Raw genomic sequence first — 216,494 nt, forward strand, 5'->3', positions numbered from 1 at the left:
CCTCATTATTAGGTATTTGACTACTGAAGTGACAAATGCTTTCAGGTCAGAACACAGTCTTAGCTACCAAGTGATGCCACAGAACGGAAAAAGCAAAGGATTCCAACAAGAGTCTGAGGCTGTTTTGTTCATTCCCAAGGTAGGACCACCTAATGCAAATGTGTGCCATCCAGACAGTAGCAGGAATCGGGAGGTCGTGCAGTGATGTGATTAAGAGCTCAGGATTTACCATCAGCCTGCCCATAAAAATTCTGTCTCCATTGCTTTAAAGCTGTGACCATGAGCATGTTGCTTAATTTCTTCAAGCCTTAGATTTCCCCATCTATAAAATGAGGACCTAGATAACCCACATAATCTGCCGGGCAGAGTGCTTCACACAGTCAAAGCCCTTTAAATAAATGTAAATTTATTTTGTGTTAATTTGTGTTGTTTTTAGAGACATCCTAGTTCAATCTGAAATCAGATTTATATGTTTTGTAAAACTTAAATCATCAAAATACCGTATTAACCAATGTCATGTTTAATTTCCTTTGAATCATTGCTATTGAAGAGATTGCCAACAAAAATTTAAAATGTGATGATGCCTGTCTGGTTATTGGGCTATTATCTCTCAGCTCCAAATCCACATTTCTCTGATGGGTTCTGTGAGACTGAGGCTGGAGTACTCAACTCTCACTTCTCCTTTGTCAGCTGACTCTATGCTAGACTCTGCCAGTAGGGGGCACTAGAGGGAGACTGCAAGGCTGGAGGAGAGGAAGACTTGACCCTTCGTGTTCCCTTGCTACTACTGTCAGGGTCCTCTCAGTAATGCTTTTCTACTCCGGCAGCAGTAGGTGGTTCCAATCTCAGGCTTTTTACCTTTTTCTTTTTTCTTTTTTTTCTGCACGATCACACCCAGTATCATTGTGTCCTTCAGCTAGGCAACATCTCCTTCTCAAATGTCTGAGTCCCAGCTCTGCAGGGGTTTTCTTAGGAACTTCTGTGGTGCCAGCGGCAGCAGGCAGCACCACCTTGTCAGGGATCTGTGTTCCAGCTCCACAGTGACCCCTGCCCCAAACTTCCAGTTTTCAACAATCCCACCTCCATTGCTTCATTGCCCTAGCCCCAGGGGTAGGGACATGCTTCCTGCAGTTACTCCAAGTTATCTCAGTGCCCTCTTTTTGTTTTTTCAGCCATGCAATGCCTATTAAGCCAATCCCCTATATTTAATTCTCTCTGTTAAAAAACCTTGTGTGGTTTCTGTTTTCCTAACTGGACCGTGACTGATACAATGTCCAGTGAGAGTAAGGGTGTAGAAACTGGTAACTCACCCACACTGCTAGAGTCATATTCTTCCAAAAGGGAAATCTGACAACAGTGTGAAAAAAATCTTTAAGATGTCTAAGTCTCTTGACTCAAGATTTTCACATTTTAGGAAAGAGAGACACATAAATATGCATGTTCTAAGGTGTTCATCACAACATTATCTGTACAGGGAGGACTTAGAAACAGCATAAATGTCTAATGACAGGGGATTGATAGAGTATAACAGAACACTATGCAGCAACCTAAACCATGTCATATGAGAACATTAAGTAACATGGATAAATGTTCCTAATCTGATAATGGTAAAAATCTGTTTACAAGATAGTGGTTACTCTATGACATCAATTTTCACAGAGAAGACTATAAAAATATATGGCAAGTCTAACATTATAATAGTGGATATCACAGGTTGTTGGCTTCATGCATGATTTATATTTTTGTCTTTGTGCTTTTTATGTGTCTTAAAAATTTCCTAAAATAAACATGAATTATGTTTATAACCATGAAACAATCACTTTTTTAAAAAGATGACCTTGAGTTGACTCTATGAGGCCTTAGTGAAAAGCTAGGATTCAAAGGCAGTAAGGTCACTCCAAGTAGGCTAAATAGCAGTTGAACATGCTTTCTGAGAACTACATCATGCACAGAGCTGAGGGACAAACACTTTTATACTTTATGTAAAAATTGTCTTACTGCCAGGCAAGACTCCATTGAAGTAGAATATCTGTGCTGAGGAAAGAAAGAGGCTCAGTAACTCCACTTGGCTTAGATAACTTACTGAAACTGACTCTGGGGTTAGAGTTTGTGGCTTCTAAGTCCATTTTTCTGCCTCAAAAGGTCCTTTTCAATGCATCACGTGACTCATGCTAGGATCACAGTTGTGAGAGCAGAAGCCGTCGCCAGCCATAGGCCGATGAAGGGAGCTGTGCAGCTGCTCAGCCCCACCCTAACATGGGTCTGAGAACACCAAAGTCTCAGTGCCATTTCAGGAATTAAATTAGATCACATTCATGAAGTGCCTTAAAAATAAGGAACCACTCTACAAAGGTCAAGTGTTCTTACCATCCCCCTTGGCATCAGTGCTAATAGCAGAGACTCATTTCTTCTTACTCTACCCTCATTTTCTGAAGCAATTTGTATCGGATGTTGAGCACCCCCTTGGGAAATAGATTGGTCAATAGCCTCCCAATCTCAGTGGCCTAACATAACAAACGTGTATTTCTCTTTGATGCTACCTGTTGGTGGCGAGTTCTGCTCCACTCAAGACTCGGGCTGATGGAGCTTTCACAGTTTTGTGCCTGCGCTGCCTGGACCATGAGGCCATTTTGGTCACCGCAGCAGGGAAGAGAGCACTGAGGTGAGGACGTCTTACATCAGCAATTGAAAGCTTCATCTCAGAAATGATACGCACGCCTGCCAGGCACAGGCGCGCAGGCCCACCTCCCTGCAGCGGGGCTGGGGAATGCAAGGGAGTGCATGGGATTCGGGGGAGTGTTCCTACGCCTGCCACACTCAGACGAAGCTAGGTGCTGGTTGATGACTGTGGAGACTCCCAGTTAAGGGGGTGTAACTGCATCTGCACCAAGCCTGGGAGCCCTGCACTTCCTGGGGGAGAAACTCCAAGGGGAAGACTAGTCTGTGCAGTAGTCAGGCCATTCTGGGGCCTTCCTAGAATTCTAAGCTATTGGTCTGGTCCTTCTGGAGTGCCTCCACACCCATCCTCCTTTTGAGCATCATCTAGAGAGGAAAGTTCTTTATAAAGTGTCAAAGGGTTATCCTAAGTTTGGGTCAGATGCCCTTCCTGCTCCCTTAGCCTTCTGTGCCTCCTTGCCCGTAAGAGCATGTGCCATCCTGTGTTGCGAGGATCCAGTCCTTTGTGTGCACCTTCCACTGGACTGACTGCAAGTCCTGTTGTATTCACAGTTTCATCCCTAGCACCGGACACGGTACCTGGCAAGGTAGGCACCAGTAAATGTTTTCAGAACAAATTAGAATTCAAATGTAAGTTGATGTTATTATTAAGTTTTTACACTGTTTGGGCAATTATGATGTGAATCTTCTGCCACGACCACCCTTCGCCACCCCACACAATCTCAACTCAATGTCTCTTCAACATGAGCAAGTAGAATAGAGGCATTAAGGAGCCAGACTACCTGGATTCAGCACCCAGACAATTGTGAGCTGTGTGACCTTGGGCAAGTTACCAAACCTCTCTGTGCAATGGGGGTGGGGGGCGGGTTATAACGATTTTTGTTTTACAGTGTTGCTATGAGGACTAAACAAGCATTTCAAAGAGCACCGGCACACAACGAGTGCTCAGAACTGATCACTGCTGTTATGATAGCTCAGACTTCTCCTTGTTCCTTCTTCCTATCTCTGTGTTCCACATCCTTTGTAGGTGCTCCTGGCAGAGTACTTTCCAAGGACCTTTTGCTTTCTCTAGACCCTTCCAAAAGTGGTGTCAGGCCCACTCAAGAGCAGACCCAGGATTTCAATGAGATTGGGAGGGGTTGCCCTGCAATGATTCATGGGAATGCTAGTCCCATGACGTGTTCCAGGCAAAGCAAAAACTTCTGTAGCAAATCAAGTTCAGGGAAACCAGACACACTCTATACAATGTGTGTTAGGACGCTAAACGCTTCGAGAAGTCTTGCTGCAAACTTTGTTTAATCGCTGTATTCCTAACTTGCTTGCATTTTGTTTTTCGGTTTTGTAGAACACTTACAGCCCCCTGTTGAATACAACTGGGGGGATTGATGGCTCTGGAGTTAGACAAGCCTGGGCCACCTGCCACTTGCCAGGTGTGAGAACTTGGGCAAGTTCCTTAACCTGTGGGCTTCTCAGTTTCCAATTTGGGAAATGGCAGTCGTGGTGCTGACTTCATAGTACTGTGTGTGGTGAATCAGATAATGTGAAAGTTGCCGCGTGGCCCATGGGGTCAGTGGGGTCTCTGTTCTGTCCTCCCCCTCACCCTGCGTTCCCGCGTGCCACTGCCTGGTCAGGGGATGATGGCCATGAGAAAATGAAGAGCACACCTGCCCACTGGCCACCACTCTGACGCTCCTGGGAAGCTGCTGCTCTTCTTCTTATAGTTGGTATCAATTTTTTTTCCATTGCAAATAATATTTAATATCCACATGATCATTCCTAGAAGTCTTTATAGAGGACATGCGTATGGGGCAGGCAAGAACAGGGGAGGATTCGGGTTTTTGCTGCTTCAGTGGGGAAGCAGCCCTCTTCTCATCAACAAATATTATTTTTATCCTTAGGAGTCCCGTTGCTGTTCTCTGTGCACCCTGGAGGAAGTCAGTTTGAGAGAGAAGACTTCTGTTTCCGGCAGTTTTATTTTCTTTTATATCAAATAACTCATATCATCTATTCATTTCAAGGTGTAGATCTGGGACCTTTGCCATGCTCAGATGTGCGGGCAGGGTTTTTTTTTTTTTTTTTTTTTTTTTTTTTACCGAGCACCAGCTTCCTCTGTTGCCTGAACAGCTGTGTTTGGTTCTTGGCAGCAAGTGTCGTCTGGAGCTTAGCGCTGCCCTGCCAGGAAAACATGTAGAGTTTCTTGAATGAAAATAAATTATGGAAAATTTGCTTCTTGCCACTGAGAAGCAATCAGTAGCTATGTATGCTGGGTGCCTACTAAGTACAAGAAAATTCTGTGTTTCAGTTTTAACAGGGGTTCGCTTTCATCCACAAGGTGAGGAGCGATAACTAGAAAAGGAATGATGGATGGAGGCAGCAGCTTATTTGTGACTTACAGTCTTTATTAAAAATATTTTTTAAACTCTAGCTGTGCACACAATGGTGGGTGACAGCATGAGTATTGGGCACAGAGGCAAGGAAATACAGGCATGTGCCTTGAGGGAGAGTTTGAATAGAGGTGTTGGGATTTTATTTGCAAAGAGTTGGGAGCTGTGGACAGTGTTTAAGCAAAGGTAGAATTTGAACCAAATGGTGCCTTAGGAAAATTAATCAAGCAGTAATATAGGAGTGGAGTGAATTGGAGAGGGAGAAAGAGGGGAATTAATTAGAAGACAATCATTAGATGTGACCTGGGGCAGCCGAAGAGCGTGGGGACCGAGCCTGAAGTGAGATGACAGGCCTTGGTGATGGCACTATTGATCAGTATTGCGGCCTGCACTATTGATCACTGATTGAAGCCACGGCTACCCTGTAACTTCCAAATCTTTATCTCCAGCCCATTTCCCTCTCTCCTGAGCACCAGGCCCATTTACATTCCCTTAAAAATCTTACTCAAAATGCCTAAAACAGAACTACTCGTCACTCCCCAAACTGCACCTTCACCTCTGTCACCAGATCCTCAGAATTCTCTTTCTTGACTGATGGTGTTTCTGTGGTGACCAGGGAAGTACATCTCTCCTTCTCTGGTTTATGAACTGGCTGAGAAATAAGCACAGGGGTCAGATGGGCAGTGGGGTGCGCCTGAGTGTTTAGCAATCGGCTCACAAAGTTGCAGGACATTTAAGCATTAGTTCCTGTCAGCTGGCACTAGCTGGCAGCAGCACACCACTGTGATCAGAGTCACTGGATCAGCTTTATTACTGGTGACCTGCAGAACTCGGCTCGATTCTTTAGCTCTGACCTCTAGGATGTATATAATTGGACTGGGAAGTTCATTATGTAATAATATTATGATGATGTTCTAGTAATAAAGGTCATCTGTGAAGACGTTAGGCCTTATGAAGTGCTTTAATATTTATTCTCACATGCTTCAGAATGTCCTGGAGGATATGAACTTGCCCCCTTACACTCTTCTGCCAGAGGAACTCAGAGGAGGGAGAGACAGGGGTGGCAGGAAGCGCACTCACAGCAGAGGGACCCGCAGGGGACAGGAGGGATGGGTAGGATTTGGGCAGACAGGGATGGTAGGTCATGGGGAAACAGCAAAGATAGGTTTTAGGCCAGACCTCGGAGGGCACTGGGAGTTGGCACTGGGAAGCCACGGGAGCTTCTGGACAGGACAGTGGCAGGACCAGAGGAGAGCCGCAGAGGGTCAGTCTAGCAGTAATGTTCACAATAGTCTAGAAAGGGGATGCCTCGGAGATGTGGAGAGAAGTAGCTTGACTCTAGCTGGGGCACTATTGCAAATGGCCAGGAAAGAGCTAATGGAAGCCTAAACCAGGGTCATTCATTCATTCATTCATTCAACAAATGTTTATTGTCTGTCTACCACGTGCCAGGCACTATTCTATGTGATAGGAATACAGAGTGAATAAAACAGACGGTCCCTGCACTCTTGGAATTTCCGTTCTATTAGAATGGAACAAACAATAAATAAAATGATTAAATAAACTAGAGCAGGTCAAATAATGACAAGTGCTGTGAAGAAAAATAAAGGGTATAGGATGGGGCCGGGGTGGTAATTTTAACTAAGATGATCCAAGGAGGCTTTATGGAGGAGGTGACATTTTAGCAAAGACCTGAAAGACACTAATGACAGTAGAAATGGAGACTAGGGGATAAATCGCTAGACCAAGGAAGCAAATAATCAAGAAATAATTTTAGAGAGAGAGAGACTTGCACCATCCTTTAGACAATGAATTGGAAAGCAGTAGGATCATAACCAAAATTATAAAATATATAGAATTAAACCAAACTTGAAATGTGTGACCTTCATGGTTTGAGAACAGTCAGTTACATATATCAGTCAGTCTTTACTGGATTTTATGAAGGAAATTTTATGCAATAGCAGTATTTGTATCTCTAGAGGTTTGAGATGGCCTTAGATCAGAGTGAAATGAATAGCAAAAGGAGGCTGATTATAATAATATGCTTTGAATTCCCTGATTACTCCAGTGCCTTAGCAAAGGAACTTTTCCCCCTCCTCCTCTGTAAACATCTGTCATTGAGGTCCCTGGTAACCCCCTGTAGTGGATGCTGTGGTGTGTGGCCCGCAGCCCCCGTCAGGCACTCATTCCATCTGCTGCTGGGAGTGTTGGGGCTGGGGGCTCACTGACAGACAGCCACCTGCCTAAGGACAGGCCCCTCCCTGACCTCCCAATTATTGGTCAACAATAAGGGGGAGGTTATGAAGGCCGGGCCATCTTGTTTCAAGTGGTGACAACTCTGAAGGGCCACCCTCAGTCCAAAGCGTCCTATTAGGTTGGCTGAGACCTGTGTTGTGATCGTATTGCGGTTCAACTCTTCCCTCTGTCCTTCTATTTCTTTTGCCCCTGTCTTCCCAAAGATGCTGATTCCAATGGCATCTCTAATAGACTTCTGCACACAAATCCTCGTCTCAGAGCCAGGGTCCTAGGAACTCACCCTCAGAATGCACCTTTGATACTTATCCTGCTTTAACTGCCTTCTGCCCCTAACTGCCTTTCCTCGTGTAGACAAGCATGGCTTGTCTTCCCACTCAGAGTGTAATCTTCTTTATGTGCCCTCTCGGGCTTAGCACGCGTCCTTGTTACATAGATGACGGTCTCAAATTACAGGCTGGAGAACACCATTTCTGCAGCCAGCCAGAGAGACCAGGAGAAGTCTGTTCATGACACACCCCTAAGGTTTAGAAGTGGGGAGCTCAGGCCCACAAGTGTTTGTGCCAAACCATTTCTCTAAAGCTGGTTTTGCCGGGGATGCAGCCTGAACTCTCTCTCATTCCTTGCCAGGAAGTGAAAGTCTTTTATCACCACCTGGGAGGAAAAGGGGGTTCAACGGCCCAGCACAAATAATCTTATATTGTGAATTTGGTACCAAAACTTAGTTCTTGATGCAAACAAACTTAAGAACTTAATTTTAAGTGTGTGTTTCTCAAAGAGAATATTTGGCAGAGGTGGAAGGAAAGGAAACTCACTCTCAATATAGTAAATTTTTATAAAGGTTTTTGTGATCAATTGTTTACTTTCTAAAAATCACAGAAAATCTCATATTTAATGTTTTTAAATCATGGAGATAATAGTCTAGCTTATAATTGCATACTAAATGACATGATTATATTTAATCAAAATGTTTTAACTTATATAAACTCTATGCTCCTGTGGAACTATGGTACTGCTATGGTATGGCTGTGGTGCAAAACAGCCTGACTCCTTTCAAAAGTTTTCTGAGATAGCAGTTTACTTAGACTCAGAGGAAGTAAATGTAGGTAGTGCTAGTAAGTCTTGGCTCTGCTAGATAAGGCAGAAGAAGGTCTAGCAGAAAGAAATTCTGCCGAGGGAAGAGGTTTGCCTCAGACGGCTTAGAAGGAGCACACAGGGGAAGAAGGGGAAGAGATCCAGGAAAATCCAAGAGGGGGCCAATGACTCTCAGAGAGAAACTAGGAAAATTCTATACATTAGTATCTCCAGGGTTGCCAAGGGTGCCTTAGTCATTTCAGGGTGCTACAACCACAAAATCACCATAGATTGGGTGGCTTAAACATCAGAAATCTAGTTCCCATAGTTCTGGAGGCTGGGTTGAAGATCAAGGTGCCAGCCAATAAGATTTCTGGTGAGGGCTCTCTTCCTAGTTTGCAGACAGCCACCTTCTTGCTGTATCCTCACGTGCCAGAGAGAGAGAGAGATCATCTCTCTCCTGTTTTCCCTTATAAAGGCACTAGTCCATTCATGAGGCCTCTACTCTCATGACCTAATTAGCTCCCAAGGGCCTCACTCCAAATACCATCATATTAGAGATCAGGGCTTTGAAATGTGAATTTTGGTGGGAAACATTCAGTCTAAAGCAACCAATAAAAACAAAAACAAAAATCACTCTTTGCGTGTTATATGCATATATTGTTACATAAGTATTTGCTCTCTCCTGAGAAGTTTAGTTCACAACCCTGGCTATGCAATGAAACTACCTGAGCTTTAAAAACATCAGTGACCATTAGGCTCCACTTCAGACTAATGGAATCTGAATCTTGGAGAGGGGCGTGGGGCTGGGTATCCATGTTTTTTATATATTCCACAGTTATTCTTCTGTGCCACCAAGGTAGGAAAACCACTGGCTTAGAATATTTGTTGAGCATGGCTGAGATGGATAAGTCAACATGTCCTCCTTCATATAAAGCTATTAATGGAAAGACGCAGAGGTAGAGACTTCTCCACTCCCTATTGAAATTTGCATTTGCTAAATGAAATTACTTTTAATTGGTGGACATTGTTCTCAATGCTCTGGACAACTCACACTTGCAGCACCAAGCCCCTGCCAGGTGGCAGAAAGCAAGGCATTAGGTGTTAAGTAGCTGCTCCACTCCATCAGCTACTCTGTGATACAGTGTTTCCAAGGACAGTACTCCAAGGACAAATAGCCACATGTGTCTCCCATATTGCTAGGTGCCATCTTGGGGGGAGGGGGAAATTCTGGAAGATGTTACATTTCCTGAAGTTATCCAAGCGGAAGAAATTGAGTTACCTGGCAGGATAGTTAAAATGATTGGATTGGACTGAAATGGCCAGAGGGGACTAAGCTTTAGTTCTTTTCTTACATTCTAGCAAGAAGAAAAAAATCAGCTCTTCTATAGACAAAATATCAAAGCTCACATTTTTTCTGTACACAGAAGGTACCTGATTTTGCATGCTGATACATAAGCTTATGAGCACACACAGGAATACATCTGTTCACATGTGTCTATGTGGATAAGCACATCCAAACACTGTAGACCAAGGCAGTGTGCATTGGGACTTAGAGGCACAGCCGGTACCTGGCCTGGTCTGGGATTCTGGTGGCAGAGAAGGAATGCCAGCTTGTTGGGAGCAAATCCTGACATACACGTGTGGAAACGCTGCCAAATGAAACCCCGCAGGGGTGCCACCGACAAGCCAATTTCCCTGGGAACTCTTGCAGTTGTTCAGCGAGCCAGCCAGCCAGAGCCAATCTTCATTTCCAATGTTTCTGCCGAACACGGAAGTTCTACTTGTCACCATTTGGTGTCAGTATTTTCTATCTTAAAAGATCTCTGGGTTGTAAAGTAAGAGCCCTTTTGGAGAAAGTCTGGAGTATTTTATTTATGAATAAATTACTTTTATTTCAGAAGATTTTTCTACTCTTCCTTTTAGCCTTCCCTGCTTCATTTTATGCTTTTTAATGTTTTTCCTTGGTGCAGAAGAAGGGCAGCGTCCTCTTTATCTGCCAAGGCCAGTGTCAGGCTTGCACCGTTCACTCACTTAACCAACAAAGTTTGAGGACCAATATCATGTGACACAGGTTCCTTCTCCTACAGAGCTTTTGGGATTCTGGAAGACAGTGTGATAGGGTAGAGGCAGCTGCTGGAGGAAGCAGTTCTGTGGGGGAAAAGGCTGGCCTTGGCTTTGCGAATGGCTTTTGCACTTGGCGGCTGTGTGTCCTTGGATGAGAAATTTAGCATCTCTGAGCCACAGTCCCTTCATACATAAAACATACATAATAAACACTTACATAATAATATACAAACCAGTTTATCGTGAAAATTAAAGATGTTGAAGGATGAGTAGGCAGAGCACAGAGGATTTTTAGGGCAGTGAAACCACTCTGTACAATACTGTAATCATCATTATTATATTTGTCCAAACCCATAGAATGTGCAACACTAAGAACAAACCTTAACGCAAACTGTGGACTTTGGGTGATAAATAATGTGTCAATGTAGGTTCATCAGTTGTAACTAATGTGCCACTCTGGTGGGGGATGTTGATAATAGGGAAGGCTATGCACTCGTGGGGGTATGAGGTGTATGGGACATCTCTTTACCTTTGGCTCAATTTTGTTGTGAACCTAAAACTGCTCTAAAAGTAAAGTCTATTTTAAAAAATTAAGAGTTCTACTTGCATTCCTGGGTACTCACTGAATGTCTGTTTTATGTGTAAGCAGAGGTCTTCCAGCTCTGGGCTGTGCAAATAGCATGGGGTTTGGAGTCAAATCCAAGTTCCATCGTTTACACTTGATGGTACTTTGATGAAAGATAATTTGCTTAAATCCTTTATATGTGCATTTCAATTTTTACAGATATTGCCAACCTGCAAATTGCTCTCCATTCCAATGTGCCAACTGACATTCAGATTACACACCACAGTATGTTATCAAACTTTAGGATCTTTACAAATGTGACATGTGGAAGAAGGTATACCAGTGGAGTTTTCATTTGCTTTTCTTTTAATATAAGTAAGGTTGTGCATCTTTTCATCTATTTAAGGGCTCCTTGTTTTTCTGTAAACTATCCATTTATATCTTTTGCAATATTTTTCTACTGGGCGTGTTGTGTTTTTCTTATTGCTTTGTGAGATTTGTTTATGCATTACAAATTTAACCATTTTCCTGATTATAGGTTCCAAATACTTGCCCCAATTTTGTTCTCTGACTTTTGGCTTGATAGATGGCAATGCTTTTTAAACATGTAGATTTTTTTTTTTAATGAAGTCAAACATATCAATCTTATCTTTTATGGCAAGTATGTTTTGTATCATATTTAGTCCTTTCCCACTCAGAAGTTCCAAACACCAAATGGGGGAAGGAAATCTCATGTTCTCTTCTAGTTTTTTACAAATTTATTTTTACATTTAAAACTTTAATGCACTGGAATTTATTTTTGTGTACCAGGTGAGGTATTAAATCTCTTCTCCCAAGTAGCTTCCTACTTGTCCTAGATTCTTTTATTAAACAATCTATATTTTCTCTGCTAATTTGAAACCTATCTAGGTTTTGAAAGAATAAATGAAGGTCAATGACTTCTGAATTTGGGAGCAGGAGGATGTCTAAGCTTCAAGACTTTAGACTAGGCTTTTAGCTCTTTCTGAATGGTGACTCTTGTCATTTGGAAAAAGAAGAAATAAATGTGCATTGATCTGAAAATTTAGTTCAACAAATAGCTGTGTGGGACAGTGGAAAGAACACAGGCTCCCAAGTTAGAAAACTTGCTTCACTTCTCATATTGACTAATTGTGGGCAAGTTACGTAACTCTCTGTGCCTCAGTTTTCCCCTCTGTACAATGGATGTAATAATAGCATCTATACTATTATTACAATATGTTGTAAAGTTCAAGTGTATTAGTACTCTATAAACTATAAAGGACTATAGGCACATTAGTTGTTTTTGTTTGTTTGTTTTGAGACAGAGTCTCACTCTGTCATCCCTGGTAGAGTGCAATGGCATGATCAGAGCTCACTGCAACCTCAAACTCCTGAGCTCAAGTGATTATCCTGCCTCAACTTCCTGAGTAGAGCTGAGACTGCAGGGGTACACCACCATGCCCGGCTAATTTGTTCTATTTTTGGTAGAGATGGGGTCTCCCTCTTGTTCAGGCTGGTCTCAAACTCCTGACCTCAAGTACTTGTTATTAATACTTGAATTTGTACAAGGTGGTACAGCATTGCCAGCTAACTTATGCAACACAATTCTAGATTTTTGAATGTTTCATCTTGAAATCCTCTCGACTTCTCTGGGGTTGGTTAGATTCTTTTTTCTTGCTGGTGAATATTCTGGGTTTGCAATTTTTAGTTTTATAAAAAATCTGTTTTCTGATAGCATCTGAATTGAGGAGGTGATGGCAAGAAGGGAAGGGGTGACTGGGAAGTTGGTATTATTCACTGGCTTTTGAAGGAGAGTGATCTAGCAGAGAGACAGAAAATAGGAAAACCATAGGAGAGAGAAGGAGTTTATCAGGAATCTTATAAATACGATTTTTCTTAGGAAATGTTAAACTTTTCTGTTTCATAATTTATAGCAAAGTTTTATGGGCAGTACACAATAATGTTAAGAGTCAGACAGTGCAGTGGTTGAATCACAGTCCCTTCTCTTATGAGTAGTTATTTAACATCTCCAAGTCCCAGTTTTCTCATCTGTGCCCAAGGGGTGGCAAAGATTCAATGAGGCACTATTCCTTCCTTCCTCATGCTCCTGTGAGTCTAGATTGGAGGGTGGAGTAGGCAATTGAGGAAAAAGTGTCAATCTCACAGTAGTGGCTTGTGTTTGCTCTTGGGAAAACCAGCAGGATCCATTGGCAATCAATCCAGCTGGAGAGGTGCAACTGGAACCCGGACACTCTTCCCCGTCCCACAGTCAAATGCCCCTCCCACTCGGAAGCCAACAGAAGCCAGGGCAGAAGAAGGTGCCACTAATATCCCGTCAAGTTTGCAAGAAAGGACATGGGATCATGACTCTGTTATCACAAGGGGAAGGCAAAGTGTCCAGGGAACAAGGGGTAGGGACAGTGGGTTGGGTCTTAAAGAGGGGTCTATGGGACCAGCAGAAGGACCAGGAAAAAGTGAAACTATCATTTGATAGCAGCCATGGGACACTTAATGAAAAACCATGAGATCATAAATTAATCTCTTGGAACCAGATAAACCTGTTCTTCGGGGTTCTTTCAGCTGCAAACCTGGCTTTATCAGCCCTTCCATCAACCGGGCCATCAATCCATTACATGGTGGCTAATCTTGATTCCCGGTGAGCATAGGGCCCTTTCACTACAGTGTCACAAATGCTTCCAGCTGGGGTGGGGCTGGGGGAAGGTGGCTCCCAAATTCCTTCTCTGTTTAACACATTTCGAGTCTATTTTATTAAGTTCTAAAAATTTGGAAAGAGATCACCCTAAAACACCCCATTCATCAGTTGGTCCAGGTGTTGTAACGAATGACAACAAATGATCATAAATAAGTGGATTACTCAGGAAGTGTATTGGAAACCACTGCAAGATGTTTACACTTTTTTGAGGGGGCAGGGAGGGAGGTGACATCCTTTAATTTCCAATGTTTATTTTTGGTTAATTCTCATACCAGCCTAGAAAATGGTACATGTGTTGATGTGTACGTGCTCTGATTAATCAAAACCTACCAGCAGGGCCAGCTCCACGGATGTGTGACCTGAGTGGTCACAGGGCCCTGTGACCACACGCAGAAGAGCCCACACTTGGCTTAATGCTCTGTAGTCACCATCTTCAAATTCTTAATACCTTTTGAACAAGGGGCCTGATGTGCTCATTTTGCACTGAATCCCACAGCATGTGTAGCCACATCTGCTCACTATGAAGTATTAGACTTTGATCAAAAGCACAAACAAGTTTAAAAAATTTGATAGTTACCAGTGTTTTAAAAAAATACTACCATTCAGGTATGTAGAAAATTATATACCACTGTCTACAGGGAAAAATGCTTCATCATGCCACTATATACACAAAGGATATGAATCTTGAATAAACAGCAGTAAAGAAATGGTTTTGAAAGGAAAAAAATTATAGTTAATTTATCTGGTTAAGTTCTAACCAGATAAATTCTAACCAGCATTAATTGTAACCACATCATACCCTATAGTTAGAGGAAGTGAGAGAGGAATAAAGAGACCGAGGAGAGAAGATCAGTCAAGGGTGCAGAAGAGAAACAGAGAGGAATGAAGGGGTGGGAGAGTGAAATGAATCAAGTCTTGAACTCAATTGTCTTCTTTTGATGCAAAAAAGCAATTTGTATGGTCACCCCTTATGGTGTGTGCATTATCTGATAATATAGATTTATCAGGGAGATAGATTATGTGCCACCTTCATTGTGTGGCTTTTAAATTTTTGTTCATTTGGGCTTGCTTTGGAACAGACTAGAATCCTCACCGTGGCAATCTCTTTGGTTAGCTAAACTCAAAGTAAAACCAAGCTGTGCCGGAAGCTTTGATCTCTGATCTTTCCCTGTGCTTGGAGGCTTGCCTTAGTCTATAAAAATAATGTTTTTTTAAAAAAGTCAGCCTCTTTTTTTATATTGCATGAATATGTATATATATCTTTCTCCCCTAAAGTTTTGGTACTGCTATTTTCTTTTTTGTGGCCTCTTAGCCATTTCTTTCACTATGTTTTCTTTTAAACAGATACACCAAAGAGATGGTTCTGTTGCTTTAAGGGGGGGGGGGAGTTACGCTTGGTGAGTCTGAAAATGCAACACCTGGTGCCCATATTTAGAAATTTTATAACACACACACACACCAGCTTTTGGCAATAAAGTGTGCAAAACATTACAGGAAGCTCATGGCTTAAAAGCAATTGAGTTCAATCATGTATTTGTAAGTTGGTTGTTTGGAACTTGAAAGCACTTTTCCCCATAGAAGCAAAGCTATAAACGGTACCTTGGTCCCCAGGCTCAAAAGACTGTTGCAGAAACATCTGCCCTGGTGATGAAAATAGAAAACGATTGTGGTGATACAGTAGTTGAGCCAAAGAGGAAAGCTAACAAAGTGAGAACTTGTTTGCTTTGAATGCTAGTGCTCGGAGAGGAATGGGTCGTCTAGGGCCATCGTGGGGGCAGCTGGAGATTTCCGAGGTGCCTGTCAGTCTTTCCAGCAGCCCAGGCTCTTTGCATGTTCAGCTTAAACCTTGTGTGTTCTTTATCCTCCTTGCAAGCCTGTGTCAAACAGTGCTTTTATGTGACTCCCATGTCTGGGTTCTATTTTTGGCTCAGAACAGAAAGGAGAGCAGAGAGGCAGGGAAATCTCTCTGGTGTCTAGGATGTTGGAAAAGGGAGGTGTAGAGGAAGCTGGGTGACCTGGTGGCGCCACAGCTCTCATCTATCCTCAGAATAGACAGCCTCCTTTGTGCTCCTCTGGCCCCACAGGGAACTTCCTATATGTACGTAAAGTTCCAGCTCACACGTCCTTTTCTCTGGGGACCTGTCCCCATTTTCCAAACTCCCCCATTACTCTCAGTGCTGCATTTATATACCTCTATCATTTTATATTTGTTTGTCTATGTTCCCTCCACTTGACCAGGAACCCCTCAAAGGAAGAAATATTTTAAATTTATGTTTTTAAAATCTCAGGAACCTATACAACACAGAAATGTATGTTCCACTTGTCTAAGTTGGAGCCATGCTGTGAGCAGTTAAAATCCAGGCCCGGGGGATAGGGAGTGGGAACATCGCCCCACAAGAGGGGGAGGTTGGAGATCATGGGGAAGATGTCTCAGATCAGAGCCTGCCCATCTCATCCCACTTCCCAGAGCTTCACTGGTCCAGAACCACGTCTCTTGCCCAAGATGAATGGAAGAAGGAGACCTCGAGGCAGGTTAGAGGAGAGTGAGACTTTGCGTAGGCTACTGCGTCACAAAACTATGGTGGTTATACTCTTAAGGTGTCCCCAGGAGCCATTTCTCCCTTCTTCCAGTGACAGCTCCTGATATTCATGTGGGATCACCCTGAATATATAGGCTTGGTGGGGCCTCTGACCCCAGTCCAGGATGGAGGACGGGGCATCACTTTCCCCCTGGCCTGGGTGTTTGGTTCAGAGATGGAAATGTGACCAAAACATCAGTGACAGTTGGAGGGACTGTCACTGCTTTTGAGGGTGCTGTATTCATCTTGCTGTACTTGGACCTGAGGGGCGGTGAGGCCGGAGTAGCTGGAGCGCTGGTGCATGCTTCACTTGTAGCATTTGCCACTTCCTCTGGTGAAAACACTTCCACCATTGCTGATTCCAAGCTCTAGCATGATGTTGCCGAATGTGGAATTAAAAAGAAACGTGCAGTAGCAGCTGGTGTAAGGTCTTTCCACCCTAGAGACAGATAAAATAGATGTAAATAACCTTGAGAGCACAGAAAATAGTAAAATGGGCAAACATGAGTTTTGAGTATTTATTACATTTTTAAGGTAATTCATTTGATTGTAATCTTATATAATTTATTTTTAAAAAATAATGGCTGTGTTAACAATAGTCTCAGAAACTTTCTAAGAATTTAGCAATTATCTCTCAACAGTTGACATGAGCTAGGTCCAGCAACTCACTGAGCCAGAGCAACTGGGACACCTTGAAGGAATTAATTAGCCAAGAGACCCCAAAAGGGTGAAAAACAGTCCTAACCAGTGTTACTGTTTGGTCTCTAAACTCTGAAGCCTGCTCAGACCCAGGACAGTTGGGTATATTAACAATTTCCTTTCTTATTTGAGCCAGCCTGAGTTGGGCTTGCTGTTACTTGCAGTTAAAAGAATCCTAAATGAAACACAAATTTATATATATATATACACACACAGACACTTGCATGTATATATATTAATACATATACTTGCACGTATATATTAATACATATATATTTGTATATATGTATATATGTATATACATAATACATATATATTAATACATATATATTTATTTGACATTCGTAAGTCAAGTGAGACTGTCACCTTAGGGTCTAGAGTGGGTTGAATGGTCGTCCTCTAAAAGGTAGGTCTATGCCCCAACTCTTGGAACCTGTGAATGTGACTTTTTTTGGGAGAAGAGTCTTTGCAGATACTGGGAGGAGCTGAAAGAGACAGAGAAGGATTCTTCCCAGAGCCTTTGGAGGAAGCTTGGCCCAGCTGGCACTTCGATTTGGGACTTCAGACCTCCACACCTGCGACAGAATAAACTGTTGTTTGAGGTCACCAAATTTGTGGTAATTTGTTACGGCAGCTCTCAGACACTTGTACAAGGCACTAAGTTTACATTTTACTTGTAATCATGTGAACATTTTAAGAATCCTGTTACATATTACCAGATTGCCTTCCATCTGTAGCCCTGGCAACAGCAAGCGTGTCCAGTTAACAATGCTTTTGCCAAACCTGAATTTCGTGACTTTTACAAGTTTACTTGGTAAGTTAGAAAACCATGGTATCTTATACTTGTTTTCATCTGTGGTTTTTTGGTTTAGTGGGATTGTGCACTCGTTTACATTTTTATCAGCTATTTGCATCTCTTCTTTTGTGAATTACCCTTTTGTGCCCCTTGCTCACTTTGCCATTGGGATGTTAGCCATTTACTTATTGATTTGAAAGATAGTAGTGTTATAGAATATCTATAACGATTCCTGTATATACAGTGGCTTTCTATACATATTTGTCACATTTTATATGCAGGGTCTTCTCATTTATAAACAGGCTGGATGTTGAGGTCACGCACACTGGTCTGGGACGATGACAGTGATCCATTCTGTTCTTTCATTCTGACTCCAAGCCTGTCTCATGCATTCTTCTCTTTCTTAGGAGTGGATTTGAATTCTTCCCCTCAGATAACCCTAGGTCGAAGATCTGAGAACTTCCTTAAGCCATTTTACCCTAGGGTCCCAAATTATTTGGTTAAATAATTAACAGAAAAGCATGTACAAAATTTCTTTTCATAAGAAATCTGCTTCCTTGTTCTGATTCAACTCGTCTCGACCACAGACATTGTAGTCTTTGAAAAAAAAAAAGATCCTTATATATGGGTTGGGAGTAAGGAGATCTTAGTTTTTTCTGCTCTTGCTTTTTTCTGGCTTGGGGTATTTCCCTAAAACAAACATTTGTAAGTCAGTTCACTCCCTGGGTCTTGGGTTTCTCATCTAGGTTTGTTAGATAAAGTACAGGACACTGTACAATATTTGGGACATGCTTTTACTAAAAATATGTTCATTGTTTATCTAAAATTTAACTAGGCATTCTGTATTTTTATTTGCTAAATGTGGTGATGCTCTCTCTAAGGCTTATTCTAGAGCTGATGAATTATGATTGAACACACGGCCGTGAACGCAGTCCAATCTGAAGGCGCGTTGCCGGCCAGGTAATCTGGGTCCTGGTCTACACGGATACCGTCATCCAGTGAAGACTGTTCAGGGATGACAGTGAAGGAAATGTTGGTGAAGCCGGGGAGGCTAGGGATCTGTTTGGACATTTAGGGGACCAGAAGTAGAGATTGGAGGTAGGTAAGAAATGCAAATGGATCAGAGAGACAATATGAAAGAGACTGTAGCATTGGCATTAGTGAGAGATGATAAGTTCTAGGAGAGGCAAAAATTTGATTCCTCAGTATTCTCTTAGGGCAGCAATGGCAAACAGGTTTCTCTCGGAGTGTCTGCTCTGAGTGCTTAGCAGTGAACTCCTGGATACATTTTGTGAAGGACTCTTAGTCTCTGCCCAGGCTCAGTTGGGAGAAGTATTGTGATCCAAAAGCAAAGCTTCCATTGCTTCCAAAAGCAAAGCCATGTAGTTCCCCATTCCTATATAGGTAAATAGCATTTCAATTATTTTTAACATCAGTTCAGTTCCCAAGGTTGAGAAGAAGTTGCATCTCACAACTCTTATTTTTTTTTGCAGATCTCTTTTAATAACTGCCAGATTTAACTCAGAAAGTATTTATTATACATACATAATATTCTAGTTTTGTGCTTTCTATAGAGAAAGACCTAAATAATAGAATATGGTCCTTTCACTGGGATGTTTATAATTTCATCAAGATAATAAGATATACACTTACACAAAATAACAAGAGTTGGCATATGACTAAAAGTCAAAACTGTAGTTCAAGTATAAAAAGAAAGAGGAAGTCAGAGTAGAGGCCCAAGTGGATCAGAAGTAAATGGGACAAACTTCCAAGAGAAAGTGGGTTTTGAAGGTGAGTGGGATTTGCAGAATTAGAGAAATCAGAAGGTGATCAAGATCGGGGCAACATATGGAAGATGGAAAGACTATGGCAAGGGACTTTCAGGCAGGACACTCCTTGAGAGAGACAGCACTGATGATGAGGCCTGCAGTTCAGGCAGGTCCAAGGCCCCAATGGGTCTCTAGAAAGGATCCAGGCATTAAGAGTTCTGCCATTTTTAAAACTCTTACATGAAATTTTCAATTATGTAGAAGAACTGAAAGAATGATACAATGAGCATCCATGTACTCATCACCCAGCTTCAATCATTGCCAGCACATTTTTAACCATTTGAAAAGCGTTATAGACATCATGACACGTAAACCTTAAATCCCTCAGCATGCACCTCCCAAAAACGTCCTAATGAGGACCTCCTCCCACATTATCACAATGCCATTATCGCACCTAAGAACATCAACAATTAACATTAACAATTCTCTCACACCACCTAACATCCAGACCACAGTAAAATTTCTCTAATTGTCCCCAAATGACATCTATAGTTGGTTTCTTTAAACTTATATCCCGTTCAGGTTCATGCATTATATTTGGTTGTTATGGTCTTTCGTATGATTTAATTTTGAATATTTCCTTAATTTTTTTCCTTTTTTTTTTTTTTTTAGAAGATCAAGTGGTAGTCTTATAGCATTTCTACATATGGATTTTTTTTTCATTATTTTTTCTTCTTAATGATGTCCAACTTGTTCCTCTATCCCTTTTATTTCCCTTAAACTTGGCAGGACTTCAAGTTCCAGTTTGTCTAGGAATGTCCTGCCGGTTTAAACCTGTAGTCCTGGCATAACTGAATTCCCTTTCACTCCCAAGAGTGCCCTAGTTTGCATGATTAATTATGTGTTCACGCTATGTAAGCTGGAAGTAAGGTCTAATAAATTGATTAAATGGAGATTAAACATTTGTGGCAAGAATACCTCATAGGTGAGATGTGCTTAGTTTTGCTATATATCAGGAAGCAATATGGATAATGCTGAATTAGACCATGTGATCAAGGTAGTGACAGCCAGCTGCCAGCTCTGCACAAGTCGGCTTTGCACTCAGCCAGCAGCCTTTGGGATGAGACTCTGACACCTTCTGATAGCACTGGGATATGCTGTTTCCCATCTCAGCCAGTGGTTTCAGCACTCATTGATCATCCTTGCCTACTCCAGTCATTTATCTGGGATTGCAAAATGGTGATTTTCTAATTCTACCACTCATTCTATATTGACTAGCAAGTATTCTTCTGTGAAAATTGAAGATTTTCAATTCCTCCTAAAAACATCAGGGTAAATGCTTCATTTAGTTTAGTTTCCAATAAATTTAATTTTTTAAAATTTCTAATTCATGAGTTGATGGAAGTTATCTTTAATGTTGGAAAATAATTTTGGTTTTTTTTGGTTATATTATTATGGACTAGTATATTTTTATTTGTTTGATGTTTTAAAATAAATTACAGACATTATTATTATGTGTTTGTTTTGAGGCTCAAATTGTCCCAAAATTGTCTACTGGAACCCCCTTCAAGGATCTGGTCCTATGTCCTTTTGACACACCCACTGTCTCTGGGCATCTCCTTCCTTTCTGGTACAAGATGGTCCAGGTTCACCTTCTACTTTTCCTGCCCCAGACCTGAAATCACCCTTTCTTAGAGGAGCTCTTTTAGGGAGGAATCCGTCTTTTTCTTAATACAATTGTAATTGAACATGGTTTCGTGTTTTTAAATCTGTAATGTCATTGCTTCTAGGACCTTTTATCATTTAGTGCTAAGAAATCATGTTCAGATTGATATTTTCAATTAAATTTAACATTACTGAGTTTTCTCTTCTTTGACTTTATATTTGTATTATTTCCTCTTACATCAAAAATCTTGGTTCCTACTAATCACTTTAAAAATCAAAATACATATTTTACTGCTAAAAATAAAAATAGTGAGTGAAGTGTGAAGGTTTTTTTGCAGTTATTTCCATTCTTAGAATATGTTTCACTGATCACCTGACATAACTCTTCTCTGGGATATGTTACCATTTAAATTCATTTGTTTCTGTTTATTTTTATTTTTAAGGTTTGCTTTTTTTTTTGACTTTATGCCTTAATTTTATTTTTAAGATATGTCAGTTACCATGTTGAAAGTCAAAATTCCATAAAACTCCATACGTCTCTATCACTTCTAGTCTATTTCCAGCTCCCTTCTGCCTCCCATGAGTGACTATTTTTATCAGCTTCTGATTTATCCTTCCAATGTTTATTTTTGCAATAATAAGTGTGTGTATATGAATATACCAAAATTTATTCAACCAGTTCCCCACTGATAGACACTTAGGTTTTTCCAGTCTTTTGCTATTGCTAATATAACTGCAATGAATAATTGCGAGGAGATGTTGCAGGTGTACTTGTGGGAAGGTATCTTCAGGGAAGGGTCCTAGAAGTGAGATTGCTTGAGTCACAAGATAAATTCAAGTATTATGATTTCGTTAGGTATTGTCAATTCTCCACGTTGAGTGTAACATTTTACAAGCAAAGAGTGTCTGTTTCCTCAGAGCCTTAACAACAGATTCTATCATCAGACTTCTAGAGTTTTTGCCAAGCTGGTATATGAGATATTTCTTCCTGGTGGTTATAATAATCCTTCTCTTGATAGGAATGTGGTTACTACCTTTCCATCCATTTAAAAGCCTCTGAGGCCAGGCATCGTGACTCACACCTGTAATCCTAAGCACTCTGGGAGGCCTACGCGGGTGAATCGTTTGAGCTCAGGAGGTCGAGACCAGCCTGAGCAAGAGCGAGACCCCGTCTCTACCAAAAATAGAAAAAATTAGCTGGCCATGGTGGAGCATGCCTGTAGTCCCAGCTACTCAGGAGGCTGAGGCAGAAGGATTGCTTGAGCCCAGGAGAGTGAGGTTGTCGTGAGCTAGACTGATGCCATGGCACTCTAGCCAGGGCAACAGAGTGAAACTCTGTCTCAAAAAAAGAAGCCTCTTGCTTTTCTTGTTCATGGGTTTTGCCCACCCTTCATTCAGGTTTTGGGTTTTGTGTTTTTTTTTCATCTCAATTTTTAGGAACTCTTTACCCATTAGGAAAATGCGCCTTTTGTCTTTGATACATGACATAACTCTTCATTCTCAATTTCTCCTTTATCTTTTGACATTGATCATGGTATTTTTTTGGCATGAAAATTTTTTCTGTTTCTCTAGTTAAATTGATCACAATTTTCTTTTATTATTATAGTTTTAGATTTTAAGTTATAGATAAGGTCATAAAGAAATTTTACTGTTTTCTTTTGGAATATGAATGACTTCATTTTTTACATTTTTTTACTTTTAAAATTTTTATTTATTTACTTTTAGAGATAGGGTCTCACTCTGTCTGCGAGGCTAGAGTGCAGTGAATCCATCGTGGTTCACTACAGCTTAAAACTCCTGGGCTCAAGTGATCTTCCCACCTTGGCCTCCCAAGTTGTTAGGATGAAAGGTGAATGCCATTGCGCCTGGCTAATTTTTATTTATTTATCCATTTATTTATTTATTGTAAAGAAAGGGCCTTGCTATGTAGCCCAGGCTGGTTTTGAACTCCTGGCCTCAAGCGATCCTCCTGCCTCAGCCTCCCAAAATGCTGGGATTATAGGCATGCGCCACTGCACCTGGCCTACTGGCCTTGCATTTTATATATTTTGATTTCTGATTCATTGGGAATTTTCTCTGACAAATGGTTTGAGGTACACATCTAAGTTTTATGTTTTTCCCAATGGCTTTGCAATTGTCCTGTTTATTATCAAATAAAAAGCCTGTATTTTCCCCATTAGAGATGCCACATTCACAATATACTTAATATCTTTATAGTCTTCAATTTATTTATGCATTTTCTATTAGTTCCATTGATCATGCAGCAATACTATGCTGTTTTTATTAGAGAGGCTTCATAAAATACTTTAATATCTGGAAGGGCTAGTCCCTGCCCATTCCCTCGATCTTCTTTTTCAAGGCTTTCTTGGCTATTCTTCCTTGTTTCTTTTTATACAGAAACTTTAGAATCCGCTTGTCCAGATCCGGCATGGGAGGAGGGGGAGGATCTTATTGCTATTTTTATTGGGATCACATTAAACTTGTATATTAAATTGGAGATAATGAACATCTTCAAGAACATGAGACATTTCCTCAAGTCTGCCTTTGTCTGGGGATCCTTTGAATATGATGGACTGCCTGGGTAGACTGGTCAAGCTTCAGGAGATAAAAGGTAACAGAAAGTGGTAATCAGCAGCTGGAGCGTCTGCTGCCGAGGCCTCTGGCAGACAGCCCCTCCGCTCTTGGAGGCCATGAACCCTGTCTTGGCTCTCCACATCTGGATGCACCTGTTTCTTGGACAGAGAAGTCTGCCTCCCCACCTTTGCCTGCTCTCTGGTCTCACCATGGCCCAACTGGTGGGACCTACCTGGCTTCCTGATTGTCTGGATCCCGTGTATCTCTTTCCCACTGTTCCTGGGTGGCTGCTTCTGGCTAGTGGCCAGAAACAGTGATCAGGAGAAAAGGCTGCTTGATGACCCATCTGAGCAGAGGGATGCTCGCCTGCTGTGAATTAGTGAGGAATAAGATAGGTCCCAAGGGAGACTTGGTCACAGAGAGGCACGAATGATGTTCATACTTGGTTCTAGAAGAAAGGAAAAGCCTCTGGCAACCTTAGGAAAGGTCAGCAGCTGGAAGCGTGAACTAGGGGTAAGAATGGTGGGCCCAGGAGGGGGTGTGGATCTAGCTAAAGAGAAGTAGCAGGAGGCTGATCAGTGATCCAGGCGAGGGCCTGGGCTACGGTGGGAGTGGGGCAAAGGCAGAAACGTTTCAGAGGGGAGTCTTGTTGGCAGATTGGCTCTGAAGGCTGAAGGCGAAGGAAGATGTGAAACCGACACCTAGGCCAGGAGTTGTCCATCCCAACATGAAGCTATCGTCATGTTCTTGCTGGCAGCTGCTTGGACTGAGGCAATGAGTAAAGACTGTTTTTGCCTGAGCCATTCTCCTAATCAAACGAAAGCGTCACTCCAGGCCAATTTGATGTGCGGAATGTCGAGTTTACGAAACAGATGAAATAGTGAACTGATGTATCTCACAGAAGGGGAGGCCTTTGCCCTTTGCTTGGGCCACAGATGTCTTCTCTTCTTCCTTCTTTCTCCTTTCCTGCTCTCCTCCCCACAAAGGAGAACAAACAAACCGCTAGCGGCATAGGCCACACTTCCTTGTCTGTCTTTGCCTTTCCCTGCCCTCATCTGCTGTTTCCTCCACTTACCCGGGCTCCTGAGCTTCCTCTCAAACCTTCTTCCCTCTGGGCTTTTAACGGGCCCTTGCTGAGAAAAGCCAGCGTGGGCCTGACCAGCAGTGAGTCCCTGCTCCTGTGGCCTGCATGTGTCAGAAAGTGGCCAGGGCTGCTGTTGCTGCAGGATGCACCCCCAGACCCCTTGCCCAAGAAAGGGAAAGAGAGTGAACAGTTTGGGGGCTAAAGGCCCTAGCTCAGGGATCAGGAAGACTAAGTCTTGTGACCTTCCTGAGGCTCAGACTTTACATGATAAAATGGGAATGGTCATAGCACCTCCCCATAGAGTTGCTGTGAGGCTGAAGATCACGGAAGTAGTTACAGCTCTGCATAGTTCCAACGTCACACCTTGCCTACTTCCTTTGGCAGTTTGCCTAAACTGCCCTGGCAGAGGAAAAGCCATCAGCAGGTGTATGGCAGAGCAGACAGGGTGAACTCTGGCTGATCCAGTCCCAGTGAGGACCTGGACTATGTGCAAGGCCCTACAAACTGCCACAGCCATCCATGCCCCTCTTGGGAAGCAGTCTAATAAAAAGAATCAGAGACTTCTCTTCTGTGAACTGTGAGAATGTTTCCCCTGGTGCTGATCCCTTTCTGTGCGCACTAGCAATGTCCAGATTCCAAGTCAGAAGGAGCCTGCATCCTCCTTGAATCCCTTCTCCTGTCCTCTAAAGTAAAGAAATTGTGGTCAGGGAGACTACACAACTAGCCCAAGGTCATGGTTTTAAGTTGGTACCTTGACTGAAGGGCAGGGCTCTCTGCAGAACCAAATCACAGATCTCTCTTGCAATGGCAGAGCCCTACCATTAGCAGCTGAGACTGTGGAAACAGACTGGGGTTTGAATCCCAGACTTTGGACCAGTCACTTATCCTCTCAAAGAATCAGTTCCTTCACATATAAAGTGAATGTCCTCACAGTCCAGGAAACACAGAAAGCATTTAGTAAACATGGGGTTGTAGCTGTCATCCACAGACGCAAGGAAAGGAGCCCCAGAGAAACCAGGACAGGTTGGGTCTCATCCCCAAGCTCCGGTATAATCTGCCTTCTTGTTCTCAAGCCCCATGAGCTCACAGAGCTGACTCAGAGTTAGGTATACTGTCTGCATTTTGCCCCATAATTCTAGACCAGATCTTTAAAAAAAATTTTTTTTGTTAAATATTTAAAGCCTACAGTATGTGTGATATACAAAGAATAACAATACAATGAACATGTATACACACCACTCAACTTAAGAAATAGTATACTACCATTGCTTGGAAGTCCTCTGGACCCCTTCACTCCAATCCTGCTCCCTGGAACCATTCACCTGGATTTTACCTTTGCCATTTCCTGGGTTTTACCATATATGTATGCATCTTAAGTAATACAGGATTTAGTTTTACATGTCTTTAACCTTACTATAAATGGAATCATGCTGTATAAGCTTCTTTAGCTTGCTTTATTGCTCAAATTATTTTTATTTATCCATACTGATGCAACTGGAGTTAACTCATATCCATTGTTGGATAGTATTTCATTGTGTGAGTACGCCATAAGTAATTTATTCATTCTCTTGTTGATGAACAATTGAGTTATTTCCAGGGTTTTTTTTTTTTTTTTTTTTTTTTTTTTTTTACCTCTTTTAGAAACAGTATGTCAATGAAAATTCTAGCATGTGACCTCGATACACATGGTAAGGAGTGCTCAGCCACATCTATGACTTGTGCTGGGTCATAGGTATGCCTGTCATCCAATCTAATCTGTCATCTAGATAATACCAAAGTGTTTCCAAAGCTATTTCACCTTAGAATTTTACCAGCAGCGTATAAGCATTCCAGATTTTCTTTAAGGTTGGGATTTTCCATTTCTCATCTGTTAATCTAGGGATTAATTAGTTTCCATGTCCACTGTGCCACGTAGATCGAGCTTGAATGTGTATGGTGGTATGTTGTTCTGTGTGTGCCATGGAATCGTGTTGTGTGGCCTCATTCCTTTTACAAGTCATCAGCTAAGACTTGGGGTCATCAGTTGCCATCCTTGCATTGCCCTCTGGGGAAGCCAGTTACAGCTGCAGAGCAGTCAGGGCTGGCCTAGAACGTTAAGCTGTCACGCTACACACCACATGAGGCACAAAGTCCAGCCTGGAAAAGCAGTCTCTCGCTTTCATCATGTCAGACTAAATGCAGTAAAAAGAAGAAAGACAAGTGGCTGTAAAAAGAAAAAGCAGAAGTGTAACTCTTGCCCCCGGCCTTTTTCTCTGGGGAAATAAGAATTTGTCAGCCCAGGTGCTCAGCCAAGTTGTCAGTAGAGAGAAAAATCAAGTGGCCAATGGGATGCACTTAAGGTAATTCAGAGAGAATGAGCTATTATTGTTGCACTCAGCACAGCCTGATTTTCTGATCTTTGGTGACATTATATGCACTTTACCATGCTGGTCTACCTGTTTCTTTGAGTTAAGAACTATGAGAGAGGAGGGAAAGGAGGGAGAGGGATCTTGGGCTCCTTCAGGACACACTGCAAAATAAAAAGTTGAGCTGCTAGATTGGGGAAAATAAATAATGAGAGGGGTCCGGCACTAGCATCGCTCTGGTGCAAGACTGTCCCCTGTCTTGTGGGCCTGGCCAAGCAGAAGAGCCCCACCCTTCAACAGCTCTGACGAGGTTGCTCTTGAAACATCTGGCCAAACCAGAAATTCACAGGCGGTACATGAATGTGAATAATCAAGGTTACCTGGAGAAAGACAGCCTCCGTTTGTACCCAGAAAAGGCTCAGGAAAGAGGAAATCCACCTACAGTTTCCACTGCTACCATTGCTGCTGCCCCTCCTCTCCCCCCGCCTCCTCTGTCTCCTCTTTCCCCCTCTGTCTTCAGCCAGCCTTGGGTCTGTGACAGGAGAGGTAACTGGGAGCCCTCTGCTTTGTCCCTTTGTGTTCTTCCAACCCAGGAGAGATCTGGTTCCCGGTGGCTGCAGGGAAGTATGTGCAGGTACAAAAGGAGCAGTCTCTCTCATTCTCTTCCTCCCTGACCCTAAACTGTCTTCCCCTCTCTAAACGGCCAATAAGCCTGCGTTTTTCAGATTGGGTTGAAGGAAATGTAAAATCTTCCGGGAGGGAAGTAGAGCTCTCCGGATGGATCCAGCCCCTGCAGGTATGGTGCCCTCCTCCTGGCCTCTCCCAACCTGTCTGTGCCTGGCATGCCATGTGGCCCACTGTCACTGGGTCTGATGAGGGGATGAAGTGAGCAGTGGATGAGGACAGGTAGGGACAAAGGCAGGGAGAGGAGCAGCACTCTGCTTTTAGGGCAGGCCTCAGAATGGCCTGATGCCAGAATTGCATCACGAGGAAGTTGTTAGGTTTGTTCTCGACTGACTTTTGGGTACATCCTGGTTTAGTGTGAAAGAATCTGGCTCTCAACAGGGTAACTCCTGACTCTACCAGCCAATGAGGAGGCCGCACATCTTATGGTGGAGAGCTTCTCCCTTTCCCAAGTCACCCATTTCTACCCCCAAATGACCCTGGACAGAGAACTGCCCATCCTATTTCAAATAGAGCTCCAGGAAAAGAGAGACTCTAACTCTCTGAGTAAACTGTTACCACTATATCTCTGCCATCCTCTTATTTATTTTAAAACATGTGGGGGTGGGGGTAGAAACAGTACGAAAATGCCATTTTATATAATGGTTCCATAAGTGGAAAAAGCTTATCCATGACTTTATGCAAATCCGCATAAAGTCTCTGAGAGACATTCAGATGGAATCGATTCTTCTGCTTTTCCTTGAGCCCAGGAAGTTAGCGGTGACAACAGGACACCTGCTGAAAACAGGGACTGTAGGTATTTGGGACAAACAGGAAGAAGTGACCAGCCAGCCCAACTTGGTTCCAAATCTGATTATAAAAGAAAGCAGCTGGGAAGAAATTTGCATGCCCAATAGGTTTCACTATTAAAGTTTACACAACGTGGAGTAATCGCCAAGCTGGCTGGCTACCCGGATCACATGATTACATAGAAACATGAAACTTGACTATGTGCTCGGGCAAGTTTTACTTCTCCCTAGAGCAGGGGTGTTTGCCGGTAGCCTGCACTCTCAGAAACCCGACTCGAGTAGCCAGCACGCTTGAGACCACAGGCTTGCCATGCTGTTCCCTAGCAGGGCCAGGAGCTGCTGACGTTACCGCTGGACAGGCTCTTACAATCACCAAACGGAATGGACAAGCTTAATAAAATAACTGTCCCTGCCAGTCAGAAGCTGAGGTAAGATTTTCCCCGTTCAATAATTAACCTTCTGCGTCTCCTTTTTTCCCCTCGCAATGCTCTTCCTGCATCTTAGAAACACTGAAATCCTGGAGATCTTTGCTAGTTCCCAGTGGGTGGCAATTGCTGTAGGGAAGTGGACTGAGTTTTTGGATAAATGTGTAGGAACAAGTTGGCCTCGCTGTAGCTGGCGTTTACAGTGAAGTGTAAAGTTCTAGAGAGATAATGACACAGAAATGCCAAGGACTTGGATTCTGCTGGAGGACCACTTCCAGAGTCTGAATGCAACAAGTTTTTCTAAGAAAGGATTTGTCTAAACTGAGGTCTCACTCATTTCATTGCAGATTACTATTTAATTTTAAGGATAGCTGGCATCCTTCATGTTCATTGTAGTTTTACTGTCTCATTCATTTTGTGGGTATATTACAAGTGTATTGGGGGTGTTATATCTGTCTTCCCAATGCCCTCACGTCAGTGTAACAATTATCTATAAAAAGCCACTTAGAATAAACTATAAGCGGCTCCAGGGGCATGAGTCAAGGAGCTATGACAAGACAACTTCCCAGATTTTGCTGTTGAAGGTCTTCTTTTTGCCTCTTTGTAACTGCATCATGGCTTTTGAGGATTGGAACTTTTAAATGTTCAGGGAGTGTTTTATATTCCAACTCATATTGGCATTTCATGTTTTTATGGGACTACTATGTGACATGTAACAGATAAATAATCACAAATAATGAGGAGCTAGAGAATTGGAGTTTTCAGGACTACATTTAAGAGAAAGTCTGGAATGGGCAGAGGGATGGCCCATCACAGTTAGAATGCAGGTCTTACACCTAGTATGTGCTGACGGAAGGTGATTCGAAATGAACGACTGGTCCAGCATCAGCAAGGAGCATTGGTGGCTGCCAGCCATTTCCAGGGCAGGATGCCGGAGGCTGCTGTGGGGTCAGCACTGACAGCCACAAGAAGGCACCTCGGTCTTGCCCTTGGTCTCAAGTTGCTAGACCCTCATGGGTGTGTGTGTGTGTGTGTGTGTGTGTGTGTGTGTGTGTGTGTGTGAAACAACAGGAGCCATAAGTGGCTCAGTGAGTATAAGAAGAGAATTGGGGAAGATGGAAGAGGTTCCATGGAGAAGGTAAAAAGTAGTTGTAGGAATGGAAAAAAAGCATTACAACTGGGAAGGAGGAAATAGAGAAGCTGGCACTCGGAGCTGGGCACAGTCCAGTCCAGCCGTAGGACTATGAGGAGAGTTTTCTGCCCAACAGAGGCTACGGAGTGGGGCATTTGGGCCCAGAGGTCCTGGTAAGGTTGGACACGTCATTGGGTGGGGCCAGACTGCAGATGGCAGTGCTAACCATAGGGAGTTGGAGAACAGGTTGTGCTGTTGGAGGTGTCATACCTGCAGTTTAAGGAGCTAGGCAGGATGTATGGGAGGGGGAGGGCAACTGGAGGGGGAATGGGCACTTAAGGAACCGGAGCATTTAGAGTTGTAGGCCTGGACTTTGGGCACAGCAATGACAAGGGAAAGGGAGGGAGAGATAGGAAAGATGTGGCAAGAAACTAACAAGGCATGATATCAGGGCCTCTCTCAGATGAGCAAGAGGGTTCCAAATGTTCTTTTCAGACATGTTCCACAATCTAGAGCTCTACAGAGCCTTCGAACCTCTTTCAGGGACTCTATATAGGGCTTTAAATAAAAGCAATACAACTTAAATCATTTTATGATCCCTCCCTTTGGGACAAAGTCCAGCTTGATCACAGAGCAGTTGATAGGCAATAGATGACCATAGATTATAGGATAGAAAACCAAAATTATACTGTGGATAATCATACACTGCACTCATCTGCTTAAAGTAACTTTTTTTTCCCCACTTGGTTACTCAGTTGTCTTTACAGAATTTTCCTGTTTTGCCAAAACATACGCTGTCGACGTGGAACTTTTCAAAGAAATGAAATTGTAATAAACACAATGGCCTCAAAGCACCATCTTAAACCTTGCTTGCAGTTAGATGGGATGGTGAGGAATCCACAGGTGAAATTCTTGCCCCTGTGGGCTGTGTCCCCTGTCCTGACCAGTTAACACCAATTCAGAAGGTCAGTCATTATTCGGCACCAGATGACGGTGTAAGTGGAGGGTTATGTCTATGTGCTTAGGCTTATCAAAGCTTCTATGAGAATCTGCTAAGATTCTTAGTCACAAAAATAGAAAGACAGTGAGTGTCCATCAAGAGGGCTGAAAAGGATGATCCAGGGAGTCTATTCCCAGGGCAGAAAAGAGAATGGAGGTGGCAGGAATGACCAGGAGGAGAGGAAAAGCCAAGTCAGCCAAGGGAAGGGCGGCAGGCAGGACGGGAAGGAGACACGAAGTTCTCAAAATGAAGGGGATGGGGAATTTTCCCAGATGGGCACGGCTGGGGATGGGCAAACACCTGGATAGTTTCTGCTGCTGAAGAATTGAGACAGGTGAGGTGGCTAAGTTGTGTGTGACGTGGAGATGTGTGAGCACAGGGTCTCACCTTTTCCTCCCATAGAGACACTGCAGGAAGTAGGCTTCTCTGTTAGTAGGAGTTCATAGACTCTTGGGTTATTTTAGTTGATTCTTAGCCATGAATTTCCCTTCATTTTATAAGGTATGATCCCATCACAAATCCCCTGAGACCTGGGCTCTCAATCCCTCCACCATAAACATTCCTACGATCATAAAAATTTCATTCCTTTCTAGATGAACTTTTCAAAATTTAACATCCTGAATCACATTGAAAACATTCAAGTGGGTGAAAGTAATTTGAAATGGAAATTTACAAATTTTGCTAACTTCCCAATGGACTCACCATCTGTGCTTGTGCGATTTTCTCTATAGCATACACAAATGCATGCCCACTTATTTTTACAACTAGAAAAGGTCTTTGACACAAGTGTGGTCAAATAATGTCTCCTCAGTTCTTGTTTTATTAAAGAGTATGGTATTTCAGTCAGACAAAGCAAGATTTGTGTGATTTGGGGCAAGTTTACTTAGTCTCCCTGGCCCCTGTTTCTTCACCTGTAAGATAAAGGCAATAATAATACCACCAATGCGGTAGGGCTATCGTAAGGGTTAAATACATTGTTTTGTGAAGCAACTGACACATGGAGTTCCTGGCACATATTAATTATTAGATTTTAAAAAATAATATTATTATTACTGTTATTCTTATTACTGCTGTAGTTGTTCAAGGGATGTTCTGAACATACACAGAGGATTACATTGATCCCGATAAGTGTCCTATTCGTTTCATTTCTTCTTTCTGATTGTTTGGTCTATCGATTCTGACATCTGTGGCATTTAGCTTTGCATGGACTGCAGATGTGGCAAACATCCCTTCTCTGCCTTCATCAAAGTGACTGATAAAACTGTTGACAGTGACAGAGCACCACCAAGGTGTCTGGGTCTCCCTGGGGAGCTCTCGTTCTCAGATCTTGTTTGACGGATTCCGAGTTAGGCCTTCTAGTCTCAGGTCTTGGAATTTTCAGCTGGAGTTTTCAGTTCCTCAAGTTTTCAAGTTCAAATCTTCAGAAGCAAATTCACCTTCTTTTTGCCTTTCCACCGCTAGCTCCCTCGCTGGGCCCCCGTTTCAGGCAGTGGCGTCATCACCACCCCCACTCTGACTCACCCTTCTCTCTGCACCCTCTCACGGGCCACACCTGCGGCCTTATCTTTATGGCCCTTGCACACGGGCCTTTTTCTTTCCTTTTCTGCCACACCATCCCCATCTTTCCTATGTTTGTCTGGGTCAAACTCCTCAACAAAATGAGGACAATTCCCAAAGTCTCTCTCAGATCTGGTCTCTGAAGCACAGAGAGCACATTTGACATGTGTCACCTTCTCTAAGGCTGCCATTTTGTCCCATGACCCTGAGGAAGTATCCTTCATATATGTAGAAGGACAATGCAATTGGAGCCCAAAGGGGCTGATTTTAATCGCCAGTTGGTAGCTATGAGTCCTGAAGACATTCCACTTCTCTACGCCTTTGTTTTCTCAACTGTCGAATGCAACAAGAGATGCCTTGCTCACAGGCTTATGTGAAAACCAAGTGAGAGAATATGGGCTGAAGTACCCAGAACAGTATTTATCACCTTATACAAGTAACTAAAACAAGTAAACAAAAAGTACAAGTACATAAAACAAATAAACACAACCACCAGCACCTCAACCCATTATGAGTTGTCATTTGCTGTCTCTCTTCCTCGTCGTATTACTGGATCCAACTCCCTTTAACTGGAGTGACAAGCAGAGCCAGGAGCTGCAAATGGGAGGCCCAGCACCCAGTGGTGGAGATAAGACAGACATCCCAGGCAGCCTGGTTTCCCATTCTCTTCACACTGCCCACTTGCAGCACATCAGCTGAGAATCTGCTCAACCAGGCCATCTTGTGTCACACCAATGGATGGAATACTCAGAGCAGCTGCACAAGGACTCTTTCTCCCTGTGGGCAAGCTACATGGGAGCCACATTGCCAGAAACTTCTAGTGAGAGTGGACTTCAGGGTCATCAGTTAAGAAAACTCCAGGCAACTGCCCCATCCACTCTGGGCATAGCTATGCCAGGAAAACCCTAAACCAGAGTCCACATGTCTGAGGCACCCTCTCTCCTGGATCCCATGATTGCTTGGGTACCATGGCCAAACAACTCCTTCCTCTTCACACAACCTGTCTCCAAATGGACTATGATACAATAATTAGGTTCCAAGACCTGAGCCACAATTATATTCCAGCCCTGCCTCCTGAGCCACAATTATATTCCATCCCTGGCACTGGATTGGAGGGAACTGGGCTGGTACCAAACACTTTAGGCACATATTTATAGACAATCTCTTGGTTTTCCCCCCACAAATAACTAACCCCATCTGTTCAGTGAAGAATTCACTACTTTAATTGATTTTTAAAGAGGACCTTACTTTTGCACTCATGTAATGATATCAAGAAATCTGGGCTGTTAAATAACATGTACAAGAAAAAAGAGATTAAATGATAGCCTTCTCATAGGGCAATTGAAACACTGGATGGCTTTCTTTGGCCTTTTAATAAACCCCATAGAAGTATCTTTCCCACCTCTCCCCAAGACATAGCTGGATCTTTTAGATCAGTGATTCTCCACCAGGGACAATTTTGCTCCCCGGGGAACATTTGGTTGTCACAATTGGAGAGGGGGTGTTACTGACACCTAGTAATAGAGACCGCCAGGGATGCTACTCAACATCACAGGACAGTCCCCATGACAAAGAACCTTCTGGCCCAAAATGTCAACAGTGCCGCTGTTGAGAAACTCTGATTCAGACCAACTGGGATAAATTCTCTCTAGAACAAGAAGCACATATTCATTTGTATGTGCTTATAATGACAATATGTATTTAACACTGATGTTCCTCTATCTAAGATGGTTTAGGTAAGGGTTTCCAAGAGGAGAGGCAAGAGGTCCTTGGGCCTGTATTTCAATGAGTTGGTCTTAAAAAATTTTTAGCGTCAAACACAACTAGATTCCATGAACTACATGTACCATCGAGGTATAAGTTTTTCTGTCCCAGGTAGAGAAATGAGAGCAGAAATGAGAAATGATTTCCAGACATCAGGTCTTCTTGGTATAGTTTGGTTTTTGCCTCTGCAAGTAGACTGGGGGGACCTTGCGTGGAAACCCTTAAGGTGGGGGTAAAAAGCACATTGTGTGATAACACAGCTATTGAGAAGCCCAAGGGATTGTGCATCTGATCTAATGGCCAAATTCCAGACAGAGATGGACACACTGTGCTTGTCCTGGAGCAGAATTTGTCACCCTGAGGTCCATAGGTAGATCACTACCTGAGGACATTGAATAGAAGACAAAGAAAGGGGTGGAGAGAAGAAATGTGTTTCTCTGTCCGTTCTTTAATGTCTTCTGAGTCATATATGAAAATTTTGTGGCAGTGTCTGTGAGGCACGTATTTGGCATAATCCTTCCATCAGCCAGGATAGTTTCTGGAGCATGATTTACCCTTTCTTTTCTCGTCTCCCTGTGGCCAGTGTGCATATATATTTTTGAAGCTGATGGGTGGGTTTTGAGGGTTTTTTCCTTAAGACTTTATTCCATCTCTAGTATGAATTAATCCTGCATTTCCCCTCCTCTTCTCCAAAAAGACTCGTTGAATTGGTTTTGATCATATCTGGATGTCAGGAACAGTCTGATCCTTTTATACATGTTAGGAACCATGAGAGGAGGTCTGCGTAAGGGATCAGGCTGTGTGGGGTCGCTGTCTGTCATCACATCAGATACCCAAGGCTCTTGCATGACCCTAAATCCTGCCTCCAAGTTGTTGGGGCTGCCGTGCTCTGCCCACTAAAGACATGGCCTCGCCAAGGAAGCCTTCTAAGTCCACTTAAGCAATACTCCATTTCTGCAAGACAGCAGCGGTCAGACAGGCACTGCTACTGCCTCCCTTTGGATACCTTCTGTCCCAGGAGCTGTGATTATGCTCCATCAGGTTCCCCTGGGGACATTTGGCTTCTTGAAGGTGACTGTGCTTCCCTGCGTGCTCTGTCAGGTGTTGATGTTTAAGCTCTCATGGACAACCTTAGTTTTCTCATTCCACATTTTTCTGGGCTTCCTAGGCCCCCAGGGACCAAGCACATGATGAGGGATTAAGAAGAAGATTCACCCGTTGCTCCAGACATGGGCGCCATCTGCTGACTTGGGGGAATTCCAGCCCCATCCAAGTCCCTGCCTCCAGATAGAGGGCGAGGGGAACCCTGAAGTGTGATGCTGTCCTCTGGGCCCCACGTGACCTCAGGGTTCCCCGCACTGCTGTAGGGAAGCAGCTCCCTCACGGGCCGATGTCAGACACCAGCAGTGGAGATCCTCTCCCGGGGGTTGCACCTCTCGGCTGTGTGTCGGGCTCCTTATTCCTGGCTCATCTGTCTCCCCATCCCCAGTGCGCCGTCTCTCAGTGACCAAGCTTGTCTCCCCTCTCCACCTTCTTCCTCCCCATGCTCTGTCCACTGCTGACTGCTGTCTGCTCCCCAAAGAGCTTCCCCACAATCCCCTTCTCCTACCTGTCCTGTCTTGGCCTCCCTTCTGAAAGCAAGTCTGCCAGCAGCCACACAAAGGCTTATGTTTTACTCTGATGTTTTCACAACCATTTTGCACCTTTATGATCTAGTACCCCAAACAGGCCATTTCCCTCAGCCCAACATGGCTGTTGCAATGCTTATTTCAAAAGCAAGGCAAAGAAGCTGGCTGAAGGCACCGGCAGCGTCCCCTTGAGGAGCCACACTTCTCTGCTGGCCCCTTTTCTGAGGAGAGGTCTCAGTGCCTGAGGAGCAGCCCTGCCTCCCAGGCTGGCTGGGCCCCAGACCTGCCATCCAGACTTCACCCCTTCGCGCGGCGCAGGCAACGTCAGCACAGGCCCTGCGCTTCCTGGGCGTGTGGCCGCACAGTCACACAGGGGCCTGTGCTCAGAACAGTCTGTCCTCGGCTTGATGCTCTGCTGTTGCAGTCCTGCAATTCTTAATAATTTTGACGGAGGGGCCCTGCATTTTCATTTTACACTGGGCCCCAGAAATTATGTAGCCAGTGCTGGTCACAGGTTCCATGAGGACACCGGCCACGCCTGCTTCCCCCACAGTGTGCAGAGACGTGGGCATCAGTGGAGACGCAGAGGGTCACCTTGCAAGGACTGAAAGGCCGCCTCTCCAGCCCCTTTATTTTTCAGGTAAGAAAGCCGAGGCCCAGAGAGGTAAAGTCACCTGTTGGAGCTCACGACAGCAGAGCTGGCTCTACAGTGACACCTCTGCGTTTGCCTGTGAGGAAGGAGGAAAAGTAGACCACCCCTTCCTTTTCATTTCTTTTTTCTTTCTTTTGGTATCAACGTTTTTTAAAAATTTTCAGAATATGGGGGTACAAATGCTTTGGTCACATAAATCGTTTTTGCACTGCCCAAGTCAGAGCATGTCCATCCCCCAGACAGTGCACATCGCACCCATTAGTTGTGAATATATCCATTCCCTCCTCCCTGCTCCCACCTGCCCGACACCCAATGAATGCTACTACCATATGTGCACTTAAGTGTTGATAAACTAGTACCAATTTGATGGTGAGTACATGCAGTGCTTGCTTTTCCATTCTTATGATACTTAGGAGAATGGCTCCAGCACCATCCAGGATAACACAAGAGTTATTAGTTCACCATTGGTTTTTGTGGCTGAGTAGTACTCCATGGTATACATACATAACATGCAATTAATCCACTCATGTATTGATGGGCACTTGGGTTGTTTCCACATATTTGCAATTGTGAATTGTGCTACCATAAACATTCGAGTGCAGATGTCTTTATTACAGAATGACTTTTTCTCACCCTCTCCTTTCCTACTGTCCTCCTGTGTCATTTACTGGCCCACATAGCATTCTAGCTTAGTCTGTGTTCTATGCTTTTCCTAGACACCTTTGTAAACTAAAATGCAGCCAACTTACTAGTCAGAAACCCTAGTGAATCCCTTTAGAATCCATGCTGTCAGTATTTCAGACTATTTCATGTTTCCAGGCCCAAACTCGAATTGCACACTGACTCGGGCATGTTTGGTATCATACTGCTATATATTTTTCAAAAACTGCTCCCAGAACAGCCCATGTAATCCGACAGTGTTATAATTATAAGGAGCAGAGCTGGTCTCACATACAGACCAACCATAAAGCACCAATGTGGTATTTTAAGAGGTGGCCCTGAAAAGTGTTTTTGCGGTACTGGAAAAAATATGAACTTGAGAATCAGGCAGACTTGGTTTGCATACTCACTCTGACTTACTAGCTCATGGCCTTTGAGAAGTTCACTTAAGCATTTTTAGCCTCAGTGTTTTCATCTGGAAAATGGGAATAATAATATACAACATATAAAAGGGGTGTTTAACAGTAAATGTGTATAATGGAGAATAAGAATAGCTCAGTAAATGTCTCCTTCCCAAAAACCTCTCCTGCTCTGGGTCTCCCTGATGCCCCAAACTGTATTGTTAGAGAGGAATCCGTGTGGGATAAGGTAGTATCCCAATGTTCTGGTTCAAAAGTAAACATTAACAAGTGTTAAAAGGCCAGGCACTGAGCCATCATCTGTCGCTAGCACCCAGGCAGGACTCATTTATCTGATGGCTCACACCCAGGGGCAGAGAGCTCTCCTCTTCTACCCCACACAGAGATGGTGAGTCACCGGTTGTGCGCTAAATGAATGAAACTTTGTTCAGGAACACGGAGATAAGAGCGAGGGCAGGGTCAGAGATGGAAGACCACACCTAAGTAGACGGAGTTCTCCAGGAGAAGGCTGTGACCAAGGGTGCTTAGAATAGAGGATTGGAGAGTGAGCTCAAAAACAGAACGAAATGCCCTTCCTTGTTCTGTTCCCCACCCCCTCACTTTACAACTTTACTTGGTTCAAAGTAGAAAAAGCTGCAGGATGAAGAATCATTTTTTAAGCATAAAGAGCATAGTAATGTCCATACTCAATACTGAACAAACCAGGAAGGAGTCATTTTATTTTAGTGTAAATAACTACCATAGAATCAATGCAAACATGAGAAATATACTTTCAAAAAATAAAATGTAATACAAAATCATTAGGAAAGTGAACTCTCTACATATATCTGCTTATTTGGGCTTTTAAATGGTCTTTACAGACTGTTCAGGGTCCATATTTTCTTTTCACAATGGAAAGACTTCTGATTTCATGTCATTTCCACATTCAAAGATCATTGCCAAGCCAATCCCAGATGATTGGGCCTTATACACCTGATGCTATTTTTTAGGATAAATACTGTTAAATTCTTAACATGATTAAAACAAAAGCTATTTGTGCAAATACCTTAAAAGTATATTGAAAAAAAATCTACTTTAAAATTACTAATGACTGCTTTATGGGTTTGGGGTTTCCCTTGGAGGTGATAAAACTCTTCTAGTACTAGATAGTGACAGTGGTTGCACAATATTGTAAATTTATTAGTGCTAAATAGCACTGAGTTGTACACTTTGAAATGAGTGAAATGGTGAATTTTACATTATGTATATTCTACTACAATAAAAAAACTGATCAACTATTTCCCATATTTACCATAAAATACTGTATTTTGGGGACCTGTGAGCATATATTTCTTTGACCAACTAGATTTTCTTTCAAAGTTTTTCTTTAAATGTATTATTGACAAACATTTCTAGAAGCTTTTGAAGAATTACTGTGTTTCCTTTCACCCCCACTTCTACACACAAGATATTTCTAATATCATTTTTTATTCAGAGCCCACAAGGAAGAGTTTAACTGGGTCAAACTTTTTCAGTATGTGGGAAATACTGTCTGTCAAAATCACTCTTTATCCTGAAAATATCTTTGCTTTTAGCTGCAGAAATTGAAGCCTGGACAAGTAGGTGACAAGACTATATATATCATGTCATGCAGACTCAGCCAAGATTCTTTTTCTCATTAATTTTTAAAATGACACTCACATTCTTAAAGCCATTCATTTTCTAGAATTATATTTTGAGACTTTTTCTGACACGGGATTAGAATTACTTATTGGTCACTTGGTTTTACAAACTTTTTGACAGCTGGTTCGGTTGGAGAAGCATTGGTTTCACATGGTAATTTTCACACTGGCAGAGGACAGACTGTGAACTTACCACATTTCAGCTGTCAGCTCCTCGTTAGAACAATGAGCACAACAGAGTAAAACACTGCACAGAATTAAGTGACATGGCCTCTGGGGGCTCTTCCAAACCCAGAGTCATATCTGGATACAGGAGCCTCCTTTAACTCTTTTGGGTTTTGCAACCTGCTTTTATATAGTTTTATGAAGAAGTTTCCCTTTACCCTCAGCCCTTTCTGCCAGGTGGGTGGTGCAGGCAAGGACCAGCAAGTGCCCCGTGTGCTAAAGGAGAGGACAGTGCTGTTATCTCTAGACAAGGCCCCAAGGGCTCTCCCCTAGAAGTCAAAGAGAGGGAAAGCTGTGACAATTTCTGCTGTCACATCAAGTGGCAAATCTTCTAAGAATGTTTTAAAGCAAATGTAGCACCGTTTCTTTGCCATCTCATCAGTCTCAGGGTGGCATGTCCCATGCCCAACTGCCTGTGATAGGGTAAGTCCCACCAGCATTCTCTAAGGGATACCGGGTATTAGTGGAATCATCCCTACTTCTGGTTGTGCCAAGTCAGCCCAATTTCTGTCTGCTTATGACCCCGCTCAGCACTGCAGACGTGCCAAAGACTACCACAAAGTATTTGCAGATCTTGGTAGGAAAAAAAAGGAAGGACAGAAATGGTAGGGTATGAGCTGTCTGGAGAAACTTGCAAATTACTTCCTATGGTTACTCAGTGGTTAGTAAGAAACAACCGTGACAGCAAGATGCTCATGTGTAAGGGGACACAGTCCCTCCACTCCAGGACCCTCAGGTGGCCTTTCTGACTAGGGTGTTGAGAACGATGCATGGGGATCTGGTGCTGGTCTCCCTCCAGCTGCCCTGTTCAGCCACCCTACTTCAGAACACGTTCCAGCCCCCAGAGAGCTCCTACCACGTGCCCTCCTGCCTGCTGTGTGCACAGCCCTATCTCTCTCCCCCTACCCTGCCACCTGCCCTTCCCTATAGACTGAAACAGGCTTTAAGAGCCCACGTCCCCCTCTAGTGAAAAGTCTGACCTTGTGGACCAATAGGAAGACAAGGGTGGGGGCATGTCGTGTCGCCATCAAAGATTGCTGAGCTTATAGAGGGATTGGATGCCATCTCCAGGGACAGAGAGGAAGGTGCCCACAGAGGCACATGGCGAAGCCAGTCACCTGGCCTGGTGACAGGCCAAGCTGAAACAAGTCAGTATGTAACATCCATGGGTGGTTGGGTCAAGAGCATGGGCTCTGGAGTCAGACCTGATTTCAAATCCCAACTCTGTCATGTATTAGCTGTACAACCTGGGGCAAATTACTTAACCTCTCTGAGCTAGATTTTCTCATCTATAAAAATGGGGATAACCACAACAATATGGATATACTTATTCACAATGCTTAATACTGCTGGACTATACACTTAAAAATGGTTAAGACGGTAAATTTTATGTTTGTCATCACAATTTTAAAAATAGGATGATAATAGGACCTACTTTCCATGGTGCTTGTGAGGGCTAAATGAGACAATGCACACAAAGTGCCTGGTACAGAGTGCATGCTTGATAAATGCCGGCTTTTACTCTTGTTGCTGTTGATTTTCCGAGTCAGTGTCTCAACAGTGGCTTATCAGGCTTGTAGTATAGTCACAGCTCTGGATGTGGTGGGAGAAGGGGGAAGACACCTCCCTGCCATGGAGAAGCTTCTCCTCCAGCAGGAGGCTCTAGCCACGTATGGCAAGGGAAAGAACAGGTATGGTCAAAAGAGCTCAGGGAGACTTCAACTTCATTGACGTTAGGGCGGTCGCAAAATTCCCTGGAATTTAATATCCTCCCTTGGTACAAGGGGAGGTTGACGCAGGATTTTAACCACTTCGGTACGGTGCTCACCGGCCAAGAAACCTTGCCCTCAGCCGGCACTCACAGTCTGCACGATAGCTTGTGCTGTGCATTGGTGATGCATCTGTTTTGCCCTTGTGTGATGGGGAAAGCTTTAAAGCACTAAAAGCTTGTTTTACTTTACAGGCAGCTTTAGGAAAATAACTATAATAACTCCTACTAAGGACTTGTTAAAAGGTCACAGATTCACAGTAACTTATTAGCTGAACGTACGCACTGCAACTGCAGAGATAAAAGTAAAAGCTTTTGGCTGTTGACTATAGTCGACGCTGGTACCAAAGTGGTTAAGTCTCTCTCACTTCCAAATTTCTGTGGCTACCTTAATTACAGGCAGAATTAGGAGTTCGGATTTCAAAGCTGTGTAGCCTGAGACAAGCATCGTGATCTCTTCGGGCCTCAGTATCTGTGAAGCGAGGGTGGGGAGCACTCGCTTGGCTGTGGCATCTCACTCAGGTTGTCAGGCCACGGAAGGGACTGTCAACGCTTCTGTGCCAGCTCCACTGTGGGCTTGCTTTCCAGAAGGAGGCGGCCTTGGGTGCTGAAGTTGCAAATCTAAATATAAGACCGATAATGTCACAGGAAGACCAGGCTGGAGGAAGTGGGCATGAGGCAGCCGGGAGCAGGACTGGACAGGAGGGAAGCTGTCGCAGGGACTCTGCTGCAGTCACTAAAAACGCGGCTTTCTGTTTCAAAATAATAGGTTGGTGGGAAAGACTTCAGCTTTAAGACAGAAATTACCCAAAGGGAAGATATTTTATATGACTCAGAGCATCCTTCAGTCTGTCTGTACCTGTCCTCTGGCTTCACATAGGCCAGAAGGTTTTTGTCACATAGGAAGGTGGTGGGAAGGGGCTCTTTCCTGCACTATCGAAGGGCAGGATTTGTGTTCGGTTCAGCTCTCTATCCTGCCTTGCTCAAGGTGCACTTGCTGAATATTTGTGGAATAAAACAAAGACATTTTTGTTTTATTCTACATTAAATTATATATTATTTAGCTCAGTTTATTGATTTTAAGGGCTCCCCTTAAAGTTTAATATCATGATTTGTCTGCCATTCTCAACTTCTCACTAGACCCCGAATATCCTAGACGATTTCATCTCCGAGCCTTTGCACTTGCTGTTCCCGATCCCTGGCTGCTGTTCCTCGCTGTTTTGACATGACTGGTGATGGGAGGTGAAGACTCAGAGAGAGAAAGGGGTCAAAGACAGCTCAGAAATTTCAAACCTGAAGATCCAAAGACATCAAATTATGAGCTCTGTTTTCTTCTTTTTCTTTTTCCTATTGGTAGTTTTAGATTTTCTATAATATACTTGTATTAAAATATAAGAACAAAAATTTTAAAATACTATAAAAAATGATGAGTAGCATTTTAAAAAGAGGTCCAGAGTCAATAACATTAAATAATTTAAACACCTGAAAAAAGAGGAAGTCAGCTAAAACAAAGGTCCCCAACTTATGTTGAGTTGTATAGTTATTTCATTATATATTACAATGTAATAATAATAGACATAAAGTGTAAAATAAATGTAATGTGCTTGAACCATCCCGAAACCATCCCCTACTCAAGTCTGTGGAAAAATTGTATTCCATGAAAACGGTCCCTGGTGCCAAAAAGGTTGGGGACCACTAAGCTAAAGAATCAGCAAACCTAGTAATATTCATTAAAATATTTTAAATTTTAAAACTGTAAATGTGTTTAAATTTATTTAAAATTTAAATTAAAAAAATGTTACTATCTGCTTATAGCATAAAGTAGTTAATAGATATATTCTTTGCTTATATGTACACCAAGGAAAACATCAGAGAGATTTCTACTCCAAATTGATCTTAGAAACATAGGTTGCAGATACCTACCTAGGGGATTGTTACCAGAACGGATGTTCTAAGGATGCCACGTATATGTGGATAAATCAAAGGACTGAGCCAGCAGCCCCAGGGGTTCTTGCAGGAGCTCAGGCTGAGACTGGGTAACTCAGCCAAGATTTAAACACTCGGGCTTGGTTCAGTGCACACTGGGGAGCTGCTGCAGATCCTGGAGGAGGGGGTGGTCTGTTGAAATCTGGGTTTTTAGGAACAGCTGAAAAGAGCCCTCACAAACCCTCACTGCACAGGTTGGGGGGGCCATGCTGCCAGCTGCTACATTTTCCTGGCGTAAAGGGGAGAGTGTGGGCTTGGCTCCTGGCTCCGAGAGGAGGACTAGCCCTGTGGATACGGAAAGGAGGAAACTCAAGAACGGGAGCCGAGGTTAAGATGTGGGGGTGAAGAAGGAAGGACTTATCTGCTCTGCTTGTTTACAAAGAGTCACTTTCATTCAAGACCCTCTTTAATCTGTTCCTAAATCCAGATTAAGCACAGATTTTCTCTGATTAGCAGTGCTTTACATTCCACCTTTTCGGGAAAGACAGAAGTGAAAAAATACACTAAAACCTGCCTTTTCATGGTCCTCTGTGAGTGTGCTAAGGAGCTAAAGGAAAGCAAGGTGTTTTCTGATCCTCTTATTTTTTTCTACTAAACTTTACAATATATACTTCTTGCAGATGATACCATCTGTTAAATCATCTCCCGTATTTAATAGAAAGCATTTGAAAAGTATTTTGTAAAATATGAATTTTCTGGGAGAACTCTAGTGATCTGGCCAAAATATGTGTTTTCTGGCCAGAAACAGCTGTGCAGCTGCCCTCCCCATGCCACCATGGCCCCGGTAGAGCTCAGTGTCCATCAACCTTCCTTCCTGGACGTGTTCTATCCCCTATGTTCCTGGGGCTGTTCTCGGCCTGCAGACAACTTTCTGAAGCTCTATACACATCTGTGGATCCTTATGCTCTCTTGGCCAGAGGATCTTCCCTGGGGGAGACACCAAGACCTCCTATCCTGACAACACTGCCAGCGGTTCTCAGCCTTGGCTGCACACTGGACTCACCTGAGAGCCAATGATTCTGGTTTAAATGGTCTAGGGTGAGGGCTGGGTATCAGGATTATTAAAAGTTCCTTAAGTGATTCTAATGTGCAGCCTAAGTCAAGAGCCCATCTCCAACCTAACTTTTCTTCCAGGAAGGAGAAGATATATAAAGACTGCCCACTGATGCAAAGTCTTAACTTTAACTCAGGAAATCATCATTGCAGAAGGCTGGGTTATATGCGTTTAGCTCCTGGGGTTGAGCACCTGCTCCACCGCCAGGCTACCTGGGAACCAAAGGCAGGCAGAGAAGAGGCATCTCTCTGCCTGACTTGTGCTGCTCTGAGCCCAGGTAAAGGCGAACACCTGGCCATCAACAGCCACAGCTGATTCCTTCTGCTCGCTTCTCCAGCTGAAAACATTGACTGAAACTCCTGTTGGCCAGTGTGTTTCCTTTCCTGGGGAGAGTGTCTGGGTAAGCCTATGGCCTCGAGTTAATGGAGTAAGTAGCAAGATTTGTTGTTAAAGAGATTTCAGGCAATCGTGGTCAGGTGGGAATATACTCTGGAGGTTGGAAAGTCTTCTCTTTTGCTCTTTGCAATTAAGCCTGGCCTAGAAGGAGATAAACCTGTCCTAATCCTTTTTAAATGGTTGTTAACCTTTGGTGTGCATAAGAGTCACCGGTCCTAGGAAGTCTGTTGAAATGCAGATTGCGGGGCCCAACACAGAATCTGTATTCCATTGGTATGGCTTAGGGCTCTTGCAATCTGAATTTTTAATAGGTAGATGTAGATCATCTTTAGACTGTACTCTAGAAAACACTGTTTCAGAGAACGATCCGGAGAGGGACTGGGTTTGAAGGCACAGGAGGGAACTTGAGATTGTCCCCTCCTTCCCCGCCCTTCAGGCCCAAGCCTGTGACTGACTCCACACAGCACTTGCTTCTCCGGGTCTCCTCAGGTCTGCTCTTGTCTTCTCTCCCCTCCCTCCAGCGGAAGGATCCTGCTATTTCACTGCTGCCTGTCACACCCACCTGGATCAGAGTTTCAGCTATTTACAAGCCCCTCAGTGGGGGAGGGCGAAAGGGAGATGAAGGATAAAAATCTACCTGTTGGGTACAATGTACCCTCTGCTGGTGATGGGTATACACTAAAAGCCCTGACTCAGCATCATACAATGCATGCATCCATGTAACAAAAAACACTCGTACCGCCTAAATCTATTGTAATAAATAAATAAGCGATGTAAATTCTCTGACTCGACCACAGACCTGTCCCATCAGAAACTCAGGGGTGGGGCCCAGCTCTCTACGGTCCCATAGCCCTTCGGTTCTACTAGATTCTAAAGTAAGCCCCTTCTTTGAAGGCAAAAAGTCTGCTGGTAGCTTCCACATGATGATTTTTCTACTCTGAGCACATCACGGGATTTAAATCTCTTGAGGTCCAGGCTCAACCCAGGTCATACTCCTACAGTGTATTGTTAAATAACTAAGTCCAGTGACTTAATTCAAAAGCTTAAAAATGAAAAACAGAGAGTATAAATTTGCTTTGGCTTATACAAGTGACAATTATTATAACTATTTATGTGACTCACTCACCATTTTTAAATGCCCAAATATCCTACTGCTTAAAAATTACATCTTAATATATTTTAAAGCATATATTAGATTATTCTTCCCCTCACCATGGGAGGATATCTCTGAAAGAGATAATCAAAGGGAAGATGTTTTATTCCTTATCTATTTTTTACCTACACACAATTCATCTCAATAAAAACACTGCTGTTTTAATCAAGAGCAACCTGTCCTGGAGCAGACCGGTCATACATTCCTTTGCCATTGCATACGCTGTAGGTTGCAATAGAGGGAAAAAGTGCTCCAAAATAAAATGTGCAATACCAGAGAGCAGCAAAGCTCTGCATCACACAGTGTGGGATGAGTTCAGACAATGAGCTAAGAGCATCATCTCATCCCTCGGTGTGGGGGTCATTGTGTCTTCCCAGGTCACAGAAGTTTGGCAGCTGTAACTGAGCAGTCTGCAGATGTCAGGATTTGTGTGAAGGATATACAGAGAGAGAAGAAAATTTTGAAACATAAAAAGTATAGTTTATCCAGATGACTATAGTTAACAATAATTTACTGTATATTTCAAAATAGCTAGGAGATTTGGAATGTTCCCAACACAAGATATGGTAAGTGTTTGAGGCAATAGATATCCCAATTATCCTGATTTGATCATTACACCTTGTATGCTTGCATCAAAACATCACATGGACCCCATAAATATGTACAACTATTATGTATTAATAAAAATGTAGTTTATGAAACACTTCGGCAATTTACTATAATGATATAATTACACAGTATAATTATAATAATCTGCAATAAAAAGTAATTAGGAAATACCAAGTTGAGCAAATGACAAAATTGTATCCAACTCTTTTGCAACAATTTACATCTGTCTGTTTACATCCACAGCAAAGTCACTTATGCAGATCAGCCCCTGGTTCCCTATTACTCTGCCTGTGCCCCACTCTTGACAAACATCTGATAGGATCCTTCACGGCTGGCTCATTTTGCCCTTTAAGCTGGTTAAGCATTAACTCAGGCTAAAGTTATTCCAGTTACAGTCAGCTTACAATCAGAATTGCCCTCTGCTCTCGATTTGAAATTACTGCATCCTCCCAATCAATCCAATCCATCCCTTGCAACCTCTCTCTCTCAGCATGAGTACTCTAAATCCACAGAGGGCCGAGGGAATATTTCTCCCAGATCCGCCCACAGGGCTCATAGACCTATGTGAGGCTTAATTGTGAACCATTCTTCATGTAACCTAACAGCAAGCCTCCCTCCTAGAGTCAGAGAAATCTGCATTCAGGTTTGTGGGGAAATCACAGCTTCCTCCAAGAACAATGGTTGTGTACACAGACTGTACATTTTACTAACTAAAGGGTACAATAAAATAGTTTTCTCAAAACAAAAGAAAGGCTTGCCTGAAAAGTAAATTCAAACATCCTACTCTTTCAGGGAAGAACCACATGCAATTATATATATATATATATATGTATGCATATATATGTTTAAGTCAGGAAATTACTATGAAAACATAACATGGCTCTATATTCCCACCATGTTAACATTTTCCTCTATGTATATATAAATACAGATAATAAAAGTGATATATGCATATGTCATGAAAATTCAAATAATATAAAAAAATCTTCATTGTAAATGTAAGTTCCATTTTTAGAAAGTAGAAACATCAGGCAGCAATAGATGTATATTTCTTGTTGTTTTTTTTTAAGGGTCTATGGCATTCCATTGTATGGCTCTATGAACATTTATTTAACTAGTTCCCTTTTAATGATTGATGGACATTTAGGTTTTCAGAGTTCTTGTGGGGGCCAAGGAGAGCACAGAAGATTAGAGTTCTTACACATAATGCTGTAATAAACATGCTTATGAGTATATAATGGTATAGTATTGTGACCATGTTTATAAGGCAAATTCTAGTAGTGGAATTACTGGGTCAAAAGTCATGGACATTTTAAATTTTGACACATATTGATTGTAACAATTAACCTTCCCAACACTGGGTAATACCACACTTGTTATGCTTTGCCAGCCCCATAGGCAGAACGTGGTATCTAATTGCAGTCTTGAGTTAGATTTGTTAAATATCTTTCCATTGGTCTGTTGGCCATTTGTATTTGTTTTCTATTAGCTATATGTCCACATATTTTGCTCATTTTTCTATTGAATTGTTCCTCTTTTTCTTACTGAGTTGTAAGATTTCTTTGTAAATCAAGCTATGTAGTCCTTATTATTATGTACTGCAAATATTGCTTCCAGCATGTCATTTATCTTTTGATTTTGTACATATTACTTTTTGTTGCACAAAAGTTTCAAATATTTATCTAGTCACATTTAGTCATTTTTTTATGGCTTCTGGATATGTGTAACTTTTTTTTTTCCGGCATATTATGGGGGTACAGATTTTAAGGTTTCAATAAATGCCCATTTCCCCCCTCCCCCCCAAAGTCTGAGTCTCCATCATGACCATCCCCCAGATGGTGCACATCTCACTCATTATGTATGTATATACCCACCCCCCTCCCCCCTCCCACCTGCCCAATACCCTATTACTGTAGTAGCTATGTGTCCACTTAGGTGCTACTCAGTTAATACCAGTTTGCTGGAGAATATATCTGGTGCTTGTTTTTCCATTCTTGGGATACTTCACTTAGTAGTATGGGTTCCAGCTCTAACCAGGAAAATATAAGATGTGCTATATCACCATTGTTTCTTAGAGCTGAATAGTACTCCATGGTATACATATACCACATTTTATTAATCCATTCTTGGATTGATGGGCACTTGGGCTGTTTCCACAGCCTTGCAATTATGAATTGTACTGCTATAAAGATTTGAGTGCAGGTGTCTTTTTTGTAGAGTGTCATTGGATCTTTTGGGTAGATGCCCAGCAATGGGATTGCTGGATCAAATGGTAGGATCACTTGTATCGCTTTAAGATATCTCCATATTGCTTTCCACAGAGGTTGGACTAGTTTGCAGTCCCACCAGCAGTGTAGGAGTGTTCCTCTCTCTCCGCAACCACGCCAGCATTTATTGTTTGGAGATTTTTTGATAAAGGCCATTCTCACTGGGGTTAAGTGATATCTCATTGTGGTTTTGATTTGCATTTCCCTGATGATTAGAGATGTTGAGCATTTTTTCATATGTTTGTTGGCCATTCTTCTGTCTTCTTTAGAAAAGTTTCTGTTCAAGTCCTTTGCCCACTTTTTAATGGGGTTATTTGATTTTTTCTTCCTGATTTTCGTGAGTTCTAAGTATATTCTAGTTATCTGTCCCTTATCGGATGCATAGGATGCAAAAATTTTCTCCCATTCTGTAGGTTGTCTGTTTACTTTCATGACTATTTCTTTGGCTGTGCAGAAGCTTTGTAGTTTGATCATGTCCCATTTATTTATTTTTGTTGCTGCTGTGATTGCCTTTGGGGACTTCTTCATAAACTCTTTGCTCAGGCCGATGTCTAGGAGAGTGTTTCCAACTTTTTCCTCTAGAGTTCTAATAGTTTCATACCTTAGGTTTAAGTCTGTTATCCAGCGTGAGTTGGTTTTTGTGAGAGGTGAAAGGTGTGGGTCCTGTTTTAGCCTTCTACAAGTGACTATCCACTTTTCTCAGCACCATATACTGAAAAGGGATTCTTTTCCCCAGCGTATGTTTTTGTCTGCTTTATCAAAGATTAGATGGCTATATGAGGATGGTTTTATATCAGGATTCTCACATCTGTTCCACTGGTCAATATTCCTATTTTTGTGCCAATACCATATTGATTTAATTACTACAGCTTTGTAGTATAGTTTGATATCTGGCATATTAATGCCTCCTATTTTGTTTTTGTTGCCTAGAATTGCTCTTGATATTCGGGGTCTTCCTTGGTTCCATACGAAGCGTAAAATTATTTTTTCTATATCTGTGAAGAATGCTGATGGGATTTTAATAGGTATTGCATTGAATCTGTAGATCAGTTTGGGTAGTATAGACATTTTGATGATATTGAGTCTGCCGATCCACGAGCATGGTATGGATTTCCATCTGTTTACATCTTCTGCTATTTCCTTCCTCGGTGTTTCATAGTTCTCCCTGTAGAGGTCTTTTACGTCCTTGGTTAAGTATATTCCTAGGTACTTTAATTTCTTTGTTGCTATTGTGAAGGGAATTGAGTCTTTGATTTGGTTCTCAATTAGATTGTTGTTGGCGTATATGAATGCCTCTGATTTCTGTGTATTGATTTTGTATCCTGAGACTTTACTAAATTCATTGATCAGTTCCAGGAGTTTCTTGGTTGAATCTTTGGGGTTTTCTAGATACAATATCATATCATCAGCAAACGGTGAAAGTTTGATCTCTTCTGCCCCTCTTTGGATACCTTTGATTCCATTTTCCTGTCTGATTGCTGTAGCCAAGACTTCCAGCACTATGTTGAACAGAAGTGGAGATAGTGGGCAGCCTTATCTGGTTCCAGTTCTAAGTGGGAATGATTTCAATTTTTCCCCATTCAGTATGATGTTGGCTATGGATCTGTCATATATGGCTTGTATCATTTTTAGGTATGTCCCTTCTATGCCTATTTTCTTAAGTGTTCGTATCATGAAAGGGTGTTGAATTTTGTCAAAAGCTTTTTCTGCATCTATTGAAAGAATCATGTGGTCTTTGTTTTTGCTTCTGTTTATGTGGTGAATTGTATTTATAGATTTACGTATGTTGAACCATCCCTGCATCCCTGGGATGAGGTATGTGTAACTTTTAAATGACAGTTTTTATAGATTGTACCTAGTAAAGTTTAGAAAACATCTTGGGTCTGAATGCAGTGTGCACTGTGTCCAGAGAGTAGTACTCATCCTTGCAGTGTGGATAAATGCCAATAATAAGTAATAATAAGCACTGAACAGTGAGGCTTGTGACAGCATCACAGGGCTTTTGCCTCCCTTGTCTCCTCAGAACAGACGGATCTGGGAATCAGAATTCCTTTCTTCGCAGCCTGACACTGGCCTAGCCATCCCAATGGATGGGGACATAGCCCAATGACTACATTCCCTATAGAATCAGTCCTGCTTTTCTTCTGCTAAAGTAGCAGATGGTCAACTTAATTAAATACAATATAATTCATGCTATTTGGAGGTTTTATTGTAGGGGTGTTTTTTTCCTCCTTTTTTGTATTCAAAAAGAATAGAAGACTTTATTTTTAAAAATCAGCCTGGTTAGTAATATTTTATGTTTACTTTTGTTTCTTACAGGCAGCTTCAGAAGATGGTCCATGATATTAAGAACAATGAAGGTGGAATAATGAACAAAATCAAAAAGTAAGCTAGACTGTGTTTAAATATTTAGCTCTATAAGATAAGTAAGACTGTGCTATGTTGAAGAAAACAAATTTCTCTGTTACCTGAGTGAGGAGTTGCAATCCTATTCATGTGTAGCCCTTTCTTACTATTGGCTAGAATCGATGGTGGTTAGGTCTAGATTCTAGAAATATGGTAAGTGAGTAAGGTGATACTCAGGGAAGTTTGATTTTCCTTCTCATTGCAGGAAGGGTGAGCTATGACCACTCAAGAAGCCTAGTAAAAGTCAAAGCAGGAAAACCAGGTCTATAACTCTGTAGCTGAGGGCAGCCAGGACACGCCTGGAGAAATCCAAATGAGAAGTTACAAAATACAGCCAGGCTTCTGTAGGATGCCATGTCGGTTTTCTATATTTTGACTTCTGCTTTTTCAATTGTTGCCTTAAAATGGTGTTTTCACAATCGGCACTTGGAAAGGGAAAGCTAGAATCCCAAAACTTCTTGTACACTAAAAACTCTTAAGCTTTTTTTTTTTTTTAAGAAAATAGAAATTATACATACCTGCATTTACCACTCAAAATGTAAGTCATGAGAAAAGAAGAAATGGTATTCTGTTGAGTTTTTAAGTTTTTTTTAAAATGAAAATAATACAGGAAAAAAAAAATCAAGAATTCAGAATTGTAGGAAGTCAAAGTCTCCCACTTTTCATATCCCCACTTTAACTCATTTCCAGAAACAGACATTGTCATGAGTGAGTTCAGTATATCTATATGTATATGTTTACACACGTACAAACACTGATGCTTTACATACCTGTACACAGGTCTGGCATTATATGACATCCACCATTATACTAGCTTGTTTTATTGCTTTCACTTAATCCTATATCATGGACATCTTTTTTTGTTAGTATGTAAAAACAAACCATATTCTCTTTTGAATGGCTGATTAATAGTATACTATAAATGTATTATAATTCAATTAACTAGCTACATTTTGGTGGACAGTTTTTAGGGTGAGGGAGCTGTAAATTTATACTGGCACAACATTTTTGCAGGCCAATTTGATAACATCAATCAAAATTCTCTGGCCAGGCCGGGCGCTGTGGCTCACGCCTGTAATCCTAGCTCTTGGGAGGCCGAGGCGGGTGGATTGCTCAAGGTCAGGAGTTCAAAACCAGCCTGAGCAAGAGCGAGACCCCGTCTCTACTATAAACAGAAAGAAATTAATTGGCCAACTGATATATATATATAAAAAATTAGCCGGGCATAGTGGCACATGCCTGTAGTCCCAGCTACTCGGGAGGCTGAGGCAGAAGGATCACTGGAGCCCAGGAGTTTGAGGTTGCTGTGAGCTAGGCTGACGCCACGGCACTCACTCTAGCCTGGACAACAAAGTGAGACTCTGTCTCAAAAAAAAAAAAAAAAAAAAAAAAAAAATTCTCTGGCCAGTTCATTCAGTATCACTGTCATAAACAATACTTCAATAAATATCCTTTGCAGACCTTGAGTGTACCAGTAAACTAAATTCCTGAAGTGAAATTTCTGCGTGGAAGGAGTTGTGTTCTTACATTTTTGATTGCTATCACCAAATTTTTCTCCCAAAATTTTGTACCAAGAATAGTATATAAAAGTCCATTTCTCTGTGCCTTTAGAACAGGACAAAAGCACTTTTACTTGACAAACATGTTTCTTCTCAGCCTGGAAAATATGGCCACGATTAGTCATTACCCTGGGTGAAGTCAAGGGCCCTTCAGCTCAAAGTGACCCGCAGTTACACTCTCACTTGAAGCCAGGCAACAGGTGCTAACTTGAAAGGAGGAAGCACACAGTCGAACACACCGGTTCCCTAACACAAGACCGCGACAGAGTTTTCACTGGTCTATGGCCGCATGAGAAAATAAGGACCTTGAAGTGTTGAGGGTTGGAGTGCAGCTGCCAGCTACTAAATAAAGTTCAAACCACACCTTGTATTCCTGGTCTGTGCTCAGTGGCCAACGGTCCTTTCATGAGTTTGTCCTCTATACTGAGGTGATTTGGGGATGTCAAAATACCCTTTGTTTTCTTTTATGAAATGATAGCAGATAATGGTTTTTGTTTTCTGAAATTTTACTCTTCCATGACCTGACCCAGGCACTACAACCAGTTTTGATTTTGTTTTTTTTCCCTACAACACCTTGGACAATCTCTGTCTCTGTACCTTAGCATAGGAAATGATACCTTCCTGGCACACCTGCTGGCTATGATAAGAATTGAATGAGATAATATTGAGAGCCTATTTTATCAGGGAAAAAAAAAAATTTCTATGCAAATATATTATTCTTGCAAAATTACAATACTGGTTTATAAGTTCTTCATGTGTGTGTTTTTTAATCAAACGTGAATTTTTGTGCTGCTTTTCTTTTCAAGAAATGAATATTTTGTATATAATGGTTACCCTATATACTGCTTCTATGAAAGGATATGCTATTTTAGTAAATAAAGGCTATTGGATATGTTTTATTTATATATATATTTTAAATTTCATTAAGCAAATCATTCTTAATTAAAATGGGCAATTATTATTAAAAATAATAATTTAATATACACTTTACTAATTTCAAATAATAGAAATTGAGGTGTTGTTAGATTTTATAAAATGTCTGAAACTTGGAATACTTTTTAAAAATGTAATTTAAATTTTCTTATTTTAATGAGTGGAGAAGGATTGTGAATATTCAGTACATTTCATATGTGCATAAAGATAGTTGTTTTGAGAGTTCTTGAAACCGTCGGAATTCTAAATAAGCTAAATATCACAATCCCCAGTATTGAGACACTCACTGTTCACTTATTTGACATTTTGTAAAGTGGTGCAAAAGTAATTTTGGCCTGACCTACAACCAAAACGTTTATTATAGTTAATTTTTGTCCTGTTACTGATACCATTTGTAAGCCATTAAAATATTGTTCAACTTCTCTTACCTTCCTAACTACCAATCAACTCTTATCTTCCTTGAACCTCAGCACTCAGAGCTAACTAGTACTCTGGCCTCTGTGAGCCCTTCACCACCCAACTTCACCTTCCCCCAAGTAGCCACATTGTGCACTGGGGACATGGGAGAGGTGGGAAACCTCGGACTACTGGCTTCACTGTATTTACCATATGTTAAATCTTTCAACATGATGGACCCGAAAGAAGCCATTATTCATTAGTGGTCTATCTGTTATCTCTGTATCAGCTTATGTCATGGGCCCTGGCACCGGCTGTCCTGCCCAGTGACCCTTTGTCTAATGGTTCTTACTTACAGGCTGAAAGTCAAAGCTCCTCCAAGTGTTCCCCAAAGGGACTATGCTTCAGGTAAGAGTATTTCTAACATACTTTAACTGATTCTTGACTAAGTTAATATTTATATTTATATTCATGTTCATGGAAAGGGAAGTATTTTACTCATTTAAAACAAAAGTCGCCTATCCTAATTTCAAGAATGATCACATCTATTAGACATTTGACTACAAAGGAGATCTAGTATTATTCTTCATCCATCCATCCATCTACTCATCTATTACCAAACACATATTAAACATCTTCCATGTGCCAGGTGTACACAAGGTCTTAGGTAGAAATACAGTGCTAAACAAGTTAGAGACTCCACACTCACAGAATTTATAGTCTAAAAGGGAAGATAGATGTCATTAAAAGCAATTACAATTCAGTGTGATGGGGAAAGTAGCTTCTCCTCATCTCTTGCTCTATTTGTCCGTGTACAGAAGCCTCTAATTCTCTTGATTCCTAACTGAATGTGGCCCTTTCAACCCCCACTCTCCTACCAGAGAAGTGCTCTGAAATAAAGTTCTCTTTAAATCTTTTTGTGACTCTGCATCACCAACAAGCAGAATTGCAAACCACTGAGCCTGCACACAAGGTCCTATAATGTTGAGCCACTAACTGGCTGTGTAACCTTGGATGTCTCCTTCTCCTTATCTATATTATGTGGGAATTAAATCAGAAGATCTGCCATGTCCCCTCCAATGCTAATACTCTCTACTCCTGCAGAAGTGCAGACCTTTGGAGCTCAGGGCCCAGCGATGAAGCTATGAAGCAACCTCTCCTAACATTCCCTGACCCTAGCAATTTGCATTCTCCAGTCTTCCTGAGGCTTGGCATGGTTCTCTTTGTTGACCTCAGACACGTGCTGTCTTCCCCGAAACCCTCCAAATAATCTTAATATCAGTACATTTGTGCTTAACCTCTCCCAGAACACAGAAATGTGGTCCAACTGGGTCTTCTAAGCCTTTGCTACACAAAGTGTGATTCCCACCCTGGCAGCATTGGCATCACCTAGGATCTTGTTAGAAATGCAGAGTCTTTGCCTCACCCCAGAACTACTGGATCAAAATTTGCATTTTAGCAAGAGCTCCAGGGGACTTGAATGTATATGAACACATTAACTGCCATGTGAGTTGTATTTAACCCACACTAGTTTCGAGCCCAGAGCCTTGAGAAGCATATGTAACTCACACGTCTCTTTACCTTGGAAGGCACTTGAACTGTTTTTCAAGTTGCATATAACTGACACACAGAAAACAATAAAAAATAACAAATTTTTCATTAAATTAGAAAGGATCATTTTGTTTTTAAAGTTTTTATTCTATTTTTGTAATAAAACACAAAAAAATGGTTTTCCTAGTGTGGCAGTCAATGTGTTAAATTTGGAAAACCTTGCTATAAACCACCACCTCTGACTTTATTGCTTCTCCTGAACTGAAAGACAAGTAGATCCCCCCAAATCCACTGATGTTTTGGAATCTCCGAAATGCTTCCTATTGCTTTGCCAGAACAGTAGGGCCTTGCCCAGTCTCCTCTGTGCTTACAGCTCAATCCCTGGAAACGGTCCAAAACCACCGTCACCACCTGCATTTTGTGCCCTCCCCTACTGCTCCCTCCCCACCCCAACCTCCATCCCAGGAGCACTTCCAGCTGCTTCCCCTGAGCCTTGGGTCCCTGCACAGCTGCGTGCCCAGGGCCTCAGCAACCAGCCCTGAGGGGTCCTGAACCCGGGGAGTCTTTGAGGACCTCGGAGACCGCAGTGCACAGAGACCTGAGCCTGGGAGGCCAGTCAAGTGCTCTTTGGAGGCCTGTGGAGACTTGGTCCACCCAAGGATCCTGAAATAAACCCACCCGTTTCCCCCAGAGACTGGATTATTGTCCTCTGTCCAGTCCTGGGAGCAAATGGCTCCTCCAAACCCTCTAAGCCAAGAGCATGTTGACCTTGGTAATGCTGACCTTCAGAGGGCAGAGGATGGAAAGGGCCAGTGCCTGCCTAGAGGTCGGCAGAAGACTCACTATAGTCCCTCCCCTAGAGTGCAGGAGGGCAAAGCTTGAATTGCACAAAGAATGGAGCCTGGCCCCTCCAGAGATGCAGATCTGGCTGGTGCGAGCCTGCTACCTTCAGTTCAGACCCAGCCACCCTGCCTGTGCTCTGAGGAGTGAACATTGCCTGCAGGGACCTCATGGTCACCAAGCAGAGTGTGTTACCCGGAGCAGCTGGCATTGCTGGGGGAAAGGAAGATATCCAAAACCTGTTGGATATTTATTCTGTTCTGGGCAATATGTTAAACTCTTTACAGACATTCCTCATTTAATCTTTCCATTAGCACCATTATACATTAATAGAAATTACTATTCCAGTTTCGCAGAGGAGGAAAATGCATCTCAGGGACATTAAGTAACCTCTCCAGGGTGACTGCAGCCAGTAAACCCAGCCCACGCTCCCATTCTCCCAGTCCTCCCCCCCCCCACCCAGGCTGAGATGTTTACACTTTCTCGGGCATTTCTTATCATTCTGAAAGCACCAGAGCCCCTGATATTCACACCAGAACCTGCTTCCCAGTTCCTGAGCTTCCGCACTCGAACAGCCTCCTGTAGTTTTGAATTCTGAGGTCGGGCTGCAGCGGGGGGGGGGGGGGGGGGGGGATGGCGACACTGGTCGTGGTGCCCCAGAGGCTGCTGGGGTCACTGCAGGAGCCCCACTGGTCACCCCCAAAACCCTAAGAAACCAGAACTGAACAAGATCTTGTTCCTTGGATTCTTGGGCCCGATATCCAGGGGCTGTTGTGACATCCCTGCCAGGTCCACCTTCTACTTCTCCTCTGGCCACTGATGTCTTGGAAGGAGATCAGAGTAATTACAGGGCGAAGAAGCTGAAGTCACTCAAATGAAAAAGACTCTAGGGCAGAGAAGGCACTGGAACAGGGACTCCTGGGTAAAAGCCCACCAGAGAGCACAGGGTACACATAACGACCCTTCGTCCACTGGGGAAGTGAGAAACGACACTGCTTTGCCCCTGCCCTGTGTCCTCAGTGGAGCCAGCATTTGTCTGGTTTCCTGTCTCCTGGTTCACACTCTCCCAGTGAGGTCGGCAAAGCTATCAACACAGGTCCTGCCACATGGAACTCAGGATAGTGGAATGAAATTTGTCCCCTATGACAGTACATCCCCCCTGTTAATGATCCTGTGACGTGGTGAACAAACACACAGGCAAAGGGAGCTGCCAAGATGTGAAGTATTTGGACTCAAAACAGCCCCTGCAGCCTGATTCTGGGCCTTGTCCTCAGCTCCCTGCACTGAATCACGTCTCTTTCTCCTCTCGGCCGGACGGGTGGCATGGGCCGCACGCTGCCGCCCCCGCAGCCTCCATTGTTCTGCTTTCTGTTTCTTCCCTGCGTCTGTCCTCACCACTGCAGCTGGCCCACCTTCCTTCTCTCCTTCCTTCCGCATCTCACTGAGGTCTTCCCACGTGCTCCCTGTGCCGCCAGCAGCTCTGTAAGGGGAGCGATGGGCGGGACCCAGCGAGCGCGGCCTGCAGAGCAGGATCCGGGCCACAGCTGAGGCTGTGTCAGATTCACTGAGATGCCACGAGCATCTGCCCCGGGTCCCTGCTGACCCAGAACTGAAAGGCTGGACTCACCCGCAGAGCCCTCGCCCCTTTGCTCACACCATCCTCCACAGCCCCCATCTCAGCTTGTCCCTGGAGTCCCCAGTGTCCACTGTGGCAGGAGTCCCCCTTGCCGGCAGCACGTCTGGCTTTGCACCCCCTGTAGTCTTCTGTCCCTTTCCAGAGCAGGGCGTTCATTCTGTGCACATCTGCCTCTGAGACCTGCTTCGGGGACTGCCTTGTGAGGCCCTATCTGAGCTGGTGGAGGAGGACACCCTCCTTCATCTTCATCCTCTCGCCTAATCCTGCTAGTCCTCCAAAGCCCCATTCGGTCCCACCTCCGGCACGCAGCCTCATGCAACTCTCAGCTCACCCTAAGCTCACCCTTCTCTGAACTCTCCCAGCACCTGGTAATGATCCCAGGTGCAGGGACACTTATCAGGAAATGCTACACCACCCTGGATTGTCCTCAGTCTCATTCAAGATCGTCCTTCTGGTCTCTAGCTCTTTGTTCCCATTACGAAGGGTGGCTTGGTGAGAAGACCTGGGACTTTGGGGTCCTTTAGGCCTGGGCGCTGGAATCCTGGCTTTACCCACTAAGCGCTGTGTGAACTTAGAACAGTTTTGTGATTTCGCTGAGCCTCTGCCTCCTGATCTGGGGATAAGAATACCCATCTTTACGTAGTTCTGAGAATTGCAGAGACTGTAAATTAGTTGTGATGGCCAACACTGAGCCCTTAGACTGCATCAGATACTCTTCTAAGCACCATTAACAATGTCCATTTTAGTGATGAGGAGACTGAGGCCCAGAGGTAAAGCAATCTACCTAAGATCATGCTGCTGGCGAATGGCAGAATCGGGATTCTGAGTTAGGCGGTCTGACTCCAGAACCCAAGCCAGAACCCCTGTGTGTCTTGGCCTGGAGCGGATGCTGAGATGGGGGCCACTGGGGCCATTCTCACGTGGCTCCTAGTGCCTGGTGCTGTGCCCGCAGGATGGACCAGGCAAGGGCAGGAGTCCCTCTGTTGGGTGGAGTGGAATTATGACACAGCAAATGCAGCATTAGCCCCAAACCCGGTAAAAGTCACCATAGGAAAGGCCACTCCTGATACGGAGGCTGCCCGGGCTCTCAGCCTCCTGGCAGGGACCACGCAATCACACACATGTAAAACCACCTGGCCCATATTAAACTCGAATTTACTCTCCCCCAAATTTTACCCATTACAATTAGAGGCTTTCTAGGATCCATTTCTTTGTGGTAACCATGTGATTGTCATGGGACCACATCAGTACTGGGACTGAAGCTTTATCGAGACATTCCCAATGCCCAAGGTGACAATGACATTAATAAAGCATTATTGTGTGCCAGGCTTTGCTAAGCATTTCACATGTAGTATATTACTTGATTCCCATAAAAGCATAATGCAGGCACCATCTTATCCTTGTTTCGCAGGTAAGGAAATTAAGCTTTAAACTATATTAAATGATGGGTCCAAGGCCAAGCAGCTAGTAACGAGCAGAGCCGAGATTTGAACCCAGAATGCCTAGTTCTAAAATCACTACCTGCACCCCTCGGGAGGGCTCCCTGAGATACTGGAAAACCAGCCCCCACTTTGGATCTAGTACTATGGATCTAGTACTGTCGTGCTTTGCTATCAGGGCAATCGCCTGCAAGGCTGTGACTTTATGATTATGACGCTGTGAGTTTCTCTGGGGACCAGAAGATGAGTGTAGTGGGGTGGGCGGGTCACCATCAAACAACCTCTAGCACCTGACACTTTTCTCTCTTTTCTGCCTCTGTGCACCAAGATGCCTGGAGTGGGCCATTCTTGTTTCTCTTAGGTTTTATCTGAATGCTTCACAGAGGGCCAGGCTGTTCATATGAGATTTCATGGCAGGAGCCAACACAGACAGCCTGGGCTCCCATCCATCCTATCCAGCCCCATACTCAGGAGCTATGCGGCCTCAGGCAGATTTTACAATCCTTTTTAGGCCCAGTTTTCTCAGCTGTATAATAGAGATACTAATAATGCCCACCACATAGTGCTGTCGTAAGGACACTGTTTTATAACAGCCTCGCACCCAGCCCACAGGAAGGGTGCAATACATGGAATTTATTGTCATTATCCTAATTTTCATTCATGCAACTCCTTTCTTAGTTCATGCTTTTATAAGTGTGTAGATTACAAATGCAACATGCTGTCTAGACACAAAGACAAATTAGATAGGCCTTGCTATCAGTACAGAGAGACATGAACACATTAATCACAGCACAGAATGGAGTTCATGTGGCATCAGAGTGCCGCCAGCCTCTAAGAGGGCCCAGAGGAAGAGTGATTATGACGACAGGGACTGGGGAAGACTTTATGGAGGAAGAACGACAGGGATTGCCATGGAAGAAAGGAGACAGGGTGGGGGAGCCACAGGATCAGACAGGGAGCCACCAAAAGCGCAGGACAGGAGGCGCAGGCTGTCTGGCGTTGCTGTCAGTGAGCGTGGAAGGTGGCAGCAGCAGTGGTGGGGTGGGGAGGAATTGGGACGTGTTGACACAGAACCTCGACTTTATTCCATAGGGAGTCACTGATGATTCTTGAGGAGAGGAACGGCAGAATCCAACCTTTATTTTAATAAAATAACTAGAAGCAAAAGGATGGACAAGTTGGAGAAGAAAGATAATGGAGACAGGGAAACTATTAATAGCTAGATGGCTACAGAAACTACTTTCCCCAGGAACTGATCACAAAGCAGGCGCTGACTCACTGAGAAGAGGTTCAGCAGTTTACCCTGGCAGGGAAGCGAGCTTCATAAAAGCATTTTACAAAGGTTTCTATTTAAGTGGTTGAAACAAAAACATCTTGCCATCTTAAGTGTTGATCTTTAACAATCTCCAAACTTAAAGTATTAGAAGCGTATTCCCACTGTGCCAGGTAACCATATTAGAAAGAAGATTCTTCTGGACTTTCTTAACAAATCTCAATGATTGCAATACACTCTAATTTAGCATCAGTCGACCCAAACAATAATTTATTAAGAATTATTTTCTCCTTATGTCAAAGTCTGGCCCTTCTGTGGCCTGGAGAGTGAGGCTCCGTCTCAGCGCCTGTCATGCTTCTCCCAGGAGAGGCTGCTAATGCCATTGCTGAACATGTGGCCGCTCTGATCCAAAGGCCTCCTCCCTGACCCCATGTCACCCTGCAATTCCTGCACTGGTGTCTCTGTGGGACCCACCTGTGCGACCCTCTAGAGTCAGCGGTCTGCTCTGGCAGGGGGTAGAAATGACAAAAAATGGAAAAGGTTCTGTTGCAGTTCTGGGGAACTCGGGAGCCACCCACAGGGCCTCTGTAGCAGGGCTGCTCGGCGTGGTGGGAGCCGGGCCCTCGAGGGTGCTGTCGTCGGAGCCGCTCAGCCTCCTGGGCCCCGTCTGGCTGCTTTCCCGCACAGCAGCGAGACTCCCATTCGGCCTGTAAGGCCAGTTTAGGTGACGGGCTAGACACCCAGTTTCTCATACTCTAAGTGTGTTTGGAGGAAAAGGGGTCAAATATTTCCCCCGGCTGTCATAATTCAGACCTAGCTGATTCTTCAAACTCATAATCTGAGGGCCATGCCCTGTCATATCCATTTTTATGTTCCCTGCAGAGCCCAGGACAGCTTGAGCTGTCCCCCTGGAGCTCAAAGATAGGAGGCAGCATAGCTTTGGGGCTCAGAGCATGAGCCTGGCAGTGAACGTTGGGTTCAACTCCCTGCTCTGCTGTTTAATTTCTCGCCTTGGGCACTCGACTTCCCTGCTCTAGGCCTCGGTTTCCTCACAAGGTTTTTGTGAGGGCCAAATGAGGGCAAAGCTCTGACAATATTGCCTGGCACATAGTAAACCACTGGATACATTTTTTTTTAAACATAAAAAAGTCAAAGTTAGAGACAAAGAAAATCATAGAAGTTACCCCCTCATTTTATAGATCTGGAAACTGAGACAGAGATGTTAGGTGTCTTGCCCACCCTCTCCGATTAGTTGGGAACAGAACCAGATGAGACTTTAAGTCTACCTGACTCCCTGTGCAGTGCTCTTCCTGCTACATCATCCACAGATCGATTCAAAGAAGTCCTTAGAAAAGATAAATATTTAAGGTGATGGATATCCCAGTTACCCTGATTTGATTATATGAATGTACCAAATTATCACGTGTACCATAAAAATATGTACAGCTATTATGTCTTGATAAAAATAAATAAAGAAGTCCTTAAAAGCCACACAGTACAAATTGAAGGTCCCTTTTGGGGGACCCAGAAATGTCACTGAACAAAGACAGACAGTGTCAAGATGCACCATTGCTCTGCCCAGTAGGACTTCTCTTTACGTTTTGAGAGTTAATTTTTTAAAAAACAGAGTTGAAAGCAAATGAACATGCTTGAAGGGGAGGCGGGTGTGGGCTGTTTGTGGGCAGAGTGCAGCTGGCTGGCTGAGATTCATTCTGTCTCCCACGTGCCATTTCAGAGAGCCCCGAGGACGAAGAGGAGCAGTGGTCGGATGACTTTGTAAGTACTTGCTCCTGAAACCAGGAGGGCACCAGGCCCCTGGGAGGTATTTTAAGGGCTTATTTCTGAAGTACACACTGGTGGTCAGCTGCACATCACAGAGGGAGGACAGGGAAGGCCACCCACAGAGAAGGCCCCAGTAGCCTCACACTGGCCGACTTGCCCAGCTCTCGCCACATGCCAGGCTAACAGCACACGCGTGGCCCCATTTAGTCCTCCCCATGGCCCTATGGAGCGGGCATCCTCATCCCCATTCTCAGTGCTGGTGTTCAGCACACTCACCCGCACGGACAAACAGATGCTAAAATGGTCCACTGTTGCTGTATCAGTTGGCAAATGCCTCTGTCCTCAACTCCCCAGCATCCCCTCAGCCCTGGCCAGGAGCCCTAAACAAATCCACTGCCAAAGAGTCCATGCCTAGAAAGTTTAAGTAACTTGCAGTTGCAAAATTTAAACCCAGACCCTCAGATCTCAGACCAAGGCTCTTTGACACCATGGTGCTTGCTGTGACCAGGAGAACATTGGCAGAGCTCTGGGGCCACCGAGTGAGAGAGAGTGAGAGACCTGGCCATGACGATGCCGGGTGGTGAATCAGAATTAACCTCTTCAGAGTGTCTCTGCAGTCTGCAGGGCCCCTCTACCCACTTCTCCTTTGGGCTGTCTTGTACAGACAAGACATCCTAAAAACTTCTCTTAACAATAATTATTCCTCACTTATATCAATTCCATCCAGAATGCTAGCCTATTCCAATCTGTCAGTTTTATATCTGGAAGGGATCCAAGAAGGCTTCCACACAAGCACAAACCCATTTCACAGATAAGGAAACTGAGGCCAAGAGAATGAAAAAGACTTGCCTGCCCTCACTCAGTTACTCAGGCGCCTGTGGAATGAGAACCCAGGACTCAGACGTCCAGTCTAGTGTCCAGCTCCAGGCTGCATACACTTCCTGGAGTTTACAGACAGTGGTAGGAGATAGGAGTTCCTCCTTCTCCAGCAGCAGAAAAAGAAGAAGAAAATGAGGGGAAGGGCTGAGTTCTCTGCCAATCACTCAGCATGGAGTTCCTCCCGGGGCCCAGCAGCAGCTGATCCCCCAGAATCGCTACAGCTGCGCCCCCTGCTGGCTGTATGCACACACACACACACACACACACACACACACACACACACACACACACACACACACACACACCCCCTCCTCTGAAGCTAAGGAAAGAAGCTGGTTGGTCCATGTCCAGAGGAAAGAGAGGCAATCTCTGGCTGGATTAAAAGAGCACACAGTGGGGACTTAGCAAACACAAAATTAAATCAGCCTGGAGAGGAGGGAATGTCTTGCCCCAAAGTCAAACAACAAACGTTAAGATACCAGCTGTCATAACGATTTAGTGAACATCCGCTCACAATTATTTTCACTTCAGCGGACCCCAACTGCACACAGAATGAAATCCAGGCTTGTTGCTACAGCCCCCAGGCCTGCTTGATAGAATCCTGCTATGAAATTGCACGTGAAAGGAGACAGGCCAAAAAGCAGGTGCCCCATCCATTCATTGGAAAGTCACGTATGGACCGTGCAGGGTGGCAGTTTGTGGGGGCGGTGGGTGCACATATGTCCTGGGACATATGTCACGTGTCCATATCGTGTACACACAGCATATGCATAAACTATCTCTGGAAAACGTGCACAACAAGCTAGCAACTCTGTTTGCCTCTGAGGCTGGGGGGGAGACCTCACCTTACTCACATCCTTCTGAGCTATTCGGACTTTAGGCCGTATTAATGTATTTTCAACGTGGATTTAAATAAAACTTACATTTACAAAAAAAGAGAATTGAGTGTGTTGAGAGCCCAGACCCTGCAGCTTACCAATTCTGCTTTTAAAAAACAACTCACCTCCTCAAAGACATCAAGGTGTCCTCAGTGCCTCCCGTCACCCTCTCCATAGTAAACTACTCTCCCTCAACCATCAGCACTCATGGTGTGTAAAAGCTACCGGTTATTCTATTTTATTAGGTCTTTTTTCTGTCTTAAAAATGTTTTATCTCCTACTGTTATTTTTGTCGACAGACTGTCAGCCCCCGTTAGGGTTCAGAAGTCCACATGTTCCCCAGGACGGCGCAGGGGTCAAGGGGCTAAGCTTCGAAGGCAGACGTCAAACCCCAGCTTTGCCTCCCGCTAACTCTCCTTGTGCAACCCCTCCAAGCCTCGGCTTCCCAGTCACTGCACTGGGGGAACAGCTGCGACCGCCTAAGGCAGGAGGCGTCCGGGCCACCAGGCGGCGCAGGCAGGGGTGCTGAGCGTGGTGTCTGCATTTGCAGGACAGCGACTACGAAAATCCAGACGAGCACTCGGACTCGGAGATGTATGTGATGCCCGCCGAGGAGAACGCCGACGACAGCTATGAGCCACCCCCTGCCGAGCAGGAGACCAGGACGGTCCACCCAGCCCTGCCCTTCGCCAGGGGCGAGTACGTAGGTGAGGCCACCCCCAGACCTGGGCTCCCCACCTCCCGCTTTGGCCACCTCCAAGCAGGTGATCTGGGCACTCACAGGCAATGGAGCCCAAGCTGTAGGGCTTTCCCACTCCAGGGGGAAAGGAATCTCTCCTGGATCGGGAACATTGAACACAGGCAAAAATCAGTCAATCAATCAAACGAGCACACCCTAATGGTTGTCCCCGCCTTCTATAGATCCATGGGAAATCACCCCTGAGACTGGCCCCACTTCTCTTAGGGCTCCCTAAACTCACAGTTCTGGAATTTCTTTTAAGAAGTCCATACAGAACTACAATGACCTTCAAGGATTCCAGAGTCTCCCCCTCCTCCTCTCTACTCCTACAGACAGCCCCTGAGTCTAGACTGTGGGTTTTCACATGAGACACTCTAAGCCTGGAATTAGCCTCATGGGTTGAATGGACACAGCTTGGGTCTGACCTTGAGGGCTGAGCGTGCATTTTAACATCAGTCAAGAAGTCTGTGTTCCCAGTCTTGCCAGGTATCTAAGTTCCCTAAAGGCTTGGAGAGCAAGTATGTTCATGATGGTCACAGGGATGCTGGCGTTTGTACAGAGCCTTCCTACACATACAGGCCACTGTCATTAGCTGCCTCCTTACAGGGCACCACGTGCTGCTCCTTGCTTCGTTCCAATCTGTTGAGCACCTACTAGGTGCCAGAACTAGCATAGCACTGAGCATTCAGCCACAAGCAAGAGGGACAGGCTCCCAGCTTACAGTTTAGCCTGGTGGCCTACTTAACCACTTCGGTACCAGCGTCAACTATAGTCGACAGCCACAGATGAACGCGCACAGTGACTTTAGCTGACAGCCGTGATATGAAGGCGCACAGCTGAGCATCAACTTTAGCCGACAGCCATGATATGACTTTTCTAATTTTTCATTTATCAAAATAAAATTGTGAACATTTAAAAATAACGCAATGAAAACATATATGTATATGTTACCTATTCTGATTTACATTACAAGTAAAGCTGCCTGTAAAGTAAAGCAAGCTTTCAGTGCTTTGAAGCTTTCCTCATCACACAAGAACAAAACAGATTCATCGTCAATGCACAGCACAAACTATCGTGCGGACTATGCGTGCTGGCTGTGGGCAAGGTTTTGTGGCTGGTGAGCGCGGTACCGAAGTGGTTAACCCTCTTGATAATCCTGAGAAGACAGGACTCACCCCCACTTGACAGTGGAAGGAAGAGAGGCTCAAACAAGTGAACTATCCTAGCCCAGGTTCTCTGGGGCAGAGCTGGGACGCCAGCCGGCCTCTCAGCCTCTGCAGCCTGGCCTTCCTCACTCTGCTCCACTGCCCACTGTCCTCAGCGAACAACCTTGTTCAATCACTGCAACAACCCTGGGGAGGAAGGGGCTGTGGTAGTTCCATTTTATAGACCAGGACACCGATGCTCAGGGTGGTTAAGTAGCTCGTTCAGGGCACACCCTTTAAAGCCTCTCTTCTATGTTTTGCTGCTTCTGATGGACTTAAATGTTACATTAGTAAATCTAAGTAAACTCCAAGAGCTGCAAATGACACTGACAGAGTTACAGGCATGGCACAGTGGATGCCCTAGTGTCTGCACACAGCTACACCAAGAGAAAGAGAAGAAAGCTTCCATGGAGGCGGCCACTGGGAAGTTAACCTCACACCTTCAGCGAGGAAGATGTGAGGGCCAAGGGCAGAAGCAGGCACCGCAGAAGAGAGTGGAGTCTGGGCCTGGCAGGCAGGGGCAGCTGCACCGGGTGAGCGTGGGCTGTCACAGGAGGAAGCAGCAGGAAGCCAACGATGCAACACAAAGGCCCGTCCCAGGACGGGGAACACACCAGGTGTTGCCTATGCTAGGATGTTCCTAAAATGCATCAGTTTGAATCTCTGCTTGGCCCACAGAGTAGGCTGGGTAGACTTGATGTTCCCTAGCCCTCCAACCCGTGGTGTAGGTGATACAAGTTCCTTTGGGAGGATGCTTCTGATGAGGACATTTCTCTGGGCAGCTGAAATTTTTGCCTAACGTTTCACTTTATTGTTTAAGGAATGCTCTGATTGATCATTTGCGTCTACGTAGATGCCCAGGTTTTATACTTTCTAGACCTCGATGGCTTCCACCAGGGAATAATGCGGAGCCTCGCTTATGTTGTGTTTTTGTTTGTTTGTTTCTTTCTTTCAAGACAACCGATCAAGCCAGAGACAGTCTCCACCCTTCAGCAAGACGCTTCCCAGCAAGCCCAGCTGGCCTTCAGCCAAAGCAAGGCTCATCTCCACCCTGCCGGCCCCCCCTTCTCTGCAGAAACCTCAAGTCCCGCCCAAGCCCAAAGGCCTCCCTGAAGACGAGGTAACGTAAATCTGTCTCGAAGGCTTCCCACGACACAGAGGAGTCACGGGGAGGTGGCCAGGACAGTCTGGCCGATGGCCAGTCTTCCTTCTTCCATGCCCCACTCCTCAACTGCTCTCCTCTAGCTCTCCACTGAGATCCCGAAACGACTTTGCCTTCCCTAAAAATGGCACGTGTGACCCCATTGTAAGCGTCAAATTCACTAGGGTGTATGGCATGCTGTCAGAGCTGACTCTGTGCCCTCACATTACCCCTCATCTCTTCCCTGAGCCTCTGGTGACTCTTCTCTCTCCTGCATAGGATCTTCTGTCCCTTGTCTTCATTCTCCCTTCCCTGCCCTGTGCCCCTCTGTCTTTCCTTCACCTTCTTTTCTCTGCGCTCCTCCACTCCACTCAGATGCATACGGTGACGTGGGACGTGAGAGGAAGGCGGCCAGCCTGTAGGGAGACCCTGCATATCCTGGAGGGGAGCTCTTGCTTCCCTCTGCCTTTCCCCGTTCCCCAGGTATCCAGAGACCCACCTTCCCAGGTTGCCTGGGACCCACTCTGGGTTGCTCTCATCCGTTTCCCCTCTGTCAGCACCTAGCTTTTACTCCCTATGGAATTGCTCCCTCTCGAAAATAAACAGCTGGACTCATCAAACTGTGGTAGTAATGACTGATAAAGCCCCTCGTGTCCTGGCTGCCAGAGGTACCTGCATGTTAAGAAGACAGACCAGCCCACAGGAATACCCATTAGCACGCTCCAAGGGTAACAGTCTGAGAAACAAAACAACATTAAAGACAACTCCCAACCATCACCAGGCATAATCTTATTGCAGCTTCTCTACAAAATAACTTGTTGCTAAATGCCTGTAGATGATAAAATCTATGGCTTTCATACACGTTGTGCAGCAACCTTCATTCCACCTTAATGCAATTTGTAGCCTGGCAGGAGATGGAAAAGAAGAACTTTTACATCAAAATAGAGTCAGCATAAGCAGTGTCCAGGCCCAAGTTCCTACTTTGACCCTTCTAGTTGTGTGACTGAGCAAACCAGACAACTTCTCTGAGTCTGTTTTATACCTCTTCCAGTTATGTTGAGAAGTTAGTAAGAGAACAAATATACAGCACTAGATGCAGTGTCTGACACGCAACAGGCTTAATATATGTTGGATTTCATTCTACCATATTCTAAATTCCTTATAAAGTCCAATTTTCTAGTTTCTTCTGAAAATTGAAGACCTGGCAACACTGGGCCAACTGTGGCCTAAAAGCCACTGAGTATTGTGGCCCTTCTAGCTCAGCTGTGATCCCTGGTCCCATTTGGCATGGTGTCCCCCACTCATGAGACACGTGCACACACAGCCTCACCCTGCATAGGAATCACCTGGTGTGTTCCCCATCCTGGGATTGGCCTTTGTGTTGCATCATTGGCTTCCTGTAGGATTCCAGTCACCTGCCTGCCCTTGTACGCATTTTAGTTTATGACCCCAGTGTAACTCAGAAAATCAGCAGACTTGGAGAAAAGTGTGGTTTGTCAGCCTCAGTCTGTCTGTCAGTCTGAGCGGTATTGCTGTCTTTCCAGGATGGGAATAGGGTGGCAGGGAGAAGCTGAGCTGGGGACAGGACAGGGAGATCAGCTCTTAGGGTCTCACTGTAAATTCTTTCCACATTGGCAAATCCATATGAAGATATAAATTCAGACACAGAATGCATATGCATACTGTGGGTTATGCATTTGTCTCCATTTCTGCAAATAACTGAGAGTGGACCCCAGTGAGGTGAGGCAGAGTTTGCTAATAGCAGCCTGGTGGCCATGGCTGAGGCAGGCCTGCACCAGTCGGAAAAGCAGTGTGGAGGAGGCTGCATTCTGGAATGGGCAGATGCAGAGTCAAGAAAAGAAAGAGGTTTCGATACAAACGACAACAATAAAAAATAAAACAAAAACCAGAAGCCAATGTTAAGACGTGGCTGAACCATTAGATGAGAAAAGAAGTGAAGTACAAGCATAAATAAAGATCTTTAGCTCTGTTCTACTGGTTATAGGCAAAATATCGAGGTACAGGCTAAGCCAAGGGTCTGTGTTGGGATATAAGATACTTGAGTTTGGGGGCTAGGCTTTGAGAAGGTGGGCACTCCTCCTGGGTGCTCAGCCCCTCCTTTCACAGGAACTAGTCCCCAGAAGAGAGGCCGGGCTCTGATGTGTCACTCTGACTACTAGCTAATCCAGAGAGAAGGACCCATGGAACCAAAAGGGTCTTGTAGTCAGCCTCATCTCTGCCTTGGCTATTGGGTTAGTCAATTTCTATCCAATTCTATGAGGCTTGACTGCCCAGGCATTGGGATCACAAATGCAGATAAGGAGGAGGCCCTGTCCTTCAGGTGTTCACAGTCTGACACCACAAGGCCAGCAATATAACGGAAGTGAGGACCAGGCTCCGTGTGCCACAGAAGAGCAGGTGCTCACCTCTGATTGGCAGTGTCTAGGAAGACTTCTGATGATTCAGCAATTTACTCCTCTCACCTGGTAATACAACTAGAAAAGAACCAGGCAAGGATTTCCTCCAGGTCTGTCTGATTCCAAAGCCTCACCTCCTTCAGCCAGATCTTCTCTAAATATGACTGCAGAATTGAGATGTATGAGTAGAATCAACTGTGCCCCTTCCCAGGTTTGGAGGTGAAGAAAGAGAAGAGAAATAGCAATTAAATGAAGAGAGGGTAGAAAAGACAGAAAGAGGAGGAGAAGGATGGGAGGCACTAGAATGTAATGGATAAGTGTATGGGTGCTGAATTCTTGAACAGCCTGTGTTCATATCCTGGATCTACCACTTTTTAACTGTGAGACCTTGAGCTAGCTACTTAATTTCTCTGTGCCTCTGTTTCTTCATCTTGAAATGGATCTGATGCTGGTGCCTCCCTTATTGGGTTGTTAGAAGGATTAAACTTAGAAGAGCACCTGGAAGTAAATGTTTTTTGTTTCTCCCAATACCCTACTTAGCTACCCAGCAGGGAAGGTTGTAAAAACCACTTTTGAGATCTGGTTATCTCATTTGTATCTTATTGATATAAAATCACTCCCTTCCTTTATTTATAGTCAATTGATTATTGGCAAAAATGCTAAGACAATTCAATGGAGAAAGAATAGTTTTTTTAAAAAGCAAATAGAGCTGGGAAAACTGCATATCCATGTGTAAAAGAATGAAATTGGACCCCTATCTCACACCATACACAAAAATTAACTAAAAATAGATCATAGAACTTAAATGTTAGACCCAAAGCTATAAAACTCTTAAAAGAAAATATAATCTTTATGGCCTTGGGTTAGGCAATAGGTTCTTAGACATGACACCAAAAGCACAAGGAATAAAAGAAAAAATAAATAAAGAAGATTTTTAAATTTAAAAACTTTCATGCTGCAGATCATACCATGAAGGAAGTAAAAAGACAATTTACAGAATGGGAGAAAATTTTTGCAAATCATATATCTGATAAGGGACTTATATCTAGAACATATGAAGACCTTTTATGATAATAAAAATATAAACAACTCAATTAAAAATGGGCAGATTGAGATGTAGAGAACTGAGTGTAAAAAAAGAAAAGAATGAGCAGAGATTTTAATAGACGTTTCTCCAAAGAATATATGTAAATGGCCAATAAGCACATGAAAAGATGCTCAACATCATTAATCATCAGGGAAATGCAAATCAAATCTATAATGAGATACTACTTCACACCCCTGAGTATAGCTATAATAAAAAAGCTGGACAGTAACAAATATTGGTGAATATGTGGAGAAATTGGAACCTTCATACATTGCTGGTGGTAATGAAGAATGGTGCAGCCACTTTGGAAAACAGTTTGGCAGTTCTTCAAACTGTTAGATATAGAGCTACCATATGACCCAAAAATTTCTCTTGGTATGTTCCCAAGAGAAATGTATGTCTACATAAAAACTTGTACATGAATGGTCATAGCAGCCTTATTCATAATAGCCAAAAAAGTGAAGAAACCCAAATGCCCATCAATTGATGAATGGATAAACAAAATGTGGTATATTCATACAATGGACTATTATTTGGCCACAAAAAAGAAGGAATCATGGTACATACTCCAACACAGAAGAACCTTGAAAATATTATGCTTAGTGAAATAAGTCACAAAAGACTACAAATTATATGATTTCATTTATATGCAATGCCAGAATGGGCAAATATGTAGAGACAGAAAGTAGATTCATGGTTGACTAAGTCAGGGGAGGGGGTGGATGGAAAATGACTAATGGGTGCAAGGTTCCTTTTTAGGGTAATAAAAATATTCTAAGATTGGATGTTGGCAATGGTTGCACAACTCTGTGAATACATTAAAAAATACCAAATTGTACATTTTACATAGTAAAATTTAATGATATGTGAATTATATCTCAAAAAAGCTTTCTTAAAAAACATCCCTCCCATACCATCAACTGTATATGTAGAACATTCTCCTCATTCATTTCTACATTTCTGTTAGGCTGATTATGTGGTTCCTGTGGAAGATAACGATGAAAACTATATTCATCCCACAGAAAGCAGTTCACCTCCATCTGAAAAAGGTAAGAGTCTGTAGGCTTTGTTGTTTCATTTTGTATTAAGACAGGGTCTTGCCCTGTTGCCCAGGCTAGAGTGCAGTGGCATCATCCTAGCTCACTGCAACCTCAAACTTCTGGGCTCAAGCAATCCTCCTGCCTCAGCCTCCCAAAATGCTAGGATTACAAGCATGAGCCACCACGCCTGGCCAAGAGTTTGTAGTTTTAAGGACTTGAAAACTTCTAGTAGTTGATCAGGACATACAGGACTATTCAGTAGTAAGCACTAAAGGGCTCAAAAATGACAGTGCCCAGGCCTGTCTCCTCCCTGGATACAGCATGTGCTTCTTTGGCTGGTGTGGCAGAGCTCATCAGTGAGCGACCACCTGTGCTTCATAGCCCGCCCCCCTTCCTCCCTGCTCCATGATTTAATCCTCCCATCTCAAATCATGAAAGCACCTGGGTTGTTATCCTCAGCTAACCTCACTTAGAATGGTTTCCTCATAACACCACAAGCTACAATGTTGGCCTTGTAAATATTGCACCAGAAACAATTTCTGCAGAAAAAGTGAAAGAGTAAAATATGCTCTGCATCCTGGTTCTTTATATTTAGTGGTACATCAGGCCTATGAGAAACATTTTTTTTTTTTTGTAAACCTTTCATGGGATAACAAATGATAGTACAAATGAATTATTTAAAAAACCAGTGCCACATACACTCATATCAGGCACAGAACAGCACCCATTTACTCTGGATATAGTCACTATGGAGAATAAAATTCCAAACAGGTGATGCCTCATCTAATAACACTCAACTCCAAAGTAGCAGTACTCAGTTTTTACTCTGCTGTCTTGTACCAACCCTCTCCCCTACTCCCTAAATACCACCAACAGCTTCCAGACTCACCTAAATTCCCAAGCCATCCATTACTATGAAACAACAAACACATATTTCCTCCTCCCTCACTCCAAACCCATGAAATCTGAGAGCTATTGTGTGTATTGCACGTGGCAGGAGAGATGGGGTTATGACTTTGGCCCCTCCACTATTGGATTTAATATACTTGGGATAAAAAGCAAAAACAAACAAACAAAAAACACTCTTATCTTCTAGACCTCCAGTTTGGCAAATATTCACTTTAACAAAATCCCTATCATAAAATAATTTATTTTTTTAACCATTAATATTTTCATTCTAAAGATGTTTCTCCTGAGAAGGCTTCTCTCATTGGCTTGTATGTTTGATAAAGTTATCTCCCATTCTTTGTAAATTCTCCAATCTGGTCATTTTCCCCTATGTGAATTTCTCTCATAGAATGTATTGGTAACTATTACACATATACACACACACATATATATATGTATTTGTGTGTTTTAGCTCCCGTGGTGAATAGATCAATCAAGCCGAATAACTCCTCAAAGCCAGCCTCTCCTCCAGGAACGGTTTCAGGTAAAGTGTATGTGTGATTTGGATTGGTTTTAAGTCTATTCCAAATAAGATAAATAACTCAGATAAAATATGAAGAAATAATCACTTGTATTTCCAAATTTTTAATGAATGGGAACAGAAGGCCTATCCTCGTCCTTGCCTCGTGGCACTTATGTTGAAGGGACCCTCCCCCCCAGGCCCTTTGGCCTCTGTTAGACAAGTCCTGGTTTTCATCCTACCTCACGGGCACCTTGCCAGCTTCTCTGTGTCCTCTCCCCTGACTGAGGATGTCCCCAGGGCTCAGCCTTCAGCCCTCAGCTCTTCTGTCAGGATATCATGGTGGTTGTGAGCTTGCGTTTTGAGGCAGACAGATGCGGGTTGGAATGCCAGCACTTGCAGTTACAGACTGTTCCACCCTGGGCTCGTACTTCACCTCTCCAAGCCTCCGATTTTCTCATCTGTAAATGGAGATAATAGTCCCTGCCCCATGGTGACAGGAGGATTCGGCAATTGCAAATGAGAAAGTGTTCATGCAGTGCCTGGCACATGCTAAGTGCTCAGGAGAGAGAATTATTGTTCATGTCCTTAGGTTTCATCCATTATTCTGGCTTCACTTCTCATGTCTACACTGGTGACTCCCTGGTGTTCACCTTGACCTGATTTCCCTTCTGAACACCCCGGCACTCCCACTGCCTCAAGCTCAGCCGCTCCCTCCCGCCGCCTGCCCTTATTCCTCTGTGTACTGGCGCCAGCCTCCAGCTACACGCCTCAGAGTACCTGTGTTCTCTCCAAAGCCTCCAAATTCGCTCTTCCATTTTAGCTGCCACCAACCTAGTCCAGCCTTTCGTCACTCAATAGCCCAACCCTTTCTTGCCTGCAGTAGTCCACTAGCCACACCTCTGCCTCTCAGCTCTCTCCTCAGCAAGGAACTCTTCCAGATGTTGCCAGTTTCATCCCACTAGAAAGCTAGTTCTCACCACGTCACCCCTACCCAAACCACGAATGCCCAGTGGTTCCTAGTTGCCAAAGTAGGCTTTGGCAATCCCTAAGGCTGAGCCAAATGCCCACACTCCACTGCATGAACAGCACAGAGGGGTGTAGGAGCTTCCTCTTTAGCATTCCCACGTGCATCCTCCTATTCTCTCTCCCTCCCCACTTCTCCCCCCATCCTCCACACCCCCTTCCAGAGATGAGCAAGATAATCCTTGTCAGAGGAGGTGCTGAGAGTATGGGCGGGTTGTTGCTGGAGAGGGTGAGCAAATCCCCAAACATTGGTTGTATTTAAAGAATCATGAGGGCATTAGCCACTGGATATATTACTCATTGGCTTGTTATTAACCTAGTATAGCTATATTTTAATCCTTGAAGGCCCAACTTGAGGCCTCCACCTCCAGGAAGTTTCTCCTGGTTTCCATAGCCCTCAGAGAGCTCTTCCCACTCACATGCAGCCGGTACCTATCCCCCGATTACTTTGTGTCTCTGTCTAATTTCCCCCAGGACATTGTGAGCTCCTTGTAGACCTTGCCTTCAATGTCACTTGCTCAGGAGGCCTTGCCTGGCCCCACATTGGGCTAGATCCACATGGCGTGCACTCCTACAGTGCCCTGCGCATGCCCTTTAGCCCCAACTCCCCACCACCACCTCCCAGATTTCTGTCTTTCCTGTAAGACCCTCAGCTCCATGTTTTGCTCACAGCATCCAGGCCCTAGCTGAGAACCTGGCTCATTAGCTTGTCATTAACCTCATGGAGCTATATTTTAATACTATAGGCATCAGATGAAGAAACCAAATCCAAACAAGAAAAAAGCGTCCTGGTTACATGATTGTTGGATACAGGTGGGAGGAACTACAGGAAGGAGGAGGAAGTGAAATGAGTTGGGAGGCACAAGCCTGAACAGTCAGGGAGTTTCTGAGTGTGCAAACAGCAGAATTTTCAGAACGAATGTTATAAAAGGAATGATCAGACTACTTGCCTGTGTCTTTGAGTAACCATCTCCATTCTCCTTCAGATAGTCCCCTGATGGGCATCACAACAGTGCCAACAGTGCTGGTTGGTGTTTCTGTCAAAGTGTCACACCACATCAATTGCCTCTGGTTAATGTTGCTCTTAGCTCTTTGGTAGCCAATAAGGTGCTTGCCAAGGATGACCTAGTAAATCTGGTCCAATGGCAGCCTCCGCCCTCCCCTTGTGTGTCATACTGACAAGTCGGTGGCAGGAACTTTGCCCAAACTCCAAAGCCAGAGGGTTTAGGTCCTGGCTCCAATACTTGCTGGGTGTCGGCTTTGAGCAAGTGTCCCTCTGTTTCTCAGGTTCTTCCCCTGAAAACTGGGGCAAATGGCACCTATGCCTGGGGTAATGTGCGAATTAATGAGTAAATGTAGATAAATCGCTCATAAAATGGTAACTTTGTTAATGTTGTTCCTAGGCAGCATCCCTTATTTTAACCTGCACCGATCCATGACCATTCTGGCAAACACTCTCGGGGAACAATTTTGTTTCTTCCTTTTGTTGTAAAGTTTTATTCTATAGCAGGGCTTCGCAACCTTGGCACTGTTAACATTTGGGGCCAGATAATTCTTTCCCGTGGGAGCTGTCCTGTGCGTTGTAGGATGTTTGGCAGTTTCCCTGGCACCTACCCAGCTGTGATGTGCAAAAATATCTCCAGACACGGCCAAATGTCCCTGGGTGGGGGAGCAAGTCATCCCCAGCTGAGAACCTCTGGTCTAAACAAACGGAAGGTTTCAACCCCATTGTGATTTCTCTCTAAATGAGAATTTGAAGAGGATGGTGTAATCTCTGGCTGATTGGTAGCTTTTGTCAGAAGGTAGATAGGGCATGTATTTCTGAGTTTCCTTAAGTAAATATCTTTTTTTAAAAAGTATTCTATTTCCTTATTTCCTAAAAAAAGGGGGGGGAAGGGAAAGAGACTTTGAAATGTACGATTCTCTATAGATATGCAAGCTGGATTTCGGCAAAATTGGTTCTGGAGTTGTGGACTGAAATCTCTTTGCTTGGTGGAGTGTGCGCAGTGCCTGAGAGTAGGGACGCTGCAGACACTAATGATGTAGAGTTCCTGTGACAGCTCAAAGAGAGTCGAATCCCAGGGGCTTACAATGCTGACATGGAGAATATGAATAATGAAACTTACCAACATATTATATGTGGAACTGAAAAGAGGGTGATGCATAAAATGTATGTGGGAGGAGGAAAAACCAAGGGTAAATTGTTTTCCGAGTTGAGAAATTTTGATAAGCACCAGCTAGCACAAGGCCCACACTGTTAAACCAAACACTATTAAGTTTCTTGCTCAGTGCAATTAAAACGAAGCTGATTTTTCTTGTTTACTTTATGCTTTTGGACATGTCTCCCTCCATTGCATTCTGTTTTCTCCATGGGAGTATTCCAACCAAGAATTCATCTTTTCCAGAAAGCAAGGGTCCTGGCCGTGAGGAGGGTATGAGGTGTGCTCCTGCTGGGCTTGTCTTCCCCTACCCAGCCCTGGGTCTGGCTTCAGTCCCAGAGCAGCAGGAGGGTCATTCTCCAACCTCCTGTGGGCATCCATGAAAATGGTCCTCTGTTTTGCTTATCTTTTCTCACATAAGGCAGAAGTAGCAGCAAGTGAATCTGACATGCCAAATCATGCCCCAAAGTAACATTATGAGATGGTGGCTAGAGGGGAAAGTGCCTTCCTGGGCTTTAAACTCAAATAGTCTTAAAACCCAGCCCTGCCATGTGATCTGTCCAGAGCCTCAGTTGGCTCCACTTGATGTTATTTGACACTCAGAGATGGCACATTTAAGGTATGTACCCGATACAGTGCTCAGCACCTGGAGATACTGTGGTGGTTGATAACAAGACAATAATAATCATACTTATGGAGATCCTATATGAGTCATAATTTACATATCATAAAACTCACCCATCTTATTTGTACAATTCAGTGATTTTTGCAAACCATCACATTTATAGTAATGCATTATGTAAGCATCACAATCCAGTTTTAGAAAATTTCCATGCCCACCCAACCCCAAAAGATCTCTTATGCCCATTTATAGGCAATGCTATTCCCACCCCTAGCCCCAGGCAACCGCCGATCTGTTTCCTATTGCTATAGATTTGCCTTATCTAGACGTTTCATATGGGTGGAATCACGTGATATATGGTCTTTTGCATCCCACTCCTTTCACTTAGCCTAATGTTTTTAACCCTCAAATACTTTTAATCCCTTTCCAGCAATATTGTTTTATATATGGTCAATTCTTTAAATTGTATGAAGTTACCCTGTTATTATATCACAATAACTCTAAATTAGGTGGTGGTGTCTCCATTTCACCAAGGAGGAAATGAAGGCACAGTGGCCAGTTTGGTGGCAGAAAAATAACTAGAATTCTATCTTCTGATGCAAGACCACAGGCTTTCTCCCAGTGCTTGTACTCTCCTCTGATCTCCGGAAATGATTTATTGGGAGGGAAAAGGAAGAAAGGAAGACATTTTCAGACTGTTCGGAGATATGAAGGAAAGGGAAGCTTAGTAGGAAAGCCAGGCAGTAGGTCTGACAACGATAACATACCAAGGTCAGTTGAACTCTTGGTGTTTAAGAAGAGGGAAAACCCCTGGGAGTAAATTCAGACTTAGACCTTCTTTCTACTTTCTTATTTTTCAGACAAGATTTTTTTCCCCTTCCCTGAAATCTTCCATTAAAGTCTATGAGTAGCCAAGGGCATTTTAACACGTTAATCTTAGTGTTCAATTTGATACGCCAGCTAATTAAACACAGTTGGACTCACACCACATATCCAGATGACATTTCAGTTGATTGTCACATGAAATGCAAAAATTCCAAAAGTAGTCTATTTTCCAAAATGTTTTAAAAAATCACATCCAGGTACCACATAAGTCAGAGCTTTAGAGCTTCACTGGAGATAGCAGGCAGCCAGGAGATGCTGAGGGGATGGCTTGGCTCTGGCTCCCCACCCTCACCTGCCCTCTGTCCCAGTGGGGGTGGGGTGGTTGGGAGTGGGGGAGGAAGATCCATCCTGCCTCTCTCACTGCCTCCCGCATACTGATTGTCTGGCTTCCACCTTCAGATATGGGAGGGGAAGTTGGGTGCAGGGGACAAAGCCCTCTGGGTCCCCCTATCACTTCAGAAGATGAGCTCTGGGCAGTAGCCTGCCACTTGTCCCAATCTGTCCATCTGTGTGCTGGGCTAAGGCCCTGGGAACTAGGAGATGAATGAGTGAAATCCCCTAACTGTGAAGTTAGGTGTGTGAACTGTATTGAAGTGTGGTTATGAAGGAGCAGCGTCCGTAGCTGTGAGTCAGGAGTGGCCCTTTGGAGCCGCTCTGTCCCCAGGCCCCGCTGCTGTGCACATAGTGCATGCAGTGTGCACAGATGCGAGCTCTTGGCTCCCCACCAAAGGAACCCTTGTTGGACTCCAGCTGAGCCCTCAGAATCAGGACCCACGGTGGTGGGGAGAAGGTCCTTTAGAAATGTTAAGGTGGAGTCCCTACTCCACTTCCCACTTCTGAGCTTATTCATTGACATTTTTAAAAGGTGTCATCACCTTTGCCCACAGGTTTTCCCTCATAGCTTCAATGTAACTACCTATACACACTTAACTGAAAGCAACACAAATGCGCATGTAATTCTGAGCCTGTCAGAATGCCCAGCCTCACTGTGACCAGTTTCAGGAGTTGGGGACTGACTCATGTGTATGTTTGCACAGGTCGAAACAGCGGGGCCTGGGAAACCAAGTCATCTTCACCTGCTGCACCATCCCCACTGCCGAGGGCCAGGTGAGTGCCTGTTGTAGGAAGCAGCTCTGCGAGATCTGGGGGGCTGGGGTGAGACCCCCCTGCCCTGTTGACTTTCACTAAAGTCCTCCTTCACCCCATGGCAGGCTGCAGGTTGGACCGGAGGCCGGGGTGGGGCCCTGATGATGTTGAAAACCGGGAGTCTTCCCTCCCTAAAGTTTTAGTTAAATCCTGAGTTCATTGAAATACCATGTTCCACAAGGCACCTGACTATCAGAAGCTCCAGCACCTGAGTCATTCTGAGACCTTCTAGCAGGTGTCATCTTTACTTTCTACTCCTCAGCTTCTCTTTCAGACAGTTGATGGTCTGTAAATAAGCACATGCATGTACATGTGCAGTGCACACCAGGGTGCTCTATCAAAGCCACCCTGCTCAGGCTTCTTTCAAAAGTGAGAGTCAGGCCAGGCATGGTGGCTCACACATGTAATCCCAGCACTTTGGGAGGCCTAATGGAAGGACCACTTGAGGCCAAGAGTTCAAGACCAGCCTGGACAACATAGTGAAACTCTGTCTCTACCAAAAATTAGAAAAATTAGCCAGGCATGGTAGTGTGAATGGTTCCAACTACTCAGGAGTCTGAGGCAGAAGGACCACTTGAGCCCAGGAATTCGAGGCTGCGGTGAGCTATGATGATGCCACTGCACTCCAGCCTGGGCAACAGGGCAAGACCCTGTTTCAAAAAAGAAAAAGTGAGGCCGGGCGAGGTGGCTCATGCCTGTAATCCTGGCACTCTGGGAGGCTGAGGTGGGCAGATCATTTGAGCTCAGGAGTTCAAGACCAGCCTAAGCAAGAGTGAGACCCCATCTCTACTAAAAATAGAAATTAATTAGCCAACTAAACTCTCTCTCTCTCTCTCTCTCTCTCTCTCTCTCTCTCTCTCTCTCTCTCACTCTCTCTCTCTCTCTATATATATATATAGCCGGGCATGGTAGCTCATGCCTGTAGTTCCAGCTACTTGGGAGGCTGAGGCAGGAGGATTGCTTGAGCCCAGGAGTTTGAGGTTGCTGTGAGCTAGGCTGACGCCATGGCACTCTAGCCCGGGTAACAGAGTGAGACTCTTGTCTCAAAAAAAAAGAAAGAAAAAGTGAGAGCTATTCTTTCTTACTGATTTAAAAAGTCTTTGTAAACAGGAATGTGGGTATTACAGTGTGCTAATATTATAAACAGCGACTCTATAAAATTATGTTGGCTCAATAGGTTATTTTAAAAGCACATTTAAGTATATCTAAAGCTGGCCTGCATGGCTATAATCTTAGTTCTGTCTCTATATGAACCAAAGAAAGCCTTAATTTCAGGAGTTTGTTAACCAAAACTCTGCACATTTATCTCTTGGCTCAGTTTTATCACTTCGGGTAAGTTACTTAGTCTCTCTGAACCTCAGTTTCCTCATCCCTAAAATGGGATAATAATATTTTAAAAGGTCACCATAAGGTTTAAATAACATGTGAAGAGCCTACCCCAGTGCCAGGCATCATATAGCCACTCCATAACTGTTAGGATTCTTCTCCCATACTTCAGCTCTCAGCCAAAAACAAAGTGAGTGAACAAGTCAGACAATTTAAGGTAAACACAGATGAGAAACATAAAGCCTTAGCAACATCAGCAATATTGATTCCAGTCTTTATTGGAACCAAGACAAACCAGGATGTTACTGCAGGCAAGCACCTTCAGGACTGCAAATCAATGGTTTCCAGACTTGCTGTGGTCTCAGATCTTTCTGTTTGAATAAAATCTTATGGAGAAGTTGCATGGACAGTAGTGCCCTGGACGCAGGGCGGAAGCTGATGTGGGAAGGCTGGGGCTACAGCTTCACCTGCTGGCCTGCTCTTGTCTCTACTTTGTGCCCGGGAAGTAGCCCCAGGGCGCTGCTGGGGAACGGGAGAGCTGGGCAGACACACTGTGAAGACCCTGACTCTGGTCCTCATTTTACAGGTGAGGAAATTATACCTCAAACATGCCTCACAGCCAAGAGAAAGAGGCCCAAGGTCGCTGAGTAATTAGTAGCAGAACTGCAACAAGAGCTCAGTTCCGCTGACTCCCTGGCAACTAGGCTCTTGCTTATCCTCAGCTAACCCCTTCCCCATCTGTCAGTGGACTCTGTCCGAGGCTAGGAAGATCATAATTAAATCCCACTTCCATCCCTCGCCATTCTCCAAGGATCATCTTCTACACACTCGTATCACTTTCGTCATTCTGGTTTAAATCTGAGAGCAAAATGATAAACAGCTCCACTGCGTCGCCGTCATTGTGTTTTAACGAAGCTAATCTCTCTTTATTCCCCAGGAAAAAACCAGCTACACCACTGAAGACAGTAAGTTAATTTTGCATTTAAAAGTGCTTCATGTTTTCTGGAGTGTTTATTCTTATCTGCTTATTTAAAGTCGAAAATGCTTCCAGCTCTGGTGAACGCAGCAATCTCAGCAACTACAGTTCCTGCTTAGACGCTTCCAGTCCTCAGGTAGCCAGAGACATGCTGCCTGGGAGGAGCTCGGCCCTCCTTGACCCTGGCAGCCTTGCAGAGTGTGCGCAGCAGATCCGAGGGGGCGACCGGGCCCCTGCCTGCCACCACCTCTGCCCTCCCAATGGGAAGCCTCTGAGTGTCAGGCACTCATAGGCCCAACTAAATTTAGATCCTGCCCCAAACATGGCGAACCTGGGCAGCCCCACTATGTGAGGAAGCCCGCCTGTTCCTGGTACCTACCGTGATTTAGCAAACACACAGAAGGCAGGGCCATGAGACCAAAGCCAGAGGTCAGATGCCCACTGCGCAAGCGCCAGCGCCACTAGCCCGCTGACAGAGCAGGGATGTCCCCACTGCCCCGCCAGGAGACACTTCCACCTGAATGTCACTTAATGCAAATGTTGGGCTGAGGGTTGTGTGATTGGAATTATTGTTGTTGTGATTGAAAGAATAGCAATGCATTAAAGTTCTCCCAAAATATTTATTTTGACAATATTGCTCTGACTTTTTTATTTCCACATTCTGCTCTATCAAATATTCTTGCCCATGTTTGTTTTTCTCACATAGACTCCAGTTGCCTCTCAACAGAATGCATCAAGTGTTTGTGAAGGTAAATCTATTATTTTGAAAGATAAGTATGTCCTGTAAAAAGTTATTTTAATTATGGATTTGCATACAATGTATTTTAAATTTTCTTTCATTACTTTTTAGGCAATTGTAAATATAGAACTCAATTTTCTAAAAAAAATATTCTTTCACTTTGCAATGAGTAGGGACTAGCAAAACTAGCTCAGACCTTGAACTTACTGGGTAGTATCTTTAGAGTGGGTTATAATCATCTACATGCCAAAAACCTGCTTGTTTTCAGACAGGTATGACTTGCCAGGAAACAATGCCATGGTCCTACATGGATGTGAAAATTTAAATTAGAGTCATTCAGATATCTTAGAACTAATAGTTTAGTTAATGTATTGATATTTAAAAAAATCTATTTATATGAACCAGTTCTTTTGCTAAGTTTTCAAAGTTAAAATGTCTGTCTTCTTAGTACATCTACAAATGCTTGTCTTCCTTTGTTTTATCATCACTCAAAAGCCTAATATATCTATATATATACATATATATGTTTTTTAACTTTCTCATTTAAAAAAAATTGTATTTTAAAAATATTGGAAAAACCCCAGAAGAATCATCTATAATATTAACACTTAAAACATCATATAGAAGCTCACGTCCTCCACCCATCTAATTCCACACTTGAAGGCACCCAAGGTTAAAAATGTTATGAATGTTCTCACTGTTCCCTGAGTTCACATGGGCAGATCTACACAAAGTGCTCTCATTTCTCTGATGATTGACAGTGGCTTTCCTGAGTACTACCACTACACTGTGCACTTCAACTCACCTCTCTGTTTCAACTGCTCCACTAGGCTTTTTCCATCCTGTTTCCCACTGGCTCTTTCTGAGGCATCACTCTTTTTCTGCCATCATGCTTTCTTCTGCCTTTCCTGTGATGCTTTTGTCTTTCCATCCTTCCTTTCTTGCTGTCTCTCATGTCTGTTGAGCAGGGAGCAGGAAGTGAGCCTCTGAGCCCTTGTAGGAAGTACGTACAACCTTGTGCAAACTCCCTGGCTGTGGGAGCCTCCACAAACCGGGAGAGAAGGGGCTCGTGGCATGCTCCCTGCAGCTTAGGTGTCCTTGTTCTCAAAGGGCTCCCGGTACAGGAGCGTGGCATGCCACCTCCTTTGTGACTTACTGCAAGAGCAGAGGCAATGGCCATCCAAACCCAAAGCGAGGGAGTGGCCTCTTCTTGTGTAGGAAGGAAGTCCGGAGGATGGCAGCGGCAAAACAGGTGTGGTGAAAGCTCATAGGCTGTTAGGATCCAAAGTGTTCATTGCTTCTCCTTCTGAAATTACCAAGTTTTAAAGTCATGAACAAAATATCTAGCAGAACTGTTTGAAGTAACTTGCTGCAAATTCAAACTACAACCTTCAGAGATTCTAAACTTTAGTGTACCATGAAAAATCCTCAAGTCTACCTTACCATTGATTTGAATCTCTGAGTTCTTACTACATTTATTCCTTTTGGGTTTCTACAGTTCTCAGGCTTTTTGCCATGCAGGAGACTTCCTCATGAACACACCAAGATTTTAACACAGCCTCAGATCAAATTTGAGGGAAAGTAAAGCATTAAAATAATTTGTGATCACATTTATTAATGGTTCAACATTAAAGTTCACTATGGACTTCTAGATACATGTCTTACATTTCAGGTTTATTCCCATTTTCCACCCCTTTCTCTTCTGCTCAAGAAAACACAGTGAAATGCAAGTGAGATTAACATTATTATATCCAATAATTTTTTTCAAAATGAGTAGATCATTCACAAACTCAATAGTTTACCTCTTATCAGTAACAAATTACTTATACCACATCTTATGACTGATCAAGACACACCAGGATGCTATAATATTAACACCTGTGTGGCAGCTCCTGGAAGTAGAAAGTGAGTTGCTTGGAGAGTGGCTAATACTTGCTCGTCTTTGGGCTCCCACCTGTACTCGTACACTTAAAGGTCCAGACCCCATAGGTTCAGCCTCCATGGACATTGCCAGAGGATGAACACAGAGGCGAGTGTGTGCCCACGGAGCACTGCTGGGGACGGGGACTCCTGGCCCTACTATCACAACATATCAGCAGGCTGGCAAGTGCCCAGACCCATGATACCCATGATATCCTGGTCAATAGCATGTTCCTGGGAAGACATCTGACCAGATTTGGTGCTTCTTGGCTGATGTTGCTAAGTTTTGGGATGAGGACAGTCCTTTCACTCTAATCCTAATATGAGAATTTTCCTAATCCAGAAAAACCTATACCTGCTGAACGCCACCGAGGGTCTAGTCACAGACAAGAAGCTGCGCAGTCACCAGTGTTTCCTCCTGCCCAGAAGTAAGAATCCTGTCCTTTAAAAATAAGTTTCCCCTTGTTGCTGCAGAAATTAACATGTGCATGGTTACCCTGCATAGCAACAGTGGCTGGTAGTGCTTGCTAACGAGCCAGTATTTCATTGTCCGGCAATTAAATTTTGAAAGGTTTTAAGCAACTTAAAAAAAAAAAAAAACTATGCACAGTTGCAGACACATACTAATCGGGTTAATTATTGGACTTGACTGAAATACAAGACCTTAGTCAAAGCTCCTCCTTTTCAAAGCTAAAGGGAACAAACAATCTTACCAATCTTATCCTCAAGGTTTTGGTGCCTGTCCTATCTTTAGACGTGTTTTACTGGCTATTCGTATTGGTCCCTTTGTTCAGAGTATTGTCAGAGTAAACAAAAAGTCAAACGTATTCATGTTGTGCATTGCCCTTTAATTAATCTGAAATTCTTCCTTTCAGACACATGCACCAAAAACCCGTACCTCTGCCAAGTAAGTACAATGAAGTCATGAAGAGCAGTGTCAGGTCATGGTCAAGGCTGGATCTTAGTGCCTGCTAGACCTAGGTTCCACTCCACACCGTCACTTCCAGCCGTGTGGTCTTGGCATCTTCTCTTGCTTGTTTCCTCATCTATAAAATGGGGCCAAGGATATTTATTTCATAGAGTTGTTTTGAAAAGTAAAGGGTTTTGAGACAATTTTTATTTATTTTTAGTATTGATTTAATATTTATTGGTCATGTATTTTTTTTCACAAAAACAATACAGCTGTTTTCAAAATAAGAAGATTAAGTAAAATAATATATGGAAAGTCCTGGCATAGTGCTTGGTAGGGCTTGGAAGGTCCTCAATACATGATAGCTATTTAAACTAAATCTAAAATACATTTTAATGATTATAAAATATAACTACAAAAGGTACCCTGAAAAGAGGATATGGAAAATAATCTGTATAATTTTCCCAAGGCAAACGTCACCCTAAAAATAATATGAATCAGATAAGTCAGGCTCACAGAATGTAACTGCCCAAATTTTAATTTGCTTTCTACTCAATGTAGGAGAAAAAAGAAGAAAAACTCTGCATTACATAGATAATTTGAAATATATACCAAAATAATCAATATCAAATCTATTTAAATAAACAGAGTAATTGTTATATACCAAAAATATGCATTTTCATAAACATAAGGGTTTTTTTTTTAGGTTTTGGTAACATTTTTATTCATCTTAAATAAATTCAACTTTGCCTAAATAGTTTTTTTTTTAATTCTGACAACACAAAGTGAAAATGATTTGGCTATAGAAATTTATTTTTCATTAATTAAAAAGCTTTATTTTACCTTTTATTGTTTTTCAACTCAAGTCATTCTTTCAATTGTTATTGACCATCTGCATGTGCTAGGCACTGTTCTAGGTACAGGAGATGCAGGCATGAATAAAGCTAAAATGGAGACACTTAAAGCATATTTGTTAATCCATTTAAAATAATATTAATTATTATTATAATATTGTTAATCCATTTAAGATAATATTAAAATTCGGCCAGGCATGGTGGCTCACGCCTATAATCCTAGCACTCTGGGAGGCCAAGGCGGGCGGCGGATTGCTTGAGGTCAGGAGTTCTAAAATAATATTAAATTCATTAAATGTTAACATTTGCTGAGAAATATCTATATTTTCCAAACAAAAACAATTTAGTGGGAGGAGTGGTGTTGTTTTACACTTAATAAGTCTCTTTAAGGTCTGGAGATTAGAGACAGAATCCAACAGAGACTGCTGGATTCTTGTATCTGTTTCTACATTCAATCTATTGCAATATTTTTTTTTTCTGGTTGAAATATATGAAGAAAATCAGGCTTCATAGAGGGAATCAGAAAAGGAAAGGTCTCTTGCACACCCTGAAAGGACCTTGGGATTTCCAGGGGTCTTCGGATCACATTTTTTGAACCCCTGCCTTAGGGATTTTTTTGGTGTGTGTGTCCCTGGCAGCATCTAGCACAGTGCTGGGGTGTAGGCATAGTGCATGCTCAAGAAACAGTGAAGATTAAGTAAAGGACTTTTCAAATCCCTTTCAGGATTTCCAGAAGGGGGAAGCTCAACTGTGGATGGGCCATTACCCAGCTTTTCACCTAATTCCACTATTTCAGAACAGGTATGAAATGAACTCTTAATGTCACGAAACTGTTACCAGGAAACTGCAGGAAAGGGCATGCCTTCTGAGAACAGAGAGTCTGGAGTGAAGCTTGGGAACACAGTCTATATTTGAAGTCTGTTTGTGAGTGGTCATTTGCTGATGGGTACAGAACACTTGTTTTTTTCAATGACTAAGACCTTGCTCCATTCTGATTTGTATTCCAGATGCCCTGAATAACAATTAGTGTTTCTTCAAAAGTAGCAAGGAAATGTGTTGCTTTCATTGTTCTTCTCTCACATAGATTTTATTTAAGCTTTGTAATTTTGTTAGAATAAATCTGTGGAGGCTTTTGATATTAAAACATACATAAGACAGCACAGTTTAAAGAGACTGAGAAGAGACCCTGCAAACCCTTGGGCAAGTCTCCCTAAGCTTATGTAAAAAGATGTGTAAAGATGGTAAGTATGTAAAAATGTACAATAAGGATGAAAGCATATATCCTTTTTGTCTTCAAAGAGGGCATGTAGCAAGAATCAAGTAAGATAATATTTGTAAAAACACTTTGGCAATTATAAAGCACTCCATAAAACAACAACAATAAAAGCACAGTGGAAAGGGAGATTATTACTTCTTTAGGAGAAAGAAAGAAATGGTTCAAGAACCTAGTGGAATTTAGTTATAGTCAAGTACTAAGTTTAGTAGTTAAGGCCAAATGGAGGTGAGGAAGTAAAAAAAAAAAAATCCTGTGGTTTATCAAAGGAAGCATAAAACTCACTCTCAAATTACTGGTCCAAATGTAGTGAGGCTTGTCTTGGTAATGCAAATGGGGCTTGTGTCGGCTGCATGGAAGTTTCAGAGTTGTTTCCGGGCCAGCTCACGCTTACCAATGCCCTCCATGTCACAGGAAGCTGACGTCCACTGTAAGCCATGGTATGCTGGTGCCTGCGACCGAAAGTCTGCTGAAGAGGCATTACACAGATCAAACAAGGTGTGATCTTTTCAAATCCTGTTATTTTGCCGTCAGCCTATGAGAGGCACAGTTGTCATCCTGATAACATGCTGATTATTTAAAATTCCAACAATTATGGATGAAGGGGTCTTTTTCCTTTACTCACTCAAAAGAAACTACCATCCCCTTCTCTCTTTCAAGCATATCTTTCTTCCTCCGTCTCAATTCTTTTTTTTTTTTTTAATTTTTAAAAGATTTATGTAGAATCAGCAGACTTTTTGTTTTTAAAGTCTAATAGTTTTACCAGAATATGTCTCTGAGTTGATTGTTCCAGGTCAATTTTCTCAGGTAGAAAGAAGCCCTTTTAATAAGTAGATTTAAGTTTTCTTTTATATCCAGTAAGTTTTCTTAGATTATAGTCTTAAAGGGTAGTTCTGTTCCAGTGTTTTGTTTTTCTTCTTCAAGGACTCAATTTACACGCATTTTGGATCCTTTTTTTTTTTTTTTTTGGTCCTTCTTTCATTCTAATCACTCTCTCTGAACTTATTGTACTTCTTTTATTATATTTCTCTTTTTTTATTGTCTTGGTTGTTTCCATATCTTCCTTCAGTGTGATTTATTAAATCCTCCTTTAAAACTATTGTCCCTTGGACATCTTATAATTTTTTCTTTGTTTCTAGATGTGGGTTTGTCTTTTCCTTCAATTTTTTTCCTGAGTTTGATCAACTCCTATTGTGTTTCATTCTGGTTTTTGTCCATTTATTGTTCATAATTTTGGAATTTATAACTCCAGCATATTTTTATAAAATATTTAATAAAATTTGGAGTATTATGTTACAGTTTGGGGGAATTTTTTATTGCTGTTTTCATATAAGTTCTTTGGGGAGAGAATTTTCACCAGCTGAAAGTTTTGATTCCCAATCTCTGTTTTCTTCTTACAGTACTTTTGGGTTTGTAGTTTTTTTTTTTTCCTTGCAGTACTTTTGAATGGAATTTGTTTGATACCTTTTTTTCCCATAGGCAACTGGTATACATGATTACTAGTTCAAGAGAGTCCCCGGGTTTGATTTTAATGTCTGTATAAATATTTTTAAATTCTATAAACATAATACATTATTTAGTACATCAAAAAGCTAGCATTGACCTCACTCAGGATTTTCTACGAGTATATATTTTGCTGGACTATTTTCTTGGAAAATAATAAAACAAACTCTAATCAATAATAAAAATCATGTAGCTAAAAATAATCACCTTTGGAGTATAATATAGATATTCTTCATAAACTGATTTTTAAACTGCAGAAATGCAAGTAATACTAACCATAAATATGTGTTTCTTTTATTAAACAGGATGGATCATTTCTTATTCGGAAAAGCTCTGGCCATGATTCCAAACAGCCATATACACTAGTTGTATTCTTTAATAAGCGAGTATATAATATACCTGTGCGATTTATTGAAGCAACAAAACAATATGCTTTAGGCAGAAAGAAAAATGGTGAAGAGGTCAGTAATTTCTCCTTTAATCAACTCTACAACTATGCATTGAGCACAATGGCATCATACTGTATTAGGTGCTAGAGATGAGGAAAAAGGATCCAAAGGTATTTGGTCTTATGCTTGCATAAATGTCATAAATAGAGACTATGATAAACACTATATTTGGGCAACATATCCTTTGAGAAACAGAAAAGGAAAAAATGATGTACATCTTAGTCCTTTCCTCCACTTACTTAATAAGGTCAATCTGACTTAAGATTTCAGTCCAGAGACACACATCAAGGTTGAATGTCAACCTTGATTGAACCTTCAATCAAGGTTGAAATGTCAAATAGAATTAAGATTGTCAGAATCAAGGTCAGGGTCCAGAGCTCCAAAGTCAAGACCTAGAATCTCAACTCAGGTACCGAGGTAGGCGGTGACCAGGGAAGGATCTGGAAGAGATGCAGAAACTTGAGTTAAAACATTAGATGATAACTCTTGTACCAGAGTGAGCTTATGGGCCTGCAGCAAGAAAAAAACATCAATCATATGAGTCTTAAATATTGACTGAACATGAACTTTAATGACTCTTTAAACTGGACCAAACTCAATGCTTACCATATCTCAGATTATCCAGCCTGTTTGTATAAATGAACCCTGAAATATGAGCTGGAGTGACAGATGAAAGACTCAGAAAGGGAGTGATACTTGTTCTGCTTTTGAATTATGAGTTGAATTTGAATAAATAGAATGAAAGCTGGAGGGAAGGAGAAGGAGAAAACTGGAAAGAACAATCTAAAGCAGAGAAAATAGCATAAACAAAGTTCAGGGTAAGAAATATTTATTTTCAGTGTTCCTTCAGAAAAAGCCACACCATTCCAAACCCAGAACTTGTTCAGTGTTTGAAATGTTAAAAGGTGTCATAATTGCTGAAGTGTCTGTCTTCTCTACTAGATGAGCCCAGGGACTATGTCTTGTTCATATCCGTATTTCCAGAACCAGAGCACAGTGGCTGGCTACAGTGGACACTTGATTAATACTTACTGAATGAATACACTGATCTGATCGAATGATTACAGACAGGAGCATAGCATTTGTAAAACAAACTGAAAAGGTCTCGTGTGTTCTTGTGGTCTTGATTTTGCTTCTGAAAAAAATTATGGTAAAAAATACATATCATAAAATTTACTATCTTAACCATTTTAAAGTGCATAGTTCAGTAGTGTTAAGTATATTATATTTACATTGTTGTAAAATGAATCTCCAGAACTTTTTAATCTTACAGAAGTGAAACTCTACTCCCATTAAACAACTTCCCTTTCACTCTCCATTCAGTCCCTGACAACCACTTTCTAGTTTTGTTATGTTAGATACTAGTTTTGACTATGTTAGATACTTCATATAAGTGGAATTACATAGTATTTGTTGTTTGCAACAGGCTTACTTCACTTAGCATAATGGCCTCAAAGTCATCCATGTTGTAGCATGTTACAGGATTTCCTTGCTTTTTAAAGCTGCATAGTATCTAATTGTATCTTTATATTTTGTTTATCTATTCATCCATCAGTGGACATTTGCATTGCTTCCATCCTGTGGTTATTATGCATAGTGCTGTGATGACCATGGGTGTGTAAATCTCTCCGAGACACTGCTTTCAATTCTTTTGAGTATATACCAGAATTGCTGGCTCATATGGTCATTCTATTTTTAATTTTTTTTGAGGAACTGCCATACTTTTCTTCATAGAAATTGCGTCATTTTACAATTCTAACAACAGTACACAAGGGTTCAACTTCCTCACATCCCCACCAATATTTGTTATTTTCTGTTTTTTTTTATTTGTTTATAATAGCCGTCCTAATGGGTGTAAGATAATATCTCATTATAGTTTTGATTTGCATTTCTCTGATGATTAGTGATGTTGAACATCTTTTCATATGCTTGTGGTCCACTTATATATCATGTTTGGACAAATGTCTATTCAAATCCTTTGCCCATTTTTAAATCAGGTTATTTGATTTTTTTGTTGTTGTTGAGTTTTAGGAGTTCTTTATATATTCTGGATATTAACCCCTTATCAGATATATGATTTGCAAATATTTTCCCCCATTCTGTGCATTACCTTTTCACTATGTTGATTGTGTTCTTTGCTGAAGACAAGTTTTACATTTGATGTAGTCTGATTTGTCTATTTTTGCTTTTGTTGCTTATGCTTTTAGGTCATATCCAAAAAATCATTGCCAAATTCAGTGTCATGAAGTTTTCCCTGTATGTTTTCATCTAGGATTTTTATAGTTTGGGGTTTTATTTTGCATTTAATAATGTCTCAGATAATTAGAAAATGTAAAACTCTTGAATCTGAGCGCACTGATCAGGGCCAAACTTGGGTTTTAAAATGTAGATTGCATTATCATTTAACATTTTAAAGCTTCCTGGGGGTTTGACTCTTCTATAAGAGGCTTAAGGGTGGGTGAAGGAACCATCCTATTTAGATGTCCTGAAATTCTCTCTCATAAATTTTGAGCTGCCAGAGGGGCTCTGGACTTAATTGTCCTGTGACGAAGCGCACTAGTAGACAAGGATTCCTTTGGGCCTAATGAATTTTCATCCCTATTTGAAAATTAATAGATCAGAGCTTCACCTTACTCCTAACATATCCAACCTATGGATTCCAAAATAAGTAGTATATAACTATAATGGCAGTTGGAGGTACTGACAGCCAATTAAAACTCTTAATTATCTACAATAAAAAGATCATGTCTTTCATATACTGAACACCTGAATGGAAAATAAAAAGTTTGGTTACATGATGTCAACCATGTGGATATTTTTTAAAGTTTGGATATGTTTTAAAGTCTGTGTGTCTGTATTTGTGTGTATATGGATAGAAAAAGTAGCCAATTGATTAACTGTTTAACTTTTTATGTAGCTTTTTTGGCATTGTGTGATACAGTATTGAGTAATTTTACAGCTTTGATGACTATCTATTTTATTGGCCATGAGATTTTGAGTTATCAAACAAGTTTTTCTTTTCTTTCTATCTCAAATACACTGTTAATGTAAACAGGATAAAAAAGAAAAAGAAAACTGAGGGAAAACTGCAACTATGTTATGCCCAATTCTTCTTTCAATTAAATTGCAAGTATTCTTCAACTCTACTCCCTACTTCAGACATTTCAACTCAATTCAACTCCCTACTATAAACATTTCAGTCCCCAAATGCTACAAGGCAATACTCAAAAATATTCAGGGATTAGATGGACAGAATAAGATATTTGTTTGTATAAGTACAGCAACTCTCTCCTATTCTTTCTGGGTTCAGAACACACTTTTTATGTTGGAATCCAGTTCAAAGAGTTTGTACTATTTTGATTCCTAGCCCTTCAATCTATAAATTTAACTTTCAACTGCATTTGGTTTAACAACACGTTATGCCAAACAGAATGAATGTCTTGTGGGATTTATCATAAAATAATTACATGGGCAAATGCAAGGGGGCTGAATGATTGAATAGAAAGTGAGGAAAAAAGAATAAAGGTATTTGAAGGTCTCTGTCTCTCCTCCTCCCTTACCTAATATTCAGATAGCCAATCATCTAAAAGACAATTGGTATTTCATATAAAAAATTGGCCAATATTATAAATATTTTACTTTATTTAACATGTAGATACTTGAAAGCCAAACAATTAATAAAGGCTTTTCAACATTTTTATCCTAGATGTTTGTCTTTATCTGGAAAATTGAGACAATAAAATCAATTGATAGTAATTGGTAAACTCACGGCACTGTTGCAAAACAATTACCACCTTTTAAAAATGACTCTGAATACATTTATTTGGTGATTCTGAACTTGTAGCATTTTTGTACAGTCAATGCATTTCATTTCATGGTCTGTGTTATATTTATTTTATCTTTCATTTAAAACTTCAATTTTCAGAAAAAATGTGTGATAATATTAAACACCATGGACAACAGGGATTAGAACATATAAAAAATAAATATGTATAGTCAGAGCCAAGCATAAAATTTTATTGTTAGTAAGGCACTAAGTTAACTCTAAGGATAACTGGTAGCCAAGTAAAAATGGAAATATGAGGATTTATAAAGCTTTCTTTATTTGTTCGAAAACCCATAATTTATCTAAGAAATAACTTTTTCCTGTTACTAAATTCTAAGGTTAATTTATTACATAAAATCTCATAGCTAAGACTTGTGCAAAGTAATAGATAACCGTTTTGTAAAGAATGAAGAAAAATTAATTGTATGACAGTTTCACATTAGATACTAAATAAAAAGCAAAATCTAAAAATATTATATCATAACTCAATGAAGTACTTTCTTTATGTAGTTTTACTAATTGGGGCTGTCAGTGTGTTTTTTGTCTTACTGAATATAGGAAAGTCCAGAACCTTCCACCTTGAAGGTTATAGTCTTTGATAGACTTTGTTGGGCAGAATGTCAACTGGGACCTAATAACTTTTACTAACTTGAGAAAGTAGAAGAAGATTAACATAAATGCCAATGTATAATTCATCTGTTTTCTTTTTCTAGTACTTTGGAAGTGTTGCCGAAATCATCAAGAATCATCAACATAGTCCCCTGATTCTTATTGACAGTCAGAATAACACAAAAGATTCCACAAGACTGAAATATGCAGTTAAAGTTTCATAAAAAAGAAAAAAAGAAAGAGGTCAATGTTGTTGCTTCACACATTTTCCCCAAGTTTCTCCTTTTGAGAAAAAGTCCCAAAACGTCATATTTTGGATTATGAATCATCCAGTCATTACATGGAAGGTGGAAGCAGCTATGGAGGAGCTCACCCATTTCTTTATAAGACGTTCACATGGACTTGTTCTACCTGTTGCCTGACCTGATGGATGAACTGTTAAATCTGGTGGGGTTGAGTTATCATGCTACTAATATTCTCCAAATAAATGTCTTTATTTAAAAGAAACAGGTGTGAAGTATTTTCAGTTATGAATAAGAAAAAACATTCATTTTCAAAATAAAATACTCTTGCATAAAACAAAGCTGCTGAAAATTTAACTCTCCACAATGATCACTGGTGTACCAATGTAACTGGGCTGTCCACTGCTAATGCTTGGTGATTAAGTCTTGATTAAAATTTTAATGTGTAGAAAATAAAATATTATAGCTAATTTATTATATGACATTTGTAAGTACAGACAAGGAAGATATAATTGTTCCTTTTTGTGAGTACTCATAACCATGGGAAACGTATATGAGTATGAACTTTTTAGAAGTTTTTGTCCAGGATTATGTTGTTAGCTTTGTTTATTGAAGATAATTAGGGCCAGGTGCAGTGGCTCATACCTGTAATCCCAGCACTTTGGGAAGCTAAAGCAGGAAGACTGCTTCAGGCCAGGAGTTTGAGACCAGTCTGAGCAACATAGTGAGACTCATCTTTACAAAAAATTTAAAAGTTAGCCAAGTATGGTGGCACGCACCTATATTCAGGAGGCTGAGGCAGGAGTTGGAGGTTGCAGTAAGCTATGAATGTGCCATTGCACTCTAGCCCGAGTGACAGAGGAAGACCCTATCTCTAAAAAAAATAAAATAAAAAGAGAAGTATATCTTCTTTGACCTGCATGTCTATCAAGTGTAACCTAAACTTGATATGAGGCTCAAAGTGAAATGACAGCAAAACTAGACTAAAATCCAGTTTCTAGGGAAACACTCCATAGAACAAGGGCAGAAAAGAAGACATTGATGAATAGTAGGAGAAAAAGAAATACCATTGTATGAACCATAAATCATCCCAGAAATGTATCATACTTCGTCATTTATGGCCATCAGAAGCTTGAATTGTGCTATAATGAGTTAGCCATGGCAATGGTTTCAAGAGCCTGGATTCTAGAAGCTTAACTACTCTTATGGCAGCTAAACTACTCTTATGGCAGCTGGATTTGTCTAAAAGGTAGTCCCAAAGAACAGAATACAGTGGTATGAAACAAAGCCAGCACCACATAAGACATGATCTTAGGACTGAATTTCTGTCCTTAAGATGCCATATAACTCAGCTTCTATTTCTAGGTAGGGTTGCATGAGAATAGCTAAAAGACCTGCCTCCCAGCAATGCTCTTGGTACTTACTGCCACTCATGTGGCAATGTTTAACCACAAGGTGAGAGAGTACTGGCTTTAGAGTTAGACATGTCTGGGTTAGATCTACCATTTATCAGTATGTTATTGGGCATGTTTCTTACTACTCTAAGACTCAGTTTCCACATCTATAAAACAATGTATTTCCGGTAATGACACAAGAGTTAAAATAATTTAGCATAGGTTAAGTGCCTGGCACTTAGTTGTGCCTAATAAACATTAATTCCTAGTCCTCTTAACCAAAGTCTAGCTTGCAGAAATAAAAATAATCTGTGGATAACTCTTTTAATAAATCTACCTATAAGTATTCTGGAATATTTAATAACTGCATCTCAGGAAAATCCCAAATATTTCCTCCACATTCATGGTTCTTTTAAAAAAATTTTACTGATACATAATATACATACATAGTTTCAGGGTATGTGTGATAATTTAATACATTCATATAATTTGTAAAGATAAAATCAGTATACTTGGGATATCCATCACCTAAAATATTTGATTATTCTTTATGCTAGAACCATTCAAATTCTTACAACTATTAATATTTTGAAATATACAGATTATAAACTATAGCAACCCTACTGATATATCTAATACTAGGTAGGTCTTACTTCTTCTATCAAACCATATATTTGTGCTCATTAAACAACTTTTCATTCCCCTACTCCCTCCTACTCTCCTGGCTTCTGGTAACCACCAATCTAATCTCTATCTTCATGAGATCCACTTTTTTAGCTCCCACATGTGAGTGAGGATATGCAATATTTGTCTTTCTGAGCTTGGTTTATTTCTCTTAACATAATGACCTCCAGTTCCATCCATGTTGCTGCAAATGACAGGATTTCATTCTTTTTTTATGGCTCAATTAAATTCCATTGTGTATATGTACCACATTTTCTGGTTTATTTTTTACCTGTAAAATATTTTATTTTTATTATTTTTTATTTTAGCATATCATGGGGGTACAAATGTTTGGGTTACGTGTGTTGCCTTCCCCCCCAGAGTAAGAGCTTCAAGCATGTCCATCCTTCGGATGGTGCGCATCTCACTCATTATGTATGTATAAACCCATCCCCTCCTCCTCCCTCCCATCTGCCCGATAAATGTTATTCCTATATGTCCACTTAGGTGTCGATCAGTGAAACCAATTTGCTGGTGAGTACCTGTGGTGCTTATTTTTCCATTCTTGGGATACTTCACTTAGTAGAATGGGTTTCAGCTCTATCCAGGAAAATACAAGAGGTGCTATATCACCATTGTTTGTTATAGTTGAATAGTACTCCATGGTATACATATACCACATTTTATTAATCCACTTGTGTATTGATGGGCACTTGGGTTGTTTCCACATTTTTTTTATCCATTCATCTACTGATGGGCACTTAGGTTGATTTCAAATCTTGGCTATTGTGAATAGCACTGCAATAAATGTGGGAGTGCAGATGTGTTTTTAATATGTTGACTTCCTTTCTTTTAAATATATGCCCAGTTGTGTAAATGTCGCATCATATGGTAGTTCTATTTTTAGTGTTTTGAGGAGCCTCCATACTGCTCTCCGTAGTGGCTGTACTAATTTATATTCCCACCAACAATGTACAAGACTTTCCCTTTCTCTATATTCTCACCAGCATTTATTATTGCCTTTTTGACAAAAGCCACTTATTTTAACTAGGATGAGATGATAGCTCATTGTAGTTTTGATTTGCATTTCTCTGATGATTAGTGATGTTAAGCATTCTTTACATACCTTTTGGACATTTGTATGTCTTTCTTTTTTTTGATAAATGTCTATTCCGATCCTTTGCCCATTTTTAACAGAGTTACTTGTTTTATTATTGTTAAGTAGTTTGAGTTCCTTGCAGAGTTTGAATAATAGCCCCTTCTCTGACATACAGTCTGCAAATATTTTCTCCCATTCTGTGGGTTGTCCCTTCACTTTGCTGATTGTTTGATGTGCTTTTAGCTTGATGTAATCCCATTTGTCTATTTTTTGTTTGTTTGTTTGTTTGTTTGTTTGTTTTGAGACAGAGTCTCACTTTGTTGTCCAGGCTAGAGTGAGTGCCACGGCGTCAGCCTAGCTCACAGCAACCTCAAACTCCTGGGCTCAAGCAATCCTACTGCCTTAGCCTCCCAAGTACCTGGGACTACAGGCATGTGCCACCATACCTGGCTACTTTTTTCTATATATATATTAGTTGGCCAATTGATTTCTTTCTATTTATAGTAGAGATGGGGTCTCGCTCTTGCTCAAGCTGGTTTTGAACTCCTGACCTTGAGCAATCCGCCTGCCTCGGCCTCCCAAACAGCTAGGATTACAGGCGTGAGCCACTACGCCCAGCCTCATTTGTCTATTTTTGTTTTAATTGCCTGTACTTTTGAGGTTTTACACAAAAAAATCTTTCCCAATGCCAGTGTCCTACAGCATTTTTCCAATGTTGTCTTCTGGTATTTATAGTTTTAGGTCTTAAAGTCTTTAATCCATTTTTATTTGATTTTTGTATATGATGAGAGGTAAGGGTCTAGTTTCATTCTTCTGCATATGGTTATCCAGTTTTTCCAGCACCATTTATTGAGGAGACTGTCCTTTCCCCATTGTATATTCTTGGCACCTTTGTAGAAGATGAGTTGACTATAAATGCATGGGTTTATATCTGTGTTCTTTATTCTGTTCCATTGGTCTATGTGTCTGTTTTTATACTAGTACCACGCTGATTTAGTTACTATAGCTTTGTAGTAAATTTCAATGTCAGGTAATGTGATGCTTCCAGCTTTGTTCTTTTTGCTCAGGATTGCTTTGGCTACTCGGGGTCATTTGTAGTTCCATATAAATTTTAGGAGTTTTTCTTTTTCTGTGAAGAATGTCATTGGTATTTTGATATGGATTGCATCAAATCTATAAATTACTTTGGGTAGTATTGTCATTTTAACAACATTAATTGTCATCCATGAGCATGGAATACCTTTTCATTTTTTTGTGTCTTCTTCAATTTCTTTCATCATTATTTTATAGATTCCCTTGTGTAGATCCTTCACTTCTTTGGTTAAATTCATTCCAAGGTATGTTATATTCTCTGTAGCTATTGTGAATGGGATTGCTTTCTTGATTTCTTTTTCAGCTTGCTCATTGTTATCAATATATAATAAAAATGCTGATTTTTATATGTTGACTATTATATCCTGCAAATTTACTGAATTCCCTTATCAGTTCTAACAGTTTTTTGGTGTAGGTTTTTTAGGTTTTTCTAAGATCATGTTATCTGTGAAAAAGCCTGATTTGACTTCTGCCTTTCCAGCTTGAATGCCATTTATTGCTTTCTCTTACCAATACCACCTTGTATAAAAACAGTGAAAATAGTCATCCTTGTCTTGTTGCAGATCTTAGAGAAAAGGCCTTCAATTTCTCCCCCATTCAGTATGATGTTAGCTGTGGGTTTGTCATGTGTGGCCTTTATTATTTCAAAGTATATTCCTTCTAGACCCAGTGTGCTGAGGGTTTTTTATCTTAAAGAGATGTTGAATTTTATTGAATGCTTTTTTGGCATCTTTTGAAAAAATCATATGGTTTTGTTCATGGTTCTGTTAATGTTATACATCATGTTTATTGATTTGTGTATGTTGAACCATCCTTGCACATGTGGGATGAATCCTACTTGATCATGGTGAATGATCTTTTTTTGTTGTTGAATTTAGTACACTAGTATTTTGTTGAGAATTTTTGCTTCTGTGTTCATCAGTTATATTAGCCTTTAGTTTTCTTTTTTCATTGTGTCCTTGTCTGATTTTAGTATCAGGATAATGCTTGCCTCATAGAACGAGTTTGGAAGTATACCCTCCTCTTCAATTGTTTTGAAAGCTTTGAGTAGAATTGTTATTAGTTCTTCTTTAAATGTTGAGTAGAATTCAGCAGTGAAGCCATCACTTTCTGGGCTGCTCTTTGATGGGAGACTTTTTATTGAAAATTCAACTTCATTACTTGTTATTATTTCATTGCAGTTTTCCATTACTTCATGATTCAATCTTGATAAGTTGTATGTGTCCAGGAATTTATTCATTTCTTTTAGGAGTTCCAATTTGTTGGTGTATAGTTGTCCATAATAGTCTCTAATGACTCTTTGTGTTTCTGTGGTCTCCATTCTTATGTGTCCTTTTTCATTTGTGATGTTATTTATTTAAGTCTCCTTTTTTTCCCCCTTAGTCTAGCCAACTAGACTTCTTGTCAATTTTGTTTAAATTTTGTTTTAAAAACAATTTTCAAAAACCAATTTTCATTTCCTTGATCTCCTGTATTGTTAGTGTTGATTTCATTTATTTTTTTTCATTTATTTTTGTTCTGATCTTTATTGCCTAATAATTTTGGGTTTGGCTTGTTCTTGCTTTTCTACTTCCTTGAAGTGCATCACTGGGTTGTTGATTTGAAGTCTACTTTTTTCAGTGTTTATTGCTATAAACCATTCTTTTCCCTAGTGTACATTATTGTCTACTTCATCAAAAATCAGTTGATTGTATGTGAATAGTTTTATTACTGGATTTTCTGTTCTGTTTCATTGGTCTATGTCTCTAATTTTCTGCCAATACCATACTGATTTAGTTATTATAGCCTTGTAGTCTAGTTTGAAGTCTGGTAATATGATGCCTCCCAATTTGTTCCTTTTGCTTCAGATTGCTTTGGCTATTCAGGCTCTTTTCTGGTTCCACACGAAGTGTATAACATTTTTATAGATCTGTGAAATATGATCTTGCTATTTTGATGGGGATTGCACTGAATCTGTAAATCACTTTGGGTAATATGGACATTTTAACAATGTTGATTCTACTGATCCATGAGTATGATATGTTTTTCCATTAGTCTGTGTCATCTGTGATTTTTTTCCTCAGAGTTTCATAGTTCTCCATGTAGAAGTCTTTCACCTCCTTGGTTAAGTATATTCCTGGGTATTTTCTTTTCTTTGTAGCAATTGTGAATGGTATTGAGTCTTTGATTTGACTCTCAGCTTGACTGTTACTGGTGTAGAGGAATGCTACTAATTTGTACACATGGATTTTTTAACCTGAGACTTTGCCAAATTTATTTATAAATTCCAAGTACCTCTTTGTGTTATCTTTGGGGTTTTCTAGATATAAGATCACATCATCAGTGAAAAGTGATAGTTGACCTCCTCTTTCCTGATTTGGATATCCTTAATTTCTTTCACTTGCCTAATTGGTCTAGCTAGGACTTTCAGCACTATGTTGAATAGAAATGGTGACAGTGGGCATTCTTGTCTTATTCTAGTTCTTAGTGGGAATGCTTTAAACTTTTCCCCATTCAGTATGACGCTGGCTGTGAGTTTGCCATATATGGCTTTTATAATTTTAATATATGTTCCTTCTATGCTTAATTTGTTGAGAGTTTTTATTATGAAATGGTGCTGAATTTTGTCAAATGCTTTTTCTGCAACTATTGAGATGATCACACGATCTTTGTTTTTGCTTCTGCTAATGTGGTGAATCACATTTATTGATTTACATATGTTGAACCATCCTTGTATCCCTGGGATGAAGCCCACTTGGTCATGGTCAATTATTGTATTTGATAATCTGTTAAATTTGATTTGCTAGTATTTTATTGAGGATTTTTGCATCTATTTTCATAAGGGCTATTGGTCTGTAGTTTTGTTTTTTGTTGTGACCTTTCCTGGGGTTGGAATCAAGCCAGGATACCAAACTACTGGTTTTGTAGAATGTGTTGGGGAGGATTCCCTCTTTCTCTATGTTATGGAATAATTTCTGCAGAATGGGTATCACCTCTTCTTTGTAGGTCTGGTAAAATTCAGATGTAAATTCATTTGGTCTGGGGCTTTTTTTTTTTTTTTTTCCGACATCCAGCAAATTTTGATATAGTTTTCTCATTTTTATTCAGTTCAAAATAGTTCTAAATTTCCATTGTGATTTCTTCTTTGATTCATTGGTTAATCAGAAAAGTGCTATTTAATTTCCAAATATTTGAGAATTTTCCATCCTGAGATTGACTTCTAATTGAATTTTGTTAGGCATAGATCATACTCTGCATTAATTCAATCCCTTTAAATTTGTTAAAAATGGTAATAATCTAGTGGATGTTCCATATGCACTTGTCAAGAGGTACATTCTGCTATTCTTGGGTGGAGTGTTACGTAAAAGTCATTCAGTTGAAGTTGACTGGTAGTCTTGCTCAAGTCTTCTACATCATTACTGAGTTCTTTTTATCTAGTTGTTCTATCAATACTGAGAGAGGAGTGTTGAAATGTCTCATTATAATTGTGGATTTATCAATTTCTCTCTGTAGTTCTGTCACTTTAACTTCATATATTTTGAAGCTTTGATAGACCTTTAAGATTGTTATATCTTCTTAATGAATGGATCTCTTTGCCACTGAGATATTTCTCTTTATCCATAGTATTATTTTTCACTTTGAGGTCTACATTTTTTAATACCAGCAAATGTCTACCTTTTATTTGGAGTGTTCATACCATTTACACTTAATAGAATTACTGATATGATTGGATTTAAATCTGCCATGTTTGTTTTGTATATTTTCCCACCTGTTTTTTTCTTCTTTTGAGCCTTCAGTTGGATGGAGGTTTTAAAATCGATTTTCTTTTGTTTGTTTGTTTGTTGTTTGCTTTTTTGTGTTTTTTTTTTTTTTTGAGACAGAGTCTCGCTTTGTTGTCCAGGCTAGAGTGAGTGCCGTGGCATCAGCCTAGCTCACAGCAACCTCAAACTCCTGGGTTCAAGCAATCCTGCTGCCTCAGCCTCCTGAGTAGCTGGGACTACAGGCATGCACCACCATGCCTGGCTAATTTTTTCTATAAATATTAGTTGGCCAATTAATTTCTTTCTATTTATTGTAGAGACGGGATCTCACTCTTGCTCAGGCTGGTTTCAAACTCCTGACCTCAAGCAACCCGCCTGCGTCGTCCTCCCAGAGTGCTAGGATTACAGGCGTGAGCCACTGCACCCAGCCTAAAATCGATTTTATCTTGAATATTGACTTAGTAGTTATACTTTTTAAAAAATGGTTGCTCTAGGCTATATAATACACATCTTTGACTCAATAAAAATCTTCAAATACAATAGTATACCTCCATTTCTCCTGTTTTTGTGCTACTGTTATGATACATTTTACTTCTACATGTTGTAAACTCTGTAATATGTTATTATTTTGGGCTTTCAATGATAAATTTTTCTTAAATGAAATTAAACAATGAGGGAAAAATCTACTGCTCTTAATTCCTTACCATAGATCAAATGGCTATCTGGTATAATTCTCCTTCCACCTGAAAAATTTAACCTAATTCCAATGAAATATCAAAACTATACTACTATACAGCTCTATTCCCTCCCCATCCTATTATTGTTATACATAATATGCTTATGTTATAAACTGACCAGTAAATCATAATTATTACATTATTTTATGTCTTTTAAAGGTGATAAGGAGAGCAAGCATATACTTATAAAGTCATATTACACTTCTTATTTACCATTCTGATTCTCTTCATTTCTTCCTGTGGATTTTAGATACCATCTGGTGTCACTTCCTTACTGCAATACAGCTTTGTTCCCATCTACTTCCCTCATACTGTTATTGTTACATATATAACATTTCTATATTACTGACCCCAAAATACAATTTTATGAATATTACTTTACATAATTGCTTTTTAAATCAGTTAAGAGGAAAAAGAAAGACATAATTATATTCTCTTTTATACTTACCTACATAATTACCTTTATGTAATTTCTTTTATCCTGTGGATTCAAATTACTGTTTGGTGTCATTTGCTTTCAGTGTGAGGAACTTTCTTTACTATTTCTTGAAAGTCATGTTTGTAAGAAATGATTTTTTTTTATTCAAAATTGTAATAATAAATTGTGCCAGTAGAAGCTTTACAAAGACAATGATACATCAATAACTAATAGTTCAATTCAGTTCCTAGTGAATTTTCGTATCTTGTTTATCTGAAATGTCTATTTTGCCTTCAGTTTTGGAAGATAGTTTTGTTTGGAATAAAATTCTTGATTAATAGCATTTTTTTCTTTCAGAACTTTATGTTATCCACTTCCCTTTAGTCTCCTTATTTCTGCTGACAGCCACCTGTTAATCTTATTGGGGGTTTCATTGTATGTTATGATAATTTCAAGATTTTCTCTTTCTTTGTCCTTCAACATTTTGACTATCACATGTCTGCTTATGGATCTCTTTGTATTTATCCTACTTGGAGTTTTTTGAGCTTCTTATAAATATTTTTCATCAAATTTGGGAAGTTTTTAGTCACTATTTCTTTGAATACTTTTGTATTGCCCTATGTATATGGTGCACTTAATGGTGTCCCACATTATATATATACATATATATATTTACCAAGATACCATTCTCTTATCATATCATTCACATATGTAAAGTGTACAACTCAATGATTTCTAGTATATTCACAATTACACACCCATCACCCCAATTTTAGAACATTTTTGTCACCACAAAAGAAATTCCTTCTCCATTATCAGTCCTTCTGTATTTGCTCTGAACACACTCAGCTCTAGGCAACCACTACTAACCTAATCTCATTCTGTATGAACATGCCTATTTTTGACATTTCATATGAATGGACTTATATGGTGGCCTTTTGCAACTTGCTTCTTTCACTTAACTTAAATTTTTCAATGTTCATGCATGTTGTAGCATAAATTAATACTGCATTTTTATGATTGCATAATATTCAGTTTTATGGATACATCACATTAATTTATACATTCATCAGTTGAAAGGTTTGGGGTTGTTTGCACTTTGGGGCTACCATGAATAATGCTGCCATGAACATCCTTGTACAAATTTTTGTGTGAATACCTGTTTTCAATTATTTGGGGCATATACCTAGGAAAGGAATCTCTAGGTCATCTGATAACACTATTTTTAACTTATTGAGAAAGTTCCATACTGTTTTCCAAAGTGGCTATATCATTTTACATTGCCATTAACAGTGTATAAGTGTTCCAAATTCCTCCCGGCCTCACTTGTTATTATCTGTCTTTGCTATTACAACTATCTAAGAGTGTTATCTCATGCGGCTTAGACTTACATTTCCCTAACAAATGATGATGTCAAGCATCTCCTCATGTGCTTTTTTGCCACTGCGTATCTTCTTTGAAGAAATGCTATTCACATATTTTGCCCACTTTTAAATTGGGTTATATGTCTTTAAGTTGTAAAAGTCCATTATTCTAGATAAAAATGCATTATCAGCTATATGATATACAACATTTCTTCCCATTCTGTGGGTTGTCTTTTCATATTGATGATATCTATTGAAGCAAAATTTTGATGAAGTTAAATTTATCTATATTATGATGTCTGTGAAAATAACAGAGCAAGGACTCTGAAATTCTGCCTAAAGATAAAAGCAATGACAAGTCTGGCAAAAACTATCAGAATCAACTTTTCTGGAAATTAATCAAAGGCTTGCAGCATCTTAGGAAGTGCTTATTTAAGAAAAATGGTTAACTCTCAGGGCAGCAGCTTTGTGGTATTTTAAGTTACGTTAGCCCCATTCCCTACTCCTCACCTCAGCTTTAGCCCTGAAAATAAAAACCCTCATTCCCAGTACCAGAGAGATCAGAGCAGACCTCATTCACAAAAGAGGGGAGGGGAGGGAAGGGGAGGGGAGGGGAGGAATTGAGTTGTTATCATTTTGTTTCAACCTGCCTGGTGGCTCCTTGAAAGGATGGCTCAGAAGGCTTGTTTTCATTTTGTCTGACTTGGAGTTAGACCAGAGCTAAAGTTGCTACCTAGGGGCAATGTTTAAAACATTAATAGGCAAATGCTTTATTTGCTGCTACCTGAGGTGATATATAACATTTAGGGCAAGCAAGAGACTAAATAAAAAGCTTGAGAGGCAAGGCTAAGAAACAAGATATCCATTAAAGCCTTTGTAAAGTTTTAACATATTCCTTGGAATATACACCACATTCATGTCCAGGGCTGTAAAGGCTCTAAGCTCTCACATATGGCTGACCTGGAGGCTCTGCCAAAGCAGGAAGTGAAGGCAAAACCAGAGTAGTAAACCACTTGGCTGAATGTTGAAAGTGCACCACAAAAACACACAAGTCTCCTAGCATACACTGGGAGATTTCTTCATTCCAGGTGTTTAAGACCATCTCTGTCTGTTTATGAGCTGGCCATTAAACTCATAGAATAGAGACTTTAGTGGCCACAAATGACAAAGTATACAGATGTTATAAAATTAGTTCAGAAACATCACTAGACAAAAAAAAAAACAAAAAACAAAAAGTAGTAAGAACAAGAAACATGAGAGGTTGGGAGGAGAATCTGATATTCAGAGTTGTCACATTTTAATATTTAATTTTTTAAAAAATTAAAAAAAACTTCTAACACCAACAAAATGAGATATGCAAAGAAAAAGGAAAGTATGACCCATACATAGAGGAAAAAAGCAACCAGTAGAAACTATCCCTAACAAAGCCTAGGCTTTAATTCAACTATTTTAAGAATGTTTATAGAGCTACATGAAACCATGTTTAAAGAACTAAAGTAAAAAAATTATGTCTCAACCAAATAGAGAATATCAATAAAGAAATAGAAATTATAAAAAGAAGCAAAGTAAAATTCTAGAGTTGAAAAGTATAATAACTGAAATAAAAAATTCACTAGAGGGCCTCATCAGCAGATTTATAAGGCAAAATAAAGAATCTGTGAACTTTAAGATAGGTGAATTGACATTATGCAGTTTGAGAAAGAGAAAGCAAGCCCCCAAATGAAAAGAAATTTACACAGCCTCAAAAAAATGTGTGGGACACCATCAAGAATATCAGCATACATATATATAATGTGAGACTCAAAAAGAGAGAAAAACAGAAAGCATCAGAAAGAATATTTGAAGAAATAATGACTGAAACCTCAAATTTGTTGAAAAACATTAATCTTACCATTCTATAAAGCTCTAGAACCTTCAAGTAGGATACACACAAAAATATGCATACTAGACACATTATAAACTGTTGAAGGACATGGACAAAAAGAGAATCTTGAAAGCAGCAAAAGAGAAGCAAGTCATCACAGAAAAGGGGTCCTCAATAGGATTAACAGATGATTTCTTATCAGAAACCATGGAGGCCAGAAGGCACAGGGATAATTTAATCCAAACACTGAATGGGAAACAAACAAAAAACACCTGTCAACCAAAAATTCTATATCCAGCAAAACTGAAATTCCTCTAAAAAGGAAAGAAAAATTAAGATGTTCAGAGGTAAACAAAAACTGAATTTTTTTGTTAACTGTTCTACCAAAAAAATGCTAAAAGGAGTTCTTCAGGCTGAAATGGAAGAACATTGGATAGTAACTCAAGCTCACATGAAGGAATAAAAACACTAGTGAGGAATAAAAACACTAGTGAGGAATAAAAACACTAGTGAGGTGTTTATACATCATCAAAAGTAAATATAAAAGACAATATAAATATTTTTAATTCTTTTTTTAACCTTCTATCTGACAACTGCATAAAGCAATAAAATATAAATCAATATTGATGAGCACACAATTTATAAAGATGTAATTTGTGAAATAACAGCATGGGGGGGATGAAGCTATGTAAAACAAAATTTTCATTATTGAAAATAAATCGAGATTAATCTGAACTAGATGAAACAGATCAGCTCTATAATCTCTTCTAATAAAAATTTTATGTATCTTTAAAAAATTTTGTCTATTGCTTTTTTCATTTTTATTGTGGTGTCAGATCTAATAAGTCTTTGCCTAAACAAAGGTCACAGTATTTACTTCTATATTTTCCAAGAGTTTTTATAGGTTTTGCTTGCATTTAGGTCTATGACTTACTTAAAATTTTGTGTCTATAGTGCACTGAAAACTTTTCTTCACTCTTTTGTTCCTGTTTCATATTACATAACTTCTATCTTCAGGTTTGCTGATTCTTTCTTCTGCCAGATCAAAGCTACTATTGAGCCTCCCTAGTACTAATACATTTTTAACTTTGGTTACTGTATTTTTCAACTCCAGAATTTTCATGTTTTTAAAAAATAATTTGTTTATGTTCTCTGTTGTCATATTTTCCTTAATTCATTAAATCTGGTTTCCTTTAGTTCTTTGAATATACTTACACTAGCTGTTTAGCATTTATCCTTTACTTGGTACCTCTCAAAGGAAGTTTCTATTAACTACTTTTCCATCTATGGGTCACACTTTTTCTTTGCATGTCTCAAATTTTGTGCTCAAACTGGACATTTTAGGTAATATAGGATCTCTGTATATTTATCATCCTTCCCTACCTCAGACTTGTTTTTAGTTACTTGGCTGAACCAATTCATGAAGTCTATTTCCTCCACAGTGTGCAGCCTCTAATGCTACTGTTCAACTTTTTCCCCCTGCATTTTTACCTTTAAGCCTGATTTTCTAGGGGTTGCTCCTGAGTCGGCGGCATTTAGTGGTCAGCCACTGATTGGTCAAAGGCTATGATAAAGCTCCCTGAATCAGTGAGATTTAAACCTTTTACCATTGGGATCTGTGTGTGGCTTGCAGGCTGCTTTTACTACTTAGAGATTACAAGTTTGTCTTACCTTCCTCTAGGGACTTGTAGCTCCGAAGTTCCCTCTTTGGTCACTCCTCTGAGACTGTAGTCTTGAGTATGCACACTTTCTTCCTCATCACAAGAGATATCTGTGGTTTCATCTAGGCTCTTGTCTTTTCCTCTGATCCTGTCTTTAAGCTTCTGGCTGGTTATTTATTGGAATGACTTGGCAATGATTAGACTCCACTAATTTCTAGCTGATTGCTCTATTGTTTTCAACAATACTTGCAATTGTTCCTGGCTGTCCCAAATAAAGTCAGGTCCTGTAACAATTTTTAGTGTCAGTTTGACTGGATTAAGAAATATCTGGAGCTAGTAAAGCATTATTTCTGCGTATGTCTGCGAGGGTGTTTCCAGAAGACACTGGCATGTGAATCAGTGGACTAAATGGGGAAGAGCAGCCCTCAATGCAATTGAGGCACAATCCTGGATAGAACAAAAAAGCAGAGAAAAAGCAAATTCTGTCAACCCCTCCTTCCTCCTTTCCCTCCTAGAGCTAAGACTTCCTTCTCCCACTCGAGGCTTTTGGGCCTTTGGACTCTAAAACTTGTACTAGTGGCCCCATATGTTCTCAGGCCTTCTACCTAAAACTGAGTTACACCATCAGCATCTCTAGTTATAAGGCTTTTGGAGTTGGACTGAGCTATGCTATGCCCAGCACCCCTGGGCCTGTAGTTTTCAGATATCCTATCACAGGACTTCTCAGCCTCCATATAATTACATGAGCCACTTCTAATATACCCACCTCACATCTATCTATATATCTATCCCTAATACATCCCCTCACATCTATGTATATGTTTATCTACCCTATTTGTCCTTTCTCTCTGGAAAACCCTAATCCAAGCCCCCTGTAATGGACAGTGTATTATCATGTTTTTGAAGCCTACTCCAACATCCTCTTGAAAAGAACCTCTATGCCTTTGTGTTATGGGGCAGGGGAGATTGATGGGAAATCAGCTTTACACTAAATGCCCTACCCACATGCTCCTTGCTATGCAGCTCTGTTGGGAGAGGAGTGCAGGCAGAGGGACAAAGCTGTAAAAATGCAACCTGCCAAATGGGTATATCTTCCACCCAGAAATACTGTGTATCTTCCAGTTATGCTTTATGGTTTTTCTTTTGGCAGCTTCATACAACTCTTGAGGTTATTATTTTGTGCCTCTTATTATAAATTGGTCTTCTTTCATTATTTCTGAGTAAGGTTATTATTTTGTGCCTTTTATTAGAAATGGGTCTTCTTTGATTATTTCCCTGTTGATTACTGGTAATTGTTTAGGGAAGTTGACTAATTTTCAGTGTATTCCTTTAAATTTACAGGATATCAAAAGCAAGTCATCTGCAAGTAGCACTTTGGTCTTTCCCCCAAATTTTACTTTCCTATTCTTTTACATTAGCAATAACTTATTAAATAATTGATATCAGGCAACACTGTTTCACTCCTCAATTGAATCATTTAAAGTGTTGCAACGTAAACATAATCTTCACTTTTAAGCACTTTACTTCTTTTAATACATTAAAAATTTCTTTACAAGGACTGAGTGTTTAAAATAAGTACATTCTTGCCATCTCCTAAAATGATTTTTAAATGGATGTATATTATATTAATATTTTTCCTACACTATTTACTCGAAAGTTTACATTGTTATAATAATTATATTCTGTTGGCCAGGTGCAGTGCCTCATGCCTGTAATGCCAGTATTTTGGGAATCTGAGGTAGGAGGATGGCTTAACTTCAGGAGTCCGAGACCACTTTGGACAACACAGTGAGACCCCCGTCTCTACAAAATATAAAGTAGCCAGGCATGGTTGTACATGCCTGAAGTTCCAACTACTTGGAAGGCTGAGGATTGCTTGAGCCCAAGAATTCGAGGTTGAAGTGAGCTATAATTGTGCCACTGCATTTCAGCCTGGGCAACAGAACAAGACCATGAGACCTTGTCTCTAAACAGTATATATAATATATATATTCTCTTTAAAGAAAGAGTCTAAATTTGGGGGCATTAACAGAAGCCCTGTTAGAGAATTAGCCAAAAAGTGACTCAAAGACTTCATGAAACACCTCTAAAACACTAATTACTTCTCAACTGTCCAGTTATTAAAGGAAGCATACATAAATCAATGAACATCAAATTCAATCATCTTGACTGTTATAGGGAAAAATTTTCTACCAATACCAGTCTTAACCACCAACAAAAAATGCCATGAAACTTCCCCCCAGTAAGTTTTGCTCAATGAGATCCCCAGTGGAGTCAAGGTACTTGGCTGAGAACAAGGATCTTAACAAGCTATTAAGGCAAAGAACAGAACCAATACCCCAAAAGGGTATATATCCCAAGTCAAATAACCAGATGTCAACAGTGAAAAGGACTCATTATTTTTTTAAAAGATCGGGGTTAGCAGTATGGATTTAATACATAATATTCTGTTTTCACCACACCGCCATTCTCCCCCATCCCAAGAATACCTATTACTTTTCTGAACAGATATTTCAAGTCACTGAAGGAATTAGTATCTAAGTTTATTCCCCATTTAACCTGGACATAAATTCTTACAGCATTTCTGCTCTGTCTTATCTTTAATCCCTTCATAAATTGTATTTCTCAGCACACAAATGACCTACTTTACTCACTTTTTCATTATTTTTAGTCTCATTTTGATACCAACACACTTCATCTGGCAACTCTGTATATATTTTATACTTTGTTACACTTTTATAGATATTATATATCAAAAAATATATGAAACTTGTGTTTTTAAATGAAAATACCACTCTAAGAGCAGACCCTCCAGGGAACTCAAGCAATGGTTGGCAAACTATGACCAGTGTGGCAAATCTGGCCCACTGCCTGTGTTTGTAGATTTTATTAAAACACAGCCATACCAATTCATTTACACATTGTCTTTGACTATTTCTGCATTATTGAGAGTAGTTATGACAGAAACCATATGACCTATAGGCCTGTTATTTACCATCTGCCCCTTTATTGAAAAAATTTACTGACCCCTCAAATGAAAACGTAACATTTTTCATAAGAAACTATTGTATTTCAATCTATGTTACTGAATACTTGCAAAGATAAACTCTTTTAAAAATGAACTTTTTTTTTTTTTAAGTAAAAGCCAAATAGTAAGAGACCCATTTCAATAGAGCAGGGCAAATGGTGATGGGGGAATCCTGACCCAGAGGTGTGATTGCATAAATAAAACTAACTCTTTAAATGTAATAAGACCCTCAAACTACTGAATATCATTATTTTGGAGAGCCATTTTTAGTTTAGTTTCAGCCACACAGAAAAAGAAAGGACAGAGGGTTTTGTTTTTTATTTTCTGCAATGGCAATAAAGAAGCAGGTTTGCCTTCTTCAGAATAACCCAAGTTAACATCAGAAAAGGTTCCAACTAAAATATCTGGGGCATGAAGCTTATTTTAAATGGCTTTTAAGACCTTAAGGGAAGAAATACGTATCTCAATGTTAGATTTATTTTACTGACAGCTATTCTGAAATGTATTTTTACACTGCTACAAATATTGGCAGGATAGTTCCTTTCTTCTCCTCTATTCACAGCAGGAGATACTTCATAACAGACTAACTGTAAGAACAGAGCATTTCAGTTGTATTGCTCTTAGGGTACTGAAGCAGCGGTCCCCAACCTTTTTGGCAACAGGGACTGGTTTCATGGAAGATAATTTTTTCACAGAACAGGGTGGGGCAGGGGTCTGCAGGGGGGAAAGAGGGCCCTGGGAGTGGAGGGAGCAGAGCTCAGGGGGTAATGCCAGCTGTAAATATACATGAAAGCTTTGCTTACTGGCCCACTGCTCACCTCCTGTTGTGCTGCCCAGTTCCTAAGTAGTTTCATAGAAGACAATTTTTTAATGAATATGGGGCAGGGAAGCTCAGGTGGTAATGTTCGATCTGTTTCTAAATAGGTAAGGCCATAGATACTAGGGCCAGGGACTGGGGACCACAACTGAAGAGCATAAGTCTCTCTATGGCTTACCTGGCCAGCATACCAGCATACTAAATCATGGTAAATGTTACCTTTCTCAAAATTTTATCTTTGATTTTTGGGGAAAAAAAAATCACCACACTTTACTTTGTATAGTTCACTAGCATTAAACACACACACACATTAAAATCTGAATATTGCCCATTTAAAATCAAGTTCCCATTAGATTTTACCACAGTAAAAACATTATTGTGTAAACACAAACTTAAGATAAATTTAATTGAAGAAACGTTCATTACAGAAATTAACAATGCTTACCAGTCTTTAAACACCATCTACATAATAATATATACTGTATACCTCCAATTAACTCCATTCTTAGGCTCAATTTAAGAAACACAATTGTAACAGGTTTTATACAAAAAATACTTCACTAAGAAAGTAGACAAACTGCACAAAAACAGTACAAGTATAATGTGCATAGCAAGATAGCTTGAAGCATCTATGTATGGCTTTCTTTAAAATAAAACTATTGGGGGAATGGACCCATTTGGGACCTACTGTTACAGTGGACATGTAAACTGTTTCACATCTTTTTTAGGCACTTGCTAACAATAGTGTTCAATCCCTGAAAAATGAATTTACCTAAAAAAAAAAAAAATCTACATTTGCAATAAAAACCAAGAAAATAACATGGGTAAAGTCTTATATATTCCTTTTAAATTAAACAACCAGTTTTATTAGTGCATGCACAGAACTAAACTGAAAGAAAATAAACTTTTTGTCAAAAAACTTTCTGTGCAAAATTTACATAAAGATACAAAAATATGTACAGATTTAATTTCTTTGTTATATACATACAGAAAATAAGCCCTGAAGTTTTCATCCAATCAATGAAAATGTCATTAATACTTAATAGCAATAATGTAACAAAATCATATAGTTTGTAATTTTGTAATACAAGAACTCCATTATCCAACAATTCAACAAATTTGATCCAAACTTACAAGGTGAAAAGTTTAACTCTATGATTCTGCTGTCATGAAAACATCCACTTTGAAACTCTGTTGAGCACGTTCCTTAGGAATCTGTCCTAAAGTTTTATGCGCTGCCACTGGGTCCGCTGTTAATGCTTCCCCATTTTCAAATGCCAGCAACCAGTATATATCTCCTTTGGGTTGTCAGTCATACTGAAATTTGCAAACGAAAATGATTTGTACTAATTTGAACATGTTCAAATAACAATAGTAAACACAGACAAAAATATGGTTTGCTTCAAAACATTTGTTTCAGTAGAAAAATTTTGATTTTCAAGAAAAGCCATTCCCTTGGAAGTGCTTCTATGTTCCATTCTTTTTAAAGGGATGGCAACCAAGAAAAAAAACGGGCTATTTGGTTTATGATGGACAATTTAAATCAGATAAACATAGTTCTGTGCAAGGGGATCACTGGAGAATATAATCAAATTCAGAAATATGTTCCACTTCTTGAACTGGACTTTAAATGAGATAAAGTTTAAATTCTTCTCTTGAAATTGCTCATCTACTACAATGCTTGACATAGCCACTTAGAAAGGAAAAAATCACCTTGGGAGTGAGTTCCAATCTCTGACATGTGACAGAGCTTAACAGGTACAACAATTTACTTGCCAAAAACTCTTCAAGCATTATATGAGGTGGTACTGTAGTGAGTTATATGTACTTTCAAAGGAGCGTAATACCCTCCAAAAGAACTGAATTTAGTAGATACAGAATAACTTCTCCAAGCTCTCTCAATTTATCTTTACAAATGATGAGAAGCTCCCTCAGTTCCATCGTGAAAGAGCTCTCTATCTTCAGAGGAGCAATACTCATCAGATTCCTAAGGCTGGTGGAAGAAGGGGGGGGGGTGCCAGCTATTACCCTCACTTAAGAGTCACTATAAAGAACTAAATTCGGAAACTTGTTTTATCAAAATTTTCTTTAGCCCTAACTTCCCAAGAGCACATTTAGAAAAAATTAAATCCAGGTAATCTGTGCTGTGATTAGTTTCTTTCCAAACTTATGTGTGCAGTGATAGCACTTTGAAATATCAAACATAAAACTTTTGCTCTTCCACAGAAATATAATCAACTTCCAAAATATTTAATTTCAGGTACTATATTGAAGTAGAAAATGTCTGCATTATGGTAATTAAACCCATTGTTTTCTTCTAAGGTAATTTACTTTTCTTTTCCTTGGTAATTACAGTGAATTATTCTAACATATTCCAATCCCGAGTAGCTTCCATTAAATGTCTCTGCCCATGACCAGCCCAAATATCTTGATTGTCAAATATTCTACCACAAAACCAACAGTTAAATTTAGCCTTCAAAACATTTTCAGAGGTAGTCTTCACAATCTGATAATTGTTTTTGCTTGTTTTCTTGAGTGTTAATTTTAGCACAAATCTTTCTTTCACAGAACTAACAGGTTTAAATGTTTTGTGCCTCTTGGAAAAATCATCACAAGTTACTTTCGAAGGGTTATAACAAACTGGATTCAGTAAAGCATTGATAGTTCTTTTTGACAACGAAACCTTAAGTACGCGTCCATTAAATTTAGCAATAGTTTTCATTACATTTACTACTTCTGGTGCATCTGCATCAGGATGATTCAAAACTACAACTGGTTGGTTTCTCCTAGGACATTTCACAAGCTGTTTGGAACTGAAAGGGAAAAGTCGCAAAGTTCTGACTGAATCTTTTGAAAGTCTAGGTCTGCTAAATCCAAATGTTTCATGGCCATCTTCAGGTTTAGCCTTTTCTTTACACTTTCTATGCAATGTCGCTTTTTTTCTTGGAGGTTCTTGGTAACTATTCCTACACTTACGTTTATAGTTTCTGTTTCTAGATACAAAGGCAGTTTCAGAATCTTTACTTCTTATATGAGTTTTTATTTTTGAAAAATTTTTTTTGGAAGTCTTTTTTCTATTAAAGTTTCTCTCAATTGTACAATTTGTTTTACACCTTAAAACTCTGGCCTCTGAACAGTCATGGGCACATACTTGTTCACCAGACGACTCAGGGCAAGTTGCAGTAGAAGTTACCACAATTTCATTTGCTGGCATCAAATCATCTTGTAAGAAGGGTAAGGCATCTCTAGAAGATTCTGGCTCTTTCTGCTCTCCTCCTATAGTCTGACTAGGTGGGACACTGTCTTTCTGCAATGACGATGCAGAGTTGCTTACTGACAGATTATTAGCAGTCACATTTAAAACAGGGTTAAAAATTTTCAGCAATATTCTTTGTGGTGGTCCTTCAGGTTTCTTTGGCTGTATATTTTGATAATAAGTACTATTTTGGACTAATTTAGGCTTAAACAGCTCAGTTTTATTTGGCATCACACATTTAAGAAAAACAGCTTGTTTGCCATCAGGCAAGAGTGTATAAAGAGGTGGTTTTGGAAAAATCTCATTCTGCTGTTTTACTGAATCCAAGATATTCAACTTAGTGCCCTGATGGTCAGGTAGCATATTAGGAGTAGGAACAGCTTTCACTGAAGAACTTGCTGATGTTTTAATAATGTAAGGGCCTTTTAATGGCAAAGTGTTTTCTGAGCTGCTTTTCACACTCAAACAACTGCCAATGCTGGAACAAAGTGCAGGTGTAAGACAATTATTGTTTGACTCCACCTTTAAAAAGGGCATTTTGCAAGGCTCCTTGGTCACAGTTCCACAAGCTTGAGCACTCTCAGTTTTGACAGTGGAAACACCTTCAGGTTTCCTATTATTAAATGCTAAAATCATCCCAGGTTTCTTGTTTAAAAGAAGAGAAGCAGGTACAGCTTGTGCATTAACCAATGGAAGTGGTCTTCCTGAAAAAACATGTAACCCAGGCTTGTTAGCAACATGCAATGGTACAAAAAACCCTTTTGGTGTCTGAACAAATATAGCCTTTTTTTGTTCTGGATTTAGAAGTGGGCTCTGCATATAGAAAGAGCCTAGATTTTGTGTAGTGGCTCGTAGTTTGTCTTTTACGAGCTGCTGTGTTATTATGGCATCTGACTGAGTCTTAAGTAATGTGCCAAAACCTGAAATTCTAGGTGTCTTCTCTGAATCTTTAACATCTTGTGACACCGATAGCACTTGTTTTTCTTTTCCATTATATTTTAAATTCAGATCGTATGTAGGCACATTAACACCTACACTGCCAGATGGAACCTGGAAGATGCCTTGCACTTTGAAGTCTTTTGAAGATTCAACTATTTTGCCTTCTCCCTCATGTTTTTGAAATGACTGGTGACAATTAAGTGGTGGATCTTTATTTGGAGTGTTACTAGAGTCTTGTTTTACATCAGATTTTGTTTTCAGTACCTCTTGCAGCAATTGGTTTATTTCGGGTGGCAAAAATTCTGATGCCTGTTGACTATGGAGAGAGAAAACAGATGTGATTCTAGGCATCAAAGGTGAATCAACACTAGAAATATCATCCCATTTAGATTTTTCAGTCACACTCTCTAAATTCTGATTTTCATTACTGAACAAGTTTTGTTCAACCATGTTTTGCTCTTTTCTTAAAACACACTGGTCTTCAGTTTCAACTTTTGTTTTTAAAGTTTCATCTTTATCATTTAAAAGGCTAATAGACGATAATAGGCTATCTGGTTTTGAGCTCTCCTTCCTCACTAGTGATAAAACAGATTCACTAATTGGTTGCTGAACAACTGTTTTGCTAGGTGGAGATTCTCTTTGAGGGCTATCACACATTGCTGTTCCTGAAAACCTACGACGCTTATTAGAATTATTCATTTTTGAGTAATTATGAAAAGGTAATGATCCTTGGCTGGAGGACTCAACAGGTAACTCAGAACTGACATAATTAATGCAATAGTTATGCATATCTCCACTGTTGTGTGCATTTGGTTTGGTAGTATGGTTGACTTTATCTGGGCTTTTAATGGTGGTACTTAATACCTCAGGGTGACTCTGAGTGTTATGATTTCCCCATAAATCAACATTATCTCTTGTTTCAACTTTTGTGGTCAAATTCACTGATGTAATCAATTCTGATGTTGGCAAAGAAGAGACACTTTTTTCATAATCCAATGTTTGAAGCGTATTATTCCTTTGGGATATCGAAGCCATTTCTTTTTCTGAAGTTACTTTCTCTGGAAGTACAGGAGATGAACATGAAAATGGAGTAGTTGTTTTCATATAAACTGTGTCACTTAACTCAGTTGTTACTCCTCTTAAAAATCCAATGGTGTCCAAAGTCTGGGGCTGCAAATTAGCAGTACTCGCCTTTGTAGCATTTGACTGTGAGCCTGGTGAATATAAATTCTGTTTATTGGTAGGTAACAATTTTATTACAATGTGCTGTTTTCCATCCACCACCTTGAAGCCCATAAACTTAGCACTGTAGTTGGCAGGAATTGTTATTTTATTATTTTTCACCATTAACACTGTAGGTCCTTGTACAGCAGTCTTCAAGAAACCTGAAGTAGCATTTGATCCCTCATCAGCTCTATTACATTGCCCAGCAGACTGAGGAGTTGGCTTCTCTGACTCTGATGCAGAGGGTTTATCATCATTCTCAAGTCTTTCATCCTTTTCTTCACTCAAATGCTTTTGAACAGGATGGCTCTGGTCTTCAGATTGAGTCTGTGTTTTGTTCATTTTTTTAAGCCCTTGAGTGCTTTTTTCTATACTTCTGTCACTTCCATTGTTAATTTTCTTACGTTTCCAGAATATCTTCCTTGAAGCACCTATTTTATATCTTTTTAGTATTAGTTTAAGTCCTGCTGAGGTCTTTGTCATTCTTTTTTCATATTTGTCTTTCTCTAGTTTTTCTTTCGCATACAAATGTTCTTTGTGCAAAGTTATAACATGTCTTACGAGGTGTTCTCTCTTGGTGGCACCATAGCTACAATATTGACAAGTGAAGAGAAAAGTACCAGAATGAATGTGAAGGTGCTTCTGAAGCTCTCCTTTGGTATAACATACATGATGGCATTTACCACATTTATAATGAATTTCATTATGTCTATGAATGTGCTGAACAAATGTGCCAACATCCTGGGTGGAGAATTTACACTTTTCACATTGAAAATTACCATTAACACAATGTGTGGATGCGAAATGTTTTGTCAAGTCCAATAAAGTATATACATTCTCATTGTTACAAATGTCACATTTTACTAAAGTGCTTCTATGAGTTCGTCTATGTTGTTTAAATACCTGGAAGTCATTTGCTGAAAAACTGCACATTTCACAAGGATATGAAGGTAGTTCACCATGGTGCCACATTTGAAAGTGTTTATGCAAATCATTTGGGCTATATCGAGTGTTGTCTCGGCATTTTAAACAGCTGAAATTGAGTATTTTTGCAGACATTTTTAAACCCTCTTCTTCAGCTCTCTCAGATTTATGAAGCAACATACATTCCTCTACACAGCTTACAGTCTTTATACTGATTGATTTTCTTGCTGTCTGTGGTTTACCCTGAAATAATTTTCTGTATTTGTCAACTTCATGTTTTGACAGGACTTCATTTGGAATATTTATCTTCGGCAAAACAATTTTCACATTTTTTAAATCATAATGAAAACTACTTTCTGAAATGTTTGGTTTAGGTATTGATCTGACAGGATCAATTATCTCATTTTTCACATCATATTCTTTTTTTATAGTAGTTTGCTTTTCATCAAAAAATAACTGTTTCTGTTCAGATGGCATGATTTAACCAAAAGTTGCAATTTCTTTTTTCTGAAAACTCTTGAAGTTATCTGTAATTTAAACAGGAAATGATACTGTGTCGAGACATCTTCAAAACACAGGATTTTTCCCACATTAACTCACCTAAAATTAAACGAAGAATTGAAATTTTTATCACAAAAGAGCAAATTTCATATCTTTAAGTTCATTTTGGCACAAAGAATCTTAATCAAACATATAAATTAAAAATACAAAACACCTGTTAAGTATTTTAAGAACGGCTTACCAAGAAGTAATGGTTTGAAGTAAAAATAACACTAATCTGGAAGTCAGGAAATGCAAGCTCTAGTTCCAGCTCTGCTATGTGACACTGGGAAAGCTTCAACTTCTCTGCACCTCAGTTTCCTCATCTAAAGAAAATCATAGCTGGATAAGTACTTTCAAGCTCTAAAATTTTATATTAAGTTGATACTACAAGTTTTAAAATAGGATTTAAAAAATATTAACAAGAGAGTTCTAAAAATTAATGTTACACACATGTGGGTTTATCCATGTACCATTAACAAACTTTCTCACTTGTTTAGCTGATCCTATAGCTGTTACCTTGTAAGAATTCCAACAGACATCTCCCCAGATCTGCTAGTTCCTCAGGGATAATCTATGTTTAAAATAAAAGCTTCCTTCATCTAACAAAAACAACAAAATAAAAACATTATCTTCTCGAGTTATCATTACTAACTGGTTAAAAAAGAACAAAAAGGAAGCAATTAAAAGGAATAGAACATTTCCCTGGCATAGTCCCAAAGTCCATCTACTTATTACACTACCTTTCTGATTCCCTACCATTTTGGCTATTTGGTGTTTTTTTTTTTTTTTTTTTTTTTTTCTTTTTTCCTCCTAGAACTCAGGGAGACAACAGCAAGAAATGTCCTTGGCAGATTAGAATGGACCACCTATCCACCTCCATTAAATTCACTATCACTACCCACCTCCAATAAATTCAAGCACTAATCATGTTACTTTAGAGAAGTCTCAAGCTCTGCCTTAGTTAGTTCATCTGTAAAATGGGGGGGGGATTAGTACTTTGCCTACTTTCATAGGATTTTCGTGAAGATTAAAAGAGAAAACATACATAAAGGTATCTTGTAAAGTGCTATATAAATTGTAGCTACCATTATTACTGTATGTGATTACCATATATGGGACATGACAATATATTGCTGAGATAGGAATTTGAGCACTGAGGGTTCAGTCATAAAAATATCAAACTGTACATTAGAAAAATTATATTCTCTTACTTTCATGCTCTTATACATATGAATAATAGATAAAATTAGATAAGCTAAAGAAAGCAAAGTGTAAACAACATTAAGCTCCATCCATATGTCCCTCCAACAGTCTCAGCTTTAAATTTCAATTTATCTAAATACCTAGGAACTTCACTATTTTAGAAATACTTTACCAAGAGACTATAATTAAAAGTTAAATTACATATATTAAAAGGTCCTTTTAACATTTCTCAAACAATACTTTTGGCTGGGTCTAAAAAAACACATTCATATACGTACTAAACTGATACATAATCAGAAGGGTACCAACTTATTGAATATTTTTACATACCATGCCTAGTACAGTAAAATGTTAAAATTTTTACTTTAAATTTTTTACTATATTACTAAATATAAAAACTTTTTCACTCACAAAAATCAACTCATCATGGACAACAGACTTAAACCTAAGGCATGAAACCGTTAAGAATTCTAGAAGAAAATGCTGAAAAAACTCTTAAAGACACCGGTCTAAGGAAAGAATTTATGAAGAAGACCCCCAAAGCAATCACAGCATCAACGAAAATAAATAAATGGGACCTGATTAAATTAAAAAGCTTCTGCACAGCCGAGGAAACAATAATTAGAGCGAATAGACAATCTACAAAATGGGAGAAAATATTTGCATGCTATATATCTGATAAGAAGCTGATAACTACAATCTATAGAACTCAAGCAAATCAACAAGAAAAATAAAATCAAACAACCCCACTTTAAAAAGTGGGCAAAAGATATGAACAGAAACTTTTCAAAAGAAGATAGACTAATAGACAATAAACATATGAAAAAATGCTCAACATTTCTAATCATCAGGGAAATGCAAATCAAAACCACAATGAGATATCACTTAACTTCAGGGAGAATGGCTTTTATCAAAAAGTCCCAAAACAACAAATGTTGGTGCGGATGCAGAGAGACAGGAACACTCATATACTGTTGGTGGGACTGCAAACTAGTACAACCTCTATGGAAAGTGAAAAAAAAAAAGACATTCTATAAAAAAGACACCTACACTCAAATGTTTATAGCAGCATAATTCACAATTGCAAAGATGTGAAAACAGCCCAAGTGCCCATCAATACGTGAGTGCATTAATAAAATGTGGTATATGTACACAATGAGTACCACTTAGCCATAAAAAAAAAAATGGTGAACTAATACCTCTCGTATTAACCTGGATGGAACTGGAGACCATTCTTCTAAGTGAAGTATCACATGAATGTACTCATCATTAAATTGGAATTAATCAATCAACACTTATGTGCACAAATGGAAATAACATTCATCAGAAATTAAGCAGGTGTGAGGGAGGAGGAGGGGATGGGTAAATTCACACCTAACAGGTAGAATGTACACTCTCTGGGGGATAGGCACACTTGGACTCAAACAGTACAAAAGCAATTTATGTAACCAAAACACTTGTACCCCCATAATAGTCTGAAATTAAAAAAAAAAAGTAAAAAATAATAAATGGCTAGAAAAAAGCTCAATGACACCTAGTGAATATGCCACACTAATTGAGAATATTCCCAACAAAGTGATTTCTCAACAGTGACAAGTATCACAATTACCTACGGAACTTTCACCATACCAGAATCTGAGGATGGGGTTCAAACGTGAAACTTTTGAAGCACAGCTAGTAATAGTGGTCATTCTGGATTATCTACACCCAAGCTTTCCTATTACTACATATAATCAAGAGAAGACTATCATGGGTTTCATTACAAAAGGTAAACTCCTTCTTATAGTAATATCACATGACCCAAAAACATACTTGTGTAATGCTAAAAAATTACACACTTTGATATTCCTAAATACCATCAATTCCATTTCAAAATATCTACACAATTTAAAATTTTTCTTATAAAAACATATCCCAAAGTCTGATAACTAGTGTCAAGATACAATTTTAAATAATTCAATCAACTAACACTTATTAATATCTGCTATGTATGTAAGGCATTTTGACGGGTGCTATGGAGAGATTAAAAAACATGGTTCTTCTTCTACCACAGCTTACAAACTCAAGGAGCAGGCAGGACATATACATTAATACATTGCATATTCAGAGTTGACTATCCAGCAACCTCTCCTTCCAGTATACAGCCAAGGAACAGAAATAATTAAGGATTAATTAGGATATTTAGGATAATAATTAGGAATTATAATTCCTAATAATTAGGAATAATTAGGATAATAAATAAGAAATAATTAAGGAATAATTAGGATGCATGGCAGTCAAAAGAGATGTCACAAAGTTCACCCACTAAAGTGCATGCCCTTTCCTCCTCCTAGGAATGCCCAGTACATTCTCGTGCAAAGTTTACTCTTATTCCAAACAATTTAAATAAATTTGCTTTGGTTTTAGAGTTCTTAGCAAATGAAGATTAAAAGATCCTTGGGCAAGGGGTCCTACAGTTTGAATGTTTGTCTCCTCTGAAAATCATGTTGAAATTTAATCCCCAACGTAACAGCATTAAGAGGTGGGGGCCTTTAAGAGGCGATTGGATCATGAGGGCCCCACCCTCATGAATAGATTAATCCATTCATGGATTAACAGGTTAATAGACTAATGGTTAAAGGAGTAATGGGTTATTGCTAGAGTGGGTTAAGTTATCACTAGTGGCTCTGTTATAAAAGGCAGTTTGGTATACCCTAGCCTGTGTCATATACTGCCTTGGGACTTTACAGAGTCGCCACCAGCAAGAAGGCCCTCACCAGATGCAGCCCCACAACCATGGACTTCCCAGCCTCCAGAACTGTAAGAAATATTCTTTTCTTTACAAATTACTCAGACTCAGGTATTTTGTTGTAGCAACAGAAAATCAAGGGAGAGCAAAAATATCTTTAAAAGGAGGGGAAGGGATTCCATCTATATGAGCTATCTAGAATAGCTAAAGCCACAGAGAGAGAAAGCAGATTAGGTATTGCCAAGGGCTAAGAGGAGGAAGGGAATGAAGTGACTGCTTAATGGGTATGAGGGGTGGATCAAAATATTTTAGAACTAGATAGAGGTGACGGGTATACAACACTGTGAATATACTAAATGCCACTAAAGTGTACACTTGAAAATGACTGATTTTATATTATCTGAATTCCACCTCAGTAAAAAGGGGGACACAAAACCCCAAAAGCATTGGTGGTCAAAATAATCTAGTTTAGGAAGAATATATTAATAGTCATCTGTGCATGGACAGTTTTCAAGGGCATGTCTACACTATTACAGAACTACCGATAATGATAATGGCACCAAATCATGTCAACAAAGTTAAATCATACTGAGAATACCCTATTTAAGATGGCATGAAATTATTTAATGTATTTTAGCATATTGAGGAATTTTATCAAAAATTAACAAGCTAGAAAGTTCACTTAAATGGAGTTCTCATTTCTCCAATAATGCCAAATGAATATTTTTTAAATTAAGAAGATTACACAGCATAATGTCCACATATGTACATCATAAGCACTGATTTTGTGGGACAGTGTTAACTTTAAACATTCTCTTGCATGTTTTTATAATTACAAATGACATTATAGCTGGATGCGGGTTTATTCGTTCCTTGGTATATTAAAAATTACTCTAGATTTAAATATATTTTGAATCACAAACTATACTGAGAACTCAGAGCAAGATAAATTACAGAATTATGTAACCAAATATTTTATCAACTATTCTGCTTCATTATCTTAATTACATTTCACAAAAGAAGGATAGTTGTTCTCACCAAAGAAGTCACTATCTGATCTGATAAGCTCATTTAAGGAGAGTTAACTAAGCCATTGACTCATGTCTTATCTTTTCAATGAGGTCATCTTTGAAACAGTGAGCCCAAAGTGGGATGTTTGTCATAAAACTCTGGTATTACAGAGAAGGAAATATGATGAATGAAGGTCTTGTGAAGGGTTTTCCAGGCCATGAAAGAAGAGCTGAAAAAGCAACTGGCACTGTTAGGAAGCCAGGATAGATGACTGAGAAGGATCTCCAACTGTTATCCCTAAACCAAGATGGAGCTTAATGAGGATTCCAGAATGACTAGCAAAGCAGAGCAGTTTTCTTTTTAGAATGGACCAGACCCTAATTACCAGTAAGAAAAACCTCTGCAAGAATCAAGTTATAATTATCTACTTTATTGAGGCTGTTTTGTGTAAGAATTGCATGAGTTGATTAAAAAGAAAATACATTGCTAAATCATCTGCCCAGGTTCCCATCAGCGACTAGGGCAAGAATAGGGGGACAGAATATCTGAAGAGGTAAGAAACTGAACTGTCCAATCTCTTAAATTACTCTAATATGTAACTCAAGAGTCAAAATGGTTGAGAAATAAAACACAATAAAACACAATTGGCTTCCTTTCCTAACAATGGCTCATTTGGAGCTCAAAATACAATTATAAAAACATCATTAAATAGCTTTTTTGTTTCTGAGTATCAAAAGGCCTTAGATCCCTAGCAGGTAGTAATTCTTTTAGTGTTAGCATTGCTTGTGTCCTGTTTTACACATGATAACTCTTCTGCACTACTCTTGGGTTTTCATGTCAGTTCTCACTACAACTTCAAATACAAGAGCTTCCAAAGCTTCACTGGGAACATTTCTGCTGGACAAAGAAATAAAAATTGTAAAACAATGCAGATAAAAGAGAGTACCTTATTAAGAAATCCACTTAGCTTCTACTTAAGTTTGATAAGTACTGAACAATTAATGCTGAATGTGAATATTTTTTATACTTAATGTATGGCATATACAATACAGCATTAGGACAGCTGTGAATTTTTGGTAGTTTTGGGTTTGTTATTTGCTCTTAAATTTTAAGTTTCTCTTGAAAGCCTATTTTGTCTTCAACTATGTTCAACTTGTAGCATAAAGAAGCAATCTGTGATGGTTAATTTTAGGTGTCAACTTAACTGGATTAAGGAATACCTAGAAAACCAGTAAAACATTACTTCTGGGTATGTCTATGATAGTATTTCCAGAGGAAACTGGGATGTCAGTAGACTGAGGAAGATCCACCCTAAATGTAGGTGGCTACCATCCAATCAGCTGGGGACCTCCAAACAGAACAAAAAAGGAGAGAAAAGGATTTTTTCTCTCTCCTTCTTGGAGCTGAGACACTCTTTCTGCTCTAGGACATCAGAACTTCAGGCTCCCTAGCCTTAGAACTCTAGGACTTATAACCAGTGGCCTTCTGGGTTTCACACCTTCAGCCATGGACTTACAATTATGCTATCAGTTTCTTTGGTTCTAAGGCTTTTGGACTTGGACTGAGCCATGCTACTGCCATCCCAGGCTCTCCAGCTTGCAGACAACCTGTCTTTGGAAGTTCTCAGCCTCCATAATCTGTGAGCCAATTCCCCTAATAAATCCCCTCCCATCTATCTATCCAGTCATGTGCTGTATAATGTTTCTATCAACAACAAACTGCATAAACAACAGTGGTCCCATAAGATTTTAATACTGTAATTTCACTCTACCTTTTCTATGTTTAGTTATGGTTAGATACACAAATACTTACCATTATGTTACAACTACCTACAGTATTCACCACAGTAATGTGCTGTGCAGATTTGTAGTCTTGGAACAACAGGCTATACTATATAGCCTAGATACATACAAAGCTATACCACCTAGGTTTGTGTGAGTATACTCTATGATGTTTACACAATGATAAAATTGCCCAACCACACATTTCTCAGAATGTACCCCCATTATTAAGCAACACTTGACCCTGTGTGTGTGTGTGTGTGTGTGTGTGTGTGTGTGTGTGTATGAGTGTATGAGTGTGTATGTATTGCTTTGGTTCTGTCTCTCTGGGAGAACCTTGACTAATATACAATCAAAGATAATACCTGATAGCAACTTATACTAAGGTTACCACCTATGGACAAAAAATATATTGTATGTTGTGAACATCTCAGGAAACATAAAAAAAGGAAAGAAAAATTTTATTACAATTCCTATTCTCCAACATATTAGCTAATGCTATTTTTACTATAGTCCAACCTCTACCCCACCAATAAGGATTATTAATTTTAAATGTGCTATTTAAACTACTGTGTTCTATATACATATCATTACCTCATAAGACCTGACCAACATCTCATCAAGTCCTGAAATAATATAATTTTGTAGAAGTATTAAAATAATCTGGAGAGATTCCTACATTAAGATGGCAACTTAAGTCACCTAATTTCCTACCTCCCCCAACAGCCCACTGGAACAACCAGAAAATACAATAAAGAAAATCCTCTAAAATGGCTAGGAACTAGAAAAACATTCCATACACATACAGCAAAGTGTTTGTTAGGAATAGGTCTGGTGAGACAAGAGTAAAAACAACTGCTGACCCACTGCCAACCACCATTTTTAAAGAGGAAGTCCACTAAGGGACATTCATCCAACCAATATTTAATGATTATCTATTACACCTCAAGTAAGGAAGTGAGAGACATAATTCTGCCTACTCCTTCTCCCCTACACATACCTTGGGAGAGAAAGTGAGGCTTCAGTGGAAGATCAGGTGGAACCCTTTGGGTGACAGAAGACTCACGCTGAGGTATGAGGAGGAAGGAAATGAATCCAGAGCTTCAAGCTTGGTCCAGAGACCAGACAGAGTAGGGGATTGCTAGCACCACCTGTCAGGAGAGATGTAAAGAGAAAATTATTTCCAAACAAAGATGAATCTTCCTACATCCATGCTACCTTTCTGTGCATAAGAGTTCTGTCCTTTCTCCACATAAGTAAATTATCTCTACAGTGTCAGAAAACAAATTACCATCTCCTAACCAAAAAAATTCAGAAAATCTTGATTTATTCTCTAAGAACGCACCTCAACTACCAATGTCAACAAAAAAGATAAGCAAGCAGAAACATCACTGGATGCAATAGTTCAAAAAAGGGAAAATAATCTGAACCCTCACAGAAACCTTTCCCCAACTCTCTCACCCAGCAGTAAAAATGGTACCTACAGTGAAAGTTACTGCAATAAAAGAGAATTTTTTTTAAAAAAAAATCAAGTAATAATTAGCAATCCCAATAAGACCTGAGAGATTATACTGAAAAAAAGAAAAAAAACAAAAAACCAAAAGTAGATGGTGGAGAAATGATTTTGAAAACAAGAGAGAAAAATTATACCTAGGGTTTTTTTCCAAAAAGACTTGAATTTTCAAAATCAAAAGCTCCTCAAATGCCAAGCAAGATTACTAGTTGGAGGAAAATATAAAAGTCAGTATCTACAAATTCTCATCATAAAAATGTTTAGTTTAAAAGATAAAAATGAATTGCTACCCAAAAAGGAGGTAAGAGTGAACTAGAAAGGTACTGATTTTTTACCAGCAATACCACATTTAATCAGACATCAATATTGATCAACATTTTATTCACATCTCTAAGTGCTAAAAGTCAATAGAATAACATTTTAGAGTTCTGAGGGAAAAGGATTAGCCCAAGAGTTAATTCTATATTGAGGAAAACTCTGGTATGTAAGCAAAAAGCACAACTTTAGATATGCAAAGATTCAGAAAACATACTACATGTGTACCCTTTTAGGAAAAAGTTTTGAATAAATACTTTAGCAAAATCAAATTTATGTCAGAAAGAAAACTAAAAAAATGTAATATAAAAAGAAATATCCATAGATAGTAAAATTACAACAGAAATGATTATAAATATTGTTGTTACCATGGTTAAGACTGGAGAAGGGAACATTTGCAACATTAAATATATAAGAAGCCCTTATAGAAAAATTTGGAAACAGGAAAGGTTACAGCAGCAACAAAATTGTGGATGCTGAAAAGCAAATAAAAGGGTTGCAGACCCAAGAAAACTTAATTCCAGGCAGACAGTGGGGAAAGCTAAGAACTAACCCATTTTATACTCTAAATTTTCAAAAGGTCTAGGAAATGGTACTACCAAGTAACTCTAAAATAGAGGAAGTAGGGAAGCGGAAGCTAGAACAAAGAGCAATATGGAGAAAGCTGCTTGAGTTTGAGTTAGACACTAAGATTCCCTTCCTCACTCTATTATGTTATAGTTAACTGTTGTTATCCCACTACAACAGAAGTTTAGAGGTTTATTCTCAACAGAGGGTAAAACCAAATCTCTGAAATAGGGGAGACCAGGCATAGGTGAGACAGTGGGCAGCATACTAAATCAAAAGGATTAAATGACCATATACATATGAAACACAAACCCTTACCTCACTTCCCCTCTTTTCTCTTCTAGGCTGGCTCCCAGGCTAACACTATGCTACTTAAAATATGATCTGCTGATGGTCCACAAACCATCTGTCACCAGTCTACGACAAGATTGGTACAGAAAATGAAAATAAGCATTTATAAATTATGACAAAAATTTTCAGAGTTAAGTTTATGCCTTTTGAATCAAATAATAAAAATATAGATTTGTCTTCTAATAATAAAAATATAGATTTTGTCTTATATGTCTTCGTTTTTTAAATCTCATTATTCCAGTAATTTACTTTTATTATAGTTTAAAACTACCATTCTGCAATATATTGGGATAAAAGAAAATAAATGTCCTGGTGCTTCAGCAGTCTGAGAAGCACTGGGCCAGATCCTGGAGCCTGACCAGGCCCAAAGAGCTACCCAATGTGAGAGTCCAAGCCTTGTGTTACAAGCCTCTCCACAGGTTGACAGAGCTTTCCATCTGCTTCTTGGTCACGAGCAGACAGTCAAAAACTAGCTGACATCCGAGGAAATCCTCTAATGTTAGCTCAAGATACAGACTTGTTTCTAACAAGTTAGAAATAGAGACTATGCATTAAGAAAAAAAAATTCTTTAAAACTCACTGACTTCTCAGGGAAGAACAGGATGACACAAAAAAGGAACATTAAGAGAACAAAAAAAGAACTCGTAGAAATAAGAAAATATAAAGAAGCAGAAAAGGGCAATGGAAGGGTTGAATGGTAAAGATAATCTCTCAGAGAGCAGAACAAAAACACAAATAAAGGAGAAACAGGATGAGAAAGTCAGAGGAGGAATCCAGGAGGTCAAACATTTGACTAATAGGAATGCAGAAAGTAAGCACAAACAAAAAGAAGAAAGAAATCATCATTAAAATAATTTTTTTGAAGAATTGAGCTGTAGCAAATCAGTTTCCAGGATGAAAATGTTCACCAAGTGCATAGTATATTGAACCAAGGCAGATCATTGTAAAAATTCAGAACAGTGGAGGCAAAAAGAATATCCCACAAGTTTCTAGAGAGAAACAAAAAAGGTCACGTAACAAAGGATTTGAAATTAGACAGCTTTAGACTTCTTATCTACAATGGAAGGATAAAGACAAAGGGGCGATACCTTCAAATTCTGAGGTAAAACTTTCAACTGGGAATTCCATACTCTGCCAAGCTAACAATCAGGTATAAGGGTAAAAAGAAGACACATAAAATATTCAAATTTACTTGCCAGACATCCTTCCCTAGAAGTTATTACAAGATATACTCCATCAAAATGAGAGAATAAAGAGAAAGACATGAAATATAAGCAACAGGAGATCGAATGGAGGAGAGAGAAGTAAATAATATCCCCAAGACAACAGTAAAGGCAAATCCCAAGATAATGGCTGGACCCCCATCCCATTGCTCCAGTCAGTCCAAAGATAAAACATCATCTACATCAAAAGATAAGACATATTGAGGACTTCCATCATCAAAAACCTGACACTGTACCATCTTTTCAACCTTAGTACAGAATCCCCAGGTGAACATGGCCCAGAATCTTACTTATATTGACATAAATTCATGATCTTTCTGCATTCCCCTCCATGCCCTCATATCTACATCAGCTGAGGTCACAGTGAGCTTAGGAAGCAAAACTACAGAGCAGCCTACTCACGCTAACAGACATTCAATATCCAGTCTACACGGCAGGGCTGCCAGATTCTCTGATTATGGTGAGTCCTAAGGTTCCTAGGATTCACTCACAACTTTACACACTGACTTCCCCAAAAGGGGCTCTGGTAAACTACCAGAGAAGCTAAAGGCAGACTGTGATCCAGCTACTTTGTTCACCTTAACTTCTCCTGGAAGCCTTCACCTAACAGTGGCATTGTTATCTTTTCACTGCATAGCTACAGTAAATTAGGGTTGCTACCAAATTTTCAAAACCAAACAATTTGGTACTTATAGAGTCATAAAAATACCAAAAGTTAAAATGGTAGTTTCACTTGGTTGGGATCAGAGAGGAGGGTATGAACAAAGAGAACACACTGGGGTACAGGAAAGGAGCTTCTGTTTCTTAAATAGTTCATATGCAGGTATTTACTATATTATCTTTAAACCATATATAGTATATATAAATATATTTCACAATAAATAAAAACACATTACAAAATGGGCAAAGGACACAAAGAAGAAAGTCACAGAAGAATATCAGTGAAAATAGGCCCAAACTCACTAGAATTCAAAACAAATTAAAATAATAAGAACACCTCTGTGTTCAACCAGATTGCAAAAGATGTTACGTATTTCTAATACCTAGTGTTGGTGAGTTAGGAAAAAGAGGAACTATGATATACTAATGATGGAAATATAAGCTGGCATGACCTTCATAAAAAAGTTTGCAATAGATACATAAAAAGCTTAGGGGGAAAGTATATAACTTCTGATTTACTTCAAGAAATGTATCCTAAAAGTAATAATCAAAGATGTCCATGGCACCACTATTTATAAAATCACAAAATTAAAAATAAATGTCCACCAATAAATAATGATTAAATAAATTATGGCATTTCTATTTAAAAGAATACTATTCAAATTTTAAAATAATATTGTAAACCCACATTTATTAACAGAAAGATATCCAAGATACATGAAGTGAAAAAAAAAACCCAGAAAACAAAGAGACATATTAGGATTTAATCTGTCCAAACAGCAATAGATAAGAGAGTAGATGGATAAACAAATGGATAATAGACCCACACAAATTCTCAGTAAAAAGTCAAGAATACACATAATAAAAATATTTATAGTGGTTATTGGTTATCCCTAGGTCAGTGTTTCTTAAAACGCTGTCCTTGGATCACTGTGGCCTGCACAGTGGCATACTGCCTTATGGCAGCACAAGCCAACAGCTTACATTTGGATAATATGAGAATGGCAATGTCTTTGCCTCTAGGTAACTCTTATGAAACTTCATCAAAAGTGGCATAAAGCCATGAACATTTTGAAATTCTCAAACAAAGCAAGTGACTTCTGTTGTAAACCAACTGAGTTTTTCCTCAACAAACTCAAAATAATATACTTGATGCCAGACAAAATGGATGAATGTTGACACTAAGGATGAAAAGGAGATCAAAACAAAATAGATAACATTCAACGCTGTGTTCCCCATATCAACTCACAGGTACCTAATCATACCAATACAAAGAAGACTATAACACTAGCTTCAAAGTTAACAGTAAACATAAGATTCAGAGAATAAACAATTGAATGTCACTCATGCTATATAAATTCACACTATAAGGGTAGCGTTTTTAGTTTTTTTATTTAACAATATATTTGTGAGGAATGAGCTACCTAAAACATAAGTAACGGGAGTTGGTACCACCAGAATAGCAGTTACAGGTATGCAGTGTGGTTATATAAATAAAAAGTCGCTTACATTTTACACAGAAAACAAATGGTATTCAACTAATAATATGCTTCCTGATCTTGATACATTTTTAAAAGGAAAAAAAATACTAAAAATTGTAACATCAATCTAATTGAAATATATAGAATATATTTTCTTCTATATGCTATATAAAAAACATGAATAGAAAGTATAATGTTCAACTATTTTTACATTATTCAAGCATATTATTCTCTAATGAAGTGCTAGATTTGATCTAATAAAATTTTATTTAGAATTTTTTTATGCCATCATTAACACTTTTGGTGTGGGTACTACAGAGAATTTGTAAAATGAACTGGAGTACTTTCCACCATTTCATCTGCCCTGCAACCGTTCAGTAACCATAAGTATTAACTTCTTTTTAATAGTTAACTCTTTAGGTTTTAGATATTACAATCTTTATAAGTTCTTCCATAGTTTCTGGGCTCTTCAGGTTTTCTACTGCTTGAGTCACTTTGGTAATTTATATTTTCCTTGAAAATAATCAATTTAACATAATCCCCAAAACTTCACTTTTAAGAATCTATCCTACAAAAAAAAACATACACACACAACATATAAAAACATATATTGTTATCACTTAATGCCCAAGAATAGGAAAATGATAAAGCAAATTATGGAACATCCACATGAAAACATTATACAGAAAGAGGCTATGGATATTGAGTTGACTTGGAAAGATATTTATTGTGAATACTTTTTTTTAATTTTTAAAAAAAGGAAGTTGCAGATTGAGGCATGTAATACATTTTTATATTAGGAAGAAAGAGCCTCACTTTATGTCATTTTTATTTTAGGAGGAAAGATCCTATGACCATATATTTATATAAGCATAGAACAAATCTACTGAAAGATAACCCCCCAAACTAGTGATAATAGGTTAATTTTTTACAAAGGAATGATAGCATGATATAGCAAAAAAACAAACAAAAAAACCCCAAATAGGAAGATCATCTTAGTACCCCAACTGAAACCAAGAGGGCAATGTCACTACCACAGCCTTTACTGAGGCCTGCTTGTATGTATATTCCCACCTTTGAATTCTTGGAAATCCTATATCCTTACAATAAATCCCCCTTTCAATTTAAGCCAGCTTATGTTGGTTTCTACTACTTGTAACCACAGGCTCGCTCTTAAGACAGAAGGCTGACAGATCAACGTTGACTGTGTTTACTTCACAGAAAGGTAGGTTTTGTGATGATCCTTTGAAAAGGAGTAGGACTTAAACATATAAGAAAGGAGCAAAAGCAATTTAGATCAGAAAAACAGAATAAAGAAACACTGGAAGAAAAGTATTTTTCTCCCAAGAAAAGTATTTTTCTCCCAAGTATCACGGGGTCTAGCTCAAAGACAGAATGCATAATAGGGAGGGGTAAAGTGAGAACAGACTATAGAGGACAGACCTGAACTAGCTATGAAAGGTAAACAGGAGTCATTGTTAATTTATGAACAGAGAGAAGCCATAAAAGCAGTATTTTGGAAATATTATATTATCTAGAAATGCAGTCCCCAACCCCTGGGACACACAGCAGGAGGTCAGCAGTGGGTAAGCTAGTGATGCTTCATCTGTATTTACAGCAACTCCTCATGGCCTGAAACTGGTCCCTGGTGCCAAAAAGGTTGGGGACTGCTGATTAGAAGGTAAGATTAAATTGGAGAAAGTAAAAACAGAAGTGAGAAAATAAGAGAACTAGAGTAATCATCCAAATAAAAAGTGAGGAACCAGGGAACTGGCAATGTTAACATAGATTAGGAACCATACATTGGGTACAGAAAGATTTTATTATAAAAGGATAATTCTCAAAGTAAAATACCAAGGATAGGAAGATATAAATAGAGTGAATCAAAAGCTACCATTCCTGGAAAGTTATGTTAACTTTTTACAATCAATTGTAAAGCAAAGACATTCCATAGAGTCTCAAAAGGAAGAATCTATGTGCTACTCACTACATTCTAGCTACTTAAACACTAAAGAACTAAAAAACTATGATTTTAGCTTAGCTATACAAGGTGTCCCAAAAGTGGGAAATTTTTCCTTTGAAAGAAAATTTTGTAATTTCTATTTTGTAAATAAAGGTATATTTAGCTACAATTTTCCATTTTCCCCATATAGGGCAACTTTTGGGACACCCTGTATTTGTGACTTAGCAAACAGCTTTCTAACTTGTCACATTACACAGAAAATTACTGCACTGCTTAAGTCATTCAATCCTTTCTTTTGCAAAAATAAATATATGCAAAACAAATATACAACTGGAGATAAAACCAAAGCAGCATGCAACAGAAAAAACTTACTAAAAAATACAAAGTTTTGCCTAAAAGGAATCTAGAAAAAAAAAGGAACCTAGAAAAAAAAAAGAAGAAGAAAAAGGCGAAGTCTTTCAAAGCAGAACTTATTTTAGCACCCTTAAAATAACTATTATCTTTTCACAACTTGAAACAAACATTTTGGGCTTACTTTCCTTGTAAATAGCTGTTTTAAGTTTTGTAGCTGAGGGACTAATAATGCCCATCATATTTTAAGCAAGTGAAAGAAAACGTTTTGTACAATTTACATACATAACCAAAGTCAGCTCCCTTCAAATCATTGTGGCCTAATGAACAACTTGAACCCAGAAAACGAAATGTAGGGTTAAGTACGTAAATATAATTAAGTACAGATTTCAAAATGTTCAAAATGCTAGTGTACATGTGAGTCACATACCATTCAGGTAAGCTGGTGGCACTGGTATATAATTATGAAGGAGTTTAAAATTAAAAATTAAACTACACATATGCCTTTACTTACCTTTGTTCATATAGTTTCCTTTCACCAGGCATGTCATCCCCTTCCCTCTAACTAAATTCAGTACTAGTCAAACTTCCTTGCAAATTCTACCTCACACAGGAACATGAAACCTGCATCACATGTTAATTTCTCCCTTCCCTGAATATCCACTTAAAAGGTAGACGGTGCTTACCATTTATTAAAACTTTTACATTGTTGAGTCATTTCATTTTTTAAGTTTTACCTCCCCAGATATTTAAAAGCTTCTTAAAGGCAAGTTCTATTTAATATTTCTCATTTATCCCTCATAAAAACCAAGAAGATTGGGTATACAGGCACTTAATACATTCATTCATTCATTCTCTTATTTTCAATTCAAATATCCGACTTCCTTTGATTTTAGATTAAATCACTTTATAGCAAACTTCGTAAAGCACATAAACTTTTTGCTGTAATAATTTGGAGTTTGGTTTAAAATATACACCACACAGAGTCAGAAATCACGTTCTTAATATTTAAGATTTGGGAGAAAAATCTGAACTAATCTGTTCAAAGTGACATAAAGACCACTGAATTTAGTATGGGAAGGAGAAAGGTTATTTTCATTTCTTGTTCCTTTCTTCTTCTGTTTGTCATTTTGCTGTGGCAGTGGTTTAGAATTGGTAGATTTCACTTAAGATTTTGGAATACCTGAGGAGAGGGAAGAAAATCAAAAGATGTATTGCTATTTGACTGGAAGGACATATATCAACATGTAATCCGTTCACCCTTAGCTTACCAAAATAATATGAACTGTTTACTTTTTTTCTGGGTCTATAAAGCACCTATCTCCATGGTTTGAAATTCTACTCTTCAGACTTTCCCATCTTAGTATATGGCACCAAGATCCATTCAGAAATCAATCTAGAAATCAAGACTCACCTTTGATTCTCTAACACTTACTCTACACATTAATCCATAAGCAAGTCTGCTCAATTCTATCTCCAAAATAAATCCTGTATTCTCCTTCCTCTTTTTCTTATCCACTGTCATCATTTTAGTCCAGGACACCATCACCTATAACTTGAATTAAAATAATAGTCCTCCTAACTGGCATGCACACTTCCTGCTTGCCTACAACCCTCCTCCGAATCCATTCTCCACACAGAAGCAAAAGTGATTTTCTTAAAATAAAATAGTTAACAATGCACACCCCTGCTTAGAACTCCTTAGTGGCTTAGTGGCTTCCCAAGTGTGTCCGTCTGTTCAGGATGCCATAACGGAATACCATAGACTAGTAGACTTATTTCTCATAATTCTGGGAAGTCCAAGATCAAGGCACCAGTAGATCTGGTACCTGGTGAAGACCTACTTCCTAGTTCACAGATGGCCATCTTCTCACTGCCTTTTCACATGGTAAAAGGGGTGAGAAAGCTCTCTGTGGTCTCTTTTACAAGGGTACTAATCTCATTCGTAAGGACTCTGCCCTCACAACTTAATCACTTCCTAAAGGCCTACTTCCAACTACCATCACATTGGGGATTAGGTTTCAACATACGAATTCGGGGATGAAGAAGGGGACATAAACATTCAATCTATAGCATCAAGGCACTTAAAATAAAATGTAATCTCTTTAGGAAAGCCTGAAAGAAACAGTGATATCTGGTGTTGGGCCTCTCTCTTCAACTTCGTCTCCTCCCACTCTCCCCATCTATGAATATACTCTAAAAAGCTACCATAGACCCTCAACTCCTCCTTTTCCTATCTTTCCTATCTCAGGCCTTTGTACCTGCTACTGCCTGCTTGAAATGTTCTTCCTCCCATTCTTCAAATAGCTAGATCCTTCTCATCTTTTAGTGCTTAGCTCAAATGTCACCACCTCAGAAAGGTCTCCTCAACTTATAAATCAACCCCTCCTCAAAGAGAAAAAAAATTATTCTCTATTCCTTTGTATTTCTTTTTTTAACACTTTTATCTCTGGCAATACTTTATCTGCCAATTTATTTTCTATCCGTCTCTACCACTGGAATATAAACTGTATAAGCTTAAGAACCACATCAGTCATGTTCTTTGCTATATTAACAGCATCTGGGATAGTGCTAGGCTCCTAGCTAGAAACAAATTTTGCTCTAAGCACTAGGAATACAACAGTTAACAAAACAGACAAAAAAATCCCTCCTCTCAGAGAATTAACATATTACTGATTAGATAATAAAGTAAGTAAATTACATAGTATATTCAAAGGTGACAAGTGCTGCATAGAAAAATAAACAGGAACAGAAAGGAGCATAGAGTTGCATTTTGAATATGAAGTCAGGGAGACCTCTTTCAAAAGGTCTTATTAGAGCCAAGATCTTAAGGAGCTGAGGAAGTCAGCACTCTAAGAAATAACATAATAAGTGCCAAGACCCTGAATGTGTAGCATGCCTAACATATGTGGGGAACAGCAAGAACATGAGTATGACTGGGACAGAAAGTATGAGAGGAAAAGCAGTAGGAGATGATGTCAGAGAAGTAACAAGGGAACAGAAACAGGGCCTGATGGACACCATAAAGACTAGTTTTACTCTGGACGAGACAAAAAGCTATTGGAGCATTGTGGGCAGAGGAGTTACATGAACTGTATTACTTTTTGAAGAGATCACTTTGGCTGCTATGTTAAGAACAGAGTATTTAGGAGGGATGTAAGAGTGGAAGCAAAGGACCAGTTTGAAAGTTATTTCATTACAATTATCCAGGTAACAAATGACAATGGCTTGGTACAGACAACAGGCATGATGAGACTCTGAATGTATTTTGAAGATAAAGCCTAGATTTGCTGACATGCTTTCTCTGAGAGAAAGAGATGTGTCAAAGATAACTCTAAAAGTTCTGACAGAAACTAGAAGAACTGAGTTGCTATTTACTGAGATAGAAAAGTCTGTGTGAAAGTAGTAGGGAAGTATAGCAAAAATTCAATTTTAGTCATATAAAATTTGAGATGCCTATTTGACATCCAAGTGGAAATGTGGAATGTGTATGTAGCTGAATATAGAATACAAAGGTCTACGTGGAAGATAAAATTTTGGGAGTCATCAGTGTGTATATATGTATTTATGTATTTAAAAAGGGATGAAATCACCAAGGGGGAAAATAATCCAAGAGAGAAGTCCAAGGTCTGAGCCTTGAGATACTACAACATCTAAAGGAAAGAGCTGAGAAAGAACCAGCAAGTAAGGATGGAAAGGAAGGACCACTAAGACCAAAAGTAAATCAGGAACATAGTATCCTAAAGCAAAATAAAGAAAATGTTTCCAGAATAATAGATTGATCAACTCTGTCAAATAAGAAGAGGACTGAGAAACGACCACAGGACTTAACGTGATGATCACTTGTGACACAGATTAGGACAGCTTCAGTGGAGTTATAGAGGACAAATGCTAATCAGCATGGATTTAAGAGAAATGGGAAGAAAACTAGAAATGCAGTCCAGACAACTCTTCCAAGGAGTTTTACCACAAACGACCAAGAGGTAGAAGAACTGAAGTGGGTTATTTTGTTGTTGTTTTATTTTTTGTTTTCTGTTTTTTAAAGGTGAGAGGAATTATAGTATGATTGCATACTTATGAAAATTATCCAGGAAAAATGAAAAAACTGATGAAGGAAGAAAGGAAAGAAATGCAGTAGCAATACCTTTCAGGTTAGAAGGGACAGATCTAATGAACAAGTTGAAAAGTTGAACATAAAAAGAAGCAAATAATTCATCTATAGTAACCAGAGGGGAGGATAAATACAGATGCTAGCAGGTGGGCAGATGTGAAGGTAAGGGCTTACAGAATGAAAACACAGCCCGTGGGCCAAATCTGGCCTGCTGCCTCTTTTTGTAAATTAAGTTTCATTAGAATATAGCCACTAATTTACATATTGCCTATGGCTTCTTTACTGTTACAATGGCAGCTGACAGCTGCCACAGAAACCATATGGCCCACAAAGCCTAAAATATTTACTACCGTGTTTCCCCGAAAATAAGACAGGGTCCTATATTTATTTTTCAAGAAGACACCCTTGGGCTTATTTTCAAGGGGTGTGTTATTTTTTTTAAGTACAGTACAACAACCTACATTTATTCAAATATAGTTAAGTCGTCTTCTTCTGGAACATCATCATAGAAAATTGGCAGCCACAGCTTTCCTTCTTCCCCCTTGGGTCACACACCTCAAAGCCTCAGCTTGCAGCACACACAGGATGGCCAGGACCTGACAGGGGGAGCTGACCTTGTTGGTGGGGCTGCCCGCACCTCTCCAGTCACCTCTGGGATAGTAGCTGTCACAATGGGGCAGATGAGAAGGGCTGCTCATCTTCTTTACGGCTACACAACGAAATGCATGGGTTGTGCAGATATGCTACGTAGCCATGCCCATCACTAGGTCTTATTTACAGGGCTTATATTGCACAAATGCTTAGAAATCCTGCTAGGGCTTATTTTATGGGTAGGTCTTATTTTCGGGGAAACACGGAACATAGTCATTTACAGAAAAGGTTTGCCCTACTACAATGGAATACCCCAACTGTTACCCTCTCTGAGGGTCAGATAAAAGGCTATTAGGAAAGAAGGTGGTAGGCACAGACCTAGGAAACAACAGCATTTAATGAGACAATGACACAACATTGACCTCTACATCATTCCTAGTATCTGGAGCCAAAAATGAATATCTCATGAGTAATAAAGCATTGTTTTAATTTTGTTCCTTATCTTTTTTTTTTTTTCGAGACATGGTCTTGCTCTGATGCTTGGGCTAGAATGCAGTGGCATCATCATAGCTCACTGCAACCTCAGACTTCTAGGCTCAAGCAATCCTTCTGCCTCAGCACCCTGAGCAGCTGGGACTATAAGCACATACTATCATGCCCGGCTAATTTTTCTATTTTTTGTAGAGACGGGGTTGCTCATGCTCAGGCTGACCTCAAACTCTGGGCCTTAAGCGATCTTCCCCAAGTGCTAAGATTACAGGTAGGAGCCACTGACCAAGCGCCTTATCTCTTTTTAAATGTTTTTATATCTATTACTACATTAGTTTCGAATGGACTGTGTTTCTAGGGAGTGGAGTATGGTTTTACCTGTTACTAAGGGATCTCTCAAAAAGGGAAAGGTAAGAAGAAGTAAAGTAATTATATACATAAAACACAGAACAGCACTGCAAGTCACTATTTTTTCAAATCTTCAAGACAGATGGAAATAACAAGATTTTTTTCACAATGAATAATTTTACACAATTTCATTACACTTAATTTATATTTTAGCATCACAAAAATGGCATCATATTTTAAAAAAATAAACATTTTATTCAAAGAAATCTCCATCTTAGTAGAAACAATCAAATTTCTGCTTGGCTTTCCACATGCCTCATACATGGATTTACCTGAAATAGCCAAACTTATTTCTCACTCCCTCTTGCATTTCCAAAAAACACATATTGTTACAGTCAAACCAATGTCCACCCCATCCTGGAACAGCCCATAATCATTTCCAACTCCACCCTTTCTTCAGTTATTCTTTGTGCCTATCAAAACCTCACTCAAGTCAAAACCCATTTGAAGTTATATGTCCTTCAAGAAACCTTCCTAAATGGGCCCACCCTCATTAATTTCCTCCTATCCGAATTTAAAATACAATTGTGCAATTATTTATCTGCTTTTTGTGTTGTATTTCCTGCACATTAATCTGGATTCCTTAACTAAACTATGAGTATTTTGAAGGCAAATAACTCCTCTTATTCTTATATATTACTAAAATGCTAAGCACGGCACTAATTATTTTCAATACATGCTTGTTGACCTGTGCAACCTAAATACATAAAAATGTGCTTTATCAGATAAAGTCCACCATCTCAGTCTAGTACACGTAATCCTTTACTATCTAGGTAGTTGCACATACTTGTATGTAATAAATGTTCATAATAAATGTTTGTAGGTTAACTGAAGGAAGGACTGAATGCATGTATGAATGATGAATAAATAAAGGACACCTTTTATAAAGTGAAGGAAAGTGGCAAATTATAGAATGATGTGAATGATCAACTTAAAGCTTTGACCTTAAATTCACAAGGGTCATATATTTATCAAAACACTTTCTGCTGCAATGCAATTCAAACCAATCTATACAAAGAATTTTGGCTCAAGGGGCTGAAGAAGACACCAAGGTAGCTCACTCAGAATCAAACACAAACCATAGGTACCGCTTTACCATGTTCCCTGAGACTGAAACTGGAAATACTGCCATCCATCTCTCATTTCCATATGGCTGTACTTGTTCCTACTACAGACGGGTTTCTCACACACGTGGGTAAGAATGTCACTAGCACCCTTCCAGATTAACAACTTCAGAGAACAGTGAGCAACTTTCTCCTGGCGTTCACACATCAATTCCAAACGATTCTGACAGGCTCTGCTTGAGTAAAAGGCAATCACTCTCGTAACAGGGATAACCTGGCTTGGTTTATAACAGCTTACTAACCACTCAAAATAAGAGAGGGTTGGTTGCTCAAATGAAGATACATTGCACTGACAAAAAAAAAAACATGGTATGTTTTCTACCAGCCACAACCTTCTTCAACACAATTTTAATTAAGAATTGATGATTTTACCACATTCTGAAATTATATGACTTTCTATAAAGCCAATATTTGTTTTCGGCTATTACCACTTCATGAAATGAGACCGCAGTGAAGCCCACTTAATTCTCCTAAGCTTCAAGTCATGCATCCTCATTACAATATTCTGACACTTGTTTCATGCAGTCATACCGATCACAACTTTAGATTTTTAATCATACTTTGGACATAATTTTTCAAGATGGAATAATCAAATCATTTTGGTCAGCCATCACATGGCAGCCTCTTGTTCATTACATCTAAAGCTTTCATTCTTCATTGTATTACTTTTTCTGAATAGTTCAGATCAAACATAGTACAGGTTGAGTACCCCTTATCTGAAACGCTTGGGACTAAAAGCGTTTCAGATTAAAATCTTTTTGGATTTTGGAATATGTGCATTATACTTACTGGCTGAACATCCTAAATCTGAACACACCAAATCCAAAATGCTTCAATGACCATTTCCTTTGAGCTTCATCTCTGCATTCAAAAGTTTCAGATTTTGGAGCATTTTGAATTTCAGGTTTTCAGACCTGAGATGCTCAAGCTAGATAGAAAACTGTTGGCCCTCAGCACTACCTTATTCAGGAATAACATATACCCATGTGATTCTCATGGTAAGAGGGCAATTAAATCTTATATAGGAGAAATTACTCAACATAAATGATAATCTGGTATCTCAACTCAGCTTTGTTGCTCTCTACTCATGTAGTTATCTAACACATATTAATTTCTAACAAAATTTAAAATTCATGCCACTGTGAAAAATGGCCCTGAAAAAACAAAGCCATCTGCTGCTAAAGTTCAGGAAAGAACATGATAATGATTACTAGAGAAATAATGTAAGGTAGTATAGTCTACTTCAGCTATTTTAGCAGTTACATACATAATCTTATTGCTAATTTAGGGTTATGGCGATGTGTATACTTACTGCATCTGGTGAGGGAAATTATATGATATTGTGGTGTCCAAGAATTTGGGGATTTCAAAGACCCCAGGACCTACCCAACACAAATAGCAAGAGATCGCTGTGTTGCAAGGGCAGATAAACCATGCTTTATATGACAGTACAATATTTTCCCCTGCATTTCCAAAACTTTCCTTATAATATCATAGATTTGATGACAGATGTTTTTTCCTTCTTTTTGTGCATACCAGGATATTCAGAAGATTATCTCCAGGAAAAAAACCATAACTCTATAGTGACTCCCAAATCTCTTTTCTGACTCATAATGTAGATGCTATTAATCATAATATAAATATATATTAAGACAATTTTTCTCTTTTTTTAATTTAGAAACAATTTTTCTTTAGGTGCATTACTTCACACTTGCTAGACCAAAACAGACTCTCTTTTGGCCATTTATATAGCTTTGAAACACCTTCCTACCATATTTATCTCCACTGTTTATTACCCAGAAGCCCTTAAAATGCCTCTTCTATATTCAGAATGATAATACAGTTAAAATTATCTTTGGATTTCTAATAAAATGTTAAATAACCAACTATGAAACCAAAAATTACTTTTTTGCTTACATTAAAATGAAAACCTATGTATAAATATTTTATTTTATTTTACTTTGGCCAAAAATAAAACTATAGCTTGTAACCTATGAAAACTCACATATATGGAACTATAGTTTGAGTATCCCTTATTCAAAATGCTTGGAACCAGAAGTGTTTCAGATTTCAAATTTTTCTGGATTTTGGAATATTTGTATTATATGGATTGTGTATCCCAAACCCAAAAATCCAAAATCCAAAATGCTACAATGAGCATTTCCTTTGAGCATCATGTCAGCACTAAAAAAAGTTTCACACTTTGGATTTCAGATTAGAGTTGCTCTACCTGTATTTTACTTTATTTAGTCCAATATTAAAATGTATTAACTGACTACTTAATAAACTATATACTCCAGTACTTGAATCTTTACCATACCTCTTTCTTCAAGGAACAAAAGGCACACAATTTAATGCTTGGACAATGTCACAATCAGGAACAGTGATCAAAAGAAGAGATGATATCTGGAAATAAAGACCAACATTTTAAAACTTTAACTGCAAAAACTGTTAGTAAAATGTTCTTGAACTCTTGATTAAATTACCCTTCATAGTCAACTCAGATGTATACAGTAATTGGGAAAAAAAACCTCTCTGCACTTAAGCATGCAACATATCATTGATACACAATGATGTCATAAATTTATAAAAGTCACAACTAAAAGCTTAAAAAAGCAATCTAATTTGATATGTTCATTTAATACAAGATGGAGAAAATTAGTCTTGCCCAAAGTCACAGAACTAGAACTAGTACCTGGATGTGATTCCAACCCAGTTACCATATCACAATGCTAACCCTTAATACTCAGTTGTGGTATCTAACATCCCATGAAAATTGCTCACCATTAGATACCAATACCCCATACAGAACTGAAATACCCACAGCCCACACACCTGAGATCAGATAATAAAAATTTCAAGACTTTCTTAAAGCCCTTTTCTTCTGCTTAGACAGCTTTGCCAAAAAACTTTTAGTAGAATACCCAAAGCAATCTGGGCAAGATTCAAGTCTTGTATCATTAAAAAAAAAAAAAAAAAAAAAGTTGTATTAAACACATAATGCTTCCATGAGAACAATTTCAAAAACTACAAACAGAAAAGTAAATAATAAAAAAAAACACTAAATGGACATATTAAGGAATATTTTGAAGTCAAATTATAGATTTTTGCTAAAGTACATCTCTTCTGTAATGTTTCAAGATATAAAACTTCTGGGATCATAATATACTATTACCAGAGAGAAGAAAATAGAATTTGAAGTGTGACAATGGTAAAAATTGCAAACATTTGTAAGTTTATACACTATCAATGTACATAGTAGGTGCTCATTATGGTTGCTGTCCTTTTATCCTTCTATAAAACCATATATAAAATGTTTTAATTAGTAATTATTATTTTTCACTTATTTTCATTGCAACAATAAAGAAACATTTGGATATGCAAAATAAGTTTCTATGTCTAGGGATGATCTTATTTATGATTTTTATAGCATAAATCAACATCGTCTACTATGTTTACTTTCCCAATGAAATGCTAATACCCTGAAAATGTTAATTCAATGTGGTATCTCTCTTTATAAATTTCAGAAAAACACAGTTTTGCCGAAAGATAACGAACCTATTCCTATAAATTTGCAGTTAAATTCTGAAAATGTTAGGAAATTTCACTGAATCAATTCAAATGGTTCTATCTATCCATCCTGAGAATACTAACCTTAGAGTACATTCAAATCAAACCTCTTGCTGCAGAAAAGGCAATTCAACAATATCTGTATTTCTAGATCTAACATATAGACTCTCAAATTAACAAAATTTCTACCAAGAGGTAGTTGGGTGTCTTCATGTTTCACCACTGTGACAACCGTACCAAAGTTCAACATTCTTATGAATTCCTTAAATATAGACTGATCTTATTTTTCTAGGGTTTCTTAGACTTTTCATAACATATTCAACAATGTTTTCACTAAAATAGCTCACAAACACTAAATGCCCCCAAATTTAAATCTAAAAAGAAAACTAAGCCTTAACTCTTGTATTCTGAACTTTAAAGCTACATCTGTTTCAATGGTCTACTTAAGAGTTAAAACATTTTACCTTATATACATTCACCTTCTATTTTTTAAATTACCACAGCCATCTATGAAGAGATTGTCTACTTGACAATGAGGACACCATGTTAAGCACAGACTCAAAATGGACCCTACATGTGAGAAAGCCAGTTACAAAGAAATCCATCTGCCACTGGGTGTGGTTGGGGTCTGCAGGGAAGAGCACCTTTGGCCAACTCTGGAAGAGAACGCGCGCGCCAGGAATCTGGGCATCTCTGCAAAAAAATGGACCCCAATAACCATAGACGGCGCCCGCAAGAGGGACACCGTCGAGTTGGGCCTGCGAACCTATAGCGCGAGGGGTGCAGTCTGAGGGGTGCCCATGCTGTCTCCACCAGCCGCGGAGCCCGCCGAGAGCTTCGAGCGCCGCGCGCCCCGCTTCTCCCCAAACACCGCGCCCGATCCGCCCCTTCCTCCGCGGTTTGGCTGCCCCGCGGGGAACGCGGAGGCACACTGTCCAGCTCCTGGATGTGGAGAAAAGTGGAGTTCAAGAAACCCAGATGTAAGGCAAGCTCGGGCTAAGAAGCGATCTGTCAGCTCTAGCAGACTGCAAAAGCGCTGGGTAAAAAACACCGACTTCTCTAGAAAAACTTTGCGGCAAGTTAGGCGGAAGCGCTGAATGGCCGGGACTATTTAACAGGCGCTTCCTATTATAAGAGGCGGGTCCGTGGGCATGTTTGGGGAACCCTGACGCCCCACAAACTCGCCCTTTGCCCGCTGGGTGGCCCTCTAAGAATTCCAGCATCATAACCAGTTGGGGCGGTCCAGCTCACAGGGAATACCTGTCGTGGTCCCCATTGCTTGCGAGTCCCTGATGGCGGCCATTACACTTTCATCCGGGTATTGCCGAAAAGCTGATCGCAGCGCTACCGGGAGCGCACACTGCAGCGGAGGGATCCGCGCTGCACCTGAAGCAAGCGGAAGATAACGGAGGCCGGCAGGGTCCGCGCTCGGCCTGGTGAGACCAGGCCATTGAGTTTGGCTCGCCGCTGACCTCTCCAATCAGTGTGTGTTCCCGGCACCCCCCACTCCAGTGATTCACTCTATCCCTTTGCTCACCAGCAGCTGCAGAGATCCTACTGCCAATGGAATGGCAGACAAACGTCCACTCTGTGCTCTTAAGAGTAGACACCAGAAGCAGGAACAGTGTGCACCTGGCAAACTCTTGCAAAATGGGAATGGTCTCAACCCTGAGATTTAATCAGTTCCGGTTTAGCAAATGGCGGTTCCCCACCCCTTTCTTCTAACACGAAGGTTTTAGCAACCATTGCAGCCCATGTCAACGGAAGAAACTGCTGCCAGCAGCTCTGGAAGACATGTTGAACCCCAACATATACATCTTTAATAGTTGATCTAGAAACTGTCTTTACAATGAGGGAGGCCTTTATCCGCATTAAAGGAATCTTTACCCCACATGGCAAAACAGGGCGGTTAACGTGGTTGGCTTTACCCTAAAGGCCCGTCTCTCTTTTAGAGCATTTCTAAAATAAAGCCTATTAATTGAACTCACTTTCTACATAAATCACCTTGCTTTAAAAGGGGGATGGGCGGGAATATGGCGGCAGCTGTTCAAAGCAAGCAATAGCAACAACAACAAAAACCCTGAGGAAAGGGATATATGAAAATATTGAGAGTGTGACTATGATATAATTTTTTGTCTTTTATTTTTTATGTTCCATATTTTTTAAAAAAACATGCATGGCATTTGTTTTTTATAAACGTTAAAATGTATATAGGGTTTTCAAAATGACTCATAGCCATATGCAAGATTTTCTCCATCCTTTAATAAAAACCACACCGGGGAATCCTCCTTTTGTCTTCAGGAAGCTTGCTTTCTTACTGTGTCTACTGGGCTAAACAATTCCACCTAGAAAAGGCGAATATTGGGAAATCCACATTAGTTGTATTCATATGCCTGTATAAAACACAATGAGAAAATCTTCCATAAATACCCAAAGGGATGCCATTATGGAATGAGGAACATGTTTACAAAATGGATTTTACCCTTCGTTGTACATCCTCTCTCCACGTCATTTCTGTGCCAGCCAGACAAGCACACACATGACAGAGGAAAGAGAGATAAAAGGATTTTTTATAGCAAAAAAAGATGATAGTTGGGAACATGGGCAGAGTTGTTTTGTTGTTTTGATGTAGGTCTTCAGACTAAGAAATTGCACTTCCCTCTCCACAGTATTCACATTATAACTTTATTTTTACTTTTGCATATACATACATGTACAAAACTTTGCAAACCTGCATTATGTTACAAGAGAATTAGAGAAATTATATAAATTAAAATATTATTAAGATGTACCTTATCTCTTCCCTCTTCTCTTCTGCCATCAATATCACACAATCCATTCTCTTGTTCTCCTTTCTGATTTTGAGCATTGATGTTAGCAAAGAAAAAAATGAGTGAAACAGGGAATAAAGAAAGATGATCAAAAGAGAGAAAAAGAAAAAATACAAAAGAGAGAAAGGTGAATCATAACTTAGGAAAGGATTTGGTAATACTTTGTACTTGAGAAAGATTATTAGTGGGGATAGGGCATCTAGATTAATGGTTTAAATCGTTGATCCCTCTGAAGACCTCACTGCTATTTACCAGCTGAGAGCATTTAACCTCTGAACTTCTCAGAGTTATGCAACACATACATAACACTTGGTTGATAGTTTGAAGAGAGTGATCGACTCCATTGCACCCACAGTGTAATGCAAATGGATAAACGTGATGATGGGGGTGATAGTCATAAAGTTTCCACCCTCCACAAATATCATAAAGCAGATCACTATAAGACAGTGAAATTTTCTCCTAATAATAATATATAAATGGAATTACATTTCACACTAGGGAGTCTCACTTCTGAATCATAGATAATACCATATCATAATAAAAGTTCCAACAAGCTTATATATGCTCTCACAAAAAAATGTAAGCAGGCTTTTAATTCATAGCTTGGTACATCATAAGCACTACAATCATAATTACAAGAATTAAATGATGTTAAGTTGGAGAGTAAGAGTCTCTTTAAAATGGCTCTCTTCTTTCTGTTGATCTCTGAATTCAAGTCCAAATTCTCTACCCCCAACAATATAATCAAGTGCAACAAGAATTGGAAAAAAGCAGGTACTAAGAGCCTGGGTGACATAGCATAAAGTGGTCATGCTGCTTAGTTACAGGTGTTATGGGTTGATTACTTTTGACAATCTATCAAACAAGTGTTAGTTGAGCTTTCAGTTTTAGTATTAGTCTTCCCTATGTTCTTTTAAATGTTTATTGTTTAACATTTATTCAGTAGACATTTTCTTGAACACATATCATGTGCCAGAAACTGTGGTAGTAATAAATAAAACATGATCCCTCATGGAGTCATCAGTTCAATGAGAGATTCTTGAATATCTAAAAGATTTTATGATCTAACAAAGCAATTCCAAAGGTAGGATTTCAGACACTATAACAGATGATGAGAAACATTTTTTAAAGATAGGTATCCCTAACAGTTTCTTCTCAATTCACACTTTCTAGATGACCAAGACTTTGGACATGCTGCTATTTTAATGAAGTTTATATAAAAGGGATACGCCTCTTTCTTAGTGCTTCTTATGCTATATTCAACTGGGAAGAACATTAAAATAAACTATATAAACTATATTGATCTTACCTAAATATTTTAGGGAACTTCTCCCCACCCCTAATCACATCAAATTCTTCCTAAGAATCTCTGTATCCTGAGGGCAACAGTATAGATGGCACAGTTAATTCAAGTCCTTAGAAAATGATAAAAGAGTAAGTTAAATATTTATTAATTACATATCTTTTAAGAACAAACATGGTACGCATTTATGTTACATATACTCCTTTATATTCTCTTTTATATGTATGGTACATTTCATTACTTAAAGTTTTCGAAGAATAGAAAAGTATAGATTTTTCTTTCTTTTCTCTCCTTTTTATTTCTCTTTTGATTGTTGGAGATTAAATACTACCTAAATTAATGTGGTTTGTGTCTAAGGAAAAGATAAATCTGATTTCTGTGAGACCAGTGCCATATGGACCATATCAATAAATTATACATGAGAACTTGCAAGAATAGATTATTATGGCTTATTACATTACTCTAAAATTGCTAAGTTATATCCACCTACAAATTTCTCTCTTACATTAAAAGAAACAAAATAAAACCCAGATTGTGTTCTTCTTTTAAACAAGCATATGCCTTAATAATGCTATATATAACATCCCAGAAGTCATCAAGTTGTGTTAATGTTGGTGTTCTTATTCTGTTTTGTTAATGTTTGTTGGAAAAGTGTGGGGAAGGGCAGGTCCCTGCAGTATGTCTTAGAATGTCTGATGGAATGAATGAGAAATAATCATGATATGAAAAAGAACCAATAAACCATAGGTTCATTTAGTTTTGCATGCTTTGTTCCTGTTGACATTACAAAACTTCAAGTTGGTGAGGCAACCCCGGAGAGTTAGCATAGAATAGGACTTAAGAGTGAAATACAGCAATGGGAAGAGCATAACTTGTTCAAGAGGCAAGAGTTAAATGCAAGGAAGGAGGAAATGCTCTGTAATAAAACTTGGTACATATATTTGGAAAGGTATTAATTAGAGGCTGAAAACACAGAGGAGAGCATGTGAATGAACATAAAAGTACACAAAAACACAGCTAGGCATGATATGAGAAAAATTTCCGAACATCTCAGCCAGATAGAGGAAGTAAATGATGTATATAAATTATCAAAGTGGCCCAGGATTCAGTAAACACCTTGTAATGCTTACTACATGCAAGGGATCTGCCCTTGCACAAGGTTGAGGATCAATGTTGAGTAAAGGGACTACAAAACCCAGTTTGTCCAGGAAAGTCTTGATATTTACCTATTTTCCCTACTTCTCTCTCCTTTACAGTAGAAGTATCCTAGTTTGGGATACTGTATTGTCATACTGTATTGTCACTATAACAAGGAAAACTTCTGCAAATCTCATCTATCAAGAGCAAATAATCTGAGAAATGTTAATCTGCTTTGCTCATTGCTCAAAGAAACTATATAACTCTTTAATGGGAAGAAGTAAAGGCAGAACAAGAACTACCATGAACTTAAAGTTAATCAACAAATAAGAAATACAGTAGCTGCTCATGATGAGGTGATGGGATGGGTGGATTGACAACAGTGATTAGTAGTAGTTTTGTGATGTCCGATCTCTCAGCTCTCAGGTTTTTTCATTCCTCTCTCCTTCGACTCAAACACTAATGGACACACACTAGGACCTGGTTTCCAGCCTAACCCAAATGCACATTATCTGAAAGAGGAGCACATGTTCCCAAGAAGAACACAAGAAGAAAAAATATAAAGCAAGAACAAGAAATCATTGTAAAAATGTATGGTAGAAATATCTATATGTAGCAGTTGAAATAAATAACATAATTGATGGTTAAATAACAAGATAGCTACACCTGAAGAATAACTTAGTGAGGTATAGGAACAGATTGAGGAACTTTCTCAGAAGGATGCAGGACAGCATAAAAAGATATTAAAGAAAATAAATTTTAAGAACCAGAGACATGGAGGACAGAAGAAGAAGTGTCAATATCTGAAAATAGGAGGCTCCACATGATAGAAGAGGAGAAAATGTCTGGAAAAAATTTATCCTTAAATGGTTCATGGGGTGCCAAATAAGACATACAATGGGGGAGGGAGGAACCCTTCAGATACATTATAGTGAAATTTAAGAATATCAGTGACAAAGAAAAAATTCTAAAACTTTCCAGATATGAAGAGGAGATCACTTACAAAGAACAAGAGTCAGGTCAGGTTGAGATCATACAGCTACCACCGCACCAGGCATTATATCCTCCTTCAGCAGTATTCCAAGCAGGAAGAAGTGAGCAAAAAGTCTTTCTTCTTGAACTTTCATCTTCTGTTGGAGAGAAAAATCCTTTCTAATGTGAACAAATGTGAACTCGAAAGAGCCAATACTTCAAGATGAATTCTGAGTGCCTAACTGGGCCTAAATTTAAAATAGAGCCAAGTAGTCATTTGCTGACTACAAGTCACACACATACTCTGAGTTTCCCCTGAAAACCTACACCTTTTTAAGTTTGAGATTTTCAAAGCTCACCTAAACTGACCAGTCAGGGCTCAGCTATGTCAACAAATCAGTGTTCAGCTGTATCAACCGATCAGGGCTCAGCTATATAGACCAATTAGAGCTTAGCAGCTTCAACCAATCAGAACTCAGATGCTTTGACCAATTGGAACTAAGCAGATTTTAATTCTATGTTTGCATGAACCTGCTTGAGAACTCTTGCTGTAAAACCTGAACCCTCTGTTAGTTCTCCGGAATGCACTTTCATTTTACACCGGGTCTATCCCCGTCCTTTGCAAACTGTTCACTGGAAGGAAGTCTCTTTCTTCCAAATTCTTTTTCAGAGAGCCTTTGTTCACGCTAATAAACTCCTTATGTTTCATTTGTCAGGACTGAGTCACACACCGCAACAATTGATGGCAAAAAACAAAACAAAACAAAAACAAAAACAAGATTATTGTCGTTCACTCAAACCAATCATGACATACACTGGGACTGGGCAAATTAACACTTCGGCAAAAATAGTAGATCAACTAGCATGGAGGAAGGATGAGTAACTTTTGGTTGGCAATTAAAGATGTTCAACATCTGCTGATATCACAAAAAAAGGGTGGGGGGAGAAAAACAGTCATTATGGAAAAACGAAAGTGCCTATAGTCTTGCCAATTCTCAGGCATTACAGAGGTCAGAGGAATGTATTAAACACATATTGGGCAAAATCAGCTATGATTTTGGAAACTTTGGAAAACTGAACAGGACCAATGACCTGTTTTCTCAAATAAACAAACAAACAAAAATTGCAAGGAAAAAAAGAGATGGAAGGGGAAACCTAGTTTTTAAAAGAAACTTAAATTGCATATTAATTAATCACTATGTGTGGAAGTTACTTGGATCCTGATTCACGCACACAGACAAAAACACATTTATGACATAATACAATTGGAAATTTGAAGTCTGAGGATATTTGATGATATTAATAAGGCTTGTTAATTTTCTAAGTGTAATATGTTTATCATTTAGAGATACATACCAAAATATTTACGGATGAAATGACAGCGTGTTTGATATTGACTTCAAAATTAAGGAGAAGATGTGTAGGTGAGAATTCAGATGAAATAAGATTGGCCTTGAGTTAATAATTGTTGATCTTGGAAGATGGATACAGAAGGAGCCATTATAAACTTGTCTACTTTTGTACATATATTACATTTTATCATTTTCCATACTAAAATAATTTTAAAAGTTGGCATAAAGGGAAAGGAAGGAAGCTGAAGGGGGCCGCATAGTCAAGCCATTTTGCATTTTATTGATTTCCTAAGAGGAGGGGAGATTAGGAGGGATGACAGGACCACACTAGAAAAGAGAGATTCAACAGATTTCTTTTAAAGAATGAAAAATGCCAATATGTGGACTGAAATCACCCCCACTGCCTCCCCCCCCCCCACATTTCTCCAACGTCCTCAGGCAGCTAAGTTACTGAAAAATAAACCTATCAACATCCAGCTCCTAGCTCAAAGTTTAACTGAAGGATTCGAACAATTGATAGATAAACAGGAAGGGGAGTTAAGGAGACTCCACCCACCTATACAATTATTGACACAGAAACATTAATTTTAAAATTATTAAAAGAAACTAATAAGGAGTAAACATAAAAATTCTGTCCCTTCCAAAAAAAAAAAAAAAAAGACATAAAAAGAAAGGCATTTAGGAGAGGATTCTGGGAGGAGAGCAGAGTAGGAAGCCCCAGGAGTCTTTTTTCTCCACCTAGAAAACAATCGCCCTGGCAGAATATGTCTGATGTAACTATGTTGGAATTCTGCAGTCTATTGAAGGCTTGCAACTTCCAGGGGTAAGTCTTGGAAGGTAAATTGCAGTTAATTTCTCTCCATTTCAGCTCTTAGCTCAGCAATAGCTACCCATCCTCCACCCTGTATCCTGTAAGCAGGCAGCTGTGCACTTGTTGCTGGAGCAGTTTGCACGCAGCTTGAGGGAGCCAAAGTGGGCAATAAGGACCAAATACTCATCCTCCAAATATTGTGGAATCAGTGTTCTGATTGCTGATTGCTACTTCTGATCAGATAGGTGCAGACACAGAGACAGACAGCCATTGTTGCACAACCCCCCCCCCCCCCCCAGGTAGCCAGTCCCTCCCTGTCAGGCTGAGGCAACTGCCAGGGGATGATTTAAAGGGCCAGTGCCTTTTTCATCCCCTTCATTTTTCTCTTTTGGGAACCAGACATTAAATATTAGGACATTCAAAAGCAACTCCATGTTCAGGGGAAATTAGAAAGTCACTGCACATGGCCAGGGAAAGACATGGGGTCAGAAAAGACCTGAGGAGACCTGAGTTTACACCCCAGGCTGATCCTTGGCTGAGGACAGCCTACAACAATCAAAAACAAAACAAAAACAGCAAACTCTGTGGAAGGGGGAATATTTGATTTCCAGAGTTATGACATTATTAGATTCAAATGTCCAATTTTTAACCAAAAATATCACAAGGCATACAAAGAAATAGAAAAGTATGACATATTCTCAAAGAGAAAAAAATAAACCATCAGAAACTGTCACTGAGATAGACCTAATAGGTCTATTAGATAAGACTTTAAAACAACTGTCTTAAAGATGCTCAAAGAACTAAAAGAAGATGCGGAGAAAGTCAAGAAAATGATGTACAAACAAAAATGGAAATATCAATGAAGAGAGAAAACATTAAAAGGAAACCAAAAAAAAAATTCTGGAGCTCAAAAGTATAACAACTGAAATAAATTTACTAGAGGGATTCAAAGGCAGATTTAAACATGCAGAAGAAAGAATCAGTAAACTTGGAGACAGGACAATTGAAATTATCAAGGCTAAGGAAAAGAGAGAAAAAAAATGGAAAAAAGCAAACAAAACCTAAAGGACCTGGGGACATCATCAAGCAGACCAACACACACATTTTGGAAGTTTCAGAAAGAGAAGAGAAAGAGAAAGGTATGGAGAGAATATTTATACCACTAGCCCTGCTCTGCAATAAATGCTAGAGAGTCCTGCAGTTTGAAATAACAGGACACTACACATTAACTCAAAGCCATATGAAAAAAATAAAGGTCTCAGTAGAGATAAATACAAGGGCAATTATAAAAACTAAGGCTGAGCGCAATGGTGTCTCTCACACCTGTAATCTCAACACTTTGGGAGATTGAGGTGGGAGGATCACTTGGGCCCAGGAGTTCCAGACCAGTCTGAGCAACACAGTGAGATCCCCATCTCTACAAAAAAATAGAAAAATCACTCAGGCATGGTGATGCATGCCTGTAGTCCAGCTGCTCAGAAGGCTGAGGCAGGAGGATCATTTGAGCCCAGGAGTTTGAGGTGGCAGTGGGCTATGATGTTGCCACTGTATTCTAGCCCAGGCACTGGAAAAAGAACCTGTCTGAAAAAGAAAGAAAGAAAGAAAGAAAGAAAGAAAGAAAGAAAGAAAGAAAGAAAGAAAGAAAGAAAGAAAGAAAGAAAGGAAGGAAGGAAGGAAGGAAGGAAGGAAGGAAGGAAGGAAGGAAGGAAGGAAGGAAGGAAGGAAGGAAGGAAGGAAGGAAGGAAGGAAAGAAAGAACAGAACTATGGTAGCAACAATTCTTAGCTTCACTTTTTGTTTTCTATGTAATTTAAGAGACTAATACATTAAAAAAACAATTATTACTCTAAATGCTAGTATTATTATAACTTTGGCTTGCTAGTATTATTATAACTTTGGGTTGTAATTTTACATTTCATTTTCTACATCATTTTAAGAGACTAATGCATTTACAAAACCAATTACTAGTTTATGTTTTGGGGTGCACAATATATAAGGATGTAATTTTGTGATATCAATAATTAGAAGAGGTGAGCTGCATGGAGCTGCAAAGGAGCAGATTTTTTGTGTTATTGAAATTAAGCTTGTATAAATTCAAATTAGAATGCTGTAACTTTAAGATGTTAAATGTAATCCCCATGGTAACCACAAAAAATAATTATAGAATATACACAAAAAGAAATGAGAAGGAAACTAAAGCATTTCACTGCAAAAAAATCAACTAAAGACAAAAGAAGACTGTAATGCAGGAAATGAGGGACAAAAAAAAGTGATGAGGCATATAAAAAACATAGCAAAATGACAAAAAAGTTCTTCCTTATCAGTAATTACTTTAAATGTAAGTAAATTAAACTTTCTAATCAAAAGACAGGGATTGACAGAATAGCTAAAAGTACATGATCCACTTATTATATATACTGTCCACAAGGGACTCACTTTAGATGTAAAGACACAAATAGGTTGAAAGTAAAAGGATGGAAAAAGATAGTCCATGCAAGTAGTAAAAATAGAATCACCATTTGATCCAGCAATTCCACTTCTGGGTATATAACTAAGAGAATTGAAAGCAGGATGTTGAAGAGATACTTGTATACCATGTTCATAGCAGCATTATTCACAATAACTAATAGAAAACCTAAAAATTTGAAATCTAACATCCAATTAATAGGAGCTCCAGAAAATGAGAGAAGAAAAATGAGAGAAAATTATTACATAAATACAATAAAATGTCCTAGAACTGAAGGACACTGTGAATTTCACACTGAATGCTACTGAAATGACCATACCAAGACACATTATTGTAAACTTTAAAACATCCGGATATAGGCCGGGCGCTGTGGCTCACGCCTGTAATCCTAGCTCTTGGGAGGCCGAGGCGGGCGGATTGCTCAAGGTCAGGAGTTCAAAACCAGCCTGAGCAAGAGCGAGACCCCGTCTCTACTATAAATAGAAAGAAATTAATTGGCCAACTGATATATATATAAAAAATTAGCCGGGCATGGTGGCGCATGCCTGTAGTCCAAGCTACTCGGGAGGCTGAGGCAGAAGGATCACTCAAGCCCAGGAGTTTGAGGTTGCTGTGAGCTAGGCTGACACCACGGCACTCACTCTAGCCTGGACAACAAAGCGAGACTCTGTCTCAAAAAAAAAAAAAAAAAAAAAAAAAAAAAAATCCGGATATAAACAGGCTAAAATCTTACAGAAAGAAAAAGCAGGTCACCTGCAAAAGATTGTGAATAAACTTAGAATCAGATTTCTCAACAATTACACAAATGACTAGACAGCAATGGAGTAATACCCTAAAACTCTAAGGAAAATTTAACTATTAATTAAACATAAGAGTAGAATCATGATATTTTCAGAAAGGGAAATTCTCTAAAATTTAGGTGCCTTGCACTCTTTCCCAAAGAGGTAAACCTTCAGTAAAAGAAGGCAGTAACCCAAGAAAGTCTAAGTAAGACTTAGAGATCAGAAAATAGGAGATGTAAGTCAGGAAGAAACGATAAGAAAATCCCAGGATATTAGTAAAAGGAAGTCCCAGGAACAAAACAAAATTATCCACTGGCTTTGTGGGGAACTGTGAATAGCCTTAATTTACTTTGCAACAGAAGGCCTATAATTTTTGGGGGGTGGTGGTGGGAGGGAGTCACTATATATTTATGACATGTATTCCACATCCCTGATTCTCTCCAGTCAGAAATTCTTTGAAACGAAGCCGTCGGCCTTGGCCTATCTGAGAATGGAATCAACTGACTCTCCCATCCTGCGAATGGCCCCTCAGAGACCATAGGTTTTAAACTGGCCGTTAAATCTGCCGGTCACCTTGTCAGCCTCAGCCACGCTCATCTGGACGGACACGTGGTCCTCGCCACCGATGATGCGGTTGCTGGGGGCGCGTTTCCGCCAGGTACAGGCCGCGAACCCGCCCGTGGCGTTCTGCACGCCAAGGCCGCGCCTGCTGCCACCACCACTCGAGTGAGCAGAGAAAGCCGAAGGCCTGTAATTTATAATATAAAATCTTGTTCTACCCTGTGGGGCTGGGATAGGCTGAGGAAGATTAGCTTCAAAATAACTGGATGGGGAAGAGTGAACAGGGAGCAAGGATGAGACCAGGACAAAGAGAGGGAGAGAAATAATGAAAGATAAACTTCCCACTCAAATTCAACCTGCAAATTAAATTCCAAGCCTTATAAAGGAATCCAATGCTATGAAAGTTGCCAATAAAATCAAACTTCAGAACATAAATTCACTCCAGAAGAAACTAAACTGTCTCACAAAAGTAAAAAAAAAAGTGAAGGAATGACGTTATTAAAAAGAACAGGCAATGAATTAAGAAGCAGGCAGAAATGAAATACATATAGATAGATATTAGAAAATAATTAATTAGAATTACAATGAGAAATCTTGGAAATAAAAAATATACAGTCATTGAAATATTATAAGTTAACAGACTGAATAAAGCCCATAATGGCTATAATAAAGACAATAAATGTGACGATAGCACTGAGAAATTTCACTGAAATGCAATAAAGAGAGATAAATACATTAAAACCAGGAGAGAACTTTTAATAGACACAGAGAAAAGATTGTTCCCAACATGTGTCTGTTATGGGAGAACGTGCAAGTGTGTTAATAGTGGAAAAGCAGTATTGAAAGAGGTAAAGGCTGAGAATTTTTCTGAATTGAAGAAATACAAGAGGCCTCCATTTGAAAATGTACTACAGCACTGGGTAGGATAAATAAAAACATACCTGGACACACCATAGTGAAAATACAAAATAACAAAAGTAAAATGAAATATTTTTTAAGACTCCAGCAAGAAAAGACAGATTAATTACAAATGAATGATAGACTTTTCCAACACTATCATAGATCCTATAAGACAATGTCCTAATTTTTATAAGTGGTGAGAGAAAATGATTGTACCTACGATTTCATACCTAGCTAAACTATTATGATAAGAGCAAAATAAAGATATTTGCCATCATATGAAGATTAAGCAAATTTATCCCCATATATCCTCCCTAAAAGTACTATTAAATAATCAAGTTTAGCCAGAAGTGAACCTAGAGAAAAACTATGAAATTTAACAAAAATGGTGAGTTATGAAACTTACAAAATATGTCAGTAAATTAATGAACTCTTCAAGTAAACATTTTCTTATCTTGAAAAAAGTTGAAGCTGAAATAATGCAATAATGACAAGGTTTGGGGTGGGGCTTGGTGTTCAATGGATAAAGACCATTTTGTTCAGAAGAAAGAAATATTGAGTAATTACAGACATTGTTTGAAAATTTTGTATATACTATGCCCATCAAATATTAAGGGTTACTATTAAAAGACTAGACATATATTCTATAGCTTCCAAGCCAGGAAAGGAATCAAAAGGCAATACATTTTTTCAATCCAATATAAGGAAGAAAAAAATAAGGACACAATGACAAAAGGTAGTAAACAGAAAATGTAAATACTATGGTAAATATAAGTCCAAATATATCAATAATCATTTTAACAGATTACTCTTACATACTGAAAGACAGATTCTTGGAATATACCTCAAAAATAAATTTCATCTCTGTGCTGCTTACAAGAAAAAAACCTAAAACGAAACAATATAGAAAGCTTGAAAATAAAGGTTAGAAAGATACACCAAGGAAATATTAAACTAAAGGAAGATAAGTATTAAACTTAAAGAAGATTGGTTAAAAATACCAAGTCCAAACTATCATTTAAAAACAAAAACTTTAATAAGGATTTAAAAGCTACTACTTAGTAATAACAAAAAGAACAATGAATAAGATATCACAATCCTCAACTTAGACCTAACAACATAAGATTGGAATTTATAAAACAACACTCAACAATTATAAGGAAAAAATTAGGCTGGGTGTAGTGGTATGTGCCCATAGTCCTAGCTACTTAGGAGGCTGAGGCAGGAGGATCCCTTGAGCCCAGGAATTTGAGGCTGCAGTGAGCTATGATCATGCCACTGCACTCCAGCCTGGGAGATAGAGCAAGACCCTGTCTCAAAAAAAAAAGAAAAAAAAGAATTGAGAAATCTAAAATCATAGAGGGATGTTTTAATACACCTTCATCAGAAGCTGATAGAGCAAGCAGATAAAAAATTTATGAGAGCCAAGCAGGGTGGCATGCCTGTAGTCTCAGCTACTCGGGAGGCTGAGGCAGGAGAATTGCTTGAGCGCAGGAGTTTGAGGTTGCTGTGAGCTAGGCTGACACCATGGCACTTAGCCCAGGCAACAGAGTGAGACTGTCTAAAAAAAAAGATTTATGAGGACAGAAAATTTGAACAACAAATTGGCAAGCTTGATCTAACTTATACATTCCTGCACTTAAAGCTGAAAATAGATAAATGGAATATTTACAAACCTTGAACCCAACTTAAAACATAAGGAAAGTTTTAACACATTTCCTAGAATCAATACCATGCAAACTAATGATTCCAAAACTAGGGCAAGATAATAATATAGACAGGCTTGTGCCTTATTTCACATATTTTTGAAATAGGAGTTAAGATGGTCATTTAAAAAATTTTTCAAGATTAGTGAAATTTTTAAAATAGAAAAACTAAATATTAAATACATTTCAAGCATAACCTAAAACACATATTATAAAATAGTGTGCAAAACACACTAGTTAAAAAAAAACTTTTAAAATATAAATGTTAAACATGCCTATCATTCAAATACAAATTATTTAAAGAGGTAACTAAAACCAAGGTATTGAAAATAGCTAGGCACTACCCCAAAATGGATAAAATTTCGTTTACAATGTAAAGTAGAAAATAAAATAATATTTGATGATTTCTAGAAAATGTAATATTAAAAAGTGTGTCAATGATGACATCACTGAGTTGCAAGAATATTTTTTTTTCAGCTGTTTCATCTTGTGTCCATTGTATGTTATATTTTCCCCAGAATAAGTTCTTTTTTTTTTTTTTTTTTTTTTTTTTTGAGATAAAGTCTCGCTCGGTCTCCCAGACTGGAGTGCAATGGCATAATCATAGCTCACTGGAGCCTTGAACTCCTGGCCTCAAGTGATCTTCCTGCCACAGTCTCCCAAATAGCTGTGATTGTACGCATGAGCCAATATACCTGGCCCGCTTTTTACCAAATGTCAAATTTATTGGCAATAAAGTCCTATTATTGTCCTACCTATAGGTTCTGTTTTGATACTCCTTATGTATTAGTGATACTATTTGTGATTTCTCTCTCTCTCTCTCTCTCTCTTTTGTCATTCTCTCAGAAATTTTTCCCCTTCTTTTCTTAAATGTCATTCCAAGGAACCAAATTTTTGGGAATAGTTGATCTTCTCTATTTAATATATTTTCTATCTTATTCATTTCTGTTATGTATATTATTTCCTCCCTTTACATTCTTTGGTTTAATTTGTTATTCTGTTTCTAACTTCTTGAGATGAATCCTTTACTAACTAATTTCAGCCTTTCTCCTTTCCTATGAATGCATTTAAAGTTATAAATTTCCCTCTAAATACTGCCTTAGCTGCATCCCACAATTTTTGGTTTGCAATATTTTCATCAACATTCAGTTCAAAATATTTTCCAATTTCTATTGTGATTTCTTCTTTAATCCATGGGGTCTTTTAATGTGTATGGTTTAGCTTATAAACACATAATTTTTTTTTCTTTTGCTGTTTTTAGTTTTTGTTGTTTTTACTGCTACTTTTGTTATTGATTTGAAGCTCAATTCCATTGTGATCAGGGAACATAGTTTCCATAATTTCAATTTTTTTGAAATTTGTTGAGATTTGCTTTCTAGCCCTGAATATGGTCACGATTTATAAGTATTCCACGTGCTCTTGAAAAGTGTGTATTCCATGGTAATGGGTTTAGTGTTCTATATATGTTACTTAGGTGCTTTATAATCATTGCTTTTTCTCCTATATCTTGATTGTTTTTCAAAGTTTTTTTTTTTTGTCTATTAATTCTTCCCCTTATTGAGAGAGATATCTTTAAAACTCCCAGTATGATTGTAGATGTTTCCATTTTTCCTTGTATTTCTGTCCTTTTGTTTTATATATTTTGAGACATTATTATGCATACACGATTTAAAAACTAATTTATCTGGCTGGTAAATTATATCTGTTTTATCTTTATGCAATGAGACTCTTTATTTCCAGTGATACATATTTCTTTGACATTTGCTTTATCTGAGGATGATGTATCTATACCAGCTCTCTTTAAGTTAGTGTTTACATGATATAACCTTTTATTTTCATGCTATTTCTCTTCTTAGTAGGAAAATTATTACCTCCTAACTAGACAGTATAATAATTTATATTCAATATAATTATGGATACATGTGAACTTAAATTTACTATCTTACTATTTGTTTTTTGTTTTTTTCTACATTTTCCATTCTCCTTTTCTTCCTTTCTTTTCTTTCCTTGGATTCATTGGGTATTTTATTATTCATTTCTGTCCCTTTTATGAGTTTGGTAGTAAGCTATTCTTTAATTGTCTTTAAGTGCTTCATCCATAGCTTTTAGTATTCATCCTTGGCTTATTAACATTTAATATGTATCAGTACTTTATTCTTTTCCTGGTCAATGAAAAGAAAACTTTTTAACTGAGTTTAATCCTATCTTTCCTGAATTATAAGCTATTGTTCATGTATTTTAATTCTCCCTACATCTTAAGCCCCAAAAGACATTGTTATTACTGTTTTATACAGACATGAATGATTTAGATTTAATTTCATGTGATTTCATAATGTCCTGAAATTCCAAACTTCCATCTAGGATCCTTTTTCTCCTATCTGATAAAAACTACCCTTTATTATATCTTTTAGTGTAGGTTTGCTGTTGATGAAAGTTTTTCAGCTTTTGTTTGCCTAAGGATGTATTTATTTCACTTTCATTGCTGAAAGATGTTTTTGTTTGGTATAGAATTCTAGGTTGGCAGTTATTGTCTTGCACCATACTGAAGGTAGCTTTATGTTGCCTCTGACTTGCATGTTTTTATTGAGAAGCCATAGCCCTCTATCCAATTCTTGTTCCATGGAATATATGTATTTTTATCTTTGCAAGAAGAGACTTTTGCTTTTAAATTTTTCCCTGTGTCTTTGATTTTAACAGTTTGGATCTTAGGTGCTTAGGATCATTTCTTATATTTATTATCCTTATGATTTTTAAAAGGAAAAAACCCTAAGTTTTGGAAATATTTCACATACTAGCTATTTATAACTGCATAAAAATATTACTCCAAAGATAAAACCAATAAACATTTATTATGAAGCCAGGTGCAATGGCACATGTTTGTAGTCCCAGCTACTCAGGAGGCTGAGATGGGAGGATCACTTCAGCCTAGGTATTCTAGGCCAGCCTGGGCAACATCAGGAGATTCCATCTCTCAAACAAAACCAAAGCAAAACCACATTTATCATCTCATACTGTTTGTGTGGGTTAGGAATTCAGGAGCAGCTTAGCTAGGTGTTTCTGACACAGAATCTCACATGATATAGCAGTCATGATGCTTGCCAGGGCTGCAGTCATTTGAAGGCTTAAATAGGGTTAAAGATCCATTTCTAGTGTGTTTTATATGCATGGCAAATTAGTGCTGACTAATAGCAGGTAATCTCAATGCAATGTCATATGAACCTTTCCAATGGGCTGGTTGAGTGAACTGACAGGGCCACTGGCTTCCACCAAAGCTAGCAATCCAGAAGAACACAAGATGGAAGCCACATTCTCTTTTATGACATGGTCTCAGAAGTCATACTCCCTCATTTCCACAATATCCTGTTGGTTGCAGAGACCAACTGTATTCAATGGGAGGGGACTACCCAAGTGTTTAATACCAAGAAACAAAAATCACTGGAGGTTATCTTGATGGATATCTACTGTTACCAAATCCACAAAGGGGTTCCAGCCTAGGTCTGGTTGTTTGTCCCACAGACAGCCAATTACTGAGACAATGAGGAGTGCCAAAGATGAAAGGGAATTTATTATGGATGCCATTATCTGGGAGATGGGACAATTCTTTCCAATCCATATCCTTGACCAGCTAAGGGTAGAGGTTTTAATAAGGAGCTCAGGAAGGTGGCTACATGCATTGGGGCAAGTTGTGTTAAAAGCAATGCGTGCAGGAGGTCTTATTCAGAAATCACAGGTTGGTGATGAATGGTGAGTCTTGATGTTGTTATCTTGGGAAGAATCCACTGTTTCTGGGAGACAACTCAAAAGGTAAAAGGGTTAGCTAAACAGAAAGATGTAATGTTCTGATCATCAAGCCCTACTTGCCTGGGAAACCAATGCATTGGAAAGCTACAGGGAGAACATATATGAGTGGGGATCATTTTATGTTTGTTCATGGAGCTGATTACACTACCATATTCCACCCTACTGTCCCTGAATTATTCATGCAATTTCACAATGAAAGAACTTCACATATGTTAAGTCCATTTACTCTCCCAATTTGTCCTACTGTTGTCATATATTTTATTCTATATATCTTATTTATATGTAAAACCCAAGGCCGTTCTTATAATTATTTGATAAAGTCAATATTCACTTTAATATACCCACATATTTATTCTTCCCAACACACTTTATTTCTTTCTGTATCCTGTACCTCCATTTGGGACCATTTTTTTTCTCCTTGAACAACTCCCTTTAACATTTTTTTTAGTAAAAATATGCTAGGAATATATTCTTTCAACTTTTTTGCCTGAAATTGTCCTTAATTTGCTTTAATTTTAAAATTTTGCTTCAATTTTGAAGAGTTTTTTGCTTCCATGGAATTCTAGCTTTATGTATAGTTTCTTTCAACAACTTAAATATGTTCTATTGTTCTCTAACTTCCATTAAGTCTATTGAAAAGTCATTTGTCATTCATATTGCTGCTCATTTGAAAGTAAAATGTCATTTTTCTGAGATTGCTTTTATGATTTATTTTGTCTTTGACTATGATGACCCCAAGTGTGATAGTCTTTGTATTTATTCTATCTGCAGTTCTTAAAGAGCTTCTCAAAATTGTGATTTGACATCTTTTGTCAATCTCAGAGCCAATATGTTCTCAAATATTGCTACTATTCTATTCTCTCTCCCTTTGTGAGATTTACACACAAATTATAAGACTTCACCATGTTCTATATATTCTTATCTTTGTTATGTATTTTTCACTTCTCTCTCTCTGTATTTTAATCTTGATAATTTCTACTCATATATCTTCCAGTTAATTTATCCTGTTTTGATATGTTAAATCTGCTATTAAATGCATCAATTTAATTCTTAATTTTAGTTATAGATTGTTTTCAGTTCTAGAATTTCCATTTAATTTTTTAGATTTCAAAATCAGCTGAAGTTCTCCATCTTTTCCCATGTTTTCCTAACTATGTTAATCATTGTTATCTTAAACTCTCTATCTGCTAATGCCAATATCTGAATCACCAGTGGGAATAATTATACAATCTGTTTTAATCTGGTTCTTGGTTATTTGGTCCTCCTTATAGCATGCCTCATGATTTTTTCTGGATACCAGATATTGTGTATTAAAACTTCAAAAGGTTTATATGATGTTATTTCCTTCCTGAGTCAGTTAAGTTTTCTTCTGACAGGAGAGTATGCTATAAGTAGATCATCTTAATTCTATCTAGGCCTAGTTTTAGGCTTCGTTAAAGATGATTTACTTTTTTTTTTTTACCCTTATTCCTAGGATATGGATTTTCTGTGGTTTCTTCTAAAAGTCTGTGGTAGTTATATAGTTTCTACAACTTTGCCAGTCTTTAACTCCAACCTCTGTCTCCCTAGCACCCTGAAGCTACTGAAATCTCTGTTCAGCTTTTTAGCCTCAAAAATGCTTCTTTATACTGGATTTCTTGAACTTTTATCCTGTGTATGTAAAGCTTAGCAATTGATAAATGTCTTGAGGAAAAATGACATGCTGGTTTTTGGACTCACTTTCTTTTGGTTTTCTCTGCTCTGAAATTTTGTCTATCAAGTTTCAGTTGTTTGTCTTCTCAGCCTGGTGGGACTGGTGCTTTATGTTATGAATTTATATTATTTAATCATCTATGTTAAAAATTTCCAAATTCCCTCAGAGAAAAAAATCCATGAGACTATCAAAACTGGCTAGAGAAATTGACAAAATACAGGGTAGAATTTTCAAAAAACAAAAATACAGCACTTGAAAATTAAAACTCAAGGATTGGATTAAAGTATATATTGGAAACCCATAAAGAAGTAATTGGTAGATAGATATGAAGATATTTCCTGAGTGTAGCATTGAGAGTCAAAGAGATCAGAATAATGAAAAGAATGTAAGATATAAGAAAGAGAAAGTGGGAACTTTAGTACATGTCTAATGAGAGTTCCAGAAGAAAAAAAATGGGAAAAAATGCTGGAGAGACAATGTTTTAAGAAAGAACCACTAAAAATGTCTGTAATTGATGAAAAGACACTATAATCAAATGGAATTTATACCAAGTATAAATGATTTAATATTTGAAAATCAATTGTTATATCCATCATATCAACAGGCCAAAAAGAAAAATTACATAACCATATCAACAGGTGCTGAAAAAGGATTTGACAAAATTCAATACCTATTCATTATTAAAACTCTCAGCAAACTAGGCTAGAGGGGAACTTTCTCAATTTGATAAGGAACATCCACAAATATTACAGCTAACATCATACTTAATGGTGAGAAAATAGATGCTTTCCACTATGATTAGGAATGAGGTAAGGATTCCCCCCCTTCAATACTCCTGTCCAACATTGTGCTGGAAATCCTACCTAATGCAGTAAGACAAAAAAGGGAAATAAAATGTATACAGATTGGGAAGGATGTAATAAAACTTTCTTTGTTCACAGATAACATATTTGTCTCATATAAAATCTCAAATCTCAAAAAACTGACAAAAGGCCGGGCGCGGTGGCTCACGCCTGTAATCCTAGCTCTCTGGGAGGCCGAGGCGGGCGGATTGCTCAAGGTCAGGAGTTCAAAACCAGCCTGAGCAAGAGCGAGACCCCGTCTCTACTATAAATAGAAAGAAACTAATTGGCCAACTGATATATATATAAAAAAATTAGCCGGGCATGGTGGCGCATGCCTGTAGTCCCAGCTACTCGGGAGGCTGAGACAGAAGGATCGCTCGAGCCCAGGAGTTTGAGGTTGCTGTGAGCTAGGCTGACGCCACGGCACTCACTCTAGCCTGAGCAACAAATCGAGACTCTGTCTCAAAAAAAAAAAAAAAAAAAAAAAAACTGACAAAAAACCCCTGCTGGAACTAATAAGTGATTATAGCAAGGTTATAGGATACAATGTTAATATACAAAAGTCAATTACTTTCCTATATCCCACTAATGAACAACTGAATTTTGAAATTAAAAGCACAATATTATTTACATTAGCACCAAAAAATGAAGTTCTTAGGAATAAATCTAACAAAATATATACAATATCTATGTGAGGAAAACAACAAAATCTGATGAAAGAAATCAATAAAGAGCTAAGTAAATGGAGAGTGCCAGTGTTTATGGATAGGAAGACTCAAACTTGTTAAGACCTTTGGTCTTCCCAACTTTATAGATTCAATGCAATCCAAATAAAAATCCCAGCAAGTTAATTTGTGGATATCAAGAAATTCAAGTTTAGATGTATAGCCAAAACACCCAAAATAGCCAACACAATCCTGAGGAGGCAGAATAAACTAGGAGAATTGACACTACCTGGCTTCAAGACTTAACATAAATGTATAGTAATTAAGACTGTGTAATATTGGTAGAAGAACAGACTAATAGATCAATGGGACAGAATAGACAGCACAAAAATAGATCCACATGAATACAGTCAACAGATCTTTGAAAAACAAGCAAAGGCAATTCAATGGCAAAAGGCCAGTATCTTCAACAAATGTTGCTGGAACAACCAGACATCCACATATATATTTAAAAAACCCCTCACATGTTTCCCAACTCATATCTCAAAATAGATTATAGACCTAAATGTAAAATGCAAAAATACAATTTCTAGAAGCTAGCACAGGAGAAAATCTAGGTTTTGTGATGACTTTTTAGATACGACTCCAAAAGCACAATTCATGAAAGAAAAACACTGAAAATTTAGACCTCATTAAAAGTTAAAATGTTTGTTCTGTGACATATACTCTTAAGAAAATTATAAAGCAAACCACAGACTGGAAGAAAATTTTAATATTTGCAGAATACATATCTGACAAAGGACTTTATTCAAATATGCAAAAAGTCTTAAAATTCAACAATAAGAAAACAAAGAACTCAACTTAAAAAATGAGCTAAATACCTGAACAAACACCTCACCAGAGAAGATATACAGATGGCAAATAAGAATATGAAAAGATTTCTCAAAACCTTATGTCATTACGGAAATGCAAATTAAAACAATGAGATACCACTACACACATATTATTAGAATGCCTCAAATCCACAAAGTGACCATACCAAATACTGGGAAGGATGTGGGGCAAGGCAAATTCTCATTCATTGCTGGTGGAAATACACAATGGCATAGCCACTCTAGAAGACTGTTTGGCAGTTTCTTACAAAGCTAAACATGGTCTCACCATATGACCCGGGAATTGTACTTGTAGGTATTTACCCAAATGAGTCGAAAAATTATGTCCACATAAAATCTGCACATGAATGTTTATAATAGCTTTGTTCATAATTGCCTAAAACTGGAAGCAACAAAGATGTCCTTCAAAGGTTGAACAGAAAAATTGTAGTATATCCATCCATGCAATAGAATATTATTTAGTGATAAAAGAAATGAGCTCTGAAGCCACAAAGATCTGGAAGAGCCTTAAGTACATAAAGTGTCCTATAGCAGATTGGAATTAATTTCTCTTCCATGTATCAGTCCAGGTTTAAGCAGTCTAGGACTGGCATGATGGCTTACAGCATCAGGGACTCAAACTCCTTCCATGTCACTCCTCAGTCATTCATAATTTGCTACCCTTGGCTTATGGTCCAAGGTAACTCATCACTATATCTTGATTCCAATCAGTAAGAAAGAGAGAGGGAGAAGGAAAGGGCACAACTTTTCCTTTTAAGGGCATGACTTGGGGTTTGCACACATCTCTTTTGCTCCTGTCTCAGTGGCCTGTACTGTCACATGACCCAGTTGCAAGGGAAACAGATTCTTTATGGCAGCACTGTTTCCTGCTAAATTTAAGAGTTCTATTATTATGGAAGAAGGCATGAATGAATAGTAAAGGTAACTATTGTTTACTTGTAATTGAATCTAAAAACATTAAAAAATGCTTTCAATTAAATTGTGACAATGCTTTCTTATCACTTTTATGGTGTATTTATTGAAATAGGACTTTTTGGTTTACTTAGAAATGGACTCATTTATGTATCACTTCTATACATATATGAAAAGGAATATGTAAGCAAAATAAATCATAAGGTATTTCTAATTTTTTTTTTTTACATTCAGAGTCTAACTATTCTCAATCACTTGAATTCAGTGGCATAAGTATCTGAGTTTTTCTATCCAGTGTCATTCCCTGTACTGTGAAGAATGTTTGTGACGCAGCATTTTTTAAAAAGTGCTTCACTATTACCTCTGGAATTTTCTGACACATTGTTGACACCCATTCAGCACATTTTGATGTTGGCTACGACTAAGGAAAAATAGTAAATTAGTATTGATTCTGGAGAGTTATGGATCTAGATAAGATTATGGGTTCTATGAGTATAGAAGGAGCGGATATTGGGAGCCAACTAGAAGTCTTAGCAACATGGTTATCATTTCCATATATCATATATACAAGGTAAAGGAGGCCCAGAGAAGTGGACTAATTTGCCCAATGACTGTACAATTACTGAGTCACAGAGCCAAAATCAACTCTAAGCAGTCTAACTCTACAATCCTACTCTAAAACATAAATCTAGAATTGACAAGGCTTTGAGGAAATTGGTATACCCATATACTGTTTATGGGAGTGTAAATCACTACATTTTAGAAGGAGCAATTTAGCAGTACCTGTCAAAAATGTAAATGTGTTTTTCTTTAAACTGAACAGTTCTTCTAGGAATTTAGTCTAAAAATGCCAATACAAATGTGCAAAGAAACACATACAAGAGCTACATGAGTGAGTCACTTCTGTAGGCTTTAAATTGGAAACTAGTGCTGTAAATAAGGATGGGGCTATGGTGGCAGATACATTGAAATTTCAGAGCCAGCAGTGGCAGTATTGTCATTGGTGCAAACAATAGTGTCTATAGCCAACAGCCACAGTAGTGATATTCCAACATATATGAGTTCTGCGGTGTGATTTTGGGGATTTTTCTTGGTGGACCAGTCTCCAAGATGGGTTCTCTGGCCATCCCAGAGATTCTGTGAGCTGCTAAGAATCTTTCAGCAAATACTTCTGCTTAAACTGTTACATTGGTTTCTGCTGATTGCAACTGAGCAGTATGTAACCCATACAGTGGCCTCCATTCTTTTCCTCCAAACTGCAAAGTTGTTATGCCTTAGGCCCTTTGCTTTCCACATTCCCTCTGCCTTGATCACACAGGGCCAGTTTCTTTGTATTTAGGCCACTTGTCACTTTGTGGAAACACTCCAGATCATCCCCCATCTAAAGAAGTTCTACACCCACATCTTCCCCTCTTTATCAAATTGCCCTGTTTTATTGTCTTCACAGAACTTCTCACTAGGTGAATTTTTTTAGCTCATATTTATATGTTTTCTTGTTTATTTCTTCCCCTCTCCACAAATAGAAGCATGAAAAATTAACTTGCCTAGAAAATTGCCTGGCACATACTATGAGTACAGTAATTTTTGTTAAATTAATAAATGAATAAAAGAATTTTATAGCTTTGTTTTGTAGTACCATTAAATTGGGAATATCTTTGAATATCCATAATAGGATATTAGTTAAGTAAATAGGGGCACAACCATACAATGTACCTATTAAAAAGATAAAGTACATTTTGTATATTTTGACATAGAATGAATTCCACAATGTGTTACTGAATGAAACAGTGACAAAGGTAGTTTATAAGGTGATATTATTTCACATGTGTAATATGTGTAGAAAATTATGGAAAGATTTTTTCTTCCCAGACTGGAGTGCAATGGTCTGATCATAGCTCACTGCAACCTTGAACTCCTGGGCTCAAGGGATCCTCCAGCCTCAGCCTCCAGAGAGCTAGGACTACAGGTGTACACTACCATGTCGAGCTAATTTTTTTATATATATATATAAGAGATGGGTCTTATTATATTGCCCAGGCTAGTCTTGAACTCCTGGGCTCAAGTGATCCTCCTGCCTCAGCCTCCCAAAGTGCTAGGATTACAGGTGTGAGCCACCACGCCAGGCCAAAATATGTAAAGATATTAAGTAAACTGTTATGAATACTTAAGTCAATACTATGATGAGAATAGTAAGATGGAAGGAGGGGGAGAAACTTCCCACTTTTTGCTTAATAATTTTTTGTATTTTTTTGCACCAATCACATATGCATTGAGACTTTATTAGGATTGCAAAGAAAAACAACAACAAACAAACAAACTAGGTTGAAAAGATAAATTTATTGGAAGACCGTTAAGGTATGATAGCCTTTATTATGAAAGGAAGGGTTGCACACACAACTACTGAGAGGAAAAGAATAATACTAGGTCTCAGGAACTCCCAGAAATAGTGATATAAAAATTCTCAGATCTCTTCCCATCAGTCTCCTGTCTTGACTTATATTTACATGTCAGCTTTACTCTAGCTCACTGCCAAAAAAAAAAAAAAAAAAAAAAAAAAAAAAAAGCTTTATCCAAATAGTAGAGAATGTTATTGTTGGTAGTTTCTCAGCCTTTTATATATTCTCTTCTACCCTCATACCTCTACAAGCTGAGAAAGACTAACCTGTATTTTCTGGGCCCAGTTTGAAAAATCCAAAACTTTCAGATTTGCCCAGCTATAATCATATACAGTAACCACAGTGTTGGGATTGGTGCAGGCACAGTTCTCAGAACAGGAGAGATGCTGAGCAATAAAAACATGAGATTTATACTATAATATACTATCTTAAAAGTTGAATACCAAATAAGAAAAGTGATACATTGAAGCAGTGTTTATACTTCAGGGTTCACTCAATTTATATATAAACTTGGTGACTAAAATGGGGAAAAATAACTGATATTTCCATCTAGGTTATGTACAATAATGTTTCCCCAAAGACACCCATGTTCTGATCCCTGAAATCTGTGAATATGCTTCCTTATATGGCAAAAGGAACTTTGTAGATTAAGTTATTTCCCATTTTGAGATGGGGAAATTATACCGGATTATGTGGGTAGTCCCACCTGAATCACAACAGTACTTGTAACAGGAAGGCAGGGGTGTCAGAGTAGAAGAGAGATTTGAAGATGCTGTCATGATGGCTTTGAAGATGGAGGAAGGGACCATGGGCTGAGGAATTGCAGGTGCCTCTGGAAGCTGAAAAAGGTAAGGAAACAGATTCTCTTCTAGGGCTTCCAGGGGGAACAAAGCCCTACTGACACCTTGATTTTACCCAGATTTCTTACTTCCAGAACTGTGAAATAGTAAATTTGTGGTGATTTATTAATAATTCAGTAAGTTTTTGATCATTTGTTACATCAGCAAAAAGGAGTCAAATATACCATCATTAGGCATGAAACACCAATAAGATAACTCAAGATGTATTAAAATTTCTAAGAAAGAAAATTCCTTAACCTAATAAAAGATATATATGAAAGAAAATTACTGCAAACACCATACTTAACAGTGGGACTTTAAGGCACTGGAACGTCTGAGATCAGCAATAGGACAACAGGACATTAACATTGTTTCTATGCAACATCGTATTTGTTGTACTCACTGGTGCATAAAGCAAGAAAATGAAATAAAAATGAAAAGATTAGAAAGGAAGAACCTGTCATTATTCATAGATGATATGATTTTGTATATGGAAAATTCAGAAGAATGTATAAATGGATGATTAAAATTACTGTGAAAGTTTAGCAAAGTTTCTGGCCATACAAAACCAACATATAAAAATCTGTTGCACTCCTAACAGTTAGTTAAAAATTTAAAGATGATGCCATTTATTATAGCATTATTAATGAAGTATGAAGTATAGGAATAGATGTTGAAATAAACAATATGTGAGACATTTGTAAAGAAAACTATAAAACTTTAGTAAAAGACATTTAAGAATACTTAAATAAATGGGGAAATACACCATGTTCATGAATTTGAAGGTGCAATGTATGCATGCCCAGTTGCTAGCCAAGCAGGAACAAGCTTTTGGGGCCCAGGCAAGCTAAGACTGGTAAGTAGGGCACAGGCAGGAAGTTAAGTGCACAAAACAAGTCAGAGTACCACCTTGGATGCTGCTGGAACCAGGAGCTGCTGAAACCCAGTGCATTTCTGTGTATGGTTTGGGCAAAGGCAGCTCCAGGCAGCTGCACAGGCTCACTAAAGACAGCCAGCTTGCAGGGCTCCCGGTATGTGTACATGTGGGTCTGAGGAGTGGATGAAGAGAAGCAGTGAAACGGGAAGACACAGATTTATGCCGCTCTGGGGCTCCCAGCTTTGCCTCTGCCACTCAAGTCTAGAAATGGACACAGAGGCCACTAGGGAAAGCTGTTCCTTCAGGTACCTCACACTGGAGAGAACTGTACAGCCCAAACAGTAGATAGTAAAAGCACATTCTCCAGAAGCCACTAGAACCATGAAGGAAAACCTGTTCTTCCTACCATGTCTCTCCAGCTCACATCCAGCTCCCACTTGAAAGATAAACATCATGCCCACTGGCAAAGGAAAAATATTTCAAGGACCCAGGTCCATTCTTTACAGATCAGGAAAAAGGCTCAATTTGGGGCTGAGAGGTAATCGGTTAATAACCGGCATAGCTGCTTGATAAATAATGCCTAACAATGAGTCATTTTATAGCAGAAGGCATATCTCAACAAAACATTTGGAGAAGCTATGAGAAATGGAGGAGCAGCTGAAGGCTCACTACTTTCACACTGTGTCACCCATGGTGGAGGACAATGACCAGTACTCAGGGAGCTTTCTTCAGGTGATGTAGCATTTAATCTACTAGCAGGGAGCCAAATGGGTTTTGGGGGGCATCACTGAAGACTTAGAAACATCCACAGGGCCCGTGCAGCTGTCTGCAGTCTGTCCTAGGTGAAAGAGTAAGGGAGATGGTTTCTGAAGAACCACGTATGTGGCGTCCAAACTGGTTCTGTGAGTTCTTTTGCCTCAATAGGACACATCCTGAATAATATAAACGATGCAAGATTTCAGTGGTAGACATACATGGTGACAGCTTTTACATTTTCATCAGGGTAATTACCTTCTGTCTTCTAGATCATGTTTTTTATGTTCACACAATCTGTAGGTAATAGGTCATCTTTAAACATTTCTGAGAAGACTTCCACAAACTGGATGTGAAACTTGTACGTACAATAACACTCTGAATAGAGACCAGCAAGAACTGTAGTACTATAGTATTTCTCATGACCTTGGTAAAATCTGAATCACATTTATTCAGATGATTGATATTTTAGGCAGTATTTTGACTCAAATTAGTTTAAGCAAAACCCAAAAGGGAATGTTTTAAAGCTGTTGATGTATTAAGTAGGCCACCTGCTGTTTTTTGTTTTTTTTTTTAATTACAGTATCTTAACAGAATACAGGATTATTGCTTTATCATGTCTCAGTCCAATATGGGTTAACAGACATAGCAAGAGGGTTCGGCTCCATGTAGTCATTCAGGAACCTAGCTTTCTTATATCTAGTGGTTCCACCTTCCCAAGGAAGCTAAGAGTCCTGTGAATTCTCTATATCTGGCCTTCAGAAAAAGTAGAAAAATAAAGACACCAACACCTATTTCTAACCATCACGACCTGAAAAATTACACACATCACTTCTCAAATTCTGTTGGTGACATCTAGTCATATGACCCCATCCAGATACAAGGGGGAGCTAAGAAACATAGGCAGGCTGCCCAGGAAGGACAGGAGGAAATTGATATTGGTAGTCACTATCAATTTCTATCAGAGTTGATAATAAACAGCTTGTAATTTTCAAGTGTTTATTTCTAACAGTCACCTCCTTTTAGCATGAATAATGTAATAGCTGTCCAACTGTTTTAGCAGGTTCACATTCTGTATTAGTTGAGGCACTACTAGTTGCAGATATCAGAAACTCAATGCAAAATAGCTCAAATGAAAAGGAGAATTTATTTGCTCACATAATTAAACCTTAGATAGGAAAGGACAGAGCAAGTCCTAGGGACAATTGGAATAACCATAGAATTCTCTCTGTTGCTGATCTCTGTTTTTTTTTTTTTTTTTCTATGTGTATTGATTTTCTTCCTTAAAACTACATGTTAGGAGATATGTAATTAGAGCCAAACAACTCTATGAAGATGGGAATGTAAAGTGGTGCAGGCGCTTTGGAGAACAGTCTAGATTTCTCAAAGGGTTAAACGTAGGGTTACAGTAAGACTCAGTAATTTCACTTCTAGGTATATATCCAAGGGAGATAAAAACTTATTTCCACACAAAAATTTGTACATGAATGTTTATAGAAGCATTATTCACAACAGTTAAAAATTAGAAACAACCCAAATGTCCATTAACTGATGCATGAATAAATACTATGTGGCATATCCACATAATGTATTATTTGGCCATAGAAAGAAACAAAGTACTCCTACATGCCACAACATGGACGAATTTTGAAAACATTATGCTAAGTGAAAGAAGCCAGTCACAAAGGACCACATATTATTGTATGATTCTATTGAAAAGTTGAGAATAGGCAAATACATAGAGACAGAAAGATTAGTTGCTGCCTAGGACAGGGGGAAATGGGAAATTGGAGAAACAGCTAAGGGGTGTGGGGTTTCCTTTTGGGACAATGGAAATGTCTTAGAATTGACTGTTGGGATAGATACACAATTCTGGCCAGGCATGGTGGCTCACGCCTGTAATCCTAGCACTCTGGGAGACCAAGGCAGGATGATTGCTTGAGCTCAGGAGTTCAAGACCAGCCTATGCAAGAGTAAGACCCTGTCTCTACCAAAAATAGAAAAAATTAGCCGGGCATGGTGGCGCATGCCTGTAGTCCCAGCTACTTGGAAGGCTGAGGCAGGAGGATCACCTGAGCCCAGGAGTTTGAGGTTACTGTGAGCTAGGTTGATGCCACGGCACTCTAGCCTAGGCAACAGAGTGAGACTCTGTCTCAAAAAAATAAAAAAAATAAAAAACCCCAAACCAAAAAAGAGTTACACAATTCTGTGAATACTAAAAGCCATTGAATTGTATGGCATGTAAATTATATGTCATAAAAGTTGTTTAAAAGAACATGTAGACTGGCCAGGTGCAGTGGCTCACGCCTGTAATCCTAGCACTCTGGGAGGCTGAGACAGGCGGATCACTCAAGGTCAGTTCAAAACCAGCCTGAACAAGAGCGAGATCCCGTCTCTACTAAAACAGAAAGAAATTAATTGGTGTACTAAAAATATATAGAAAAAATTATCTGGGCATGGTGGCACATTCCTGTAGTCCCAGCTACTTGGGAGGCTGAGGCGGAAGGATCACCTGGGCCCAGGAGTTTGAGGTTGCTGTGAGCCAGGCTAATGCCATGGTACTCACTCCAGCCTGGGCAACAGAGTGAGACTCTGTCTCAAAAAAAAAAAAAAAAAAAGACTTTAAAAAAAAAAGAGAACGTGTAGACATAGATAACAGGTAAAATGGGCATTGGGCATGGCTGTGGTCTCATAAAATCTTATTTATAAAAACAGCGAATTGCCCAATGGGTCATAGTTTGCTGACCCCTGTATAGAGTAATAGAATCCTCAATTTCTTTATCTGGGCACTGCCTTACCCCAAAAGAAAATATTACTTTTCCATCTGTCTTGCAAAAGCTTGTATAGAACTTTTTGAAATTGTCTTCGAATGGAAAAGGTGCACTTTTCTTTGAATTCCTTAGTCCTCCCTATGCACTGGTATAGCTAAAGCTCCAGAAGCCACCTTGAATCCTTAATTGACTTTGGAAAAGGGAAGCCACACATCGTGGGGCAAGAAGGTAGACGGAGCCTGGAAGCCTCATCCCATGAATCACCATACTAACCCTAAACTGATTTCATCCATACTTCTTGAAAAATTTATGTCATGTTTAAATATTAGTAACTTTTATTTTGGAGCTTTCTCTTCATGCTCACAGCTGAACCTAATCCAACTACTGTAGTCCTCAAGGAATTAAAAAACAGCTAATGCCTCCTGGAAGAATCAAGTGGATGCCATAGGAGGCACAATCCTAAGTCTCTTTTTTTTTTTTTTTTTTAAACACCATTTCATTCTTAAAGCACTGGCCTTGTAACCTGGTGTCTACTTGGGTTCATATTTGTAACAAAATTGTAAGAAGATATATTCTCTATTAACCAATCCTGTGTAACTTTTAAAAAAATCAAATTCCATAAATATAAATACCATATCTCTTATCAGAACAATTCCACTGTGTACCAACTCCCTGTAACTTAGTACAAGTCCCAGGACTTAGCCCAAGTCCTGATCATTGAGTACACAGTCTGTTGTGGGTTTTCCCATGGGGCCAGTAGTGAATATGAGCTTGTGACTTCCTCTGTTCTGCAGGATGGAATAAACAGGGTCCTCTGGGTTTGCAACTTTTCCTTGGCAAGACTATAAAATAATGTCTGAAGAGCTCTAAAAGTGTCACAAACATCATCCAGATATCATGTTTACTTTGTTCATAAAGAGATACAGGATAGACTAGGGAGGGTGACTCATGCCTGTAATCCCAGCACTTTGGGAGGCTGAGGCAGGAGGATCAATTGAGGCCAGGAATCTGATACCAGCCTAGGCAACATAGTGAGACCCTGTCTCTACAAGAAATAATAAAGAAAAATTATCTGGGTGTGGTGGCATATGTGTGTAGTCCCAGGTACTTGAGAGTCTGAGGCAGGAGGATTGCTAGAACCCAGAAGTTTGAGGCTGCAGTGGGCTCTAAACACATCACTGCACTCCAGCCTGGGTGACAGAGTGGGATGCTGGCTCAAAAAAAAAAAAAAAAAAAAAGGAGAGATAGAGGACTGCAAAGTCACCATAACATACCTCCTCCATAAGGGTGTGAGGCATGAAATAGACCTAATGTTCTCATGATTCCCCCACTACAAAAAAGGTATCTCTGTGTCCCAGAGCCACACTCTGTTATGGACTGAATGTTTGAGTACCCTCTCAATTCATATGTTAAAGCCCTAACCCCCAGTGTAGCTGTATTTGGAGATAGGGCCTCTAAGAAAGTAATTAAGATTAAATGTGGTCATAAATGGTGGGTCTCTTGATCTGATAGGATTAGTGTCCCTACAAAAAGAGACACCAGCAAGTTCTCTCGCCCCCCACTCTCGAGCACACACCAAGGAAAGGCCACGTGAGGACACAGCAAGATGGCAAAAAGCAAATTGGTCAGAATTTTGATCTTGTACTTCTAGCTTCCAGAACTGTGAGAAAACAAATTTCTGTTATGTAACCCACTCAGTCTATGGTATTTTGGCAGCACAAGCAAACTAATACACACTCCAAAAGGATAGTGTGAAAAGATGTTGCTTCACACCATTTAAAACTCATCCTCTGATAAAATCTTCTTTAACACTGGCATGGTCATAAGCTGGCTTTACACAGTCTGGACCTACCTGAAAGTTAAAAACTTGACTCTTACTCTCATGGGTGATTTTTTTGGTCGTTGGAGGTTCCCTGCTGGGATGCCTGGATCCCAACTGCAACTCCTGAACACGTAGAATGACCAAGCATCTTGAATTGTCCAGAACTGAGGGGTCTCTGGGACTTGGGACTTTTTGGTACTAAAGGAGAGAGTCCCAGGAAAACTGGGACAAGTTGGTCATCCTAGTTGGTCAATGAATTCTATTCTTCCAGTTACTGCTCCCTTGACAACACTGGATTTTCTAATAACCTACACCACACAAATTCTCTCTGTTGGAGTCCCAGCTCCCTTCTAGGCAGCCATCTTTGCTAGACCCCAAAATGGCTCAGGCCAACTCTCTCTCTCAGGTGGCCCACATCTGATGCACAAGAAACACTGAGGCATCATCTGCCCTGGCAAACTATGGCAGACATGGCTAATTCTACCATAGCAACTCTCCTTCATTCCTCTGCCAAAATTTCTCACTGGCCCATCTCCTGCACTCTTGTGATTTCCAAGATGTGAGTCAGAATACAACTGTACCTCTCAAAACACAGGGAACACAGGTCAAGTTCTCTGATTATTGCCATGGAAGCCCTTCTCACTAGACTTGAAGGTGAATGAGGAAGCATACCAATGGCTCTCTCCAAAACTCCTCCTCTTGAAATTATTTCTTCCAAAATCTTTTAAGTCTTGAAACTGGTGAAAGTTTCCAATAATTGCAAAACCATTTCTTGTGGTTGCCAATACAAGGAGGAAAATTGATCAAAAAACTCAGATGCTTGCTGCACTCTGAAATCTTTGGTCACATCTGCATCTATGGGCTGCGCCAGCCAATGACTGAGTACAGAACAGATACCAAGGTGCAGGCTCATTCCTGGGAGGACTCCTCTGACGTGATTTTGGCTTGAGGATTCCCAGTGGCCTTTATGAAACTTCCTTACAATGTTTAACAGTCTAGGACACTTCGACCAACCTTGCCTCCCTCTCTCCCTCAAGAGTTTCAGATGTGCATCACAGAGTGCTGGCTCTCTCAGCCTTGCCCGAGTCCTGCCCATTCTCTCTCACAGGTGTTTTCCTCTAATAAAATTTCTGCACATTTAACTCCATCCTAACAACTACTTCTCAGAGAAGCCAGACTAATATAAAAATATTTCCTTTGAAAACATAAATCTTGCTACCACCTCACTTTGGCGTTTCACAGACATTGGATTGTAATGATGCAGGCAAAATTCCTAGCTCAATATTGTTATGCTACTAATCATAAGATGAATGAGTGATAGTATGGCAGAAGACTTGGGAAAATTGCGGGATTTTACTTTATACTTCTTGTTCAACCACCTCAAGTTTTGTTAAAATATGTGTTATTTGTATGGGCATAAAGGTAAATTTTTGGTAGAAATTATTAGGGATGCTGAGTATGTGAGTGGGAGCATGGTATATGTGAATCTACCTTGTAGAGGACAACCAGGTTTGTGTTGGGACTTGGATAAGAAGGTTGCTACGTGCTACCTTAGAATTCCAAAGTAACCTTAATCCCACTAGTTACCCCAGTAAATAACCCTTTATTCCTCCACATTACCTTCTTCTCCTGATCCTTTCTCATCTTTCTCGTCTACCTTCCCTCAGTATCTCTTATGCCACTGCTTGAGAGCCCAAGAGTTCAAGACCAGCCTGAGCAACATAGCAATAGTGGGAAGTACAGTATGGGAATAGAGTAGAGAATGAAACTTTATTTTTCAATCTGAAATAAATTGCTTAAAACTGTACTCTAACAAAAGCAGAATAAAACTTGTGTTTTATGCTTTTTGTCCAGCATTTCTAGTACTCTAATTCCTTACCCCTGCATTTGTTTTTGTTTTTAATTAATCTTTTATTTTCTGCAATTTTTAGAAGACTTTTGGTTGTGGCATATTTTTATACAAAAGTGTGTGAAAAACATCAATTTTTACTCATTTTATTTAATTTTTCCTGAGATTATAGAACCAAAATATCAAAAATTTTGTTAACTTGACTTACAAAAATCTAATGCTTTTCCAATCAAACAGGATTTCTCTATGAGGTATGTATCAAGGACTATCATTTGTCAAACTGTGATGACATGCCTTTGTCTTCATTATAACAGCAGGCAATTAAAAATGTTTTTGCTATGGTCAGTTTGCTTATTTTGGTCTTAAAACGATGTTACAGCAGATAGGAAAAATAGAAAGCAGAAAGAAAAAAAATAAAATCACCCACTCTTTGATAACTATCAGTTAATGTTGATGTATTTCATGTTAGTGCTTTTTTGTATGCATAATTTGTTTTTACAAAAACATGACCTTAATGGCTATTCACAAATTATAATTTGAGGGCTGGTTATAGTTAACCTAGAAATAAGATCAAACAATAGATTGGTTTTCAGTCATATTTTAAAGAAATGGAAGAAAGAACAAACATAACTGATTTGGTGGAAAAGGCCAATAGTCCTTGGTCCTTTATTAACATATAGACTGCCACACTAGAAAAGAAATTTTTCTTCCTTGGGGCCACGGTGTTTTATTAGGAAATGGAATAAAAACTTCAAAACTAAAATGATCTTTTCTAATTTAATGAAAATTGTGTTAGTTTTTATTGTTTTCTGTGTGTGAGTTATATGCAATTTGAAAAAGAGTTCTCACAGCTCCCAAGGTGAAGAGTCCTGTGAGTCACATATGCCTCACAGGGCCCCAGGCTCAAAAGTAGTGTGAGTTAAATATAACTCCCATGGCAGTTACTGTGTTAAAGGCCAGAGACAGTATCTGATGATGGTGACAGGCCTCCAGTTGTCTGAGCAGTCCTAGATTCACAATTGTCTAACAGGAGTCAAAATGTTGCTCAGAGCCCAACAACCAATGCCAGTTTCCTCGGGTAACCAGTGCTGTGAGGACAGGGAGAACTCTGCAAAAGGCAAGGGGCACCAGACCTAACGCAATCCCAGGTCATCAGGTCAGCGAAGGTGGCCCACGCACACAGTTTGGCCTTGTATCCAGAGTAAGAGGCACGTGGCTGTGGGTTGGTCTCACTCCCTGAGCAACAAGACACACAGCAGAAGATGAACAAGTAAGCTAAAGTGGCTTACCAGGATGCCAAGAGCCAGGGGCTTGGGTCTTTCAAAATGGAGTCACCACGGAGGACGTGGTGTCTGGGTTGGACCAGCTCCACCAAATACTAGCTGTATGATCTTGGACAAACCACTTGCTCTCAGCCTCAGTTTCCCCGTGTATAAAAAGGAAATGATGAGTTTCTGATTGCAGGGACTGTTGTAAAGAAAACATGAAATGGCATGGCAACGCTGGTATTAAGCACAATGCCTCACTCCTAAACCTTGTTGGAGTCAGTTGGATGCAAGCTCCACGAACTCTCCCCGCCCCCGCCAGCTGCCCTGCTGCACACGCTTCCGGAAACCCCTTCACCGCAGTCTCCCTCAGCCGAACGCGGATCCTTCCGCGTCGCGTCACTTCCGTTAGCCTCTGGCTTCCGCTCTTCGAAATACCCGGATGCAAGAGTCATGGCTGCCATCACTGGGGACCAGCAATGGAGATCGAGCCCAGGGTTGCCCAGAAAGGCGTTCAGAGCCTGAGGCTTCAAGGAGGACTGTCAAGAGACAAAGAATGAGATTGCTGGGCAGCAGGGTGCCCCAGACAGTCCTAGGAGCTTCCTGTTAACTTGCGGCCAAGTTATTCTAAAGTCGCCCCTCTTGGCAGGGAGGGGCCTCACTTCTCACCCGCCCCTTCTTTGTGTGCTGAGTTTTTGCTTCCGTCACTTCCCGCAGCCCTGAAGCTAGGCGGGCAGTGGGGCGGTAGCCTGGGAAGGGCGGGCCGGATGCTGGAACAGAGAGAGGTGGGGCGCGCCGGGAACTCCGGGGCAGCTGAAGCTGGGGTGCCTTACTAAGTGCAGCCTCGAGCTGTCGCCCCCTTTGGGGCCTGGTTTCTGGTCATTTCAGCAGAGATACGCCTCACCGTGGGGCGCTCAGAGTTGGTCATAAGGCCCTTCTAGCTAACCCAACCACACACAACCACAGTTTGCCCTGCCCTTGATAGATTTTGATCCTAGAAAATGTCTATGTTCGGTACAGTGCAGTGATTGGTTTTTAAAAAATATCTCAAACATAAATATTAGGTTTGTTTCAAAATTAATAGGCAAAGTTGACATGTTGAGTCATGTGATAGTTTTAAGGTTTAAATTTATATAACATGTTAGTGCTTTTAAGATTTTAATGAAAGCATTATTTTAAAATAACTGGTGAGAAAAGATTAATATTTAAAATATTTGAACTTTGCTGCTGTGCAGTTAGTTGTAACACGAAGACATCTTATAATAAGGCTTTAATTGCCAAATGCTTCTGAAAATAAGGTAGTTCTATTAATTTGAGTTACTTTTCCTCCCTGCAGGATGTCCTGTAAGTTTTGTCACGGAGTGAAACAGGAACAAATGTGAGTTAATTTGTTAACCTTTCCTAGTAATTAAGATTATTTTTTAAATGCTTAACTCTATTGAATTCAAAATCTAAGTTGAAATATTTTATTTGGCTTAGATATATAAAATACAGAATGTTACTATTTTTGGAGAAATAAAAATGTCAAAAGTAATATTTAAAGCAGATTACATAATGTCTTCTAATTTAGATTTTTCACTTAAACTCTCAAAATTAGAAGAACTGATTAGAAAGGCTTAAACCTTTAAAACTTGTGGTTTTTGTATAGGGTTAATATACTATTATAAAGCAAAAATAAATGATTTGTTTATACATTTTAAATATTTTGCTCCTGGTGTTGAGATTGTGCTTATAATGTGTTTGTATAAGGTACTTATTTGATGGTCATAGATGGCTTGCATTCTTACTTTTTGCATGGTTTCTTGCAGGTAGGTTTGTTGGGTTCTTGGCACAGTAGTTGGACAAAACATTAAGGGGGAAATTTTTATTGTATTTATCAGTTCAAACATTTGACCACTCTATTTAGTTTTCTGGTATTTAGACAAATAACTAGATGTGGGTGTCATATAGTGAGCAATAGTTGTAGAGTAATTGGTGACCACTTTAAAAGTCCATAGCAAAGGATGGTTTTAATCTATTGACCTCTGGGTTATGAGCCAAGCACACTTCTGCTGCACTACTCTGCTGGCTTTTAAGTTTATGCTTATTAATCAAAGGCCTTTACGTTAGGAGAACTGAAGGAGAAGTGATATTTATAATTAAGTTTGGAGCAAATATATTCTTTGATTTAAAAAACTAAAACATTTTTAAGTACCTAAGTATTGCTTTGTACTACTTCAAAATTTGTTTTTCTTTAAAATTGTCATTATTTCTGTACTTTTTTCTCCATCTTTCTGTTTCCTTATAAATGAATCACATAGTAATCCACTCTCCCCCAACCCTGAATTTACATAGGCTGAAATCTTAGGATATATTTACTTTGCTTTGAATACCTTTTCCATATGTTTAAGACTTTATATCAAATATAGATGAGTTCAAAAATTTGACATTTGGAGAGAATCTCAGTGACTCAATAAAATCAGAAAGGCAAGGAATGCTTGAAAGGAAGACCAGAAACAACATTTTAAAACCCTCTCATTATATTATATACAGCAAAGATGAATTTATAAGCATCTAATTTAAACTCTAGGGTAAGTAAATTTTAAAAAAAGTTTTTAGAGAACAAGGAATACATTTCAACATATGAATTTTGGGGGAAAAAAGAAAATTAAGAGATAAGGAATACAAATGGAATGTTGCTAATTTAAGACATCATTGTTTTTAAGTTTGGTATATTTAAGGTAAAGGGTTTTACAAGTACACCAACAATTTTGTTCTTCAGATCCTGATTTTTTTCCCCTTGGAGGCCTCAACCATGACTTCTTTTAATATGGGATATTCAGAAATTTTATCCTACAAGTTGGTGAAGAAATATTGCATTTTCTTTCTGATCTTTATTAGAAAATCATTCTTTATAGTCAAATGCTTCATGGCCCATTTTTGCAGGCAGGATATTCTTTTTGTGCTCTGCTTCCTAATTTGGGGACTAAGAAAACCCTTTCATTTAACTGATGACATTTATGAACTGCCTACACAGGTTTAAGAGATAGACATGAAATAATGACTACATTTTTCCCCAGCCCTGGAAATCCCTATATGAGAGTGACATTTAAACATATACATGTGGTGAAGTATGACCCAGACTGTGGAGGAAGTATTTGCAGGGTAGAGAGTATTTGCCTTTGCTCAAGTGATCCTTTTCAAGAGCTGAAGAGTGTGTTTTAAGGGGGAGAGGGGCTTCATAGAAGCTGTGACACCTGGATGGCCAGGTTTCTTTGAGGAAAAACTCTCAACAGTTTGGTGGCTGTGTTTTCAACAGGAGTAGTCCTAACATTTTGGAAAGGGCAGTTTATCAGTGCACTAGACTCTCCTAAGCATCACGAAACATTTAGCAGCCTTGGATCTGTGGTCTTTTCCCACTAGCTTTTGTCAGTTGGAGTTAGGAGGAGCAGTTGGCATCCTTATTCTCAATTTTGACCTTTACATGTGCTCACACAACCTGACTTTATTGCTTTCTGAGCATTCCTGTAGCTGTCATTCTCATTTCCTTACATTGACTGAAGTCTTGGCACACGGCTTATAGTTTCTTTCTTTTCCCAAAGTCTCACCTGTATGCCAGGTCACTTCAAGTTATGTGTGGTTAATGCAACCAACATCCTGCCTGTCAACTGCTTGCTGCACCCCCCCCCCCAAATTTAGCAACCTTTACTTTTCCATGAAGCCATCCACCCTCTGAAATTTGTCATTATTTATGTCAGCTCTACCCTTAAAAACTATTCTTTGCCCATTTTTCTAGCTTTCTAACTGAATGAGTTCCAGTGCATCTGAACTTCAGCTTGGAAAACTCTTGACTCCCTGTCAGCCTCTGCATTTTAGTTCTCACCACTTCAGCCATTACACTCTTTTACTCTTTTCCTTCTATTGTACCTACCCAGTAAAACCCAACCATAGGTTGGAAATTATAATAATAGCTAACATACACAAAATGCTTATGTATTCCAGACACTTTTCTAAATTTGTCTTATTGTCTTTTTTAATCTTCATTATAGCCCAGTGAGACAGGCATTGTTATTATTAATATCCCCATTTTGCAGATGAGCAAACTATAAAGGTCAGTTTCAGTAGATGTTTATATGGAACTTCTCAGGAAAAAATAAAAATAAAATAAATTAAGCTCAGTTTTTGTCTACTTATTGTTACTAAGATATAAACCCAAGCAGTTTGCTCCTAGAAAACATGCTCTTTACCACGTCTTCAGATGGCTTTCCAAACCAGCTGTCTTCTCTGCTTTCACACTTGGATTGCTGAGCTGTTTTTGGAACAGAGTAGGTTTGGCTAGATGGAGAGTGTTGAATGCACTTGTCTTAGCCCTTGGCTCAGTAACTAACCCTCTTCGTAGGTCTCCAGCCAAGCCAGGAAATAGATAAAGAGGGAATTAACAATGATTAGGTATTTAATGCTACCAGCTGCTTCTGGGTTTCTGTAGCCAGAGGGAGGGGAAAAAGAGGGAAAATGAAATAAAGAAGATGCATCACTTTGGGGATTGAACTTGACTTGTTACCTCTGCCAGATGATCAGGAACCTACTGATTTTTAGAGATTTAGACTTGGCTTAATTGACAAGGGGATAGACAGGAAAGAGTCCTCTGTCTGTTTTGAGCAAACCACTGTAACTAGTCTTTACTCTGAATTTCTCTCTCTGGATGTCCCTCTTTTTGTTCTGGATTTGTTGACCCTCACATCGTCACTCGAAGTGACAGGGTAAAGCTTTTGAGAGCTGATTGCTTTAGTTAATAGGTCACCTGTGGTACCTTTTAAGTACAGTCATGCGTTGCTCATAATGGAAATATGTTCTAAGAAATGCATAGTTCGGTGATTTCATTGTGCGAACAGCGCAGAGTGTGCTTGCCCAAACCTAGATGGTACAAGCCTACGACCTGCCTGGGCTGTACAGTACAGTCTGTTGCTCCTAGGCTTCAAACATGTACAGCATGTTACTATACAGAATGCTGTAGGCAGTTATAGCTCTGTGGTATTTGTGTACCTAAACATATCTAAACTTAGAAAAGGTATGGTAAAAATAGGTATAAAAGATTTTTTTTAAAAAGGCACACATATATAGGGTAACTTGGTTATAATCTTATGGGACCACTGTTGTATGTGCTATATGTCATTCATCAAAACATCTATTATGCGGTACATGATGGCTATAGTTATTTTAGGGCTTTGTTCTGACAATGGTTTTTGTTTCCCTATAACAAAAAACCTTTCCCATTGCCATTCTTAGGTACTTAAAAGGCAAGCTTTTATTTTCTAAATATTTAAAATAGTATCAATAACTTCTTACCTTTAATCTCACAGATTCCCCATAATTTCTGCATGTATTAATAATATTTCATTGACTGGGCACGGTGGCTCACACCTATAATCCTAGCATTCTGGGAGGCCAAAGCAGGAGGTTCACTTGAGATCAGGAGTTTAAGACCAGCCTGAGCAAGAGCAAGACCCTGTCTCTACTAAAAATAGAAAAAAAAAATTAGCCAGGTGTGGTGGCATACACCTGTAGACCCAGCTACTTGGGAGGCAGAGGCAGGAGGGTCTCTTGAGCCCAGGAGTTTGAGGTTGCTGTGAGCTAGGCTGACTCCCCAGCACTTGCTCTAGTCTGGGCAACACAGTGAGATTCTGTCTCAAAAAAAAAAAAAAAAAAGTAATTTGGGAAAGATTGTTTTTGGCTTTTAACTTAAGAATGTTGGACACAAAGATAAGGGAATTAGCTTTGGATTTTAATTCTGCTGGGTTTTAACATTTTTGGATTTTGATTTGCAGGGAGATTTAATTTTGAATTTATCCCTGTAAATTTGATAATGGGAGGGGATTAAATTAATATTTAGATTTGGGCATCTCTGTTATTGGCATTTTATTATTGAGTCTTGGTGCTTTTAATATGCCAGGTTAGACTATGTATTAGGGTTCTCCAGAGAGAACAGAACTAATATGCTGTGTATATAGAAATATGACAAGAGATTAATTAGGGGCATTGGCTCATGTGATTTTGGAGGCTGAGAAGTTCCACAACAGGCTGTTTGCAAGCTAGAGACCCTGGAATGCCAGTAGTGTGGCTCAGTCCAAATCCAAAGGACTCAGGAAAGCCCATGGTATAACTCTCATTCCAAGGCTGAAGGCCTGAGAATCTGGGGGGCTACTGGTATAAGTCCTAAAGTCTAATAGGCATGTAGGCTGGAGTTCTGATGTCCAGTGATAGGAGAGGAAGAGTGTATTACAGCTCCAGGAGATAGACACACTCGACTTTCCTCAGTTTTTGTGCTCTCTATAGTTCAATTTTATTGCATTTGAATTCTTATACATACTTAGAAAGATTATGCCATCTTTGAGGCTATAAAATAATTCTTCCATGGTTTCTCTTTGGTCAAAATTTAAATTTTTTAAGGTATGGATCCAATTTTATTTCTCTAGGTAGCTACTCAATTGACCTAACTTGATTTATTGAATCATCCATGTTTTCCTCCACTAATTTAAGATTCCACATTTATCATATATAACAAGTTCCAAATATGTTTGAGTTTTATTTTTGGAATTTCTGTTTCACTGAATTGTCTGTTAATTTGTTTGCCAGTACCATTATGTTTTATTTATTGTATGTTCATAATGTATTTTAATATGTCATAAGGCTTGTTTCCCATTCGTTATTCTTTTAAAAAATTTTCCTGGTCATTCTTGTTTAGGTCAGCTAAAACAATTAGTTTGTGATATTATGTTAAATTTATAGATTAATTTAAGGAGATTTGACATCTTTATAATGTTTACTCTCCTATGCAAGAATATGACATGCCTTACTCATGTTTTCTTTTGTGTCACTCACAAGTATTTTAAACTTTCTGCATGTAGATCTTGTGCATTTCTTATATATATTGCTAGACCATCTTACTTTTTGTGGCCATTGTATTGAGTATACCTTGCATTAAATCTAATTGGTGGTTGTTTGTATATATGAAAGCTATTTTAATTATGTACCCAACCAATTTACTGAATTTGCTTATTGTCTATAATAGTTTTTCAGTGGATTATCTTGTATATAATCATATCTGCAAATAGTTATAATTTTACCTTTTCCTTTCTAATTTTTAAATTCTATTTTCTTTTCTCTTATTTAATTACATTGCATCTATTTGTACATATGTATTATTTCTTTTGTTTTTGTCTTTTATAATTCATTAATTTCTGCTTTTGTCTTATTTATTACCCTCTATTTTTGTTTGGTTTAGTTGTTCATTCTCAAACTTTTTCAGTTGGATGTTAAGTTTCTTCTGAGCATTGTTTTAGTTATATCCCAGATGTGTAGAATTTTCATTATAGTAATTTTCTAGATACTCTGAAATTTCAGTTTAGATTTCTTATTTGACCTAAAGATTGTTTGAATTCTTTGGTCCTATTACATATTTCTTTTTAGTCACATTTTCATGAGACTGTGTCTTCTACATTAATTCTACTTTCTGGAATTGATGGCAGTTTTTTGTGTGGATTGATGCATAGTCAAGTTTTGTGAAACTTCCACATTAGAGTTTGATATTATCAAAGAAAACTTACAGAAATATAGTAAATTATTAGTATCCTGTTTACTTGTGCACAGTGGAACCCAGTAATGGATTGATTTCATCTAACAAAGGCAAAAATGGGAGTGTGTGCAGTTTGTAAATTGTGAATTTTATTTTCTTGGGTGAGCTGCTGACTAGCTTGCAGCTATTAGCAAAGAGGCCAGTGAGGGTATTCACAATGTGCCAACAAAGAGCAATTTTAGTAGACTTTGAAAGCAAAGAAAGCATTCTTCATAAGACTGAGAATTTTGCTGTTGGCCTGAGTGTCAGGCTGTTTCTGTATGTCTGTCAGTGTCCTTTGTTGTCTCTTCCAGCTTTGTGATGCCAGGTCTGCACCATTTCCTTTCTCAGAATTCCTCAAGGTATATGAATGAGATCTGCCATAATGATATGCTAAGATTTTTTTGTATCCTTTTTACATCACTGATCTGTCATGGACCAAGTGAGATGAATTAGTTTCTTTCCTACCACCTATATTTTTCTTTTATTTCTCCTTATACCCCCTATAGTTTTTGCTTAATATTGCTGCTAAGTTACTTGATCCATAGAGATTCATAACTGTTTAGTCTTATCATGAATTGTATCCTTTAGCATTATAGAATGCTTTTTTTTTTATTTTTTTAAGTCTGGTTTAATACATTTGGCTTGACTACATACAGTCTTGTTAAGATCTTGATCCTTGCTTTTTGTTTGTTTGGGTTTTTCTGATTTCTCTTTACATATCCTTTGATCTTCAACCTTTCTGAATTATTTTATTTTAGGTCTAAGTCTTTCATACAATTATAGATTTGAGTTTTGCTTTGTGATTCAGTCTGAAATTCTTTTTCTCTTAATAGTTGAGTTCAGTTTATTTACTGATTTGATATGTTTAGACTTAGTTCTGTCATATTACTTTGTTATACTTTCTGTATTTATACCTTTAAAAAATATTTTAATGTATAGTTTGCTTTGTTTTTTGTATTTCTTTTAATAATTACAAAGACTTGTATTTTTGTTCCTATGGTTGCCTTTGTAATACAGATTGTATTATAGCCTCAGTTTTCTGTTTATTTAGCCAGTATCCTAGTATCTGTAACTCACTTTTATAAGTAATGATAAAATTAGTGTATTTCCTTCCCTGTATTTCATCACCCAATTTTATCAATTCTGTTATCTTTCTGTTTATCTTTGTACTATTAAATGTCTGTAAACCATTGTTACTTGATTTGTCATTATTACAGAAAGCTTCCTGACTCCCATCTCTTCTCATTAACCTACTCTGACACTGTCAATTTTCCTTCCTAAAATCACCTGTATCACATCACAAACCCTCAAAGGTATCTCTGACCCCACAAAGTCTTTCATTTTCTGCTGACTTTCAAAACCCCATAACCCAACCTTGTCCTACCCATTCAGCCTTATTTCTTTCACAGCTTCTCAGGGAGTCTGTCCTCACTGTCCAACAGTTGAGCTGAGCACAGGAGGAGGGAAGGGCTTCAGCCAGGCTAGGGCAGTCTGCTTTGTGCCAGTACTAAGAGTGACAACCCCCACCTGCTGACTGCCCTCATCACCAGCTTGTGGCTAAATTTGGGGTTTGTCACCATTCCACTTAAAATTCAGTTCACAAGATTTTCCAGGTACGCTCTAACCAGTACTGAATCTGAAGGGACTGTGCCTTCCTATGATCGGAGTACTCTAAGTCAGCCCAGGATGGCATTTTAGTAACCACAGCCCACTTTTGGACTGCATCAATTTTTTGAGTTAGTCCCAAAAGCCTATGATGTGCTATCACATATCATATCCCTATTACATGTAGGAGCACAAGATAAATCTCTGCCCTTAAGAAACATGTTGATTCTATGAAATGATCAAAGATCTTCAAAACTGTCAGTCATCACAAACAAAGGAAGTCTGAGAACTGTCACAACCCAGAGTTGCCTAAGATGATCTATTAAAGATAATGTGATATCCTGAGTAGGAATCTAGGACAGAAAAAGGATATTAAAGAAAAACTAAAGAAATCTGAATAAAGTATGGACTTTAGGTAATAATCATGTATCAGTATTGGTTCTTTGTGATAAATATCATCCCAACGTAAGATGTCAGTAAGAGGGGAGACTAGGTGTGGGGTATTATGAGCACTCACTGTATTGTCTTAATTATTCTGTAAATCTAAATGTTCTAAAAGTAAGAACTTATTAAAAAGGGAAAGAGTATGTTCTAGTGGGGGGAAACTAGCAAGTAAGCAAATATAAGACAGTGGCTTCCTCCAGTTTTAATCACAGATCCCTTTGAGTAGCTGACAAGACTTCATGGACAGAGGAAAACATTCACCTATAAATTGCATAGCACGTCAGGGACTTATGGACTTGAGGAAGTACTGCTTCCATTCAGGATGGTAATGCTCACCTGGAAAGCAGAGGGTGTTCAGGGAGCAAAGATGAAGAGTGGTAGTGGAGCAGGACGGTAGCAGTAGGTATCCTTCCCGTAGGAAACCTGAGCCTGGTCGTTATGCTGTTGATTGTACTTGTTACTTTTTAAAATCTAAGGGATATAAAAAATGGATGTTGAGTGATTCCTAAACTAGCACAGTGTTAAACTGAGTTCCAGGCTACACCATTCTAGGTGCTTCAAGTGTGCTAGTCATATTTATCAAACTAGATGTAAACTGCTTGAGGCAGCAGAGGCCAAGTCTTTTACCATGTGCTTGGGAAACATGTGGAGTTCAGAATCACAATGCAAAGCTCCCTTCCCAGGGTTTAGAATATTTGTTGTTTTTTCCTTTAAATTCAGCCCTAAAACACACTGTATATTACAAATTATGTTTATACTTAGGTAAACAGACCATTATCACTGTTGACTTGTTCTGTCTCAGACCTTTGACCATTTTCTGTGTCCCTACTTTTGAGATCAGACTTCAGATTTTCCAAAGATTGCACCATTGTTCAATAAATTAGAATCTGCAGTTGCTAACATACTAACAACTAATTTAAAGCTCAAAAGGCAACTGTGGTATTCAGCACACTTTTGTGGGTGTCAGTATGGAATAGTGAATGGACACGTTTCCCACCACTAAGGTTATATTCTACATCTGGATGGCTCTTAGTAAATATAATCATGCTTCCAAGTCTGACTTATGTGGTGGTATGGATCAGTAAAGCTACAAATATGTTTGTATTTAAAATAAAAACACCAAAGCCATTTTACTGAAAACTAGTTTTATTTTAAAATTAAGTGCATAGCACTCATCTAATTCCATTGGTGTAGACTTTAGCACCATACTTGCTATTTGCAATTAATGTCAGAACACAGATACATTTTGGTTTGCAGTCTGTACTTGAGTAGTGTTTATTTAGTGGACTTTGGTAAAGCCCTTTATACATATCATTAATCTCTTCACAGTACATAGTTAATGATGGTCCAGTAATCTCAAAAAAAAAAAAAAAAAGGACCTACTTTAAAGACTAATCAATAAATTAAACAAAACAAACCCACACAAATTCCCCCCACCCCCAAAGCTAGCAGTTGTGAGTTGTATTTATATGGAAACCTAATGTTTTAAAAATAGTTCTGGTTCTCCAACCACCCCATCCCACTACGGGTATGCAGCAATAGTAATCAATTATTTTATTCTACCCCCCCAAAAGATTAATCCAGTGTTCTTTAGGTTTTTTAAATATAAATTGGGAAATTATTACTAATAAGTTTTTTTAAAAGGCATATTCTTCTATAACAAGAATGACATATAAACCAATCAATAAAAGCATTTGACAAGACATTAAATTATCACAGGCACTGGTTGTCGTTTCAAGTTAGGACCTTTATCCCAGTATGTTACATTCATATTCATAGTATTATTGAGGTAGTTAAAATACTGAAAATTGGACTCCAGATTGCTGGGTTCTGAATGTGAATGATATATTCTCTTTTGAAACCCACTTTCCCCCAAATAATTCAAGTTTTCTTGATGTAAGAACTACCAAAATCCAATTAGCAGCCTTCTTTAAAGAGGAAAAGTGGTGGTACTTTCAGAAAATAATGTTCATGCTTGAAAACTGCCATGAGTGAGTGTTCTTACCCAAGTGGTTTTTTATCTACCAGACTAATAAATCCACATTATGCCCTATGTACTCTAAGTATATAAATTAAATCCTTTTAAGGAAAGAGCATTTCTCTAAGAATTCGTGCTGGCAGAAGCCACCCACCCACATTCATTCCCTGGAACCATCTGGATCAGTCCATTACTGTGTTGAGCCCCTTCCCTTCCTAACAAAGGCCATTGGCTTGATTACTGAGACTCCTGCTGCATACCCACAACATCTTTATAATAAGTTTGTCTTCAATGCAAATTGTGGCAGTCACATATCTGCCATGCAGATTCCCTTCTATTCAAGTGCTATCTTTAAAAAAACACAAACAAAAAGACACACCTTTCTAATTTTTAAAGAAAGCTTCCCGCCACCAAATCTCTCTTCTCCCACAGATAAGAGCACAATGTATACAGTTTCAGTTATTACAATGATTTTTTTTAACTTTTTAAGGTTATTCCCCCAAAATGCTTTACTCCCAAACTGCCCTTGCTGTAATAACTCTTATTGCTGTTTTTACTTATTACAAGTACAATGAAATGTCCCAGGGCAGTTGTAGGACCAATCCAATGAAAATAGCTACAGAAATTTAGTAATCAGTACATTTGCCTGCTTAGACTGACTAGCTGGATTCAAAGGCTGCTTATAAAAACCTGTCTTCCACATAACAAAGTGCTGCTGTAGCACAACCTGAGAACTACCCTGGCCACAGTCCCTTCCAAAATAAACCTATGGGACTTTTTCCTAGAATTGACATTTTACAGTCATGCCTTCCCTTGAAAATTTTTATTTTTAAAGAGTAATCTCAAATCTGAGTATAAATCACAGATTGCACTGAGAAATGCAAAACCTATATACTTCTTATGAATAACAGGAACTACCACTTTGTTTATTCTGAGCTACACTCTTATGTTCTCATTTGAAAACACATCCTAGCAATGGTATTTTAACCTATGTTATACAGGTAGTTCATACTATAACATTCCCAAAGTATGTTGCATTACAGTTAAGTGTTTCCAAGTATTACAAATTCCCTGAGTTAAATGTGTTTTAATTCTAAAGATTTGAGGTTGATCACTTAGGGAAAAAACAAAACAAAAAATTATGACCATGATTTTAAAATAACAGACTTACTCCACCCTTAATTTTAGTACATAAATCCAGATACCTAACCTATTTATGATAGGAAGTTATATAGAATCTAAAAAAAAATTGTATTTTTACTGCACAGATTGGTATAGCATAGCAATCATGAGTTTAAACTTAGTCAAAAATTCATCTGTAGAACAAAAATAAAACTCAAAACTGTAGAATTAAAAAAACCTCATCAAAAATTAATACTGTAACTTTCCTTCATAAAAGACTGTTTGGCAAGTCCACAGATAAACATTAGTCTTTGACTTATAAGTCAACATTAGGTCCAGAACCTACCACAGGTCAAATCTCAAAATGGCAAATTGGAGTCTGTCCAAATTTTCTGTTATATTAAATATTTCTGAAATATTTGGACCATCAGCCAGGACTTGAACATTCTTATCAGGCAGGGATTTGTTATAACAGAATTTGACATACACACTATTAAAGTGTTTTAGTCCTTCCAGGTATTCATGATGCATTGAAAGGGATAGTCAGTCTTCCTGGTGCTGGTACCTGAAGAGTTCTGATGTCATTTGGATCCCTTTCCTTTTGAAGAGAAGTTTACAAAAGCTCACCCAGAGCTTCCAGTCACAAAGCAGTCTGGGTCAGTCATCACCTTCACACACAATCACCTTTCAAAGCACGGAGTAATACAAGGGTAATGTTCATTTATCTGATAACTCCGGTTATAAGAAACACTCAGACAGGGTTTAACTTCTACTGGTATTGCCAACGACATCCCAACACCAGTCTGTATTTGCCCAAGGCCCTGAACACTAGTTTGGAAGCCAGCAGGACACGTCTGTAGTGTGTAGGATGAGGTATGTGTGGTAGATACAATTTGCTGACAGCTTGGTTGTTCTGATGTAGGATGGCGATACTGCAGTGATGTCTGATGTGGCTGATGGAGATACTGAGGTTGCTGAAAGTGAACTGGCCGTGAGGGCTGGGAAGCTGTCTGGAACACACTTAGTTGTGCTGATTGAGGTCCTGCTTGTCCTCTCTGTTTGTTTGCTTCTTTCACATCATTATCATGAGCACTGAAACATGGAGAGAAAGGAAACTATTAATAATGTTACTTACAAACAATCTGCAAGAAAGTCATGCCCCACACCCAGCTCCTCAACAACTAGCTTCATGAACTGCCACCACTACCTAGCAGTCAATGCACCACGATTCCAACAGTAGTGAGACCTCGCTCGTCCACTTCTAAAGCTCTTACCTTTGGTATGAACCTTGCTGGTAGCTTTAAGGGCTATTTCCACCTTGGGAGATATGTACAAAATAAGCACTTAAGTGTGGCTGCCACTTCAGTAACATCCTAGTGGCCCCCAAATTAAAAAGATATGGAAACGGGTAATGGGAGATGATTTGGCTGGCTGAACTGATCTCAGAGTTATGTGGCTTACAGACACAAAAGAGCAGCTCCTTTCCCTATCATGTACCCAGAATCATTCTGGCAATGACAACTTCTAACCAGTTAACAGCCAAAAGGGACACCCCTTCTGCAGAATATTACTCCTGCAGGGGCTTACTGATGCCAGCAATAAGGTGCCAGAAGCAAGTTTCCTACAAGGTTTGTGCCTTTGAGAAGCTGTTTTTAGGGTACCTTATTCATGTAGAAAAATAGTAGCAAGAAATTACAAATACAAGAACAAAAATGCTTACATCAATAGCCGTTCAATACACTGCACTAAGAAATCCCAGGAGTAAGCAGTAAGACGATGTAGTCTTGTAGGCCACGTTGGAGAAAGACGAAGTATAATCCTCGAAGAAGCCACACATGCAGCAGCTACTAAAGAAGGTGCATAATTTAGAAAGGCATAATCTGTGGAGACACCAAAAATGAACTTAAGCAACAGAATACACAAGTCACAAGCACACAAGACACTTACTGGCATTCACAACCACTCACCTTGCAAAGATACTTCCAGGAAGTAATCTGCATATTTGGCCATATAGAGTTTAGTTTTTTCCAAGCAAATCATTGGCCAGCCATCATGAAGATCTGTTTCATGTACTGCTTCAGAGAGGTAATACTCAATGAAATGGGCAGCTGTTGGAAGGCAAAGGTTCCACTGAAAGGTTTCTAATAATAACAGTTCCATATGTAGCAAATTTTGTTTTGTTAATACTAGATTCATGTTAGTCATACAACCCAGGCTGTTGAGCTGCTCCAGCTTAGGCACACTATCTTCTTTTTCTTCAAATTTACCTTATAAGAAAAGTGGGGAGAGGAAAGAAAATGTTAGGCAAGTGATCATTATAGATTTAGTCAGTAAAATGGGATTTGCTATCTTACTGCCAAAATTTAGATCCAAAGACATTCTTTACCCTACCTTCCGTAGATACAACTGTGTAGAACTCTGTAGTTCTCACATTTCCATGTGTTTTCTTTCCCAGTGCCACTGTCCCCAACCTTTCCCATCCCCTGAAAAAAAATGCTTGAAACATGTAAACATTCTGATCTGTGCTCTTTTGTATAATGTACATAGTCCTATGTACCAATGAAAAAATAGCTCTCTCAAATCTCATCAACAAAGTCTTTTCAGGAAATTCCTTTTTGCAAGCAGGTGGTAGCTGGTGGAAGAAAATTAATTTAAAGTAGAAGATAGTTTAAAAAAATTAGTGTCATAGCTTTATCTGGAATCAAAAATAGTTCGGCTTCAATTGTCTCATCTTGGCATGTTTTCAGCATGATCTCAATTCCAGAGAGAGAGAGAGAGAGAGAGAGAGAGAGAGAGAGAGAGAGAGAGAGAGACACTAGGGGGGAAAAACTGGGTGAATATTTAACATAAGCATTGTTATTCCACACAAAAAAACCCCATCCCTTCTCTTTTGAATTTAAAACAAAAATCTAGTTGAGTCTGTTAAAAGAAAAACAAAAAGAGGAAGGAGAGATGCTTTATGTCTTTATTAATATATCTTTAGATGATTTTCTTTTAGATCCCCTTACTCAAAGCAGAATAGGAATAAAGACAATATGATGACAGAACTTTATTATTCAAAGGCATTGATTTCTTTTCAGGAAACACTTATCTATAAGTTTTCAACTATGCATAGCTGAAGATTCCCTTTATAGCCACAAAATAATGTTTCTATAGATTATGTACCATCTTACACTTTAATTTCCAAATAAGCATATTAATATATATGTATATATATATATATAAAGCATTTGTCTTAGGTATTTCTAGAACTGATAGATAAGAAAATTCACAAACTATAAAGTTCCATTAAGACTTTCCAGATGTAGCAACAGAACCAAAGAGCTGTCTTCAAGTCTCTTTGGGTCTTTGTTCCATGGTGGTCCACAAAAAGGAAATTATAACTAAGCCTTCTACCTCCCAGGATGGCATTCTATTTTATATTTAAGGTTTAAAATAGTCATATTATATTACAATTATTGATTTCTCACAATAGATTTTATACTCATACTTGTTCAAAATTGTTAAAATGTTACTAAAGAAGCACATTTAAAAAAATATTTTTGGCCGGGCACTGTGGCTCACGCCTGTAATCCTAGCTCTTGGGAGGCCGAGGCGGGTGGATTGCTCAAGGTCAGGAGTTCAAAACCAGCCTGAGCAAGAGCGAGACCCCGTCTCTACTATAAATAGAAATAAATTAATTGGCCAACTGATATATATATAAAAAAATTAGCCGGGCATGGTGGCGCATGCCTGTAGTCCCAGCTACTCGGGAGGCTGAGGCAGGAGGATCGCTTGAGCCCAGGAGTTTGAGGTTGCTGTGAGCTAGGCTGACGCCACGGCACTCACTCTACCCTGGAAAACAAAGCGAGACTCTGTCTCAAAAAAAAAAAAAAAAATATTTTTATATATTACAATATATTTTGATAACAATTTCAATATATTTGGTTTCCTTGGAAATCTTTTTTTTGAGACAGGGTCTTACTCTTTCCTGGGCTACAGTACCTTGGCATCATCACAGCTCACTGCAACCTCAAACTCCTGGGCTCAAGGGATCCTCTTGCCTCAGCCTCACAAGTAGCTGGGACTACAGATGTATGACACCACGCCCAGATAATTTTTTCTATTTTTAGTGGCGATGGGGTCTTACTCATGCTCATGTTGGTCTCGAACTCCTGGCCTCAACTGATCCTCCCACCTCGGCCTCCCAAAGCGCTATAGGATTACAGGCATGAGCCACCACAGCTGGCTGGAAATCTTACGGTTTTATCCATTGAAAAACATTTTTTGGGAGAAGAACCAGAAAGACTGCTAAAGCAGGAGAAAGCAGAAAAGTTTCTCTTCTAGAAGGGATGCGTTTTTACCTCACTTAAATCTGCTACAAATAATAGTAGCCAGGGTCACTCAGCCCACTCAGTGTGCAGCAGTGGTGCTGGAACCAGTGTAGATTTGCTGACGATGACCTGTCTTGGTGCTGAGGAAAAGACTGCCTTGATCTTTGCTCAGGGAGTACTGGGGTAGAAGTTTTTGTCTCCAATGCCAGGAGATTCTAAGCTCATGTCTTGTGAAGAACCTACACCCAAAGCAGCAGCAGGAGTGATGGCAGAGAGATGAACTTCTTCAGATCTAAACTACTTTTTAACTAAATATTGTTGCAGGTAGGAGTTTATCCAAAAGTTAAGCTACATAATTCAGACTTTAAAGACAAATATCACAATTTTTGCCAGTATCATATACTTAATATAGTTTAAAGCACTAAAATGGTCTTTATGACACAGTTATCTAGCATCATCACTGAATAGAGAGAGAGAAGAGGAGACCACTGTTCTCAGTATAATAAAGTGAAATTCTTTGGTAGGAGAATGACCTAGAAATTCAGTTTAATCCCTCTAGATGAATTATGGCTTTCAAGTTCCCTGCCATTTGTGTAGCAGCAGCAATACTAGCATAGCAGTGTACTTCAAAGGAATACTGTAAAAATTAATGAGTTTATTTACATCATGCTTGAAGTTTCTTTGAAGAAATTAACATACCATAATATGAAATATTCTTTTTTTTCTTTTTGCATAAGAATTTGTTCATATATGAAACATTCTTGATCCTTGAATTATCTCCTTGAAACTGTCAACATTGGGGGGAAAAAAAAACGTATATGACCAATTTCACTGCTCAAGAAACCAAGGTGAGGTTGGCCAATTCATTTAAGGTCAAACAAGTTAAGTCAAACCAAAAATGGAAGCCAAAAGAAGATTTATGTTTGAATTCCCAAATCAGCTCTTCCCCAGACTAAAGTATTGCACCATGTTACATGGGAATAACTACCACCAGGAGGATAGACTTCTATATTACTAAGCATCTCTGGGATTTTTATATTTATAAAGTATTTGGCTATTGCAAGTATGAAAAATTTTGCATATTGATTTGCAAGGTAAAAATAACCTGCATACTGTATAAATAACCATACTTGAGATTTTAATTCAGGTTCAGATTTTTTGGCACTTTTTCATTATGCATAGTAATAAATACTCAGATACATGGATATTAAAGGATTTTAAAAAGTGTGATAACCTCAGTGAGCACCTATATTCATATTTATAGTTTTTGTTGTGCTGAACACTATGTGTGTGTGGGTATTTTGAATCTACTTATCCACAGTACCACACAGAGATCACAAAGATCACTTTCTTCAACTGAAAGGAAATACCAGAAGCCATGTGATTATATTGATAAAGGCCCCAAACAGGAAATAAGGGCACAGGAAATTCATATCTGTTTCCCAGATAATAAAGAATTAGAGGCTACAGAAACAAAACACCAGGTTGTCTTTCCTTTATAGGAAATGTTCAGATCAGCCATGGAAACCAACACATTTTCAAAGCCAGCAGTGAATGGTAGGTATGTGGTAGAGAAGATCTGTATCCCGAGTAGGGCGTGGATCAGATGTCATTATGAGCCAACCCATATTCTATTCTTTTATTACTAAGAGGAGAAAATAGTCATCCTTAATACACACTAAGAATCATCACAGATTTACCAGACTGTCTAATATAAAAATGGGTAAAGAACAGAAAAGAATTGTTTATAGAAAAGAATTTCTAAGATCATTAAAAATTGAGACGTGAATTAAACCAACTGTGAGATATAATTTTTCACTGATCACATGGTAAAGTAAAAAGCTTTGCTAATCCAGTATTGGTGGGCAAGGGAAATAAGAACTTGTTACAAATTATTAAATAATAAAGTACTCTTATCTCGCTTTTGGCTTCATCTAGACTCCAGGATCATTTCTTAGTTATACATGACATTAGGCAAATTATCAGAAACCTTATCTCCAACACTGCTTCCATATTCTCCATAAATTTAATGCTAGTCATAGAAGGCAAGGGAAACCAGGGTATACATGTGAAAGAATTGGAATGTAAGAATTTCCCAGGACAGACCAGGGTGCATTTTAGAAGCTAGAACCTTTAGGGCAAAAGAGGCAGGCTAAAGATTATAGATTAATGTAGAATTAATCATGATGATGATAAACAATTTGTTTCAATTTCCTATGTGCTTTTAAACAATATTACCCCACTTAATCTTCACAACAACTTTGTAAGGTGTCTTAGTTCCATTTTATAGAGAAATAAGCTGAGACTCAGGGGTTGTTTAAATTCATATTGCTGATGAGAGATTCAAACCCAGGAAATCCATCACTGTGGTCCCTGCTCTAAAACACTGCTCTTCAATCAGAGGTAATCTGTAGGCCTTTCCTTCCTACCTCTAATAGTGCAGACACTCAGGCAGCTGGATAAACATTTGCTTCTGGAACTTACAAGGTGTGCTCCATCTTTTGCCAAACTACCCACAGCCTCCCACCTTATTCCATAACTAGAATGTAACTATCCCCCAGTCCTGTCAGCTGTAAGCTGTTCTTCACTTTCATACAGCAGGGCACCCATCCCAAAGCAGGGAGCAGCTGAGGGAGGGGCACAAAAAAGTTCAATCATTTTGTGAGGAGAAGCATTATTTGAATGTATATGATAACTATTAATAATTGGATAGCTGCTATTGGTATCCAAATGTAACAATAAGTATAAGAATGTAAGAAACACTAGGATGAACTCTACAAATTTAAAGCAGACATCAGACACTGCAAACAGGATATCAGTTTGTAAGCATCCCAAGTTTTTTTGCTGTAAAGTCATGGACTGGGGGTAAGGAGTGAGGGGAGAGATTGCTGCTGGCTAAGGGCCATCCTCTTAGATTCCTAATCTTAGTGTAGAGCTGACAGCAAACTCTTTTGACCACTTCCTACTTTGGAGGGGCTGGGATACTGAAGGATACCTCACACACATTCCCACTCTCCGGGGCAAAAGGAAGAATGTAAAGGCAATTCTCTCTCAGGGAAAAGGGGCTTAGGGTGTATCAGCATAAAAGAGAGAGGAGGTATCCAATTCTTTCAGTAACAGGTGATAATTCATATTTGAACCCCAGCAAATACAGCCTAGTTACTGGAAGCCTAGTTACTGGAAAATGAGCCAAAAATAACCACATATTACCTGAGAGATGAAACCAAATAATCTTCAATAAAATAAATTGATCATAATCTTAAACTAACAGTAATATATAATTTAACAAACAAGAACAATTGAAAACTCAATTCCAACCAACCTAAGATGGCACACAAAGATGAGCCTGTCACTTGGCCCACACCACACTTTAAGAATGGCAAGCACAGAGCAGGTAGAACTTTGTAGTGTTAAAATGACAGTGATGGCCATAGTAGGCAAAAGGTTACTTTCCACTAATGATCCCAAGTTTTAAAATAACCTAACTTGCATGTCTGATTTCTGGCATGTTTCTACTATAAACTGATCCTGTAACTACCATTCTGTGGAATAACAAAAAAAACAAAATTTTATTTGTGGACTCACATCTAACCCGTCAAGTGTTTGGGTTTGTCCATATTATGCAAACTATTAAACCCCAAAGGGCTTCATGGTCAGTGATGAAACACATATGGTATTAGACACGTGATTACTTATGAGCATAAAACTTTAATTAAAGGTTAAATTAAAGGCTAATTATAAATGTACAAGCATTACCTCTCTGGCTTCTGGGTGGGGAAGAAGGGTGGGTGATGTGTCTGGATCTTAGAGAACAAAAGATTTAAGGGGAAATGTCGATATTCAGTAAGTAAATAGTGTTCTGCTAAGAATTTGGCTCAAAGTGCATGGTGATAAATGAGATTGGAAAGGTAGCTGGGTCCAGATGAAAAGGTTCTAAATGCCACATTAAGCAATTTTCACCTTAACACACAGGCAGTAGGAAGTCATCACTGCAGCTGTGATTTATTTACATTCAGCTTCGTTCTATAAGGGATCTGAAATAGCTTACAAAAGGACATTCAAGGGACAAAACAAGTAGTTGGGCCATCAGATCAAAAGAATAAGGGCAAGAAAAGAAAATCTGAAAAGAGATTAGTACCAGAAATGATACCACATAGGACTGCATTTGGTTTTAGGTTTATTAGCAGCCAAAGCACAGAGGTGTTTTAGAAAGAACTCTGGTGGCATGACTGTACGGATAATATTCTTTAGACAGCAGCCATATTGGATCCCAAACCCTCAGGTGGGGGTTGCAGGTGTAATGACATGGATAATATAAAATTATCAAATTGAGTTCAATATCAAATAGAGTCTTTTTGTATTACTAAAAGAAGAAAAACTCAATTCAGTTCCTTTACTTGCCATCTCTCTTCAGTGACAGTACCAACAACCAATGAAATGAGTTACAAGAAGATGTTAAGAGAAAGAAGCCCTCAGAGGTCTATCCGTACATTCTGTGTTGGGTAACAAATATGGTTGTATCAGATTATCTTGAAGCCTATTACACAGTTGGCCTAATGCATAAGCAACAATTTTCACATTTGTAGCAGTTGCACATTAACTTTTAGTTCACTAAGCCAACTTATTACGTAGTCTTAGAAAGTATTCTCACAGTATAAGAGTATGGTACCTTTAAGAAAGAGTCAACTCCAGGTCCATTGATGTTTTGGGCAAGAAAATTGTTACGGGGAACTGTCCTGTGCAATACAAGATGTTCAGCAGCATCCCAGGCCTCTATGTACTAGATACCAGTAGCATTCCCCCAGATGTGACAACCAAAAATATCTCCAAGTGTCCCTGTGGGACAAAATTGTTCCCAGTTGAGAATCACTGCTTTAAGACAGTGGTTCTCAATAGGAAAGGTGCATCAGGATCACTTTTGGAACTTTTAAAAAGTTAAAAGATACCCAAGCCCCATTATGTAGATTCTGACTCAGCAGATCTGGGGTAGCTTGTCTGATAGACATTTGTATTAGAATTTTCAGGATGTAGGGCTTAGGCACATGTTTTTAAAAGACTCCAGAGCCATTTTTAAATGTCTTAAGAATTACTGTGCCAAGAAACACTTTCAACACAAGCTTCCAGATACTAGTGAAGTGGAATGAATGAGATTTTCTGATATTTTACTGAGGTATACATAATTTTATTATATAAACAATCGGAATTTCCACTCAAGTAGATCAGATCCATACTTACTTGCTAGAAGCAGACAGGAAAGCGCAACTAAATGTAGCTGCTGGATAGAGATGTCATAGCGATCCATAAACAGGTCCAGCAAATAGACAGCAAGATGGCGGGCTGAAGGGCAAAGTGTGAAGCGGTTGCTCACAATGGCAATCAAGTCAGCAAAATACCGTCTGAGACTCAGTTGAGGGGACTGTCCTTTGTAGGAGGGCAACTTCAGCTCCTAAATCAAGAGGAATGACATTTAGTCTGATATATCTACAATATACCTACAATGCAAAGATTTAACATTGTTTTCCCACTAATTAGTGTTACAAGTACTCAAAACATACTTTTCTTGAGTGGAACACAAAAATGGAAAAGTTGAGTGAAAGGACAATGAATGGCACTTAAAATTTAATTTAAAACCAAACTTTTCTCCTTATTCTTAAAAACCCCTGATGTGACCAATTATGGGTCTTTCTTGCCTTATGGAATTGATGCATTCTAGAAGGATTTTTAAAAAGGGAATCCTGTTTTCCCTACCAAGTGTTTTTAGAAAAACATCCTTACCAAAAAAAAAAAAAAAATCAACCACCCAACACACACATATGCAAACACACTCTCTCCAAGAAGTTCAAAGCTTTTGGTTAGAAGGTAAAAAATGGATATGCTTCTGGTATGCTGCATACTGTATTATACTTGCAATGACACAGAGACCAGTATTCATCCACTAGTATTTTCTAATTTTGTTTCCCTTTTAATAGTTTTATGATCTCTCCTTTGCCATCATCCTTTCATACACCTAAAATCACCTTTCAATCTCAGGATTATATTATATCAACTCATTTTTTAATAATTGGAAAATTTCTAGAGCATAGAGAAAGATAGAAAGTTTTCAAATTCATAAGATCTGCATAATACTGACACTAAATCCAACAGATATCACAATAGTAGGAGGCAACACTGATATAATTAAAAGCACAGGCAAAAAAAAAAAAAGAAATTAGACTGCATCAAAATAAAAAAAACTTATCAAAGGACACTATCAACAGAGAGAAAAGACAATTCACAGAAAGGAAAATATTTGCAGATCATATCTGATAAAGGGTTAATGTTTAGATTACATAAAAAACTACAACTGAACAAAAATTCCCAACCATTTTAAAAATAGACATAGGACTCGAATAGACATTTCTCCAAAGAAGATACACTGATACCCAACAAGCAAATATGAAACATGAAAAAGATGTCAACATCACTAATCATTAGGAAAATGCAAATCAAAACCACTAAGATATACTACTTCATACACATTAGGATTGCTATCATATTTAATAAAACAAAGACAAAAACAAAAGATAAGAAGTGTTGGCATGGATGTAGAGAAATTTGGAACCCTGGTGTGTTACTGGGGAGAATGTTAAATGATGTAGTTGTTGCAGATGAAGGTATGGCAGTTCCTCAAAAAATAAATAATTACCACATAACCCAGTAATTCCACCTTTAGGTATATTCCCAAAAAACTGAAAGCAGAGATTTGAACAGATATTTATATACCCATGTTCACAAGAGCATTATTTACAATAACCAATGGTGCAAACAACCCAAATACCCATTATTAGTAGATGAATGGATAAAACAAAATGTAGTATATTCACACAATGGAATATTAACCTTTAGAAAGGAAATTCTGATATACATTCATCTACATCGATGAACCTTGAAGACAGTATGCTAAATTAAAAAGGCACAAAAGACATTTATTGTATGATTCCACTTATATGAAGTGTCTAGAATGGTCAAATTTATGGGACAGAAAACAGAATAGTGGTAATTGGGGGCTAGAGAGAGGGAAGTTGGGGAGTTATTAAATGGGTACGGAGTTTCAGTTTGGGAAGATGAAAGAGTTCTAAAGATGGAAAGCAGTGGTGGCAGCACAACAATATAAATATAGCTAATGTCACTGAACTGTACGCTTAAAATGGTTAAAATAGGTTTTAAGTTATGTATAGTTTATCATAAACAAAAACAAAGGGAAACTACATGTTAATCTAATTTAATATTACCTTAGATAAAACAGTCACCAATGTAATTTAGTAGTGTAACCAAAGAATACATCATCATCAATTGGATCACATCCCAGGAATGTAAGGATGGTTCATTATTAGGACACCTGTAAGTCATAGTAAAAATTCACAAATATGCACAATCATCTTGACAGATGCCAAAATAGCATCTGAAATGAAGGTAACTCTGGGAGAAATAAGAACAGAAATATTTCCTTGAGGAAAGGGAGGGAGGGAGGTAAAAAGATCTCAAATATAAGAGCCAACATCTCACTTGGAGGTGAAACAACAGAATTACCATTCTAGTGCCTACGTAACAATCTGAGTACTAACCAATTCAAACTGAAAGAAGAAAAAGAAGGTATAATTATTGGAAAGGAAGAATCAAAAGTCATTTTCAGGAACAAAATTATTACTTTTCAGATAACAGAATTTATATTAGAAAGCCCAAGAAAATCAAGAGAAAAAAATAAAGTGAAACAGGAAGAATTCCGCAAGATGCCTGATTATAAAATATAAAAAGTCAATAACTCTTCTGTATACTAATAACCAGTTTGACAATTTCATATCTAGTAACTATAAAATGAAAACACCTAGAAATAAACTTATATATGCTAGCACTGTATGAAGATAACATTAAAATTCTAATGAGGTATGGAAGACTTATATACATGGAAAGACATTTCTTTTACATGGTTAGGAGGACCTATGTGATAATAATGACATTTCAAATAAGGAGAGAATAGATGCATTTAATATTTCTGTCACATATGACAAAGAACTAATTTGTTATTCAGAGAACTCTTGTTTACAAATCAGTAAGAAAAAGGCAACAAATATGGATAGTTCATAGAAAAATACTAACAAAGGCCAAAAATATATAAAACAATTCCTATCTCATTCAAATATAAAGAATTATACAGTTTTTCACTTACCAGATTAGAGTTTATCAATTTTTGCTTATGCTATTAAGAGGGAAAATAGAAACTCTCACATACTATTATTCAGATTGACAACTGATAAAATCTTTTGGAGGAAAATTAGGTAAAATAGATAAATTTTTTAAAATGCAGATAACTTTTAACCTAGCAACTCTAAGCCCAGGCATTTACCCTACATGTAAGGAGGTCCTTTGCAGCACTGTTTGTAATAGCAAAATAGTGGAATAAAGAAGCATGATGCTCCAAAACCTGGATGCATCTCCAAGAAATTATGCTGAGGGAAAAAGTTAATCCCCACAGGTCATATAGTGTATGATTCCATTTAGATAGCATTCTTAAAATGACAAAATTATAGCAATGGAGAGCAGATTAGTAGTTGCCAGGGGTTAAGGTGGGACATGAGGGTGGGAGGGAATAAGGTGTGAGTTTTTATAAAAGGGCAACATGAGAGATTCTTCCGATGGAAAATGTGTATCTTGACTCTATCAATGTAACTATTCTAGTTGTGATATTATATACAGTCCATCAAGATGTTACCACCGAGGGAAACTTGGTAAAGGTGAATAAAGGTATCTTTCTATATCATTTCTTATAAATGCATGTGAATCTACAATAATTTCAAAATAAAAAGTTTAATTTAAAAAAGTGTGATGTCTAACAGGGAACTGGTTAAATAAACTATGGGGCATTGATTCAAAAAGGCTTTTAAGGCCGGGCGCGGTGGCTCACGTCTGTAATCCTAGCTCTCTGGGAGGCCGAGCCGGGCGGATCGTTTGAGTTCAGGAGTTCGAAACCAACCTGAGCAAGAGCGAGACCCCGTCTCTACTATAAATAGAAAAATTAATTGGCCAACTAATATATATAGAAAAAATTAGCCGGGCATGGTGGCGCATGCCTGTAGTCCCAGCTACTCGGGAGGCTGAGGCAGGAGGATTGCTTGAGCCCAGGAGTTTGAGGTTGCTGTGAGCTAGGCTGATGCCACGGCACTCACTGTAGCCTGGGCAACAAAGCGAGACTCTGTCTCAAAAAAAAAAAAAAAAAAAAAAAAAAAAAAAAGGCTTTTAAAATAAAGGCATTAGAGCTATATGTGTTGATATGGAAAAATCTGAGGGTAGGGTTGGAAGAAGGTATAGAACAGTGAATATATATTATGACCTCTGTCTCAACAACAAAAATATTTTACTAGAAGATATATTAATTTATTGGGTATCTTTTCAGGAGAAAACAATAATGGTAGTAACCTTAGAGGACCAGGGAATAGCAGGGGTTGGACAAGGCTCATCTTAAACTTTCCTATAATATCTGAAATTTTGTTTTTAACCTTGTACATGCAACCCTTAAAATTTTTTTAAATTATTAACAGGGGTTACTTGGATGATAGGCTAATAGGCCAATTTATGTTTTTAATTTTTGTATAAGTGAGAAAAGCCTAGACACACAACATTGAGGAAAAAAATGTATTTCTTCAAATAAAAGGAACATGCTGATTTCTCACGCAGCTCCTAGGGTTTTTCTTTTACTCCTTCACTCTTCTGTAGATCTTTACAACGGTGTAAATGAGTTGTAATTTTACCTTTGCTGCCATCATCTGATATTTATTGAGCATCTCCCATGTAGCAGGCCCTGTGCTAATCCCAGGGATTAAGGCTGGAAAAAGTCTCAAGCCTCTCTCTAGTAGGTGAATCAGATTATAATACATATAGTAATCATAGGCTACTATGGAAATATGGAGGAAGACAATCTAACTCAGCTCAGGGGGTGGGGAGTTGAGAAGAAAACAAAGCCAGGGTAAGTTTTCTGGAAAAGAGGCCTGAACATGGTGTTAAAGACTCCCTGGGAAACATACCTGGAAAACACTAGTAGATTTATTTATAACTATGTTAACCGTACCAACTTTACTAAAAACAAAGGCAGGAACCACAAGGGCTATCAATAGAAGATTTTTAACAATGTGTTCAATACATTCTCTTTATGTCTTTTTAAATGGTAAAGTACAAGTGCTTGCCAGATAACTGTCAGACTTTGTTCTCTTTGTCCAGGTACTGTAGTCGTATACACATGAGAAAATGACCCCTGCTTCTCTCACTTTATGAGTTTCTTATACTGTCTATTTCTGATCCCTGAGAACTGAACACTCTTGTTCCCATCTGCTTTTCAGGAATTCATAGGACCAAAGCACAGAGAAGCCTGAATATATCATCTCCATCTCCAGTCTCAAATACCAAATACCAGCTCTCCATACCAAACGCAATCCCCTTCCCAGCATGGTTAACTGTTCAGGTAGGATTGAAATAAAGGCCTAAAAGGAATACTCGGAAGCTTAAGTACAACTCCATGGGATGAATATTTTCTTAATGTTTCTCACAAAGCTAGAATTGTTCCCATTTGTCATAAGCCTCCTAAAAATACTTTCCCAAACAACCTATAAAACTAAATATACATAGAAAAATGATGAGAAGAAAGAAAAGGAGACACAAAAGGAGACAGCTACTTCAGAGGGGTTTTTTGAGGGGAATGGGGCGGGGCAATAAATTATGTTTTACAAAAAATAGTATAGCTGCATGAGGATTTCCATTTGTTGTAATTTTCACTCCTCCTCGTAGATACAATGCTGGTCAGACCAATTATTTCTACACAAACCTTGGATTTAAACATAGAACACATTCTACATTATCCAAATAGCAAATGCCCAAAGGAAGACCTAAATTTGGGTGCTCTAAATTATAAAAAAAAGATTAAACTGTGAATAGCCTGGAATCACCATGTCTTTTCTCCAAGAAAAGTTCATTTTAACTTCAGTGTACTACAAATAGTGGTCTCTCTAGTTCTGCTTTACTGATTAATGTAAATTCTTTATAAAGTGTTACCAATGTGTCAAATCATGAAACATGGTTTACACAGTGCTTTATTTTTAGACAACTCAAGGCAGCATGCAAAAGGTGGCCCCAGACAATGGCTACCTTGTCCTCTGACAGTCCATAAGCAACTTCAGTGCCGGGTTGGGTCTTATTCTTTGAATCCTCCAGAGACTAATGCACAAAAGCATCCAACAAATCTGAATTTTTTAAAAAAATCGACTTCCAACCTCAACTGACAAAATTAATTCAAATAAGCAATCAGGATTAAAATTATCTACCCATAAAACATAAGAATTGAAAACTTTAAAAATTTCATGTAAATTAAAAAGTATGTATCATTAACATCAAATAATTCATTTCACATACCAGAGGGATAAAGAGGCTGACAGTTATAAAAGAACTTTTCAAAATATGTTGAACTATGTCAATTTTTAAAAAGAAAACATTTCACACTGAAAGGTGACATCTGAAAAAAAAAAAATCAAAACTGTATCTGGACAATTTTCAAAGCAGAAAACCTGCAACTCTTTCCCTGACAAGCCAGAGATTCCATAGTTGGAATGTTCATGTGGTCCAAATGATCTCCTAGGGGGCTGAGATGTATTTAGTGTGTGTAAGAGATTGACTATCAGAATTAATAAGTTGCATTTAGAAATCTCAACCCTAGGAAAGCCTGTAATAATTTAAGTCACAATTAGGTTTCCAAACTACTTAACTTGGTCAGAAACTCAAGATACAGGTTCATTATCATCCCAGGATCTCCCAACTCCAAGGGTCAGAATCCATTTAAACAAAGGGCTCTCTCTATCCAAGATGAAACTGAGTTAAGCTAGAAATCATTTTGGATCTAGTCTTTCTTCTGATTATCAAAAAGGCAGAGCTGTCATCTCATTAAGCTGTCTTGTGACATGCAGAGCAAAACTATAACTTAAGAGCAACAATACATAGATTTTGCTTTTGGCTTTGCAAAAAAAGGTGTATTTTTTCCCAATACCTATTAAGTATACTAAGTCTACTTTCTGACTTTGATATTAGCAGGAGGGAGCAGCTAACTCCTTTCATTTTAAGGCTTTTTGAACAGCTCAAATGTTGAGGGGTAAGTAGTAATAACAGTTATCACTTAGTGCTTACTATATGCCAAGCACTGTTCTAAGATGTGTAGTACTAACCTACTTAAATATCACAATCATAAGGTACGTACTATTATTATTCCTCACTTTACAGATAAGGACATCGAAAAACAAAACTAACATGTCTAAAGTCTCACAGTAAGTGAAAGGCTGGGGAATTTATGCATGAACGCGACTTACAACAGATAGCTGCATCTAACAGCAACTATAGACAGACCAAGGAGGGCTGTTCTGCCCGATAAAAATAAGATCAAATTCATGTTCCACCTGGAAACAAGAACATCAGAATGTTCCTTTACTCCTTCTCTGGCCCAACTACCACACCTCTCCCCTCACTTAAGTTGCAGGTTCTTCTGATACATCCCAGGGAAGGAGCCAAGAAGTTAATTAACCTGAGCAAATAAGCAAACTCGCCTTTTCTGTCCTGGAAAGTAGAGAGTAAAGAAGGGAGCTGAGATTCCTAACTGGGGCGAGACACCGAATGGGAAGGTTGGGCCTTAGAGTTACCTTGTACCGAAGCGCTTGGTGAATATCAGCAGCCAGCTGTCCTCGCCACCACTGCCCCTCCAGCTCCATGGGACCCGGCGGCGCGCCTAACCAGACTCAGCAACTTCAGTCTGTAAGACACACCCCAGACGCGGTCACCGCCAGCCCCTTCCTACGACCCTCCGCGCCCCTTCCCTGAGGGCTGTGACCTCAGGCCACCCTGTGTGGCTGTTGATCTTCACCTGATTCGTTCTAACCCCAGCACCAATGCAGACCGGTTCCCTAACGCCACAACATAACGCCCGACCTGCCCACTCAGGAGGGGCTGGCTTATTCTGGAACTGCCCAACTGGGTGACGGGCAAAAGGGCGATCAACTCGGGCCCCAAGTTGGCAATGCGTGGCCCTGGGTGCAAGCTCTGGAAAAGCTGGAGCGGGAGGCCTGGCTTCGGGCTCCCAGCGTGCTGGGTTCGAACTTTCCCGCCGGCCCTGAGGAGCGGGAGACTTGACACTAGCCGTGGCCCCGCTGAGGGGAAAAGCTCCCCGCAAGAAGCCCGGAGGTCAATGTCTGCCTGGCTGGGGGTCTCCGCTGAAGACCATCCGGGCGCTTGCTCCTCCTCGGGAGCCCGGAGGAACTCGGGACCGCGCGGCCCCAGAATGGCGAACAAAAGGCCGGGCCGGCCAGGCTCCGCGCCTCGCCCCGGGCCGGTCCGGTGCCCCGCGCGCAGTCCAGGCCCGCCCGGCCCCACGGCGGCTCCCTTACCCGGAACCGCGGCCCTCACAGCCCCAGCCCCGCCGGCGTGCCGGGGGCGTCGGCCCCGCTCATGCTGCAGACAGTCGGCAGCGAAGCGCCGGCCTCAGCTCCGGCCCAGCGCCGGGGCGCTCGCGCCGCCCATTGTTAAAGGACCGGCAGGCGGCTCCGCGTACAAAGCCAGCGCGGGGGCACAGGCGGCCCGCTGCTGCCAATCTCGTCTCGCGATACAGTGGGGTCGCCCCGAGCCGCCCAATCGGCTGCCGGGCCGGGCCCAGGTGCAGCGCCCGCTGAGCCCCAGCCTGGGCCGGGGCAGCATCCTGGGCGGCGCCTTGTGGCCTCGGCTTTGGTGGCCCAAGAGCCCTGCTACCACCTAGCGCGAAGCCGGACTGAGGGTGGCTGAGGTCGGAAGTACACTGGAGAAATTATAACGTTGATCACTGCAGTGGCCAGTCCAGCCAGGCCTCTCACCTGCTGAGAACCTTCGATGGCTCCCTGGTGGGGGGAGGAAATTTCGACACCTCAGTCTGGCTTTTAAAACCCTTCACAGCATGGATTCAATCTGCTCTATTTCACATTGCAACAGCCCTTTCTTTATATCTTAGGGGCTGCTCTGTGGGGTCATCAGTCTTCCCAAATCTGCTTTAGCTGTTTTAACAGCCCCTAAATAACTTTTTCTGTGAAATTCTGATGTTTTAACTTCCACCTCAAAACCCACCCTTCTAGAAACCTAATTAATATCTTCCCCCTTCTTATTTCCTTTGCTTCAGAGATTCCCAAGAGCTTCGAATGAAGGGAATTAAGATTACCTTTAGTAACCTTGCTAGTCAAATCCATAGTGGATGTAATTAACCATCTGTGGTCGTAAGTCAGGAAACTGCAAAACTGAAAACACTCCAACGTCAATTAAGGTGATGTGGGAGCTGAAATGTGATTAGCAGAAACCTAATCAATTGTATTTTAACCTGTTTGGTGGACTATCACTAAAGGGGATGGTCACCAAAAGATTGATCCCCACTTTTCTGAAACTGTATATCAGCTTCCTTTAATATTAAATATATATATATATATTAAAACATAAAACCCTGCCACTTTTACTTTGAATCCTTTTCCAAAAAGATGCATGATAATAAAGAACTACTACAAAGTGATGAATGCATGTTACGTGCATCTAGGTTTATCACAATGGCATCTTCATACACTTAATGAACAGCAGCAGGCACGTATATGAGCCTTAGTCTACCCATAGACTATGCCTATGCCCAGGAGAGCAGGGCTATAGAAACCAATGGCAAGAAAAAGGAAACTTAGAAGCAGAGGTTGGCAGAGCCCAGAGAGGCTGCCCTGGCCTATTTCAGTTGCAGGGGTTTCTCTAGAAAGGAGATAAACAACATCAGGCTAAAAAGCTCCCTGCCATTTTTAATGGCATTTAAATAGTATCTGCCTCCTCAGGTTCCAATTCATGACTAATGAGCAACTTTATGTCAATAATTTGGCTTCCAAATGACTTAAATATCCAGGGCCTATTTAAGAACCCTTTCAAAAAAATAGGTCACAGACTATAATCATCAGTATAATAAGTAGGTTGTCTCATGGTTTCTACTTTGAAGGTATTGTTCACTGGGAGATATTTGTTCAGAAATCATTCTTTTATTATTTTCTGGATTTGCCTCATGTGATGAGAAGACTTCAATGTTCGCTTCCTTTTATAGTTTAACATTCATTTTATAGACATTAATCTACACACACATATGTATTTTGCCCCAGTGTGTCTTAGATTATAAATCTCTAAAATGCAAAATTCAGGTTTATTATGATTTCTTTTTAAATTTCTATAGAGCAAGGTGGACACAATTAAGGTATTTACTTAATTCCTAAATAAAATAAAGTCTCATAGAGTTTGAATGGGAGAAACATAATGAACAACAACAAAAAAACATTTCACATGGTGACAAGTGCTGTGAAGAAAAACAAACAGAATCAGAGGCTAGAAAATGACCATGCATAGACTTTTTTTTTTTTTTAATATATATGAAGGGGTTGGGGGCTGTGGGAGGCATGCTCAGTTGCCTTGTTTGTTGTTGTTAAGACAGTCTCACTCTGTCACCCTGAGTAGAGTACAGTGGCATCACTGTAGCTCATTGCAACCTCCAACTCCTGGGCTCTAAGTGATCCTTCTGCCTCAGCCTCCTGAGTAACTGGGACTACTGGCATAGGCCACAAAGGCCAGCTGGGGTTTCCCCACTCCCCTTCTTTTTGGTAGAGACAGGGTCTAAGTCTTGCTCAAGCTAGTCTCAAACTCCTGAGCTCAATCCTCCTGCCTCAGTGTCCCAGAATGCTAGGATTATAGCCATGGCACCAGGCCAAGCCAAGCCCAGCTGACTTTGTTTTATGATAAAGTGAGGCATGCAAAGTCATGAGGGAAAGGAGTGAGAATACACATAATCTGGTGGTGGAGCCTTCCAGCCAGAGGGAACAGCAAATCTCTAAGGAGAACATATGTTTGGCATAAAATAGGGGCCAATGTATGTCTGCAGTGAAAAGGAGATAGGAAGGACATTCCAAGGGTAGGAAGCAGTGATCATCAGCAAAGGTATGAAAGGATGGAAGTAAAAAAGGCAGAACACCTACATAAAGAGCAGAGAATGGAAACTGCAGAGTCCAGTGTGACTGCAGCATAAGGCACAGGTGGGTTTGGCAAAAGATGAGGGAAGAACCAGATTCTCTGGAGAACTTTGTAACTCACTAAACTTTAGGCAATGGAAAGGTGCCGGTTTTAAATTGTTTGTCAAAATTTTTTAAATGAATGCATACAAAAGGTAAGATATTCAAACACTGGAAGACTAGATACAGTGAGTAGCAGGTCTTCCTCCCTCCTCTAATCCCAGTTCTTCCAGAACCACCACTATTACTCTTTTATACCCTTCCAGGGGTATACAGGTATTTATGACCATGCATATATATAATCCCCTTAACCCATTTTGTACACAAATGGCAGCACATTACACAATGTCTTGTGTACTTAGCTTTTGACATACAGAATATTCTGGTGAACATTCCATAATAGAATTTCCAGGATTACTTTCAATGGCTACATTGTATTCTACTGGATGCAAAGCAGTAGGAGCCAGATGTCCTGGGCTCTGGTTCTTGGGTCTTGATTTGCTGCTATTTGTACTATTCAACTCATTGCAACTACTATTCATATCCACCGTCAACATTCTTGCCTAAAGTACCATCATTTCTCACTTGGACTTGTACAATAGTCTCTTAACTGGTTTTATTGCCACTACTACTGCCTTTCTCCAAAATATTTGTCACCTAGTAGCTGGAGTGGTCATAAAAAGGTAAATCACATCTGTTAAGAACTTGGTATGGAAGAGTTCCTAGATCACATTTCCAAACTGTTTTAGCCTGTTGCAGAATGCTGAGTTTAGTTTTTAAGTCTGTTTTCAAAAATAGATGCCAGAATATGTAGACATTTATAATGTGTAATTTTCAAATTTTAAAATGCTCTATAAGATGCTACTTCTGGATAAGATGGATGTGATAGTTAATTTTATGTGTCAACTTGACTGGGCCACAAGGTGGCAGATATTTGGTTCAATATTATTCTCGTTGTGTCTGTGAGGGTGTTTTGGAATGAGATTAATATTTGAATCATAGATTAAGTAAAGTAGATTGCCTTTCCTAATGTGGATGGTCCTCAGTTGAAGGGCTGAATAGAATAAAAAGGCTGACCCTTCCTTGAGTAAAAGGGAATTCCTACTGCCTGATTTATTTGAGCTGGTACATAGATTTTCTGGCCTTTAGATTCAAACTGAAGCATCAGCTCTTGCATCTTGAGCCTGCTGGCTTTCAGATTGGAACTACATATCAATTCTCTTGGTCTCTAGCTTGCTGACAGCGGATCCTGGAAGTTCTCAGCCTCCATGATCATGTGAGCTAATTCCTTAGTTTATATATCTATATCTATCTCCTAATATTTATACACATACATGCATATACAGACATATGCACACACCCATCCTATTGGTTCTGTTTCTCTGCAGAACCCTAATACAATGGATTAAGCAAACTTCACCCTGTTTTTTCCCACTGAAGGTAGATATAAAACTTGGACAGACTGCATGGAGCAGGTATTTGAAGACGCTGAAAAGTAAACAGTAGTGGGCAATTGGGGAAGAAGATTATAATTTGTAGTATCATAAAACTCGTGGTGAGTTACCCATTCTTCCACTAGCATCCACCAGCCTGGACTCAGGCAGCCTAAAAGCTAGCAGTGGGCACCAGGGCACAGAGCGAGCCCTCAGAGAATCCCTTTTGTCATAAGGAACAGGAAAGGAGTCTCCTAATGTGAGGGAGTCTTACTATGTTGTCTAGGCTGGTCTCAGACTCCTGGCCTCAAGTGATCCTCCCACCTCAGCCTCTCAAGTAGCTGGGATTACAGAGCATGGTAACTTGGGTCTGCCTGTCTCTCTTTCTTTTTTCCTTTCTCTCCTGCTATAGCTCCCAGGCAATCAACAGCAGATTGGTGGTAGCCACAAGAGTCGGGATAGGGGCCTACACAGGTGCCTAAAACCAAAGGGAGGGGATCTTCCTATCTGGAGAAGCTTTGGTTGCTTTTTTTTCTTTGTTCTCCCACTGCTTCAATCTGGATGGAGGTACAATAGTGGAAAGTGCAAGCTTTATGTATGTAGAACCAAAAAAGGGAGCCCCACGGATTGAAAAGTACTGGCGAGACTATAGAGAGGTGGGAGGAACTTTGGAAAATGATCCCATGAAGTTGTTATAAACAACTGGGCTTACCTCTAAAATGTGCATGCATAGATCCACTCTGGAAAGACCAAAAACTTTGAGAACTACCCAAATCTCAGGCTGGCCACTAAGCAGTACACACATGTGACAGATCTGAGTAACACTAAAAGGTTTTGAAAATGGAACTGATATTGAAACTACAATCCACAGAAGGCTAGCCAGAACTTGCAACCTGAACCCAACCAGGTTGATTCCATAAGATTGTCAAAAATGTCAACATTTTCTATAAGATTTAAATAAGACACAGATCTCTTAACATACAATATATTCAAATTGCCTCAGATACAATCCAAAGTTACTCAGCATAAGAAGAACAAGGGCAAATCTCAATTCCTGTGGGAAAGACAATCGACAGACACCAACACTACGACAGAGAATTATCTGACAAGATTTTAGAACAGCTATTATAGGAATGCTCCAAGAAGAGCAAAATTTCCTGAAATGACTGGAAAGATAGAAAGTTTCAGCAAAGAAAGAGACTATATAGGCCGGGCGCGGTGGCTCACGCCTGTAATCCTAGCTCTCTGGGAGGCCGAGGCAGGCGGATTGCTCGAGGTCAGGAGTTCGAAACCAGCCTGAGCAAGAGCGAGACCCCGTCTCTACTATAAATAGAAAGAAATTAATTGGCCAACTA

The 216,494-nt window shown here is 39.2% G+C and overlaps 3 protein-coding genes and 1 long non-coding RNA gene across 16 annotated transcripts; 2 read left to right on the forward strand and 2 right to left on the reverse strand.

Annotated features, from left to right (window-relative positions):
- Positions 1–28,909: 28,909 nt before the first annotated feature.
- On the forward strand, positions 28,910–94,410 carry BLNK (B cell linker). Its single transcript, XM_012767175.3, has 17 exons — positions 28,910–29,143; positions 51,391–51,456; positions 54,724–54,773; positions 62,840–62,880; positions 65,194–65,350; positions 67,544–67,707; positions 72,200–72,281; positions 73,633–73,704; positions 79,410–79,479; positions 81,782–81,809; positions 82,527–82,569; positions 84,823–84,907; positions 85,355–85,386; positions 86,968–87,044; positions 87,931–88,014; positions 89,325–89,480; positions 94,008–94,410. Exons 1-17 carry the CDS (start codon positions 29,097–29,099, stop codon positions 94,125–94,127), a joined length of 1,374 nt encoding a protein of 457 aa, XP_012622629.1. The 5' UTR covers positions 28,910–29,096; the 3' UTR covers positions 94,128–94,410.
- ZNF518A (zinc finger protein 518A) lies at positions 89,453–145,788 on the reverse strand. 9 transcript variants are annotated; one of them, XR_012922868.1, is made up of 6 exons: positions 144,813–145,602; positions 143,099–143,184; positions 126,632–126,782; positions 119,108–119,231; positions 90,501–90,603; positions 89,453–89,908 (listed from the first exon to the last, which is right to left on the reverse strand). XR_012922868.1 is itself a non-coding variant. In XM_076009904.1 (6 exons), the coding sequence occupies exon 6, from the start codon at positions 118,840–118,842 to the stop codon at positions 114,382–114,384; it is 4,461 nt and encodes a 1,486-aa protein (XP_075866019.1). In that variant the 5' UTR covers positions 118,843–118,965; positions 119,108–119,231; positions 126,632–126,782; positions 143,099–143,184; positions 144,813–144,918; positions 145,115–145,602; the 3' UTR covers positions 112,396–114,381. The 9 variants fall into 9 exon arrangements, 7 of the variants coding, with proteins under 7 accessions (XP_075866019.1, XP_012622589.1, XP_012622590.1 ...); XM_076009904.1 differs by lacking the exons at positions 89,453–89,908; positions 90,501–90,603 and adding an exon at positions 112,396–118,965 and having other exon boundaries at positions 144,813–144,918; positions 145,115–145,602; XR_012922869.1 differs by lacking the exons at positions 89,453–89,908; positions 90,501–90,603 and adding an exon at positions 112,396–113,339.
- A 35,195-nt stretch (positions 145,789–180,983) lies between these two features.
- LOC105872814 (uncharacterized) lies at positions 180,984–189,970 on the forward strand. 2 transcript variants are annotated; one of them, XR_012922871.1, is made up of 4 exons: positions 180,984–181,335; positions 181,887–181,928; positions 188,456–188,547; positions 188,988–189,970. It is a non-coding gene; the product is annotated as an uncharacterized LOC105872814 (long non-coding RNA). The 2 variants fall into 2 exon arrangements; XR_012922870.1 differs by lacking the exon at positions 188,988–189,970 and having other exon boundaries at positions 188,456–188,921.
- A 1,339-nt stretch (positions 189,971–191,309) lies between these two features.
- CCNJ (cyclin J) lies at positions 191,310–211,191 on the reverse strand. 4 transcript variants are annotated; one of them, XM_012767099.3, is made up of 6 exons: positions 211,055–211,191; positions 210,314–210,423; positions 202,842–203,052; positions 195,261–195,560; positions 195,014–195,137; positions 191,310–194,385 (listed from the first exon to the last, which is right to left on the reverse strand). In XM_012767099.3, exons 2-6 carry the CDS (start codon positions 210,380–210,382, stop codon positions 193,974–193,976), a joined length of 1,116 nt encoding a protein of 371 aa, XP_012622553.1. In that variant the 5' UTR covers positions 210,383–210,423; positions 211,055–211,191; the 3' UTR covers positions 191,310–193,973. The 4 variants fall into 4 exon arrangements, with proteins under 4 accessions (XP_012622553.1, XP_012622527.1, XP_012622562.1 ...); XM_012767073.3 differs by having other exon boundaries at positions 191,311–194,385; positions 195,014–195,173; XM_012767108.2 differs by lacking the exon at positions 211,055–211,191 and adding an exon at positions 204,878–204,984 and having other exon boundaries at positions 191,311–194,385; positions 195,014–195,173; positions 210,314–210,931.
- Between the last annotated feature and the right edge of the window lie 5,303 nt (positions 211,192–216,494).

Source organism: Microcebus murinus, chromosome 14 (assembly GCF_040939455.1).
Source record: "Microcebus murinus isolate Inina chromosome 14, M.murinus_Inina_mat1.0, whole genome shotgun sequence".
Lineage (NCBI taxonomy): Eukaryota > Metazoa > Chordata > Mammalia > Primates > Cheirogaleidae > Microcebus > Microcebus murinus.

Excerpts from the sequence above, each read along its gene's own strand:
- CCNJ (XM_012767073.3), bottom strand. The coding sequence starts at position 210,382 with ATGGAGCTGGAGGGGCAGTGGTGGCGAGGACAGCTGGCTGCTGATATT. Across the intron at positions 195,561-202,841 it reads TTCCTGTCTGCTTCTAGCAA|GTAAATTTGAAGAAAAAGAA; the intron begins GTAAGTATGGAT and ends TTTTCTTATAAG. Across the intron at positions 195,174-195,260 it reads CCTGGAAGTATCTTTGCAAG|ATTATGCCTTTCTAAATTAT; the intron begins GTGAGTGGTTGT and ends GTGTCTCCACAG.
- BLNK (XM_012767175.3), top strand. The coding sequence starts at position 29,097 with ATGGACAAGCTTAATAAAATAACTGTCCCTGCCAGTCAGAAGCTGAG. Across the intron at positions 72,282-73,632 it reads TTCACCTCCATCTGAAAAAG|CTCCCGTGGTGAATAGATCA; the intron begins GTAAGAGTCTGT and ends TGTGTGTTTTAG. Across the intron at positions 88,015-89,324 it reads CATTACACAGATCAAACAAG|GATGGATCATTTCTTATTCG; the intron begins GTGTGATCTTTT and ends TTTATTAAACAG.
- ZNF518A (XM_012767135.3), bottom strand. The coding sequence starts at position 118,842 with ATGCCATCTGAACAGAAACAGTTATTTTTTGATGAAAAGCAAACTACT.